The sequence below is a fragment of the Leptodactylus fuscus genome, chromosome 10 (assembly GCF_031893055.1).
Source record: "Leptodactylus fuscus isolate aLepFus1 chromosome 10, aLepFus1.hap2, whole genome shotgun sequence".
NCBI lineage: Eukaryota > Metazoa > Chordata > Amphibia > Anura > Leptodactylidae > Leptodactylus > Leptodactylus fuscus.
This window is the reverse complement of record NC_134274.1, coordinates 24,086,148-24,345,842: the sequence shown is the minus strand read 5'-3', so window position 1 is coordinate 24,345,842 and position 259,695 is coordinate 24,086,148. Positions and strand designations below refer to the sequence as shown.

Here is a 259,695-nt window from a genome sequence, read left to right as displayed (position 1 = left end):
CAGCTAGAATCATAGGGCATCATGCCTCTTCAGCCTACCTTCTAACATGGACCGCCTACCTGGCAGCCATTTTGAAAAATTGACCAATAGGAAGGTGAGAATTTGCATAATTACCCAGAATCCTTTGCTGGAACTCTCCCTAAGCTTAATGAACGTTGAAAATAATAAATCAAATGAAGCAAAATCCAAGAAAATGGCTAAAAAACTGGTCTATGCAGTTGATGGGCGGAGCCTCCTGATTCGGTCTTCTACCGGCAGTGTCGCCGGGTCATGATTTCAGGAGCTGAAAATTTGAGCAAAAAAGAAATGTTTGAGATACATTTGAATAACACGTAGTTTGTTTTCATGGTCTTTACTATAATATTCTGAGGAACAGCCGAGACGGTGTAGACCGGCAGGTGCCACTGCCCACACTCAGTCACCACACTTAGCAGCAGCCCAAGGCCACTACTAGTAGGCAGACATGGAGCGGTCCGTGCTGGCCCCAAGAGTGCACAACGCACTCTAAATGTAAAAAGAGGGACAGCAACCTCACAGGGACAACCTCAGAGCAACATTCATTGAACTTAAGGAGAGTGAACTTAACTCAAGCAGTGCATTATGGGAATTTATGTAAATCTAAAGGGCTTCTATTATAATTTTACTACTGAGGAGGAGCCTCACATAAGTCCTCCCAGGTCGTCTCACCACTTATAGTGCACCATGGAGCAAGGACCAATGACTTCATCAGCCTTCTTGTGCTTAAGTTCCTTAACTTTGCTCCTGTCCATGTTCAGACAAATCTCAAACATTTTCACAACTCTTGTAATAGATGGAATGGAGCTGCAATATCAGGCACAAGCCATGGACAGGAGTGGCACTGTTTTTTTTGAAGTATGTAACCATGTTTGTCTAAAGCTAAACAACCTTTTAAAGATCTATCAATGCTCAGACTAAGCTCTGATAAAGGTGTCCCTTTAAGTGATCTCAGTGATGTGTGCTACCATTACCATATGATGGCCAGCAAGGGGCAGCCTGTGCATCACTGAAGACCATGCTTCTGGAGGTTGCCTTCCGACTTATAAGAGCCTACCTGGCAGCCATTTTGAAAGATTGACCAATAGGAACTTAAGGAATTTGCATAATTTCCCAGAATCCTTTGCCGGAGCTCTCTCTCTAAGCTTATTGAATGGTGGAAAGAATAACACGTTTTCACGACGGTTGCAATAAGTGAAACCGAGCTGCTGTACTGAGTACCACCCATAGACCGGAGTGGTGCTGTGTGGTTGCAGCCATGTTTCTCTAAACCTGAACAACCACCTTAAAGATTACTTTAAAGATCTGTAGGTGCTCTGGCAAACGGTGATCTGTGCTACCGTTACCAGCCGAGAGCTAAGTGATGGCCAGCCAGCATTGATCCCGGCAGTCGGTGATCTCTGCTACCATTACCAGCTGAGTGAGGGCCAGCTAGAATCATAGGGCATCATGCCTCTTCAGCCTACCTTCTAACATGGACCGCCTACCTGGCAGCCATTTTGAAAAATTGACCAATAGGAAGGTGAGAATTTGCATAATTACCCAGAATCCTTTGCTGGAACTCTCCCTAAGCTTAATGAACGTTGAAAATAATAAATCAAATGAAGCAAAATCCAAGAAAATGGCTAAAAAACTGGTCTATGCAGTTGATGGGCGGAGCCTCCTGATTCGGTCTTCTACCGGCAGTGTCGCCGGGTCATGATTTCAGGAGCTGAAAATTTGAGCAAAAAAGAAATGTTTGAGATACATTTGAATAACACGTAGTTTGTTTTCATGGTCTTTGTTCTTTACTATAATATTCTGAGGAACAGCCGAGACGGTGTAGACCGGCAGGTGCCACTGCCCACACTCAGTCACCACACTTAGCAGCAGCCCAAGGCCACTACTAGCAGGCAGACATGGAGCGGTCCGTGCTGGCCCCAAGAGTGCACAACGCACTCTAAATGTAAAAAGAGGGACAGCAACCTCACAGGGACAACCTCAGAGCAACATTCATTGAACTTAAGGAGAGTGAACTTAACTCAAGCAGTGCATTATGGGAATTTATGTAAATCTAAAGGGCTTCTATTATAATTTTACTACTGAGGAGGAGCCTCACATAAGTCCTCCCAGGTCGTCTCACCACTTATAGTGCACCATGGAGCAAGGACCAATGACTCCTTAAGTTCCTTAACTTTGCTCCTGTCCATGTTCAGACAAATCTCAAACATTTTCACAACTCTTGTAATAGATGGAATGGAGCTGCAATATCAGGCACAAGCCATGGACAGGAGTGGCACTGTTTTTTTTGAAGTATGTAACCATGTTTGTCTAAAGCTAAACAACCTTTTAAAGATCTATCAATGCTCAGACTAAGCTCTGACAAAGGTGTCCCTTTAAGTGATCTCAGTGATGTGTGCTACCATTACCATATGATGGCCAGCAAGGGGCAGCCTGTGCATCACTGAAGACCATGCTTCTGGAGGTTGCCTTCCGACTTATAAGAGCCTACCTGGCAGCCATTTTGAAAAATTGACCAATAGGAACTTAAGGAATTTGCATAATTTCCCAGAATCCTTTGCCGGAGCTCTCTCTCTAAGCTTATTGAATGGTGGAAAGAATAACACGTTTTCACGACGGTTGCAATAAGTGAAACCGAGCTGCTGTACTAAGTACCACCCATAGACCGGAGTGGTGCTGTGTGGTTGCAGCCATGTTTCTCTAAACCTAAACAACCACCTTAAAGATTACTTTAAAGATCTGTAGGTGCTCTGGCAAACGATGATCTGTGCTACTGTTACCAGCCGAGAGCTAAGTGATGGCCAGCCAGCATTGATCCCGGCAGTCGGTGATCTCTGCTACCATTACCAGCTGAGTGAGGGCCAGCTGGAATCATAGGGCATCATGCCTCTTCAGCTTACCTTCTAACATGGACCGCCTACCTGGCAGCCATTTTGAAAAATTGACCAATAGGAAGGTGAGAATTTGCATAATTACCCAGAATCCTTTGCTGGAACTCTCCCTAAGCTTAATGGACGTTGAAAATAATAAATCAAATGAAGCAAAATCCAAGAAAATGGCTAAAAAACTGGTCTATGCAGTTGATGGGCGGAGCTTCCTGATTCGGTCTTCTACCGGCAGGGTCGCCGGGTCATGATTTCAGGAGCTGAAAATTTGAGCAAAAAAGAAATGTTTGAGATACATTTGAATAACACGTAGTTTGTTTTCATGGTCTTTACTATAATATTCTGAGGAACAGCCGAGACGGTGTAGACCGGCAGGTGCCACTGCCCACACTCAGTCACCACACTTAGCAGCAGCCCAAGGCCACTACTAGCAGGCAGACATGGAGCGGTCCGTGCTGGCCCCAAGAGTGCACAACGCACTCTAAATGTAAAAAGAGGGACAGCAACCTCACAGGGACAACCTCAGAGCAACATTCATTGAACTTAAGGAGAGTGAACTTAACTCAAGCAGTGCATTATGGGAATTTATGTAAATCTAAAGGGCTTCTATTATAATTTTACTACTGAGGAGGAGCCTCACATAAGTCCTCCCAGGTCGTCTCACCACTTATAGTGCACCATGGAGCAAGGACCAATGACTCCTTAAGTTCCTTAACTTTGCTCCTGTCCATGTTCAGACAAATCTCAAACATTTTCACAACTCTTGTAATAGATGGAATGGAGCTGCAATATCAGGCACAAGCCATGGACAGGAGTGGCACTGTTTTTTTTGAAGTATGTAACCATGTTTGTCTAAAGCTAAACAACCTTTTAAAGATCTATCAATGCTCAGACTAAGCTCTGACAAAGGTGTCCCTTTAAGTGATCTCAGTGATGTGTGCTACCATTACCATATGATGGCCAGCAAGGGGCAGCCTGTGCATCACTGAAGACCATGCTTCTGGAGGTTGCCTTCCGACTTATAAGAGCCTACCTGGCAGCCATTTTGAAAGATTGACCAATAGGAACTTAAGGAATTTGCATAATTTCCCAGAATCCTTTGCCGGAGCTCTCTCTCTAAGCTTATTAAATGGTGGAAAGAATAACACGTTTTCACGACGGTTGCAATAAGTGAAACTGAGCTGCTGTACTAAGTACCACCCATAGACCGGAGTGGTGCTGTGTGGTTGCAGCCATGTTTCTCTAAACCTAAACAACCACCTTAAAGATTATTTTAAAGATCTGTGCTACCGTTACCAGCCGAGAGCTAAGTGATGGCCGGCCAGCATTGATCCCGGCAGTCGGTGATCTCTGCTACCATTACCAGCTGAGTGAGGGCCAGCTGGAATCATAGGGCATCATGCCTCTTCAGCTTACCTTCTAACATGGACCGCCTACCTGGCAGCCATTTTGAAAAATTGACCAATAGGAAGGTGAGAATTTGCATAATTACCCAGAATCCTTTGCTGGAACTCTCCCTAAGCTTAATGGACGTTGAAAATAATAAATCAAATGAAGCAAAATCCAAGAAAATGGCTAAAAAACTGGTCTATGCAGTTGATGGGCGGAGCTTCCTGATTCGGTCTTCTACCGGCAGGGTCGCCGGGTCATGATTTCAGGAGCTGAAAATTTGAGCAAAAAAGAAATGTTTGAGATACATTTGAATAACACGTAGTTTGTTTTCATGGTCTTTACTATAATATTCTGAGGAACAGCCGAGACGGTGTAGACCGGCAGGTGCCACTGCCCACACTCAGTCACCACACTTAGCAGCAGCCCAAGGCCACTACTAGTAGGCAGACATGGAGCGGTCCGTGCTGGCCCCAAGAGTGCACAATGCACTCTAAATGTAAAAAGAGGGACAGCAACCTCACAGGGACAACCTCAGAGCAACATTCATTGAACTTAAGGAGAGTGAACTTAACTCAAGCAGTGCATTATGGGAATTTATGTAAATCTAAAGGGCTTCTATTATAATTTTACTACTGAGGAGGAGCCTCACATAAGTCCTCCCAGGTCGTCTCACCACTTATAGTGCACCATGGAGCAAGGACCAATGACTTCATCAGCCTTCTTGTGCTTAAGTTCCTTAACTTTGCTCCTGTCCATGTTCAGACAAATCTCAAACATTTTCACAACTCTTGTAATAGATGGAATGGAGCTGCAATATCAGGCACAAGCCATGGACAGGAGTGGCACTGTTTTTTTTGAAGTATGTAACCATGTTTGTCTAAAGCTAAACAACCTTTTAAAGATCTATCAATGCTCAGACTAAGCTCTGATAAAGGTGTCCCTTTAAGTGATCTCAGTGATGTGTGCTACCATTACCATATGATGGCCAGCAAGGGGCAGCCTGTGCATCACTGAAGACCATGCTTCTGGAGGTTGCCTTCCGACTTATAAGAGCCTACCTGGCAGCCATTTTGAAAGATTGACCAATAGGAACTTAAGGAATTTGCATAATTTCCCAGAATCCTTTGCCGGAGCTCTCTCTCTAAGCTTATTGAATGGTGGAAAGAATAACACGTTTTCACGACGGTTGCAATAAGTGAAACCGAGCTGCTGTACTGAGTACCACCCATAGACCGGAGTGGTGCTGTGTGGTTGCAGCCATGTTTCTCTAAACCTGAACAACCACCTTAAAGATTACTTTAAAGATCTGTAGGTGATCTGGCAAACGGTGATCTGTGCTACCGTTACCAGCCGAGAGCTAAGTGATGGCCAGCCAGCATTGATCCCGGCAGTCGGTGATCTCTGCTACCATTACCAGCTGAGTGAGGGCCAGCTAGAATCATAGGGCATCATGCCTCTTCAGCCTACCTTCTAACATGGACCGCCTACCTGGCAGCCATTTTGAAAAATTGACCAATAGGAAGGTGAGAATTTGCATAATTACCCAGAATCCTTTGCTGGAACTCTCCCTAAGCTTAATGAACGTTGAAAATAATAAATCAAATGAAGCAAAATCCAAGAAAATGGCTAAAAAACTGGTCTATGCAGTTGATGGGCGGAGCCTCCTGATTCGGTCTTCTACCGGCAGTGTCGCCGGGTCATGATTTCAGGAGCTGAAAATTTGAGCAAAAAAGAAATGTTTGAGATACATTTGAATAACACGTAGTTTGTTTTCATGGTCTTTGTTCTTTACTATAATATTCTGAGGAACAGCCGAGACGGTGTAGACCGGCAGGTGTCACTGCCCACACTCAGTCACCACACTTAGCAGCAGCCCAAGGCCACTACTAGCAGGCAGACATGGAGCGGTCCGTGCTGGCCCCAAGAGTGCACAACGCACTCTAAATGTAAAAAGAGGGACAGCAACCTCACAGGGACAACCTCAGAGCAACATTCATTAAACTTAAGGAGAGTGAACTTAACTCAAGCAGTGCATTATGGGAATTTATGTAAATCTAAAGGGCTTCTATTATAATTTTACTACTGAGGAGGAGCCTCACATAAGTCCTCCCAGGTCGTCTCACCACTTATAGTGCACCATGGAGCAAGGACCAATGACTCCTTAAGTTCCTTAACTTTGCTCCTGTCCATGTTCAGACAAATCTCAAACATTTTCACAACTCTTGTAATAGATGGAATGGAGCTGCAATATCAGGCACAAGCCATGGACAGGAGTGGCACTGTTTTTTTGAAGTATGTAACCATGTTTGTCTAAAGCTAAACAACCTTTTAAAGATCTATCAATGCTCAGACTAAGCTCTGACAAAGGTGTCCCTTTAAGTGATCTCAGTGATGTGTGCTACCATTACCATATGATGGCCAGCAAGGGGCAGCCTGTGCATCACTGAAGACCATGCTTCTGGAGGTTGCCTTCCGACTTATAAGAGCCTACCTGGCAGCCATTTTGAAAGATTGACCAATAGGAACTTAAGGAATTTGCATAATTTCCCAGAATCCTTTGCCGGAGCTCTCTCTCTAAGCTTATTGAATGGTGGAAAGAATAACACGTTTTCACGACGGTTGCAATAAGTGAAACTGAGCTGCTGTACTAAGTACCACCCATAGACCGGAGTGGTGCTGTGTGGTTGCAGCCATGTTTCTCTAAACCTAAACAACCACCTTAAAGATTACTTTAAAGATCTGTGCTACCGTTACCAGCTGAGAGCTAAGTGATGGCCAGCCATCATTGATCCCGGCAGTCGGTGATCTCTGCTACCATTACCAGCTGAGTGAGGGCCAGCTAGAATCATAGGGCATCATGCCTCTTCAGCCTACCTTCTAACATGGACCGCCTACCTGGCAGCCATTTTGAAAAATTGACCAATAGGAAGGTGAGAATTTGCATAATTACCCAGAATCCTTTGCTGGAACTCTCCCTAAGCTTAATGAACGTTGAAAATAATAAATCAAATGAAGCAAAACCAAGAAACTGGCTAAAAAATTGGTCTATGCAGTTGATGGGCGGAGCTTCCTGATTCGGTCTTCTACCGGCAGGGTCTCCGGGTCATGATTTCAGGAGCTGAAAAATTGAGCAAAAAAGAAATGTTTGAGATACATTTGAATAACACGTAGTTTGTTTTCATGGTCTTTGTTCTTTACTATAATATTCTGAGGAACAGCCGAGACGGTGTAGACCGGCAGGTGCCACTGCCCACACTCAGTCACCACACTTAGCAGCAGCCCAAGGCCACTACTAGCAGGCAGGCAGACATGGAGCGGTCCATGCTGGCCCCAAGAGTGCACAACGCACTCTAAATGTAAAAAGAGGGACAGCAACCTCACAGGGACAACCTCAGAGCAACATTCATTGAACTTAAGGAGAGTGAACTTAACTCAAGCAGTGCATTATGGGAATTTATGTAAATCTAAAGGGCTTCTATTATAATTTTACTACTGAGGAGGAGCCTCACATAAGTCCTCCCAGGTCGTCTCACCACTTATAGTGCACCATGGAACAAGGACCAATGACTCCATCAGCCTTCTTGTGCTTAAGTTCCTTAACTTTGCTCCTGTCCATGTTCAGACAAATCTCAAACATTTTCACAACTCTTGTAATAGATGGAATGGAGCTGCAATATCAGGCACAAGCCATGGACAGGAGTGGCACTGTTTTTTTGAAGTATGCAACCATGTTTGTCTAAAGCTAAACAACCCTTTAAAGATCTATCAATGCTCAGACTAAGCTCTGATAAAGGTGTCCCTTTAAGTGATCTCAGTGATGTGTGCTACCATTACCATATGATGGCCAGCAAGGGGCAGCCTGTGCATCACTGAAGACCATGCTTCTGGAGGTTGCCTTCCGACTTATAAGAGCCTACCTGGCAGCCATTTTGAAAAATTGACCAATAGGAACTTAAGGAATTTGCATAATTTCCCAGAATCCTTTGCCGGAGCTCTCTCTCTAAGCTTATTGAATGGTGGAAAGAATAACACGTTTTTACGACGGTTGCAGTAAGTGACACCGAGCTGCTGTACTAAGTACCACCCATAGACCGGAGTGGTGCTGTGTGGTTGCAGCCATGTTTCTCTAAACCTAAACAACCACCTTAAAGATCACTTTAAAGATCTGTAGGTGCTCTGGCAAACGGTGATCTGTGCTACTGTTACCAGCCGAGAGTTAAGTGATGGCCAGCCAGCATTGATCCCGGCAGTCGGTGATCTCTGCTACCATTACCAGCTGAGTGAGGGCCAGCTATAATCATAGGGCATCATGCCTCTTCAGCCTACCTTCTAACATGGACCGCCTACCTGGCAGCCATTTTGAAAAATTGACCAATAGGAAGGTGAGAATTTGCATAATTACCCAGAATCCTTTGCTGGAACTCTCCCTAAGCTTAATGAACGTTGAAAATAATAAATCAAATGAAGCAAAATCCAAGAAAATGGCTAAAAAACTGGTCTATGCAGTTGATGGGCGGAGCCTCCTGATTCGGTCTTCTATCGGCAGTGTCGCCGGGTCATGATTTCAGGAGCTGAAAAAGAAATGCTTGAGATACATTTGAATAACACGTAGTTTGTTTTCATGGTCTTTGTTCTTTACTATAATATTCTGAGGAACAGCCGAGACGGTGTAGACCGGCAGGTGCCACTGCCCACACTCAGTCACCACACTTAGCAGCAGCCCAAGGCCACTACTAGCAGGCAGACATGGAGCGGTCCATGCTGGCCCCAAGAGTGCACAATGCACTCTAAATGTCAAAAGAGGGACAGCAACCTCACAGGGACAACCTCAGAGCAACATTCATTGAACTTAAGGAGAGTGAACTTAACTCAAGCAGTGCATTATGGGAATTTATGTAAATCTAAAGGGCTTCTATTATAATTTTACTACTGAGGAGGAGCCTCACATAAGTCCTCCCAGGTCGTCTCACCACTTATAGTGCACCATGGAGCAAGGACCAATGACTCCATCAGCCTTCTTGTGCTTAAGTTCCTTAACTTTGCTTCTGTCCATGTTCAGATAAATTGCAAGGCTTTTCACAACTGTTGTAATAAATGTATCCTAGCTGCAATTCCAGGCACAACCCATGGACAGGAGTGGTGCTGTTTTTAGAAGTATACGGTCATGTTTCTCTAACTGTTAAACAACACCCTTAAACATATATAGATGCTCAGACTAATCTACCAAGAGGTGTCCTTTTTAGAGATGAGCGAACACTGTTTGGAACAGCCGTTCTGAACAGCACGCTCACAGCACGCTCCCATAGAAATGAATGGAAGCGGCCAGCACGCGGGGGGTTAAGCGTCTGGCTGCCGGCAAAGCGTATTTTTTTGATTGAAAATGCGTTTATTCACAATCAGTCGTCAAGCAAAAGTATTTACAAAGTACTGCGTCGCAGCGCATTTGATACACAGCTTACAATACTTGCACAAATAAATAAATAAATAAATAGAAATACTTTTCCCATACTTAATGGGGCAGGGCGAAGCAAAGACCCAGAAGAAGTCTCCTGAGTGCTCTGCCTCGTCCTACCTCATACCAGTACTTCCTAGCCCCACAGCATGCATGCATTCAACAACTAGCTATCTGACATGTGGAGGAGGGGGGGAGGGGAGTAAACACAGTGCCCGAAGCTTTATTGAAGAACACACAAACACGAGGGAGCAACACAATGTCTATTCTAACTAACACAATAGCACTGCCTGAGCACCCGAGCCAGCTTGGGGGAGGGAGGGGGGAGAGAGAGGGAAGACTGGCTCAGAGCTCTGACAATGCAACTATACCAAATGCAAAGACAAAAATGGCAGAGTCCCAAAATGGAGGAAACAATCGAAGAAAAAGGCTTCTCAGTCTTCTTCTTCGTCTTCGCCTCTCAGGCTGTCCAGGATGGTGTAGTCCCGCAGCAAGCTGTGGATGAGCCTGCAGCAGTCCTGAAAGGTGACTTGTTCCCTCCTGAGAACAAGCCGGTTTCTGGCGAACCAGATAGCGTCTTTGAAACAGTTGAGGATCCCCCAGGCCTTCTCGCAGTCTGTCTCTCGATGGGTCCCCGGGAAGCTGCCGGCAAAGCGTATGTGCCAGGTGCTTCCATTCATTTCTATGGGAGCGTGCTGTTCGTATCGGCTGATCCGAACAGTGTTCGCTCATCTCTTGTCCTTTTAACTGATCTCTGTGATGAGTGACCTGTGCTATTAGCACCAGTCGAGAACTGGATGATGGCCAGCAAGGGGCAGCCTGTGTATTACAGAAAGACTACATTTTTGGTGGTTGCCTTGTGACATGGTCAGCCTACCTGGCAGCCATTTTGAATAACTGATCAATAGGAACTTGAGAATTTGCATAAATTCCCAGAATCTTTTTGCTTTAGAAACAGCAGAGTCCACAATAACTAGCAGATGTCACTGCTGAGCCTCAACCACCACGCATAGCGGCGGCTCCAAACCTCAGCCAGCAGGCAGCCACGCTGGGCATCCACCAGCAGGCATCCTGGAACCGACAGCCTCTTCAAGGCTCAACCAGCAGCCAACCAGGCGCAACATAGCGCAGCCGCTCCGGGGCTCATCCTGCAGGCATCTATTTAACCAAAGGAGAGTTAAAGGCAATGCACCATGGGAAAGTATGTAAATGTGATGGGGGTGACAGTCTGTCTGTTACATTCATGTTCCAGAAGTGTGTGCTGATCTCAGTTCCATCCTAGAGATTGGGGGAGGAGTAGTGCGGAACATTAGCATACCTCCTAACTTTTGAAGAACCGAAAGAGGGATAAAATGTGCGGCTGCAAATTTAGCCCCGCCCACTTTTGTGTTGACTCCGCCCACTCGTTAATTTTTCATGTGCCCGTGCACAGTATAATCCTCCTACAGTCACCCGTAAATTATGTCCCCCCTCTATCTCTCCCCCAGTTTCATATACACCCTTCATCTGCCCCAGTTTCATGTCCCTCTTCCATCTCTGCCCCCCAGATTCATGTCCCTCCATCTCTGCCCCCCAGATTCATGTCCCTCCATCTCTGCCCCCAGATTCATGTCGTCTCCATCTCTGCCCCCAGATTCATGTCCTCTCCATCTCTGCCCCCAGATTCATGTCCCCCATCTCTGCCCCCAGTTTCATGTCCCCCATCTCTGCCCCCAGATTCAAGTCCCTCCATCTCTGCCCCCAGATTCATGTCCCCCATCTCTGCCCCCAGATTCATGTCTCCACATCTCTGCCCCCAGATTCATGTCCTCTCCATCTCTGCCCCCAGATTCATGTCCTCTCCATCTCTGCCCCCAGATTCATGTCCCCCATCTCTGCCCCCAGTTTCATGTCCCCCATCTCTGCCCCCAGATTCAAGTCCCTCCATCTCTGCCCCCAGATTCATGTCCCCCATCTCTGCCCCCAGATTCATGTCTCCACATCTCTGCCCCCAGATTCATGTCCTCTCCATCTCTGCCCCCAGATTCATGTCTCCCATCTCTGCCCCCAGATTCATGTCCCCCCATCTCTTCCCCCAGATTCATGTCCTCTCCATCTCTGCCCCCAGATTCATGTCCCCCCATCTCTGCCCCCAGATTCATGTCCTCTCCATCTCTGCCCCCAGATTCATGTCTCCCATCTCTGCCCCCAGATTCATGTCCCCCCAGCTCTGCCCCCAGATTCATGTCCCCCCAGCTCTGCCCCCAGATTCATGTCCTCTCCATCTCTGCCCCCAGATTCATGTCCCTCCATCTCTGCCCCCAGATTCATGTCTCCCATCTCTTCCCCCAGATTCATGTCCCCCCATCTCTGCCCCCAGATTCATGTCCTCTCCATCTCTGCCCCCAGATTCATGTCTCCCATCTCTGCCCCCAGATTCATGTCCCCTCCATCTCTGCCCTCAGATTCATGTCCTCTCCATCTCTTCCCCCAGATTCATGTCCCTTCCATCTCTGCCCCCAGTTTCATGTCCACTCCATCTCTGCCTCCAGATTCATGTCCCTCCATCTCTGCCCCCAGATTCATGTCCCCCATCTCTGCCCCCAGATTCATGTCCTCTCCATCTCTGCCCCCAGTGTCATGCCGTCCTCTCCTTCATCTGCCCCCAGATTCACGTTCCACCTCCACATTAAACTTACCTTCTCCTCCGCTCCCTCGCCGCTCTCTGCCCGCCTCTCTCCCTGACACATGCGGCTGAAGTTGCTCGTGTGCTCGCTTCGCCGCTGCGTCTCTCTCTCACTGACACATGCGGCTGAAGCGAGGAGCTGACCTGTGTCAGCTCCTCGCTTCGCTGCTGCCGCCGGCTCCTGGCTTGTACATCGCGTCTACAAGCCAGGAGCCGGCGGCAGCGGCGAAGCGAGGAGCTGACACAGGTCAGCTCCTCGCTTCAGCCGCATGTGTCAGCGAGAAAGAGAGACGCAGCGGCGAAGCGAGCACGCGAGCAGCTTCAGCCGCGTGTGTCAGGGAGAGAGGCGGGCAGCGGCGAAGCAAGGAGCTGACCTGTGTCAGCTCTTTGCTTCAGCCGCATATGTGTTCAACTCAGATCTGCGTTCTCTGGACGCAGATCTGAGTTGAAATCGGGACATACCTCCCTCCAACCGGGACCGCGGGACATGTCACCCAAATCGTGACTGTCCCGCGGAAATCGGGACGGTTGGGAGGTATGCATTAGGTGAAGGATACACGGCATCTTTAGCCCATCTCCTGTTGTGTGACAATAAAGTGACATATTGCTCTGCAACTTCTTTACTAATGTAAGTGAATCGAGTCACACTGTGACCCAAAGGGTGCTAGAACTACTAAAATATCCATCAGTATTCCTTCTTTTAGTGAGTTACAGTCGCAGCACCCCTGGGGTTACAATGTGGCTTCCCTTACAATAGTGAAGGAATCACAAGGCACCATGGCAATCATTGGTCGTATGAAAAGTGGGCTAAGTGGCCCTGTGGCCCTCGCCTTATACCCCAGCTATTTGCAGCCTCTTTACCAGGGGGATTACTGAGCCGTTGTCGCAGCCCACCATTCATTAGGGCCTTATTCACATGGCCATGTCCGTTTCTTGACTGTGAAAAATGAAGAACCAATAAGTTTTTGGTCAGGAGAAGTCCTATAGGGAGAGACAGTAAAGGGAGTTATTAGACCATGAACACTCTGCTAAGAAGTCTGGGAATAGGCAAATAAGATAGTAGAAATAACAGAAAAAAAGTTTTGCACGGATTTGGATAATACTGAGATTTTTTTTCATGATTTATTTTCTTTGTAATTTATAAATATTTTTTACAATAACCTGCTGCTAGCGCCCCCTTCTTTTGATTGAAAATGCCTTTATTAACACTCAATTGTCCATCAAACATACAATGTACAGAGACGCAGCGCAGACTGAATTACAGTATACAATACATAATGCATTCACCATACATAGCATACAGTGACATATACAGCACGGGCAAAACCCTACAACACACGCTACACTATCATACATGTAACTACCCTCACATTAATGTACATTCAACAAGGACATCAGACATGTAATTGGGAGGGGGGATCACAGGCCCGAAGCTTTACTGAAGGACAACACACAAGAGGAGAGAGCAGGGGAAGGAAAGGGGTTTCAGTCCTCATCTTCCTCTTCGCCATTCAGGCTTCCCATGATAGAATAGCTATCCTCCATCACTTAGGTGAATACAGTGTAGTAATATTTTGTGACTTACAGGAGATGTCTCTGACTCACATTTCCCTTCTCTTCCCTTTGGACCGCCATGACCACTTCTTCCAGCTGTGACCAGTATCTGTAAAGTTTGCAACATCTTTGGCTCCTCACTTTTCCAGGCACCTGACCCGCATTGTCCCCACCTATACAAAGCTCCCATCCAATGCTACCTCAATTATAAAATATATGATATAACCCCCCCATAATGAATAATACTCCCAAGTGCATCTTTATAATAATAATGTCCGTGTGTACCCTGTATAAATAGGGCTCCTTATTAATATTGCGCCAGGTTTTTTCTAATTAAAAAGTTTTCTAGGTCATTAATAAAAAAAAAAATCAGTGGGGCTCAAAAACCCAGGCCCCCAGGCCTGATCAGCTGTTTGAATGAACCCTGGTTCCTGTGTAAGTGCCATGACCCCTTCTCTGTTTACATAGTGTCATTTATCTCATAGTGGCCATGTAATGTAACTACAGCCTTATCCTATACACACCTATGTGACAAGATTGTGATTACATCACATGGTCACTATAAACAGACAGCATGTGATGTAAACAGGTGCCATGGCCCCTTCATGCAGCTGATCGGGGGGGGGGGGGGGGGCATTGATCTCTTATTGATGATCTATGCTAAGGATAGATCATCAATAAAAATGAGCTGGAATGTGCCTTTAATAAAACCCAATTGCCACCTTAAAGGGGTTGTCCAGGGTAACCACTTCTTTAATAAGAGGCTGATAAAGGTTCTCCAGTGTCTTTCAGCGCGTTCCAGTTCTACTGGTGTTTCCTTCCAGCAGAAGTCCCCATAGCACTGTGACGTCCCATGCCAGCAACCTCAGCGGTCATGTGCGGTGGGAACTTCCACCAGAAGAAAACAACAGAGCAGCAGAACCAGACTGCGGTGGGAGACATCAGAGCACAAGGTGGTATGGCCCATAGTTTCCCCTGCACACGGTATTATGCTCCAAAGTGGCCCCTGCACACGGTATTATGCTCCATAGTGGCCCCTCCACACAGTATTATGTGCCACAGTGGCCCCTGCACATGGTCTTATGCTCCATAGTGGCCTTTGCACATGGTATTATGCACCATAGTGGCCCCTCCACACAGTATTATGTGCCACAGTGGCCCCTGCACATGGTATTATGCTCCATAGTGGCCTTTGCACATGATATGATGCTCAATAGTGGCCCCTGCACACTCTATTACGCCCCATAGTGGCCCCTGCACACAGCAATATGCTGCATAGTGGACCACCTCTGAACTATTGTTATTCTCTGGGATCCTTTTAGACCCCAGAGTATAATGTTCGGAAGCTCAGGGAGGATACAAACATGAAAAACAATGTTACTTCCCTCTCCGGGGCTCCGGCACACTCCCTGCTGCTTTCAGATCTCTTCAGCGTCGGCTCAGACGTCACATAGGCCAGGCCAGCTTCATGATGCATCATGACGTCAACCTGGCCCACATGTCATCTGGGATGTCACCATAGAGGCCTGAAGTCTGCTGGGAGTAACACCGGATTGCAGGAGACATGATTAACATTGGGGTTTGGGTCTGTTTTGGGTTAGTTTAGGTTAAATAAATAGTACAAATGTCGCCCTCCAAAAAGGCAGAGATAATGCTGCCTGAGGCGGCTGCCTCACGTTAGAGGTGCACCCCTGGCTACACATTACAGGTAAGACCACATGAATAATGTGAATTATAATCCATGTGCATTGGTCACTACATTATATTCTCCAGTAATATGATTGAATGCTGCCCTTCTTATTGGGGGGAGGGGGGCTACACAAAACTTCCCTGAGAATTCTGCTGAATCCAGCAATAAGACCTCCCTCGATGGTCTTGAAATGATTTATGTTTTTTATACATTAATTTTCCCATCCTTTTTGTTACTATTACATTCATTAATTTTCCATTGTTTACAAATACCAAAGAAATCCCACATCGCTAGAAAAGCAATATGAATGTATAGAGCACATGGGGCATGTTAAATAAAAACACATGGAGACCAGTACTGGATCATACAGGAAATTTAAGGGGGGGGGGGGTGTTTATTAAAATATGCAAAGTTTCAGTAACAACAATAAAATGCCTGTTCTTGAATGGTTTTCTATGCAGATATCTTACACAAGTTCCATAAGTGGGTGAATGTTCCATAATATGGGTGAATGTTTACCATCAAACACCATCATAGGTCCAAATTTTGTTCTGATTAATTTGCCACCACTAGGGGGAGCTTAAAGGGGTTCTCCAGTTCCAGCAAATAACTGTTATTCTTTGTGTAATGAAAAGTTGTCCAATTTTCCATTATACTTTCTGCATCAATTCCTCACAGTTTTCTAGATCTCTGCTTGTTGTAATTCATTTTGTTTACTTCCAGTGGATAAAAATCAGTCTTGGTCATGTGATGTACAGTCCATGGTCATGTGATGAACAATCAGGTACGAGTAGAACATATAGACTGGAGGTTTAGTGTCTCAAATAGCCCTGTTTTAAAGCAATCTGTGCCCGAAAGCAAAAAATCCCCAAAACAAACCTTTTATTTTTATTGCTGGCACACATGGCTTTACAACACTGGGATTTAGGACCATATGGATCTGTGGGTGCTTTGGTGTCCCAAATCGCCCTGACAGGGTACCTTTAAGCAGCAAGTTTAGAAACTGCAAATTGTATTATATTTTTCTCTTTTACACATATGGATAGATCACATAGTGATTTTACATAACAGATCATGCACACAGTAATATCACAATACCAGGACAATGGACAAGGTGATGTCACCCTATAGGGATAATGCATGTAGTACCTTTCCTGTTGTATTTTGCTGCAATTTTCAATAATGATCTCAATGGAAAATTGTTATCCGAAAATACAATCCTATGATTCTTCACAATCATGTGATTCTTCTTAATAGGAAAGAATTCTGAAAATCTTTCTAAAATAATTCATTACTATGAGCCCTTAGAAGCATAAATGTAACGCCCTTTTATATTCCTTATAGTTGTGAATAGTCATGTTAGCATCATTTTACCAGCAGAGGTCACACTTTCATTAGAAACAATACGATTCTTACACCAGTGCGAGCAATAGATGGATTTGTTAATAGGAGTATACTGTAGGGTTTTTAATGGTAGCAGCGCGGGGAGTTTCTTTAAAGAGGACCTTTCATCAGATTGGGTACAGGCAGTTCTATATACTGCTGGAAAGCTGACAGTGCGCTGAATTCAGCGCACTGTCGGCTTTCCCGATCTGTGCCCCGGGTAAAGCGCTATCGGTCCCGGTACCGTAGCGCTTTACAGTCAGAAGGGTGTTTCTGACACTTAGCCAGGGACGCCCTTCTGCCAAGCAGCGCCTATCGCACTCTACTGTGGAGCGGGGAGGAATTCCCCCCCTTCCCTTCCTGATAAAACTCGTCTATGGACGAGCTGTGTGAGCAGAGGGAGGGGGCTTTCCTCTCCGCTCACACTGTACAGCGCGATAGGCGCTGCTGGGCAGAAGGGCGTCCCTGGCTAAGTGTCAGAAACGCCCTTCTGACTGTAAAGCGTTACGGTACCGGGACCGATAGCGCTTTACCCGGGGCACAGATCGGGAAAGCCGACAGTGCACTGAATTCAGTGCACTGTCAGCTTTCCAGCAGTATATAGAACTGCCTGTGCCCAATCTGATGAAAGTTCCTCTTTAAAGGTCCTTGATGGTGAGCTATATATTATGGGTTTAAAGAGGACCTTTCATGTCCTTGCATTTCAGTAGTATTATATATAAATAAATAAATAAATATATATATGTATGTGAAGGTGCTGGAGATATCAAGTTTTGTTAGTTTCGGCACCCAATATCACTCCACTGTCAGAAGGGCGAGCCTTACATCTCAGCATCATCACTGGACTGTGAGGATTGTCCCCCTGACAGTACAAGGCTATGGAAAAATACTGTCACAGGGGCGTTCCTGAAAGCCCAAAGATGATGCTGAGCAGTAAGGCCCACCCTTCTGACAGTGGATGGATATGTTACAGTACTGTCAGGGAAAGGAAACATTCCTCACAGCCCAGAAATGATGCTAGACTGTAGGGAGCGCCCTTCTGACAATGGGGAGAGTTCGGTGTCGATCTCCAGCCCCGGTGCACATAACGGGAAAGCTGACAGTACGATGAATTCAGCAATCAGTTGGCTTTCTAGCAGTATCTAAAACTTCATGTGCAGGAACACATGAAAGATTTTCTTTAAAGGAGCTGTCTAGAATCTGATCAATAGTAAACTAATAATCTGGAGGAGAAAAGAAAAGCGCTGAGCGGCACATAGTGTAATTCTCTAACAGTGACACGGGTATGTAAAATTTGTTCCAGGAAGGGAAAGTGAACAAACCAGAAAAAACGTCCTGGTGGGCTCTCACCTGTTAAAGTTGTGCGATACCACAACTATAAGTGCATTGAACCCACATGGGTAGTAGGTGTTGCAGCAGGATTCTAAAATGTCCAGGGTGCAGGTCCAGACGAGAAGGACTTTACGAAGTTACATAGATCACGTGATGAAATATATAGAAAAGACAGACATCTGCACACATACAGTATACTTGAGTCAGATCGTTTCACATCCCACCCACAAGATTGTCCATACTGGCAGATCTCTTGCAGGAAATATAGTTGGCGGCTCCTGCTGCTACTCCTGCTTTATCCCATTCTGTCCACTGGCCATTTGACAGGCTGCATTTTGCAAAATTACCTCTTGCTAATAGTAAATTAAGACCTCATTCTCTACTGATTCCAGCGCAGTTGGAATATTTTCTCTACCCACCATTCCTGAGCAATTTGTGCTGTTAATTTTGGTTACTGATATGCAAATTATATTCCGTAGGATCAAGTGGGCAGTGTCAAGTGAAATCAGCCAATGGGATTCTAAGTTCCAATCAGAGTTCTGGGGTACAGAAAGGGAATTGTACAGACCTATAACATATTAATCTGGTAACTCAGGGCAGAAATGGCAGACTATGAAAGAAAAAGCTTCTTGTGATTTATTCCCACAGCTGTAATCTCCCACTGGGATCCCTGATCACATGGAAACACCATTACCTGTGGCCATGCATTATTCCATCCAGAAGTCCTGCAAAGTGGTCAGTAGTCAACTGTATGTATCAAATGTGCCCCCACTATGCATTGTATTAGATCCCAGAGCCATTATCAGACACTGGTGAAGTAGTAAATTATTGAAGCAGGACAATTCTATCTTCTATCTCTCCTAATTCCAATTCTAAACCATTCTTTTTGTTATATAAGGGGCTGTCCACACAGGTGAAAGTGAAGAAGAATTTGAGGCAATTTTTCCACCTTAGATTCCAATCCGCTTTCCATCCCTGCGCACTGCGCTGCAGAAAGCCGAAGCAGAGGGGATGTCAATTATTGAGAGATGAGAGGCCTTACAGCAGGAACTCTGTGACATTGCAGTAAGTTATCCACCTGCCTCAAAATACCTGATTTCCAAAACGTACTTTTCATAAATGTTATAAAAATGAGACGGCTTACAGTTTTACTTGGAAAATTATTGGAATCACTGAAATGTAACCTGCCGCACTGTGGTGCTAGGTCAATACGGCAAAAGTTAATAAGAATTTCCATGAATTCTTTTACATAACTTTTAATTCTTTCAATAACAATTTCCATTATTCTTTTATAGGAAGTTATGATTTTTCAGCTCAATTCTATTACATAAAACTGTTTCCATGTCTTCATATTTCACTTACCTCATTGTTATAGCGACCTCTGCTATTCTTTATATTTCTTCTCAGAACGTCCATCTGGTATGTCAAGTGTCGGTGGTCACACATGCTCAGTAGCTTCAAGTCCCTGCTTACGGAACATGTGCACTAGAGGTGGCTTCTCATTACCAGCACTTGGTAGGCGAAAGAATGAAAATAACACCGGGGGGCGCCATAACAAGTATGTAACAGCAGAAAATTTGGCAATGCAGATTAGCAGATTTAGCCATTTTCCAGGCAGTCAGCAGGTAACAAACTGGCTGCACTAGAAATAATGAGAATTTAGGGGAAGCAGTATACACGCGGCCTGAAATAGTACATCGCTTGTTTCCCGTCACACGGAGCCGTACAACTGTCACATTGTTAGGAATCAATTATATCACAACATAGCATGGTAATCCTAAAAAACACAACCAAAGGGAAAATCTTATCTTTCCTTATTATCCCAATGTATCAAAAATGGTCGACGAAGCCACTTTGCAAAGAATCTTGGTCAGAAATTTCTCACCATTTTGTGTCCACAGTTTATTTCACCCTGTAACAGACTACAAAAAATCCTGTACATTATAATCCTGTAGTCATATTAGTCCATCTGTTCACTTCTTACTAACACACATTTGGTAGGATAGCAAGCTACAGGGGTAAAAGGACAAGAGTGTGATGGTAGGATCTGACCATACTGTTAGTTTGTAGTCTGTCACCATGAAGACACATAGATCTGCACTGTGGCTGTAGATGCTTAACAACATTATTTTACAGAGAGTAATATTCTTCATTTCAGATGAAAAATGGTCGTGGATTGTGAAGCTGGAAATAACAACTGAAACAGAGCAGAGAGGCTATGTGCAACTAAAAGGGGTTCTTGATGCCTGACTTTACTGGCCGTGCCTATACAATTAGAGTTGTGCACCTCTTTAGCACAGATATAGTCAGTGCACCTCATTTCTAGAAAGCTCCACAATCCCGTATGCAAGGATGACAAGTCCAAAATCCAAGGAAGAGGAAATCCAGCCCAGGAGGGATCCATAAAACTTACTTTTATTATGAAAACAGTAAAAAGTCCATACCAGCATGTATGTAGCCTATGCAGCTGGCCTACAGGTTTCAGGTTTGCATGATATCGCATGGTCATGAGGGACAGTGCATGTACAAAACATGAAGGCCAGATGTGACATGGACTTTTAATGCTGAAAGTGAATTATGGATCCCTCCTATGCTGGATATTACCTTGCTTGGATTTACTTTGACTATGAGGTCATATTAATGGTGTGCTGAAGGATTCATTGTGTATACTGTGTGCGTATATATATCATATATATATATATATATATATATATATATATATATATATATATACAGTCCTATGAAAAAGTTTGGGCACCCCTATTAATCTTAGGCTGTTATCTTTGCAAAAGGAGGATCTACTAAATATTAATGTCACTTTTCTGTTGAGGTGCCCATACTTTTGCACCGGTCAAATTTTGGTTTAATGCATATTGCACATTTTCTGTTAGTACAATAAACCTCATTTCAATCCTGAAATATTACTGTGTCCATCAGTTATTAGATATATCAAACTGAAATGGCTGTTGCAAATACCAAAATATTTAGAACTAAAAATGATTAAGATTCATAGGGGTGCCCAAACTTTTTCATAGGACTGTATATATATATATATATATATATATATATATATATATATATATATATTGCAGTATCGATTTGGAAATAGACTGTTATTACTGAGATTTTCTAGAAACCTACTGCAAAAAATGCCTGTTTTCTGCCCATTTTAGCGTTTTCACAGATTGCGGTGCTGAGCTTGGCAGCTTGTAATTGGTGTGTGTGGGAGTAGACAGAGAGGATTGAAAGCTTCTCTTCCACCCACCTGCTCTTTAGAGTCACTCAACAAAATTAACCGTCTATATTTTATGAATGCAGCAAAACAATGAGAAATCATTTAGGTAATGATCATCTCTCCTCGGCGTGGAAGCCTTGGGTCTGGCGTTCTGTGGTTGAGTCACGGCAATCACGTATTTCTATGATATTTGTAGGGTATGGAGATATTGACAGTGTGCATAACATACTGTATTTGTTGTAGTCAGAATCTAGTAGAGCGCTTAAAGAGCCCTTAAACACAGCAATAGGCACTAGAGATGAGCGAACAGTGTTCTATCGAACACATGTTCGATCGGATATCAGGGTGTTCGCCATGTTCGAATCGAATCGAACACCGCGTGGTAAAGTGCGCCAAAATTCGATTCCCCTCCCACCTTCCCTGGCGCCTTTTTTGCACCAATAACAGCGCAGGGGATGTGGGACAGGAACTACGACACCGGGGGCATTGAAAAAAATTGGAAAAAGTCATTGGCTGCCGAAATCAGGTGACCTCCATTTTAGACGAATAGTGGATTTCAAATCCGGGTCATATGAGAATGTGAACTTTGTGACTATGAGACAGGGATAGCTGTACAGGCAGGGATAGCTAGGGATAACCTTTATTTAGGGGGGAATGTTATTAAAAATAACTTTTTGGGGCTCTATCGGGTGTGTAATTGTGATTTTTGTGAGATAAACTTTTTCCCATAGGGATGCATTGGCCAGCGCTGATTGGCCGAATTCCGTACTCTGGCCAATCAGTGCTGGCCAATGCATTCTATTAGCTTGATGAAGCAGAGTGTGCACAAGGGTTCAAGCGCACCCTCGGCTCTGATGTAGCAGAGCCGAGGCTGCACAAGGGTTCAAGCGCACCCTCGGCTCTGATGTAGGAGAGCCGAGGGTGCACTTGAACCCTTGTGCACCCTCGGCTCTGCTACATCAGAGCCGAGGGTGCGCTTGAACCCTTGTGCACACTCTGCTTCATCAAGCTAATAGAATGCATTGGCCAGCGCTGATTGGCCAGAGTACAGAATTCGGCCAATCAGCGCTGGCTCTGCTGGAGGAGGCGGAGTCTAAGATCGCTCCACACCAGTCTCCATTCAGGTCCGACCTTAGACTCCGCCTCCTCCAGCAGAGCCAGCGCTGATTGGCCGAATTCCGTACTCTGGCCAATCAGCACTGGCTAATGCATTGTATTGGCGTGATGAAGCAGTGCTGAATGTGTGTGCTTAGCACACACATTCAGCTCTACTTCATCGGGCTAATAGAATGCATTGGCCAATCAGCGCTGGCCAATGCATTCTATTAGCGTGAACTGAGTTTGCACAGGGGTTCTAGTGCACCCTCGGCTCTGCTACATCAGATTGCTACATCTGATGTAGCAGTGCCGAGTGTGCATCAGATGTGTAGTTGAGCAAAACTGACTCAGCATGCTAAGTCTCTGCATTCGCATAGGAATGCATTGGCCAGCCTTCGGCCAATCAGCGCTGGCTCTGCCGGAGGAGGCGGAGTCTAAGGTCGGACCTGAATGGAGACTGGTGTGGAGCGATCTTAGACTCCGCCTCCTCCAGCAGAGCCAGCGCTGATTGGTCGAGTTCCGTACTCTGGCCAATCAGCACTGGCCAATGCATTTCTATGGGGAAAAGTTAGCTTGCGAAAATCGCAAACTGACAGGGATTTCCATGAAATAAAGTGACTTTTATGCCCCCAGACATGCTTCCCCTGCTGTCCCAGTGTCATTCCAGGGTGTTGGTATCATTTCCTGGGGTGTCATAGTGGACTTGGTGACCCTCCAGACACGAATTTGGGTTTCCCCCTTAACGAGTTTATGTTCCCCATAGACTATAATGGGGTTCGAAACCCATTCGAACACTCGAACAGTGAGCGGCTGTTCGAATCGAATTTCGAACCTCGAACATTTTAGTGTTCGCTCATCTCTAATAGGCACCAGAATTGTGTTATTAAATTTGTCACCCTTTACTTTACAGCCTATACTTAAAGGGTTGCCCCAAAATGGCAGCTCAACACTTATCTACAGGATAGATAAGTGTCTGATCACTGAGGGGTCCCACAGGCATGTTGCACCCATGTTTAAGGGATCATGTACATGGGCATGGTACCTGCATGGCATTGCACAGAAGCTCTGTCCATAATGGAGCCATATACCAGCTCTAACAGTCTATATTCTGGATTTTGCAGTGAATGTCGCGGCATCCCGCTCCTGATTAGGCGCGGATGAATGGGCCTAACGAGGAGGGATTCTCAAGCCGCAGACCCTGCGACTGAATCAGCGGGAAGATCGTGCAGGACGCTTCTTTTTTCAAGTCCTGCTGCAATCTCTGCCTCCCATAGAAAACAATGGGAGGCAGATTCTGGGAGTTATCCCCTTCGAATTTGGGGGCAAATTTGGGGGGCCCCCAAATCAGCGGAAAATTCCTCCGTGTGAACACAGCCTAAGGAAACTTGCCAACCACATTTTACAGTATATACAGGAAACTTTTGCCACGTATGGTGTATGGATCCATTGAAATTTAAAGATGTCAAAACGTGGATTCTTTAAATCATTTTTATTGACAATCACATTTTCATCTAAAACCATACAATGAATTATAATTCTTAAACAAAAACCACAAAAAATAGTAATAAATAGATGGAACAAAGTAAAAAGACATTCATATACATTTATTCAACAGGAACAGAAAGAAGGGTCCGGGGGAGAGTATCTGGGATTATGGCTATAATCTGTACGCTTTACTTACATCACAGAATAGAATGTCCAGTCCACACAGTAAAAGAGATCTGAACACCAGATAGCGACTAAAGATTGGTCCACGGCTAGAAACAATATCGCAACGTATTTACATGAAATGATCGGATGTGGAATCCTTAAATAAAGCATCCGCCGGTTTGTCTTCTACAACGGCCCATTTCTATAGATTCATTCCACCCTCTCCCATCCCTTACAGATTAATGACCTCTCCGGGGATCAGGTCACTGACCAGAACGTGCTGGATTTCATTACTTGATGCCTCTCCATAATAAAGTTCCATTACAAAGTCACACGTTGGCGTAATGTACGCTTCAATACATCACCCTGTGAAAATAAACCTCTGGCAGGAGCTGTAAAGCCTTGTTTTCATTGAGCACATATTTTTATTCCATTTTTTCCCATACGTGATTATTCAGCTCTGTATTAATGAAATGCTAAAGTACAAGTAGACCCAGATGTGAGAACGCCGCCTGGCCCATGGTTACACCGAGTCAACTCTGGAAGTGTTTGGTAACAATATAGGGTTAATGAGACAACGGAGTTTCTTAATCCAGTAATTAAAACATTCTCCAATACATTAGTCTAAAACGTCACAGTCTTTCGGGATGGTTTCCGTTTTGTTGTGTACAAGGTCTTGTTACCACTGGTCATATACATCATTAATCTTCCTTCCCTATGTTATTTGCAGAGCTGGGATCCGTTCCTGCCCCTCCGCAGCAGTCTAGGTAAGTGTTAACTTATCAAATTGTTTCCTCCAAACACAGATAACTAGGAAGGTAACTTACTAAAAGCAATAGATTTAATAATTCAGCATCACATTGGATAGGGATACCAAACAGACTACAGCAGGAGAGAAGGAAGATCTTACCTTACATGTAACTACTGAGCGTCAGGGCCAAGAAGGTCAAAGGGAACCTTTCATGGACTTGTGAGACGCTAAACCATCCAATGGGTTAGTGTTCCAAATAGCCCTAACCTGACGCTGTTAGTGGCCACAGCCTTACCTAGGAATGAATCTGGTAACTCCTCTCTGCTCCCGATGTCTGTGCAGCTCCTCACTGAACTCAGGGAAGTAAACCATAACTTCACCGCGCATGCGCCAAACCTCATGCGCATGCACAGTACAGCTGGGAGTATAGTACTCCAGCCTCAGCTAAGAACTACACAGGTAACAGGAGTAGTGGGATCCAGGTAAGTATAGACTTTTTTTCTAAATGTGGTCACAGACACCATTAAGATAGCGATATTTGGAACACTAAGCCACCAGTCCATAAGGATCTGTATGCAATTTCCTTTCCCAAAAGTCTGTGACAGGCTTTAATCATGTATATGGCAAGTTACTGCTGATGGGGCTTAGCCACTTCTGTATGAAATGAGAAATACACATTATAGAGGTTGATGACCCTTCCATCAGTATCAAATCAGTGGGGTCCGACACCCAACAAATCCACTGGTCAGATATGTGAAGGGGCTGTGGTGGTCTGAATCAGGCTGTACATTGTGTAGTGGCTGTGAAAGAGACATAGGCTAGGTTCACGCTATTGTTATTGAATGTTCGTTGCTCTTATCCATCACTGTATGAGAGAAATGGGCATTAAATGAGAGGTGCAGATGGAGACCCCTCTTTTGGGATCTCTGTCTGCATTCACCTCACTTTAAAAATAGACACACTTGGACTACTACGAATCTGATATTGAGGATGTATCCACGGGACAAGCTTTCACCTTTAAACACCCTTTACCTATTACATATACATATATATCACGTTCATACACAAGTGTATGTTCTACTTATCTTTCTGCAGGTTGCCATTAGAAACAGTCAACATAAGTTTAGACCAACTCTCCCCTGACAATAATCTTCGCCACCTACCATCATGTGTTTTCTATTGTAAATGTCTTACATCACATGACTGCGCAGTATGTGTATACAGTATATTGCAGACTACTACTAACAAACAGAGAAAAGCTTGTCCATATTGTATAGAATATTTCTACGTCTACACTAGTGTTTAAAGGTGAAGATACCATTATTAATACATATATTTTTTTCAGATACAGAGGTAGCAGAGTGAAATATGTCATCCATATAGGTGCCCAATTTGGTTGACAGAAGCTTTTTCAGTTTGTGGCAAGAAAGGGGGGAGGGAAGTGAAAACGCTCTTAAAGGGGCTACCCATGGCAGTCCCTGCATTGGATAAACTTTATTACTAAAATACACCCTGACACGGCACCGATTATTACTGCTGGAGAGGACACAACTCACTCCTCTGCCTCCACTGTTGCCGCTAAGACTCTTGGTCACATGACCGACTCCGCTCTACTCAGTGTACCTATGGCCGGAGCAGAGGAGAGTCTGTCATGTCAGTGAGAGTCATTGAGAGTGGCAGCAGGTGAAACAGAGGAATGAGAGTTCTGCAAAGGTAATAAATGGTGGACCAGGGTGTATTTTATCCTGAAATTTCCTGTTTCTGGCATTGACCATTAATTTATGCATTTTATGTATTAATTTCAGTATTTTTCCCCTCATTATATCTGCAGAACAGACAGAGGTCACGCATCATATGAATTGTCCTGTGAGTATATCCGGCATTATCTTGTCGCTTTCATGTAGCTTCTAACATGACAATGAAGTGTTCATGCATCACAGATGTCTCTTGCTCATAAATCCTGACTATGAAGCATTGACATGAATATTCACGTCGTGGACATTACAATGGTTGCATCTGCACACACGTAAGCACACGTACAATGAGATGAATTTGATAACAGTATTCGATCAGCCAAATCAATCGAAGTACGTCACAACTCAGAAGGTGTACAATACAGACTGACGTAATGCTGACTGAGTCACTAAACCAGAGAAGGCTCCCTAAGATATCCATGTGATCTCCTCTCTGTTGCAGGCACATTCTTATAAGTAAATCTTCTCTGGGGGTTAATATCAATAAGGCCTCATGCACATATGCAGTATATCAAGGCTCCAGACAACCTGTGCAGTATAAGGATTTGTATTATACACCAGTATTCATAGACTTCTATGTGAATCCAACATGCAGTATTAGGGTGCTACTCTGCCCTAGCATTCTATAGTGTCACATGAAGCACTTACATCTCCATAGTACAAGGCCGCGGGGTCTATGTGTCCTTACAGCGTCCATAACACAATGGACATGAGTTACCCCCCCAAGATCTTCTCCCATAGATCCCATAGATACCACAATGTGTGAGCCCATATAGTATTTATGCCAACTAGTTTTATTGATATATATCTGAAGAAGCCATCTAGTAAGGAATCTGAACAACAGATGGACAGTCAGAAAGTAAAAATTCTTACTTGGACAAAAAACTTTGTCTTTTAAAGAATCCTCACCATATACAACATGGCGGCCTACCACCTGTCCATGTGAATTATTATTAGACTTTACCTTTAGGCTAGATTCACACTACAGCATTAATTTCACTCATCAGTGAATGGAGGCTATTCCTATGTCACAGGCCTTCAACATGTAGGTCATGTCTTATTTTTGTCCATTTTCACGGATCCCTCCATACACTGAAATGTATGGGAGATCCAAGAAGACGGGCGCTCCTTGGGTACCAGATTGTTTTCATGACAGTTTTGCACTATGTTCATGTGCGTCCAGCCTTAGCCTATGAGACTATGTGCGACTAGAAGTTCTATAGGAGAAACTTCCCAAGCTCAGCTCTATCACCTCACTTTAGTTTGCGGTATGGAAGCCAAAATTCTGCCAACACCCCTGGGAAAGATTATGTACGATTACCAATATCGTCACTCATAGCAGTAACGTAGCTAAAGAAATGAACCGGGTTTGTCAAGGGACATAAATGTAACCTTAATTTGGATTCTTCATAATGGACCCGGAGGTTCTGGCCTTGCTCTGACCCCCAGGTCACATGATCAAAACCAGCCCCACACCCCTGGGTTGATTTGACCCCTCCTGATCTCACAAGTGCTATGGGGGCTGGCTGACTATTGTAAAGGCAGCCCACATAGCACAAGAAAGGAGTGGGGGGGGGGGGTGTACAACGTGGGGGTTTAGGGTTGGTTCCAAACATGCGACTTGAAGGTCAGAATCAGACCATAACCCCCAGAATCCACTGGCTGAATTAAGGTAAATGTAACTCTCAGACAAGCCTTTTAATTCCATCTGATGCTGTTTTTACAAGTGTTCTGGCTTTTAGTCAATAGTCGCTCCTCCATTCATATTTACTAATGCTGATGCCGTCAGTCAAGGTGAAAGCGGAGGAATCATTGAAAAAACAGAAAACTTCACTGGCTTCACAATACTTGATGGACTTTTGACATCATGAGAGAGAATACAAGTGTTTTTTCATCTATGTTACTGCTATCACTGGATACTGACTGTAGGTATGTTTTAGGCTTGGGAGCCTAAGGGCCCCTTCACACAGCGTAAGCGCTCGGCTCATTCTGAAATGAGCCAGAATAATTCGGAATGAGCCGAGCGCTTACGCCGTGTGAAGGGGCCCTAAAATCTGCTAAAAGACCCTTTAAAGCAGGGGTCCTCAAACTGCGGCCCAAGGGCCACATGCAGCCCGCCAAGCACTTCTGTCTGGCCCCGCCGACAACGCCGGCAGGCGTGCATTTATAATGAAGCTCCTGGGGAGCTCGGGCCAGGCCATGGAGCGCACTTCACTTTACCTATTGGAGGGCACCGCTCCCGATGTCTGTGCGACCTGCTCTGCCTCCGGCCCACTGTTTGAAAAGTTTGAGGACCCCTGCTTTAAAGAAGCAATCCAATATTTATTTGTTCCCTTCCTTTTAGAAAATGAGTGTGCATAGTGTAATTTTATTGAATACCTTATTGACAGCTTTATCAAGAATTTGATCCCTTCCCTATTCTTATAATGCATACGGTGTCTCCTGTATGGACAATAGGTCAAGCTATGAACAAGTCTTAGGACCTCAGTCCACCACCCCCAGGTTGGCATTAGGACTCGCATCTCCTATTCATAAAGGAAATATTGTGTGCACTGAAGGAGCAGAGAGGAGGCTAGTGCTCCAGATGGGAGCATATAACTACATCATTCAGCACTCAGTAAGATATTCAATAACATTACATTACACACAGGCTAAAGCTTTTGTTTTCTGAAGTGCTTCTTTAATATCACTTCATTTGAAGATGAACCTAGTCAGAGGTGTCATCAGATCCTGGCTTATTCCCAGGTACATAGTCTTCCAGGCGCCAATTGGGCAATTCTGCCGAAACCTCAAGTAGACCGGCTGCACTTCTAAAATGCATTCTTCATATTACAAGCATCTTCAGTAGTAAAGATTGAAAAGATTAAAATAATGGAGGTGATTGTCTATTGAAACCAATGACTACAGGAAGGAGGTTATCTTCTGGAGACAGTTTGATAAGGAACGTTAGGGGGGACGTGAGGTCGAGGAGAAGATACTTGAGCTTGAAACATTTGGATCTTTGTCTACTGAGTTATAACGTTCATATTTCGCATCTCTGAATGAATTTCTGAAAATAATCGTAAGCGATGTTTGGGGTTAAATAAAGCCTTTCCTTAAAAGCTTTCTGTGATGAAAACAGGCATACGATGCATTACAGTAACCGCTCTGCTCAAGGCTATTGGCAAAACGTCCTCCTTAGAGAACAAATAAACCCACAGATTTAAATAAAAAATACTTTTTGGAGAAAAAAAATGAAGACAACATCTTCTTGAATGGTCTTGTAAAACCATTACACATAGCAGAGTCATGGCTGTCTGGGGTTACCATTGAGGTCATTATTGCCCTATTATCCTCAATTATCCCTTTGTTCCGCATGTAATAAGCAGAATTTTCAAAGAAATGCCTAAAAAATATAGGATGGCTGAATTATATTGTATAAAATATTTTAGAGTTGGATATGGCTGCTTTTTCCTTTTATCAATATTTTACTAGTTTTATGGTGTAAATGTGCAGAAAAACATGGCGTCCGGCGTGAGAGCTGTATTTCTAAAGCACTTTTTAGGATGCTTTTAAATTGTGTCAAGGGAAGTGGGTGGAGCTTGATTGTTGAATACCGAGCGAAAATGGAGTTTTTCCATCTTGTCCTATTAGAACATTTTCAGAACACAATGCAAGGTAAAAACATGAGATTCCCGTATGAAGGGGTATTCCAGTCTTTCCAAATTATTCCCCATCTATAAGATCGGATGAACTCTCTGATCAGTGGGCGTTACAAGAACAGGGATCCTGTGTGGGCCTCAAGATAGAGTGCGCATGCGCGCTCATATTCCATTCTCTATGGGACTGCCAAAGCGAAGCCGAGGAGAGTGCCAGGCTACATCCCTTCACCATAGTGGAGCAAAAGCGTGAAAAGCAACCTGCCACACCATCTACAAGGCACATAGGACCCTCATTTAAGTGATCTGTGGATAGGGGGATAACTTGAAATTAGTGGAATACCCCTTTACGAAGCAGGACACATGTACTACTCTCACAGTGTATCATTTAGACAGTACTAAACATGCCCCAATGGGCCACATACATTTTTCTTGGTCCGTATAAAGAATATTCCATCAGAAAAACCTTACTCCACATCATTCAGGTTTCCAGAAAATGACTCATCACAGTTATCACTACCAAAACTACTCAAACCCTCAATTAACATAATTTACCCCCATTTAGTTGTATTCACCCCCCATTCTATCAACAAGTGACATCACTGGTACGATCTTAATATTTTAAGGGCAGTACAAGCCGCCAAGAACTGAGTGATTTGACTTCTTTGTGGTGTGCCTGGGATGTAATTATTTTCAGGATATTTAAAGGAACTTTTTGAAAACTTTGTGTAAAACTTTTAGGTCGATTTACTTTAAATTTAAATTCTTTCAAAGTGTCGACTCCACAAATGTTCTAGATACATAGGTATATACATGGCCCATAAATTATCGACTAATGCATTTTTTTTCACATCATGCCTATACTGAAATACAAAAATCAAAAACATTTTGACCAGCCTGACCTGGAAATGTGGTCAATGTAAATTTTTTTGGGGAAAGCACCTGTTTTTTTTCGGATTTCCATTTCCTGTGTAATCGATTTCCCCTTTTGTCTACGTCCTATTAGGAATCATCAGCACTTCAGGGATTTGGAAGATAAGTAAGTAACTTGTTGGCGTGGGGCTCAAGACATATCGGATGGTCATGATTACCCAAATATTCATCTACCCTTCACTGTTATGAAAGTGTCTAATACGAGTTACATGAGCAGCACGATACACATTGCAATGGACCAAAGCTATCACATATTTCATCTAAATATGTACCGGTTACTAATTTTTGTTGACATAAAAAACATTGGTAAATCCACTATGGCTCAAACCTTTCTAGGTGGTAATCTGCAACACAAAAAGTTTCCAATATCTATATAGACACCTACACACCATGAAAAGGTCACTGTCTCTTCTGACAAACTTCCGGTGTTCTTAGCAACTATTGCTTAAATTCTTGATGATGAGAATTGGCCTCCAGGATCTCCAATTTTTTTTTTTCCGATAAGATTGCCAGATCTCGATTTTGATTGTTAAAAAAAAAAAATCCAAAAACTCCAGTGATCCATATCAAACCTCCATACAAAGTCTTCAAAAGAATGATGGATGATCACAAGACTATGCTTCCCTGATATCTTGTTTTCCAGAATCGCTAACTTTATAGAGTTGAAACGTTACGGACACTGTCAGATTTAAGTGCCTCTTCAAGATTATCTTTAAAAAAATTGTAAAAGGTCGTAGAAGATGGAGTTGGTTTCTTCTTTGCCCTAACTACTGCGATATGTCTTAATGATGTCTTTGATGAGACGTCTGCAGATAGGACAACAGGCATTGTTCATCTTCTTGAGTTTCAGGCCACATGTGTAGCACAAACACATATGTCCACAGGAGTAGATGACCGTGTCCACCAGGTTCTCGTAACAGATGGTACACTCATCGCTCCAGGATCCTGAGACAGATGGTGAGATCGGTGACTCGGGCATGCTCACTGGGGAGTTTGGAGCTGTTCCTGTATGGGAATTTAGTAGAGAAACATTATGTAGGTTACCATATTAGCCACTAGTATATTTATATAAAGTAGGATTATATTTAGCACAGCAGAATAAGTGGAAATACAGTAAATTAGCATTTTTGAAAGTAGGACAAGAAGAAACTGCCTTATTGTGATGCCCGCTCTGCTCCTCCGATGCACACAGTGTTTCGTGTATAAGCATAGGTCAAACACACAGTGCAACTGTATTAGAGCCTTGAGTGGACGTCCATAGACCAGCACAATTATTCTGACACCTTATTTATACAGGAAACTGTTTACAATTTCATGTATACCAGAAAATCGTTCTAGATGTGAGGCATCTTTAGCACAAGGCCCATATCTGGGGTAACACGGTGGCCGGAGTCTTGGGTTTGAATCCCACCAAGAACATCATCTGCAAGGAGTTTGTATGTTCTCCCTGTGTTTGCGTGGATTTCCCCATTCTACAAAGACATACTGATAGGAAAAAAAAAAGTACATTGTGATCCCTATATAGGGCTCACAATCTACATAAAAAAAAAATATCTATGCCAATTTGTCATTTTATTTTTACTCCTGTGCCACTTTTGTGAAAACTGGGTGGAATAGGGATCAAGACTGAAGGCTTTCATGCATTTTATTGGTGTCTGAGAGGACTCTCTAGATTCAAGTGATCTTCTAGAAGTCCTGGGAAAGTCAGCAAGCTTGAGTATAAATAATTTTTTTAAACTATTATCTTATATTCTAATCTTTCCATATGGAGCAACGAGGGATATGAAACCGACATCTCGGTCTACCTGCAGCGCCACAACGGTGCATTTCCAGTCACATGTTCATTAATAAAAAAAACCACTTCCTATACCGGCTACAGTCCACCCTTTCATTTGTGTACTTACTTTCCGGACCTCCTGTATATCATCTAATGTACTTGTGCGATTATACTGAGGATATAGGATCTGACAACCAGCCTCTGATATAATTCCATATATTTTATGATCACTCTTTGCTCTCCTCAGATATAGATGTCGATGTCTGTCTCTATATGCATTTCTGTCAATATTACAGTGTGAATTTGGCACTCACCATTTATTGAGTTGCACAGGGGTCCTGGACCACTAGAGTTGAGCACAGAATCAGAACTGCCGCTGCACAGAGCTGTGGGGCTGTTTGGTGCAGACGTCGGAGAACTTGGAGTAGACGGCTCTCTGAGGTCAGTGGCCAGTGTGGACCCTGCAAAGAAATGCAGTAGAATTATTATTTAATACTTTTTAGCAGAGCTCTATGGCTATGGTTCTTTTTTATGGATATGTCCTCAATAGATTTATTGCAAGTAACCCTTTAACTTCTCATATTTGTAAAGCCTGTTGGGTATTGAGTACCTTCTATATCAGCCTCCACTTGTTCCAGGACAGGCACAATATTAAGCATAGTATAGTCCCTACTCTATAACATATACATGATGGCTTTGGACTAGTGGTGTTGGCGACCATTGTCACGTAACATATTATATCTTGCCTCTAAATATAGTACCATATCGGAGTGTCGAGAGTCTCATCTGGGCCCAATTGCTAGAATATGTCCTTGCACCTCTACATTGGCCTTAGCGCCTACAGCAAACCCTACCAATGGTCTCTCCAGTAGATGAGTGACAAGGAAGCAGCTCTGTGAGTAATCCCCAGAGGCAGCTGGTCCAGTGAAAACCCATTGAGAACAGTGGGATTATATCAAAGATGACTACACCGACCGTATCTCCATAATCAATTATTACAGAGGGTTATAGATGGAAATAACAACTAGCACTTCCTAATGGACCGTGACAAGTACGATCAGGCTCATCTCATGCTTCAGTATATACGTATGAGGTTTGTCACTGCTGCTGGAAATCATTTTGTCCTTGACTAGAAATATAAAAATTGTGGCGGCACAAAGCAGGCGCCTCCATTTTATATCGAAATGGGGTTATGGTTCATTTTGGTTGCAATGTCATAGTAAAAAATGCATGATGAAAGCCCAGCCTAGACCAAAAAAGTTAGTATTGTTTCTGAAATTAGGCACAGGTGTCCTAGAGACACAGGCTGTGACCTACAGGTACCATTCCTATTGCCCTGTTGCTCTGTCCTTGCAGTAATGTCTGCACCCGTCCTCATAAATATCAATGAAAACTGAGATACTGGATCTTTGTTGGCGTCCTGGTGAGCGCGGCAGTCACATGCTGTCTCGTGTACTGTACATGTCTCTCTTCTACAGCATTCCACGCTACATTATGTTTGTTCACTGCATGCCGCTGCCTGCGACTTCTACTTCCCAGCTCTCGCTTTTAGGTTTATGTAATGTTTTCAGCCTTCATTACCAGCCACTAATATCTATCAGACGTTGTAAATAATATATAGGAAGGCAACTGCATTATTAAAGAGATGCCACCGAGATCTCATATACTACTCAAGGCTGCGTGTTGTTAAGCGTCAGGGTTTTGTCTTTACTTACTGACTTATTATCTCATAACTACTAATGGCTTCATAGTCACAAAAAGGCAATGAATGTAACAATGGCTGGCTGTATAACATGTATAAGTATTGCCTGCGCTATAATCATGTAAACCCCTTTCAGTTCCAGTAGTCTTATAGCACTTGCTATTGGCGCTACACAGGGCGTTATAGGGACTCACTCCTCACCGAAAGGCCCCCAAAAGTACTACATCAGTATTAAAGTTAATGTCACCATAAGTTTATGTATTTGCATAATACATATGCAAATACATGAATAAGTATATGCATTGTTTTACTGACTTGAAAAATGCTATAACTGTGGCTGCATGCAGTCACCTCTAGGTGGGGCTAACTGCGTATGGATTTGTAGAACTGATCCTGCATTAAATGGACACGCTTACCCCTATTCACTTAGTAGGAGATATACAGGCATGTGACCAGGTGAACATTCACTTTCACCCGGCATATTAGTATTCGCTACCCTATGATGTAGTGCAATGAATACTGATTAGTAGTTTGCATATATTTAAAGTTTTATTTTATTTATTTTTCATTAGGTATGATCCAGGTTCTGAACCCAGGATACTCGATTTACTGAGCCCCTAGCTCCACTATTTGCAACAGGAGGTTTTACTCTTACCAAACTTCAGTAGTACTTTTTCCTTACATATATAATTTATTGGTATAGAGAGATAAATCTATGTATGGCAGTACATCGTATGCTTAAGAAATATATTTTTTTAAACATACAAAGGCATTTTGACAGGAAAGGTAGGGAGGGACTGAGGTCACATGGTAGTTCACAATAGTATCTGAAAAGAGACCTTCTGTTTGCACAGTAACCCATGATAGAAAAATGTGGTTAGACTGTGATTGTGTGACTTATTAAAGAAGGTGAAAGAAGAATAAGGAGTACAGTAGACAGCTATTGTAGGGTTTGCAGTTCAGTGATGTTTCTTAAGCTCATTGAGTGTCCCTTTTAAACTCAAGTGCAACAGAATGCAATAACAATATATTAAGACGTGCAGGTTAAGGTGTCTTTGTTAGGCTGTTTTGAAACATTTTTGGCTTAAACTTTAAAGGAAACCTATACAGAGGTTTGTCAGTGTGAAGTAGTGGTTTAGTGCCTCAGATCTGCCTATGGTGTATCTGTCCATCTTATTGGACTACCTTTTACCCCACTGCATGCACAGAGAAGCCAGGGTATACTGAACGTGTGTCCCTACCTTTAACAACTTTGTAGAGGACAGGCTTACTGTAAGCCAATTTAGGACACAATACTGGAGTATTCATTTATTTACCTGATCCTGGGGATGCTTTCGATGGATCCTCCTCAGGTTGCTACCCCGTCCTCCTTTCCTGTTATCACAGGTAATTTATTGTAGGAGGAGAAGCGGACGATGCCTCTTATCACATGGAGGTTGTGAAGCCTTGGGTCCATCACACTAACCTGGTCCCAGGGATGCTTAAGTAACACTTCTGCAGACTACCCCTTTAATAGTTCAAAACCTCCTGCCTAGTTCCCTTTAGTAATTTTGTTGAAAATATATTTGCCCCTCCAACTTTTCACATGTTTATTATTTATTATGTTTACTTATATAGCGCCATCATAATCCGCAGCGCTGTACAGATATTGTCAGTCACGGTCCCATATAGGGCTCACAATCTACATTCCCTATCAGTATGTCTTTGGTGTGTGGGAGGAAACCAGAGTACCCGGAAGAAATCCACGCAAACACGGGGAGAACATACAAACCCCTTGCAGATGTTGCCCTTGGCAGGATTTGAACCTAGGACTCCAGTGCTGCAAGGCTGCAGTGCTAACCACTGAGCCACCGTGATTGAAAAATGGCAAAAGGAAATAATGTTGGAAATTACTTATTTGTATAATGCCACAAATTGCTATACAAATCCCCCCTATGAGTTTTCCTTGAAATTTAATACATAGCTTTACCTTTTAGATTTTACAATTTTCAAAACAAGGCTCTTACCTAATATACGTATCTGCATGATGGCGCCATGTAGACCAAAGAACATCCACAAAGGCTGAGAACAGTCCACGCAGACCTGCATTCCAGTACTGACACCATTATGACTCAAGTGTAGTTCACCTTCTGTGTTTATCACAAACCCCAAGATGTCTCCACTCTGAAGAGGAACCTGCACTCGACACACGGCCCAGAACTCCTTCCTGTCGACCAATGACTCTGGGTTATATGGAAGGTCACTTGGTCTCAAAGTGCTGGGATCACAAGACGTCACTCCATAAGACAGACTACCGGACCTTGAGGAATTGGATTTGTTTATCTTCACAAAGATGGTTTCATTTATTCTAAGTGATCTATTAGTGAATACTAAAGTCCGTTCTTCTCGAGCGTGCTCCAGCCTGGCCACAGTTTGGTCATCTAAAGTCTTGATATGGGCCCCTCGGAGCTGATGAAAGCGGAGATCACTCTCCAACTGTGACGGAAGTAAGTGGGAATGCTGTGAGTTGAGAGAGTTCTGTGGAATAGGACACATTGCTGTCATGGACTGAAAGTTTTCTTCCTGTAAATTCAGGTCACACAAGCTGACGGACAAGCGAGTATCTTCTGTTTCTCTTCGTAGGGATGGACGGGGGATGGCGGTGAAAGATCTTGGCCGAACACAGTCAGGTGGGATGATCTCACTATCTGTAGATACAAAACAAAAATCAGAATTAGAAGATTATATATAAACATTTGTGAAATGCAAAGATGCATACATGTATATGGAGAATGCTAAAGGGAACACATTGGGCTCAAACCTCTGTGTCATACTAGCGCTTGCGCAACGGTGACCTTAGGATTCAAAGATCTAAGAATCCCACCAAGGGATGGCATGCAGTGAAGCTATAGTCAGTATGCCTCATGTCACTGGCCATGTGCCACGTTTGTGCAGTGGTACTGACCATTGCTTCACTGTGTGCAATGCGCATGCGCCAGAGTGGGCAGTGGGCTCATCTTATCAGACACTGTGGGGATCACCAGAAGGGGGAGGCAGTGAGATGTAATTTATAGTTTGCTTTCACTGTGTATGGAGAAGGTATTTTTGACTAGTAGAAGAGATGTAGTAAAACTGAGCAGAATCTATATATATCAGTGAATTTTTATATATTGTTGATGGATTTTATAGTGTTACACACATAGATTGTTCTTCGACACTTTGTAACTTTGCATTACGGACATTAGATAATGTTTTCTGAAATGAATCTAACAGGAACATTCACAGAGTTACTTTAGTAGCGCTGAAAACTGGCAAACTACTAAACTGAAATTGGAGACTAGAAGTTGGTCTCTTCTAACCAGACACTCTCCAGATAAGAGCCAGGTATGTTACATGCTCAGTTAAATGCTGTCTGCTTAATGTGGAGCTGAACATGAGCCCCGCAGCTCTGGATATAAGAATGTTCCTAGAACGTAATCTTAAATCTCACTATGTTCTGTTTTATTAGTGTCTGGCGGGTTTCTTGCTCTGTCCCCGGGATCTCCTTCGTGCTAAATTTTCAACTTGAGGACCTCACATTTTTACTGATGACTAAGCAGTAAAGTGACTGTAACATAAACACAAGGGAAAGTGGAGAGTGTCCAGATGCTGGACTCTAATATCCGTCATCTATAGGAGCACACAGTTAAAGGGGATGTCCACTTGCAGATAACCTACTGCCCATTTCAAGCATCCTATGTTTCCTGCTGTTATGAATTTACAACATCCTATTATGCTACAGTAGAACAATAAATTCTATCAGCTTTAACCACCTTTAAAGGGGTTGTCCAGGAATATCAAGTTTAATACAGGAGGTAGAAAATAAAAATGCACCGTTACCTGAATCCTTCTCTCCGTTCCTGCGCCGTTCTGGCTTACACCTCCACTACCCTGTATACAGAGTGGCTGTGATTCCATCAATGTAACTTTACCGCTTACTTCACTGTGTGCAATGCGCATGCGCATCCCAGTGTATACAAACAGAGTAGGTGAGGGGACGGCTCGCCCGAAGCAAGAATAGAGGGGAGGAGCCACAAAAGTATCAGTGCATTTTTATTTTCTAAGGCTGGGTTCACATTTGTCTTGTGGTCTCTGCTGGTAATGAGTTTCTGGGATCCGTCGAAAGATCATAAAAATGGATTAGAACGGGTTGTTGATTCCAATGGGTTTTTAAAGGCCTCCGCCAATGTGCACTTGGTGCGTATCCGCCGTATAGCCGCTCTTCTGGACAGAGACAAAAGTCAGACTTGCAGCACTTTTGCTCCATCCAAAAAATAAGCATACACGACAGACAGCGACAAATCTGTTTTTTTGTTTCTTAAGGGTCCATTCACCTGGAGTAACGTGCCGCGTGATGTGGCACATACACTCACCGGCCACTTTATTAGGTACACCATGCTAGTAACGGGTTGGACCCCCTTTTGCCTTCAGAACTGCCTCAATTCTTCGTGGCATAGATTCAACAAGGTGCTGGAAGCATTCCTCAGAGATTTTGGTCCATATTGACATGATGGCATCACACAGTTGCCGCAGATTTGTCGGCTGCACATCCATGATGCGAATCTCCCGTTCCACCACATCCAAAAGATGCTCTATTGGATTGAGATCTGGTGACTGTGGAGGCCATTGGAGTACAGTGAACTCATTGTCATGTTCAAGAAACCAGTCTGAGATGATTCCAGCTTTATGACATGGCATTGCATTATCCTGCTGAATGTAGCCATCAGATGTTGGGTACATTGTGGTCATAAAGGGATGGACATGGTCAGCAACAATACTCAGGTAGGCTTTGGCGTTGCAACGATGCTCAATTGGTACCAAGGGGCCCAAAGAGTGCCAAGAAAATATTCCCCACACCATGACACCACCAACACCAGCCTGAACCGTTGATACAAGGCAGGATGGATCCATGCTGTCATGTTGTTGACACCAAATTCTGACCCTACCATCTGAATGTTGCAGCAGAAATCGAGACTCATCAGACCAGGCAATGTTTTTCCAATCTTCAATTGTCCAATTTCGATGAGCTTGTGCAAATTGTAGCCTCAGTTTCCTGTTCTTAGCTGAAAGGAGTGGCACCCGGTTTGGTCTTCTGCTGCTGTAGCCCATCTGCCTCAAAGTTCGACGTACTGTGCGTTCAGAGATGCTCTTCTGGCTACCTTGGTTGTAACGGGTGGCTATTTGAGTCACTGTTGCCTTTCAATCAGCTCGAACCAGTCTGGCCATTCTCCTCTGACCTCTGGCATCAACAACGCATTTCCGCCCACAGAACTGCTGCTCACTGGATGTTTTTTCTTTTTCGGACCATTCTCTGTAAACCCTAGAGATGGTTGTGCGTGAAAATCCCAGTAGATCAGCAGTTTCTGAAATACTCAGACCAGCCCTTCTGGCACCAACAACCATGCCACGTTCAAAGGCACTCAAATCACCTTTCTTCCCCATACTGATGCTCGGTTTGAACTGCAGGAGATTGTCTTGACCATGTCTACATGCCTAAATGCACTGAGTTGCCGCCATGTGATTGGCTGATTAGAAATTAAGTGTTAACGAGCAGTTGGACAGGTGTACCTAATAAAGTGGCCGGTGAGTGTATATGGCGTGTGAGATGTTGCAAAATCACGGCCGCAAAATAACGCGGCGTATACGATCCCGGCTCCCATTGAAATCAATGGGAGCTTTTACGGCGTGCAAAGTCTCACATGCCGTATATGAGCTACATCACGCGGCACGTTACTCCGTGTGAATGGACCCTAACATTGAGGTCTATGGTAGGCGGACACACGGATTACCAATGGATAGTAATTTGTTTGTGTCTGTTTTGCAATCTGTTTTCATTTTTCTTTGCTCATGCTCAAAGTAAAGACAAAAAATGGATCTGCCAAAAACAGACACTTTTTGATGGATATCCATTGACTAATCCATCGAAAAAGAAGGATTATTGTATGTGCTGTGTAACACTTTGCGTCCATTTTTTGATGACTATTTTTTTTTTTTTAGACTGATTCCCAGCGGGCGGCTACCCGACACGTAACCCTCTCCATTACAGAGCTCTGTAGTGCTCCTCTTGTGATCTGTACTTGGCCATAGTAAAGGGTTGATTTCCTCAACTCAATCTCTGGACGTTAAGTATATGCTTCTTGTAAAGATATTAGTGTATAATCAATTAAAGATCCACGTGTCTTCTGCAAAGGTTGGCGAGCTCGAGCTCTATAAGAGATGCTGACTGGCATTGAAGAGTCTTGTTAATTTGTTTACTAGCTAGAATGAATGCAAACTCTACTCATGGCGTCTATAAAAAGATCTCAGTCAGGGGCCATTTAACTCCATTTAATCATGTACTGTCTTCAAAGCCGAATAAAGAGGCTATTTATTACATGGAGCGGATCCATGCAGCTATATTACTCTGAACTGCTTCTATTCTTACCCATGAAATGTCAGACTCCACACTACAGAAAGACCAGCACCAGAAATAAGTACAGCATTTCAGCGACTATTCTCTGGCTAGGAGAAAGCGACTTCAATGCTTGGACAATGGGACAAAGGTCATTTGGGCAACCCATCAATGCAGCCCGATCCCAAATATAAAAGATGCCTTCGTATATTATTCATGGACACTAAGCTAGCACTAAGGAGAGTGACCTCAGGCTAGACGTGTCCATATATGATTTATATGGCCGATTTCCTGCGAGCATTTTCATATTTAACTAAGGAAGTTATTTGTCTGATTAAGAGACTGTCCACTTTGCACAACCCCACCTAGTATGAAGTAGATACGTTATACTTCCATCATATAGGACAGTAGAAATATGGGGACAGATGACCCACTTTCTAATAACATTTTACCTTTGCTATTTTCTACTATACTTTGGGTATAAATTTCTGCCAAATAGTTTTCAAGATCTTTGCTTTGGCAGACAATGTAAGCTGGGCAGTGATTAGATGACAAACCAGTAAATGTTCATTTATCGTCTAAACACAACTTTTTGCTAGCCAAAAAAAAATTGGCAGCACATCCCCCGTGTAATAAGTGGATAATCCAACCCCTACGGGGACAAAACAACTGTATAAATGATTGTTTATCTCAATAGAGGTTTTCATCCGGCTGTGTAACAATGGTGAGCAATGTGAGCAATGCTCAGCATCGGCCCAAGTGTTATCCCCACATCTAACCACTTCATGGGTGAAGCCTCCATGCCCTATTCCCTCTCTTTCAGGTACCTATGGGAATCATTGTTTGTGGCCCCCACAGTCTACTAGGAGGACAATAGACCATGTGGTCACCAAAACAGGAGACAAATGTCATATGATAGATAAATTGATAGACAGAAGAGGGTGTTACATAGAAAAATGATTGCAGTCATTGTTTCAGTACATGGCATGTTAGATCTGTCATCTATAGCAGCTTAGACTTTAGTTACAGCAATGCTGATAATGGTTACAGGAGAACTAAGCCTCGAACTCTAACAGTTACATAGTAGATGAGGTTGGATGAAGATACCAGTCCATCAAGTCCAACTTATAACAAACATATCTTGGTAGTACTTCTCTTAATCTCAGTCTTTCCATTAATACTAGATTTTGGCTCATATCGCAATTAAAACTAAGACACAAAGTAGTTTTCTGTGTGTGTCAATGTTGTCCCTCCACCTCTCCACCATCATGTGTCTGGTTGTAAGACAACTGGCTGTAGCAGGAGCCTCCCTCTCCCTGTCTGCAGTAGGACACAAAGATTGTTATGGGGTAACTGAGTCTGTCAGGGTTTTGCTGGGCAATCTGTTATCTGGCTGTAAAAGCCTTCACATGTGTTTTCTGCAGTTTATGGCCTCATTATAGATGAAGCACATTACATATCATTCTTAGGCAAGGGGCAATATAGAGCAGTCTGCCCTCCTCCCCCATCCATTATTACTACTACTGGTCTCTTCACATGCAGTTTTACTAACATGAACAACTGTAAAATAGCAAACAGATATAAAATCCCAAAAGAATATGATATAGGAGATTCAAGGACACTGGACTGCAAATCCAGGTTATGATGCATCTAAAAAGATCCACGACACAGAGAGTGAAATCTCAGCACAACTGAAAAGCTGCTTGATGTCTATGACTAACATTCCATCAACCATAACGCAAGCAGCTAGTCAGAAGTACATAGATTCTCCTTATAGCAGATGGTGATGGATACAGCAGGTGGTCTTTTATACTAACAGTTACAGGAGGCAACGCCACCTGCTGGATCCATACTAGGCAGCAACTGATTTTACCCATTCCATTCTAGCATCTAACATTAAGAGAGACTTGTCCTTCCCACTTCACTTCTGGTGTATTGTCTTGAGCCTGCTCATTTCTATAGACAGAACTTCCCTAATAACAGGGAGTGAATGGCAAATTAGCAAGAAGGGAGACACCTTGTGGCAGACACCTTAAAGAAGCTTTTTTTTTTTGGTAGAAAATATTTATAAATTACATTTTAGTCCAAAATCACATGCACTATTACATGAGGCTAAGTTGAGTAAGCTTAAGTCTAAGTATCTAGTGACCACTTAAAGGAAATCTGTCACCAGAAATTAGGTTTTTCAATTTTTTCATGCTATGTATATTTAATCTTAAAATTCCTGCAGTTCTAACTTTGTCCACTAGGCCATATAATATGCTGACGCATCAGTCACCTCACTTATCAGCACACTGATGATCATAGCTATCCTGTATATGTAGATAAGACACAGAATCCGCCAGTCACATAAGATGAGGTCACAGCTTATTTACCCCCTCTGTGTGCAATCATCTTTGCTAAGGTCACAGAGAATGCCTAGAAAACTCTCCCATACAAGTGAATTGGATCTGCTCCTAGCCAATGTGTCTATGGCCCATAGTCTTTCTATAGGAAACAGGAATGTTTTAAGCTTAGTGGTAAAAGTTGGAATTGCAAGTTTTATATTAGGAGTTTCTTTTTAAATATAGATATTAATATGGAAAACTAAAAACATCCCCAAAAATTCTTAAAAAAAAATAAGTTTAGCATAAAAATGTGATTGAAAAAAAGTTCATTTCCTGGCGACACATTCTCTTTAAGGTCCAAACTCAAGTCACTAAAAATCCAGGTACAGTCCTTGTGATTCTACTGGACGGTATGCCTAAAGCATTGCCTACGCACTGAATTGTTTGCAGTTTTGTGTGTGCCTCATACTGTACGTGTCGAGCAGTTGGAGCCGGGTACAGTCACACTTTTTACTCCTTTCTATACAGTTTTCCTGCTGCTGATAAGCCCAATCATTAATAAATGTCAAGGAGACCTGCTTATAGGGAACAAACCCATTATAAAATAAAATGTGCCTCTTTGCAGATAATCCCAGCAATACAAATTATTTGCTGTTCATCGGAAACATCTGTTCTCGTCGCCAGTGTCCACGCTCACAGACAGAGAGAATGCCATGCTTTAAATGTGGAGACAAAGGCCCGGCAGCTGAGGGTCAGGCCTGGAAGATAAACATGTACCTTTTGTTGGCATTTAAGTGGTTTCTAAGAGACAGACTCCCACCACCTTTGTCACTGTGAAACACACACTTGGAAGGCTGTTTCCATGGCTATGCACGTACATGATGAGATTGAGATTTTCATCCCTCCCATCCAGAGCTCTAAATTTTCCACTGTCGTTCTCCTGAGCCACGTGCTTGGTCCTGAATATCCACGCCTGCAGCATCTGCCGCCCTGGGCTCACAGGTGCAAACTGGATTTTGCATACTGTTTACTTACTTATCCCTTTGGGATTTTTTTATGTGTATATTTATATACAAACACACACTGGGGAACACCCCTGACATTTATGTTGCCAAAAAAAGACTAGACGGCTACTACCAGACATGGATGGAGCCATTTATGGGCTTGTTCACATCTGCGCCCGGGACTCCGTTTTGCAGTTTTCCGTTTTCTGCACAAAACAGGGCATGAGACGGAAAGCTGCAGGACACTTTAATACCCATTCATTTGAGCGTTTTATGCTCTCCACAGCGAAACCGTTTTTTTTTAAACGGACACAGAGTCGGACATGCAGTACTCTGTGTCCAATTTGAAAAAAACAATTTTGTTGCGGAGAGCATAAAACGCTCACCGGCGCTCACGGCCGGTCTCAGCATGACAGGTTTCCGTCTTCTGCATGCAGTAGACGGAAACCTGAGAACGGAGAGCCGAACACTAGTGTGAACCCAGCGTTATCTGTATTGGTTTGTACTTTACTACTGGATTTGTTTGGAAGATTTACTAAGTATTTGTGAAATAAAAATCAATATCAAAATTCCCAAAGTACTATTGTAAATCTCTGTTCTAAAGTCATTTATAACTATAGGATTTCTGCATGTTCATGTGCCATTTTTTATAGTTATAATCTGATTTTTTTTTCTGCTATATTAACATTAAATAAACTATATGATCCGATAATATAGTGGGTCTGTGCAAGTTGTCCAACGATTGGCCAAAAATGGCTGATCATGCCAAGCACGGGGATTTTTAGGCCACATCCACCCAACAATATCTAGAAATTCTGATCTGTTTTCAGCAGACATAAGTCTGACGCCAACCAGCCCCGAATATGTCCGTGTGCTATTCCAGTGTGCTATCTGTGTTTTTGTAACCAGCCAAGCATTTTTCTTCAACCACTGCAGGGAAAATTCACTATTACAATGATGGTGGGAGATAAGCCATGCTCAGCTCATAGAGAAGGCATATAAAATGGAGTTGATATCTTGGCCCCAACAACTATCCGACAAGAATTTCAAACATGGCCAATTTCTTTAATAAAGTTTCTAATTCATTCCCTTACAGATTTTTGGAACACACTGAACTGCCCCATGCAATATTACTATAGTATTATACAAACCATGGCCGGGGCATCTATATTATTAGGAGCGTGGAGAAGGATGTTCTATATGAATATGGTGCACACTTGTGTACTGTATACAACTCCCTATATGCTATGTAATAATCTTCTTGCATTATATATCCAGTACAAATAATGTCTTAGATAATGGCAGTAATGATGTACAAAGAAGCAGTAAATATCACAATCTGTCAGATGCTCAGTCCATCGCTGTCCCATGCGGCTTCCTGTCTGCAGGCTTTTTGTTATTACTTATTAATGAACATTTGCAGTATTTTCATGGCCAATCTAATTTGTATGGCCAGCTTTGGGCAATAAATTTAGCAAGGGGGCGAAAATGTTATGAGATAAATGAAAAATAGCATTATTAACCTGCTTACAGACTGATGTAATGCATACCCATGTGACTGCTGAAGCCCAAGCACAGACCTCGGGTGGGTATACGACATCACAGAAGTGGGTGGTAGAGGACTGAAGACCCTTGGGAACATGCGCCAGGTACCTTAGAGAGCTCAGTTGAGGTGATGACAGGTGAATATTATTGTATTTTATTTTACTGCAGCTTCCTGGGTCTCTTCTTATTACACTCTGGGGTCTCAAGAGACCATGAAGGATAATAGTGGTTTGTGGGTGATGGACCCCAAAGATTTTTTGGAAAATCTTTGCAGCCAAGGAAATAGAGAGCACTGCGGAAGTGAGTGAATAGACAGACAAGTAATGCGTCTTTTATTGGAATCACCCTTGGCTCATTTTTTTTTTCCTATCTCAGAAACCCCCTTCACTGGTACTACGGTAGTTGTTACATTTCTGTTTGGGAAAACTGAAAATCTCCTTCATATTTACATTATATGCTGTGAAGTTGCCCAGATAATCCAGCCTGCGTGGATATGGTTTATTGCCAGCACATACAGTATAAGAATCTTCTATATAAACAGCTGTCCCCGAGCGAGTCTTATTATATTTGTGAGTATTGAGCAGAGTAATCACATCATTATTCACATATGGCGGGAATAAATAGCCCAGATACTGAGCGCTCGCTGCAGAATATAAACCTCCAGAAAATAAAAGTCTATGTCTCCAAGATATGGCGTAATAAAGAAGCAGGGATCCCAAGCTTGGAGTGGCGGGACTCCTGTATATCCGCTTAGATATCATTATACTAATAGGTTGGCCTTACAGGTAATGTAGCCCCCCATGACTTGCCCATTTGATGGATGCCAAGCTAAGCCAAAGTGTCTGCTAATTTTAATAGTGAAGAATAAAAGGCCAAAGTCAGTTCTGCTAACAGCAGCTTATTGTCTGGGGAATGTTGGGGACATTAAAGTGTCCTCATAAGAGTATGTTGCAGAGTTCCAAATTAGATAATTAATTAACAGGCCAAGATGAACTGCAGCCATTTCTCTTTAAGCCTGGAGAACTAATTGAAGACACGAGATGGTAGTGTATCAAAAGAGTTCTGCTTTATTATAAGAAAAAGGTAGTTTAAATACATTACAGACAAAGAGCTGGCTTGGCTATTCTAATCAGGTACAACATAATTGGTTATAGAGATATAAGACAAGCCTGGCACATGGCTATTGGCTGAGGCTCATTATAATTTTCCACACTGGGGTGGACTTTCCCATGAAACAAAGAAGGATTCAAATACTTATGTGTGAGCTAACATCCCAGACTATCTATATGTATATATCATGGCAAAAGAGATAAGATGACATGTTCCATAGACCCTGTGTCTATACACTCTAAGTGACCTTCATATACCATAAAATATGACAGAGTGCCCAGATACCATAAGATTAATACTTTTGTTGGTTATGTGTCCATGTAAGGGTGTGATGTAGTAAACTGTCAGTAACTAACTTTGGTCAGTAGGTGGCAGCAAATTAATAAATGCCCATAGGGAATTAATGCAATTAATTCTTCAGAATGTAAATATTGTTCGAGGTTGCAAACTCTGATTACAGATAATTACTGGGACATTTTGGACTCCTACAAGCCTGGCAGTGTGCTGGGATTGCAGTTTTGATACCTTGCACTGGAGATAGTCATCTGCATCATCCATTACCAGGAAACAGGAAGTAGAGTTCTGTGGAGAGAAGGGTCCTGGCTGGAGGTGATGTGCTGAGGGGACAGTGGAGACCTGACATGCTGGAAGGCAGCCTGTGCTCTGCTGGATGGAAGAACTGCCATGCTGGCTGTGGACTGAGTCTGGAGACACAGAGTCTGTGGTGCTACTTTTGGGACTGAGTCTGGAAAGCTCTGAAGCTCAGAAGGTAAAGGAGACCACATGAGAGGAAGGCCTCAAGGACTTGTAAGTACGGCTTGGCCGCGTCCACGTGTTCCACGTGGTGATATATAAGGGACTCTTACGCTGACACCTTATCATCTGGGAAATTGGCCTGTCTGTTAAGTGGAGAGCTGGAGCATAGGATATAACTGTACTTTTATGTGAAGACCCCATTTCACTGTGGATTACAAATAGTATTGCGCAATACTTAGGGTGCACCCCAACGAGGGACCGATCCAGGAGAACCGTGTTCTTAAAGGACTTGTATCTGGTACCTGTTAAGTAACTGTGGGAACTAGGAGTATAGTGTTAGTTTGCTGCAATATTCTGTTGCATATTAGTTTGTATTTCTTCTCTGTTTATACCGTGTTATATGTTTTCCCAGATCGCTATTCTGTGACTTATTCAGTAAACTTTGTCCTGGGGATTAAAACACTGTGTGCGTCTGTGTGGCATCGTGTACCTGCTGAACCTGTGGGCCCAGCCCTTGGTCCTCTTTCATCCATACATCATGTAAAGGAGGTAAGAGATATACAAAGTCAGCTGTATCTTCTCAAAATGAGGCCCTTGAGAGATAATGATTAGCAACCTCTGCATTAACGTTCATTATCACATTCCTTAAAGTCTAACAAAGGGCCTCCTTGACTTAAGCAGAAAAATCAGTTTATATGTGAAAGAGCACAAGATGGCTGCCAAAATACAAAGATGGAGGACTTAACTCCAGGAACAAAGGATTGGAAATCCAACCTCACCTAGTATTTGTCATCTTGGCACTGGCAAGTGCCTCCCATACACACGGTATTAAACTATCAGCTGGTCACCCCCATTGCCCGAATTTAACCCAATGTGTATGGCGCAGCTAATGGCTATGCACAGAAACACCTAGGGACCAACCATGAAAGTTGGTATGTATTATATATTATTCTCTATATGAGTATTACCCTCTATAGACAAACTGGTAAGGAGAACGTGAAACTAATGGTGTTTGACATTAGTTCCGCTTTCTTGCTGGATCATAAAGTATGTCCTTCTCAGAAAACCATGTTATGCTATGCTTTAATAGTTCTCTTTATTGGGTTGCGTTACAACGTATAGTTTCTTAAAATTGGACAATTGTGAATAGTTTTGAAACAATTCTGCATTATGTAATAGTCATAGGATGTAACCATATTACACAATGGCCGTCACATATGGATTTCATTATACATGTCAGGTATACACAGGTCAGATATCTTGTACAGTATCAGTTTTACATTACTCACCAGTCATATTTAGCTTATGCTACAGCATGGTCAATATACAGTGACAAGATGGTATCATTGTATCTACCGGTGTTCGAGGCTTATACTGCCAGGGACGGGTAACCTATTACATGCCATGAGGAAGGGACGATTTGAGGTCCCGAAATGCGTAGCTGTTCTATGCTGTGTCATCTGCTAACACCCTCGGATAGCCTGTAATGGCATTTACTATGAAGTAATAAAAGTTTAATTTTACTTTTCCTGCCTGGCGGATGCTGGATTCCTTCATTCGTGTACTTCTATGGTTAATGCTGGCAGAGTCCGCCTTCATCCGTGCAACCCCGGAGGAAACCCAGATTCAAGGGTGAGCTGGGTTTGCTTTCTAAGTGTGTTAACCTATTACATATCACAATATATAGGATTTACATAGTTGGTGATGGAGAACTGCTTTGTGCTCTACAGTAACTTGTTCAATGACACCACTCAGACATCAAACCTGTTTATTATACAATTGTGCAAAAGTTTCAGGCAGCTTTGGAACAGAAAGATTGGAGCAAGCCTACATCCACAAAAGATCTGTGCCTAGTTCTCCAAGATGGCGGGAACAATGTCCCTGCCAAGTTCCTTCAAAACTTTTTGTACAGAACAGTACGATGATGACGTTTCAAACCATTGGACCAAATCTAGGGCAACCTGTAGGTATATCCAGTTTGGTTGAGACACATGTGGGTCTTTGTATGAACCTGACAAATGACTGGACATGCAATAAAGTGTTAATCCAGTTATTTGTCCAGGAATGTTACTGTTCCTGGTACCCAATAAACCCACAGAACTCTCCGCACTCAGGACTTTCCCTCTGATCATAAGATAAAAAATACCATTTACTTTCAAAGAAATGTCCTGTTGTGAAGTAGAAATCTGATCTCCAAGATGTTATGAAATCTTTCTAGTATCGGTTGTCTAAACAAGTGAAACAACATGTCACTCTCAATACAAGGACTTTCAGAGAGGAAGGACCCGACTTATAATAATGTTCACATTAAACAGATTGTAAACGTAATCTGATTTCCAATAAATGGTTCTGCTGAGCACTTTATTCCAGTTTTACGAGGCAGAATCCTGTGTATTTGCCAGAGCGTCCTCACTATATTCTACACTCTAGAAAGCGTGCATTACTGGTATCCACCCCAAAATGCTGAACCAGGACTATCTTGGGCGGGGGGACATGGGAATTGTTACAATCAGGGATGAGAATCTCTAAGATTGCCTCTATTGCAGATAAAGAGTTACCCAAACTCAAGTCTACAATACAGACTACATGCAATAGCATAACAACATGCAAAACAATGCTGTAAAGTTATATCCCTAAATGCCACCATTAAGTCCAAATAACAGAGCTTCAGTATAGAACACCAAATTAAAATTCTCATTGAGCCCTAATAATACCATCATGCCATCATGCAGCACTTATATAAGATAGTATAATGCCAAGTCTTCATACCAAGCACCAGACCCTGCTGTGAATGATGCCCATATGCTTCCTACATAGACACTGCTGTTGGCACAGTATGTACGCAGTTAGTGGCCACTCTGTCCTATGTCACATTACATATATGGGACTATACTATGTAGTGTGACTATATATAATCACAATGTATGGTAATATATAAGAACATGCTATGTGGCACTAGATGCTACTGTATTAATGCCTTATTAAAGGGGTTATCCAGTTTCTAGTATTGATGCCCTATCCGTGACTGTTTGCAATAAACAAGGGTTTACGTACATGTGAAGCATAAATGACATCACAATGACATGAAGCATAAATGACAGCAGTGGAATATAAGGGATCAGACAGACAGTGGCAGAATGCATTTTCCTATAAGACTTGCTTGCTGTATATATCCAGTATACACCCATTGGTTCATACACTGTATACAAAAAAGCATTGCATTGAGATCACCAGTACTGTAGGTAACAACTCGTGACTGATAACATTTGATTCTATGGCTTAGAGACTTTACTGGATCAAGGAAGACAAAATACATTAAATAAATGTAAGATTAATAATGAAGTCGAACCCAACAATAAAAGGAGTAGAGATCAGGAAATCTCATCTTGCCTGTAAACAGTAATTCTGGCAGATATTTACTTTTTCAGATCTTTACACCATTGTTCTGTACATACAGTCACTCTTAAAGGGATTTTCCTATCTGGGAAAGTTATCTCATAGCCACAGGATAGGATGTAACTTGAAGATTGGTGGGTCCGACTACTCAGACTCCCACCGACTGAATGGCCAAGGCATGTAATATGCGGATGGGCTGGTGTACCACAGTGAGAGCTGCTCTCTGTGGATCAACACTATAAGCTAACAGGTGTGTTATAAGGGTCAGGGTCGATATGGTACAGAAGGCTGTCTATTATACTATCGATCACCAATCCTAACTTGTATTCCCCATCAAATTAGAATCTCTACAGCAACTTTTCTTAGAGCTCTGTGTTATGTTGTTCCTCTGTTACTCCTGCTGTACTCCTGTGTTGGTGTCCCTACACAATCTGACATTGGCTGTACTGGTTGGACATTGTTTATGGACAATGTCGCTGACTGCTAACACTCAGTTGTCAATACAGTATGTTATTTCACGGGAAATGCAAATGAATGAGACTGACTTGCAATATCACCACATTGTTTTTTAGCCAGGTAAGTTGACATGTATCGTACATTCTGAGGAAAAACATGAACGCATTTCATACTATCATTATTATATCTTGTGACTTGAGGAACCAATTGCGACTATTAGATGAACAGGTAGAATTCTGTCTACTTCAAATTTAGTTCGAAAAAGTCTTTGTTTTTCCTCGGAATGTACGATACATGTGAACTTACCTGGCTATAAAACAATGTGTTGTATTTTATTATATTTATTGCCCCACATTCAGACAGGTCATGTTGATGCGGTTTCCTCTTTACAGGAGGATACAACAGTACAATATTATAATACTCATATCTGATAAAGTGGCTTTGTTTCCACATGCGTCAGTTTGAACAGATGCTGGCTCAAGCTATAACATTGCTACTAATGTTTGGATTTAAAAAAATACAATAGGGTCTGGCTTTTGAACAACTTTATTTAAACAATGTTGATTAGTGAAAAGCGTTGAAATTAATTAGTGAAATTGGATACATCGGGGGTGGATACAACATATTGGTATGTTGTTATTCAAGTGATACGCTATGACTAAGCGGGATGTTTACCCCGAAACGCGTTAGCGTTTTCTTTTAACGCACTCACTTTATATGTTTTTTTTCCTGGCACTTTTTTCTATTGTGTGAACTCTGTTTTTTAATGGATTAAATTAAATTTGGACTTTTAGTACCTAAGGAGTGTTGCAAGTTGATTTGCTTCTATTGCATCGTACCTATGGTCAGCCCTCCTATAGTCCGGAGAGAAGGTTTGGCACCTTGAAGATTTTTGCTCGGTGATGTGGTAAGAAAACAGTCTACTTTTCTGTTTTTCACAGCAACAAACACTATAGTCCTGGACGACACCTTCAGAGATCAGTTTTAGTCTTATTATTCACCCCATTACATGCTAAATCAATGTACCTCTGTAGAATGTTGGCAAAACCAGACTCTCCTAAACATCTCCATCTGCTAAATGCACTGCTACCCCCTCCATCATGTTCTTATATACGCACATTAAAGGTGTAGGATTTATGGAACATTTTGGTAAATCTCATACTACCTGGGACTTAGGAAACCTTCTTATCACCTTCTAAGTGTAATGCAGGCTCCCGCTCTTCTGCAACTACCTCTTCCATATTATCTACTGTAGCCTTCTCCATCCATTCCATGTTATGGGCCATATGACCCTATGCACTCTGCATTGACGGTTGCAGATCTCCTACTTTAAAGAGGACCTTTCATGTCCTCAGGCACATGCGGATTTATGAACCGTTATAAAGCGGACAGTGTACTGAATTCAGCGCACTGTTGGCTCATGTGCCCCGGGGCTGGAGATATTGGTGCTGTTAGTTTAAGCAATGATCTCTACCCACTGTCAGAAGGATGTTCCTGACCGTCTTAGCTGGGCTTTTAGGAACGCCCCCCCCCCCCCCCCCGACTCATCCATAGACTAATACTGGGGTGTGTTCTTCACAGCTCAGCGTCGTCTCTGGGCGGTAAGGAACGCCCCCTCTGACATTACAGGGCTATGAACAAGTAGAATCAGGTGGGATTGTTCCTCACAGCCCAGCTAGACAGTCAGGAATACCCTTCTAACAGTGGGCAGAGATCGGTAAAGGCACAGATATCTCCATTCCGGGGGCAGAGAACAGGAAAGCCGGCAGTGTGCTGAATTCAGTGGACTGTCTTCTCTCTAGCGGTATATAAGGGTGCATTCACACGGTGTAACGTGCCGCGAGATTTGGCACGTGTACGCCGCGTGACCCTTTGCGTGCTGTACACGCTCCCATTCATTTCAATGGGAGCGGGGATCGTATGCGCCGCGCTAGTTTGCGGCGTACAAGTGCCAAATCTACGCTACACCGTGTGAATGCACCCTAAAATTGCATGTTCCTGCATGTTGTACATGAAAGGTCCTCTTTAAGAAGTATGTACTGGGACTGGTTTCCTCTGTTCCTAGACATTTTTCCATTTCCTTTCCCCATTTCGTTTGTACTATCCCCTCTTATTTTTACAGTTATAAAACTCTTTAATAAAACCCACAGACTAATAGGAATTCCTTGTCCCCAGTACTGTGAATAAACAAGGTGTACAGCCATGCTATAGAATATCGTATAATCTCCAGGTAGTTGTAATTCCTTATCTATATGCCATATTACTTTTAGATATATTGCGTTGTGTTAGGGAGGACGACTAGCTGGACAGATTAGATTCTTTCTGCTGATACTAGAACAATGTTCTGGAGGCTTTGCAGATGACGTGTATTCCTACATTTGTTCCTTTTGACATTACGGCTTGCAGACGTCCATCCTTTGAAAAGGAGAGCTTGTTCCAACACAAAATATATGCATCCTGACCTATCAGGCGAGAGCCTCACTGCCAGCTGCAGACTCTTATTTAAAAGCCAATTCATGTCTAATTTGGCAGTAAGACTCCAATTTGTGACTCGCTGCCATCACTCCTGACAACAAGAAGGTTAAGAAGCCAGCTCACGTCTGACTTGGCAGTAAAACAGCAGTTCAATCAAATAGAAGCCTGTATTTTCATGCACGGTTTGCTTAAAGATGAAGTCACAGCTCCGGAGGAATAAAAATACTCCTTCTCGCTGACAATCATGTTGCCGAGAGGATGATTTATGGAATGCAACCAATTCCTTAGCCCAGGAATGTACAGTACGTTAACACTCAACATATGGATGATGACGGTGTTGTCACGCCATCAGATATGAAGGACATAAGTCTTGGCTTTTAATTTTCTCTTCTAGGGGTTAACTGGGACTTATACTGTATATTGAAGCTCTATCCTTAGCATGGGTCAGCAGTATGTGATCACAGATCAGCTGGTTGAAGAGGCTGCGCCCTTTGGGTGTACAGTGCGGCGTCTTCACAGAATACTAAGTACAGCAAACAAATTGTAGGGGCTGTACCTGGCATTATAACTTAGCCCCATTCACTTCAGCTGCCATGACATCATCGGAACAGGAAAGTGGGCTGCAGCCTCTTCAGCTGATCAGAAGTGGGCCTGGTTGTTGGACCTCCACCAATGACCTATCAATAAGTAAAAGTGTTGCCATGCTATATTTATATATTGAGAAAAACAGCAATAACTTGGCAGCTTTTTGGAGCAAAGAGGGTGTTGCCGCTGAACTCTATGGAGCAATGACAATACCTGCATTCCAAAGGGCTAACATGCATATTGAGAAAAACAGCAATGGATGCACCATGGCTGGGTAGATAAAGGAAGTCTTTCACCAGAACCCAACATAAGACATATAGACAGCACAAAAAGGGGTCCCTGGCCAGGACCCGCCTCTATAAGCCAGGGCTCCAGAAGAGGGTATACATTATACACGTATGGATATGTACAAAGATTACACAAAGCTTCTAGCACTACTGTCTCTGCACCAGTAAGGACCCTCTGATGTCTAACCTCATGAAAGCTGCCACAGAGGTAGATGATATATTATTATGGATTTATAGGTATATTTCATATATATATATATATATATATATATATATATATATGTATATATATATATCCCCTACTTATAATACACTTTGCATCGCCACAAGGTTTTCCTAATCCGGTAGAAGTTTCCCCGATGTGTTTGGTTTACGGCCGATAACCAGCACCATAACAAAATCTTGGCAATTGCCACTGCCTGCAAAAATCCTAATTGGCTTTTGTGTGTTGCGGGCGGCGGTGCCCTCTGCAGATCAGGCTTTGGCTGCTTTGGGACTAAAGCAGGTGCTCTCAGTGAATAGTGCCCACACCAATGAGACGCCAGCAACAAAGAACTGTATCTATCCCAGTGACAAAAAAAATGCTATTCATTCAAGGCGAGAGAGACGGGCGAGATGGGAGGTATGACGTGTCACTTTAACCTCTTATGGACTGGACTGGTGCCAACCTCTTAGGTTTGAGCTGCCTTTTTCCAGTTATTGTTGTGTCCAAGCAAACTTATCACATTGAAAATGCAGTCCTATCTATTGAGAAAGCTATACATCAATGTGCTCTATAACATGCTGCCTGCTGACTGGGCAGCACATGCAATATGACAGGTTCCTTTAAATTGACATTCATATGCACTAGATTTGTCACTAGTTTTGTTAGTTATTCCCAGTGCTATACTCTTTAAGATGACTCCAAATCTTGAGTCACTGTTTGCAGTGATACGGTCTCTTTGTCCTAGGACCAGGGTACCTGGAACCTGTACTTTCACTTGTCTTAAGTCATCTTGACTTTACAAAGCTGCAAAAATTGTTCCTCTCTGATAAAATATATAACAAGGCAAGTTTGTTTGTCTCTTTAACAATGTAGGCTCTGTTCACAATTGCATCAGGTGGCAGTTCCATTACATTTCATTGAAAGAACATCTTTGTATGTTGTACTTTTCTTGCCAAATGACAGCAACCACAATGGAGTCCCAACAGATCCCAATACAGGTTAATTGCACTGTGAAGTGCTGTGTGGATCTGTAAGATTATGGATCTGGCAAAGCATTATATATGTAGATGTGACAGAAAAGGAATGCGACACAAGAACCTGACAAAGGTGACATAGCTAATGTGATCGGGTTGTCCCAACCTCAAATTCTCTGCCCCTACTCTATGGTGTGGCGAACAAGCAGCATGGTTTCCTACCATTGAGGTGGCGACATACATCAGATGAATATCGCCTGAACCTGCAGACCATGTAATGTTTATGCCGCTGTCCTATCTCACCCCACATAAGTTGCCGCTAGACATGTCTGGCAGTGGCTTACACACTACAGATGCTTCGGATGTTGATAAGTTTGATCAATACTTGTAAAGATAACTTGTAGACTGTCTTAAGACACTGTTAATCTCCCTGACTGTATCTTTGTCCTTTATCAGTGTCTATACCTTGTAAAAATGCTGCAAATAGCGGCACAGAAATGTTAGCTTGTGAGATGTGTAAGTGGTAAGTAATACACATGAGAGGACATTATATTTTGTTGCTACATTAAACAATAAATCCGGTTAAAGTGATCTTCTACATCAGACATCTTCTCACAGGTCTGCAGTAGACTTCCCCTCTAAGTTTAGTAAGGCTCAAATATACAATGTGACGGTTTATTAATAATGTATTTACGACTTTAATCTTTCATTGTTTATTAATATATTAAAGGTAGTCTGTGGAAATATACTGGGATTAGCCCCGATCCATCTGAATACAGAGCTTATTATCAGCGAATATATTTTAATCCGCTATATAATAGATGTAAGTTTACTTTTCAAGAGAGTTACTTGACAAAGATTATCCTTAGATCCTGGAAACAAAATAAGTTGGATGTGCAATGTTTGTTTTCTGAATCAGAACTTCTCCTTCAGTGACCCAGGTTACTCAAATAATATTAGAAATCCCCATTTCTTTTTCCTATACCCACAGTGAGTGGCAGCTTCTTACATTATGCCCAGAGGAATAAAGACCCCCATATACATAAGAGAAAAGTCAGTAGGATTCCAGACAGGACGACCATCTTCACATCTGCATTGAAGGTACCACTAGGAGACTTTGTCATAGATTCAGTCTTAATTCATGGACCAAAAAATCTGGCATGCAAGATTTTTTCACCTGACAAAATGGTGGACAATGGGGTCCATCAGGATCTGTTTGGATTTGTGCCCATTTGGATTTCTGTTTCTATAACTGAGCAGAAATCCCAATGCAGATGTGAACAGAGCCTTATGTATATGAGGACCTCTTGACCTCATGATGATTTTTATCACTCTAAATCCTATGTTCAGGGGCGTAGCTAGGGAATGTGGCACACCTGAGGTATATACTGTAGGTGCTGGTTTTCAGGGGGTTCCATAAGGCCATTTTTACAGATTTAGACACAGAGTAAGGGTAGTGAACTAAGCCTTAGCCCCGGGTAAAGGAAAGCCTGAGTTATAGCTGTGCTGTGTTCCTCTAGTCTCCTCTAACCACTTAAAACACCCCCATGCTTGAACGAACCAACAGTGCAAATCTATAGGAGATTAGGGAGGAAGCTATTGATGGTGTATTGGTACTTTAAGATAGTACAAGCTATTCTTATGTTCAAGAAATGTTGAAAATCTTCATATATACAGTAAGAAAACCAAGGTAGTAGTCTTAAAATGCAGATAGAATTTCATCTGTTGTAAGTACAATACAGTGCACCCTTGTTCTAAATACAGTACATTATCGGAAAACAATGTCACCTATACAACATACTGACATAAATTGTACTTACCCAATAACTCGACACCTCGGGTCAACCCATAAACGTCAATCAAAGCCCAGAGAGGTTCTGTGGTCCGTACTCCACTGAAGAATAGCATTGCACCCGAATCATTGACCCTGTAGAATACTCGGCCCTTTTTATCCACCCAGAAAGCTATGATGTTTCCTTCATTTGCAAATTCTTCTGGCAACGCCTTGGCCCAGAATCCAGTCTGAGACACAAGGTCAGGACAAGCATATTTGGGTAATGTGTCAGGGTTAATCCTTGAAGGATCTTTGGATGTAAAACCAAGTCTGAGAGCTCCACTCCAGCAACATTGCTTCTTTGTGATCTGCGAAAGACAAGACCACTAGTGAGTATGGTGTAGGTGTTTGTTTTCTTATAGGAGTTGTCCAGTTTAAGCAAGTAAATATTATTGTTTGTATAATGAAAGTTGTGCATTGCTCCAATATATTTTCTATATTGTTTCCTCACAGTTTTTAGATCTCTGCTCGCCGTCATTCTTTATTTACGTCCTGTCATGTGTGGGACACACGGTCTAAAGGTGCCCTATTATGTCTCTATACAACTAATGTGTTCCCTGTTGATTATAATACAATACAATAAATTTAACACTTGATACAAACAATCCCTCTACCAACTTGACTGCCTGGTCAATAGACACTGTTATACTAAATGGTAATAAATAAAGAGCAATGTAATATCAGGCAGGTTGCACAAAGCAGTCCCTATATATGTTCCATGGTCAGCCGTGGTATGACTAGCCAGGATAACCCTCAGCCTTAGTTGATGTCAGGATTTGGTCTTCTAACTATTTACTGAAAGAATCTTTCATTGCCATTGAGAGATGAGATCATTTGTCATGCCTGCTATGAAAAGCAGAAGCCACCTCTCAGCCTCGGCTGCCCACGGTCTCTAAAACTAAATTTAGCATGGTGATTTCCAAGCCACAGTCCTGTGACCATAATACAATGAAGTCAATATTCTACTACATTTATTGTATTATACAGGTGGGGATGTGGATAATGTCTGATTTCTGGGTGATCCCAGTGATAATGAGATATCCATATCCAGCAGTCCCATAGAAGTGAAAGGATTGGTGGCCATATTCACATGGTGCACTCAGGGGGGGAGAAGTCCTCCACTCTCCTAAATTCTGGGTGTCCCAGATGTCAAACACCCACCAATGAGACACTTATCCTCCCATTCGGGAGGGGACTTCCAACAGGGAAATAAAAACATTGAAATGTTAATATTCACCTTTTATTCATATAGTATGTGGGGGGCCCCCAGTTAAGTTTGCAATGGGGCCCCGTCTTTCCTAACTATGCCCATGACTATAGTTAGTTAATAAAACTAATAAAACATCCTTTGGTAATTTCTTTAAGAAACGCGTCAGAGAGTGGAATAATCCTGCCCCATACAATAGATGTGACCTCAGTCCATAGCTATACGCATTGCTCATATAAACAGATATTTTCACTCCTCCTGCATGTTCTTCTATATTATAAAGAAAGGCCAACCATACATATAAAGTCAATTGATCGTGTATTTTGATTGTCAAACACCATAAGGTATCATGCGTAACAATACCGAGTCACCATCTACTTTTGAGATCCAGTTTATTTATGTAGGATAGCCAGCCAAGACAAAGATCTTGCATGTAATGGGACTTGACAGACTATAGCCGCAATCATTACGCCTGGTCCAAATATGCTTGTTCGATACGTATCCTTTCCTTCAATTTAAATGAAGGCAGCCTGGCGTGAAGTTTCAGAACGACGAGCTGTCTATGAGTGCGGTTTCCCTCACAAAATATATTGTGTACACTATTTTTTCCCCCTCACTTGTAGATTTTATAAAACAGTAAAGGCCAGCTGTGTTTTCCTTCTTCATGCCAATTTAGCAAAGAAAATTAACATATCCCAAACCAGATTGACAAGCGAGAGCAGCCAGAAGATTTTTGCCGCAAATGGTAATTGACTTGGAGGCTCTGTAATGGCTTGACCCCATGTCATTGCTAGATGAAGTGGAAAGGCGCATGGCAGTCAGATTTGGGCAAAGTCATTCTTGGTAAGTTTCATCAAACTTAGAATGTTTTTTTACTTATTAACAATGTTGAGCCGAAAAGATAAAATTATATTTATAGAATGAAAAGTTATGCAGCTTTCTAATAAACTTTGTTTTAATTTCTCCTGATTTTTGGGTTGTTTTAGCGAATGAAAGCATTAGGTACATGGCTTTAGGCTAGGGCTATGGCCATGACTCCTGTTGTGCGTCCAAAAATCACCATGTCACCCTGTGACTTCTTCACTAATGTAAGTGAACTGAGTTACAATGCAAACCTAAGGTTGTTGAAACTACGACTTCTAGTCGCAAAGAGAGATGGTTGTCACAGTTGCAGCACCCTTGGCGGTTGTAGTAAGACTCCATTCATTTACATTCGTAAAGGAGTCACTGAATCCAGCACAGTTGGAATTTTTCAGTTTGCCCCGCCATTCATGAGCAATCAGTGTAGTTAGTTTTGGTGCCTGATATCCTAACTAGACTCTCTAATGTCAAGTGTGTGGTGTCAGGCAGGAGCAGGCAAAGCAGAATGATTCTGAGACCTGACAATGGCAATCTGAGTCACACCCCTTTGCCTTCTCTTGCCTGACATCACCCACTTCACATTAGAGAGTCTAGTTAGTATATCAGGCACCAAAACTACTTGCAATGATTGCTTGGAAAAAAGTCCAAATGTGCTGGAATCAATGGAGTGGTGTCTAATGAAGGATGAAAACAATTGAAGGTGGGGAACGGTCTACTTTATAGTGACTCTTCAGTCCAAAAGTAAAATTTTACTATAAATTGGAAATATATAGTCAACATACTAATTGACCTTTTATTGAACCATGCTGAAGAACGTTGCTCCCATGACTCTCATTCCACAAAATCTCTGGAGATTTCCCCTTGCATAAACCAGCGCCAACAACTTGTCTTCAGTGGGGTCTCAGGTGCAGCAGCAGCTTCTTTCCCATTACAGGACTTATCCAGGACTATGTTATTGTTTGCTGTGACCTCTTCACTATATACCAAGCACAACACAAAACATTATACAGTGGTGGTGCTTGGTATTGCAGCTTATCCCAACGCATCATATGTCACTGTCTAAGAAGAAGAAGTAGAGATCAATATCACAGTCCTGGATAACCCCTTTAAGTATATGAGTAAAGTTTGACCCTCTGAACAGAAATCAGACATCTAGAAAATGGTGGGGAGCTGCAACACACAGGGCATACACTAGGAATGGTACATAACACAACAATATATATTCAATGAGGATAATTTAAAGGGGCTTTCCAGATATTAAATTGCTTTTTCACTAGGGTAAGTTATCACTTTTCCCAAGACCCCGCTCCTCCTTATTCAAAGTCTATGCTGGCTGGGCAAGGCAGCCATATAACTAAACTACTGCTGCATTCAACAAATTCTCATAATACTCAACAGCCTTAGGACCCCATCTAGGGATCAGCATGCCGCTATATACGGTAGTTATACAAGGGAAGATACTTTCATAACATAGCATATGATGCAATGTGATTAAAAGTGGCAAAACCCCTCCGTACAAACTCTGATACACAGTGAGCTAATCTATAACCCAATAGCAGTCTATAGGTGCTCTATTATGGGCTCAGAATAGGAGTGTACATATGACTCTTTTTATGTATCCCAATCCTATTCTATTGTAAACCCTGAAACCTAAAATCATTACTGAATAGGCCAAAAAATGTGATCAGAAATAGTTTTCCCCATAATCCTGTCCCTGCTTCCATTTGGAGATAACACAGTTATTGGGAATGGTTTTTAGGGGGATCTAGGGCACAGGTGTACCTGAATTACACATATTATGTCATATAAGGTGGGATACAAGTCACTAGTTAGGGATCACTGCCTAAGTGCGTTCACACGGAGTAACGTGCCGCGTGATGTGACACGTATACAGTGTGTGTGACTATGCGTGCCGTAAAATCTCCCATTGATTTCAGTGGAAGCCTGGATTGTATACGCTGCGTTATTTTGCAGCCGTGATTTTGCGGCCGTAAAATCACGTCCTCAGTTATCCGCAGTCAGGTGAGAGGCCACAATGCACAGGCCATGTATATTTTTCAGTCTGGTAATTCACTATAACAAACATCCACCCTATTCACAAATTGTGGCTGATACAAATGGTCACTCATACTCCATCTGTGCTTGTAAAATCCTAAATGTCAGAATATAAACCAAGCAGCAGGAATTCCACTTTATTCCTTCATTTTCGTGCGGTCATCCTGATTAGACTCGCATGTTTTTTCTCCGCAGAGCAGGTTGTTGAGTCTGCACTTTTTACATTGTGAAATTTCTGTTCCAGCCTGATGGATGTGTCTTACATCTGGAGTAATGGAAGCTCAAGTAGTGCTGCAAATTTCCAAAAGTACATATTGTGCAGAATCCTACTGGCACATATAGAACATTTCCAAAACTACCCATTGTACACATTCCTAATGGCAGATATATGAAACCTGTATAATAAATGACAGCCCCAAATACAATGGGATGAGATTAGGTACACGACACTATCGCCATCAGACATTACTGTACAGATCATTGACATATGGAACGTACCTTAAGCCGCACTTGTTCATGTATGACTATAGGTCTGTTGCTGAAGGTGATGGCATTACAGAAACTAGCTTGCCTCTTTACTGCCTTGTGTGTGGTATCCATCATGATCTGGGATCCCTTGGCATGGGGATGGAAAAGGAGAGGACTGATCACTAACCCTCCACATTGTGGCATGGGCATGCAGTGCTTCTGCTTGTGATGACATCTATGCGAGGAGGCTGGAAACGTCCCACCTATGGAATCTGAAAAGACATATGGTATAAGAAAAACAATATGCTATATCTGAAACATATATCAAAGATAGTAATATTTACAGTCAGTGACGTACATAGAAGAAGGGGGCCTGAGACACGTGGCTGTATTATGGTGCAGGGCTCTGCCACCTGTCCTATGCTATGCTTCTGGATAGGGGAATCCTGCACATGTTCTGTACCTAAATAAGTCGCTCAGCCTGTAACATCTAGAACCACACCAACTGAAAGTGTTATGGCCTTCACAAGACATGTTACTATTTTCCTATTTTCCGTTTACTACCCTAGCCCACCAGGGATGTTACATTAGTATTACAAGGCATAAACATGCAAATATAGTATCAAATTGCAATAAGACCAAATGGTATGATCCATAGATATATCATTTACGTGTGTAGCTTGACAATATGTGACCATATAATTTACTCCCACGTCTGCACCCATGGATGTTCTTTTACTGGAAATGTAAAGTAAGTTTATGTAAATGCTTTACATTTCTTGGCAGGAATTCTACATTTATCTATTGAATTTTACAGTAGCAAATAATAATCATCAGGAAAGTGAAATTTGTTGTTTTACGTAGTCTCGGGATATGTTTCTGGTTACCAACAAAGGGCCATTGCATGAGGTCAGACCATCTCTACGCCACATTGAGGTGATTTGCAAGTTTCTACAAAACAGCTGCTTATTAAATGTATAATAGACAAGGTATAAGGCAAAGCCTTTGTCCTCCAGTAATGTTCCAGGCATAAAGTGGGCATAGAGTTAAAGCTCTAAATCACTGTAAATTGACTCTGCACCCGGCAATAACGCTCCCACTGTGAGTAGAATAAGTTGTCAGGCAGCACGTCGTGTTCACATCTTTCCTCCAGATGGAAGAGTTATTGAGCCATATGGGTCCAGGGAGGGTGAAACAGAAGATTTTGTAGGTTAAAGGAACTTCATATAGCATCAGCATGGTATCAAACCCCAGCTTGGTTATACAGTGATCTGAAACCTGCTAGGATAAATGTATATATTCATATAATCTGTATATACTGCATATGTTTTATGGCTTTTACAATGTGTGTAAAGTGAACCACAATTTAAAAAAAAAAAAAGCCTTGTAATAGTACATACATAGGGACAACCCCACCCAGCTTGCTCAGGTTCCTCCTGCCATTAACCAGTGTGCAGAACCGCTAACAAAGTGCAGGTCCTGCTCTGTCAGATCCAGCCTGTCCATGTTTTGCATGTGCGGTCATTCATTTACCTGTCTAGTGTGTATTGTGTTATCACATACGGCCGCAGCTGTTTTGCTTAGAGTTTCTAAAGCTGGACTTGGTGCAATCCCTATATAAGGGTTGCCTTAATGACACATCCCCTTTAACGTCTCATAAAGTGATGGCTATGCTACTAAAACTACATGACATCATGGTATACAGTGGAATATGACATTGATTGGTGATTAGGTCATAGAAATTTTGCACAGCCTACCCTGAAAACAGAAAAAATAAAGAAAAATCCTCTTCATTATTTGCTGAAGACGTCTTCTCTTAGGTGGTTACATAGACTTAGTGTTCAGGAACACAGCTAGAACATGAGAGCGATCACTGTAGACGTTATAGGTTTTTCAGTGAGGAGTTCCCCAATACTTTTTGTCCCTGTCCCTATAGAGCTTTATCTTTCTCTCCTACAATGTGTTGGACACACATCCAATCCTTCTGTCTCTTCATGTAATCCCAGACAGACTGGATGATATTGAGGGCCATATCATCACTTCCACGACTCTCTCCACAAATATTGATGGGATTTAGATTTTGTTTTGTAGCAGAACAGTGTTCATTCAGAAATATAGGTCTGCACAACTTTTTCTAACTTACCAAGAATATTACACTTTTAGCCAAGTCTGTTAATAACACATATAATTAATTAATATAACCCCTCTGACAAAGCGACAAAAATGGCTTATGTGTAGAGATGAGCGAACAGTGTTCTATCGAACACATGTTCGATCGGATATCAGGGTGTTCGCCATGTTCGAATCGAATCGAACACCACGTGGTAAAGTGCGCCAAAATTCGATTCCCCTCCCACCTTCCCTGGCGCCTTTTTTGCACCAATAACAGCGCAGGGGAGGTGGGACAGGAACTACGACACTGGGGGCATTGAAAAAAATTGGAAAAAGTCATTGGCTGCCGAAATCAGGTGACCTCCATTTTAGACGAATAGTGGATTTCAAATCCGGGTCATATGAGAATGTGAACTTTGTGACTATGAGACAGGGATAGCTGTACAGGCAGGGATAGCTAGGGATAACCTTTATTTAGGGGGGAATGTTATTAAAAATAACTTTTTGGGGCTCTATCGGGTGTGTAATTGTGATTTTTGTGAGATAAACTTTTTCCCATAGGGATGCATTGGCCAGCGCTGATTGGCCGAATTCCGTACTCTGGCCAATCAGTGCTGGCCAATGCATTCTATTAGCTTGATGAAGCAGAGTGTGCACAAGGGTTCAAGCGCACCCTCGGCTCTGATGTAGCAGAGCCGAGGCTGCACAAGGGTTCAAGCGCACCCTCGGCTCTGATGTAGGAGAACCGAGGGTGCACTTGAACCCTTGTGCACCCTCAGCTCTGCTACATCAGAGCCGAGGGTGCGCTTGAACCCTTGTGCACACTCTGCTTCATCAAGCTAATAGAATGCATTGGCCAGCGCTGATTGGCCAATGTATTCTATTAGCCTGATGAAGTAGAGCTGAATGTGTGTGCTAAGCACACACATTCAGCTCTACTTCATCGGGCTAATAGAATGCATTGGCCAGCGCTGATTGGCCAGAGTACGGAACTCGACCAATCAGCGCTGGCTCTGCTGGAGGAGGCGGAGTCTAAGATCGCTCCACACCAGTCTCCATTCAGGTCCGACCTTAGACTCCGCCTCCTCCGGCAGAGCCAGCGCTGATTGGCCGAAGGCTGGCCAATGCATTCCTATGCGAATGCAGAGACTTAGCAGTGCTGAGTCAGTTTTGCTCAACTACACATCTGATGCACACTCGGCACTGCTACATCAGATGTAGCAATCTGATGTAGCAGAGCCGAGGGTGCACTAGAACCCCTGTGCAAACTCAGTTCACGCTAATAGAATGCATTGGCCAGCGCTGATTGGCCAATGCATTCTATTAGCCCGATGAAGTAGAGCTGAATGTGTGTGCTAAGCACACACATTCAGCACTGCTTCATCACGCCAATACAATGCATTAGCCAGTGCTGATTGGCCAGAGTACGGAATTCGGCCAATCAGCGCTGGCTCTGCTGGAGGAGGCGGAGTCTAAGGTCGGACCTGAATGGAGACTGGTGTGGAGCGATCTTAGACTCCGCCTCCTCCAGCAGAGCCAGCGCTGATTGGTCGAGTTCCGTACTCTGGCCAATCAGCGCTGGCCAATGCATTCTATTAGCCCGATGAAGTAGAGCTGAATGTGTGTGCTTAGCACACACATTCAGCTCTACTTCATCAGGCTAATAGAATACATTGGCCAATCCTACATCAGAGCCGAGGGTGCGCTTGAACCCTTGTGCAGCCTCGGCTCTGCTACATCAGAGCCGAGGGTGCGCTTGAACCCTTGTGCACACTCTGCTTCATCAAGCTAATAGAATGCATTGGCCAGCACTGATTGGCCAGAGTACGGAATTCGGCCAATCAGCGCTGGCCAATGCATTCTATTAGCCCGATGAAGTAGAGCTGAATGTGTGTGCTAAGCACACACATTCAGCACTGCTTCATCACGCCAATACAATGCATTAGCCAGTGCTGATTGGCCAGAGTACGGAATTCGGCCAATCAGCGCTGGCTCTGCTGGAGGAGGCGGAGTCTAAGATCGCTCCACACCAGTCTCCATTCAGGTCCGACCTTAGACTCCGCCTCCTCCAGCAGAGCCAGCGCTGATTGGCCGAATTCCGTACTCTGGCCAATCAGCACTGGCTAATGCATTGTATTGGCTTGATGAAGCAGTGCTGAATGTGTGTGCTTAGCACACACATTCAGCTCTACTTCATCGGGCTAATAGAATGCATTGGCCAGCGCTGATTGGCCGAATTCCGTACTCTGGCCAATCAGCACTGGCTAATGCATTGTATTGGCTTGATGAAGCAGTGCTGAATGTGTGTGCTTAGCACACACATTCAGCTCTACTTCATCGGGCTAATAGAATGCATTGGCCAATCAGCGCTGGCCAATGCATTCTATTAGCGTGAACTGAGTTTGCACAGGGGTTCTAGTGCACCCTCGGCTCTGCTACATCAGATTGCTACATCTGATGTAGCAGTGCCGAGTGTGCATCAGATGTGTAGTTGAGCAAAACTGACTCAGCACTGCTAAGTCTGCATTCGCATAGGAATGCATTGGCCAGCCTTCGGCCAATCAGCGCTGGCTCTGCCGGAGGAGGCGGAGTCTAAGGTCGGACCTGAATGGAGACTGGTGTGGAGCGATCTTAGACTCCGCCTCCTCCAGCAGAGCCAGCGCTGATTGGCCGAATTCCGTACTCTGGCCAATCAGCACTGGCTAATGCATTGTATTGGCTTGATGAAGCAGTGCTGAATGTGTGTGCTTAGCACACACATTCAGCTCTACTTCATCGGGCTAATAGAATGCATTGGCCAATCAGCGCTGGCCAATGCATTCTATTAGCGTGAACTGAGTTTGCACAGGGGTTCTAGTGCACCCTCGGCTCTGCTACATCAGATTGCTACATCTGATGTAGCAGTGCCGAGTGTGCATCAGATGTGTAGTTGAGCAAAACTGACTCAGCACTGCTAAGTCTGCATTCGCATAGGAATGCATTGGCCAGCCTTCGGCCAATCAGCGCTGGCTCTGCCGGAGGAGGCGGAGTCTAAGGTCGGACCTGAATGGAGACTGGTGTGGAGCTATCTTAGACTCCGCCTCCTCCAGCAGAGCCAGCGCTGATTGGTCGAGTTCCGTACTCTGGCCAATCAGCACTGGCCAATGCATTTCTATGGGGAAAAGTTAGCTTGCGAAAATCGCAAACTGACAGGGATTTCCATGAAATAAAGTGACTTTTATGCCCCCAGACATGCTTCCCCTGCTGTCCCAGTGTCATTCCAGGGTGTTGGTATCATTTCCTGGGGTGTCATAGTGGACTTGGTGACCCTCCAGACACGAATTTGGGTTTCCCCCTTAACGAGTTTATGTTCCCCATAGACTATAATGGGGTTCGAAACCCATTCGAACACTCGAACAGTGAGCGGCTGTTCGAATCGAATTTCGAACCTCGAACATTTTAGTGTTCGCTCATCTCTACTTATGTGTATAATACCTGGTGCCCTCCTTGTTAATCTTCTTTGATTTCTCAGTCCCTTCTTTATTCCCATAAAACAGCCACCACCTTCTCAGACTATTCTGAGCACATTATGTTTCGGCTGTGAGCCACTAGATGGACCCGCTGAGAGCAGGGGGGAGAGTATCACACAACCAGAGCATAGTATGTACAACCCGCACCAGCAAGACTAAGGGCACGAGGTGACGATGTATAATGCATTTGTATCGAAATATTTATAGTCAACCAGAGGCTTTAATATAAGTTGCCTTGAGATAGAGAGAGATGAAAGCAATAGACTGGCTACCAGTAACAGAGCAGCCAGGCAGCAGAGAATTTAGGATATATCTTTATACAGTGAGAAGGACTGTGACACTAGGCAGGAACTATATCTATCCTATTCAGAATCCCGGGTCCTCCTCGTTTTCCATTTTATATGTCAGAGCAAAGGAAGCCTGACAATACAGATCTCTCCACGCCTGAAGCGCCATTAAATATGCAAGTCATTCAGAGTATAGAAAAAAATGGAAAATTAATCTCCTGTGTTGTACTTTCTGAAAGAATGACAGGAAGATGCCTTCTCTTCCTCCAAATATGTTCTGTCAAGGTTTCCCCATCCGTACGCTCCTTGCTATGTAAATATTTCCTACACACGTTTCTCATCTCCTCCTCAGCCTTCCATAGCCAGACATTCTGCCATTATAACAACAGACATGTGACAGGGCTCGGCCTGTGAGATTTAGCAATATTTAGTCCCGAAGGCAATGGAAAAACATATCAATTAAAATGGAACTAAACTTTTTTTTTCACATATCTATAGTGCAGGTGAAGATAAACCTTATAATAAGCCGGTAGTTTATCAAAGAAATGTGTCTATGTCTTCACTGATCGGCCGCCTTCTGCCACTGATCAAATCTGTACAACAGAAGTCTATGGAGAGGGGAAGGGGGAGGAGGAGAGATAGCCAGCGATTATGTTGGACTGAACTGATCACAATACGATACAGATAAGTTTACACATCAAGCATGCGCCTCTCTCAATTTGGAAATATATTTTACTGGTGGATCCAAGGCTGATACCTATACTTCTACACTAATATCAGGCCTGTTGTCATTCAATTGGGACCAACTCACAACTCTTGCAAGTGGCGGCACAAGGAAAGATTTTATTCCAGCGTAAGAAGAAGGGGTTATGGAAACCCTATTCAATTGTATGAGAGATGGATTCAGTGCGTATTTGAGCATGGAACCCGTACTGAGATCAATGGCAAATCCTCAATGTGTGAATTTATCCTTAAACTGGTCACCAACACCAAAACTGGACCGTAGGAGTTTTATACCCATAAACCATAAGGGGAACGTATATGTAATCTATAATGTGACTGGTCAGTAGGGCTCCGCACCCACCCACAATACGTCTCATGTACATAACATACAGTAACAGGCAGGGCTACTCAACAGTAACTAACACACATCACAATGTACAACATCCATCACTAGATCTGGGATATAAACACTGATGGAAACATGAAATGACTTATTTGTGTATTCTGTCTACAGATGAACTCCGCCGTTTCCTTACTTCTCTGCTTTCCTTCTGTTGACATCCGAGGCTTGTTTATCTTTCATGTAGTTTACATGTATAATGTCACTTCCCAAGAACAGATAAGGGAACAAATTCATTGTAATGATATCAGAAGGAAATATTTCCATTGATGTCACCAGTGGGTTTTGGCCAATGCTGGCTTTGTGATCAGTGTAATGTAACATCCTTGGGGCTGTATATGTATATAAGATGGATCTCAGGACTCAATATCACTTATTAAAATAAAGCAAAGTGCTGGCTGTTCTGCATCGAAAACTGCGCTCCGTCTGTGTTGTCTCATAATAGACTGAACTGAGAGAGGAGACGTGCCATAGGAAAATCAATGGACTGACAGTATAAGAAGGGCCAATGCGACATATTCCAGACAGGCTCGACAGTTAAGCAGCAGGTGTATCCACATCATCATGGCCAGCGTGTACATTACACATCAATATACCATGTAGCAACATGATATACAGTATGAGGCAAATGTTTTAGGCAGGTGTGGAAAAATGCTGTAAAGTAAAAAAGCTTTCAGAAATAGAAGTGTTTATTTTTGAACAAAAGAGAAATGTAAATCCCATCAATACTTGGTGTGACCATTTTCCTATGGAGGAGACATGGAGGTGATGATATGGCCCCCACAGAGCCCTGATCTCAACATCATCCAGTCTGTCTGGGATGATATGAAGAGAGAGAAGGATTGGAGCAAGCCTACATCCACAGAAGATCTGGGCTTAGTTCTCCAAGATGGCGTGAAGAACCTCCTTGTGTTTCTGCAAGTTTACCTAGAATTGATGGAAGGCAAAAGGTGCTCACACCAAATATTGATGAGATTTCGGCTTTCACTTTTGCTCATTTGCTTCCTTTTGTTAAAAAGACAAAAATAACATTGAGGGTATGTTCACACAGCGGAAAATGGATTCTGTGTGTGAACATACCGCGTGGCTAGCCGCGAGGGAATGTCGATGCAGTGCATTGGCATCCCGTCGTGGCATTCTGCTCCGGATTAGGCCTGAATGAATGGACCTAATCGGGAGCGAGTCTCGTGCTGTGGACGCCGCAGCTAAGTCAGCTGCAGAATCTGTGGGAAGAAGGGGCATGTCGCTTCTTTCTCCACTACTAGCTAGTGGAAAAAAGAAGCGAGCAGCTCCTATTGAAGTCAAAGGGAGCCGTTTTTAGCAGTGTATTTTGAGGCGGACTCCATGTCAAAATCCCCTGCCAAAAAATTCTGTGTGAATGAGCCCTGACAGAGTGTTAACAAGAATGAAAGCATTCTAACTTTGCAACATTTTTTTTTCCACATTTGCCTAATACTTTTGCACAGTACTGTAGATCACTAGCTCTTATGTTCAGGGCAGATTTGGCCATAACGTAACCCAAACAAAAACCTAACTCACCAATACCTACCTATCTACAAATATGGTTTGGGGGCCCCAAAATGACAAATCTATCCCTATACAGTCCTATGAAAAAGTTTGGGCACCCCTATTAATCTTAATCATTTTTAGTTCTAAATATTTTGGTGTTTGCAACAGCCATTTCAGTTTGATATATCTAATAACTGATTGACACAGTAATATTTCAGGATTGAAATGAGGTTTATTGTACTAACAGAAAATGCGCAATATGCATTAAACCAAAATTTGACTGGTGCAAAAGTATGGGCACCCTTATCATTTTATTGATTTGAATACTCCTAACTACTTTTTACTGACTTACTGAAGCACAAAATTGGTTTTGTAACCTCAGTGAGCTTTGAACTTCATAGCCAGATCTATCCAATCATGAGAAAAGGTATTTAAGGTGGCCAATTGCAAGTTGTTCTACTATTTGAATCTCCTCTGAAGAGTGGCATCATGGGCTACTCAAAACAACTCTCAAATGATCTGAAAACAAAGATTGTTCAATATAGTTGTTCAGGGGAAGGATACAAAAAGCTGTCTCAGAGATTTAACCTGTCAGTTTCCACTGTGAGAAACATAGTAAGGAAATGGAAGAGCACAGGGACAGTTCTTGTTAAGCCCAGAAGTGGCAGGCCAAGAAAAATATCAGAAAGGCAGAGAAGAAGAATGGTGAGAACAGTCAAGGACAATCCACAGACCACCTCCAAAGAGCTGCAGCATCATCTTGCTGCAGATGGTGTCACTGTGCATCGGTCAACTATACAGCGCACTTTGCACAAATAGAAGCTGTATGGGAGAGTGATGAGAAAGAAGCCGTTTCTGCACGTACGCCATAGAGTTGCCTGAGGTATGAAAAAGCACATTTGGACAAGGCAGCTTCATTTTGGAAACAAAAATTGAGTTGTTTGGTTATAAAAAAAGGCGTTATGCATGGCGTCCAAAAAGAAACAGCATTCCAAGAAAAACACTTGCTACCCACTGTAAAATTTGGTGGAGGTTCCATCATGCTTTGGGGCTGTGTGGCCAATGCCGGCATCGGGAATCTTGTTAAAGTTGAGGGTCGCATGGATTCCACTCAGTATCAGCAGATTCTTGAGAATAATGTTCAAGAATCAGTGACGAAGTTGAAGTTACGCCGGGGATGGATATTTCAGCAAGACAATGATCCAAAACACCGCTCCAAATCCTCAGGCATTCATGCAGAGGAACAATTACAATGTTCTGGAATGGCCATCCCAGTCCCCAGACCTGAATATCATTGAACATCTGTGGGATGATTTGAAGCGGGCTGTCCATGCTCGGCGACCATCTAACTTAACTGAACTTGAATTGTTTGTCCAAAATACCTTTATCCAGGATCCAGGAACTGATTAAAAGCTACAGGAAGCGACTAGAGGCTGTTATCTTTGCAAAAGGAGGATGTACTAAATATTAATGTCACTTTTCTGTTGAGGTGCCCATACTTTTGCACCGGTCAAATTTTGGTTTAATGCATATTGCGCATTTTCTGTTAGTACAATAAACCTCATTTCAATCCTGAAATATTACTGTGTCCATCAGTTATTAGATATATCAAACTGAAATGGCTGTTGCAAATACCAAAATATTTAGAACTAAAAATGATTAAGATTAATAGGGGTGCCCAAACTTTTTCATAGGACTGTATGTGCTAATATATGTTATTTGTAGAAATACTGTCCAATGTGATTAAAGTGAGGCTGAAAAGCCATCTTTTGCCTCATATACAGCGCCGCACCTCCCATGAGGCGACCTGAAGCGACCGCTTCAGGCGGCGCTATGCCAGGGCCCCAGGGAGGGCGGCATTTTTCCTCCTAAGCCAGTCCAGGATAAGCTGTCCTGGACTGGCTTAGCGTCACCGAGCGGTGGATTGGGGAGGCCGCTGGAGCAGCACTGCTCCAGCGGCCTCTCCTCACGCTCAGGCAGAGAGCAGGTCCTCTCCGTGCCTGCTCTCTGCCTGCTAACGCCGCAACGCCACACCCCCTTCGCTCCGCCCCGCCCCCCTTCGCTCCGCCCCCTCCTCCAAGTCAAAATAGTAATACCCAGTTGTGAAATTTGTAGGTGGAATAAGCCCCGGTTCAAATCTGTGTTCGGGCCAGTCTGTTCCCCTCTCTGCATGTAAAATGCGGAGAAAAAAGCGTTGCAAGCTGCACTTTTCTCTCTGCATTTTTCGTGCAGAAACCACATGGACGCCATTACGTATGGTATCCTAAGCTAACTGGTTTTTATGTGGATTAGGTTTCCATTCAGGGCGTTACTAAGCACACTCCCCAAATAGAAACTATTGCAGATGTGAACCAGGCCTAAAAAGTTTCAAGCTTCTTTTTGATGATTTTTTTTCAATATATCGATAGCTAATAATGATAATTAACATCCTGTGTTAAACGCTGATAACATAGCAACCCATTAAAGAAGATAAAGTAAACTGGAGTGCAGCCTACAGAGGAGTATCTTAGTTACAAGTTCTATGTTCCTAAACACCAGGCCTAACCTTTCACGTATACATTGATTATGTCGGTTTTATTACGGCACGAGTGGAATGCGTACATATTATTACCATCACTTCAGACAGTGACTTTCCGCCGTGTGGTCTTAACATATAACATCTGCTCATTTAATAGGTCTGTCCCTCATTCCTTTGTTACTGGAATATGGTGCCCAAAACAGATAGTAATCACAGTCTCTGGAGATCTCCTCTCCTGCACTTAGCTGCCCAAACCAATGTGCACATAGAATATGGAGGCAGATAGATAGATCAGTATCACATATGGAACTATCTAGTATATAGCTGAGCTGATCATAATCAAAATATAATTAAAATCACATTATGGAGAATTACACACAAAAAAATTGCAGAAATTGAGTAGAGAAATTTTAAAAAGCGTGCATGTATTCAAGTGAAAAAGATAAAGAGGACCTTTTACCATCTTCACCAAATCTCTGCATCCGTCAATAGGCGCTGCTGGATTTTTTCTCTAGTCCCCATGGTTCCCAAGCAATCATTTCTATTAGTTTCAGGACCCAATATCCAGTGTTCCACCACCAAAGATAAAAAGACATGAAGGGTTCCCTTTAAAGGGGTTTATTCTCCTTTTATTTTAAAAACTGTTTTGCTTGTCTTGTCATTTGTTTTCTTTAGATATCAGCACTGAGCCCCTTGAATATTAAATCACTGGATGTAATGCTGCTTTGTGTATGTCCTATGAACCCATTACCTTTTCTGATGTGTTTGCCATCTGACTGCTGGGAGCAGCAAACATGAGGGTTCCTATTGGTCATGAATGCAATAGGTGCATCATCACACGCTAATCACATACTAGCATGGTCTGTATGTGACACAGGCCATCAAAAAAAAGACAAAAATGAAGAAAAATCCTAGAAAACCCCAACAGTAATATAAAGTAAGGAAGCACTTAAACTTTCCAAGTACTACACATTGCTAGGTATGACGTCTGACGTTTGGTTCTCATTATGACTCCTCATTTCAAGGATAAGATTTCACCAACTACATAAAACCATCAATACAGAACAGCTATTAAACTGGACAGAAATACATGTTTGAAAGGACATACTTAAATGTATCGACTGAACAAGCTAGAAATCCAATATCTAAATTGGTATTAATGCACTTCTGATGTATGGCCACTGATGTAATGGACCACCTTAGAAGAGGCTCTTGTGTATGTCTCCCCAGTACAACCCTTGCTATGTTCTGGTATCCTACTCTTACAAACAATCTTCATGTTCCAAGCGGAAGAACAGTAAATATAATAGGGGGAATGCACGGTTGCCTTAACCACAGGTCCATAGTGTATCTGTATCTGCAGCAGGCCCTATCGTAGTGGGGATCCCTTCCTACAACCTGGATTCAACAGGACAGTCCCGCATTTTGAGTGCCATCACGCTGTTCTGGGTGGCAAATAGCTATTCTAACTCTATCTGCATCCTTAAGACACAAAGTGTTATACAGTACAATAGTGGAGAACTATCAGCTCCACGCGCCAGTATTCAGGATTCAACTGCTGCAGAGTGGGGTGACGAGCGCGGAGTCAAAGTCATCTCTACAGCTCCTGCTCCTGCATGGCGCTCTATGGGAACAAGGTTAGGCCAGTATAACTTTGGGTTTTTTATTTGTAAATAATATGTCATGATGGTGATGGATGGGAGGGATACATGAGGGGGAAGCCCGCTGAGGAAACTTTGATCTGGGCCCTCTAAGGTATTAATACTGCCCTGTGGGAATGTATTATTTGATAACAAATAGGTAAGTTTTTTTTATTATAAGCACACAGTATGAACAAGTTTTTCTTTATGTAGCTCACTTGTCAACTGATGTCTTCATCCAACCTCATCTACTATGTAACTTAACTTTACTGTATAGACTGGTACATGGTTAGCAGTGGAACCCCCTGTTGGAAAGTTACAAAGCTCTGTATTGTAGCTATCATAACGTGTGCACACCATCATGCACTGTCTATACAGATAGGAATGCTGTGTCTCTTTTACAATGGAACACAATCATTATTTCTATAATATTCCATATTATTATTAAATATAAGTATACACCATAGATTGCCATATTTAACCCTTCCCCACAAAAACCATACTACTTTTCCATGAGGTTATTTCGAACACAAATGAGTTTGAAAGGTTAACCAGATGCCAAGGCAGAACCAATTTGCACCAGATTTTACAGCATTTTATGTAAGTCTGTCCCTGTATTTGTATTATACTGTACTATATTCTAGGAACTTTATATGCCCTTAGCATATGTGTATACAGACTAATGTCTATAGTGTAAAACTAATATAGAAAAATACAGAAAACTCAATCACTCAGATAAAAGCGTACATTTACAGCACCAGGTACCCAGGGGGAATGCTATAGATTGAATATAATGTGCTAAAGCATATAAGCAAAAACACAGCCAGAGCATAATTCACTAGGACAAACCAGAGGGCTTTCAGAGTGAGTTAAACACACGGCATCCACAGACTTAGGAGTCATAATTTATGGCTCATGTAAGCGGCCTCTGAGAAACATTGCCATCCATCTGGCTCAAAAGGGTTCTCCATTTTTAAACCACCACCTTAACACAGTACATCCTATTTCAGGAAGCAACTAGGGGCTCCCCCATCAGTAACTTCATTGTGTTGTAGCCCTGCTCAAAACAGAATCTCCACAAAGCCGTATCAGGCCGATGAAAGCAAAGCTAGAAGGAAAAATAACACAATGCCCATTAAGGGTAAAAGTGCAGTTAAAGGGATTATCCTTGGAGTAATAAAGCTCAGCAGTGAATTCCCAACACTGATTCAGCCTTATTGCTAATGTACGTCCCAGTCCCCCGGAGCCCCATTTATTATTTTTGCAAAAGGCAGTAGGGAAGACTGGAAGTGTGGTTCCTTGGCCTCCCCTGCAGCCACTCCGAGTAACGTCCAGAAATGTCCAAAAGACTTGGGTCACAGCTCCTTTCAGTAGAATAGAGTCAGTCATGTGACTCAGAGTCTTTGTAGCTGCAGGGCAGATAAGAACCAGGGGTCCAACCTCCCCCACAGCCCTCCTCAAATGTAATGAACAGTGCTCTGGGGTACCTGGGTGCACTGGTAAGCTTTAGGGCTTGGAATAATCCCTTTCAAGGTGAGAAAAAAAAAAGAACTACTTTTTGTCAGAAACGGTGACGCTCTAGTCTAGGATTGGTAATATAAGCCCTTTTACAGTCCAAACACTGGGATCCCAATTCACTGATAAGATCTCTTCTCAGCAGAACAGCCTGGTAACCTGTAGCCAAACATGCATGATGCTGCTCTATACGATGCTATGGGAAGTGCAGATACCACTAGCTTTCTCATTTCACCATGTAAAAAAGCCCTACTAACACATACTGTACTTCTACATCTCTGGCAAGAAACCTTAAAGGGATATTTCAGTGACAATAAATTGACCTTATCGTGCAATGCCAACTAAATCTAAAAGTACATTGATACTACCTTAGCGTCTCTTCACCATGGCTCACACATATGTACTGCCCCTATAAGGTGTTTACTTCATGTTGCTTATTGTCTTCTTATTAACAACAGAGGAAACTGACCACTAAGATGACTCCTTTCATACAGTTAGGCTCCTCTGTCTGGGTCATAAATCTCTGAACCAGTTCTTAAAAACTTTAATTAAAACAAAAAACAAAACAAAAAACAAATAATTCAACATATGGAAAAAATTATCCCTAATATAAACATTTTACTGCAATAAAATACATTACAGTGACTCATCTGTTTTTCAGTACAACTGCATATACGGGATAATGTAGTGCATAATGTCAAGGCGGATTTTCCTGCATATCTGAGATGTTTTTCTCCAATCCAACTACTTCCTTCCATCTGTTTTTGGACTCATTCGAAGCACAACATTGCGACGTCTGGTTTTCCAAGGGATTAGAAAACAAAAAACGTGTCGTGTGTCTAGTGAACACATGTAAATAGCCTTTTGGCCTTTCCAAAACATCACAAGACGTGCACAATCAAGATCTGTGTCCATTGCCGGAGTTACGTGGCTGGCAGGTGAAGGAGTGGTGTAAACAAACACTGAAAGGAGCGCAGTATTTAGGCAACAAACATAGATTATAACAAGGGAAAAAGCTAAAGATAGTACAATGTAAACACCCAATAAAGTAATGGCCTGTGATCAAGGCTTAAATGTCAAAGTTACTACATTTGTGACGCGTTATGTTCAGTTGTGTGCAACTTATGGCCCAATGGTGACCAATAGCTGTCCGGTAAAATTACAATTTTGGTCAATAAAAAAAAAAATTAAAGCAAAACTTTCTCCATGATAGGTGTTCATACTACATTCACCTTCCTCTTCCTTTCACTACTGTAATGGTAATGATTTTTTTTCCCCACGTATTGAAAAATCCATACATCTGAATGAACCAATTTATGGATGTTGATCGAATCTCTCACAAAGTCATCCCAAGGAAATTGATTTTATGTCTGCATCCTGCTAACAGCAGCTCAATTGTAGCCTAGACTACAGCATGATGGACTACTAAGTGCATAGAGAATATATTTATAGTACACAGGGTTGGACTATATCATCCTATGATGGACCACTAATACAACTAGATGACCACACACATTAGACTGATGTTGGCTATATCATTCGATTTTGGTCGGACTGGTCGAACACCTAATATGTGTGGCCAGCTATTGGTATTAGGGGTCTATAATTGTGTCCATCAGAAGACATCATAGAGGGCCCCCAACTATTCTCTAGTGGTAGATAGGGATGAGACTGTGGTCTTTTAATGTGTGCAACCATCTTGATCAAAAGAGAAATTAGCTACCACCATAGGGCCAATGGTGCATTTGCACCGGGCCCTAAGGTAGTGGGGGCCCTTTTGGACAATGGGACAGTCCTACATTTGCTGTCCTCTGGACACTGATGAGTTGAAGCCAGTGATGAAGTAGGGAGATTGATACTGCGATACTATGGGGGCAATCTGAAGGGGACAAGACATGGTGAGGGCTACTTGGGGGGAGGGTGACACGGTGGGGCCATATACTTGTAGTGGCAACCTGGATGGGGACGTGAATCTGTGGGGGGGGGGGGGCAACTGGAGGGGGACATTATAAGAGTGAGGCATATTGTATGGGAACCATTATACTGTGTGAGAGCCACTAAGTGTTGTTATACTATGTGGGGGCCATTGAGGGAGCATTATAATTTGTGCAGATGGGTCTTTCTAAGTGGTGGTGATGGGGGGGGCCCACTTATGAGATTTTTGCACAGGGCCCACCAATGTGTTAAAACGGTCCTGGCTGCGGCCATTTTTCCCTTTATCTGACAATGAAACCTTTACACTTGGAAGGGACGGGGGTCAAGTGAAACAGATTTCAGCAGAACACATGACCGAAAAGCAGTCTAATGCTAACTAAACCCCTAAAGATCCAGCTGAAGAAATCTCCATTTGGAGCTGACCATGTGGACATTCACTTGAAAGTGGGTTGATCCCTAATAGGATAATGTACAAATAACCTAATAGACCATATATAATAATACCTGTATAATATACTAGTGAACATAGACATGTAGAATGGAGGGTAGTAGTTTGGAAACATATCCTATTGTGGGGAACAAAGATCCTTAGTTTGAGACTGTGACTGTGTTATTTGGAGAGACTTGAATGCAATTTTGGAGAAATGCAGAGACTTTGGTTAACAAAGAAAAAAATATAAAAGGAAAAAGTATACTAAACAAATTTAGACAAAGCTTTTTTTTCTTGTTCCTCTTAGTCAACATGCGATACTACTCCTATTGTGTCATATGGCCTTTTATAGATGCCAGGCAATGTTTTGAGTCCTTAGGGAGAAAACCACTATAATAAAAATGCCATTATTATTATCGCCATCATTCATTCTAATAAGCAACTCAGCAATAGCATAGCATTATACAGATCATACTGTGACCGCTCTGAGCAGTTCTAGGAAACCGGCTTTATACGACAAATGTAATCTGCTATTTATACAGGGATGTAATCGGAAACTGTTCCTACTAATATTTAGTAAGAATTTGGAGAGACACCATTGACTGATGTATACAAGGTCACCTTGTATACACTATAATAAATCACCGATTCCGACAGGGATCCAACTTTTTGGCAAAAAGTGTGTTGATGTCAAATCTTGTCCGATGTTCCCATTTACTTGGTTGCCCTTTTCTATAACACCTCTGGAATCATCCAGTTGGATAATGTCATCACTTAGGTGATTGCCTGGATCCTATAGTGATCTAAGTCTCATTTACATGAACTGTTGGGGGTGGAGGTTTTGACTCAACACGTGGTCAAAAACAGTGTTTATATATATTGAGTGTTCAAGTATGTTAATATGAGTAAAGAGTTTGTGAGATTCACAGGGAATCTCCACAATGAATATGTCCAAGCTAATTTGCTTAGTATATCAACATTACAAGGATCAATATGTTCAGGTAGATCCACTAGTTCACTTTCCTAGTGCTATAGCGATCAATACCTTCATCTTGCTAATACAGTACAGATTTAACCAACAAGAGTCTTTCTAACCAAAATAAATTTTCATGGCATCCTCGTAGTACCCCATTATGATTGATTTGCATGGACTTGGCCTGAAACCACAATGTAAAACTCTATATAGCTTGTGACACCTTCTGGCTTCCATAGTATACACAACACAGGGCCAGATCCATTTTGGCTCCGTGCCCTGCATAGTGACTGGGTACAGGTACAGTAGCTCAGCCACTATACAAGGACCAGAGGTTTTTGCTTTCAGCCCTGTATTGTGTTTAGTATGGGCACCAGAAGTGGCCTTTTATAATCCAATCTAGTGGCCCTTTATAATCCAATCTAGTGGCCCTGTATAATCCAATCTAGTGGACAACCCCTTTAAGAAACAAGAGCGCAGTTGAATGATACAATACAAGCTATGCTTATAATGCAGAGAATGTATCATTAATGTACAATTCATGGTGAAAATGGTCTTTAAGCATTATTCAATTCTGAAATATATTATATTAATATATACAGTGGCCTACAAAAGTTTCCTTCCAATGTAACAAGTGGTGCCAGACAAAGGCTGGGACCTAATTCAACATTAAGGGTAAAAAATGGACATGTCATAGTGGGCACTACCTCAACCAAAGTCTACTTGCTCACGGGTCCCTAAATAGGATATATAAAAATGTGGTTCAAATAAACTCCCCGGCTATAAGAGATAACCAGCTATAGGGAGTACATGAGTTCTGTAGGACCGGCCTAGAGTCCAATCCATTTGGCCACCCGCTTTGTAGACAACTTGAATGTAAATCCTGTAGAGCCATTACAGAGTGTAAAAGCCACCCGTAATACATAACATTTACCTTTTCCAACATTTTGTTTATTCAAAGAACAGATTTTAGTTTACCTTAAGAAACACCCTTAAGAAACACCCAAGACATGGAAGACAAATGGACACCACAATGTCATTTACACATACAGAGATCAGTTTACATCTCCAAACCTTACATATGCAGAGAGCCCATTGAGGTTCAAGGATATTTCAAAGACATTTTTTGATGTCTATATACTAAGTGTAACTGTAGACGATATAGAGAAGCTGCTCCATGTCAACTACATGAAGACTAAAATCTCTATATAACTCTATCTGACACTTTGATCTATAGTACGGGGGCACCATAAGGTACAATTCTTGGCCCATTTCTCTTCACACTGTACACTGCTGACTTTAGGCACAACTCATCCAGCTGTTACTTACAGAAGTACTCTGATGACTCTGCTATAGTAGGCCTTATCACTGATGTCGACGATAGGGAATATAGAGACTTAAACCGGGATTTTGTTGAATGTTGCCAGCGGAACCAGCTCAGGATTAATGCTGGGAAGACCAAGGAGATGGTGGTGGACTTTGGGAAACGGAGAAGTGCTCCAACCCCGGTGGAGATCAAAGGGACATTGAGATATTGAGATAGTCAGGACCTATAAGTACCTGGACGTGCTCCTCAATAATAAACTAGACTGGGCTGATCACCTGGAGGCGCTGCACAGAAAGGGCCACAGCAGACTCTACCTGCTCAGGAGGCTGAGGGCCTTCGGAGTCCAGGGGCCACTTCTTAGGGCCTTCTTCAACTCTGTGGTTGCTTCAGCCATCTTTTTCGGTGTGGCCTGCTGGGGGAGCAGTATATCAACCAGGGACAGAAATAGACTTGACAGGCTGATCAGGAGGGCCAGCTCTGTCCTGGGGAGCCCCCTGGACCCAGTACAGGTGGTGGGTGACAGAAGGATACTATCCGTCTCCATGCGGGAGAACAAATCCCACCCCATGTATGGGACCCTGATGGGACTTGGCAGCACTGTAAGTGACCAACTGCTTCACCCCAAGTGTGAGAAGGAGCTATCGCAAGTCCTTCCTTCCAACCGCGACCAGGCTGTATAATCTACATCAGTCCAAGCGAAGATCACTCCGCACAGAAAACTAATGATTATGACTATGAAGTCTTCCTTCTTTCTTCTTCTTTTCCTTAGCTGCTATGGACTCCTAGTATATCTTCTCTTCTCAGCATATGTGTGTCTACATCTGTAATATATTGCTGTGTATTATCCTGTATCTGTATTACTAGGCTGCTGTAACATGATGAAATTTCCCCACTGTGGGACTATTAAAGGATTATCTTATCTTATAGCAGTAAATATGCATATTCTCTTTAATAAAACCTATAAGAAGATATAGAAGGGTGGGGGATATATTGGCTGTTAGGAGTGTTGGGGAATGAGTGAATGGGGAAATTGGATTTTACAAGTGGTAAGATAGGGAGAGGCAGTAGTAAAGAGAGTTTAACATTTTTTTTTCTCCATTACAGGAAGAGAAGGAAAAAAAGGTAGTGCCCAATATCTCGTAAAAGGGTCAGTCAAGTTAGGCCTGATTCACATCTGTATTCCGTTCGGGGAGTCTGAACGCAGATGTGAACCAGGCCTAACTTTTTTCATGTCCAATATTTTATCTGACAAAACAAGGCGGCATGCTGTACTAGTTTGTCCATGATTTTAAGCAAAATCTGTGTGAACCTGACCTTATTAATTCTCATAGGTAACCCTTTATAAGGTGCAAGGTTCATGTATTATATCTAAAGTAGCTCACAAATTCATTACGGAAGCGGAGACAGAACTGTAAGACAACTTTAAAGAAGTCATGTATAGCAAGATGTAATGAGAGAGGAGAAAAGAGATTAGTATGGTATTTGTAGGTTGACAGAGTTATGTCGCTTATAAGGATGGTTAAGGACAGACAGGAGTCCATCAAGTCCCACCTATACTATGATGATTGAGAGAAGGGAAAAACACAAAAACGTGCCAAATAATTCCTTGGTTCAACGTCTCATCGCAAAAGACTAGTTACCATAACGTGATATTTTTAATGTCAAGAAAGTCCCCTCCTGAATGTGTGCAAGTTTCCCAAACTTAACCATGGCCCTGGATCCAATAATTCATGGGTTCCATAGAGAGCGTTCCAATGGCAATTCATGGCATGCCGACCATAACAAAATCACTTGTGGAATACTATAGAAATCCTGTAAATCTTGACCCGCTGTGAGTGGAGAAACACTGATGTATCAGACCTATATTAATCATGCCACAACTATATTTAGCCGTACGTCGCCATCTCATCATCTATCTTTAGTGCGATTCTCTAATCCGCTCATCTTGGCATGTAAAGCCATCTCCAGTGACTGATTGAATTCAATGATTAGTTAGCTTTGCGTGTCACAACGTACAATATATTCAGCCTGATATGGCTTCTGCTTTTTTTACCAGTCTCTAATTTATTTATTTTTTTACAAAACTTCCGCAGTTTCTGTTCTCACAAATACATAAAGAATACCACTATTACACAATATATCTTCTGCTTACTACTTGAGAGTTCCCTAAAGATCCCAGACAGGGGAGAGTGACACTGCAAATAAGAATCGAAACAACATTAAATATGCATTTCTATTTTTCATGCTATATATTCTTTATGGTTCTTAAGGACCATTCACCACCACTCTTTGCATCATTTAATAGCTTCCCCTTCACTGATTCAGGCACAGTTGGAATTGTTTCTGTAGCCCCCACCGTTACCGAGGAATCAATGCTGTTCACAATCCATTTTCTGCCATGTGAACATACCCTAAAGGGGTTTTATAGGATTTATACTGTATATTGATGACCTATCCTCAGAATATGTCATCAACAGGCGATTGGTGGGTGTCAGACACCCAGGTCATGGCACTCAAGAGCAAAGAAACCTCAATTTGGCTTGTGCTGATGTCATGTTCATTGGTCACATGGTACAGCATCAATTCGGTCCTATTCAAGGCTACAAAAGGGATCAGTAACCTTAAGCACTCCTGCTGCTGTAAAGCTACAACTCTCAGGATGCTCTATTAAAGGGGCTCTATCAGCAATCAGCGATACTGTGCACGCGCCGGATTTGAACCAATCCCGCCAGAAGCCAGGGAAGGCCAGGACTGGAGGGCATCGCCGAAAGAAGAGGAAGGCGTGCCAGAAGATGACGTCAGACTGTGCATGACCGCCCACTGTGCACAATAAGTCTAATTTGCATATATGTTTTTATGGTTTTATTTTAAAACGGGGGGGGGGGGGGGGTGTTAAAATAAGATTATCAGTGCCTGAATGGCCTTTTTAAAGGCTATTCACGCATACGTGTGGCTCATACGGCATAATTTTGCTGATAGTGCCCCTTTAATTTCTATGTGAGTACAAACAGAACAGAGCAAATAGGCTGGGACTTGCAGTTCTACAACATGTGGAGATGCTGAAGGCCGCCTACCCCTGAAGAGGCTGCACTGGTCACCTAAACACTGTGGCATTGCGAATAGAAGAGGATAAGACAGCATCATGCTGCAACCTGAGGAAGTCATGTCTGTCACCATATCACGACTACTTTAATTCTTCTTAGCAGTTCTGGATTGACTCACTATGTTAACCCTTTATAAGTACAGGTTGGTTTTTATATATACTCAGGGGCGTAACTACCGTGGTAGCAGCAGAGGCAGCTGCCGCAGGGCCCGGGATACTAGGGGGCCCAGTGACAGCTGCTACCACTGCGGATTTTTTTTTTTTTTTTTTAAATAAACCATTACCTGCTGGAGTAACTCCAGCACGTAACGGGCCCTATTTACTGCAGCGCAGGGGGCTGCCTGAAGATGGAGAAGAGCTGCCTCCTCCACAGTCCATCTTTTAACAGTAGTAAAGTCAGCAATTGCACCCAAGCAGGGGCCGCCTGCTGTCTGGGCCCCTGCTACCTCCCGGCACGTGTATAGTGACAGTGGGCAGGAGAAACTTCTATCTCCTGCCCGCTGTCCCCAGGACCTGTGCCGGCATCTATACTAGCAGATTGAAGGACCTGAGACATGACGTCATCAAGGGTCCTTTAATCTACTAACATAGACTCAGTGTCTTTTGTGGCCGGAGCTACCCGAATTGTACAGGTCAGTGTACAATGGGGGAAATGGGTTATAGGCTGTGAGAGAGAGGGGTACATGGGTGTGCAGGCTGTGTGTGAGATCTGCACCCCCATTCCTTCATTTCTCACATACAGCCTGCACACCTATGTATCCCTCCTACTGATATTCTGCCTTATGTGAGCATGAGGAGGGAATGGGTGGTGTAGGCTGTGTGTGAGCAAGAGTGTGGTGGAATGGGGAGTTCCCCCCTCCAGATCACCCTCTTGCTCGGACACAGCTTGCACCCCCATTTCCCCTCTTGCTTATACACACCCTGCACCCCACGTCACCCTCTTATTCACAAACAGCCTGCACGCCCATGTACCCCCTTGGAGGGAGCCCCATGTCAAAAGTTCACCACGGGACCCGCCATTCCTAGTCACGCCACTGTATATACTGTATATGCTTTATCGTACACAGTTGCATTAAAAGTAATCTTCCCACACTGTCGCTTGTCTCGTCTTTTTTGCTGCAGCAGAATATGCAATGAAACGCCAAGTACAAATATATTATCAATGATAACCGGTCACTATGGAAAACAGTGCAAAACAGCATCAGCCCCATAAGCCATTCAGGAGTACTCGGCACATTGGATATGCATAGAATAAAAAGATGACGAGTTCATCACAATACTGACTATAATGACTAAAATCTCCAACTACAACATCATCCTTACTATAAACTCCAGCTCTAGTGACTGATGCTTGTGTTTCGCCAATTACATAAGCTTTGCTAAAGCTTCTGCATTGCAGGTAGTTCCAGTTCAACCCGGATTTACCTTCAGATCCAGGAGACTAAATGTAAAGCAATAAAACACAGCAAAGACAAACAGTCTAATGACATTGGTGTGTTAGTCAGCTTAAGGGGTAGTATAGGTCTGAATAAAGCACTCACTGACACTTCCTAAGGATGAGACTATGCCGTGGTTATGTAGATATATGGCGTACAGCGCAGTCACATTCGGATGCTGGTCCCCTCTGCCACATAAGATGGACAAACTACATAGAAGTCATCAAATAGTCTCGAGGTTGGCCAGAAAGTATCGGTTTGGAGCGAACATTATCTATCCGAACTAAACATGCTATTATTATACTCTTATACTATACTATTTGAGGAATAGGGAGGTGCCAAAAAATATTAAACAACTTACTGTCTCTGTTCATGGTGAGCGGTCACATCAGGCATGTAGATGTCATGTCACCTAGGGGGCCAGAAGATGAGAAAGAAGACTGTACACTATGGTGGAGCTCCGAAAAGGAGAGGAAAGGTGAATATGAGCTGTTTATTATTTTAATGCCCCTCCCAGGGGCCTCTCATTATTATAATTAATCTTGGATGGTGAACCTCCAAATTCTTGGGTTTGGCCAAACCCCAAATTTTTGGAAAACTTGCTACAAGCTGGTTCACGTATCCCTATAAGACTCCAATATTATAAACTGCACAAGGGAGGTGGGGACCTAGTTACAGCTTTTGCATTGAGCCCAATTATTTTAGGTTTTATGCCTTTGTATCTCTGGTCAGACTCTTATCCACCAAAAGAAAAAAAACTACAAAGAATTCTATTCAGTGACTATAAGCACAAACCTTGTAAACTGCAGTGAAAATAGAGTAGTTTTGGGTGATAGAGGAGGCAGGAATTCCCTGCGTTATAGATCTGTATGATGAAAGGATTCCCCTCTCCCAACTGGGTTCAGTTCAGGAAAAACAGGTAAAGTACAGACCAGAATGACTTGTGTGCTTGGGGCCTTAGGCTGGCCATACACTATAGATGGCTGTCGGATGACTGCTTGTTTGGCTGATCACTATTTCACCCCATCCCCTTCCTTACATGTGATGCTCAGCTGAGACTGCATTTGTTCTACATACGGGGAGGGGAATAAGTTGCCCCCAAATTCCTCTGGTGGAGACATGTTTCTCAGAGAACAGCAGGATTGGGCATGTAAGAGCTAACTGCCAGATAATTCTCCCCCGACATGTCATTGGGGGTTTAGTCGGGAGACGCTCATACACAATGGTCAACTATTCTCATGAAAATCATGGTTTTGGTCAGCATCATGTAACCTATATCAATGAGAAGGTAACATAGCTGTGTAGATGTATCCAGCTCCTCGGACACTGATACATCCATCTTGATAAATGTAGGTTCCAAATGTGACTATATAAGAAATACAATCACTATATCCTGTGTATGGCTCTCACATTTTAGCTTCTGTATTATGGCATCCATCTCCGAGACTCTTGTGATCCACCTTCATAGATCCCCCCGTTCATTAGATCTTTTCTGCAGCCACATTTTAGCTTTGATGTTACGTCTGGTATATGAAATATTCACAGCACCAGCAGAGTATACTACAGCACAGCTGAAATGCCGACTTTTGCCAATATTGCTTTTTTCACTGGATGTGCTGTAAAATGCTCACGGGACAAACACAACAAAGGGATATGTCTGACACCACATGCTTGTCGAGTGTTCAACCCACTGTAATGGAGTCGGGATTGGTGTTTGTCTATAGCTATGGACACAGTTACATATATCAATTGTATGAAGATCCCTATGGACATATCAATCCATAGGTAGATGTAGACATGTGTATGCAAACAAACAGAGCCTTCTATACAACAATGCCGCCAGTAGCTGGCATAGATTTCAGGTATAATTTCCAGTAAATTTGTCGGGCTGAGGCATCACCATCTCGGCCTGCCATGCTCTGCCAACTTTCTAAAAAAAAGTGGCAAATGGGGGAAACAGAATGCTTCGGCGCAAAACAAAGCTGTACCACATCTATAACCAGAAAACTGGCGTAGATAGGTTAGAAAATCCACTCCATTATCGTCCTGAAAAAACAAGATTGGGCAGTTGAAAAGTAAGTGCCCGATCCTTATCTCCCTTCCCCGTTGGGAGACCCCAGTACACTTTAGTTGGTTGGTATGGCTGACACATATCTGGTGTGTATAGATGGCTTTAGGGCTTGTCCAGTAAGGTCAATCCTATAGGTCAAAGTGTCACCTGCCTTATAAATGACAGTCCACCCACCAAAATCCTGATGAGTGACTTGTGTTGCTGTAGGGGAAATGTAGTATTATACGCTTCACACTGAAATGAATGGATGACCTTGTAATACTTGGAAGGGACTTGAGACACTATGCACTAGTTCTTTGATCTGAATGGAAAGAACCCGATTCCATTACATACATAGGCCTAATAATGTGTGCTTGTCAGGGCATAGCAGATGTTGTAGTTTCACCACAACTCACGAGCCACAGGTTGGGAGAACTGAGATCCGCACAAAGTAGTCTGAACATTTTCCACCACTTCCTTTCCTTTCAATTGGTCCTAATCTGTCTCATTTTACAAGTAGATGTGAAACAACCTATATGAATAAATCTAAGACCTGCGTTAGAGAAGTGGTCTAATGTTTCTACGACCAGGATGGAATCATCCAGGTGAATATCAGTACAATATGTTGTAAGGATTACATTTGCTTTATAAAACCAGGTCCGAATGTTCCTCTAAGCCCAGGTGACATCGTCCTGTCCGGGTCTCTCGGCTCAGTCATTGTCTTTAATAAAGAAACAGCTGTCGCGGTGTGTTGTGATTTCTCAGTGAGCGGCAGCATTGGACGTGAGTGTACATTCCCTTGATATGTCTTGTCCACGAGTAGATACGCAATCTGCTAGCAGCAATGACTGACTGTCTGCTGGGAAAGTTGCAATGTGACACAATTTTTCTTAACAATTTTCTTTCCTATGGAGACTACTTACATGCTTGTAATAGTGTAATTCTTGTGTTCTACATCTTTTCCTAATTGCCTCCCTTGGTATTTTCCTAGACCACATTGGAGTTACCACATATTTATTATTACTTTGGGTTTTTCCATTATTACATTTTTTCATCGGTGTGTTGTATAAGCTTATTTGGAATACAAGTGTGTATTATGTGTAAGGAAAGATGATACAGAGGAGCAAGTAGAGAGAGATGTCCCTGCAGGTGGACTCAGGAAATTTCACAGAGTGGATGACTGATGGCATATAGAGGTCCTATCCATGTCCAATAATAGGGATCTAATCCTGTAACTGGTAGGTAGCCACTGGCTATAATGGGCCAACTGTGCAGTCTCTAAGTTGAGCCGCCAGGAGATAAAGTCCCATTGCCTTTTCTTAACAATCCTGCCACTCTGTTCTTGAGAGTGGTGGTGGTGGTGGTGGTGGTGGTGGTGGTGGTGGTGGTGGTGGTGGCACGGTATTTGGCCCCCTGACATTGATGACATATTCTAGTGATGTACCATTAATGTCTTTACCGAAACAACTTTTTAAGAGTTGGAATTGGCTCTACATATTGGATGAGTGATAGTCAACCCACTCATTTCAGTAGCATTAGCCAAGCATCTAAGGTGTATGATTATGTATAGCCTTCCCTTAGGTGGAAGGAAGGCTCAGGCTTGTTGACTTCTGGCATGTCCCATACTTCTCAGGGGCTATAAGTCACTGCCAGAGGTGTCTGACACTCTCCTCATTGGGAACACATGCACGAGCAGAGGAGAGAGGTCTCTTGGCTAAACGAGTGCTAAACCAACGGCTGTTGAAAGGGTTCGGTCAGCTTAAAGGGGAGTTCCCATATAGATCATATATGGCATATATATATATCTATGCCATAAATATCCCACAGATGTGAGTCCTCATTTTGCAGATATGGGAAGCAAATAGGTGGCCATACAGAAACAGCTCTCTGTTCCCTTGTATTATATCACTTTTACACCACTAAATATTTGATCATTTAGGAATAAGTACAATGACTTGTAGACTATTATAAAGACTTTAGGTGGATTGTCTATGCTGAACTATTTGATAACAATGAGGCAATATGCTGTTTGTATACAGTGCCCCCCCCCACACATCTGTGTACCCCATTCATTAAACCAGCCAGATAACAAAATGCATTAGAGAATACACTACTACTAGTCAGCAATTGTGCCAGTGTGTACACAAGAAGGATTTGTCGCACATTGGTCATATTTGTCTATAATGCAGCATTTGCAGCTGCACTGTGTAATATGGGGCAGGCGTTATTACACAAAGCTCTTACACAATACATTTCAGCATCAACTATTACAGTGCAAAAAAATGGACACTAGGCAAACTAAAAACTGTGCTGTTGTATTAACACAAACGTCTCAAAACATCGTCTAAACTATGAAACACTCTTGTGATAGGTAACAAAAGTTGATCCATATTGTTGTCCGATGTGACGAAACTCACTATAGATTTATTGTGTCTCAGGGAATGGAGCCACCTGGACAACACTGAAAATGATACCTGAAACGCATTGGAGAAAAGTTAGATACTGCACACCTAGGCTAGACTGGGCATGTTATATACCATTGCAAAGCTACCGATGCACTGAATTCAGCACATTTTACGTTCTCTCGGTATCGTTCCCTGTTCCAGAGATATAGATGCAGATTCAGCTACCAATATCCCTGTACTGTCAGGGGGAGGTCGGCCGTACAGCTCAGTGTCACTTCTGTAGCTTTGTACTATGAAGGATATCCCCATCTAGCAATGATGGTGGCCCTTCACAGTTTTGGCTATGGATATCTGGGGGAAGATTCCAGCAAAATGGAAAGGTTGCCGAGTATTCTGGTGACAGACTCCCTTTAAATGATTTGCTCTCTCTGTATACTTAATACTGAGGAGTGGAAGCAGCACATACAGTATTGTGTTATACCGAGTCCTACTGTATTATGCAAACAATACAAAGATCCCACTTACATAGTGTTAAGTGTCAATTTAACATTCCCTTCTGTTCTCTCTCATAAGTATTCATAATGAATGAGACGTCTCCGCTGTAAGAAAACAATGTCTACAATGTGCTGTATGTGCGGGAGAAGTTTTACGGAATAAAAACTGACATTCAATCAGATTAAAAGCAGCTTGTAGAAAGATGATCCCCGGCCTCGCGCTGACGCCAAATTGTTGCCTTCGCTGTAAGTAGATCTTATTACTTCATTAGAACTGTACTAGGTGTACATTGAATGACTGACCGGCGGAGACCTTGAGGTTTCCTTCAGCAACACTCCAATCTACCTCTCCTGTATAAGTACCAGGGCGTAGGCCACATACACTTCAATGTATCACCAGGTCTAAGATGATGGGACATTGGGAATGGTTTGTACATTGGGAATGGTTTCTCATCTCAGTACCATAATACTATGGTCTCCCATTACTGGAAACATCTTTGGTACAGCTCACCATTGAATATGTTCGAATAATATGTACACCAATTTTTTTTATTTATTGGAGGATAGTCCATTAAAATCTCGAAAAATCTTCCATGGTAACAGACTACAACCCTCCCTATAGAACCAAGGAACAAACTGAAAAAGTACGATTGTAGGGTCAGACTATAGTGGATTTATTTGTAGTCTTTAACCATGGAGACACAGAATATTTATATGATATTTGATTCATTTTCTTTAATTTGATGTTGAGATTGCAACACACTGGTGAGCGCCCTGCTGGTCTCTTCATTATGCGGATACATGGAATTTGGTAACCCTCGGACCCATCATCCAAGCAGCACTGTTACACTAGGATCACACTGACGTTTGAGCCCCATTCCACTTAAAATCAGCAAAGAGAAAAGACCTGCAAGGAGAACTCTTGACTCTTGCCATTTTCGGTGGAAACCCGGGGGATCCCATTATAGTTTATGGGGTCCACAGGTTTCCGTGTTTAACCACTTGATACAGACCAAGCAGACCTGAAGGATGGAAACATGAACGCTAGTGAGAAACTAGCATTATACCACCACATAAAGCTCCTTTTTAAAAAATAAAAATAAAAAAAAAAAGTTTGGAGGTGAAGTTTTTTTTCTTCTGCTCTTAAATCTATATCTACCTTTTTAAGGTCTTAGCAGGTGACCTATGGAGAACATTTGTAGCCTTCCAAATTATTACCTAACTTCTGGTTATTGAAGTAACAAACACAAGACAATTATTTCCATTGTGTTTGTGTAAATGTGCAGCCAGTTCTATCCGCTTGTCTACAAGACAAGTACCAGTGCGATCTGCCTCATCTGACTCAATGGAAACGGAAACTTTGAGCTTGTTTTATAACACACATGGTAAAAGTGTCCTACCTGTCACCCCTCCATATCTAACGCTGCGGATTTCTATAGTTAAAGAACCCACATTTATTTTAATAACAAATTAATGTACAAAGTGAGTTAGAATTTCTCACCTGGAAAAAAAATGCTGCACAATGTGTGAACTGTGATCTAAGATACAGATCTCCCAACTTTTGAAGAGCTGAAAGAGGGATAAATATGCGGCACGAGTGCGCGCCGCGGCAAACTTAGCTCCCCCCACTTTTATGTTGACTCCGCCCATTCTCATTCATTTTTCATGTGCCCCCACACAGTATAATCTTCCTACAGTCACCTGTAAATTATATTCCCCCCCTCCATCTGCCCCCAGTTTCATATAACCCCTTTATCTGCCCCCAGTTTCATGTCCCCCCCATCTCTTCCCCCAGATTCATGTCTCCCCCCATCTCTGCCCCCAGATTCATGTCTCCCCCCATCTCTGCCCCCAGATTCATGTCTCCCCCCATCTCTGCCCCCAGATTCATGTCTCCCCCTTTAACACAAACAAATACTTATACTCAACTTCCAACTCTCCCCCACAGCTCTCTCCCTCCACTCACATAGTTGTAGGCATGATATGACGTCATCACATCGCGCCTACACACGCCGAAGCCAGAGCGCAGCAGTAAGGCAGGAGCTGAGCTGTGACAGCTCCTGCTTTACTTGCTTATATGTTCAACTCATCGGCGTCCTCCGGACACCGATGAGTTGAAATCAGGACATACCTCCGTCGACCGGGACCGCGGGACAGGACACCAAATTCATGAATGTCCTACGGCAATCGGGACGGTTGGGAGGTATGAAGACAGACTTGGATTAGGATGGCTTTATAGCGCAAGATCAGTAAAGCCTGGATTTGCTGCTTTCCTATTTTTTTAAGTATAGTGCAAAAGTTTTAGGAAGATGTAGGGGAAAAAATGCTGCAAAATAAGAATGCTTTAAGAAATAGAAGGGTTAATAGATTATTTTTGACAATTAACAAAATGAATTGAATGAAGAAAAGAGAACTCTAAATCCCATCAATATTTGGTGTGACCTTTGTCTTTTGGAGGAAAAGTCCTGGAAATGATGATATGGCCCCCACAGAGCCCTGATCTCAACATCATCCAGTCTGTCTGGGATGACACGAAGAAATTGGAGTAAGCCTACATAGACAGAGGATCTGTGCTTAGCTCCCCAAGATGGCGGGAACAACCTCCCTGCCGAGTTCCTTCAAAAGCTGTCTGCAAGTACCGAGTAGAACTGATGGAAGGCAAAGGGTAAAGGTCACAGAGGATAAAACTACATGTGTATATATATATATATATATATATATATATATATACTGCCCTCCCATCTCACAATTCTCCCATTCTTAGATTAATATAGTGCACCAACTCTGAACTGTGCTCCTGCTGACTGTATACGGAATAGAGCGAGGTTGGTCATGTGACCAAGAGTAAGAGTTTCGGCATGGGAGGCAAAGAAATAAAAATCTGGTGCCCCAATACGCTGTGCAAAAGTAAAAAGGGAGGCAAGCGTATGGATTATAAGTAAGTGTATCCAGTGGAGTGAATGCATGGAGAAACTTACGAGTCCTCCTTTAAATGGCCTACTCCTCTAACAGACCACTATTCACTGCAGTTTTGGATGTATTCCCTCTACTTCTTACTACAGGACATGTGACCAGACACATATATCACACATGTGATGTAGTATATGACTGCTGTCATCATTGACCCCTAGGTCATTTATTGTGGGATTGGAGATCTGACCAAGGCAACAACTATAAAACTTGCGGGTGTAAGAAATATATAGAAAAGTGTGCACGCCTATAAGGTCCCCTTGTACAGGGGAAAAGGGGTGTCCTTGTGAAAGAACACTGACTTGACATCATGAAAAGCTATGAAGAGACCCCGTACCCTCTATTGTTCTGGTTAGCTACATACAGCAAACCACAATGAACTCAAGTCATGGCCATATTAACACATATATGGCAACAACTCAAGGATTGTATACTCTTCCAGCATTGTCCGGGAACAGCCCCATTTCTACCGCTCCGCTAGTTGTTTTTTCGCTCTACCACCTATGGAACAAATCTCCATTGAAACAGAAATTCATCGGAGCCTAAAGACAAAGGCAATTTTATTGCAGATAGTGGGAACTATTAGATTTCATCACCTACCGCACAAAAGACTCTTTATGGATGCCTGCAATGCAAAACGGGATGCAGCTTTACAACTGATTCCGACGCCATTACATAACACTACCTTATTATGAATTTGGCTCCTTCGTCTGGCCAATTAACCCCTTCAAGGCTACCCTCAGTGAACAGGGGTTAAAGCAATCTGGCGATATTGAACGCTGCTTTGCGGTCTTGCTACCAATCTAAATTAATGCCGTCTCTATATTCCAGCTAGCACAAAGCCCCCTGAGGAGATTTGCACATTTTAATCATTAATCGCTGCACGTCCTTACACAGGGTCCTCTCTCTCTCCCTTTCCTTCCCACATGAGATATGCATGTGATGGCCGAACTCTCGGCCTAAGGAAACCTCTCCCAGATCTGAGTGCTGTATGTCTACGCATGTATGACACTCGAGGATAGACATATAATAAAACACACACTACATAATGGGTCTGTGTCTTACAGAATGACAGTCTATGAGGTTAGCAGTGAGAACAATGCATCCTCTATGAGTTTCAGGCATATTTTCAGTGCCGATTTGTATGCAGGTTTTCCTGAAATTCCAGGCGAATTCCACGTGTTACAGGAACAATTTGTTGCAGATTTGCTACACCTTAAAGGGTAAAATCCACATTGAAAATCTGCTATAAGAATTGACATGCCGCAGATGTTAAAATTCACACCGCTGGTCAATGTAGGTGCAGAAAAGTTTTAGAACATATAGATGGGATTTGTAGAATCTGATCTGCTTGGTTGGTATTGTATTAGACTGTCATTTATCCTCAGGCCTTATTCACACATATGCGCTCTTTTATGGTCCATATATATATATATATATATATATATATATATATATATATATCCGTTTTTCATCTATTGCGGTTTGTGTTTCCGTTATTTATTCTAAAGGTCATGCATTTTTTTTTTATGTATGTAAATTCCATGCACAGATCTAATTTTCAGACCCGTGAAAAACAGGCTACACATGGGCGGCTTAATGAATACGTTGTGTCTAAAAAAAACGAACAAAAAGTAGTGCATGCTTCAACTGATGTTTTCCATATCGATCTTGAAATCCCTGCCCTCATGGAGTACAAGGTGCACACTTAGTCAGAAATAAAGTTATACCCCAGGTTTTGTGCATCTTAGGGTCCATTCACACGGAGTAACGTGCCGCGTGATGTGGCACGTATACGGCATGTGAGACTTTGCACGCCATAAACGCTCCCATTGATTTCAATGGGAGCCTGGATCGTATACGCCGCAAAATCACGGCCACAAAATAACGCGGCGTATACGATCCAGGCTCCCATTGAAATCAATGGGAGCGTTTACAGCGTGCAAAGTCTCACACACCGTATACGTGCCACATCACGCGGCACGTTGCTCCGTGTGAATGGACCCTTAAGAGATCTAAGCCAACACCTTGATATAAAGACTTCTGGTACTTGGTGTAAATTATGATAAATCTGAAGGGGCTGATGGCCTCACGCCCACCAAATTGGATTCAGGAAAGCAGTGCGAGGCGCAAAAATTCAAGATTTGCAATTTTTGGACAAAAAAAAAACAGTGGCCTTTTAATATAACTTGTATGCCAGTGTTCCCGATGCACAAACCATGATCATTCAATAAAATTGATCCCAATGGGTCCGTGTGCTGTCCATGGAGAACACTGACAACAGAAGGAAAGAAGTCGCTGACCTATATAGTGGCCAGGTACCGATACTGCGGCTTAGCTACCATTGAAGTCAATGGGAGTTACGCTGCACTAACAGTGTCTGGTCACTATGCACTATGTGTTGTGTACAGAACAAGCATCGAATACGAACTCATACAGCTGATCCTTGCAGGGGCTACCTGTCAACCCCTCTCTGATTAGATATTTATGGCCTATCTTAAGAATAGGCCATGAATTACAAATTCCTGGACAACCCCTTTAAATGCGACCCGAGTTTTTACCTTATTTCAACTATGCTACTATACTGTAGTTATTTCCCCACTCAACTTACAGATGTAAGTTGGGCCTCCATGCAAAAATCTGGAACAAGTGCCCCATCTACCATGTGACATTTATAATACTGGTAGCTCTTCATGTGGCAGCGGAGTGTTTGGGCTTCTCAGACACCCTGGGGATCAGACTACAGGGACCCCAAGTAATCAAGAGAACGGGGAAAATGGAAGGTGCTCCTGTATACAAGCCAGTGTGCTTGTCTGATTGTGTTGCATTCACTTCTATGGGGCCGTTGGATATGCAATCTCTGGGTAGTAGATATGTGTCTGTAATGGCACTACCCCATTGAGGAATTGCAAAATTGTTCCTAGTCCTCAGCAGTGCCATGTGACTGACACGATGTCTTATGTGGGGATAGGAAGTCAGTTTTTCTATTCCTTCCTGTAAGAGCGTCAGTGGAACTCTCATAGGAATTCATCAAGAAACGGACTACTTGTCCACAAACACAACACTGTGTCAGGAGGACAGTCATATTATTGATCACATGATACAGCTGAGGACCAGGACAGAGCAGATAATACAGCCACCCTTCAGAAGAGTACTTGCACTACAACAAAGCTACATATACAACTATGAGCTGATGTAGATTTCACTGTAGGCACATGGCCCCGCTAGAGTAAGACTTGCCATAAATGAGACACATTATCTGGCAGAGCAGGCTTATCAAGACTTGTGTATTATGTGACAGGTTTCATAGATCCTCTCCCCCCCTTTCCCCCCCCCCCCCCCACACACACAGACACAGAGAAGTGTCTACTGGGCAGCTCCCCTCAGGCTTCTCTCCACTGCTCAGCTTGATTGACAGATTCCTCCCTACTGACAGGTTTTATGGAAATGGGTTGTCCAAGATTTCAGTATTCCTGACCTATCCTTAGAATAGGCCATAAATACCTAATTGGAGGGGGCAGACAGTCTCCCCTTGACCAATCGGCTCCTCTGCCGCCCCGTTATAAACGACACAGGGCCAATAGTCCCAGTCCCTGTCTAGTGTCCAGGCACTGGTACTGCATCTTAGTTTCCATTGAAGGTGAGCTGCAGTACCGGTGCCCAGCCACTACACAGGGCGTGGAGTCAACTGTTCTTGGCGCTTTGTGGTACATAGTATGGCCATTGGAAGAGGTCTCATAGCTAGGAATAGACCATAAATGCTGAAATCCAGGACAACCCCTTTAACTTCTTCATACATTAGATAAACTTTGGATGAACCTGCAAATGTGTATGTTTATGGGGGAATCAAAACTGGGGAGATCACCTTGAATACAGACAATTTATTGGCCTGTTCCCCCTCTCTAGCTCCATCCTGCCTGATGGATCCTGCCCCTACCTAGATCTGACTTGAAAAAGGTTCACTGTGGCCCAGATGTCGCCAATTTGATTTGAACACTACCACGTGGCACCACCATCGAACCACCAACAAAGAGTGCAGCACCATTGTCTTTCTACTACTGTTCCCTCCCTCTAGTCTGATAATACACATATATGGGAAGAATAGCTTGTGTGTATAGTGTTTATAGCGGATTCTTGGCTACCTGGAATTGACAGCTGAGGCCACAGAATGATATCACACCCCACCAAAATAATGAAAGTCAGTATGAGTGCCATGATGCTATAAAAAATGAACTATAGAACAACAAAGGAGTCTTTCATTGGCGTAGTAAATTTACAGACAGCTATAAAATATACATTTATAGAAATAAAAAAAACTGTATAATTTAAAAATGAAAATGGACTCGGCTCAACTAGACACTCATGTGAGACAGACATGTAATTGACCCCGGCTGACACCCAGAAATGATATTAGTCCCCGGCTTCTTGAATTTTCCATTAAATCCCCACAATTCATTTCTATGGAGGATCTCAGAATAACACATACACACAGATAGCAATGGTAGATATCCCCATTGTGTTTACTTGCAGTCTTATATAGGCTGGGCAGGAAAACCTACTATAGTACTATAACATCCGATAGGTAGCACAAGCCACAGATACTGCAGCTCAGTGTACGATATCAAGTACAGCTCATCTACATCTATACCCTGATATAGCAGAACACACTGTAAAAAATAAAGTCTATATATATTTGACTATATCCACCTTGCTGAGTGTTTATTGTGCTTTGACCAGAACATGCAGATGAGTAATAAGATCCTCCAGTTATTAAGTTTTAACTCGTTACTTGCCAAAGATGGACTCTAGTTACTCATAGATTGTATCATTGACTTTACGATGCTAAAATCATAGAAGAACATACATGAAGTACTTCAGAACATCTACAAGTCAAGCCCACTGTAAGACGCCTGCATGTGTACCATGCCTGACCTCAGCGTACCTTGCTGTCCTTAGGAGTACAGGTAGCTGCTATGGGTATACAGCACAGTATACGTCACCCATCTACCCATTGATATTAATCTGTATAGGATATGGCACAATTGTGCTAAAATGATGAAATAAAATCCTACCAGTCAATGTGAAAGTTTTTAACAAAGACTATAAAAATGCAATAAATTATTCATTGGGATTATGAAGAGGATTCGCTTTGGGTATATTGGGATGCCACTTGGGCATACAGATGTTCTGTCATTGAAATGATAAAGGGAAAATCCACTTTTATCCCAAAACCTGCTCATTCAGCAACGTGCAGCAGCGGCAATACAAGATGCTGGTCTAGCTCTCACACATGTTTGCCTCCTGGGAATCATCAAATATTAAAGCAATGGTGAAATGCAGCAATACAGGCAGTGCAGGCGCCCGGGCACACAATACAATGTATCATTAATGGCAAGTGTATCATAATATTACACATCCTACAAAGCACAAGGCAACATTGTATCCAGCAGCAGCTCTGCAGTACACATGTACCCTCACCTACCCCAGACACACACATCCTACACTGACAAGCAGCGAGGATGCCACCAATGGCTATGGCTGCGTCCTTACCATACACTGAGCTCCTGGTGACCTGTCCTCCCATAGTAGATGGATGAGTGGCTGCTGTCACATCACACAGCAGGGCAGGGGCACTGCACACACACAGCAGCCTGGATCATGTTGCACATGTACATACACCCAGTGATTACTAATAATACTCATACAAGCAGCGATGCTCCAAGGAGCTGACACCCACTGCAAGCCCTCCCCTCCAGCCAGCAATGTCATGTATATTTACATAAGAGGGAGGGGACTGCTGCCTGCCTGAAATAGCAGATAGCCCAGGCTTAGTAGTGAGACTAGGGATCTCCCATCTATTCTATACCCTTGTCCTGCAGTCTATCCTCTGCTGTAGTGTACAATGATACAATCATGTATCTGCTGTACTATATATAACTGAAATAATGCAGGATTATTCTGCTATGGTATATATGTATATGGTGCGATGACTTGTGCACTAGATATATTTGTGATGCTGTATTGTACTGAAGTGCTATGTTGTCATACAATATATATGATGTGCTGTTACTATGTACTATATGTCTCTGAAATGCTGGCAAGCTGTACTGTACATTGTGTGCAGTGCTAAACTACCACAGCGTACTGTACTATATACAGGGTATCTATTATACTTCTATAGTGTACTGTACTCTATGTATCTGCTGGGCTGCTATCTGTATCTTATATACTGCTGCGGTATACTGCACTATATGTATCTAGGGTATCTATTACACTTCTATAGTGTACTGTACTATATAGGGCATCTATTATACTTCTATAGTGTACTGTACTATAAGTATCTGCTGTGCTGCTATCTGTATCTTATATACTGCTGCGATACTGTACTATATGCATCTAGGGTATCTATTATACTTCTATAGTGTACTGTACTATATGTACTGTACTATATATAGGGTGTGTATTATACTTCTACAATGTACTGTACTATATGTATCTGCTGTGCTGCTATCTGTATCTTATATACTGCTGCAGTATACTGCACTATATGTATCTAGGGTATCTATTATACTTCTACAATGTACTGTACTATATTTATCTTGTGTGCTGCTCTACATATCTAATATACTGCTTTAATGTACTGTTATATGTAACTGATGTGTGTGGTCTATTATACTTCTACAGTGTACTGTACTCCATGTAATGTACTTCTCTAATGAACTCTTACAGTACAGTGCACTATAGCAGTGCCTCAGTTACATATATGTATCTATTACACTTCCATAGTGTGTACTGTAAAACTGGTTTTTTTTTTCCCCACAGCAGTCAAAAACACAGCGATTCAGCAATGTGCAGTCTTAGCCTTGATCTCTGGTTCATACTGTATGTAACATTGCTTTTTCTATTACGTCCCCTATGTAATACTTATCAGCTTGAGTTCTGACTATTAAACTGTAGTAATACAGACACAAGAAAATATACAAAGGGAGTAACAGCAGAAAACCAACACAATTTTTGGTCTTTAAGTTTCATTCATTGACAACTGGCTGATCGGATTGATGGAATTGTTAGAGGATGGGTCTGTTTAGTGGGTGTCGATGATGGCTCTTGCTCCAATCTATGGGGACTTATTATATATTGCCTAAACACAAATGACTGGGGTCTAAAGGTCCCCATACATGTTATAGAAAAATCAGCAAAACCAAACAATTTTGTTTGGACAGACCACTTACCTAATGTGTATGGTGGTTACTGACTCTCCCCGATACATACTGAATGCCCGATCCCTTTGTATTCCCTACCACCAGAGGTTTGCAGCAGAATATTGCCCACTCCCCACATTCAGGACACATACTTGGTTGGCCGTAACGAGTGTCTATGTACATGAGGGAACTGGGAGGAATAGCTGCAGCCCAAACCAACATTCTGCGGACAACTACTGAAGGCTTATAAGCAACTTAATACCATATAGAACTCTATTTTAGTGCAGTATTATAAGAGTACTGAGGGGTTTGCTTATTCAGTGTTGGATTTTCCAACCTTACATACAAAATGGGTGGTTCATATCACTAGAACATAATAGTCCTGAGCTACTCATTCACCCGACATCCTGTTTAATCCGTCTCACTGCTTTATCACAGGTGAGACCTTACTTGAACAGCAAATACAGCAGTCAACTTTCTTTGACGTACAGCAGTATATTAACATAGCTTCTGATCTAGGATACACATGGGGAAATGTAGTAACCCCTCCACAGCCACAGGAGTAGCACAATGCTGGTTTTGTATTGTATTGTCCTCTTTTACTGTGTAACAATCTATGTCACAGGATCGGTGCAGGTATAAGCTGGGGCACCAGTGGATGACTACATGTGCGCAGTCTATGGGTCAGTAAAAACAGCATGGGTGACACACAGATTGGTATCTGTCATCCGTGGTTTTCACTGACCCTTACAGTGAAAATAAAGTGAGCCCCTGCTCCATATTTTGCAGCTCTTCAATCTGGCCCGGACACACAGGCGCAAAAATTACGGCTGTGTTTATGGGCCCATTGAAATGTATTGGTCCTCACTTTTATCTGCAATTGTGGATAAAAATCACGGGCATGTGCATGAGGCCTAAAACTTTAGATGTCTCAAACATATTGAAATGAATAGGTCAACCCTGTCATAGATGGACAAGCCAAGTCTGACTGAGATCGAGAATCCCTTCTATGTTTTCATATGCTTCACTGTGATGTAGGGGGCCTAGGGCTCATAGTGCTACAGAGAGCCCAGCGCACCTCCTCCTGGCCGACCCAAGGGCAGGACAGGCACCTCCATGCTTCTTGAGTGTACTAGTTTCATGGCCAAGAAGTACACTGTATTCCCAAAGGCACGTTGTCACCTACATTTACCAAGGTGGATGTTGTTAGCACAATACAAGGTAACACGAGTTGCTAAGTAGTAAGGAACAGCCGAGATCAACAACAGCAGTCTGCACGACAAGAACAGATGAACTAGCTTGATGTGGAAACAACGGTCCTATGGTGCACACAGTCAGTACCCAGTTTTTACAGAGATTTGTGTGTACTTACAGCAGCCAGTTCTCAGGCACACAACAGATTCACCCCACTTGTTTTCGTCTCAGAAATTGGACATAATGTAAGACTGGTGGCAACGAATTGAAGACTCAAAGCGTGCAGAAAACCTCCTTGTTATAGGAGTTTTCCAACCCAGCATGACAATAAAGCGTTAGGACCTGGTACACTAACTATTCCTCCCAACTCCCCTATACATATGGACTCTCAGCTGAGTAGTGCACGTGTATTTAATAGGGTCACACAATTGAAATCTAACTCACTGCTCCATATGTATCCGAAAGCCACTGTCAGGGTAGGATCGGGAAGACATTAGGTATTATGGGAACACTACTTCGTACATTTATAGATAAGGTGAATCACCCTGGGGAGTGGCAAAAGCCCCAGGACACTTGCTCTTCTTTTTGCTCTCTCTTTAAAATATCCTACCTCGTATTGATTGGCAAAAAAAAAAAAAAAAATCTTAAAGAAAGTTTTTTATTTAAATTTTTTATTGTCGGACGTAATATTTATTGTACAAGTCACGGGCTGCAGGCACCTGTACCAGGGCATTATACTAGGGAGCACGGCCATCTGACATATGTCATGTTTTATAGATTTCTGCTGAATCCGATTGTTGTTCTGTATCAGTTGGTAAAAGAGGAAGTCCATTTGAGGAACTCCATCATGAGCTCTGTGTACACACTGCAGATAGCTGCTGCCAGATGTTCTGGTTTACAGTCAGCTTTTTACAATGTTTCCACAATATTGTGTTAAAGGGAAGAGGACTTTGGTCCTTGTGATAAGGTAAAATATTCTACCCAATGCCGATTATATGGCCCACACTTTGTTTCTCCTCAAAATAAGGAAGATGTAATCTGACAGGTGGAAGAAGTTTACCTTATTACATGTGACAGAACCTGGCAACTGATCCAAACAAACAGGAACGTTTATTAAAGAAATGCTGCCATTCTGAGAATGAGAAGTTAAACATTTTTGCAATGTAGGAAATTAAAGGGGTTATCAGATTTCTAGGATTAATGGCCTGTCCTAAGGAACCCTTGCAGAACACCATTACCGAGGCAGCACGCAAGGTCTATGGGAAGTGTTGCAGTACCAACACTGACCACTACAATACATACGCTACTCCTGGACTGCATCGGTATTGCTGATCTGTGCAGGTCTCAGTTGTCAGACCCCTGCAGATCTAATGTTGATGGTTGTAAATCACAGAAACTGCATAGCCTCTTTAACACTGTGCAAAATTTTTAAAGATTTCCTCTAACCATCTTAGGCTGATCTTACATGACCGTAATGTAAGTCCACAAATGGTCCGTAATTGAGGGTTTTCAATTGTGGACACATTATATTCAATGCCGCCTCTTACACCACCGGATATTTTATCCGTGGTGTGGCCAGGCCGCAACCGTGGTCCACAATTTATAGAGCACGTCCGTAATGCTGTGAATTGCGCCACTGCACGGACTCGCCCATAGAACTCTATGGGCAAGTGTGGCGGGACACGGACATCTGCGGAGTGTATGTTGCCGATCAGCAACTAGTGTTGCTGATCAGCAACATGCGGACCGTAGAATCATTACGGTCGTGTAAGACCAGCCTTAGTGGTGACATTGGTTGTCTCGATCAGTTGCCAATGAATACCACCATGAATGCAGGAACTTTCTATAGTCTAAGCCTTGTCAAACCCCCCAGCCATGACTACCTTATTGTGGCCGGGTTATCTTCTCATACATGTAGTGTCCCTGCCTGATAACCTGTCTACAATAAAAGACTCATGGCTGGGTTTTTGATTTCGTTACTGTGAGCAGGTTATCAGACAGGGACACTATGCAGTGTGTATGAGAAGATAACCTGGCCACAATAAGAAAGTCATCAGTGATCAGTATCAGTCCATACACAGCTCTAAGCAAGATGGTCTCACCAGACATAAATTTGCACCATGTATGGGTGGATATCATGACCATATCTCTTCTGTAGATCTCTCTGTTTGATCTCTTTTCCGGAAGGAAACCCACGTACAAGTTCACAGGTGTGTAATGCTCCGGAGTGGGTCTCTATCTAGGCTACAATCTTAAGTACAGTTCAGTGTAAACATATTGTAAAAAGTGTTCCTTTGTTCCTAAAGTGTCTACACATCGTGGTGGTCCATGGATTGTACAGACAGGATAACATGTGCAGCTGGATATCACCTGCCGAATGCACCTGGTCAAAGATTATGGCTGGCCGCATGTAGCATCTGCTCACAATGTAAGCATGTGGCTGTTCAGTTAGTAGTGCTCTAACCAAATGCTCAATATTTAGCCCGGTCTTCAATAAGCTAAGTGTGCATGAGTTCTCTATGCAGGGAGGGGAAAAAAACAGGATTAGGCATTCTGAAATTTATCAACCCATCTGCCCTCAGGAGAGAGTGAAAAGGCCTCAAATACACATAAGATGGTTGGGTGGTCCACTCAAAATTTGCAGGTATGGGCAACATATGTATGATCGGCATAATGTATATGGAACCAACACCATGGAGTGGCATGTTTGTCCATCCTTAATCTGCTTACTTTGGGGAGTCAACCCCTTTCTATGTGATCTTTTAGTGCTTACATAGGGGCGCTGGGGTAACAATAAGGTTCACGGTTGTGAATGAACCCAGAACTCGGAATCCCCATAAGTCACTCTTGAAGTCTTTGATCTCCTTCATGATTTCCTTTGATGGCTAGTACCCTTGCCCTCTGGACTAAGAAGATTTGTGCTGTACAGCCTATATAGCCTTCCACTGTCAGAAAGAAAAAAATGTAACCCTTTAATTGCATAAAAAGAGCAGATGGTTAGCAGCATACAGTGAAGGAGGAATTCTATGGAGGTGGCTGTGGCAGACATGATTACTATATGGGGGGCAGGGGCAGGTGTGATAGGAATGATGGAAAGCTCTGTGTGCACAGACATTTTGTGAACAAGTCTTCAAGGTGGTCTGGGCCCAAAGTGAGAATGAAAGGGAAATGTAAAGGCTGCTAAGGGTCAGTGAACACTGAGTTTTTTGGCGCTGATTTTGACGCTGAATCCGCCTCAAAATCAGCCTCCTAGAGTTCTATTGGGAGGCTTTTTTTGGAGGCTGATTTTGAGGTGGACTCAGCCTTAAAATCAGTGGCACAAAACTCCGTGTGCACTGACCCTAAATGTACGGATGGGTCTCCGCCCTTGCATAGAGGCCTCCTTTTTTAAGAGGAATGAAGTGCCAAGTCTGTCCAGACATTACAAAGATGTCCATTTACTATAGAGGCTGCCAGCTCATTATTGACGATGGCTAACACAAAACGGGAGGCTACCAAATGCTTTATACCACCCCCCCCCCACCCCCCACTAAGCTACTAAGCTATTTGAAAACCCTTTTATCTTCGTATAAAATAGATTTTTTTTATTATACTTCAATGTTTAAACATAATTGAGTTCATCTCTGCAGCGCTTCCCCCTATGACAACATTGGGATAACATAAGGACAAGCTGGGGCAAGATGATCAATTCCCCGCCATGTTCTATCCAACTATGTCAATAGAGTACAACAAAAAAAGTCCATTGTTAAAGGGCACAAGACAGAACCAGGCTGTCCTCATTGGCAATGGATTAAAGGCACTGTCCAACCTTTTCAGCCATTTTATTGCTCCAATGTAACTTAATTTTATTTTAGATGCACTGGAAAAGTAATAAAATGTGACATAGTGGATGCAGTAATCTGTAAAAGACTGCAGACATTTTATTCATGTCCAATATTGGCCGCCAAAAGTCTCCTTTATGGGATAGTGATGCAACTATCTGTAATGTTTCGCAACCTTTGCAAGTGAAGTACCCCCTAGTGAGAAAATATCCCAGCCGTGTACCCCCAAAGTGGTGATCACTTATCAATTCAGTACCTCCATGTGTAGTATAATGGTCCCAACAGCACATGTAGTATAAGGGTCTACCCCTGAGCCCCCACATGTAATATAATGGTGCCATCAGTCCAACTGCATGTAGTATAATGGTCTACTCGGAGCCCCAACGTGTAGTATAATGGTCCTATTATGTAAAATAATGACCTCCACAGAGCCTTCAAAAATATAATGACCCCACAGAAGATAAGTGCTTAGTTCTCCAAGATGTTTGGAACAATCTTCCTTTCAAGTTCTGTCAAAAACTATCTGCAAGTCCCGAGAAGAACTGATGGAAGGCAATCAAATGGAAATTGACAAAAATACAGTATTTATACTGACACGTATTCTAAAGGTATTCCCACTTTGCAGCATTTTTCCACGCCTGCCCATAACTTTTGCACAGTACTGTATATCGGATGGCAGCCATGTCATGCTATTCCATAGACAGTAACAGGTTACCACAAATGCGGTCTCACATTATACCTTTGTTGCTCTATTACAAGAATTGCTCCCCATTGTAGAGAGACACTATCTGATAATAGAAGTATAGGATGGACTTTCTGTATAGGGATAGGTTCACCAAAGGTAATAATCTGACACGATGTATGAAAATGAAAAAAAGATGAAATTCAAGCTCGGTACAAATGGTGACTCATCTACCGAGGAATCGCGGATTTCAATAAAAATGAGACTTTCTGCAATATTGATTCAGATGAGAGATGAAATCAGAACATAATAATCCCGCTGGGTTAACTCTTTGCATTTCTTTGTATGTCTACAAGCCATAACCATGTATAGGTAATAAAATATTTATGCAAACAAATGAGATATTGTGGGGACAGTGGTTAGTAGGGAATATAGACTGTGCTTATGGCAGCAAACATTGTAAATCCATCACATTGCTTATTATACAATATTGGTCTTCCTTCTTACTGTATTGGATGTAATATTACCACACACATGTGCCTGAATAAAGGGCTGGGGAAAATAATGAGGACAGGGGTTGCCAAGACTGTAAAACTAATTAATATTTTAATTAAATTTAATCAAATAATTATTTTCCCACAAACCTAACCATATTCAATTTACAGTCAATTCAATGTTAATTATTTTTGAAAATATAAATAACTAAAAATTTTGCAGTTTTAAAGATTTTCTCTGGTTGGTTTCCAAGGGATAGGACAATGAATGCAGGAACTTTCTATCGTCTGGGACTTGTTAGAATCCCAGCCATGATTCCCTTATCTTCTTATACGTATAGTGTCCCTGCCTGATAACCTGTCCACAATAGGGAAATCATTATGGGTAGAGATGAGCGAGTACTGTTCGGATCAGCCGATCCGAACAGCACGCTCCATAGAAATGAATGGATGCACCTGGTACTTCCGCTTTGACGGCGGCCGGCCGCTTAACCCCCGCGTGCCGGCTACGTCCATTCATTTCTATGCGAGCGTGCTGTTCGTATCAGCTGATCCGAACAGTACTCGCTCATCTCTAATTATGAGGTTTCTATAAAACCAGTTCCAGACCATAGATGAGGGTTGAATCATTGAACCCCTTGTAATCTGCAAGTTTTATCTTTTCCTACCTATATCAGTAAGTCTCAGCATATTATTTAGCTTAATGGTCTGAGTCAGAACTGCAGGATTCTTTTTTTTTTATTTTATTTACATAATTACATAATAACATATAAAGGTGACAATAGGTCATTTTCTGGTGACACTTTCCCTTTAAACAAAAGGAAAACCCATCCCTAGTGTGGCTACAATAAGATCATTCTGTCCTGCTGTGTGTTATATGAGGAACATCACATAAATCTAGAAGTGTATACACAATGACTGGAGGCCAATACACGGGATCACCCAGGTGTACATATAAATATTGCCACATTTACTATATAACATATTTATAGTAAAACAGGCTGATAGTCATTTACAGAAAGCAAACATAGATGAGAGAGACAAAGCTATCGGGGAGAAGTACGCTCAGTACAGGTTTATGCCCAAATAACTAGATCCTATGTATGACTTCTGGTTGTGGGGATTAGTGGGAACATCACATCATGTGCAAGTCTATCACAGTAAAATATATATTTTTATATATTTAGGTTAAGCAGATACTTTGATCTTTGGTTGTCACTGTAAGGCTACATAGACTATAGACTTTTCCTCTGCCAGTTTCAGTTAAAAACAATGGACACCTGAAAGACCCCATTATAGTCAATGGGTTCTGCCTAGCTCCGTAGGTAATTGTTGTTTTAGCAGTCCTCCTCTCCATTGTTCGGGATCCCAGATGGACCTGAACAATGGAGAGGCAACACTAGTGTGAACTTAGCGCCAGTATGTACATGGTTGTAGACAGAGGCGTTACTTGAAGCTCCTGGGTCCCAACATACCGTGTTTCCCTGAAAATAAGACAGTGTCTTATATTAAATTTTGGTCCTATAGATATGCTATGTCATATTTTCAGGGGATGTCTTATTTAATTTTTGTGTGCTGCTGCCACCATTGTGCTATGCTGAGAAGTGCTTGCTGCGCAAAGACTGTATGATGAAAAACATTGCAGCCGGCTGAACACTGTGTGCGGTGCTCTGTGTACACAGGAAAGCCGGCTGCTGCCTCTGCTGTGATTCTGTACATTGTATCCACTGTTCCTGCTGCTGTGGGATGAGCTGGGAGAGTGGACCCCGCTGTATATGATGCGTAGTGTATGCACAGTGGGCATCTCCCAGCTCATCCTACAGCAGCAGGAACAGTGCATACAATGTATCGCAGCGGCGTCAGCAGCCGGCATACCTGTGCACACGGAACATCACACACAGTGTTCAGCCAGCTGCAATGTTTTTCTTCATACAATCTTTGCACAGAAAAATTATTATTGGGTGATGTCTTACTTTCGGGGGGGGGGGGGGGGGCTTATATTAGGCATTTCAACAAAACCTCTGCTATGTCTTACTTTTGGGAGATGACTTATTTTTGGGGAAACAGGGTAGAATCTGTAATGGGGCTCCATTCAGGTATTCCTGGCCACCCAATCAGTCAAAGCTCTGAATAAGTGTACAAATGACATTCTATCGATTCATTCAAAGAAAGGAGTTTTTCAGGCTTAACATTTTTCATTTAGGGTAGTTCATCACTATGAGATGGGTGCGGGTTCAACACCCTACAGCAGATATCAGAAGCCACAGTGCTGAAACAACACACAGTGGGCCAAATTTACTATTAGGGTAAGTTCACACTGAGTTTTTTGGTCAGGATTTTGAGGCCGTATCCGCCTCAAAATCCTGAGCAAAAAGATGGGTCCCATTGAAATCAATGGGAGCTGCTCAGGAGTTTTTTCCAGGAGCCATTCCTTCCTGCTCTCAGAAAAAAGAAGTGAGGTGCTCATTCTTCAGGCTGAGTCGTTTCACGATTCGGCCTAAAGACACTCCCTCCTCTGGACTAGGCCCATTCATTGGGCCTAATCCGGAGCAGAGTGCGCGGCTGGATGCCGGTCTAGAGCATCGGATTTCAGTCGCGGCTACTTGGCTTTTGGACTGGAACCTGAGGCGGCCTGTATGAACTTACCCTTATGGCTCCTGCTAAACACTGCCATAAATGTAGCACGTTTTTGGCGTACCTAGGTTGATATAAAATTTTGCTGGCCTGCTAGACAACTGGGTATGGCTCCTCATAAAAAGGGAACATGGATGTGTCAAAAATGCACCAAAATTGTGTCAAAAAAGTAACCAACCTAAAAAGTGGTATAAAATCAGACTAGACAGCCTAGAGATATGCCAAGATTTATCATCGAGTATTAGTCACTGTGATAAATCTGACGTGCTCTCAGACTGCCTGTCTTCATGGCTTTCCATATCAGCTAATCGGTGTTCTCAGACTGGACACCCCCACCTATCCTGCTAGCTCCGAACACTGTGATCACTGGATGTCGGACCCCCCACCGATTCTTAAGGATGCACCATCAATATTGGGACATGGAGAACCCCTTTAATACATCTGAAAATTTTCCATTCTTTACTTTATGGGTAGTACAAGATTTCCTACAAATAAAAATAAATATTTTCTTGTTCAAACATATTTCCTCAAACCCTTTAAAAATGAATTTCTATGCTGATAACAACAAAGCTGTTTTGGCAACAAAGCCGTAACTCAACACTGGAAAAAGTAGACGTTAAATGCGAACCATTAAGTGGCGATAAACCTGAGAACTATTCATCTCTGTGAAATCCCAGCAATTTCTCTGGAAAGATGCCGCGTTATCCCGCATTAATGAGGGCAGTCAGACACTTTCATTTCCATGGAAATCTACGACATTATCCCTCAGCAACAATAACGGATATTAAACTGAAAGCATTAACAATTATTAAAATGTCATTGCGGATGGCTGGAACGAAGGAGCCAACTAATTGCTCCAAACAGCAGCGATATAAAACAGCTTTCCCCGGTCAAGTTGCTGCGACTCTTACTGCCTAACGTTCGCGTTGCACAATACAAGCTCTAAACACGTTGTTGTGTCCTTGTTTTATCAATGCACAATGGACCAGGATTGCTTAACACAATTATTTGGCTGCTGTACAATGTATTAAAGATCTGGCTCCGTAATAGCTGCTCCTCGCAACGTAGGGGTTTACATAACATGATGGCTCACCATACTAGATGACAGCTGCTTTAAGCTGTGACCTCTCAGCAATCCTCCCCTGGTATGTGATTGAAGGGGGTCTGTACAGCAGAAATCCCAAATATTTTCCCCGCCTGCCACCTTTTAACAGTAATAGTACATTGAGCTTTAATACTGCACAATGCCACATTGGTTAGGAGCTCCCTGAACAGATATCTATTGTTCTGATTGTATATCCTGGAGGGAATTTACTAATGTGGTTACACCAGTTTTCTGGTTCAAAAGTGGTGTATTTTTCATGCAGCACTGTTTGCTCAAAAGCTTCACCGAACTGTGTCGCTTTGTCCACTTCCTAATCTGTTTCGACAAATGTAGACATGGCAGTATGGCGTCAATGTGGGCTTGAGTGGGGACATCAGATTTGCTATAAGGGTGCGTTCACACAATGTATAATTGCGCGCTCAAAATGCTCCCATTCATTTCAATGGGAGTTAGAAGCATATACGCCACGTTATTTTGCACCCGCAAAATCACGGCCGCAAAATAATGCGGTGTATACGATCCAGGCTCCCATTGAAATCAATGGGAGCTTTTACGGCGCGCAAAGTCTCACACGCCGTATACGTGCCAGATCACGCGGCACGTTACTCCATGTGAATGGACCCTAACTAAGCCACAAAACTGGGGTGAGTTATACCTGAAATCTATGTGGTTTTCAATTCTTACACATGGTACTTCCACCCCCCATGTTGCACCAGAATTATAATGAGGTCAAAGATTCTTAATAAGCAATAGCGGTAGCAATATTAATACCAGCACATGATGCGACAATCTCAATATAGCATTGGCTGAGAAATCATTTTCTGTGCCTAGGGGGACTAGAGACCAACAGGGGCCCTGGTAAGCTTAGGATTAGGAGCAGCGGGGTACCAGTGAGCTATTATATTTTATAATGTCCTTTTCCAAAAAAAAAAATCACACCAATTAGATGTACTTTCTAAAAAGACAAAAACATAATTGCATGAAAACCATGGTAAAGGTCATCGGACTACTGTAAAGATCATTGCCACTACTAGTCTTTTCTTTACTTAAGGAAAGCTTAAGTTTTGCACTAGCCCTGTATCTACATGCTTTGGCCAAGGTAGAATGGCTTTGCAGCCACCTGGCCAGCACCCAGTATGAGATGCCCTACCCCAGATATCAGTATATGTTTCATGGGTTCTAGTAGGAGACTGCACAAGTGTTGTGGTCTACTGGTTCTTGTCTTATACGTCTTATGGGTATATGGTGTGTATTATATAAAGTATAACTAAAAGTTACGTTTTATAACTTAGCGCATGCTGGCGGTCACAAGAAAATGGCCGCTTACACAGTAAGCTGGTGTAAGCGGCCATTTCCTTGTGGCCGTGGACATTCGCAGTCGGCTCTGCCCGAGGCCTGATGGCAGAGCCGACTGCGCATTTCTAGAAGATGACATACAGGACAGATTGAGATGCAGGACAGAAGAAGACACAGGTAGAGGGTGTTCCAGAAGAAGATGAAGGCGTTGCTGGAGATTTCTCTTGCAGCATTGGGTCACCCACAGTGGAGTTTGAGTTCTGGGAACCGCCCCCAGTGCTGCGATAGAACTCATTTGCATACAAAAGAAAATCGGGACTTCTACCGAACGGCGGTGCGGAGAAGACATCTAAAGGTAGGAGAAAAATAGCCTTTATTAAGGCTATTCCTACGTGTTAGTCAGAAAAAAAGGATATCCAATGATAGGATCCCTTTAATGGAAGTGCAAAAGTAACAGCTATAGGCTTTTTTTTCACATTTTTTTTTCTATGCATCTCAATGTCTTTGGTCTATGAAAAAGGGACAACACAGACGCCCTTTTCTCACAAACCTATACTTGCACTGCAGTGATAATTCCATAAAGGAACAAAAGTCTATGGGGGAAAAAAAACAAAAAACCCCCCAAAAAACAGACATAACAACAAATACATTGAAGTGAATGGATCCACACTCTATACACACGTGAAATGCAGACTTGTGACAAAACCTTTTGCAGGTTTGTTCTGCAGTTTTTGAAGGCAAAACCAGGACTGTGTGACCACACTCTTAGGCCAGGAGTCATTAAACAGCATCAGGCCTCTCCAGTAACAGACTAATACAGATCATGGTCCGATCACTGTCTGATAGACAGATTTACTAAAGTCAGGCCTATCCCCATCTCGTAGAGCAGGACCAATATTTTCTTTATTGTTAGGTAGGTAAAGTCTACAGGTTCCTAAAGAAGAGAGATGATATTTCAAGCTAGGAAATATTAGGGAGGGTTCACATGGTGTTACGTACCGCGTGATGTGGCACGTCTACGCCGCGGGACCCTTTGCGGGCCGTACACGCTCCTATTGATTTCAATGGGAGCTGGGATCGTATGCGCCGTGCTAGTTTGCGGCCGTGATGTTGCGGCCGCAATATCACGGCCGCAAACTAGCGCGGCGCATACGATCCCCGCTCCCATTGAAATCAATGGGAGCGTGTACGGCCCGCAAAGGGTCCCGCGGCGTAGACGTGCCACATCACGCGGCACGTTACACCATGTGAACCCTCCCTTAGGGTTAAGAGAAAACAGTGAAATAATAGTTATGTAGATTACAATATATGACAGGAGTTTGGAATGTGCCAGCTGCTCTACCCCATGGGAGTGGGCACATACTCGCATTCTATGCATTGGGCAGCGCTCAAACAAGTGGCAAGATTAAAGACATTGCAGGGACAGATTATTCTGTCATTCTCTATGAGCAGATTCAAAGCATCTGACCAAGCACTAGGACATTCTAGGCGTAGATGAAGATCTAGAAACTTTAGTGACATTCTTGATGAGAAGTTCTGATGAGATATGTCATGACAGTAGAAGTGTCATAGTGTCTAGTCTACTTATCAATTCTCTTGTTTATATGGTGTCATCATACAGATGTGTCCACCCTTAACTTAGTGCAAATTTGGTTAAATAGGTGCTGCTGTTTTAACAAACTTTGTATAAATGAGTAGTACAGGCAATTGTAAGAAACTATGTATTATATCTTATGAGAGAAATGCTTTTCTTTCTGCACATATCAGGCTAGGTTCACACCTGTATTCAGGTTTCCATTCGGGGGGGTCTGCTCAGGGGCCCCCCAGAACGGAAACCTAATCCACATATAACAGTGTTTACCTTCGGAAACCTGCAGACCCCATAGACTATAATGGGGTCTGTGTGGTTTCCGCCTGAAAAGGCGTGTAAACCCAGCGTCAGGCTGTTTCCCTGCTAAAACAACTTCCACTGTGAAAATCTCTGCTATATCTGTCCATAGGGAATGAAGGTTACATGACTCATGTCTAAAGAGATTTGTGGACAAGTGGATAAGATGGAGCAGGAAGCGGAAGAGAAAAGAAGCCCAGGCTTCATGTACACAACCAAATATGCAACCTGGGGCTCATCTGTTGCTGCATTCTCTTATTTTATAGAACTTGCTCTATAACTATCAAACAGGAATGGTGCATCAGAATGAAGCCTTAAACTGATGCTAGAGATGAAAAGGAAGGCTTCTATCACACTCTAAGCAAGTTACTCACATAAATATAAGCTCAGTACTTCTCTATGCATGTATTAAATGGTATCGGTGCTATTTAAGTGAGAGACAGTTATAGAGCAGATTCTCCTTGACTGACTGTGTGCAGTGTATGGCAGTCTGCACTTCCCGCTCAGAGAGGACTGCAACATCCAGATATAGCATGCAGAAGGGAAACTGCTAAACAGTGTAGAATATAAGTCATAAAATAATCAGATATAGTGTCACTTCCCAAGTAGCTTATTGTGATCAGTCAAATTAAATGACAGGTACCCTTTAAGGACTCAATACATTATCTGAACAAGTCTAAATTCTGCAGCAATTTACATATGTTGCCATCACTTAACACACATAACCCTTGGTTGGATTCAAACCCAGGGCCCAGCTCTACACTGCTAACAACTGAACGACCATAGTGATCATATGTAATGACAGTCAAGTTGTGGACTAACTGTGTCACCAGGCAGTTTGACTCTTGGTCACTCCTTAGAGCGTTGTCTATGTAGCCTCGTAACTATTCACCCTTTAACCCATGTGCAGGAATCTGGATTTCCCTACAGGAAGACTAACCAATCTTGGAGTGGTCCCAATGTAGGTGACAACTGGCCAAGCAGACAAAAAACACTGCTGCAAAAGCACAGGGGTCAGGTAGAGAGTGGCGAGGTGCAGGCCAAAGTCAAGTCAGGCAGCGTATGTGCAGGGTCAGTGGTCAAGCTGGAAGTGTGTGTGGGGGGGGGAGATATCAGAGGTACTGAAATCAGGAACAGGCCAAGGTCAGCGACCAGGAAATCGTAGTTGCAAAATAACTCAGCAGAAAAGGATGAGGGCAGATACACTAGCTGGGGTCAATTGCACAGTACAATAAATCAGGAACACCATACAGCAGGAAACTAGCAGGCTAGAACCTTTGCTCAGACAGGACATAGCAAGTGAAGCATATCTTTATACATATTGGTGGAGACTGATTGGGAAAAGACTTGGGTGTGCATGCTGGCCCTTTAAGGAAGGAATCGGGCATCTGCCCTTTAGGCAGGAACCATACAATGTGTAGCAAGGATAGCCTGGCGGTTGTCCTTGCTGGTAGAGATAGTACGCCAACAAGCGCAAGGCATGGCGGTACACTCTATGTAATTAAATTGGCCTAAAAGGAAATGTATTTCGTAGAGGGGGGGATGGGAGCGAAGTCAAGATAACAGTATTCTATAGAAGGAGGGATGATAATCTGATAATCTATATAATCCAAGGCAGGCCCCTGGAGGCTCTGCAGTATTACACAACCTGAGCAATACATGTCCATTACTAATGAAAAGCAGGATGGAATGTCCACATGTAAGATTGTTAAGAGTCAATTTACAATGTAATTTTACAATATTCATCAGGTTAGGCTATACCTCCACCAGATCACTATCTCATCCTTCCTTTTACAATTTATATTAGCGGACTGCACTACATGAGTGTCCTTTGCAAACAACACGGCTATAAAACATTCTGTAAGGAGACAAGCATCTATTCATGGAGTAATTGGACTTGCTTCCTCCTGGCCATGTGTGAAAAATTACAGAGTAATACTATAATGTAAGTGTAAACACACTGGATATACAATGGAGATTGGAACAATATGGATTTTATCCCACAAATGTGTGTGACTGGCATATGTACTAACACAGAGGTCCACTACCGTTACTAATCACACTCACCAGAAAACGGTAAACTAACTGGATACTAAACTAGGGTAAAATACCCTAGTTTAGTATCCAGTTAGTTTACCGTTTTCTGGTGAGTGTGACTGGCATATGTGTACGTTATGACTTCAGTGCCCTGCAAAGACAGAACTTACTAATCGTACACAAGCAAATGTAAAATGTGAAAAAAGAAGCTTATTGTATTATATTGTGTACCGGGAAGATAAAAGTGGCCATATATTGTATGGGAAAAGATAAGAAAGCATGATATTGTTTGCGGGGACAATACTGATATTGTGTGGGGGCAGTAAGAAGGTAGCATGTTGTGTCAGGGGAGCATAATGGTGTAATATATTGTATGACTGGACAATAAGGGGAAAGTAAATTGTGTGGAAGAAGTATATTGTATAGTCAATAGCTAGTAGCTCCAGTAGCTAATGTAAAAATCGCAATATCACCTTTATTTAAAGGGGTTTTCTGGGAGGTGACCAATCCTTAGGTCATATCTGTGTGGTGGGGGGTCTGACACTCAGGACACACAGATCAACTATTAGAAGAGACTGTAGTGTTTGGGTAAGTGCTCATGGTTCTTCCCTGAATAAAAAGCATGGCGCTGTACATTGCATAAACCACATGAAAAATGTACTTGACATCACTAGAGTGTCACTAGTAGCAGATGATTTATGGGGGTCCCAGGTATCAGGCCCCAACCGATCAGATATTGATGTCCTATGGATAAGTCATAAATAATCATCTGTGTGCAAACTCATACGATTTACATACGATTTAAGGCGGGTTCACATCTGCGCCCCGGTCTACGCTTTCAGGTTTCCGTTTTCTGCTGACAGGAGTCGGAAACTTGGCAGACCGTGTCCGCCCGTGAGCGTTTTGTGGTCTCTGCAGCGAGACCATTTTTTTTTAACCAAACACAAAGTCACCCTTTAACCCATGTGCAGGAATCTGGATTTCCGGTTAAATACATGTCCATGTATTTCCGGTTAAAAAAAAAATCTGGTTTCGCTGCGGAGACCACAAAACGCTCATGGGCGGACACTTTGCAAACCCCATTCAAATGCATGGGTTTGAAAAGTGTCTGCCGGTTTCTGTCTCCTGTCCAGTTTCTTGGGCAGAAGACGGAAACTTGAAAGCGGAGACCCGGCACAGGTGTGAACCCGCCCTAAAAGGATTATGCAATGATATGCAGAGCATATGATGTACCATTATTTAGACCCTACAAGCAACTGTATACTATAGGGAAACCTGGCAAAAAGTGTTAAAATGCCTTGACGCACCATGGGCAAAATCAAGTATGATAGAAGACTCTATGTAGCTATTTACCACACCGTTCCTTCAATGTTTGTCTGTTGACAACTGTTCCTCTTGACACCCCCAATCACATGAACCCTTGGTTCGGACATCTGTTCTCTATGGAAATAAGAAGGAGTAAGTTGCCATGCACCCCCAGTGGTGGCGGCAGGATTGGACATGTAAAATTCAATAAGTGTGATACTTCTTTCTCCCAAAACCATTTTGTTGGAGGAGTCTGAACATCATGGTACATACAGAGATAACAGGAGTCGTCTCACCAAAAGTGGCAGATTCAGGCAACTTTGCTCTTATACATACAGTATGCGCACCTTAATCTGGTTTTGTAGGATGTGGAAAATGAGGACTTATCCTTAACATAGGTCTTCTGACAACTGGGACCTCCACAATTGTCTGTTTATAGTGGCAGCACCACTTCTGCTTCACATTCATCAGTCACATAGCCTGTCTGCAGCTCAATCCTATTCCTAAGTGAATAATGGCTGAGCTGCAATACCCAGCACAGGCGCTATACAATATACTGCAGTGTACTTAGTAAGCACTGAAGAGGCCACAACGCTTGTCTGATCAGTGGGGGTGCCAAGCCCCACCGATCAGATATTGATGACCTACCCATCAACAAGTCCTGCAAAAGCCCTTTAGGTTCTCCATGTCCTTTGCGGCTATGTTGCCTTTCTCTAAATTATTTTCAGCCCCAGGCATCCTTCTTGTGAAATGGTGCCCAAAACAAAGCTATATTTGCAATCTGAGACCATAGTAATGCTTTCTACGGGTTAAGACCGATCAATGTCTTGAGTTGGAGCGCATTGAGATTATAGACCCCATATGCAATTTTCATATCCTGTTGTCCAACCTCCTGATCGGACTTTGCTTGCTCGGCGTGCTTTGATGTTTGCTGCGGAGAAGGAATGATATTTGATCAGTCCAGGCATGAAATGTTACTAATTATTTGAAAATGCAAATATATTCTTGGTAAAACGTGTACATGTGTTCGGTCTGAGTCCGCTGCTGCATACAATACTTGTCATTTTTGCCAAGAGCATTCCATTTGTTTATCTGGATTTCATTTGAATTCCTAATGGATATATCCTTAGCAGAACCCAACTTGGAATTCATAAAAATCTTCTAGGAGTGGAAGACTACAGCGATTTCTCAGCAGTGGCTCCTGTTCCATAAACCTTATAGGAAAGTTTTTCTAATTTATCTTTGTGGGTCTGTAACCGTACACATTGTGGATAAAAGGCCTGTGGAGATGTACGGCTCTGGGACACGTTGCGTTATAATGACGACTGAGGTAAGGGGTGGTTGTGCGAGCACAAACCCAGGTGGGGAGAGATAACAGAGCTTTCGGGAATATGGAAATTCTTCAGCGTTTTCTAAACTAGATTATAAGCGGTACACAGCCTGTGTTTACAAGCAATTTTGGAAGCACACAGAGTTCCAGGTAACAACATGATATGATGTTTACTTATGCCTTGCCAAAGGTAAAATTCATGACATTCTAATCGATTCTGTAGAAATAAAAATTCCCTCGGTTTGTGGAAAATTATTTGAAAAGAACCCCTATGCCCGTTGTAGTACTCTGAAAAAACAAAAGCTAGGTACCTAATACTGCCCAAGTTCTTGCACCAGGGCCTGCACAACACAATGAGAAGACGTTCTGTAGAATGGTCTCCACAAAAATGGTGCAATAGTGTAATCTTTTACTTGACCTAAAGGAAGGAAATCTAAGAGAATAGTTGGCCAAACCACTGATTTTGTGGACTGGGCACCTATTTCAGGTGCATGGGGATATCGAAATTCTACCCAGTCGAGAAATGTCAAGGTAAAGAACAATCAGGCATGATGAATTTCAATGGCCAGTCTTTCTGCTTTCAGGAGGGATAAGAAGTATCTGGCAGCAATTTAAGCCACAATCCCAATGGTGCTGGGTAAGGATTAAATTGATTTCCAGATATTCAGCCCTTTAACCCCTGTACATGGATCTGAATTTCGCTGAAATGACTCCCAGTCATGGCCCCATAATAGTCTCAGCCTGCCCATGGTAGAGCCATGTACTAGCAAAACATAGTCAGGGCTAAATAGGAATAATCAATAGTAGTCAACAAAATAACAATAGACAGAGGCCAGATTCAAGAACAAAGCTGAAGTCAATATCAGAAAAATGCAGCAAGAGCCACTTGTGAGTGAGTGAATGAATGAATGAATGAATGAATGAAAGAGGAGTCAAAGACAACCCGAGGTTAGGAACTGGACCTTCAAAATTGTGCAGCTATTGAAGACTGTGAGGGATCAGGGCCTCAGTCACATGCATTCATGGCAGCGCCCAGCCATAAGTGGTTGCACTGACATACTTCTCCAGTTGCGATGTTAAGAAGTGTTTCTTAAGGGATAGGTTATCAATCGAAGATCAGCAGGGGTCCAACACCCAGTGCCCGCCAAACCCTTCTCCCCCCTGCCCCAAGAGCCAAAGCCAGTTCTTTGAAGCAGCAGTGCTCCAGGAGAGCGGCTTCTGCTTCACAGGTCATGTGATGTCACGTCCATAGGGCTGACGGCCTGTTGGCCGCTCAGAGCCGTGATATCAAACACAGGATATATCATCAACTAAGGCTAGGTCATCGATTATCTCTTGAAAATCCTTTTAACTATTGTCCCTGGAGAAGCAAAGGAACAGAACTACAGGAGCAGAGCAAAAGAAGTGGTGCAATTCTCTTAGGCGACCTACAATTGGTGGCGCCTAAAAAAAGGCTGCCTGCTGTTGTTTGTTTCAGAAGTGGTGGACATGGCTAGAAATCCTTCCTGTACTCTGTTTATATAAATATGATTTCTCGGCTTCCGTAAGATAAATTGTATAAGGAAGCTTGAAAGAGGGATTAGGGTGTTGTGAATGGCGCATCTTTCTTTTGAAATGTTAAGTTTCCTTTGATCTCCTGTTTAGTGAAAGGCAAGTCTGTGAGCCAAGTGATGACAACACACTAATAAAATCCACAAATGCACATAAAACATTCTCTGGATTTCCCTGTTAGTACTCTGCCGCCAAGACCTGGGATACTGCTAAATATGTTACAGACAAGACAACCTAAGGCCTAGAGTTATTCAATATGCAGCATGCACCTACAGCAAGTATGGGGAGCCATTAGCCAATGTATGCAAAACACACCTAGATCTGAGGATCTCCTTACAAGAAACTTGCTGAAACAGCAACTAGAACTGAGCTGGTACGAATTACTGGTAGCATGCAAAACTGAATTTTGCAAACTCTTCTGATTTCGCTCATTACTCATTGGGGGTCATTTAAAAAAGATTATTTTGGCCAGAGGATCGAATTCATGGATCGCGTCCAAGTTTGGTACGTTCTGAAAGAGAACAAATGATGAGAAACATACTGACGCTTCATTCTTTCTTTGCTGATTGTGAATCTTTCAGGGTTGCCAGGATTGAAGAATCCAGGTTATATAAATTTTCAGCAGCTTGCTTTCATTGACCTTTTTTTTGTGACACCCTGGAATATTTCCAAAAGAAATGATGTATCGGGGTAATTTAGTATACATTAGACTAAGATGAAATTGCTTAATTTGCCCTTTTTGAAACCAGTTTATTGACAACTACATTGTTTAATAGCACCCAAAACCTCATGGTATGGAGATTGATAGAATCATATCCTGTAAATCCTGGGTCTTTCCAGTCTTCAAATTTTTATGGTACATGAATAACATATGCCATAAATGCCACCTATGGAGTGAGGACAGGGATGTGGATCTCAGATCTCAGAGATATAAGATATCTATGGGGGGGGGCTTTAATCACACCATTAATGAGCGCACCCTTATGGCACTGTTAGTCTACATAAATTAGACTAGGTTCACAAGGTAGAAAGTGGAGAAGAAATTGAGGTAGTCTTTCAGCTCCAGCTCTGTGTATCGGAAAGCTGAAGCACAATGGAGTTGATCATAAGAAGCCATAAGTCCATGGCTTCCACACCATTGGATCCAATTCTTGGGCAGCCAGATATGCAGAAGGAGTTAATTATTACCATTCATCTATTAACATTGCGTTTTACCCCTGTGTTACTATATCGATATTGAGGACGTTGTATTTTTATACTACTATGGTTTATATCAACAACACAGAGCTCCATTGTGTTAGTGTCGGCTGATTTCCCTGTACAGATTATCTCCTAGGAAAGATTTCTCTGGGGATATGTAATCTCCAGATATTCAATTTAACAGTGAATAGGCCATTAGGAAACTCATTCATGCAGATGGGTGAAGACCACCGCGTAGGGCATGCCGTGGCTCCAAGGCTTTGTGCTAGAATCATATACATGTATATCTATTGATTGATTGTGATATATTCATAACAGTAGTTCACATGGGCCAAGAAGGCTCATAATTTATTGAAGTCTGGGTTAATAGGTTCATTATATATTCAGTTTAGAGGACAGTGAGCAATAACAAGGCTATAGAAAAAAAAAATGGATATGGAAATAGATTTCCCAGGAGCTGTACCTGACCATTGACTTCAGTGTTAAAATCTGAAAAAACTAGCGCCTCAGAGTAACAATATGGTGGCCATATAGTAGAGGGATGCATGGTCCAGTAAAGTGGAGCTTTGTGGTCATGGGGTCCCAACCCAAAGTATGGTATTAAATGGAACGACACACTTGTAGAATGTGAGGAAACACAAATTTTATTCTGTAGAGCAGAGTAAAACGTTTTTCGGCATCACAGTGCCTTCATCAGACTCTACGAATTGTACAGAAAAGAGAGAACAAAAAAACACCAAAAATCGGTCAATAAAGTAACGCATATATACATGAACATAAAATAATAAATAAAAAAATGCCATTCATGAAGATTGCAGGTGTAGACCAGACTTTCAATCCATGTGTGAACGAGTTGACTTTAGAGGTGAGATTGAAACAACCAGTGGGGATACTTGTATAGAAATGGGTAGGAGAACCAGGTAGTATAATATCTTGGAAATATGATAAGGAAGGTGTAAAAATATATGTACTATACAGAGAATAGGGAAATCCACAATGAACGAGTGATAAAGTATACAGAAAAACAACCAGTCATGGATAAATATAAATACACACAATAAACAAATACCTTCAAATTGTATATCAGATTGAAAACAAATATTCCTGGATGTGTACAAAAGGTAACCCTGTGGAATATAAATATAAGACAGGATATGTCTATGGATAATGTACATCACATATAGTTAGCCATAAGAAGAGGTCCAAAAACATGCAGCGTGTAGACATAGACATGTACATGTAAGCATGTAACAATTAGGGGCCCAGGCTTAATATAAATGAAACATGTGGCATGTAGACATAAACATGTAAGCATGTAACAGTTATGCTCTAATGCTGTAAATACTACACAGTCACAGGAATGTCAGAGGCCAAGGGTTAGCTCGTTGCCTAGGAGATAACTTACCTCCGCTCAGGAAGCCCGCAGGGTCCGCTTGGGGATGAGATAACAGTAGAAAAATTGAACACTGGCACGCCAATAATAAAAAGCCGTCCGGCATGGAGAGAGGCGTCTGCCTCCATTGAGCTGTTGCCGGCTATAAAAACAGGAGCCGGCCAGTCCGTGCGCGCGATGCGCGCATGCGCATATCCGGCAGTAAGACGTGGACGTCTTACGTCATGACGCAAGCGTCCGATGTATTGCATGCAATGAGCGCATGCGTGAAGACGAGTGTCCGTGTACGCGGACAGCAGTGTCTAAACAGTATAGCAGACGTGGAAGAGTACGTAACCACATGAATGAATAGGTGATAAAGTTACTATAGCATATGAGACGGGAGGCTAATGGATAAAGGATACATAGTATAAACCAGAAAGCTGAATATAAATATAAGGTGTAAGGGTGCCATAGCGGTAAACTGTGAAGAATGACCCACAATTATATAGTAGAACTAAGAGGTGGCTATAAAATAAACAAAAATAGACAAAAAATGGTGGATAATAGATAACAATGAAGAACAGAATAATGGAGTGAAAATCAGAAGAAAAATTGAAAATATAAAGAATAGTAGAATAAGAATAAGAAATAGGGATGAAAAAAATGGAAACTAGAAAATAGAGGATAAGAAAATATAAAATTAGAAATAAAAAATAAAAATAAAAAGTAGAAAATCAGGATGAAAAATAAATAAAAAATAAAAAACACAAAATATGACAATAAATAAAAATAAAGAAAAAAACTAGAAAAAAACTAGAAAAAATCCAAAAACAAGGTATAGCCAAATATGGAATAAAATTAAAAATTAAAAATAAAAATAAAAAATAAAAAATAAACAAAAAATAAAATCAGAAAAATAAAAATAACAAATGATAAAAAAAAGTAAAAAATCAAAAAGTAAAATATCATTGGAAGGATACGAAAAAGACCATGTGCGGACCCTGGAGGCGGAGCAGCAGCGGGGTATCAACGAGCCTGAAAAACAGTATGGCATGTAAGTTAGGTATACCAATAGAGAATCAAACGAATGCATTAATGTCGTATTCCCGGTTTAACCCTTTAGGCTCGAGAGTCTGGAGAGTCTGGAGCCTATGGATCCAGTAGGCCTCTCGCCTCTTCAGGGTCAGAATCCGGTTACCTCCCCTTCTCGGGGTTTCCACATGTTCCAGCACTTGAAAGCGAAGCTGCGAAATAGTATGGTTTTTAGCCTCGAAGTGTGCATTCGTTTGATTCTCTATTGGTATACCTAACTTACATGCCATACTGTTTTTCAGGCTCGTTGATACCCCGCCGCTGCTCCGCCTCCAGGGTCCGCACATGGTCTTTTTCGTATCCTTCCAATGATATTTTACTTTTTGATTTTTTACTTTTTTTAGCATTTGTTATTTTTATTTTTCTGATTTTATTTTTTGTTTATTTTTTATTTTTATTTTTATTTTTAATTTTATTCCATATTTGGCTATACCTTGTTTTTGGATTTTTTCTAGTTTTTTTCTTTATTTTTATTTATTGTCATATTTTGTGTTTTTTATTTTTTTATTTATTTTTCATCCTGATTTTCTACTTTTTATTTTTATTTTTTATTTCTAATTTTATATTTTCTTATCCTCTATTTTCTAGTTTCCATTTTTTTCATCCCTATTTCTTATTCTTATTCTACTATTCTTTATATTTTCAATTTTTCTTCTGATTTTCACTCCATTATTCTGTTCTTCATTGTTATCTATTATCCACCATTTTTTGTCTATTTTTGTTTATTTTATAGCCACCTCTTAGTTCTACTATATAATTGTGGGTCATTCTTCACAGTTTACCGCTATGGCACCCTTACACCTTATATTTATATTCAGCTTTCTGGTTTATACTATGTATCCTTTATCCATTAGCCTCCCGTCTCATATGCTATAGTAACTTTATCACCTATTCATTCATGTGGTTACGTACTCTTCCACGTCTGCTATACTGTTTAGACACTGCTGTCCGCGTACACGGACACTCGTCTTCACGCATGCGCTCATTGCATGCAATACATCGGACGCTTGCGTCATGACGTAAGACGTCCACGTCTTACTGCCGGATATGCGCATGCGCGCATCGCGCGCACGGACTGGCCGGCTCCTGTTTTTATAGCCGGCAACAGCTCAATGGAGGCAGACGCCTCTCTCCATGCCGGACGGCTTTTTATTATTGGCGTGCCAGTGTTCAATTTTTCTACTGTTATCTCATCCCCAAGCGGACCCTGCGGGCTTCCTGAGCGGAGGTAAGTTATCCCCTAGGCAACGAGCTAACCCTTGGCCTCTGACATTCCTGTGACTGTGTAGTATTTACAGCATTAGAGCATAACTGTTACATGCTTACATGTTTATGTCTACATGCCACATGTTTCATTTATATTAAGCCTGGGCCCCTAATTGTTACATGCTTACATGTACATGTCTATGTCTACACGCTGCATGTTTTTGGACCTCTTCTTATGGCTAACTATATGTGATGTACATTATCCATAGACATATCCTGTCTTATATTTATATTCCACAGGGTTACCTTTTGTACACATCCAGGAATATTTGTTTTCAATCTGATATACAATTTGAAGGTATTTGTTTATTGTGTGTATTTATATTTATCCATGACTGGTTGTTTTTCTGTATACTTTATCACTCGTTCATTGTGGATTTCCCTATTCTCTGTATAGTACATATATTTTTACACCTTCCTTATCATATTTCCAAGATATTATACTACCTGGTTCTCCTACCCATTTCTATACAAGTATCCCCACTGGTTGTTTCAATCTCACCTCTAAAGTCAACTCGTTCACACATGGATTGAAAGTCTGGTCTACACTTGCAATCTTCATGAATGGCATTTTTTTATTTATTATTTTATGTTCATGTATATATGCGTTACTTTATTGACCGATTTTTGGTGTTTTTTTGTTCTCTCTTTTCTGTACAATTCGTAGAGTCTGATGAAGGCACTGTGATGCCGAAAAACTTTTTACTCTGCTCTACAGAATAAAATTTGTGTTTCCTCACATTCTACAAGTGTGTCGTTCCATTTAATACCAATATGGTGGCCATAGTTAGGCTTGAATCATCTGCTGCACAACCCGGGGACCAAACAACAGGATAGTTGTTGGTAATAATAGTAGGAGAACAGTCCGGGATAAATGTGCTGCTATAAGTTTGAAATCCTTTATTGGGTAAAGTGGCAACACGTTTTGACACCTACAGTACACCGGTGTCTTCGTCAGGCCAAACTGGTGGCGAGATGGATATCAGACAAATGATATCCATCACACCTACAGGTTGGCCTGACCAAGACACCAGTGTAGGTGTCAAAACACGTATCTATTGGTAGTAAACAAGGACTGACAGCAAGCAGAAATCTACAAAATTGTGAAGAATTGATACAGAAAGTATGTTGGAAAATTGTAGACGCCATCTACCTACTTCCAGTGTGTATAATAGACAGTTTTGTTGTCTTGCACACCATAACTACTAGAGATGAGCGAACAGTGTTCTATCGAACACATGTTCGATCGGATATCAGGGTGTTCGCCATGTTCGAATCGAATCGAACACCGCGTGGTAAAGTGCGCCAAAATTCGATTCCCCTCCCACCTTCCCTGGCGCCTTTTTTGCACCAATAACAGCGCAGGGGAGGTGGGACAGGAACTACGACACCGGGGGCATTGAAAAAAATTGGAAAAAGTCATTGGCTGCCGAAATCAGGTGACCTCCATTTTAGACGAATAGTGGATTTCAAATCCGGGTCATATGAGAATGTGAACTTTGTGACTATGAGACAGGGATAGCTGTACAGGCAGGGATAGCTAGGGATAACCTTTATTTAGGGGGGAATGTTATTAAAAATAACTTTTTGGGGCTCTATCGGGTGTGTAATTGTGATTTTTGTGAGATAAACTTTTTCCCATAGGGATGCATTGGCCAGCGCTGATTGGCCGAATTCCGTACTCTGGCCAATCAGTGCTGGCCAATGCATTCTATTAGCTTGATGAAGCAGAGTGTGCACAAGGGTTCAAGCGCACCCTCGGCTCTGATGTAGCAGAGCCGAGGCTGCACAAGGGTTCAAGCGCACCCTCGGCTCTGATGTAGGAGAGCCGAGGGTGCACTTGAACCCTTGTGCACCCTCGGCTCTGCTACATCAGAGCCGAGGGTGCGCTTGAACCCTTGTGCACACTCTGCTTCATCAAGCTAATAGAATGCATTGGCCAGCGCTGATTGGCCAATGCATTCTATTAGCCCGATGAAGTAGAGCTGAATGTGTTTGCTAAGCACACACATTCAGCTCTACTTCATCGGGCTAATAGAATGCATTGGCCAGCTCTGATTGACCAGAGTACGGAATTCGGCCAATCAGCGCTGGCTCTGCTGGAGGAGGCGGAGTCTAAGATCGCTCCACACCAGTCTCCATTCAGGTCCGACCTTAGACTCCGCCTCCTCCAGCAGAGCCAGCGCTGATTGGCCGAATTCCGTACTCTGGCCAATCAGCACTGGCTAATGCATTGTATTGGCGTGATGAAGCAGTGCTGAATGTGTGTGCTTAGCACACACATTCAGCTCTACTTCATCGGGCTAATAGAATGCATTGGCCAGCGCTGATTGGCCAGAGTACGGAATTCGGCCAATCAGCGCTGGCTCTGCTGGAGGAGGCGGAGTCTAAGATCGCTCCACACCAGTCTCCATTCAGGTCCGACCTTAGACTCCGCCTCCTCCAGCAGAGCCAGCGCTGATTGGCCGAATTCCGTACTCTGGCCAATCAGCACTGGCTAATGCATTGTATTGGCGTGATGAAGCAGTGCTGAATGTGTGTGCTTAGCACACACATTCAGCTCTACTTCATCGGGCTAATAGAATGCATTGGCCAATCAGCGCTGGCCAATGCATTCTATTAGCGTGAACTGAGTTTGCACAGGGGTTCTAGTGCACCCTCGGCTCTGCTACATCAGATTGCTACATCTGATGTAGCAGTGCCGAGTGTGCATCAGATGTGTAGTTGAGCAAAACTGACTCAGCACTGCTAAGTCTCTGCATTCGCATAGGAATGCATTGGCCAGCCTTCGGCCAATCAGCGCTGGCTCTGCCGGAGGAGGCGGAGTCTAAGGTCGGACCTGAATGGAGACTGGTGTGGAGCGATCTTAGACTCCGCCTCCTCCAGCAGAGCCAGCGCTGATTGGTCGAGTTCCGTACTCTGGCCAATCAGCACTGGCCAATGCATTTCTATGGGGAAAAGTTAGCTTGCGAAAATCGCAAACTGACAGGGATTTCCATGAAATAAAGTGACTTTTATGCCCCCAGACATGCTTCCCCTGCTGTCCCAGTGTCATTCCAGGGTGTTGGTATCATTTCCTGGGGTGTCATAGTGGACTTGGTGACCCTCCAGACACGAATTTGGGTTTCCCCCTTAACGAGTTTATGTTCCCCATAGACTATAATGGGGTTCGAAACCCATTCGAACACTCGAACAGTGAGCGGCTGTTCGAATCGAATTTCGAACCTCGAACATTTTAGTGTTCGCTCATCTCTAATAACTACCAGTGACCACAGATAGACAGAGTGGTCACCGATACAGGAATCCTGTAAATGGTGGAGAGCATGATCCGAATGGAAAATTTACAGCAGCGCGTCACATGTTACAGTATTTCATTGAGGACAGGTTGTTGAACTACATGGATTTGGTTACAAGAATGTATACAAGCCCTTGAACCCGACATATAACTCACAAAAGCAACTTAACTAATGAGTTGACTTAAAACCATATCCATGTTAAGAAAAAAAAGGAAAGAAATTGGCTTTGCTCCTTCTAAACATATGCAGGACATTATGAATGCTGTAAAGCAGCCGCATAAATACAAAGCAGAGTTTGTAGAGAAATACATTGGATTAACATTAGGCAGACTAGTGCCAAAAAACAATCATTTGCGTAATTTATAGTAAATAACATGGAAAGTCGCCTTAATTTCCATGGCTGTCAAATAAAGTCATTTTTTTCTGTAAGAAATTCAAACTATTCACTAAATGTTTATGCATTAACTTGCTGAACTTTCACTGAACTCCTCGTACAACCGGTGACTCCCCAGCTGTCAGACTACAATACCCAGCATGCTCTGCGGCAGCGCTCTCTAGTATGTGGCACACCAGCTGATGTACAACTACAATTCTCAGCAAGCCCAGACAGTCACAGGTTGCACTATAGGTTCGGCTTCTCGTTGCACTATATATATATTTATTTATATATATATATATTTTGAAATGTATTAAGTGGTTAATTTGCAGTTTTTGTTTTTTGTTCATATGTTTTGTTTTTTTAATACGTTTTAAAACTTTTGAAAAATTTTGTTTCAACTTTATTAAGTGGTTTGAACAGTTAAATTACAGTCTATGGGAAAACTTCCATTACTTTTAAGCTATGCTCAAGTCAGGGCTCAATAGTAACACACTCGAGCCAGGCTTGGGAGCCTTTACAAGGTTCTGGCTGACACATCAACTGAAGGGTAAGTTCATACAGTTGATGTGTCAGTGACAGAGTTTTTTGTGGGCAAATTTTTGAGGTGGAATCCTCATGAAAAAACTCCACCCAACTCTCCCATTCAATCAAAGGGAGCTGGGAAGATTTTTCCTCTAAGGGTAAGTTCATACGGAGATTTTTGGTCCAGAACCTGAGGTGGAGGCCGCTTCAGGTTCCGGTCCAAAAGCCGGGTAGCCGCGACTGAAAGCCGGTGCACTACACCAGCATCCAGCCGCGCACTCCGCTCCGGATTAAGCCCAATGAATGGGCCTAGTCCAGAGGAGGGAGTGTCTTCAGGCCAAATCGTGAGGCAACTCGGCCTGAAGAATTAGCCGTCTTTTTGGTCAGGATTTTGAGGCAGATACGGCCTCAAAATCCTAACTAAAAAACTCAGTATGAACTTACCCTGTTTTTTTTAGCTAAAGGAAAATATAAGCACCTTGGCCTATCTTCGGGCGGATTCCGCCTTCAAAAGCCCATTGAGATGAACAGTAGGCAAAAAAAGCACTAGCATTTTTTGGGGAAAAACCCCCCCAAAACGCTGCAATAAAACCACTAGCATTTTATTTTTTCCTCCCATTCATTTCAATAGGATTTGTAAGGGGGAATCTATCTGATGGTAGGTCATGGCACTAAGTTTTTCTTCTAACTGAAAAATCAACTAAAATAGAAAAACTTCTCCCACTGAAACAAATGGGAGAGTTAAGAAGCATTTTGTGAGGAAGATTTTGAGGCAGATTCTGCCTCAATATCAGCCTGTAAAAAACTCCATGTGAACATAGCTGAATGGTTCTTGCAATCTCACTGCATTGAGGCATTCGGCCTCTATAAGACACTTCACCCTTCACATAGGTATCGTGGGACGGTCACGTCTCTTCTTATGTCATCCTCCTTCTCAGGACTGTTCTACTTGGTAAAATGGCAGCCTCCATTTTGGGCAATTTGTCTGAAACAAATCCTAAACTTACAGATACGCTGGAATCCAAAACATTTTTTGAGTCTCAGACATAAATGAATTTATGCCGTACTGATTGACTCCTCTTTAGTAGCCACCTCTCCATTTATAGCATATTCACATACAACAATCTTTAGATTAACAGATAGATATGAAGAAGAATATACCTTTATCTTGTTAAATGATGAAACTTGATAAGTGACTAGTATATAATGTAAAATGTGACTTATATAACAGTACCTACAGTAAGCAGTGATCTTCTTATCATCGTCTCTAGTAAAGACTAGGAACAAAATCCCATTGTCTCCCTCCAAGGAATGTAAGATAGACTTCTGAGATCTTAAATCTCTTAAACTTCTCAGATTTCTTGTACTTTTCCACTTTACCTTGACTCAGGTTGTACATGGTCCTAGCAGCTGTCTGATGGAAAGAATGCCGTTCCAAAACAAGGAGGATGGGGTCAGCTGAGGACCACCTGGATGATGTCTGGAATCACAATATATATCTGTCAAGCTTTAAAGCCAATCCTTATAGGGCTGGTGACTTACCATATTGTGCCGACTTAAAGCACAGGTGTTGTCAGGTTCCAATACAAAAATGTGGACAAGGCCAAGAATGTTAGGCTAGGTTCACATCTGCATCGGAGCCTTCCCTCGGATTAAAAGTCCTTCACAGAGGACTTTTCTCTCCACCGGTTTCAGTATAAGAAGAAAGCAAGAGATGAGGGCACATGCAGGCTCTCCATTTTATGCAATAGGAGTGGCCACAAAATAATGGCCGCAGGCATGTGCAGTCAGCTCTGCCCTAGGCCCGAAGGCAGAGCCAACTGCGCATGCGTAAAAGTTTGAACCCAGCTCCGGAAGAAGACGCAGGGAGAGGCCATTCCAGGTGAAGATAGAGGAGGCGCTGGAGAGTTCTCTCGCAGCATTGGGTACCGCCTCCAGTGCTGCAAGGGAACTCATTTGCATACCGAAGAAAACCGAGATTTCTACCGAACGGCGGTGCGGAGAAGACATCTAAAGGTAAGAGAAGAATAGCCTTTCTTAAGGCTATTCCTATGTGTTAGTCAGTAAAATGGTATCAAATGATAGGCTTCTAGTAATGCTGTATTTTATTTTGCTCTTTTTGTGTCTGAAGTCAAGGTTTATTTATTCTCCTGTTTTTTTTTCTATATAAACCTGTTTGCTGCATATTTTGTGCCTCTATCTTTGACTGGTTGGGTCTGCACCATTGCTGCTACTAAGCTACCTCCCCCACAGGTTGTGTGAGTGTAAGGGTGCATTCACACGGAGTAAAATGGAGTGTAATTTGGAGTGTAATTTTTACACGTGAAAAAAAAGTACACGTGTATTTTGGAGCGGTTTTTTTACATGTGGCGTTTACGGAACGTTTTTGGAGCGTTTACGCGTGTAGAAAAACACGCTCCGTAAACGCTCCAAAAAACGCTCCGTATACGCCACGTGTAAAAAAAAACGCTCCAAAATACGCGCGTAAATTTTTTACACGTGTAAAAATTACACTCCAAATTACACTCCATTTTACTCCGTGTGAATGCACCCTAAAAGGGTGCTTCACTCCCTTGTAGTCTGGTGTGATAGGTGAGTTGTAAAGGAGTGTGGAAGCCAAGGTCTCTTATGATTGTATCTGGGTCAAATGCGTGTGTGTGTGGTGAGTAAGGAAAGAAGATAACCCTCAGAATTGGTGAGTGGATATAACTGTGGGTCAGGCTCCGATCCCTGGTACTGACCACCAGACAACACATGGACAGATGTGGTACTGGTGTTGGCACAACCTCCTTATAGAGATTTATATGCTCTTCTGATGTCACTACTGCAGAAATGGTCACCTCATCTGACTAAAAGTAAAAAATACATAGTTAGCAAATTTTGGCTGTAGCTCTACCTTCCGCTTTAGTAAATTATGGGCTATTTTACATTGTGAATGTAAACCCCCTTCAAAGGATGCAGTAAACCCATTGTGTGCCACTTCTAAACTTACAAATTCACATTACTCTAGAAAAAAACAGATTATAGTGGAAATAAATTCTATAATCTGAAAGCGAGATTTGCTCCACAATAAAGTCTCTTAGTCACTGACTTGTTTTCCAGCACACAAAGTGTAGCCAACGCCAAACCAATTTACAGTTCTATTTAACCATGTCACATTGCAATATTTCATGTGCCTTTTGCAGAAAAGACAAAGCTCCTGTTGACATTTCAATTACACTGCTTGCAATAGCTGCTCCCCAACAACTGGTGCAGGTCATTGCATGCCTGGTCCATGTGGCCAAGGCGTGTGCTGCTTATGTAAACATGGATACTGTACACAGAAAGAGCCTTTCAGATGTCTATGCTCACGATCACATCCCATGTGTGACAGATGGTTGCGCCAGCCCCACCATGTGTGGCTTAAATAGAAAATGCAGAATACAAATACCTAATCCTCTTCTGTGAGAGGTTACAGTTCTTTATAGGAAGATTAACTCTTTATTATATGAATCTGATGTAAGAGAATTCTGGAGTGCTAACAGCAGATTGCATAATGTGTACCTGAAAGCGATCCAATACCATTTTCAAAATATTTTTATAGGTATGTATCTAAAATATGACCAAACATAAGCAGACACCCGACCATCACACCTCTACCTGTGCAGAGCTTGTGGGGCATCTCAGTCCAAAGCCATGAGTGTTTGGATTGGGTTGGATCACCTTTTCAGGCAATAAGGATTTCCCCAAGATTTGTGATGTTAGACTTATGTGTTGCTGCTTGACCAAGGAAACCCACAAACCTCTCGCCGCCCAAGTCTTTTGCTTCTGTCACATCTAAAGGCAGTTCAGAGGTCTATTGAGAGCAATACAACAAAGAATAGGCAATATTTTATGTACCATGTTTCAGCACTGCCTCTCCCTACCCGGGGGTCTATTGTCCCTTACTGAAAACATCATTACAGCACAGGCCAGTAGTCCCACAGAAGGTAGGGACACCAGTTCAGTAGGAGATATACGGCCAATATACAATCCATACTTCACAGATTGAATACGCCCATTAGACACTGGCCAAAAGTTTATAAAAGGAATTTGACATAAAAATCGATTTTTGCTATAAAATTGACTGATGGCACTGCCGTGCGTATTGCCTGACCTCTTGCTCTATTCAGATGGGAAAACAGAAGTCCCGCTCTTGAGATCGGTGGAACTACCTGTGTTTGGATTTCCACCGATCAGACAGTTATCCCCTGTTCATTGATAGTGGGGTACCTTGAAATGACTGGAGTACTACACCCTTTAAAGATATTCTGTTAACAGAACCCATCATGTCATCCCAACTCTGTAGATAGCTAGAATAGGGTCACCTGAATGAAACTGTGTTTTCACCCTGTGAATTGCTGCCTCCATTGCCAAGATACGGCTGTTTTTGCCAATATGCAAATGAGCTCCTTGGATCAACTAAGGCGTTTCCATTGCTTCAAAGAGGTAAATAGCAACACTCTCATTGCTCGAAAGAGCTCAGTTATATATTGACATAAAGGGCACAGATTCACAAGGGGTAAACCCTAACCTGTCCATCTGTGGGGCTGGGATCACATTATGGATTCTGGTGACAGACTCACTGTAATGCTGGCGCTCTCCACATGCTCGTGTACCATTTCACTTTGCAGAGACAGATGCCAGCTTACCTCTGCTCCACACTGTGCGGTTCCTGTCTCTCTATTTTGCTGTGCACTTCTGCTTGTGTTGCAGCTTGGCCAGCCAATAGGGTATGCACACCACCACTTTTCTGTAACTCGTAGGATTAACAAGTACACCCGTGAGCCCAGTCCAGGCAATGAAAAGTAATAGCTGTTGATTTAAAATAGCGGAGCACTCTGAAGAGTGCCTGAGCAACATAGGTACTTGTTTAGCCAGTTCCTGCAAGAGTTTTGTCACTGTGTACCTGCTTAATTGTCCTTAAATTGACCTTGGCTTGTTTCCCTGTTCTGCTGCTGGTTCTGTTCCTTACCTTTAACTTTTATACAACCGCGCATTTCTGCTGCCTTCCCCTGACCTTTCAACCAGACTCGACCACTCTCTTGGCTCTTCGTACTGGCATCTCTCTGGCCTTTGGATCACTCCAAGAGGTAGCGACTTAGTGTAGTGAAGACCAGATTCACAGGAGTGAAAATCAGGGAGGCAACTTGGAGAACACCTTTGGAAGTGGCCCAAAGTCAAACCTAATAGGTGGCACACTGTGTGTCCGTTACACTCCCTTTAAATTGGCAATGAGTAAAGTCGATAGATTGAGGTTTTTACAAGCATTATAAATTTATCCTAGAAAAAGTAGAAAGCAGCAAATGATGATTATTTCTAGTATGGAGAAACCATGTTGGCAACCCCTGAGCAAGGCCAGCTTTAAAATGACCATACACGCATATGAATGAAGTAGGCTGAAGGTTGCAGGGCCGCCGATAGGCCAGTACTACTGCTACTGGCGTCAGGGGCCCGGCCAAATTTTAAAATGGGGGGGGCCCGGGCCCCCTGGCGCCGGCAGCAGTCATTATATGTCCTGTTTCAACTCAGATCTGCGTCCAGAGGACGCAGATCTGAGTTGAGCACATAACGCGGCTGAAGCGAGGAGCTGACACAGGTCAGCTCCTCGCTTCGCCACTGCCGCCTGTCTCGCTGACACATATGCGGCTGAAGCGAGGAGCTGACCTGTGTCAGCTCCTCACTTCACCGCTGCCGCCTCTCTTGGTGACACATATGAGGCTGAGCCGGAACCCGGCTCAGCCGCATATGTGTCAGCTAGAGAGGCGGCAGCGGCGAAGTGAGGAGCTGACACTGGTCAGCTCCTCGCTTCAGCCGCATACATGTCAGCGTCAGGGAGAGAGGCGGCGAGGCGAGGAGCTGACACATGTCAGCTCCTCGCTTCAGCCGCATATGTGTCAGCGAGAGAGACGCGCAGAGAGCGGCGAGGGAGCGGAGGAGAAGGTAAGTTTAATGGGGAGGTGGAACGTGAATCTGGGGGCAGATGAAAGAGAGGACGGAATGACACTGGGGCAGATGAAGGAGGGGACGGCATGACACTGTGGGGACATGAATCTGGGGGCAGAGATGGAGAGGACATGAATCTGGGGGCAGAGATGTGGGGACATGAATCTGGGGGCAGAGATGGAGAGGACATGAATCTGGGGGCAGAGATGGAGGGGGGACATGAATCTGTGGGCAGAGATGTAGGGGGGACATGAATCTGGGGGGACATGAATCTGGGGGCAGAGATGGAGGGAACATGAAACTGGGGGCAGAGATGTGGGGACATGAATCTAGGGGCAGAGATGGAAGAGGGACATGAAACTGGGGGCAGATGAAGGGTGTATATGAAACTGGGGGAGAGATAGAGGGGGGACATATAATTTACGGGTGACTGTAGGAGGATTATACTGTGTGCGGGCACATGAAAAATTAACGAGTGGGCGGAGTCAACACAAAAGTGGGCGGGGCTAAATTTGCTGTGGCGCGCCACACATTTTGTCCCTCTTTTAGTTCTTCAAAAGTTGGGAGGTATGGAGATGGGGGGACATGAATCTGGGGGCAGAGATGGGGGGACATGAATCTGGGGGCAGAGATGGAGGGGACATGAATCTGGGGGCAGATGAAGCTAGGGGAGAGACGGAGGGGGACATATAATTTACGGGTGACTGTAGGAGGATTATACAGTGTGCGGGCAAATGGAAAATTAATGAGTGGGCGGAGTCAACATAACAGTGGGTGGGGCTAAATTTCCCGCGGCGCGCAAAGCAAAAATGGGAGGGGGGGGGGCCCAGACACTTAGGCTGTATGGGGCCCCAAAATTCCTGATGGCGGCCCTGGAAGGTTGAGCAATCATGTTGCAGACAAAGCCCTAGAGATTTTAGTCAATACTGAAACTGGGTAAATATTATTATCGCTATATTGTGGTTTTGTCAATATGCAAATGAGCTCTTTTGATCAATAAGGGTGTGACCATTGCTCCAAAGAGATAAGCATCAACAGTGTGTCAGAAATGGAGGCATCAATTCACCTTTTGATTCAGGTGACCCAAACCTATCTATCTGCCGGGTTCTGGTGACAGACTCCCTTTAAATTGTTGTATTCCACTTTATCAGTTTCTTTTTGCCTTATCTGTGTGCCTCATGCTGCCACTATATTCGTATTTGTAGCTGTAGCCCTTATGTTGTAATGGGCTGTCTCTCTGTTGAGACTATGGGAGCTATTGTTTGGTTGGTGTGGGCTGTGGAGGTACGAGCCAAGAGATGGATGGCCAGCGGTTAGTGAGAAGAAGCTGGGTTCTGGTGACAGACTCCCCTTAAAGTAATGAGTGGCATATAAAGGTTACACCTCTTACAAACTTATATAAGAATAGAGATAACTTAGTATTAACAATTGAATTTAGAAAATAACCGTGAAGCAGGTCTCATAGAAACTTCGGTCTTGTCTGGTGTACTCTTGGAAGATAACCTTGTCACCAGAGACTGTGGCCATTCATTAGGTTGGATTAAGTGAGTTATGGCCGCCTTTATTAATAATTGAAGCTCCTAGTTCACCTTGACAGGATTTATTGGTCATTTAACCTTCCTTAACCGTGTTTGCACAGGACAAAGGTGGTTTTCAGCCAGCACTACACCTTACACTAATGTTTTCATTCAGCCTCATCTTTTATGCATTTGCCAGCTGTCCTTGTACTAATGATCATGCATGAGCAGAAGAGGTCTCCGGGTTTTATATTGCTAAAGGTCGGACATCAAAAGAAGAGATCCTGGCTTGAAAGTTCTACCGTGTTTGCCATCATTAATAAGGAAATGACATGTGAGAAGACCTGCTGGATCCTACCCTTACACGACATGCATTTATGTTGGTTTGTATCCTCAAACGTGAAGGACGTCAGATAGGTTGTTCCTGCACACAAGGCTCTGTATACATCCCATGTTTTGTTAATTTAGCATGTATCCTGGGAAAACCCTTGACATATGAGATAAATGTCCCCACTGTGTTCCATTGTAAGATGGAGGCCAGGAGAATAGTAGACCTTAGACGAAAATAACAAGTATACATTAAGGGCTAGTTCACACGGCATTTTTTGCAGGCGGATTTTGACGTGGAATCCGCTTCCAAGTCCGCCTGCAAAAAGGCTCCCATTCATTTCAATGGGAGCTACTCGCCTCTTTTTCCTGCTAGCGGGAAAAAGAAGCGACATGCCCTATCTTCCCGCGGATTCTGCAACTGAGACAGCCGTGGTGTCTGTGGCGTGAGACTCACTCTTGATTAGGCCCATTCATTCAGGCCTACACAGGAGCAGGGTAGCGGTGCACTGCATCAGTATCCCGTGGTGGCTAGCTGCGCGGAGAGTTCACTCAGTGGAAAAGGTTTCCGCCGTGTGAACATACCCTAAATATGGATTCTGTTGTCTGGAGTCCTCCTAACCTATAGCTCAACAGAAGGCCTAACCAAGATGTGAACATAACCTAATATTCCTCTCCTAGTCTATTAGTCCTTTTTTACAAAGTTGGAAGAAATTATTGCAAATTTTTCACAGGAGCCAAGGAGCTAGACCACCCAAATGCCTCTATTACACCATGATGTAAGACTTGGAGTAGAGTAGCAACCATCAAAATGTGACAAAGCAAGTGGATCCACTGTGCCATTAAACCAGGATGGCTTAAGGCTACTCCTGAGAGCATCAAAGTGATCCATTTACATTCATCTTTCAATCCATGTATGGTATCCATATGATTTGGACGTGATAGCAGAGAACCACCAGGTCGCTAACTCTAGCAGTAGTCCCAGTTTAGTGGTATCTGACTTATACCGGTCAAAAGACCCTGTCGCATGACATCAGCAGACGTGGGAGTCAAAGGGGTACAACAGAGCATGGTGAAAAGTATCAGGTCAAGATCAGGGCTGGCAGAGTTCGTGCATACACCGGAAATAGACAGGTTAGACACAAAAACAACAACAGCTGTTTAGAGGGGCCAAGTGTTCTGATAGAAGGCATGGCACTGTACATTGTATAGTAGTTGTGCTTTGTTACTGCCGCTCAGTCCCATTCAAGTGAATCGGCAAGAACTGCAGTAACACTCATGGCCACTATACAGTATGATGTGATGGATAATCAGTGGATTATAATTTTGTAGATCTATGTAGGTTTTATTTTGTGATGCACTTTCTTAGCTCTTACTATACACCTTTAGTACTTTTCCGTTGCTGCGATGCTGGAGAGGCACTAGACTAGCATATGGCAGCCTACAATCACATACAATCCCTAAAGCCCTAGGCTGGCACAGTCTCCAGTATTAACAGTTTGTGACTGTCAAATACTTTTCTCTCACTTCAGGAGCTCTTTGAAATCTCGGAGCAGCTGTTCCTTGTGTTGGGGTGTCATGGGGTGTGGTTAATTAACAACACATGGTCCAGGGCGCTCATTAATGAAATAGAAGATATGCACGGCTCTAGCAAATCATCCAGGGAAAAAAAAAAAGGATTGCTCTCGGATGGAAAACAATGAACATTATTCCTAAAAAGGAAGTTTATTGCTCGGTTTCTTGAGCCGCTTAGTTTGGACTGTTTTATGTTAGTAGGACAAAGACTAAACAGACCTTCATATTTTCAGTATTAACTACTAAAAATGAAAAATTGATTGTTTACTCTCATAGGAGGGAATGGTCTCTGAAATACAGCAGCTTCTAGAGGAAGGAGAAAACGAATTCTATCGTTTTTCAATCTATGGCATGGTAGATGTCCCCTTCTAGCTAGTTTTGTGTGGGTGGGGTGGGGGTGAGATTACAAAAAAAAAAAAAAAAAAGTTATTCTCTTAAAGGGGTTGTCCATAATTATTCTAATTGTGCCCTATCAGCAGATGTGCTCGAACTATACTATAGCTGTGTGGCTGGGAAAGCTACTGCAAACCAGTCAATATTCTTCGGCAATATCCTTAGAATAGGTCATCAGTAGTTAAGTCATTGCCCACCCCTGTAACAGTGGCATGACACCAGAACGGAGTTGCTCCTGTGTCACTACGGGCTTAGCCCTGACAGAAGCTTTCTCGCTTATATTATACTTGCCAACTTTTTGAGGGAGACTTCAAGGGGGTGTAAGAATTTATTGCATGGCACACCCTCTTTTAAAAGCCCCACCCCTTTTAGCGCAACATGCCCCCTTTTATGAATTGGGCATAAAATGTGCTGGCCACACCTCTTTTTTATAACATGACCAGCATATAAAGTGCCCAAGTTAGGTATAATAATATTGGAGACATTCAGCAGGGGCAGAGAGATTGACCTACTCTTACAGGATGTGGGAAGGTCACCCCTTTTTTGAAGCATTGGCTAGGACTTTTCTGGGTTGACAAGTAGGGTCTACAGTACACTACACTTGCAGAGCTGCACCAGTCACCAAGTAAGGCCCCGAGCATATGACAGAGTGTACAATTCAAGAGGACCTCCGATGCTTCTACCCTGCTCCATAATATTAGGATGAAACACCCCCACTGAAATCAATAAGGAAGGGAAGTCACTTGGATGTCATCTGAGCATCATCTACTATAAAACTGGACTCCCCCTTGGCCTGCACACTCAGCTGATTTCCCTGTAGCTGCTACAGCTCTACCTCTCGTAGCCACACAACTACATGCAACAGTCTAATCACAGCCCCTGGGCCACAGCGTCACATGTACAACTCCAGTCGAAGTCTTTGTCAGAAAGAGGTACCTCTCATCTTAACCTCAGTAACAGCCATAGACCTTTACCAACACAGTACAACACTTTCTCTTTATATCAAGGAGGGAAAACTCACCGTTATTTAACTTCTCTCCCAATAACCCAGCAGGAATATCACTAGCCCACTTTGTCCATACAGACCACTAATACTTCTCAGGGCAGCTGATCTCTTACTAACCTCTGGTTACCCTAACTCTGGGCTAACACTTCCACACCCAAAATGTCATGTCACTGAATTGTGTTCATTCAAGCCTTACGGTCCAGCACCTCTCAGGCTCCTCAGGTCTCTTAGTCTCAGGATGCAACCCATTGGCTTGTCTCATGGTGACTTTGCTTGGCCACTCAGCTCCTCAGATTCTCTTGTACTCTGGCTACCACCCACTAATGCAACTCTTGACGGCTGCAGTGGTGATTCTGTGCTAAGCGGACTCCTAGCAGGACCTTTAGGTTCTACATGTGCTCACCAGTGCACCAGATTCTGTCTACTCATCAAGTCTCATGCTTGCCAACTGCTCAAGGGAGGGGGCTCTGCATAAACCCAACACCAGTACGCCGCACCTCATCCTCCTGCATGTTGGTAACTGGGAATCCAAGTTTCCCAGATCCCAGTAATGCTGACAGAGACAGGCAGTGTTCTCCTATAACCTTTAACAACATATAGGTCATAGAACCACAGACAAATACAGGCAACTTGGGGCAGACAAACAGGGCAACAGACAAATTTAATATAAGGAAGAATGTAAGGGTTATCACAAAGACAAGCTACTGCACTTTTCACCCACAAAAAAAGAATACTAATCCTAAATGGATCTTCACAGCCAACAAACTGCCCCATAGCACTTACTATAGCTGGAGTTTGTGCTCATGAGCCTATCATCAGACAAGACAATATATCATTTTTCAAGACGAAAGATGTAACAAAAAGATAGAATTCAGCATTTAACATTTTCCCATAATATGTACTGAACTGAACTCTAAAATTCCTGGTCCTGTTCTAAAGGATTATTGCGGGAAGCACATGATGTATTCAGTCTCCATGCTCTGATCTGTGATATACCTTGCACATCTTTCATGTATGAAGACATATATTAGTGTCAGCATTCCCTGATGCTTAGAGATAGAACAAAGTAGTAGCACATGATTTCTAGTAAGACAGAAAACTCATCGGGGGAATTTACAACACCCCGCACATAAGAATCCTGGTGTAAAAAAAAAGCCACAAATTGAAGATTTAGAACTTTCTGCAAAAATGTGCATTTTTAAAGCCAATCACTCAACTTCTGAAACAAGGAAGAGTGTGCACGGTTAAACTAGGTTAACGTTCGGCTCTTCGTTGCTCGGGTCCATATGGAGATCCAAAAGACAGAGAGCCTGTCCACTAAAAAAGGACTTGCCTGCAGACCCAATAAACTGTAATGGGGTCCTCAGAGTGTCCATTGGGTTTCTGCCAGTGAAAGAAAAGTCCTCCATGCCGATTTTAGACAGAATCTGTAGCGAGGAGACTCCAACGCAGATGTGAACCTTGATTTAGTCTGTCTGTCTTAAAAAGGCACAACATTGTCACAATCAGACTTCAGTGAATGGTAGGTGTATATGGTAGAGTAAGACTTCAGGACAGAAGTGTCAGACCTACAGATGAGCCTAATTTATCAAACATCAAATGATTGCAGAACACTTGGTGCAAACACATCAACAGAGACTCCAGCAAGACTGACTTTAAAAATCCCCCTTATGATATAATCTGTCTTCAATTATACAAAAATACATGTGTGGTTGATAACTCACAAAAATTTTTCCTGGTGTGTGTGTGTATATATATATATATATATATATATATATATATATATATATACTAGAGGGAGGACCCGGCTTTGCACGGGTATATTACATTTTATGTTTGTGTAGTGGCCCCATAAGAATTGTCCAATTTTGCACTGGTGTATTTTGTATGCTGTTTGTGTGTATGTCCATAAGCGTCATGTGATTATGTGTATCTCATTTTGGATGTCAGTGAAAAACCTGTGATCAGTTGTTATGGATACCTGGAGTAAAGCTGTATCTAATCCTTCCCCGTGTAGTACTGTGTTCAGACTCAAGTATCTAATCCTTGTTGGTGTGGTGCTGTTTGCAGATGCACATATCTAATCCCCCGGCGTGTGATACTGTGTGCAGATGTGTGTATCTAATCCTCCCCCATGTGGTACTGTGTGCTGAGACGCACATCAAATTCTCTGACTTGTGGTACTGTGTGCAGAGGCATGTATCTAATCCTCCAAAGTGTGGTACTGTGTACAGACACACGTATCTAATCCTCCCCTGTGTGGTATTGTGTGAAGAGGCGCGTATCTAATCCTACGGCGTGGGGAACTGTGTGTAGACGCGCGTATCTAATCCTACGGCATGTGGTACTGTGTGCAGACGCGCGTATCTAATCCTCTGGCGTGTGGTACTGTGTGCAGATGTGTGTATCTAATCCTCTGGCATGTGGTACTGTGTGCAGATGTGCGGATCTAATCCTCTCCTGTGTGGTACTGTGTGCAGATGCACGTATCTAATCCTCTGGCATGTGGTACTATGTGCAGATGAGCGTATCTAATCCTCCCCCGTGTGGTACTGTGTGCTGAGACGCACATCAAATTCTCTGACTTGTGGTACTGTGTGCAGAGGCATGTATCTAATCCTCCAAAGTGTGGTACTGTGTGCAGACACACGTATCGAATCCTCCCCTGTGTGGTATTGTGTGAAGAGGGGCGTATCTAATCCTACGGCGTGGGGACCTGTGTGTAGACACACATATCTAATCCTGCGGCATGTGGTACTGTGTGCAGATGTGCATATCTTAAGCTCTGGTGTGTGGAACTGTGTGTAGACATGTGTATCTAATCCTATGGCGTGTACAACTGTCTGCAGACGCGCGTATCTAATCCTCTGGAGTGTGGAACTGTGTGTAGACGCGCGTATCTAATCCGACGACATATGGTACTGTGTGCAGACGTGCATATCTTATGCTCTGGTGTGTGGAACTGTGTGCAGATGCGTGTATCCAATCCTCTGGTGTGTGGAACTGTGTGCAGATGCGTGTATCCAATCCTCTGGAGTGTGGAACTGTGTGCAGACGCACGTATCAAATCCTTCAGTGTGTGGAACTGTGTGCAGAAGTGCATATTTAATCCTCTGGTTTGTGGGACTGTGTGCAGACCCGTGTATCTAATCTTCTGGAGTGTGACACTGTGTGCTGATTAGAGATGAGCGAACAGTGTTCTATCGAACACATGTTCGATCGGATATCAGGGTGTTCGCCATGTTCGAATCGAATCGAACACCACGTGGTAAAGTGCGCCAAAATTCGATTCCCCTCCCACCTTCCCTGGCGCCTTTTTTGCACCAATAACAGCGCAGGGGAGGTGGGACAGGAACTACGACACTGGGGGCATTGAAAAAAATTGGAAAAAGTCATTGGCTGCCGAAATCAGGTGACCTCCATTTTAGACGAATAGTGGATTTCAAATCCGGGTCATATGAGAATGTGAACTTTGTGACTATGAGACAGGGATAGCTGTACAGGCAGGGATAGCTAGGGATAACCTTTATTTAGGGGGGAATGTTATTAAAAATAACTTTTTGGGGCTCTATCGGGTGTGTAATTGTGATTTTTGTGAGATAAACTTTTTCCCATAGGGATGCATTGGCCAGCGCTGATTGGCCGAATTCCGTACTCTGGCCAATCAGTGCTGGCCAATGCATTCTATTAGCTTGATGAAGCAGAGTGTGCACAAGGGTTCAAGCGCACCCTCGGCTCTGATGTAGGAGAGCCGAGGGTGCACTTGAACCCTTGTGCACCCTCAGCTCTGCTACATCAGAGCCGAGGGTGCGCTTGAACCCTTGTGCACACTCTGCTTCATCAAGCTAATAGAATGCATTGGCCAGCGCTGATTGGCCAATGTATTCTATTAGCCTGATGAAGTAGAGCTGAATGTGTGTGCTAAGCACACACATTCAGCTCTACTTCATCGGGCTAATAGAATGCATTGGCCAGCGCTGATTGGCCAGAGTACGGAACTCGACCAATCAGCGCTGGCTCTGCTGGAGGAGGCGGAGTCTAAGATCGCTCCACACCAGTCTCCATTCAGGTCCGACCTTAGACTCCGCCTCCTCCGGCAGAGCCAGCGCTGATTGGCCGAAGGCTGGCCAATGCATTCCTATGCGAATGCAGAGACTTAGCAGTGCTGAGTCAGTTTTGCTCAACTACACATCTGATGCACACTCGGCACTGCTACATCAGATGTAGCAATCTGATGTAGCAGAGCCGAGGGTGCACTAGAACCCCTGTGCAAACTCAGTTCACGCTAATAGAATGCATTGGCCAGCGCTGATTGGCCAATGCATTCTATTAGCCCGATGAAGTAGAGCTGAATGTGTGTGCTAAGCACACACATTCAGCACTGCTTCATCACGCCAATACAATGCATTAGCCAGTGCTGATTGGCCAGAGTACGGAATTCGGCCAATCAGCGCTGGCTCTGCTGGAGGAGGCGGAGTCTAAGATCGCTCCACACCAGTCTCCATTCAGGTCCGACCTTAGACTCCGCCTCCTCCAGCAGAGCCAGCGCTGATTGGCCGAATTCCGTACTCTGGCCAATCAGCACTGGCTAATGCATTGTATTGGCTTGATGAAGCAGTGCTGAATGTGTGTGCTTAGCACACACATTCAGCTCTACTTCATCGGGCTAATAGAATGCATTGGCCAGCGCTGATTGGCCGAATTCCGTACTCTGGCCAATCAGCACTGGCTAATGCATTGTATTGGCTTGATGAAGCAGTGCTGAATGTGTGTGCTTAGCACACACATTCAGCTCTACTTCATCGGGCTAATAGAATGCATTGGCCAATCAGCGCTGGCCAATGCATTCTATTAGCGTGAACTGAGTTTGCACAGGGGTTCTAGTGCACCCTCGGCTCTGCTACATCAGATTGCTACATCTGATGTAGCAGTGCCGAGTGTGCATCAGATGTGTAGTTGAGCAAAACTGACTCAGCACTGCTAAGTCTGCATTCGCATAGGAATGCATTGGCCAGCCTTCGGCCAATCAGCGCTGGCTCTGCCGGAGGAGGCGGAGTCTAAGGTCGGACCTGAATGGAGACTGGTGTGGAGCGATCTTAGACTCCGCCTCCTCCAGCAGAGCCAGCGCTGATTGGCCGAATTCCGTACTCTGGCCAATCAGCACTGGCTAATGCATTGTATTGGCTTGATGAAGCAGTGCTGAATGTGTGTGCTTAGCACACACATTCAGCTCTACTTCATCGGGCTAATAGAATGCATTGGCCAGCGCTGATTGGCCGAATTCCGTACTCTGGCCAATCAGCACTGGCTAATGCATTGTATTGGCTTGATGAAGCAGTGCTGAATGTGTGTGCTTAGCACACACATTCAGCTCTACTTCATCGGGCTAATAGAATGCATTGGCCAATCAGCGCTGGCCAATGCATTCTATTAGCGTGAACTGAGTTTGCACAGGGGTTCTAGTGCACCCTCGGCTCTGCTACATCAGATTGCTACATCTGATGTAGCAGTGCCGAGTGTGCATCAGATGTGTAGTTGAGCAAAACTGACTCAGCACTGCTAAGTCTGCATTCGCATAGGAATGCATTGGCCAGCCTTCGGCCAATCAGCGCTGGCTCTGCCGGAGGAGGCGGAGTCTAAGGTCGGACCTGAATGGAGACTGGTGTGGAGCGATCTTAGACTCCGCCTCCTCCAGCAGAGCCAGCGCTGATTGGCCGAATTCCGTACTCTGGCCAATCAGCACTGGCTAATGCATTGTATTGGCTTGATGAAGCAGTGCTGAATGTGTGTGCTTAGCACACACATTCAGCTCTACTTCATCGGGCTAATAGAATGCATTGGCCAGCGCTGATTGGCCGAATTCCGTACTCTGGCCAATCAGCACTGGCTAATGCATTGTATTGGCTTGATGAAGCAGTGCTGAATGTGTGTGCTTAGCACACACATTCAGCTCTACTTCATCGGGCTAATAGAATGCATTGGCCAATCAGCGCTGGCCAATGCATTCTATTAGCGTGAACTGAGTTTGCACAGGGGTTCTAGTGCACCCTCGGCTCTGCTACATCAGATTGCTACATCTGATGTAGCAGTGCCGAGTGTGCATCAGATGTGTAGTTGAGCAAAACTGACTCAGCACTGCTAAGTCTGCATTCGCATAGGAATGCATTGGCCAGCCTTCGGCCAATCAGCGCTGGCTCTGCCGGAGGAGGCGGAGTCTAAGGTCGGACCTGAATGGAGACTGGTGTGGAGCTATCTTAGACTCCGCCTCCTCCAGCAGAGCCAGCGCTGATTGGTCGAGTTCCGTACTCTGGCCAATCAGCACTGGCCAATGCATTTCTATGGGGAAAAGTTAGCTTGCGAAAATCGCAAACTGACAGGGATTTCCATGAAATAAAGTGACTTTTATGCCCCCAGACATGCTTCCCCTGCTGTCCCAGTGTCATTCCAGGGTGTTGGTATCATTTCCTGGGGTGTCATAGTGGACTTGGTGACCCTCCAGACACGAATTTGGGTTTCCCCCTTAACGAGTTTATGTTCCCCATAGACTATAATGGGGTTCGAAACCCATTCGAACACTCGAACAGTGAGCGGCTGTTCGAATCGAATTTCGAACCTCGAACATTTTAGTGTTCGCTCATCTCTAGTGCTGATCTGTGTATCTAATCCTCTGATGCGTGTATCTCAGTTTGAATATCAGTTTTGGATCGTACATGTGGAGTGACCGTGTGTATTGCAGTTGGAATATGAGTGAAAGACTTGCAGGTTTGTATTGACTAAGGGGGGGGGCACTGTGTTTGGAATGCTGTATCCCAGCAACGGTACGTCCGAGTGAGTTGGAGTCTCGTCTTAAACCTTCCCGGATACCTGAAGTGTCTCTGTACCAAATTTGGTGAAGATCGGTCCAGCCGTTTGGTTCGCATTAGAGCACAGACAGACAGACAGACAGACAGACAGACAGACAGACAGACAGACAGAAATTCATTTTTATAATATAGGGATATATATATATATATATATATATATATATATATATATATATATATATATATATATATTTTTTTATTTTTTTTTTTTTGGAAAATAAAAACTTGTATTAAATAATTGGTCAATTTTTAAAATAAAATGTACTAATATATTTATTATAATCTAAACAATAAAAAAAATAGTTGTAAATACATGTACAGAAAATATGACTGTATTTTATGATTTACTTTATATCGGTGTTTTTCACTTTGGGAATTTTAAGAATCTGAATAATCTGAACTCATTTACTGACCACATCCTACCACTAGGTGGCACAAAAACTAGCATAAATGGATGAATGAATGCAGGGATTGTAATTGTTATGAGTCACAAGAATAACCCTTTATTATCCAGTAAGAATTTACACAACTAATTTGATAAATGAAAGTGAGATTACCCGGTCACGTAGATTTATATAGCTATGGCAAACTATGAAACCTATAAACTAGACCAAAACTATACATTTACTTTTTATGATCAATGTAATGTCTCATAAATCTATAAATATTCAGTTTATATAAATCACTATAATTTATCAGATTAGGTGATGGGGAAAACAAAGTGAATTTACACTTTTTATATTGCTTAGAAAACTGCAACCAGACCCCTGTTTTTTATGCAATTTATAGGACAGGTATCTTTTAATGTTGCCCACCCTCAGCTCTATTACCTACATGCAATTGTGTCCTTTGTACAGAAATAGTTGTTACAGCTAATGTGTGTCACCTAATCTGGATTGTGCACACAGAGATAACTCACAGGAGGGATAACAAACATGCCGATGTCACAATACAATGAACAGTCATATTTGCAAAGGGATCATAAGTGATGTCACCATATCAAAAGTGACATAACATCAGAGGAAGAATAGTCACAGTGATGTCACATTGCAGTAACTATGCTCATAGTTTACTACTATACAGAGATGATAGTCAATGTGATGTCACAAAACAGTAAAGTGATGTCACAGTGCATAATAAGATCAGTGTATGGGGTAACGACTGTGTACTGTGATGTCATAGAATAGGGAGTATGTCACAGAACATACAATATAATAATAGTGATGTCACACAACAAACATTCTAAACATAGTATTATAATACAAGGATAATGTACAGTGTGATGTCACAGTAGGAGAATAATGTACCGCTTACTGCAATGTAACAGCATGGGAATAATGCAATATAATCGGCTAATAGATAGCTACATGGCCATCATGGAATCAAGGCTGGCAGATAAGTGATGTGATGCCACAGTAGCATGGGAATAACATACACAGTGATGTCACTGCAAGAGAATAATGTACAGTACACTATAATGTAACAGCATGGGAATAAAGTACACCATGAGGTCACAGCATGGGAATAATGCGCACAGTGATGTCACAATATGGAAAAACAATCCCACACATTTATTGTATAAGCAATGCTACCTCCGATGCCGCTCCTGCTACCTCTTGTGTCACCCCTTCTACCTCATAGATTGTAAGCTCTTGCGAGCAGGGCCCCCAGTCCCATTGTGAAAAGTGACTATTTCTTTGTAATGTATCTTTTTTGTCTATACTTGAACCCTACAAATTGTACAGTGCTGTGGAATATGTTGGCGCTATATAAATAAAATAAACACAACACATCCCTTTTTTTCCCACTTTTTTCCAATGTCTTAAATTCACCCAAGATAAATATAATCAGATCAGATATCTTTTCAAGGCAGTATTTGACACCCTGAACCAATGAACCAGGGCCCAGAATTGTAAAAAGTGTTCACATCTCCAGCACAGCAGAGGTAACCACTACAGCTATGTAATCTGTAACATGTGGGTGATGGCTTCCCCGCTCTGTACATATTACGTAAGCTCCTTACATATTCACATTTCTGTTTATTTTTCCTCTCGGAGAGCCGTCTCGCTACTAGAGATGGAGGCGAATGATCCTTCTAGTTTATGTATCACAGTATGTAACTAATAGTGAAAGGGGCAGAAATGAATATTAATTATTTATTGTTCTGCTTCCTTTGTGTCGGATTCTGGAATTCCTTTATCACTCTACAGATTACTGTCAGGAGAGCAGTAACATAGGACGCCAGTATAAACACTCACAGTTTATGATTTCCAAATGATGATGGATAAATGACTGCAGACTGGAAGAAGCTTCTGCTGGTACTAAAACTTATACTAGAAGAAAAGAACATCATGTGGCGGAATGTGCAAAATGAAGGTGTAAAATAAATGTGAAAGTTACAGGGATTGTACAGGCTCGGTTACGTTTTTGATAGATAATCAGTATCAGATTGTCCATGTTCCCCACCAATCTGACTCAGAAGACCTATCCAGTGGACCGGGTCCAGACAATGGGTCTTCTACTTTAATAAACTGGTACTCTAGAGGCTACAATTCAGGCACTGATCTAGGAACTTGAATGGCCATCTATGTAATAGAATATAAATAATGTATGTATGTATGTATGTATGTATGTATGTATGTAATGTATGTAACTGTAGAAACCAGTAGCGATGCTCAATTTGGGCGGCTCAGCCTGGGTTCACATCTGCATCAGAGTCTTCATTTGTCACAGTGTCCGTATAAAATTTTCTTGTGGCCGCGGGGCATAAGCAGTCGGCTCTGCCTGAGGCCTGATGGCAGAGCCGACTGCGCATGCCTACAAGATTGAAACCCAGGACAGAAGAAAATGCAGGGAGAAGCCGAATAAGATTGAGGCGGTGCTGGAGAGTTCTCTCGCAGCATTGAGGCCACCCCCAGTGCTGTTTGAGTGCTGGGGCCCACCCCCAGTGCTGCGAGAGAACTCATTTGCATATCGAAGAAAACCCAGATTTCTAACGAACGGCGGCACGGAGAAGACATCTAAAGGTAGGAGAAGAATAGCCTTTCTTAAAGCTTTTCCTACGTGTTAGTCAGAAAAAAAGTGTATCCAATGATAGGATCTAGAGATGAGCGAGTACTGTTCGGATCAGCCGATCCGAACAGCACGCACGCATTGAAATGAATGGACGTAGCCGGCACGCGGGGGGTTAAGCGGCCGGCCGGCGTCAAAGCGGAAGTACCAGGTGCTTCCATTCATTTCAATGCGTGCGTGCTGTTCGGATCGGCTGATCCGAACAGTACTCGCTCATCTCTAATAGGATCCCTTTAAGTTTGGTTAAGAACTCAGATTTCTCCCGAAACTAATTCAATACCAATTCTGACCTGCTAGTAAAACTATTGACAAGCTGCAATTCACAACACAGTCACTGGATAGCCTCATATACAGAATAGGTATCTTATTACAAAACATTGTAAAAGCTGGTCATCTCTTGACTCAAAGAGTATATATGTGGACATGTCCGCCCAAGAGGAAAGAGATCTGTATCTGCACAACGTCTGGCCATGACAGTGTGCAAAGAAAATTCACAAACAACTGGAGCCCAAGTACCTTTTCTCAGATGGAAGCAATGAAGACATTTTATGTCCCTCTCTATTCATATGTTTTACGTTTCATGAGAAAACTATTTAATCAGTGGATGAAACTTGTCTTAGGATTGGATTGTTTGGAGGACAAAAATATCTGGAAATGGAATAAAGAGTAATTCAATAATACATTGTTATTCGCTGAATTTCTTGTACTGCCAGCAGAGGTATCTGAAAACACAACGGAGGAAGAGAATCCAGAATTCCATCAGCTACCCTTAGAGCTCAACAATAAGCCGCAGATTTCTATTAATGACAATCATATATCAACATACAGCCTGAATGACAGATATTCTGGAGACAGAAATGCTGTCCCTAGCTATAATTCAATATTATCAGCTAATAGATGGCTACATGGCTGTCATGGAATCAAGGCTGGCAGATAAGTCAACATCCAAGATAACAATTGCCAATTGGTTGGGCAGTCACCATGGGGGTAGAGTCATGCTTCAGACTTTATGCATTCTCTGCTTTTTAGAATACAAATAAGAACACAATGTAATAAGATACTATGAGAAGATGATAGGCACAGTGCTGGAGTCCTGCTATATCAGCCCCAGATTCCTGACTTATGTGTAGTCCAGTGCGGGTCTGGAATAGGCCTCAGCCCCAGGTGTGGGTCATAGGCATGTCACTGGGCCATAAAATCCTGCACTTCAGGGCAGATCCTGGGAGGAGAGGAGGTGTCTGAGTCTGCCCTGACACTGAAAGCCTTGTGTATGGTACAGTGGTTTTTTGGGTGGATTCGTGTGGCTGGTACAGTTAGTATTTTCTGTTTGGTTAGTGCTCAGACAAACAGAATTTTGTTTGATGTTATTTTGCCTGAAGTTAGGGCTGTATTTTATTTTGCTCATTTTATGCCTGTTGTAAAGGTTTATTTAATTAGCTGTTTTTCTTAAATAAACTGCTTTGCTGCAAGATTTATGTCGCTGTTTCTGACTGGTTGGGTCCGCACCACTGCTTCTACTGAGCTACCTTCCCCAAAATACACACAGACTACTTTTATTGGATCTTAGGGCCCATTCACACTTATATTATACATGACATCCACACATTAAGTGAAAACTGATAAGAATCCCATTAGATGAAATCGCTTCATAACTCTTTAGTGTAAGAATAGATAATGAAAATAGGACACAGGGAAAACCAACCTGTATATGTTTGTATTGTGGGAAGTCTTTATGGTCAATATGTTAATCTATTAGCCAAAAGGACTACAAAAGAGTATGTCTTACTCTGGAGGACCCAGCATGTCCATGAGCTCAGCACGTACATATAGCCCATGGACGTTCATAGAGGACCCAGCACGTACATATAGCCCATGGACGTTCATAGAGGACCCAGCACGTACATATAGCCCATGGACATCCATAGAGGACCCAGCACGTACATATAGCCCATGGACATCCATAGAGGACCCAGCACGTACATATAGCCCATGGACGTTCATAGAGGACCCAGCACGTACATATAGCCCATGGATGTTCATAGAGGACCCAGCACGTACATATAGCCCATGGACATCCATAGAGGACCCAGCACGTACATATAGCCCATGGACGTTCATAGAGGACCCAGCACGTACATATAGCCCATGGACATCCATAGAGGACCCAGCACGTACATATAGCCCATGGACATCCATAGAGGACCCAGCACGTACATATAGCCCATTGATTTTAATACTCACTACAGAGAAATTGTGTCAGGTTCCACACAGAGGCTTCAGGTTATTGCCTAAGCTTGGACTTTCCAGTATAATCATACAACAGCTCTCTTAACCAGACATGGTCTTAGAAGCCTGTAAAACGAATGTTATTCCTCACTGATCAAGAGCGTTATTTTATCACTCACAACATGGAAGAAGCCTGGACATAATGAATTTCTATAGAATAAATTGAGTTATAATACAACATATTTCTATAGAGGATCAGTTCTCATCTGAAAGTACTGTATAATGTTATTACCCATCCTGTGCCATTTACCTCCCTGCTACTGCAAAGTAAGAAGTGGACTATTGAGGGCTCCATTAGCCTTAGTGAAAGTCAGACGTATGTGCTTTTTATTCTTGGCTGCTTTCATGTCCACGCCATAGTCCTGTATACTTCACTGTAACCAGTTACCTCCCCCTCCATCCTTTGACTATACTGTAGTCTCTTACAGAGCACCGCTTACGCAATTCTGCATGATTCAATACTGACCATATTGTACCTATATCTAGAGCCTATCCAAGCCAAATGACACCAACTAAATTCTCAGGAAAAGTTGATGACGGTGATAAGTGTGTTGTTCTCTTTGGCAGTCCACTGGAGAGTGTATAAGCATTATATAGGTTAATAGGGCTATTGTGCCATCAACTATTTTCAACAGACATCGGGTCATTATCACTATGGAAAATGAAAGCTATGTTGTGATTGGTTGATGCAGAGATTTTAATTATAGTGATCGGGATATCACTCATCCTAGTAAGTGTTTAGGCTCCCTCAGACCAGACTCTGTAACTGAACTGAGAACAAATCCTATCCTGGCCTTCCCTGACCAGACAGGAACAACACCTGCCCCCCCTTGTAGATCAGCTATTTTTACCACGTCGGATGCTTATACTCTGCAGTGCAATGGCACTCAGCATCTATATAGTGTATGGAGCTATATGCTTGTGGCTCCATGTACTGTATAGTACGAGCATCGGATGCCACCCTGAACAGCTGATCTGTGCAGCAGTCATCTTTTGGCCCCATATCAATCATAAATTTATGGACTATCCTTAAAAAAAAATTCCAAAAAAGCCCTTTGTCCATTATACAAATTTGCTAATAAATGCACTTTACCTAGTTTTAATATATACTGGCCTCTTTAATCATTATACCAGATTTCTCCAATTCAGAGTCCCATCTTCATTTTTGTAATATTACCATCAGCTTCCTAGACTACTCCATACACACTGTGCTTTGGTAGTCAGAGACACTACCTCTGATTTTAGCGGGCCCATGCAAAAACAGGAGTAGTGTCTCAGACTACTCTATGCACAGTGTGCACACAGTAGTCTGAAATACTCCTCCTACCTCAGTGTGCAGTTTATAGTCCAGTGGTTTCCCAACTTTCTGAAGGTACAACACATTTTTGGGCAACACTTTTGTTTGCCCAACCCCCACCACTACTGTACTTGGGGTCATCTAACCTGATCCAGTCACCTGTGTAACAGAGGTGCAAGTCCCCCTTCCCAACTCTCTGCTCTGGCATTTTATAAATATCAAGAAGTGACTGGAAATCTGATGAATATACCATAAAGGTTTAAAAATTTTAACTAGACATTACCCATTTGGAGTGAAGTTTTTAACATGAACCGGAGGGTCACTTTAAAGTAATTTTATTTTATATTCAGTATGATGAAAGGTACCACTTGAATCCTTCACGCTACCATCAAATGATAACATTATATCCACATGTATCCAGTAAAATACCTTGGATAATTCTCTCCTGCTGCTATGTTGAAGGACAAATTTAAATACAATGTTGCTGACATACAAAGTACCGGAAATAATATACAGATAAGATAAGGATGAAAACATTCCCAAGTAATTATTTTTTGCTGAAACTTCGATGAAGCATGCTGGCTATTATCCAAATGTCATAGTAGGTTACATGACTCAGGTGATCTCCAGCCCCTTGATAACATTCATTGCATTTTAAAGAGTTCCCCTCTAAGACTACCATGTGGAATATCAATCATTCTGGTCTCATACGAAAGCTGGATATTACTGGAGCTCATAACCCATGGATGTTGTAAACTTATCTAGAAACAGCTTTTACAAAAGTTCTAACCACTTAGGGTTTTTCTTGTTACATATAGAGGGTGTAGCAAAATATGCCAATCATAGGAGATCAATATTAGCCTGTCAGCAAACTGCAACCTCCCTTATGCAGATCAATAATAAGAAGTTGTCTGCAGGACAAGAGATGCAATTTATCATCTTCAAAGAACCCTGTGTCAGCAAGCAAAGGTGAGGACTCATTACCATGTATTCATTGCATCACTTCTGCCTTTGTACCATAGACTTACCGTATATAGTATTGGCCCAAAACTTCATTATGATTTGTATCAATATTATAACCAAAAATAAAGTTTTGTGAAATGTGAGGGGTCCTATCAAAGGATGAGTCTCATCTCATGGAGGTGAAATTACTTTATATAAACCTCCTAAAGAAATAATACATGTTAGGGTCAGTTCACAGTACTGTCATTCAAGTCCGTTGTTCTGATCAGTCAAAGGATCCGAACACCAGACTGAAAAGCCAACAGAATGACTGATTCAGACAAATACTAATACTAATACTGTGTGCAGGGGCCCCTATGGGACATAATACTGTGTGCAGGGGCCACTATGGGGATAATACTGTTTGCAGGGGCCACTATGGGGGATAATACTGTGCGGAGGGGCCACTATGGGGGATAATACTGTGTGCAGGGGCCACTATGGGGGATAATACTGTGTGCAGGGGCCACTATGGGGGATAATACTGTTTGCAGGGGCCACTATGGGGGATAATACTGTGTGCAGGGGCCACTATGGGGGATAATACTGTGTGCAGGGGCCACTATGGGGAATAATACTGTGTTCAGGGGCCACTATGGGGGATAATACTGTGTGCAGGGGCCACTATGGGGGATAATACTATGTGCAGGGGCCACTATGGGGGATAATACTGTGTGCAGGGGTCACTATGGGAGATAATACTGTGTACAGGGGCCACTATGGGGGATAATACTGTGTGCAGGGGCCACTATGGGGGGATAATACTGTGTGCAGGGGCCACTATGGGGCATAATACTGTTTGCAGGGGCCACTATGGGGGATAATACTGTGTGCAGGGCCCACTATGGGGATAATATAACGTGCAGGGATGCGTAGGAGGGGGTCGGTCGACATCTTCAACGTTGCTGTCGGTCGGTCGGGGGGGGGGGGGGGGGCATGTCAAAAGTTTGCCACGGGGCGCCGCCATTCCTAGTTACGCCACTGCATATGATCATGGAACAAATTGTAACAAAGTATGGATTTCCCAAAGCGGATAGCCCTTTACCTCCCCGTTTAATATAATGCATACCTCCCAACCGTCCCGATTTCCGCGGGACAGTCCCGATTTGGGTGACATGTCCCGCGGTCCCGGTTGGAGGGAGGTATGTCCCGATTTCAACTCAGATCTGCGTCCAGAGGACGCAGATCTGAGTTGAACACACATGCGGCTGAAGGAAGGAGCTGACACAGGTCAGCTCCTCGCTTCGCCGCTGCCCGCCTCTCTCCCTGACACACGCGGCTGAAGCTGCTCGCGTGCTCGCTTCGCCGCTGCGTCTCTCTCTCTCGCTGACACATGCGGCTGAAGCGAGGAGCTGACCTGTGTCAGCTCCTCGCTTCGCTGCTGCCGCCGGCTCCTGGCTTGTAGACGCGATGTACACGCCAGGAGCCGGCGGCAGCAGCGAAGCGAGGAGCTGACACAGGTCAGCTCCTCGCTTCAGCCGCATGTGTCAGCGAGAGAGAGAGACGCAGCGGCGAAGCGAATACGCGAGCAGCTTCAGCCGCGTGTGTCAGGGAGAGAGGTGGGCAGCGGCGAAGCGAGGAGCTGACCTGTGTCAGCTCCTTCCTTCAGCCGCATCTGTCAGCGAGAGAGGGAGCGGAGGAGAAGGTAAGTTTAATGTGGAGGTGGAACGTGAATCTGGGGGCAGATGAAGGAGAGGACGGCATGAAATTGGGGCAGAGATGGGGGACATGAATCTGGGGGCAGAGATGGAGAGGACATGAATCTGAGGGCAGAGATGGGGGACATGAATCTGGGGGCAGAGATGGGGGACATGAATCTGGGGGCAGAGATGGAGAGGACATGAATTTGGGGGCAGAGATGGAGGGACATGAATCTGGGGGAAGAGATGAAGGGACATGAATCTGGGGGCAGAGATGTGGGACATGAATCTGGGGGCAGAGATGTGGGACATGAATCTGGGGGCAGAGATGTGGGGACATGAATCTGGGGGCAGAGATGGAGAGGACGTGAATCTGGGGGCAGAGATGGGGGACATGAATCTGGGGGCAGAGATGTGGGACATGAATCTGGGGGCAGAGGTGTGGGGACATGAATCTGGGGGCAGAGATGGAGGGACAGGAATCTGGGGGCAGAGATGTGGGACATGAATCTGGGGGCAGAGATGGAGGGACATGAATCTGGGGGCAGAGATGGAGGGACAGGAATCTGGGGGCAGAGATGTGGGACATGAATCTGGGGGCAGAGGTGTGGGGACATGAATCTGGGGGCAGAGATGGAGGGACAGGAATCTGGGGGCAGAGATGTGGGACATGAATCTGGGGGCAGAGATGTGGGGACATGAATCTGGGGGCAGAGATGGAGGGACATGAATCTGGGGGCAGAGATGGGGGACATGAATCTGGGGGCAGAGATGGAGGGACAGGAATCTGGGGGCAGAGATGTGGGACATGAATCTGGGGGCAGAGATGGGGGGACATGAATCTGAGGGCATAGATGGGGGGACATGAATCTGGGGGCAGAGATGGAGAGGACATGAATCTGGGGGCAGAGATGGAGGGGACATGAATCTGGGGGCAGAGATGGAGGGACATGAATCTGGGGGCAGAGATGTGGGACATGAATCTGGGGGCAGAGATGGAGGGGACATGAATCTGGGGGCAGAGATGGAGGGACATGAATCTGGGGGCAGAGATGGAGGGGACATGAATCTGGGGGCAGAGATGGAGGGGACATGAATCTGGGGGCAGAGATGGAGGGGACATGAATCTGGGGGCAGAGATGTGGGACATGAATCTGGGGGCAGAGATGGAGGGGACATGAATCTGGGGGCAGAGATGGAGGGACATGAATCTGGGGGCAGAGATGGAAGAGGGACATGAAACTGGGGGCAGATGAAGGGTGTATATGAAACTGGGGGAGAGATAGAGGGGGGACATATAATTTACGGGTGACTGTAGGAGGATTATACTGTGTGCGGGCACATGAAAAATTAACAAATGGGCGGAGTCAACACAAAAGTGGGTGGGGCTAAATTTGCCACGGCGCGCTACACGCGCCGCACATTTTGTCCCTCTTTTGGTTCTTCAAAAGTTGGGAGGTATGTATAATGTATAAATGCAAGCACATTCTGCTTCTCCTCTGACTGCTGCATTTGTCCAAACACATTTCCAAGCAAACCAAGGCACCTTTGATGGTATCATTTGGCTTTTTAAACTTCAGAAGACGACCAGGGCAAAAGATGAAATGCAAAAAAATTCACTTTAAAGTGCCAATTCTCCTTTTCTCCAATGATATTCCTAATCAGTTACTGGCGGTATGAAAGGAAGCTGTAATTGGCACTTATTATTGTGATCTCCCTCCACCTGTAATATGGGCTTTTTTATCCCAAACCTCTGGGATGCGTTGCCAGGGAAACTGTATGCATTCTGCAGACTGTCGTCAGGGCAACCGGGACAAATTAGATGCATTGCTATTGGGCTTTGGTACTAAATTTGCATTTCTTAGGAAATAAGATTATTACTGATCCTAAAAATAAAGTCGTTGAATTCGTACATCAGAGAATAATTCTTGGCAGTTTACTTTTACAGCCGACACTTATCTATGTTATTAGACGGAGCGTAATGCATATGGCTGCTCATTTAGTTAATTTAATTTGCGTATAATTTTTTTTTTTTACATTGCTCAGATGTTCACTTGTTGTTGTGTGAATGGCTGGGAGTAAAAAAAAAAATAAATAAATAAATGACAGTCTCCGATGGGAAATAAAATCAGGGAATGTCACTCAGAATCAACAATGTGATAAGAACATAAAGAGGAGAATTAACAAAGGACGCAGGTAGCGCGAGACGCCGGAGAGGATCGTCACAGGTGTCAGTCATCCAAAACAAACACAACACGGGTGGACGATCTGGTGAATAATAATTTATCTAAACAAATTGCCGCTGTAGCGGTGACTCATCAGAGATGTATGAGATCATTGCTGCGTACATGAAGGACTCGTACCGGGGGTTGTTGCTGGAATTACCCTGTATTAACACTTTCAATGATCATAAAATAACAAAGACAAGCTCTCTGAACTAATGTACTGACACAATGGGGAAAATTTATCAATGCGTCACAGATACGTTTTTAGCAACATTAACCTATGCGTAATCAAAATACGACATCCGTTTTACGAGCCCTATTCTATCGCCACATGTCTCTGATTCCATACAGAGACGTACAGCGTTTTTTCTAGAACATGATATGATGATGTTGTAATATGGTGATGCAGGGGGCACTGTATATCAGCACATGGCTATGGGTCAAGTCCTACAGAATTACGAGGATACTGTGCACAACCATACTGTCTTCTATACGTACCTCAACTATATGTGCGAAGCCTAAAGCAGTTAATGATAGAAAGGAAAGAGTAAAACTGTCCATACATGTAAAAAATATCTGTTGATAAGAGATGGGAAATAATTTTTGACAGAAAAGTCAATGGCTATTCCTTCTGACTACTGATATATATGCATGTTCACTAGAGATGAGCGAACAGTAAAATGTTCGAGATTCGATATTCGTTTCGAGTAGCCCCTCAATATTCGACTACTCGAATCGAATATCGAACCCTATTATAGTCTATGGGGGGAAAATGCTCGTTTCAGGGGTAGGCAACGTTCGATCAAATTATACTTACCAAGTCCACGAGTGAGGGTCGCGCTGGCATCTTCCAGTTCTGAATTCACTCTGCCAGGCACCGATGCCTGGCAGAGTGAATTCAGAGCCGGAAGACGCCGCGGGGAAGCCGCACGGAGAAGACTTCTAAAGGTAGGAGAAGAGCCAGCGTTGATTGGCTGACTGTATAGCATTCGGCCAATCAATGCTGGTTCTGCATCGAACTTTTACATTCGAATAGCGAGGGGTACTCGATCGAGTACGAGTATTTCGAATACCGTAGTATTCGATCGAATACCAACTCAATCGAATATTACTTGCTCATCTCTAATGCTCACCTATCCAGGCATGTTTGTATTTTCAATGGAAAGAGGGGAATAAGCACTTATAGCAATGTCTTATCTTCTATGGGAACAAAGGATCAATATTCTGCTCGGAGACCCCAATATACTCAATATATTTTTTCGGGCCAGTGCAGGTCTGCATGACGACCTGAAAGATGCAGACCCTGTCCACTTAAAAGTGGTTACCAGCGGAAATCCACAGACCCCATAGACTATAATAGGCTCCATTGGGTTTCTGCCCGTATTAAGTATAAAACCAGGAGTTTTCTTTCCACATATTTCAGTTGGAAACCGAGTGGACCCCATTATAGTCTATGGGGTCTGTGGATAACCACTTTTTAAGTTAATTGGATTTCTGTTTTTTTTGAGTCCCCAAGCGGACCCAAAGAAGTGCAGATGTAAACCTAGAATAAATTAGAATGGCCAGATTTAGGCTAGTGCTATGTAGAGAGCTGCAAGAAGTGGGAAAAAAACAAAAAAAAAACAACTTTGTTTTCTTCGTAGTAGATAAAATACATAGCTTTTTTCATAATTTGACTAAACTATTTGGATTATAGCATAAAAGGAAGATAATTTTATACTATTTTATGTAGTACTGCACATAACAAACCAAATGAATGTGCGTGTATCTTGAGAATGACCTCTAGAAAGGGCAGATATCGCAGGACATTTTGCTCAGCACAAAATTATTCAGAGACTGTCAGACAAAATTACTTTCTCAAGCTTTTGATGCTTTATAAAGAGAGCCTTATCCAAATTTAGAAGGGTAGATTTAGGAGGGGGATGTGTGGGCACTACTGTGCCACTGTAGGGGAACCAGCTTCTCATTCCTAAACCGGTTCTCCTAATGGTTCTTATTTGTTTCAGCAGCAAAATATCTGAAACTTCATTATTTGTTTTCTTTAATATGGTGAAACTATGCTGTATGGATATAGGTTTGCTAAAGGAGTAATTTATCTCATTAGGGAGATGTACAGGGACATATAAGCCATGCATGCCATGCTAAGCATTCTGAGTAAGCAGTGCGCTAGCATGATGTGTCCTGGCGTCACCGCTGTGGCCCGATCACGTGGGCTGCGCTGGTGTCCTGATGCTGACATGTCCCAAGTAACCACTGAGGCCCATTCACAGGCCCCAGGATGCGTGATATCAGTCGCAAGCCTGAAAAGAACATTGGAGAGACGCCACGAGGATACCCAAGAGAGGTGAGGCAAGGTGAGAATAATAATAGCCTCAACTTATTTATAGTCTAGGATCTGAGGAGAGCCCAGAGTACAATAATTGCTCCGAAGCGAACCAGGGGGTCGAACCACATGAATATTCATCTAGACAGATTTTGTGGGGTTCACCTGAAGCAGTTCAAGGTTCTTAGGAGCATTTTATACTGTATGGGGCCACTGTTAAGCATTATACTGAGGGAGCACTGTGGGAAGCATATTATACTGTATGGGGCCACTATGCTGAGCATATTATACTGTGTGAGGCCACTGTGGAGCATATTATATTGTGTGGGGACACTGTAGAGCATCACACTGTGGGAGCTCAGGGGAGCATTGTGATTGCAGTACTGTTTGCTATGCCTGTGTCACAGCTCCCTCACTATAATCTTGCGCATTTGTGGACTGCTCTATGGCCATGTTATTCTCCATACAGTACTGCACATGAACCTGCCATGGAGCTATTAGGGTAGGCACAGTACTATAGGGGATGATGATACAAAATGCTCAGTAATGTACAGCACTGGTTACTGGGTAGTAGGCACATATTTCAGATTTGAAAGGGTCATGGTATAGAGTATTTCCAGGAAGCTGTTTGATGGGCTCCTAGTACAAGATCCTCCTCTAGTTGGCCCTTCAGTCCAACACTGTTGGTATGAAATAAGAAAATAAGTCCTCACTGGTAAAAAAAAAAAAAAAAAAGCGACAGCACCATCTTTTGGAAAGTAGCTCCCTATATATTATTCCATGTTTTTCAAAGAAACCTATGAGAATAATCTGTGAATAATAGCAAAACCAGAATGACTGCTCTAAAAGGAAGAGGAAGGAAGATCCACATACAGCTGTTTCAAGGTTATTGAATTGATCACAGCTATGTGTGGCTGTCTCCCTCTATCTTTTGGAGGAGTTCTTCTGGTTTGGCTATTATTCTCAGATTATGCCCTTAGATTACTTTGAAAATGCATGCATTAATCTATAGGAAGCTGCTTTCCAAAAGGTGGCGCTGGAGCTAATTTTTTCTTTTCCATCAATGAGGTCTTATCTGTCTGTCTAGGGATTTTATGGATGCACAGGGTCTACAGACTTCAATGTATGCCTTGCTTTATACACTGTTTTTAGTATGTAAATGTAGAAATCTACAAACACACCTTTTATCTAATCAGTAGAGTGCAAAATTTAATCAACTTGTGGCCAGGAAATTCTAAAAAACACTTTCCTAAAAAAAAATTCTAAAAAAGACTTTTTTTTTGTTATCAGGCTGTGCCGTGCTGTGCTGTGTTTTAATGGAATCAGAGGTGTCTCTGTTTAATACATTGATCTGCTGGATCCGATAGAGATTAAGACATTAACGGTCCCTTCTCAGTCTAGTAAATGAGGCAAATTGAGGATGTATTGATGTTTTCACCCTCCAAAGACCTGAAAAGACTTTGTTTTATTTGGAAAGTCTACTAACTAAACCCTATTCAGGAGAACTTGTTGGAACATAAATGGACAAACATTTTGGAATAAAGCATATGACTACATATATTAATACTGTTTTGTGTCAATTTGAAATTGGTAGATTCCAAAGGAAACCAGTTATGTTAATTAGAAACAACAATAGAAAATGAAATGGAAGATATGGACTTCTTAAATGGGACCAAGGGACGGCACAAAATAGTAAAAGCCCCATTGGCATTGGTTCTATTACAATAAAGCTTCTCTAGAGTTAAAGAAATATAGCCTGAAATCAGTGTTTTCCACTCTTTCAGCTTTCCTTCTGGGAGTTGTAGTTTTACAACATTGACGTAGACTTTGTAAATCTGAAGTGGTTTTTTCCTTCAATCTGTATGTATAGTAACATAGGAGAAACTTCATTATGCCATGCAATGCAATTATACATACAATAAGCAACCCACAGAAAATCAGCAATACAAGTCACAACAACAAAGACACAAAGATCACTTTAGCCTTAAAGTCTTGATGCATTAATTTAAGTTTCTGAAAATGCTGCTGTGAAAAGGGCATGAAGGGTAGTAGATGCCTTAAGCAAAAGGTCATTCAGCTTCCTTGTCACCTAATGTCTATTCTGTAAACGTCAAGTACACAAGCCACAGAATATCTTGCATACCAAATAAAAAAAAACAAACATACATATTAAAAGTCTGGTGAGATGGACTATGCAATCCTTCAGCAAATTATTCAGAAAAGGCTAGGAAGCTTGCAAAATGAAATAGAAACTGGAGATTTACAAGAACAAAAATATTGTCCAAGACCACTGATTTAGGCCCAGATTTGTGAGTTTTGTCACTTGCAAGGTATAAAAAGGTGTTTTATTTTGTGCAAAATATGGTTGTATCACTGTACCATTTGTACAACTGTACAGGAAATGCAGCTTTCCTAAACACAGCACCAGTTCTGTAGAAGTCAGTATACCATTTCTAACAATGGGACCCTATGAGTGATGGATTTAGCTGTAGTGTACACTAGCTGTATGCTACTAGCCTCCACATGACATGGGCATACACAGGATTTCCCCCATCTCACTGGGAGAACTCCCTACATACAGTATAATGCCCTCTTAGTACCTCCACACAGTATGATTTTCTCCTTAATTCCTCAACTTAGAATAATATTTCCTAAGGGCCCCCGCTTTAACCATAGCGCTAACAGTGCACTTGCATTGGGCCCTATGGTAGCTATGGGCCCCCTTTGGACAGCAGGAGAGTCCAGCATTTTCTGTCCCACTGTCCAGGACAATGGGTGTGGGCTGCCCAAACTCATCGGCTACTGATGGAGTAGGGAGCCGTCCTTTCCCTGCTTCATCATCCAGCCGCTGTCTTTGCTCGGATTCTCCTGGGACCAGGAGGTGTTTTGTAGTGACGTAACTTACATTGCGCCTGTTACTCCTAGAAGACTCCCGTATCAGAGCGAGGGGGAATGTGGGAATGGGGAAAGGTGAGTAGCAAGGTTTGTTTTTTTCTTTCATTCATTATATACAGCGGGGACATAAAACTGTGGGGGCATCCTATGTTGTGGGAGGACATGATACTGTGGAAGCAATATGGGGGAGTGGGGAAATAACTTGGGGGGGGGGGGGGGGAAACCTGAGAGGCGAGGGGGACATGATACCGTGGGGGCAACCTGAGGGGGACATGACACTGTGGGGAACAGTCTGTGGGGGCAACCTGGGAAGTGGGGACATGATACTGTGGGGGCAACCTGGGAAGTGTGGGGACATGATACTGTGGGGGTATCCTAAGGGGGGCATGACAGTACCTAGTGCACTTAGCACTCCTCACACCTTCCCTGCAGTGACATTGCTCTGACATAACGTGCACAGGAACATAGAAGATTGGGGTTTGGTGGCTTTAGTTTGTGTAAGGTCTGGGCTAGGGGCATTATACTGTGTGGGGGCTTCATATTAAATTTAAAGTAAACCTACATAAGTATGCACCATTAAGGATTTGTCTTGGTGTGATGCCATATTAACGTATATGGATGTAAATGAGTGGGGATACCTGTATAAAGTGGTGCACAGTGGGAGGGTCTCTCCCTCAGAAGGACTAGCTTGTATATGCACTGTAAGCCATCCCGCTACCAATAGCCTACCAAAGAGTGACATAGGTTACAACCCTCCCACCCCTACTCAGTTCAGTGGAGAGACTTCGACAAGACCACATTAGGAATGTACTAATTTAAGAAATCCCTACTTTTAACCCAAAGATGAGCAGACACTTTAAGATTTTTTTTCCCCCCTCAATAAATACTGTAAATATTTCATTCTAACCACAAAAGGAACAAGACATCTGAGGTCAGCTTCAAGGAGTTGCTAATAGACCAACACTTGTTCCATGTCCCTTGGGAAGCTGAAAAGTATTAATCACAACAAGCAGACGTACAATTACAGCTCCGGCTAACCTGCGGGCCGACCTCTGCTACTGGATGTAATGATGTAATAATAGTAATTCTAGGACTTTTTATTATATTTATGGAAATTGTATAAAGAGGACTTCTGTTAAAGGGAACCTGTCACATAAAAATGCAGCGTAATCTACAAGCAGCATGTTATAGAGCAGGAAGAGCTGAACAGACTGATATATAAGCTTATGGGGAAAGATTCATTGTAACTTGTCGTTTATCCATTGAAATCTCTGTTCTTTCTCTTTTAAGAAGTCCAGGGGGCGGAGCTATCAGTGACAGACAGCTATCGCTCTATTCACAGGAGGGAGGCTGTCAATCACTGATAGCTCCGCCTCCTCAATGTCTCAACATAGAAAGAGCAGAGATTACAATGTATAAATGACGGGTTATACACAATCTTTCCACACACACCGATGTAGCAATCTGCTCAGCTCCTCCTGTTTTATAATATGCCACTTGCAGATTAGACGCGTGACAAATTTGATTGAATTTAACAATAAAGTGTCACTTATTTCACATTTAATAATGCTAATGTCTATTTTCTTCATTACGATATTATTTGTGGATTGTCGGACATTTAGCAATGTCAAGTTTGGAAAACTTCTTTAAAGTTCTTATGGTTAACTGCTATTAAACAAAGCATTGACTTTATAGGGATTAGTTAGGATTAGAACAACCTGATTCCCCTCTCCCCCCAAGAAAAACGGCGTTACACCTGTGCAAAGGTATTGCAGTTCGAAACCTCTCTCGGCCCCCATTATGTAGACAGCATGTAGTCTATCCACTGAAGAGGACGCATTGCTTGCAGGAGCCCTACAGCTAAAGTTGCATTCTCAGCGACTTGATATTGATAGTGTAACAATAGGATAGGCTAACAATAATGCTAACCTAGAAATCCCCAAATAAATAATCCATCCTAGACTACGGCTTTAAAAAGGACCTTTTACCACCTCCATCAACTCCTTTCATTTTCAATAGACGCTGCTCCCCTGATTTTGGCACAGTTGGAATTCTTTTCTGTAGCCCCCACCCTTCCAGAGCAATCAGTGCTATTAGTTTAAGCACCCAATATACAAAATAGGCTCTTTACTCTCAGCTGAGCCAATTCAGGCTGACAGTAGAGAGCAGGTTGGATGCAAAAACTAACAGCACTGATTGGTCAAGAAGGGTGGGGGCGAGCGAAAATCAGCAGAGAGCCACTTACTAAAGGATGTAGAGGTGGAGGTGGTGATACATAAGAGCCATCTGGGAAACCCTGCCAATAGCTGTTGTTACCCACAATAGTGACCCCTATAGGACAAGTGCAGTATTACATGCAGCCATTCAAATCGGCTTTCAGTTTTCTAAATGTTTAGTAAAGTAGGAGTTTCCCGTGAAATGGTAAAATAAATGATATCGGAGGGGAACTTTTCTTGTTTATACACATACAAGCTACTCCCATTGTAATTTTCTATTTCTATTACATGGTGTCTGGGCTGCTTAAAAAACAGAACAGAAATTCCCCAATCTACCGGGATACAACGCAACACACATTAAAGCACCGGCGAGAAGGATCATCTGCTTATTCAATCTACTGCATTTTAATTCAATTTAATGCATTATTAGCTCTGAAATACAATTGTGTCCCCGGTGTTCAGAATTAGCTGAAACAATAGAAAATACAGCAGTCCATGCAACCACTGAGAACATAAAATATATGTTTCAAGGAACAGAATTTGACAGGAAGATAAAATATTTACACCTGGTATAACCATCTGTCTACCCAGGAAAAATACTTGGGACAGAATGATCATCGTGTCACTGGATTAATAGGTGACTGTGTTCATCTCCACAAGAGACGGCGATCTTGGATTGTCACCCTTTGTCTATTAGTGCAGTTGCTAACCAACAGACAACACTAATTTTCAGACAACGTGCTACCCAATTAGTTACGATATACAGGACTGTTACTATTTAATGTAATATATCTATAGGCACCATGTGTGACTCAATGCAGAAGAAGGGGTCAGCGGGAGCATTATAAGGATTCCTGTGTGATGTACGGTAGAGAGGTTACACATACAGATCAGATAACAGGCAATTCACTTTATTCTCTGTTTCTGATAGAGTCTCTACTCATCTGCAGGGCCACAAGTGGGATAATGTTTCTTTTTACATGCTTGTCCATATGCAGGGGATTTATACACAGATTACATCTGTCACCTGCAACCTACATACATGTCAGTCATCGAAATGGGATTATGTCTCTAAGGAACTACATATATATTAGATCTGTATACAGGTACACAGCTGGAAGCAATCCCTATCCCCCAATGAGTCGCTGTCACTGAGATCAGAAATCATAGGACAAAATCTTAAAGAGTATGCAAATCCTTTTTTTGTTGCTCTTTTGCATAGAATAATAATAAAGACGCTTCCTAAAGAGTCTGTACTTTTTAGTGTTGCTAGGTACCGTATATAGATAAGAGGCTACGAGTTCACAGAATGAGGCAATAAATCAATTAACCAGCCTGCAGCAGCCTCTTACTCCTTCCATCCCTTCTCCATAGAGCTCTGCTTGTTAGGCTCAATATGGAGGTGGAATCTTTCTTAAAATATTTTACTGTTTGTGTATTCAGACCCTATGCAGAATTATGTGTCTGCATGGTCACAGGCTACAAATAAATCTTTGGTATAATCTGATCCTACAGTCACAATGTATTTGCATTGTATGTATATAGAGGTATACAGCGGGAAGTTCCTCATGGAAGCATTCAAGGTACAGAGGCAGCAAGTGCCAAATTTAAAGATGGCACATTGCTAAAAGAAAACTTACCAACAACTTTTTGGCATTAATTCGGGTCAATAGGTCTCTATGGATATATATTTTGCATGCACCAGGAGGTCTGTCTGCACATACAGCAAATCTACACTATACACACTATGAACATAGGCTCACAACCTTATCACTGTACCATAGTTGAGCAACAATTGGGGAATGAAAGGGAAGAGAATAAAGACATAACTGAACAAGTTGTATTTGCATAGGTGCGGTGTACCAAAAAATGGGCAATTTTTCTTTCTTTGAATTTTGGATGCAATATAAATGGTTGCAAAAGCTCAGACACTCCTTAACAGGATTCACGCATATGAATATAATCGGATCGGAAGAGAGCAGAATGTCGGAGCCCTGCTCGGACGGTGCACTCAGCTGTGTGAGTTAGGTTGGGCCTTACATGTATGTACTTTTGATGGTATAGTTATTATCAATCTTGCATAAAAAACAGAGCCTGAACTGGGGGGTGAATGGCACAATTCCGAGCACAGAAAGCACACAATAACTAACTACACAACTGTTGTTTTATCTGAACATGAGGATCCTGCAAATATAAAGTGATGTCAGCTGCTAGAATAAGTAAAACCCAGATTAAAATGACATAATGCTGAATTAATCAGATTTCCCCAAGCTTTGAAGTGATCTTGGGATAAATAGTGTTGGAATCTAGGATGTAAAGAGGGCATGACTCTACAACAGCTGTTCCTACTAAAGGTCAGGGCATCAGCATACCAGTGTATAGGTGATCTGGAATGCAAGGTTGGTAAACTGGCTAATGTATTATGAGGATACCCGCTTTAGCTGCATAATGAGTCAGGTGCAGACGATGACATATGGGGAGTCAAGACAAATTAGACGGGATTAGTGTAATGTGATCAGACTGCTCTTATGGGGTCAGTGTGCAAGTCTGAAGCGAGAACCTAAGTTCAGAATGAGACAACCAATAGTAACTTGGACATGTCTATCATTAACTGTGCTAAATTGGTTTTTGGCATGTTGTATGAGTTTTGTTTAGGAGGTGCTATCATGATATTAAAGATGGATTAAACTTACAAAGACGTATGTACCATTATGAGTAGGTGCTGATCATGACAACTGGCAAAGGGTTTTCTGGAACTAGCCTTCAGTATCAAACCACTGAGGATCTGACACCTGGCACCCACAATAATTGGTTGTTTTAAGAGGCAGCAGCATTAGTGGTGTCACTTCTTCACTACTTACCAAACACATTGCAATGCATTGTATAGTGTATGTTTGGTATTGCAGCTCAATCTCATTTACTTGAATAGGACAGAGCTATAAACAGGACATGTGACCAATGGACGTCACTGTCTGATCTTTGCCGTCTCTACACACAACTGATTGACAGCAGTGCTAGGTGTCGGGCCAACATTGATCTGATATTGACAACCTATCCTACAGATTGTATCAATATCATAGTTCAGGAAAACCTCATTAAACGGCAGTCATTTAAAGACTGAGGCCACACGTTGCGGAAACACGTTTTGTTTTTTTCTTGCAGATTCTGCGGTCGAGCCAAAGCCAGGAGTGGATTGATCAGAAGGTAGAAGTTTAAGTATTACCTGTAGCCAAAAGAAATGGGGAAAAAAAGGAACAGAATCTGCGAGATAATAAAAGTTGTGTTTCTGCAAAGTGGGGCCTCGGCCTAAAGGGCTTTTCCAAGGCTTTAAAAGTGCTGACCTATCCTAAACATAGATCATTAATATTGACTTTGGTGGATGTCCAACTATCAACAAACCTAGCTATCGGATAAGGACCATAGCATACGTGTCGTGGCCTTTTCAGTACCAAACACAGTACTATAGATACTGAAGTGGCTATGCCTGGTAATACATGTATTTGTATGTATGTATGTGAAGAGAGAGGAAGGGGATACCATGGCAGGGCTCACCATTACAAAAACTGTGGATTCCGGTAGAACTTTGTCACACATTTGGAGCCAACAACAAGTTGAGTGTTGGGCAACCACCTGAGCTATAACTCACAAAGTTTTTCTGTCTTTTCTTATGCATAGACTCCTTGATATTAAATAATTCAATTTAATGGTGATCCATGTACACTTTATATATCCATTATACTTTCTGAATTATGTTTGCAACCTTCTGTTAGGAAGACGTGCATATAAGAGTGGGCTTCCTACTAAATCCATTGAGGTGTGTGGACTCTGTTGAGGTTAGCTGGATTGAGTGAGTGGAGTAAATTAACCCCTGACAGCCGCACCCACGTTACATACTAGGACGGTCTGTAGGTGGCAAGCTCTTTTATCAAGAAAAATGTTTTCCAACTGCCAAAGTCTGAACTAATTTATATGGCTTGTACAGCAGTAGCTGGTGGGCGCTAGATATCCCAATCCAACACTGCATCCATAATAGTATGTTACTGGTGGTACGCCACAAATATGTAGCACGGCAAACATTACATGACATAACATATACAATGCAATCACAGAGTAACAGTAACTACATGCTGCTTCCACTGCAACAAGGTCAACAGCAATCTATAGCAACAATATGAATCCATATTAAGTTGGCGTCCTTTTGGTAGCAGACAGGTTTTCAACCCTCTCTTACGTCTTGTGTCAACATTGGATAAAAGTTGGAAGAATAGAACGGGTGTTTTTGCAACGGTCTAGAAATTCTAGTGGTGAGTGCCAAGCACACATGTCGCTGGCTGACCATTTCTTTTTCTTGTTTTTTAAATGGGGTTATGCGGAACCGTTGAGGTCACAGAACCTCAATAGATGTCACTACCTTAAAATTGTGTTCCTAGATGCTTCTCTCAGTGATGAGAGCTGATCAACGGGAATCATAGCATTACTATCATCAGTCCACAATGAAGGCACAAAGTGACTATAAATTATAGATACATGGAATCCTAGACATAAATAGCAAAAAGACTTTTGTTTCTTTTTATGGGACCGTCTGCGTATCACTATCTAATCCTCCTCGGCCCTCACTGACTGAATGATTTAGGAATGCAAGGCTAAGCTTACCACCTTGTCTAGGTCTTCTAAGAAGCAACTAATGAAAAACAACATATGATTCAACTAAATCTACAGTGCCCTAAATCCTCAATGCACCAGTCAGACACGGCTAAAGATCGCTTAGGGTTTTCCACTAGCCATAGTACACGGAGCATGACTGACTGGGATCTCTTGATGACTTGTATACCTTCTGGTAAAAAACAATTTGTCAGGCATTAATCTATTCTGTCCACGATAACAACAACGCTTCCGTCTGCTCTTGAAATAAGTACATATCGTTCCAGGGTAAGGACATGTGCAGGTTTTTTTATGCAGTTTTTGAAGCTGAAGCCAGGAGTAGATTGAAGAAAAAAAAAGGAAAATACCATCTGTATTTTTGTATACTTATATATCTTACGTTTTATTATCCAATCCTGGTTTTGGAGGGATCGCAACACCAATAGACCCCTAGTTTTGGATGCATTTGAGCATTAAATTGACTCCTGGTTAAAGAAGAACATCAGTCATTGGTTCTGGTTACAGAAAAATTTCATTAATTTGCCCCTGGATTTAGAAGGATCTCACCAATGTTTAGTCCATGGCTTAGGAAAGATCTCATTTATTGGCCACTTTTTCAGAAGGATTTCAATATTTAGTACATAATCCCTGGTTTCTGAAGAATTCCATCATTTATTGGTTCCAGAAGGATCTCCTTATTGTTTAGCCCCTGCTCTAAGAAAAATCTCATCATTTAGGACATGGCCCATGGTTTCCAAATAATTCACTCATTTATTGGTTCCTTATTTCAATAAGATTCCATCCCGGGTCACAATGTAATGTGATTATACAGTATTTTATTAATCTGAGATTTGCTCTTTGAACTAATTTTTAATTTTGGACTCTGAAATAGATTTTCCATAAATAACAGAGCTGGTGCAGTGAAGCGCTTTATACTGATCGGATGGCGGATTATTGTAGGATTTGAAGGTTTAATTTTTACTAGAAGTGAAGGTAAAGAGCATCTACCACCCCCAAGTATAACCAACTTACCGCCATGTTCCACAGCACATTACAGTGATAAGCACCATACTTTTCTTATAATTGTCACTTAAGATTTTAAGAAAAACAACTTTAAAGTTTTATGCAAATTAAGCAGTTGGAGCACTGGCCCTTTACTCCCTGGAGCATTGCCCCTACCACCTCCTGCCTAGGCCACCACATGAGAGTTGATCCTCCCACTGCTTTGACATCAGCTACTCTATTTCAGAAGCGCTCCCAATGCTGAAGTCCCACCTCCAGTGCACCACATGCCTCATTTGCATAATATTTCAAAGTTGTTTTTATATAAAATCACAGAAATTACATTTAGAACTCAGATTTCTTGTTTATCACTGTAATTTGCTCTGTAAAGTGATGGTAGCAGCTGAATGTGCTTAAGGTCAACCGAAAATGTTATTACAACTGCTAGAAGTTTGTATGTTACCCCATGTTTGTGTTGGTTTCCTCTGGGTATTCTAGTTTCCTTCCACATTGCAAAGACTGATAGCGAGAACTTTTCTTGTCCTCGGGCACATGCGGTTTTATATACCGCTAGAAAGCTGACAGTCCACTGAATTCAGCGCACTGTCGGCTTTCCCATTATGTGCCCCGGGGCAAGAGATATCAGTGCCGTTACCGACATCTCTTCACTGTCAGAAGAGTATTCCTGACAGTCTAGCTGGGCTGTGAGGAACGCCCATCCTGACAGCACTCGTCCATAGCTCTGTACTGTCAGAGGGGGCGTTCCTTATCACCCAACCATGACGCTAAGCTGAGAAGAATGCCCCCCAGTACTAGTGTACAGACTAGTACAGTCATGAGGCGTCCCTCACAGGTTAGCGTCATGACTAGGCGGTAAGGAACGCCCACTCTGACAGTACAGAGCTATGGACGAGTACTGTCAGGATGGGCGTTCCTCACAACCCAGCTAGATTGTCAGGAATGCCTTTCTGTCAGTGAAGAGCTATCAGTAACGGCACCAATATCTCTTGCCCTGGGGCACATAACAGGAAAGCCAACAGTGCACTGAATTCAGCACACTGTCCGCTTTCTAGTGGTATAAAAAACCCTGCGTGTGCCCAAGAACATGAAAGGTTCTCTTTAAGTCCAATTTGGGACAGTGACTTACAATGTCTGTAAAACTTTGCAAAATATGACGGCGCTATACAAGTAAGCAAAATAAGTAAATAAATAAATTATGCATTCTGTAATGGAAAAAATGTACTGTTTATCAATACTTAGATGAGTGTTTTTCCCAGCATTCTCCACTGGCCACGATCTAGCCTTGATGATTACAAAGCCTGAAACATTCTGTACGGAGAAGGTAGAACAAGGTAAGATTTGTTTATGGTCTTTCAGAAATAACAGGTATTCAGATTGTTAAACATTGACCATGGAAATGTGCAGCCTGGGGGAAGGTTACGCAGATACTCAAGCATGTGTATTCATTGCAAAAGAAGGAAAAACAAACAGAACACTTAAGGGGGTTATGCCACAAAGAATATGATAGAATAGGATAGAAGTTAAATGGTTGATTGTGGGGGTCTGACCACTGAGACCCCATCGATAATGAAAAGAGAAGTATGGACATGCCCCTTTCTGGATGGATGCATACTGTACTTCAGATATCTCCTGCAAGTGGCACACCTGTATACAGTCAGACTATATACACAACAGGGGGTAAAACTCCTTCATTCTCAGGATCAATGGGGGTGTCAGCAGTCAGACCTCCACTGATCAACTATTTATCCTCTGTCCTATGGCATGTCATCATCCCTTTAATCATGTTTAGAGTACATCTGGTTATACATAGTTGGACAAACTTGTCTATAGGGGATGCCCTGACTCTATCCCAATGACTTATGTAAAGGAGAAGATTGGACATGTCGAATTCCAGTATGCCCAAAATCCTTCATTCTCAAAGTAGGTCAGAGGTGTCTATTGAAAACACATGCATGTTCAGTGCACATATTTGGAGGAGGCTCCCTTATGAGGAAGCCGTTTCATAGGCATTTTAGTAGCAGCCCCCATTAGGTGTCTGGAATCAAGCTACTGGCAACCCCAGTATTCAGCTGTTGGTAGGAAATGGTGCCCATTGCCTGGTGCCCATCTCCAGCCATTCTCTGTTGTGGCTAATAAAGGATAGACATCTATAAGCCTGAAAGAAGAATTGGCAAATGGGTTGTCATGATCAAAAGAGGTCTCTCAGTGTTGTACTGTACATGTAATCCGGACAACAACATAATTAAAGGGATGGCCACCCACCAGGTCATGACCAACATTTCTCTATAAGTTAGTTCAAAAATAATCCATTATAATTGAATAAAATACAGAACATACAAATATTGTATTCACAAACTCTCCAGAAACCCTAATGGGGAGATCTCCTAGATTCCTCGAAGAGCCAACAAATTGCTTGGGGAAACAACAACTTAATTGACCCCCCTGTCAAAGTACCAAGAAGTCATACTATAATCAGGACTTACGTAGGCGAATGGTGAGAAGTGTCAGGTCTGAGGCCTGGAAAGGGCTAGTTTAGAGTCTGGGTGGGATGGCCTGGGTCAGTGTTTTGTTCTTTTTTCAGTATCTGACCTTGTCTGTATGGCTTTTTTTACCATTTCTGATCTAGGCAGTCATTTCACTAAATTTATTTATGGGGTCTGGTTTGAGGTCTCTATGAGGGTGTCTACGAGAATCTTTTTTTAGGGGTCTGAATTCTATTGTGAATCCAAGTATGGCGTTTGCTGTGTGTTCTGTATTCCTTTTATGGTGTGTTGAAGGCCGCCATATTGTAGGTACTATTTGTTATTCAAATGCTATATATTGGGATGTCTCCTATTTAATGGGTTTGGCTTAAAGTACAACATGTCTGAGTAAATGGCAGCACATACTAATCCTCCTTGCGGCTTCTCCCTCACGACTCCGATTAGATTATACATTATCCAAAGGGTAAATAGTCTAGGGTTACATCCACATAAGAATGATTCCATTATTATGGGTTTCCCAACTCTACACTGACCAGATAGTTGGAACATACAAAGAATGACAAATATACATGTCTACAGAACAGTATTGGTTATTTAGTTGGGAACATATACAAGCAAACCATGGATCCTCTACACACATCCCTGTAACATGTATGACACTGTACATTATTATTGCTATAAATGGAGCTCAAGGATAAGCCTATTGTATAAATGGATGCATAAGCTTCCCCAGTTTACCGCGGTTCTCTTAGGAAGTCCCTGCAGAGCACATAGTTTGTGGTGGAGGTCAGAAGACGTGTGTTTACATTCCTTTGTGACATCATCTTGCCCGCTATCCCGTCTCATAATGCTCTTCATGTGTGCCGCCGTGTATCCTAATCCACATAGTCCATGGTAATTAAACCACACATAATATATTGCTTGCAGGGAGCATTTTCCTGCTCGTCTTTTGGAAATACGTTCTGACATTCACTAAATCCCTTCTTGCTTTGTAATGGCTCCAGCCTAATATAAAACAATCTCTGCTTTCCATTACCATAGAGGTTCAGACTGACTTTAGTATAAAACTGCAGCAACGCTCCATTATTGTCACATCTTTACATTGAACAGATTAGGGGCGCTGCAGGCTGTGCTGTCAACCATGAACGCTTCACCCAGGATATAGTTGTGAGCTCTCATCACACTCTAATCACAGGGTATCCCAATTTGGGATTCTAGTCATTCTTAACCAACTAAAACAAGTCACTTCTAGAATTTGACTTAGACTCATTAGAGCTGGCAAGCAGCGCCCGGTAAACATGAGCTGTGAGTCATGACTGGTAATGATTTTATCCGTAACCGACGTGCTGCCACTTCTTCTTTTCCCTCAATTGTGCCAGCTTTGTGTCTCTAGCCTTATCCCTGCCTTGTCTTCATGATTCTGAAGGCTTCTTTCTACTGCTCTTTCCTAAACTTGTTCCTGATTTCGACCTTTTGCCACCTCCACCAACTCCAGTTCTTTGCATCCTTTAGTAGGATCTGCTTCACCAATTCCAGCACAGTTGGCTTTTTTTCTCTATCCCCTACCATTCCTTAGAAATCAATGCACCTATGATACCTGAATATGCCTCATAAAGTAATAACATTATCACCTTGTGAGTTAGGAAAATATCTTTAAAGAAAATCTTTCACTACCCCCAAGCTTTTTTTCATACCCTCAACTGAATTTGGATTTTTTTCTCGAGCCCCCTCCGTTCCTGAGCATTCAGTGCAGGGAGTGGGTGCCTGGTATGCCAACTACTACTACTATCACTGTAGAATGGGTAGTGTCAGGTGTAACTCAAAGCTCTTAGGGTATGTTCACATGACAGAAACCCTATTCTGCTGCGTGAACATTCTGTGTGGCTAGCCACGACAGGATGCGATGCAGTGCACCAGAATCCCGTTGCGACATCCCGCTCCAGATTAGGCCTGAGTGAATGGGCCTAATCAGGAGTGAGTCTTGCGCTGCGTATGCCGCGGCTGTCTCAGTCATGGGATCTGCAGGAAGAAAGGGCATGACGCTTATTTTTCCTGCTAGCGGAAAAAAAGCGAGCGGCTTTTTTTGCAGGCAGATTTTGAGGCAGATTCCGCATCAAAATCCGCCTGCAATAAACTCCGTGTGAACTAGCCCTTACGCTGCCTATCTCTGTTTGGAGCTTTGAGTCTTGCCATCTTGCTACTACCTGATGTCGCCCACTGAGAGTTTAGTTAGCATATCAGGCATCAAAATTTACTACATTGATTATTCAGGAATAGAATGGGCTGGAGAAAAAATTCCAACTGCAGACTGTGATAGTGGAGGCGATGAAAGGAAAAAAAAACCTCATCGACAAGATATACCACCATTTTATCATGTATCTTCATGTAGCCACTTCAGAGGTCAGTCCCCAGAATAAAGGGGATGCAGTGCTGGTCTCCACTACACTATTGTCCCTGGGACATCAAACTGTACAGGAAAATGGAGTGCTGACCTACCCAAATGGGTTTGGCTGCAGTTCCCTACTCCGATCTACACGGTTACTGATAATAATAATAATAATAATAATTAATAATAATATATAATAATACTGATACTTTATGACATCTTCTAGTGGTGTTCTGTTTTTGTCCAGTCACTGCTGTAGCCAGCCTCTGCCTTCAGTGGTGATCTGGGTATAAAATAGTGCGTGACCGACTGGACAACTGATCTCTGCTAAATACAATAATTGGCTGCAGTGATGACAAACAGAAAGTAAGACGTTTGATGGGGCTGTTTGCAATAGAACTGAAGAACTGTAGACCTGGAGGGGGGAGGGGGGTGTTTAACCATTTTCAGGCCAGATGAAATTTTCTTTTACAGGTCAGACACCCGCTTAAATCCACAGCTTTTTCCCACTAAGCCTCACCGCCTTGTCAAGAGAAGTACAAAAATATGCCTAAAATACAATAAATGTGGCACAAACCTAGTAAGTATCTAGTTGATTTTTGCAGGATTAAGTCAGAATGCTGGCACATTTAGATTACTAACCTTCAACAAATAATCTCAGAACACAAGAAATACAGTCCTATGAAAAAGTTTGGGCACCCCTATTAATCTTAATCATTTTTAGTTCTAAATATTTTGGTGTTTATAACAGCCATTTCAGTTTGATATATCTAATAACTGATGGACACAGTAATATTTCAGGATTGAAATGAGGTTTATTGTACTAACAGAAAATGTGCAATATGCATTAAACCAAAATTTGACCGGTGCAAAAGTATGGGCACCTCAACAGAAAAGTGACATTAATATTTAGTAGATCCTCCTTTTGCAAAGATAACAGCCTCTAGTCGCTTCCTGTAGCTTTTAATCAGTTCCTGGATCCTGGATAAAGGTATTTTGGACAAACAATTCAAGTTCAGTTAAGTTAGATGGTCGCCGAGCATGGACAGCCCGCTTCAAATCATCCCACAGATGTTCAATGATATTCAGGTCTGGGGACTGGGATGGCCATTCCAGAACATTGTAATTGTTCCTCTGCATGAATGCCTGAGGATTTGGAGCGGTGTTTTGGATCATTGTCTTGCTGAAATATCCATCCCCGGCGTAACTTCAACTTCGTCACTGATTCTTGAACATTATTCTCAAGAATCTGCTGATACTGAGTGGAATCCATGCGACTCTCAACTTTAACAAGATTCCCGATGCCGGCATTGGCCACAAAGCCCCAAAGCATGATGGAACCTCCACCAAATTTTACAGTGGGTAGCATGTGTTTTTCTTGGAATGCTGTTTCTTTTTGGACGCCATGCATAACGCCTTTTTTTTATAACCAAACAACTCAATTTTTGTTTCCAAAATGAAGCTGCCTTGTCCAAATGTGCTTTTTCATACCTCAGGCAACTCTATTTGTGGCGTACGTGCAGAAACGGCTTCTTTCTCATCACTCTCCCATACAGCTTCTATTTGTGCAAAGTGCGCTGTATAGTTGACCGATGCACAGTGACACCATCTGCAGCAAGATGATGCTGCAGCTCTTTGGAGGTGGTCTGTGGATTGTCCTTGACTGTTCTCACCATTCTTCTTCTCTGCCTTTCTGATATTTTTCTTGGCCTGCCACTTCTGGGCTTAACAAGAACTGTCCCTGTGGTCTTCCATTTCCTTACTATGTTCCTCACAGTGGAAACTGACAGGTTAAATCTCTGAGACAACTTTTTGTATCCTTCCCCTGAACAACTATGTTGAACAATCTTTGTTTTCAGATCATTTGAGAGTTGTTTTGAGTAGCCCATGATGCCACTCTTCAGAGGAGATTCAAATAGGAGATCAACTTGCAATTGGCCACCTTAAATACCTTTTCTTATGATTGGATACATCTGGCTATGAAGTTCAAAGCTCACTGAGGTTACAAAACCAATTTTGTGCTTCAGTAAGTCAGTAAAAAGTAGTTAGGGGAATTCAAATCAATAAAATGATAAGGGTGCCCATACTTTTGCACCGGTCAAATTTTGGTTTAATGCATATTGCACATTTTCTGTTAGTACAATAAACCTCATTTCAATCCTGAAATATTACTGTGTCCATCAGTTATTAGATATATCAAACTGAAATGGCTGTTGCAAACACCAAAATATTTAGAACAAAAAATGATTAAGATTAATAGGGGTGCCCAAACTTTTTCATAGGACTGTATTTAATTTACCATTATCACAACTCCACCAATACTACTTACTGTTGTGACCGTTCAGCAACCCGGAGACCTGCACCATTTTTCAGATATTAAAAGCAACAACGTTACAAGGAACCCGCAGATCCTAGGAAAGTGTTCTAATGTTTTTGGTTTGTAAATGATTTCATATTTGCTCGTCTTATCTAAAGATCGCAGTTACTTGGTCACTTTTCTTCCTTTTGCACAGTAAATGTGTCAAATCACTGGCAAGGTGAAAAAGGACACAAGACATGAACAGGACTTTCCCTTCTACACTGGCATTGCAGGTACAGGTACAAGATTATCATAAAAATGTAAACACAAAAAGTTGCAAGGGCACTAAGAGAACTACTGCTAATACCGCGAGGCTCGGCCTCGCAGGACTTTTCTTTCTGACGATTTTGTGGGTCGGAGACTTGAACACTAGTGTGAACCTGGTGTAATAAGTACATGAGTGTGGTATGTCTTCTATTAAACACCAGTATAGTATGTTTTCTATTATGCAAAAGTCTAATATGCTTTCTATTTTGTACATTAGTCTAATATGTTTTTGTCTATATACTATTATGCAAGATATGGCAGGTGGTCCCAGGAAAGAAAACTGGGAAAATACCCCCAGAGGAAAGTTATTTCTACTGTCATTTTTGGTTGGCCTTCTTGTGTATCCAGGACCATATTCTGTACTCAGTCACTTAATATAACCTCAGAGATGATATTCTAAATGACACATTATAGTTATTGAGCCAAGCAGAATAAACAACCACCTATGGTACAATGACAACACTAAGAAAGAGACTGTTCTGGACATTGCCTAAATATAGAACAAGACATGAGTGGGATGTGGTGACCTGTCCATCTGCTTTGTCTGGTATTGCAGCTGATCCCTATTCAAATCATTGAGACTGAGCAGCTATTCTAGACACTGCCCATAGTCAAAGGAATCAAGCTGAGATGCAATGCCATCCTGTTTGTGCCAGGTGACTCCTACAGTCATGGATACTCTCCAACCATTCCCACATTGACAGGTCTTCCCTTTAGATTGTCTTAAAAAGGGTTACCCAAAATCATATATTAATAGCTTATCCTAATACAGGATCGCTGAGGCTAATATCTGCGCAGGACCTGAGCTAGAGCAGCACATTGTATGGAGCTGTCTTCATCCGGCCTCCGTACACCGTACTCCTAACAGCTGAATGATGGTGTCAACCCTCCATTGATCTAATATTGATGACCTATCCTCATGAAGAGGGAAGTCATGTACAGGTTCTTTTTAACTAATATGCGCACTTTCTCCAAGATTCCAGTGCAGCCATATACTCTGCCCTATGATATATACTCCCACACCAACAATTGTCGTGAATCCTCTTACACAAGTACTCAAATTAATCAAAAGTCCAAAGGAAGGGATTCAATACGTCAGCCATACAATAAATGCAGGTTCTTAGTCCTACTTCTACAAGACTTCTAACCGCCTTCCCTGTCATTACCATGTTCATGCTAGCTTTTTCTAATGTGTTACGGTGACATAAGAACAGAAAACTTTAAGAGTCAAACCGTAATGGAGATGATGTCAGTGAATGCTCTATAGGATGCGCGTCACTACCAACCTTTACATCCCACATACTCCTAGCGTTAAGAGGTAAGAAGAGGAAGGCTAAGACTCCTTTTCCATGAATAAGCCATTAATAACCCTGCAGAATACAGTAACAGAACATTTTTGTGACATTTAATACGTTATTAACCCTTCCTATACAAGATGGAGGTTAAGATACAGAAATAAGACGTATGGCTTCTGGAACAAACCTTAAATCCCCTCACCGGACAGCAAAGTCCCTTCATAATGGTCACAAACACACATTTGTAGGATACTACATAACATCTGCTCTGTAACAGGAGTGACAACATATGCAAACTGTATGGACATTTATCATCTATCTCCATACAATAGTGAATAATACTGCATATAGATGCAGCCAGTGAGTAAGCAATGATCGGGATTGAATTATCATTGTAGCGTCCGTTCCTGATCATTGCCCCACTTGTGAAATATAAAAAGGAGAGACATCAAGCGCCGATATAGTGTATTATTACAAACAATGCGGTGGAATGATATTCACTGATGAATGGCCTCTTACATATAGTATATATAGTGGGTCCAAAGAATGGTGGCAGCAGCTTTCCCCTTACGTTAACCAAGGTTGCGTCAACGTCAAGGCAAGGAGTCCCTCAGGGTCTGGACCAATCAGGTTAGGAGGAATGGGGTGGAGCACGTACAACTCAATAATTCACAAAAATTCTTCAACAACTTTATTGAGTACCAAGCACAACGCATTTCAGGCTGAGCCCTTTCTCGAGTGCAATTGAAACTCAGCACTAACAGCACCTGCCCCACGGTCTGGACAAGGAGAGAGAACGAGGTCTGTTCTTGGTGCTCAATAAAGTTGTTGAAGAATTTTTGTGAATAATTGGGTTGTGCACGCTTCCCCCCACTCCTCCTAACCCGATTGGTCCAGACTCCGAGGGACTCCTTTCATTGCCCCACTTGGTCAGCCTAAAATGACTAAATGGCCAGTTTGGACTAATAAATATTTTAATATTTTTAAAGTTCTTTTACGTGAGGAAAAAACACAGTGGTAGCTATTTAGCATGATGTATTATTACTACTATCAATTTTATTATCTCTACTACCATAAGGGCTCTGCTTTGCGCATGATTTCTTGGGTTAATGTATCAGAGCTGTCTGGCTATCCTTTTCCTAAACACAGATTCCAGTATCTGATATCTGGGTGTGACAAAGTTGTAGTTTGAGGTCAGATCGTAACACCGTCAGGTCCAAGTGTCCAAAAATATTCAGAAATGTGACACTTAAAAAGGATTGTCTTGGATCTTAAGGATGGATCATCAGTATCACATTGGTTGGGGTTCTTAACACCTGGACCCCATCCCGATCAGCTCTTTTGTCCAGAAGCAGTTCTGCTCCTGTTCAAGTGAATGGGAGCGGAGTTGCAATTTCAGGTGCCACCACTACAGTCTGCTGAGATCTGTACACTATACAACTTCTGATCTGTACAGTGTTGCAGTAACGCCTAGAACTGCAGCCCTGCTCCCAAATACTTAAATAGGAGCAGAGCCGCTTCTGGCCATATACCTACTATATGGCTTCCGGTGGTAGCGTCAGCTGTCAGATCCCCAACCGGTCTGATACTGTGGATAGATAATCAGGATCAATTACTTTCAGATCCTGGACAACCTCTTTAATAACTCAGATATGAGATAGAAAAAATAAATAAAAACAAGACTGGGGCTAGGCGTACATCCAAGTCAGAGTCACCATTGGAGACTCCGCCAAAGAAAATGCCAAAATTGGCAGAGACAAATGTCTGCATGGAGGACTTTTCTCCCCACTGGTGTCAGTATAAAAACAGCAGGAATGCAATGGACTCCCAGCTGACCCTATTATAATCTATGGGGTCCGCAGGTAACTGCTGTCCCCTGGAGGGCCAAACAACATAGAGCCCAGTGCAAGTGTGAACCTAACCTAAGATGCAGTACTCGGGCTTTCACACTTACAAAACGTTAGGTTCACACTAGAGCTCGCTCTCCGTTGTTCAGGCCCATTGGGGCACCTGAATAATGGAGAGGCAGACCAATAAAACTGTGGTTACACATGGAGCCCGCTGGACCTCATAGGTTATAATGAAATTGAAAGCAGTGCAGGAGTTTTTTCTCATCCGATTTCCAGCAGACTCTGCGATGGAGCCTCCGACACAGATATGAACCCAGCCGTAGATGTAGGTCATCCATACTGTTGTCCATCTATAGTGTAAAGGTTATTCCCATAATAGTTGCAAAGAGTTGGTGGGGTTGGTGAAAGGTCTTTTTAATATTGGGGCAGGTAAATAAGCGGCAAAAAACAAAAAGTGCATTATTCTCTACTTTAGACTTAGACATATTATTTTTATGCAGCAGGACTGTTTTTGTCCCTTGATATTGTTATTGAGGTGAGATCTCTGTCGTCTTCTTGCAGTATCTGGAGTTAGTGTGAGATTTCCTCATTCCAGACACAAGGACCATTCTGTAATCTGATGGAGAGCTGACGTCACAGCCAGATAATAAGGAAGGAACTTAACTAAGCTGCAAATGGCATTTGGAAGTAATTGCTGTTTCTAAGCCTACCATCTGCCTCACTATCTGTCTGTCAAAGATAGATAGAAGTAGGGGCAATGGTTATAATACCAGAAAATGAGATGTTCTTAGAAAGAAAACATATAGCTATGAGATAGATCAAAAATTAATGTATAACTCAATAGGTGGCTACAGTCAAAAGCTGCAATGAAATTGGATTCTCACAATACTGGAGGTATAGTAGGGATCCTAACATATTATATAAAAATAACCTATACGGCATGAGAGAATGAACAATGCAAACAAAATGTGGCCACGACAGAACTGATTTTGGGCAAACCAGATTTAGGGCTGACTCCACAGTTGGAATATGGATGGAGAAATCAGGATGAATTGATATTGTTGTTACTGTCCCATTTATCAAAATGGGGCTTGTAGAACACAACGTATATGCTGAAGAAATGGCCCCACTTGGATGATTTTTATGGCATGTTCAGGCATCTGGTTTGTAATGTGGAATTTGCACATATTATGCATCAAAATCAACTAGAGTAACGTGTATTCCACAAGGCTGTGACGTCAGAGTCAGACTCCAGATTAAAAAAAGAAATTATAAAAATAAATGTGAAATCCACATCTCGGGGGGGAATTAATATGTAAAATGTTAGGGTGGATATCATGCATAAACAGCAACAGGTAGTCTTACCCGCATCATCCGCAATACATAGGGCTGTTCTGCATGGAGATCTGTAGCAATGGCATAAATCAGAGGGTCAGACCCAGATTTCTGCTGTGGATTTCCTTTTCAGTCTGAACATGCTCAAACTGAATTTCTGCAATAAATTTGCTGTGTGCATATTGATAGGGTTCGTTCACATTTTTCTGGACATACATGATCCTACTCTTTCTCAGGTCCTGTGTTATCTGTGGCTGAGCTTATTATTTTTTATTACTATACCTTTCCAGGTTTCTTGGTCTTACTGATGGTATCCATTTGCTGTCTGAAGATATTCAGGGTCCCACAGACTAAGATGTCCCTTTGTTGGCTGCAAAATGGACCAAAGTAGGGAACGTCTCACATGTTACTGGTGTGTAGAAAGACAATGGACGTCCCAATGTGCCTATCAACATCAATGGGTGCGCAGGCAATCTGTGATATAAAATGGATGTGTGAATGAGCCCTACTATAGTGCCAGGTCAATTCTTCAGATACATGGTCAGGCTTGGACATACAGATGTAATATGGGTGCAGAAATCCACCCATTGTACGTTCCTGTTATATTAGACTAATTGGTCAGTTCTCTATTTAGCATGGCAGGACTGCGGCTATCATTAGGCTCAGTGTTATGCTGCATGCTACCGTATGGTTGTAGAAGGGTGACTATGGTATGTTAGTAACACGAAGTAATATTCTCTGCTAGCTTTACTGTAACATGGGAATGGATGTTCATAAAAGAGGATTAGACTGAGCTGGGAAGAAGATGATAAAATGAACTGGTGATATCATCCTGCAGTTTCTATGACTCATGCTCCAGGTTTCAAGAGAATGGCTAAACAGTGACTACTAATAAGCGACTGCTTGGCTACATGTGTCAGGGGCACGGTGCTGATGAAAGGACGGGAAAAAGAGGGTAAGCGTGGGATGTTGACTGGAACTCCATTGACGCTGTTCAGGGTTGAGCTTTTTCTCAATTTCATGCAAACCCCATCCTGCTAGAACAGTGTCAGAGAATAGGGATGCCAAGGATTGCAGCTCTGACTCACAGGAAGAACAATACCAAAACTGACTAGAAGGGAAAGAGGCAGAAAGCATCAATGAATAATACAGAATTTGTGTATTCCCATTCTCCAGGGTAATCTGGAAATTCAGTAGTTAAAATTATGCAAACCAGCACCGTATAAAGAAAAGCAAAAAGCGAATTTCCACCTTTTATCATCATTATTTATTTTTTTTAAAATATATATATATATGCTCTATGTATTTATAATATTCTGAGCACGTTCTGATAAAAATCTCCAAACTCCCTGCGTATACATACAATGAAAGGGGTATTCCAAGACCCCCACAAACAGCTAGAGACAGGGATTTGGTATGAAATAGGAAGTTACAGTTTACTGTTCTTTGCACCACGGTTTCAGTGACAATATTCCAGTGTTCACTTGCCAGTGCTGCAGCGATCACAGGTCTGGAGTAGGTGTGGATATCACTGTTGTATAGAGAATGAAGTACATGGTGATGTCCCCAACTACTGACTGGTTGCAGTGGTCACACAAAGTCACAGGGACACTATTGCTGCAGCCCTAAAAACTATGCCTTGGTGGGAGCTTCAGAGCCCTGGTGCTGAACAGTAGAGCAAAGAACAGGGGAGTATACCTTTTATATAATTTATTGCCTGAACATAAAATTCTGGGGTTAAATAACAAAAATCTGGTTGTCTGCAGACATCACTGGGTGGAGCTTAGGCCCTATCTCTATTAAGAAATATTTATAAAAGGATATAATGCCCCAAGTACAAAACCACATTTGTGTTTCATGTGCCATTTCCAATCACAGATCCATAACAGATAGCATACAGATCCATTCATTTCAATGGTCAGATGTAAGTCAATGTAGGTTGTAGGACCGAGCCATGGAAAACGGAACAAATAGTATTCCTGTCCATTTCTGTGTCTATTCTACTAGACTTCATGGACCACCATTGACCCTACGATCATGTGCATGAGGTACAGAATTAAGTCTATTAAAAAGGGGCCTGCCACAAACTTTCGAGACACAGGTCCTCATCTCCGATGCTCTGTGTACCTGCACAGTTCCTAACTGAACCGGTAAAGTGCGCCTCAGCTTCACTGTGTAAGTGCCCGAGGTCTGATGCATGTGCAATGAGTCCGGGATGTACCTCTCTGGCTGGGTGATTTAGTGTCCCAAAAGTCTATGACAATTTCCATTTAAGATAGTAGGTAAATGTGTATTAGTAGACAGAAAATGTAGAAAACTACAGGAATTCCTTCAACTATACCTTTCATGTGAATGAGGCCGGCATTACGAGCGTTCCCATTGAAGTGAATGGGAAGTGTTCGGGAGCCGTCCGCTGCGCTCGCGTGTACGGCTGTGAATGAGTATTTTTACAAGCCCGGCGTAACTCTGTGTGCAAACTTTTGCATTTTTTTGCATCATTGCAATTTTACAGAGTTTTACTCTACGGACTTTATGCTCATTTTACACTTATATGGAGAAAGCCAGCATTTCAATGGGATTAGCCAAATGCTGCGTTTTGGCCACATGGGACTTCAGCTTTAGTCACTCTTAAAGTAACCCAGTCGGCATACCCATGCTGCCTTGACCACAGGCAAGATGAGATACTGACACTCTCCCCCACTACAAACAACTGTGTCTGCCTGTGGATAGGGTAACATGTCCTTGCTGACAGGTTCCCTTTAAAGCACCAATATATTAGAGTATTGCATAAGCAGCGATGATCAGAATCATTCCCTTTACAATCAGACGTGATCTAATAATACAGCAGAGAATATTAAATCATCCCCTGTGACTTTCTATTCAGGCCACTTTACATCATTCTGTGGCTGTTGTATTATACGGCCAGATATATACAGATGAGACATTCCCTCATAAGTCTTAGAGATCGGCAGCATAGACAGAGCAGGGCAATGCATGGATGTACTAGAAGTGAAACAGGGTGGCTATAATAATAGCGGACACCCCCTTCTCTATAACAGACCCAAATAAATTGGACATATAGGTTGTTGCCCTGAGCTAAAACTATTAATACATTCCCAACAGGAATATTGAACTAGTTGTATTTTGTTCCAAAAACAGCACCAATCTTTCCATGTCTGTGCCTGATATCATTGGTCGCCCCCATTTACATTGTTTAATACCATAACGCCAATTTAGGTCGTTTCCACGTATAAATGTCATGTCAGGAAAGGCACAATGCTATATTTTTAGGATTTTAGATCAATGTAATATGGGAGAAAAAAAAGCAACTATTTGATAATAGCCATTTTTCCATCTATGGACTGTCTCCCTATCACATTATGTATCAGATCTTATATTCATTGTAAAAGCTGTACAGGTAAATTGAAGCTATTGTGCCTTATAGTTAGTCTCAAAAGAAGTTACCAGTGAGCATCCTGGGAGATCTTAATACGATTGGTGTCTCTGTATGCTTTACAGGAGCCGAGAGCAAAGAAAAAATCATTTTTCCCTTACACAATCAGGACAGAAATGACGGCTTTGTGCTGTATCAGGAACAGTAAAAATCCACCTTGGAGCCACAGGGAATGGCATCCAGACAATACATCTAATACCATAAGTGGTCCCATTACAGGTGGTAGAGAGAACTATCAATATTACAATGTTACATCTCATATCTAGCTCTGCCGATGAAAACAATGAAGGCAGGACTGCTGCTGACTATCTGCATTATGGTCTTAAAGGAGTTTTCTGGGACTTACAGTCCTATGAAAAAGTTTGGGCACCCCTATTAATCTTAATCATTTTTAGTTCTAAATATTTTGGTATTTGCAACAGCCATTTCAGTTTGATATATCTAATAACTGATGGACACAGTAATATTTCAGGATTGAAATGAGGTTTATTGTACTAACAGAAAATGTGCAATATGCATTAAACCAAAATTTGACCGGTGCAAAAGTATGGGCACCTCAACAGAAAAGTGACATTAATATTTAGTAGATCCTCCTTTTGCAAAGATAACAGCCTCTAGTCGCTTCCTGTAGCTTTTAATCAGTTCCTGGATCCTGGATGAAGGTATTTTGGACCATTCCTCTTTACAAAACAGTTCAAGTTCAGTTAAGTTTGATGGTGGCAGAGCATGGACAGCCCGCTTCAAATCATCCCACAGATGTTCAATGATATTCAGGTCTGGGGACTGGGATGGCCATTCCAGAACATTGTAATTGTTCCTCTGCATGAATGCCTGAGTCGATTTGGAGCGGTGTTTTGGATTATTGTCTTGCTAACATATCCATCTCCGGCGTAACTTCAACTTCGTCACTGATTCTTGAACATTATTCTCAAGAATCTGCTGATACTGAGTGGAATCCATGTGACCCTCAACTTTAACAAGATTCCCGGTGCCGGCATTGGTCACACAGCCCCAAAGCATGATGGAACCTCCACCAAATATTACAGTGGGTAGCAAGTGTTTTTCGTGTAATGCTGTTTTTTTTGGACGCCATGCATAATGCCTTTTTGTATGACCAAACAACTCAATCTTTGTTTCATCAGTCCACAGGACCTTCTTCCAAAATGAAGCTGCCTTGTCCAAATGTGCATTTGCATACCTCAGGTGACTCTGTTTGTGGCGTACGTGCAGAAACAGCTTCTTTCTCATCACTCTCTAATACAGCTTCTGATTGTGCAAAGTGCGCTCTATTGTTGACTGATGCACAGTGACACCATCTGCAGCAAGATGATGCTGCAGCTCTTTGGAGGTGGTCTGTGGATTGTCCTTGACTGTTCTTACCATTCTTCTTCTCTGCCTTTCTGATATTTTTCTTGGCCTGCCACTTCTGGGCTTAACAAGAACTGTCCCTGTGGTCTTCCATTTCCTTACTATGTTCCTCACAGTGGAAACTGACAGGTTAAATCTCTGAGACAACTTTTTGTATCCTTCCCCTGAACAACTATGTTGAACAATCTTTGTTTTCAGATCATTTGAGAGTTGTTTTAAGTAGCCCATGATGCCACTCTTCAGAGGAGATTCAAATAGGAGAACAACTTGCAATTGGCCACCTTAAATACCTTTTCTCATGATTGGATAGATCTGGCTATGAAGTTCAAAGCTCAGTGAGGTTACAAAAACAATTTTGTGCTTCAGTAAGTCAGTAAAAAGTAGTTAGGGGAATTCAAATCAATAAAATGATAAGGGTGCCCATACTTTTGCACCGGTCAAATTTTGGTTTAATGCATGTTGCACATTTTCTGTTAGTACAATAAACCTCATTTCACTCCTGAAATATTACTGTGTCCATCAGTTATTAGATATATCAAACTGAAATGGCTGCTGCAAACACCAAAATATTTAGAACTAAAAATGATTAAGATTAATAGGGGTGCCCAAACTTTTTCATAGGACTGTATATATTGATAAACTATCCTTAGGACAAGTCATCAATATGGGATCAGTGGGAGTCCAATACTCGGAGCCCCCACCGCTTTGCTAGCTGAAAAGGTTATAGCATTGAGTGCCCTGGCCTCTTCATTGAATACCAAGCACAGCACCATACCTATCGTATGTAAGGTATTGTAGACCTATCCTAAGGATAGATCATCAACAAAAAAAAAACAAAAAACAAACATTTTACGCTAAGGCCTCAAGTAGTGATACGCAGCCAAAAGGTATTGTGGGGAAAAAAAAAAAAAAAAAAAAAAAGCTTTTCACAGAAAGTCAGCAGTTTTCCCCTACGGACTTTCTATCCCTTTATGAAAAACGTGTTTCCGTAGGTATAACTGACATGCTACGATTTATAATATCGCTAGCATTTCCGCTGTGGAAATTTTCTCTGCAATGTGTGGATGGGAATAGCCAGAATCCCATCCACTTTGCAGGTACTGTAAAACGCTGCGTTCTTTACTGTGACATTTATTCTACATGGGGCCCCGGTTTCAAGACTAGAGCTACACATTGCAGAAAAGAAGCTGGTTTTGAATCCATGAACTTACAGTGCTGAATTCCATTCCTTCTCACCAGGTCACATGTCCATACACCAAGTGTAGCCAAATATTCGCCTTAGCAGTCTCATGTTGTACCCCTGAAACCACATTATAGGTATACGGACAAACCTGGGTCGAAAAAACTTGGCAGGGAAGACATGTGCACGGTAAAGGGAGGAAGAGGGGAAGAGTCATTTGACACGTATATTTAATTTTTTTTTTTTTTTTTTGGGGGGGGGGGTTTGTTACATTAACACAGTCCCTGCATATGGTCATTTTTTCATACCGTACATTCCCTTTAGAAAGGCTTTAATACATAGTAGAAAATTTTGCGGAGACGAAAGGCAGTAAAGGTAGTCCCCATACTCACACTATTTTATACGTATGAAGGACTCCCAATTCTCTCCCAGCAAATGAAGGAAGGATTGGGCCTGAAAAATTGTTTGGCCAGAAGATAATCCCCTGCCAGAATAGCTTTCAGGTGAATGGGTGTTCAGCAGACACTGAAGGAGTATGGGCACCTTATGACTGCAGGATCCGACTACACAGTGAGATTGTTGTCTGTTACAATGGAGATATGTGGGACAGCAAAGGAGCTGTAGAAACAAATCAATAGGAAATTAATTGCAAAGTTGCTTCGGTTTTAATTGTATGACCACTGGGACAATGAAAAATGTTGGTTGTGAATGTGAACATAGCTAGAAATCCAGAAAACATGTAATTTCATGAATACTGGTGAGTAAATAAGGTTAAGTGTTCCCTGCTGACATGACTATTGTGCAAATCCCTCCATGTCTGTGATGGAATGGAGAGGTGTTTTATATGGATCATCACTGTTCACAACAGCGCTCTATTTCTTTACATGGAAGCTTTCCCCTTGACATTCATTCTGCCTCTAAACCTAAAGAAACCTGTCAGATCTTATCAGCCTTGTTTATTTTCCATGTAAATGTAAAACCTCAGGCATTAGCAAGCACCAGAAACTAAGGGGTGGAACATGAAATACAGCGAGACCGTAATGATCTAAGTGACTCCAAACTTGCAACACAAACACCTAGGGAACTGCGTCTGCTGCAGAACGTCTTGTGAACAGAAGTTGCCAATCAGATTTCTCTCTCCAGAAATACCCATACATTTGGTATAATATAGTTTGCTTTGTACAGGGAAAGTTGGCTTATTCCTTACAACTGTGCACACCAGGGGAAATTTATTAAGTCTACTGACTTGTACACCAGCCTTAATCCATGCCCTAGTAGGTGGCGTGTGAGGCACAAAAAGGGCAATTTTGCATCTTTAGCACAAAAAAAGGATGTGTGCCAAAGATGAACCACAATTATTCTCATCTATGCCAGTTTTCAGGTGTGGAAGGAATAGTAAGTTTCTCCCACTGTGTTACTGGTAGGTAGAATCTATCTTATATACAGAAAAATACTTGCTTAAAGGTTTAACACCCTGCAAAAACAAAATGCTTATGTACTGTACAACTGCAGTGATCCCCAATGTAATACTCCCTCCATACCCTATATACAGGGGTCTCCATGTACCATTATATAACATAATACTGACATATAGTAAATCATACGGTATATGAACACTTAGGTTCAGCACAGAACCAAGTTGTAAAGAGCAGCGCTGTCCTGACATAGTCTGGGAAATACGTATAGTGCCCATATATACAACCTCTACACACTCCAATGACCAAGGACAGTCTTACTTTGTAGGGACACACACCATGGACAAGGGCATTGGTAACACCTAGTTATCAATTTATTTATATATTTCCAAGTGGTGTAATAGACGTTAAACTAAACCTAAAACAGAATTACATGATATTGAAAGGTTTCCCATGGGATAACTACGACAAACATATTAACCCTGCATAAATAGCAATTCTAGATTATAATGTCATTTTCCTCTGCATAGGAAAATGCTATGGAGAGAATAATTCACATAATAAACATCTATTAGTGAATTACATGTTGCAATGCTCTCTAAGGCTTAGTCCTGCACAGAGGTGTTTCCTCTCCATCGGTTTCAATATGAAAATGGTGGATTCCATTATATTCAATGGGGACCATCGTTGTCCGCAAGTCTCCTAAACCAATAGTTCTGCTGTAAATCGTGCCTTTAATAGGAACAGAAACATACCCTTGTGTCTACAAACCAAAGAAGCAATGCAAAGATAGTCATGTTTTTATGGACAATGCAAATCGGCCTCAAGTGCAACAAAGGCGGGGCCTGATTTGCAATATTTTCACATACGTAGGCAGAGGCTAAAAGGGTGGCATTTAGGGCCAATTTCAGACAAGAGTCAATGCACTTGCGATTGTTTGTAGATAAATCAGTCTCCGCCCCCAGTGCACTTGCAGTACTGATTTGCATATCCTTAAATCTATTGTCATCTCTGCATTGTTTCATCATTCTGTGGCCATATGACATGTTTCCACTTCTACATGACACCAGTATTGGACTGATATGCTTTTGAGACCTGATAGATTCCCCTTAAATAGTAGACAATTTTTCTCAAATTGACAAAATGAGTGTATTTCTTCTTTCTACATTCTACTCTCCTCTCAGGATTTCTGTTTCAGATACATAAACAGGATGGATCAATGCTTCAGCTATGGGATGAAATACTGCAAACGGAGAATTAGCATTCCTTCGACTGGTGAAACCCATAAATATTCTCCAAATCACAGCTCTGACATAGGATCTGTCTTTCTGCTGGTAAGGAGACTTCTGCTCCACTGAAGCCTGACTTACTGTAAACCGTCTTTCAGGATTTCTTATAGTGTGGGTATATAATCCTATGTACGATGAAGTCATTCTCCAGATTGTCATGCATTTATAAACAATGATTCCTGAATATTTCACATAGTAAATCATTGTTATAAAGTGTATTTGGAAGACAGCAATTCAGCAGTAGAGAGGAAAATCTGTACGGTATTAGACTTCATGCTAAATGGGCTTGTTTTATACAGATCTGAGATAACAGACACACCGTACTGCAGCATACAGTGTCCATAATACAGATTTACTGCTGTACATGGGCTGTGCAGGCAGCAATATTGTGTACATGGACCATTGGTCCTATATAGCTCTTTAGCTACACTATAACTATAAGAAGGCTGGAAGGCATTCAGGACTTGGGGCTAAAATATGTTCATTTTTTAAAGGGGTTTCTGGACTCATATCGTTAGGATAGGTCATCAATTAAAGATGGTAGTGGTCTGACAACCAGACCCCCACCACTCATCTGTATGAAGAGCACTGTGGCCCCTTCAATCAAAACCAAACACAGTGCCATGCATTTTATAGTGGCTGGGCTTGATAGCAATGCTCAGCCCCATTCACATGAATGGGACTGAGCAGAAATAAGTCAATGTGCCCCATGAATGTGACATTACATGGCCTGTGTAGTGGAAGCACCGGTGACAGAACATCGCTGCTGCTTTAAAGAGATGATCTGCAGGGAGCCCGGGTTATGGACCCCAAAGATAGTAAATTGATGACCTATCTTAAAGTATAGATCATCAATTGATAACGTTAGGTTCACATTAGCGTTCAGGTTTCCATTCTTCTGCATAAACAGCAGTTAACCAGGGGCAACACAGAGGCTCAGTGGTTAGCACTGCAGCCTTGCAGCACCGGAGTCCTGGGTTTGAATCCTGCCAAGGACAACATCTGCAAGGAGTTTGTATGTTCTTCCTGTGTTTGCGTAGATTTCCTCCCATACTCCAAAGACATACTGATAGGGAAAAATGTACAAATGTACCCGCGGACCCCATAGACTATAATGGGGTCACTGATGATTATATACTGAACTCAGCAGAGTGATAAGTCCTATTTTAAGCAGAATGGGGGATGGAGTCTACGAACACTAGTGTGACCCTAGCTAAGCAGTACCTGGGGGCTAACCTTATTCGTACAGTGGGAGGATTTTTCTTGCTTGGAGAAGGACTAGGTGAGCGGATCCACACACGTTTTGCTAAAACACTATAAAAGGAATTATTCCCATAAGACAGATTTGTAGCAGAAATTTCTGCAGCAATTTCATTCATCTAAATAGGTTTTGCACAACTCCATACAACCCCAATCAGATGTATGGGAAGGGTTTAATTTAACGAAAAAATCTGCCACTTGTGAACGAACAAAGCACCTTCTAACTTGAAGACTGTAATAGCTATAGACTGATATTTTAATACTCATGTCTATGAGTATTATGTATGCAAAAACTTTCAGATCCCAGTGGTGAAAACTGGGATTGGGATTCTCTATACTGCAGCAGATGTGGCTGGGAGTACCACCTTTAACCCCTTACATGTGCAGCTCTCCCCATTTAGTGCTTTACTGTTTTCAGGACGTCCATAGAAGGGAATACAGAGGTTGCAAAACGTGGGTCCACAGCTACCCTTCTTCCCAGGAGTAAGACCTACAACTATATCATTATTTTCGTCATGTCCTATGCATGTGCCATACGTGGTTGCAATGAGAATATATAACAGATATTGATCACCATTAGGAAGATTAGGGTTTTTTTAATAGGTTTTTTTAATTGGGTTTTAAATGTGACTCTGACATGGTGAGGATGATAGAAAAATGGAAAACCCAAATAATCCAGTATAGAAACAAATGGGATGGGGTTGAAAGGGGGAAAGTAAGGCCATTTAATTGGACATATGTCTCCTATAAGGTTTCTCAGCAATTTCAAAGCAAGTATGTAACCATGAGAAGCTACTGTCATATTACAATCGGAGGGCATTCACACTGTGCTCTGGTGTGTGTTTGGCATATTTCTATACCATCCTAAGATAACATGGGAATAACATAAGGACAATCTAGATAAACCATGTGGTCTTTTTCTGCGTCAACCTTCTATTGCATATTGCATTTAGCTAAGAGAGCTCCCGACATATCACTTAAAAATATCCGAAGCCCCTCCCTCACCTGTCTGAAGCCAGAAGAGTTTACTTTTGGCCACTGTCGGGCTAGTATATATACTTTTTTAAATCTTTTGCTTTATAGGCTAGCATAGTTGACTATGCTATTTTATGGAAGCATCCCACTAAAGTATACTGCACAGTATAAGTTTTATTTATTTAACATAGGAGCCTATTGGTATATACAGTACTGTGTTGCCTATACAGTACGATCCCTGACCATAGCCTCCTTGTCAAGGGGAAGAAGTTCTATGGCACAGTGACTCCATGGAGCAAACTGGAAGTTTTGTATGCCAGCATAGTAAACATGATAACATATAATATAATATAATATAAGTGACCCATCCCTTCACATGCTCTATATTTAAACAAAGAAATTCACCCTGATAGAAGACTGAGGCTGCCGCTCTAATGGTAACACCTGTACACTTCTATTTATGTGAATTCCAGTAGTTGGCGTTTATGAAGCTTCTCCAGCAATGTAAGGGTGTGCAGAAGCATGCATGTAGAGAAGCAGATGTAGCAGAGCAGAGTTTGTCATTTGATGACATAATGTTATGTGTAGCAATACACAGGACTGATTCAGTTATCACAATGCAATCTTAAAGAACTCAGCACTGCTATGTCTGTATTATTGTCATCTGTCTTCCGACCTACCTTTAAGGTGGTGCTGCTGATGGACCCTGTGGAGTCTGGTCTGGCTTCCTCTGGGGAATGTAGGGATGCTGCTGGACAAACTGTTACCCATGGCATCCAAATGCAGCTCAGGAGCTCAGTGGAGGAGGAATGTGCCCAGGGAAACGCAGATCTGCTGCTGACAATCTGTTCCTAGCTCCTTGTATCATCTAATATCTCCTTTTCTGCCACAGAGGGACTTGAGACCTCACTCCCCCCCTCCTCTGTTATTGCTAGCTGCTGGTTCTCCTCTGTGATTTGCTTTAGATCCCTCGTCTTTATTTTTACTTACATGCCCCTCTTGAAAAATGCTGAGGGGACTTCTCCACCATGCTGACTACCCTGTGCTCTCTGCCTGGTACAGTTGGCATCTCTGCCAGCTACCTGGCATTGTCTAAGCTCCCTATGAATAAATAACAAGGCATCATCTGGCCAATCCATAGTCTGTACCCGCCCATCACTGTGGGCTTCAAACTTTAAGCTCCCCAAATCCTTATTGTGCTTTATCATACTAGTTACTGAACCATCTCTTCCAATCCGTGAAGCAGAGGACACCCTGGAAGGCTCTTGTATCACTCAGGAGGCAGCATACTATGTCAATACTTCTGGACGTGGAGCCTCAAGACTGTTCTGTGGATAGATAATGTCTCTCCTACGTTTTATGCGTCCTAGGGTCTATTGCGTGCCTTCCCACCTCCGCACGTTCACCCCTAGGTTAAGTTTAACTATATTGTTTACTACTTATGTTGTTTTGTTTTTTTAATGCTCCTATAACCTTGTTTTTATATGTCTCTTAAGGGGTCTTCCTCGCCCCTTTCCCCTGCACTTGGCTGGACCATGACATAGTGCTCACTGACCTTAACTTACATATGCCTGCTAAACCCCCCTATGCCTGTCTCAATGAGTCCCTCCTACAGATCCCAGATTTCACCAGCGAGTCCCTCAAACCCCAATAACATTTTCAATCACTTCCATTACTTTTACCAGAAACTATATACCCCCGACATATCTCAACCTCCTTCCTACCCTCAATTCCACTTTCCTCCATAACAGGTACCCAGGAAACTTTCTTAAAACAAAGTCATTACTAAGGACGGAGGAACTAGATTGTGCAATTGATGCCTTCAAAAACAGTAAAGCCCCAGGGCTCAATAGCTTTTTGTCCCTCTACTATAAGAAGTTGTTCGCTCCCTCTATAGGACCTTTAGCTGTAGCCATACGCTCCAACCATGGAGGACACATTGGAGGGTGTGAATATAAAGTTAGCCTCTTTGTGGATAACATGCTTCTTATAATTACTAGAGATGAGCGAACACTAAAATGTTCGAGGTTCGAAATTCGATTCGAACAGCCGCTCAATGTTCGTGTGTTCGAACGGGTTTCGAACCCCATTATAGTCTATGGGGAACAGATACTCGTTAAGGGGGAAACCCAAATCCGTGTCTGGAGGGTCACCAAGTCCACTATGACACCCCAGGAAATGATGCCAACACCTCTGGAATGACACTGGGACAGCAGGGGAAGCATGCCTGGGGGCATCTAACACACCAAAGACCCTCTATTACCCCAACATCACAGCCTAACAACTACACACTTTCCACATTCAAAAAAACCTCTATCAAAGTGGGAAAATACCTGGAAACCTTCTTTACTCCCCAAATGGATGGACACAAACCCCAATTTAAGCTCAACAAACAGTAACAACCACCCCTTTAAATCACGTTCCCCATGACAACCACAAATGGAATAGGCAATGGGAATTCCAAAAGCCCTCACCCTTAACTGTCATTTTGAGTGTGTGTGTGTGTGTGTGTGTGTGTGTGTGTGTGTGTGTGTGTGTGTGTGTGATGTGGTAAGACCTTCCAAAATTCACTTTTCTAGCCCTTAACATGAGCCCTTCCAAACAAAGTTACATGACCTTAAGCTGAGCTACCAGCAGAGATTGAGGCCCTTGGCATGAGTAGAGCCTTGCACCAGCAGTGTTTTTGGCACTTAGGGTGAGTTGAGCCTTGTACCAGCGTGTGTCTCTTAACATCAGGCGGGCCCTAAGTTCTGCGCTTTGCACAAAAGTTCCACATTAACTAGGCTGAATGGTACAAAGATTAGTAGGCCCGAGAACCAGGAACAGGTCTTGCAATGGCTGTCGGATAACGCTTAAAGCACATTGTCCACCAGCCAGTCAGCCTCTACCTCCTCTTACCCAACAGTCTTGTCCTCCTTCCACCCAAAATTCCCAATCTTCTCAGAACAATAACCCCAACTGTCCCTGCTCCCCAGAGCTGTTCTCCCTTCCTTTGACTGTACCGCAACCTGCCCCTCCATTTCGCGATTCCACGGACCTAACAGACGAGTATCTGTGTCCAGATGCTCAAACACTAGAGTCTCCTCCATTCCATCTCCGGTCGATTTGGTGGCGGATGACCAGCAACCCACCCTCATCGACGACGATGAGACGCAGTTGCTGTCAGGGCAGCCAGTTGACATGCGCATTGTGCAGGAGGAGGAGGCGAGACAGGAGTTGGAAGAGGAGGTGGTGGACGACGAGGACACCGACCCCACCTGGACAAGGCAGATGTCAAGCTGGGAAAGTAGTGTGGATGTTGAGGCAGGTGCAGCACCAAAAAGGGTAGCTAGAGGCAGAGACATGTCCAGAGGCAGAGGTCAGCTGCTTTGCCGAAGCCAGGCCAGACCCGGAATGTCCGAAGATGTTCCCTTTTGTACCCAGCCCAGAAAAACTCCCCCATCGAGGGCACGTTTCTTGAAGGTGTAGAGTTTTTTCAAGGAATGCGCCGAGGACAGATATAGTGTCGTCTACACAATTTGCCTCTCGAAATCGAGTAGGGGCCCTGAGAAGAGCAACCTGTCCACCACTTCAATGCACCGTCATTTGGAATCCAAGCAATGGAATCAGTGGCAGGCAGCAACGGCAGGACAAACGTCGCCCGCCGTTCATGCCACTGCCTCTGCTCACAGTGCTGGCGATGCACTCCAGAGGACGAGCCAGGACATCACTTCATCTGCCTCCGCCACTTTGTTGACTTCTCCCTCATCCTCCCCTGTTTCTGTCTTATCTCCTTCTCCTGCACCATCAAAGGCACCATCAGGCGCTTCTTTACAACAACCCACCATCTCTCAGACATTGGAGCGTCGGCAGAAATACACCGCTAACCACCCACCCACGCAAGCCTAGAACGCCAACATCGCTAAACTGCTGGCCCAGGAGAGGTTGGCGTTCCGGCTTGTTGAAACTCCCGCCTTCCCGGACCTGATGGCAACTGTGGCACCTCACTATGCCGTCCCTAGCCGTCTCAACTTCTCCCGGTGTGGCGTCCCCGCCTTGCACCAGCACGTGTCACTCAACATCAGGTGGGCCCTTAGTTCCGCGCTTTGCTGCAAGGTCCACTTGACCACCGACACTTGGACAAGCGCCTGTGGTCAGGGATGCTGCAGTGCTTATCTTTAATGACAGGCAGGGTGAATGTGGTGGAGTCTGTTCCTCGGGTGCAAACTGGGGTGGCCTATCTCCTCTCCCAGGCCAAAATTCATGGCAGGAGTAGACTGAAACCCTACGACGCTGCAACCTCCACCACAGCTACTAGCGGCAAACGCTAAAACACTGGTGTGGGGAGACGTCAGCAGGCGGTGCTGAAGCTCATCAGCTTGGGGGACAGACAGCACAGTGCCTCCGAGGTCAGGGATGCCATCCTGGCTGAGATGGCATTTTTTTTTCCCTGCTACACCTGGGGCCTGGCATTTTTACGCCTGTGATAATGGCTGGAACCTGGTAGCGGCTCTGGAGCTTGCCAGCCTCCAACACGTTCCATGTTTGGCCCACGTCTAACCTAGTGGTGCAAAGTTTTTTAAAAACATACCCAAATGTACCGAAGCTACTGTTGAAAATGCGGCGCTTGTGCGCCCACTTTTGCAAGTGCACAGGAGTCGCTGCTAGCCTAAAAACACTCTAGCAAGGCCTACATCTGTCCAAACACAGGCTGTTGTCCGTCATTCACACACGCTGAAACCCTACAATACCATATCTTGAGCAGGGTGTGTGAGCTGCACAGACCTTTGATGGAGTTCCATCTACAAAACCCAAGGGTTCCTCAAAGTCAGCAACCAAAGTTTCTGCACCATGAGTTTCCAGGGGTGGCAGAGTTATGGCTAGGGGAAGAGGCATGGATAGGGATGATGTCTAGGGGCAAAAGCAGTGTGGATGTGGAGGCAAGCTAAGCAGGAAAAACTGGGGGTACAAGCTAAGGCATGGACTGGGGTGATGTCTAGGGGCAAAAGCAGTGTGGATGTGGAGGCAAGCTAAGCAGGAAAAACTGGGGATACAAGCTAAGGCATGGACTGGGGTGATGTCTAGGGGCAAAAGCAGTGTGGATGTGGAGGCAAGCTAAGCAGGAAAAACTGGGGGTACAAGCTAAGGCATGGACTGGGGTGATGTCTAGGGGCAAAAGCAGTGTGGATGTGGAGGCAAGCTAAGCAGGAAAAACTGGGGGTACAAGCTAAGGCATGGACTGGGGTGATGTCTAGGGGCAAAAGCAGTGTGGATGTGGAGGCAAGCTAAGCAGGAAAAACTGGGGGTACAAGCTAAGGCATGGACTGGGGTGATGTCTAGGGGCAAAAGCAGTGTGGATGTGGAGGCAAGCTAAGCAGGAAAAACTGGGGGTACAAGCTAAGGCATGGACTGGGGTGATGTCTAGGGGCAAAAGCAGTGTGGATGTGGAGGCAAGCAAAGCAGGGAAAATGGTGGCTAGAGGCAAAGGGATGTCCATAGGCAGCAAGGGCAAAGATGCAAAACTCTCCCGTTTCAAGAATTTTCCTGACTTGTTTCCCCACAAAACATTCCTGGGAGGAGGGCTGAAACACCACCCTCCTCCTCCTCCGCTGTTAGATTTACCCCAGCTACGAGCTGAAAACGCTGCAACACTGGTGTGGGGAGACGTCAGCAGGCTGGGCTGAAGCTCATCAGCTTGGGAGACGGACAGCACACTGCCTCTGAGGTCAGGGATGCCATCCTGGATGAGATGGCAATTTGTTTATCCCCGCTGCCCCTGGGGCCAGGTTTTTTAGCTTGTTGGAGGGCTCTGGAGCTTGCCAGCCTCCAACACGTTCCATGCCTGGCCCACATGTTCAATGTAGTGGTGCAATGATTTTTAAAAACATACCCCAAATTAGCTGAGCTAAGGGTGAAAGTGCGGCACTTGGACACCCACTTTCCCAAGTCTACAGTACCTGGAGCTAGCCGCAATACACTCCAGCAAGGCCTACATCTGCCTGAAGCACCTACTGTTGTGCGAGGTCACCACACGCTCTAACCCTAGATACCGTATGTTCAGCAGGGTGTGTGAGCAGCAGAGACCTTTGATGGAGTACCAGCTACAAAACCCAAGGGTTCCTCAGAGTCAGCTCCCTCACTTTCTGCACCATGAGTTTCCATGGGTGGCAGACTTATGGCTAGAGGCACAGGCATGGATAGGGGTGATGTGTAGGGGCAAAAGCAGTGTGGATGTGGAGGCAAGCTAAGCAGCAAAAACTGGGGGTACAAGCAGCCGGTGACATCATCACTGACAAGCACAGCTGTCTGTCAGCTGACAGGCTGACTTTCACCAAAATGAACAGACAATGGATAGACTCATCATATACATGTCAGTTACATGACAAATTTAGTGCAATTTGCAAGTCCAAGATGGTTTGGAGATCTGCGGAGAGGAATCTCACCACCTCTTGCGGGTGCCATCATTTGGAAGGCAAGCCCTGGGCTGGGGTGAGAGCAAGCGCAGGATAATCGTCGTTTGGCCTGGCGGCCACTGCCTCTTCCACTGTTGACAGGGCTGGCGCTGCAGTCCAGACCAGGAGCCAGGACACCTCCACATCTGCCTCTGACACTTTGGGGAGTTCACCCTTATCCTCACCTTTTCCTGCCATTTCTCCTTTTGCCCGCGCCATCATGCGCCTCTTCCCAGCAACTCCCCATCTCCCAAGCCTTTCATTTCATGCTAAAGTACAGCGCAACCCACCCACATGCCCAAGGCTTCAACGGCCTCATCTCAAGAAATCTGGCCCAGGAGATGTTGGAATCCCGGCTGGGGGACACTCTGCCCTTTTTGGGCAGAGTGTCTACTGCGCCACCGCACTGTGCCGTCCACACCAGCACTTTCCCCCAAACATGAGGCGGTCCCTAAATTCAGCGCTTAGCCCTAAAGTTCCATGTGACCAGTTACGAATGGACAAGTGCATGCGGACAGGGACGCTACCTTTCAATTTGGGCACAGTGGTTGAATGTAGTTGAGGCGTGGACCGGGTCGCAAAATGTGGTGGCCTGACTTGTCTCCCCACACAACATTCCTGGGAGGAGGGCTGAAACACCACCCTCCTCCGCTGTTAAATTGACCCCAGCTACGAGCTGGAAACGCTGCAACACTGGTGTGGGGAGACGTCAGCGGGCCGTGCTGAAGCTCATCAGCTTGGGGGCCAGACAGCACACTGCCTACAAAGTGAGTCATGCCATCCTCGATGAGACGGCAATGTGGTTTTTGCCACTGCACCTGGGCCCAGGCATGTTGTCATGTGTGATAATGGCCGTAACCTGGGATTGGCTCTGTAGCTTGGCAGCCTGCAACATATTCCATGCCTGGGCCACGTTTTTAACTCATTGCTGCTAATCTTTTGAAAAAGGTACCCCAATGTTCCTGAGCTACTGGTGAAAGTGTGGCGCTTGTGCGGATAGTTTTTAAAGTGTATAGTTGCCGCTGCTAGCCTCTATGCACTCCTACAACGCCTGTACCTGCTGGAACAACGGCTGTTGTGCGACGTCTCCACACTGCTGGCACTAAACATATCATGTGTTGAGCAGAGTGTGTGAGCAGCACAGACCTTTGATGTAGTTCCAACTCCAAAACCCTCGGGTTCGTCAAAGTCAACTCCCTCAGTTGCTCAACCATGAGTGGCCATGGGTGGCAGACTTATGTGAAATCCCATCCCATCCATTGCACTGGACACGAAACATTAGCATGCGCTCAGCACAACTTCGGATATGGCAGATGCGTTAAGCAGGGTGCAGGGTACAACACAGACCAGGCCCGAGCACCAGGAACAGGTGTTAGAAATACTGCAGCATCTGCCATTTCCTTCCAATTTTGGGGTTTTGGACCCGCCACCGACTTGTCTGGACCTAAGTGGGGATCATGAGACACAGTTGCCATCAAGGCAAGCTGTGGTCATGTGCGGTTTGCAGTAAGGGGGCAGTGCGCAATTGGAAGAGGAGTTGGTGGATGACGAGGCCACCGACCCCACATGGACAGGGGTGATGTCTAGGGGCTAAAGCAGTGTAGATGTAGAGGGAAGCTAAATCAACAAAAAACCTGGGTAGAAGCAAAGGCATAAACTGGGGTGATGTTTAGGGGTGAAAGCAGAGTAGATGTGGAGGGAAGCTAAGCAGCAAAAACAGTGGGTAGAAGCAAAGGCATGCAAAACTCTACCCTGTTGGAAGACTTATTCCTAGGTCTGGAACACGTTAATGGCCCCCCTGGACAAATTACTGCCACTCAGGGGCCTAGTGTCACCAGGAGGGACAAGTATAGGCGCATGTTGTGGGAATACCTGGCCGACACCAGCTCTGTCCTCTCCGATCCCTCTGTGCTCTACAGCCTAAACTTATTTTCTCATCTTTTTTTCTGAACTGCACATCTCTTGCCTGCTTCCTTTGGGATCTTAGAAATGGTGGTCCACTTCCACAGATGGTAACTTCAATAGACAGTGTAACGGGAGTAGCTGAGGGATCGCTGTCTTAACCACTTTTTGGCACAAAATTAACTTCCAAAGCCAAATATGGTGCAAGTATATGATGCAAGGACACCTACACACCTATCTCTGACACATTGGGGAGTTCACCCTCATGCGCCCTTTTGGCCTGCACCATCATGCGCCTCTTCCCAGCCACTCCACATTTCCCAAGCTTTTCATTGCAGGCAGAAGTACAATACAACCCACCCCCATGCCCAAGCCTGTAACAGCCTCATCGATAAACTGCTGGCCCTGGAGATGTTGGTGTTTGTTTATGCTTCTGGAGACCCAGGCCTTCCGTCAGCAGATGGCAGCTGGGGCACCTCCCTATGCTGGGCCTAGCCGTTACTACTTCTCTTGGTGTGCTGTCTCTGCCTTGCGCCTGCATGTGTCCCATAACATCAGTCGGGCCCAGAGCTCTGCGCTTTGCTGCAAGGTCCACTTGACCACCGACACATGGACAAGCGCCTGTGGTCAGGGATGCTGCAGTGCTTATCTTTAATGACAGGCAGGGTGAATGTGGTGGAGTCTGTTCCCCGGGTGCAAACTGGGGTGGCCTATCTCCTCTCCCAGGCCATGGCAGGAGTAGACTGAAACCCTACGAAGCTGCAACCTCCACCCCAGCTACTAGCGGAAAACACTGTAACACTGGCATGGGGAGATGTCAGTAGGCCGTGCTGAAACTGATCAGCTTGGGGGACAGACAGCACAGTGCCTCCGAGGTCAGGGATGCCATCCTGGCTGAGATGGCATTTTTTTTTCCCTGCTACACCTGGGGCCTGGCATTTTTGCGCCTGTGATAATGGCTGGAACCTGGTAGCAGATCTGGAGCTTGCCAGACTCAAACACGGTCCACGCATGGCCCACGTTTTCCAACTTGTTGGTGCCATGTTTCTTTGAAACCTACACCATTGTGCCTGATATACAGGTCAAAGTGGGGCCATTTTCGTAAGTGAGAACTAGCCTCTGCTAGGAAGAAAACATTCAGAGCACACTCCTCTCATCTTCGCACCGTTGGCTGGCGGAGGAAGACGAGGGGGTTGGAGTGGCATCTGATGTCCCTATCCCACACGAGGCTAGAGGGTGCACTTCAGTGCATCCCATTGCTTCACCACAAATGGTGTGAAGGGGAGTGGAAAATGGAGGAAATGGAGAGTGACCCTTACAGTTGGGGCCAGCAAAGGCATGCCAAGTAACACACTGGCACACATGGCTGACTTCATCTTGGGTTGCTTTTCAACACATATTTCACATCATGAAGAACAAATAATACTGGATTTTTTCAAGCCTCGAACCCCGGTCTAGGTCTAATGTCTGTTCCTTTCTTATATTAGGGGAGAGGGAAAAAAAATTACTTCAGTGATACGTTTAGCGTACATAGACTGACTATTAATGTGTATCCCACTTAGTGTTGTTAGGGTTACACACCGTCACAACCTGGCTAAAGCTTCTATAGCTGTTAATAAAGTCAACATAACTTTACGGTATCCAAAAAGACAGCTGGTACCGACAGAGAGCAAGACAAATGTCACCCAAAGCTGTGAGCTCTGAACACCCACAGTGACTTTGGCGTCATCATCATTATAAGGGAGTGGGTGGTAATAAATAACTTGGCAGTGCCTAAAACCCAAAAAGCTTATACAACTATATTTACATTAAGATACACAAATGAAACTTTTCAGTAGCATGTCATGAGACAAGCTGATAAGCTCTTCCTTTGTGCAGTGCTATTTGAAAGTTAAACGCTGCCTTTATTTTAATTCTGGAGAAGGTGCAGACATTAGATTTAGAACATGTTGTCTTCATTGTCCAAATCCTCTATATAGGTAACGCGTTTTTCGGGCCGAGCTGTCTGGGAACGAGCTGGTGCAGCACTGACAACCTGGGTGAATATGGCAAGAGCCTGAGATGTAGGGTGAATGAATCCCCAAATTATTTGTGGAATTCCCAGTGAGACAATGGCACTGTATACCAGTATTAAAAATTGTGGGTGCACATAACCCCCATATATTCTTTGAATTCCCAGTCAGACAATGGCACTGTATACCAGTATTAAAAATTGTGGGTGCACATAACCCCCATATATTCTTTGAATTCCCAGTCAGACAATGGCACTGTATACCAGTATTAAAAATTGTGGGTGCACATAACCCCCATATATTCTTTGAATTCCCAGTGAGACAAAGGAACTGTATAGCAGTATTAAAAATTGTGGGTGCACGTAACCCCCATATATTCTTTGAATTCCCAGTCAGACAATGGCACTATATACCAGTATTAAAAATTGTGGGTGCACATAACCCCCATATATTCTTTGAATTCCCAGTCAGACAATGGCACTGTATACCAGTATTAAAAATTGTGGGTGCACGTAACCCCCATATATTCTTTGAATTCCCAGTCAGACAATGGCACTGTATACCAGTAGTAAAAATTGTGGGTGCACATAACCCCCATATATTCTTTGAATTCCCAGTCAGACAATGGCACTGTATACCAGTATTAAAAATTGTGGGTGCACATAACCCCCATATATTCTTTGAATTCCCAGTCAGACAATGGCACTGTATACCAGTATTAAAAATTGTGGGTGCACGTAACCCCCATATATTCTTTGAATTCCCAGTCAGACAATGGCACTGTATACCAGTAGTAAAAATTGTGGGTGCACATAACCCCCATATATTCTTTGAATTCCCAGTCAGACAATGGCACTGTATACCAGTATTAAAAATTGTGGGTGCACATAACCCCCATATATTCTTTGAATTCCCAGTCAGACAATGGCACTGTATACCAGTATTAAAAATTGTGGGTGCACGTAACCCCCATATATTCTTTGAATTCCCAGTCAGACAATGGCACTGTATACCAGTAGTAAAAATTGTGGGTGCACATAACCCCCATATATTCTTTGAATTCCCAGTCAGACAATGGCACTGTATACCAGTATTAAAAATTGTGGGTGCACATAACCCCCATATATTCTTTGAATTCCCAGTCAGACAATGGCACTGTATAGCAGTATTAAAAATTGTGGGTGCACGTAACCCCCATATATTCTTTGAATTCCCAGTCAGACAATGGCACTATATACCAGTATTAAAAATTGTGGGTGCACATAACCCCCATATATTCTTTGAATTCCCAGTCAGACAATGGCACTGTATACCAGTATTAAAAATTGTGGGTGCACGTAACCCCCATATATTCTTTGAATTCCCAGTCAGACAATGGCACTGTATACCAGTAGTAAAAATTGTGGGTGCACATAACCCCCATATATTCTTTGAATTCCCAGTCAGACAATGGCACTGTATACCAGTATTAAAAATTGTGGGTGCACATAACCCCCATATATTCTTTGAATTCCCAGTCAGACAATGGCACTGTATACCAGTATTAAAAATTGTGGGTGCACATAACCCCCATATATTCTTTGAATTCCCAGTGAGACAAAGGAACTGTATAGCAGTATTAAAAATTGTGGGTGCACGTAACCCCCATATATTCTTTGAATTCCCAGTCAGACAATGGCACTGTATACCAGTATTAAAAATTGTGGGTGCACGTAACCCCCATATATTCTTTGAATTCCCAGTCAGACAATGGCACTATATACCAGTATTAAAAATTGTGGGTGCACATAACCCCCATATATTCTTTGAATTCCCAGTCAGACAATGGCACTGTATAGCAGTATTAAAAATTGTGGGTGCACATAACCCCCATATATTCTTTGAATTCCCAGTGAGACAATGGCACTGTATAGCAGTAGCAAAAATTGTGGGTGCACATAACCCCCATATATTCTTTGAATTCCCAGTGAGACAATGGCACTGTATACCAGTAGCAAAAATTGTGGGTGTATATAGCCCCAATTCTATTGCTAGGGGACTTGCAGGGTATTTCTGAGGTGAAGGTGGGGGGGCACACCGTTGGAACGGGGATTTGGGGTGTATATATGGGGTATACGGGAATACACTGTCAGTGTGTTCCATTCAGGATCCTGGGAAAGCTGGGTTGCGGCGATTGAGCCCGTCAGTGCCACGTTACACTGACAAGCTTCTCCCTGGAATTGAAGTTATATGTAAGCCCAATATATTCTTTGAATTCCCAGTGAGACAATGGCACTATATGGCAGTAGCAAAAATAGTGGGTGTATATAGCCCCAATTCTATTGCTAGGGGACTTGCAGGGTATTTCTGGGGTGAAGGTGGGGGGGCACACCGTTGGAACGGGTATCGGGGGTATATATCGGGTATACGGGAATACACTGACAGTGTATTCCATTCAGGATCCTGGGAAAGCTGGGTTGCGGCGATTGAGCCCGTCAGTGCCACGTTACACTGACAAGCTTCTCCCTGGAATTTAGCTCTTATAAGAGCTGTTGGTTGTCTTCTCCTTCCTATCCTAGCCTGTCCCTGCCTACCCAGAATCTAAGCCCTAGCTAGCTGGACGGAAACCTCCGTCCTCGGTGAATTGCAAGCTCAGAATGACGCGAAGCTGGGCGGCGCTGTTCTTTTAAATTAGAGGTCACATGTTTTCGGCAGCCAATGGGTTTTGCCTACTTTTTTCAACGTCACCGGTGTCGTAGTTCCTGTCCCACCTACCCTGCGCTGTTATTGGAGCAAAAAAGGCGCCAGGGAAGGTGGGAGGGGAATCGAGTAATGGCGCACTTTACCACGCGGTGTTCGATTCGATTCGAACATGCCGAACAGCCTAATATCCGATCGAACATGAGTTCGATAGAACACTGTTCGCTCATCTCTAATAATTACCAAACCGTTAACCACCCTCCCATACTTACTCAGCACTCTCTGACGTTTTGCACTCCTATCGGGTCCCAAAGTTAACACGTCCAAATCCAAAATTATGCACTGCAAGGTCTCTCAAGATACTCAGAAAACGATAGCCTCCAATTTTGGATTTCAGCTACGGTATAAGTATATTTCCTACCGAGGGATTAATTTATGTAATACTCTTGATGGTTATTTTAGATGGAACTGTGGAATGCCTTCCTGATTCGTAAGCTTATACAGGAACTCCTATCCTGGCACTACCCTTCTCTTTCCTGAGTAGGCAGAAGTAATACAATTAAAAATGGTCACCCTGCCTAGAATGCGTTATTATTTCTGTAGTCTACCCACCCCAGTCACAGCCTCCTCCCTGAAAGGACTACACAGAGAAATTTTGCTGCCTGAAGATCCCAAATATGCTCCACCTATGTGTGACACTGGAAGCTAACCTAATGGCGCCAGCCTCCATCCAGAACATACTACGGTCCCCACCAGGCGTTCAGTTTCACGCTCCCTCCTGATGCTAGGAACACCGATTATATTTTGGACATGGACGAAATTTCATTATAAAATGCAGAATCCTTCCATTTATTTCTAAACCCCTATTCCTGCTAGGTTTATCTAGGATTTTACTTGGAGGAGGAACGCTAGGTTCAAGACGCTTTATGACTTTCTCCTTAACAAGCGTGTCATCACCAAAGCATACTTCATTCACCACCCTGGAAGAGGGGATATTGTCACTCCTTAGGGAGAGACCACCATATACAGTCCTATGAAAAAGTTTGGGCACCCCTATTAATCTTAATCATTTTTAGTTCTAAATATTTTGGTATTTGCAACAGCCATTTCAGTTTGATATATCTAATAACTGATGGACACAGTAATATTTCAGGATTGAAATGAGGTTTATTTTACTAACAGAAAATGTGCAATATGCATTAAACCAAAATTTGACCGGTGCAAAAGTATGGGCACCTCAACAGAAAAGTGACATTAATATTTAGTAGATCCTCCTTTTGCAAAGATAACAGCCTCTAGTCGCTTCCTGTAGCTTTTAATCAGTTCCTGGATCCTGGATAAAGGTATTTTGGACAAACAATTCAAGTTCAGTTAAGTTAGATGGTCGCCGAGCATGGACAGCCCGCTTCAAATCATCCCACAGATGTTCAATGATATTCAGGTCTGGGGACTGGGATGGCCATTCCAGAACATTGTAATTGTTCCTCTGCATGAATGCCTGAGGATTTGGAGCGGTGTTTTGGATCATTGTCTTGCTGAAATATCCATCCCCGGCGTAACTTCAACTTCGTCACTGATTCTTGAACATTATTCTCAAGAATCTGCTGATACTGAGTGGAATCCATGCGACTCTCAACTTTAACAAGATTCCCGGTGCCGGCATTGGCCACACAGCCCCAAAGCATGATGGAACCTCCACCAAATTTTACAGTGGGTAGCAAGTGTTTTTCTTGGAATGCTGTTTCTTTTTGGACGCCATGCATAACGCCTTTTTTTATAACCAAACAACTCAATTTTTGTTTCCAAAATGAAGCTGCCTTGTCCAAATGTGCTTTTTCATACCTCAGGCAACTCTATTTGTGGCGTACGTGCAGAAACGGCTTCTTTCTCATCACTCTCCCATACAGCTTCTATTTGTGCAAAGTGCGCTGTATAGTTGACCGATGCACAGTGACACCATCTGCAGCAAGATGATGCTGCAGCTCTTTGGAGGTGGTCTGTGGATGGTCCTTGACTGTTCTCACCATTCTTCTTCTCTGCCTTTCTGATATTTTTCTTGGCCTGCCACTTCTGGGCTTAACAAGAACTGTCCCTGTGGTCTTCCATTTCCTTACTATGTTCCTCACAGTGGAAACTGACAGGTTAAATCTCTGAGACAACTTTTTGTATCCTTCCCCTGAACAATCTTTGTTTTCAGATCATTTGAGAGTTGTTTTGAGTAGCCCATGATGCCACTCTTCAGAGGAGATTCAAATAGGAGATCAACTTGCAATTGGCCACCTTAAATACCTTTTCTTATGATTGGATACATTTGGCTATGAAGTTCAAAGCTCACTGAGGTTACAAAACCAATTTTGTGCTTCAGTAAGTCAGTAAAAAGTAGTTAGGGGAATTCAAATCAATAAAATGATAAGGGTGCCCATACTTTTGCACCGGTCAAATTTTGGTTTAATGCATATTGCACATTTTCTGTTAGTACAATAAACCTCATTTCAATCCTGAAATATTACTGTGTCCATCAGTTATTAGATATATCAAACTGAAATGGCTGTTGCAAACACCAAAATATTTAGAACAAAAAATGATTAAGATTAATAGGGGTGCCCAAACTTTTTCATAGGACTGTAGGTGTGTGGAGACTTGTTAAGCCTTTAGCACTCCACTTTGCAAGGAACTATGGGAAGAATATGCAAATCTGCCTTCCATGATGTAATTAGGAAGACAGTTGCTGCCTCAGTGTTGCAAACCAATAGAGGGCGCTCACTGGACAGGGTTAAGGGGATATTGTCACTCCTTAGGGAGAGACCACCATATAGGTGTGTGGAGACTTGATATGCCTTTAGCACTCCACTTTGCAAGTGTCTAAGCCTGTCTAAGCCTCTCACCTCTACCAGGTTATAGTCCTCTCTACATCGGGCTGAAGAGATCCAAGTAGATCGAAACAGCTGTCCTCGATTGAGAGACTATAGCTGGTAATAATCCCAGCGTCATTGCAAAACAAAGGCCTCTTGGAAGGTCGGGCATGATGCTAAAGGGAGCAGCCATTATTGGGTTATTTCACTGGAATCCTGTCATAAGACAGGCTTGCACATTCCAGTGAGCGCCCTCTATTGGTTTGCAACACTGAGGCAGCAACTGTCTTCCTAATTACATCATGGAAGGCAGATTTGCATATTCTTCCCATAACACCCTGGAAGAGACATCATATTTTATATTTCCTACATCTCCTCATGCCTAACACGAAAGACTGTGCTTATTCAGGCCTACTGACAGAGTCACAATTTTTTTTTTATTTTATTTTTTTACAATGAGCTGAATTCTCCACCATCTACGTTCACATTAAATTTAATGACAGCTTGGGAGAGAGATCTGGAGAGGATGTTGACCTCAGCCCAATGGCAAGGCTGTAGTACATCCATTAGTAAAGGGATCTGAGCGGGTCACATGAATAGACCCCTCTTTGAAAATACTACATAGGACATATCTGGTCCCATCTATATTACACCTTATTTATTATCTTATCCAGAGAGCTCACCCTTATGCTTTCGTGGTTATCAGGTTACTGGTGACACCCTACACACTTGGCGGACCTGCCCATTGGTACACCATTTCTGGTCTTCTTTATGCATCCTTCAAATTGCTTCAGTACATTTTGATGTCAGCTAAAATTCACATCGCTTTCAAGTGGTGACTCCAAACTTCGTTTTCTCAATAATTTATAGACATGTCAATAATGTTATGCTGTTTGAAAAGATTAACTCTGTTGTGACGGATTCCAGGTCTCATTTTGATAAAATTTGGTCCCCCTGGATCAACAGATCTAACATTCTGAGTTTGACATAGTGTCTCAAACTGTTACATCTTACTACTCAGCTTGCGACCACATTGATACCTTAATAAAAGGTTGAGACTCATACCAAAGGAAGCAGCGCTTTTTCTTTTATTTCTTTTTCTTCTATTTCCTATCAAAGTGTCATTTATAAATATTTTTCATGTATTGTTTAGAACCTTCTATGTTTCTGTTTTATGTATTACATTTACTGCTGACTTACCGCTTCCTTGGGGCTTCTACTCTCATGCCCGTTCTTTTATGCAGTCATTCAGTAAATACTTTTTTACCCTATAGGATGAATACAAGAAACCGGTTACTCTTCTCAGCAAAAACAGTATAGCACACCAGACTTCAAGCATTATCAGATCCTGCTGTAACTTATAGGACTCAACAGTGTTCACGTAATGTCTTGGGTGTCACTGCTGGTGTAATACACAATATTATCTTCTTTCCCCTAACTAATTGAACGTTAAATTACATTGGCCTTTACATATCGATGTCAGTAATTCAAAGAAAGTGAAGTAATATTCATTTCCAATAACATGTAAAGTTGGTATCTAACACTGTGTATAGAGCAGTCTGCTCCTGGTTCCATACTGTACACTGTGCAGATATGGCAGCCACCATCGATATGATATAAGACTTATCTTAAAGGGGTTTTCCAGCCCCAAATCGAATTTTCATACTGATGATCTATTCACAGGACATCGTACACAGCAAAGGCAGGGACGGTAACAAACAGCTAGCACCCCACTCCTACAACTTCACGATTTAGCAGCTATTTATATGTCTTTGCAGGACTAAGCATGGACCACTTGGACATATATAGTCAATGACTGGTCTGTACGTGGTTAAAGCAGTTTTCCAGGCAAAAACAAGGTATTCATGCACAGGCAATAGTTTCTTCAACCTGCTGTTTCAGTAGCTGGCATATGCTAATCTTCTACAGTTTCATCTCCTGGAGCCCCAGTGTTGACATCAAGGACCCCACTCCATAGTTGTATCCAGTCGCTGGCCTCAGTGCTCACATACAATAGTCAGGTTCATCATCACAGCAGAGATTCTGGTGCTGCAGCAATGACGTAACCAACTAACACATGTGAGCGCTGAGGCCAGTTACTGACAGCAGCAGTCACATTTGGGAGGTGGGGGGGTCCTTGAGGTTATCACTAGAAACATAGGCCAGAGGAGATGATTGGAGGCCTGCTGCTGGACCTGCATGGGGGAAGAATATGTGAATAGAACTAATCTTTAGTCTTAAACTATTTCTCTTTCATGCCAGGAAAATATCTATATGGAAAGCTTATATACAATAGTACAGTGAACGTATAGCATGAAGGACACAATTCATCATATTAATCATATTAATATTATAAAAGTGAAAGTTTATATGTTTGTTACTCAATCACGTAAAAACAGCTGAACGGATTTTGGATGAAATTTGGCACATAGATGGTTTGTAACTTGGATTAACACAAAGGATACTTTTTATCCTAGTAAATGACATGGCTTCACAACTGTTATGAATTTATGTTCATATGCTATGTTAAACTGATCGTGCCTGCAGGAAAATCAGCAAAGCTATTGCAGTTTGCTGATAAAGCCAGATCTGTTATCTCTCCATGTAAATACACAGATAACATTGAGTCCATGCTGTACATGTAGGTGTTTTGTTTTATACCTTAGGAATTGACATAAGACTTCCTTGGTTGACAAAAGCTACTTGCTCCAAAGAGCTCTTACTTGCCTATTCCTTACCCAGAATTTTTAGAAGGACATGCATAGTCTAACAAGTCTCTGTACACGATAGGTCTCTTTAATCAGACATGTTACCCTTTTGGGTCATATTCTCAAACATTTATTCTGCATTACCATCCATTTACCATTCTGCTATTTGCTATAACAATATATTCTCCAGCTGCTTTTTTTTTTTCTTTTTCTAAATGCAAATGACCAGAGAAAGGTCTCAACCCATTACAGAATCAGCGCACGTCAAGTAAGACATTGTATCTGTAATACAAATATGAATAGGGGTTATCCAGGGAATAATAAAGCTTACCAACACATTCCCTGTGCTCTGCAAAGGAAATCTTAGGGGTTCCAGGGGGACATGCTTATATATTAGTAATAAGGATTGTCTAGTACACGGAATGCACTAGTAAGCTTTATTATTCACTGGATAACCCCTTTATCATCAGATTATGCTGCAACAAGTCAGGTATAGTCCAACCACTATGACAATTGACCAGCAAGGAAGGTGCAATGCTTCCTCCATTCTATTTTTCAAAAATAATGTCTATGTTCTATAACATTTTACTCGGGGCTCACTGCCCCATACACGGGACAATGAAAATACATAGTCATGTATATGGGGCCATAGAAATGAATGGTCAGTGTGCTATCAATGAAAACTACGGCTTGCACACAGACAACACAGTTTTCTGCATGAGACCTATATTATCTTATTTTAATCTATTTTTCCCAGGAGATCACATGCTTTTAAGGCAAGAACTGGAGCAGATGCCTAACTGCTGTTGCTTCTCTGCATTAAGGCAAAAGATTGTCAGGCCTGACCCTTTTGATAAGCACCCCATCCAGCAACCACTAGTCAACCACTAGTCCGAGATGGAAACCAAAAAAAATGAAGTCAGCTATATTTATTTATCATTATTTCTAGATTTAGTGTTCCTTTAAGGTGCCTATCCACAGTAGATGAACGTTAGCCAAACCTGACAATCAAGGTGGGATTGGCCACCTATTCAACATGTATGGGGGTTTCCTGACAATACCTCAATGGCACCATTAAGCAGCATTTACCTCATATTTATTGCAGCCCCTGAACTTAAAGTATACCTCCAATTATAAAACAACTTTTCCTAAATAATAGTACGAGTGAGTATAAGAAACTTTGTAACATAGCTTATTGAACTATATCTTTCCTTCTCCACTTATTAGGTTGCTGTCCTCTACCTTATCTCCACTCGCGCTCTTTTCTCTACAGCATTTGTACCCATCTTTAATCTCACACACAGATGTCTATGGAGGGGTGGAGTAGGAGGCTGCTGACAGCTTATTACGCAATTTATTGCCTCATGCTGTGCAGTGGTAGAGTCTTATCTTGCAAAATTTAGCAGTGTCAACATAGCTCTCTCACTCACACTAAGCTTAGCAGCTGCGTTTATTTGTGTGTCTTTTCAGGATGGCTCCTCCTCCCCCTCCATTGACTTCTATGTAAGAAGCAGTTCAATCTGATAAATGGCAAAGAAAACATATTTCTTTAATAAAGATAAACTATAAAGTTTCTTAAATTCACATCTACTTTTCATCGACAAGTGGTTTTATAATTGAAGGTTCATCTTGAAATTCACTGCATTCGACTCAGGTGCACTAGGTCCTTGGACACTCTCCTAATGCTCTAATGATCAGACTACCCCTGTCCAACTTTAAAAACCAACAATGGCTCAAAAATACAGATGTCAAATGTGAAGCATAGAAGGAAACCAGCCTGGAGAATGAAAACCAAAACACAATTAGTTAAAATATATAAACCAAGCAAATCTCATAGGCTGAACAAACATACAGTATTGCCCACAAGGGTCTCCATCCTAATCTTCATTAGTGTTGACCCTGAGCTGACCTGTTTACATTCACATAACTCACAAGTGAAACAGTTAATAAGAGTCAATGAGAAGTGGCTAGAATGGAATCTCTCCATGGAACAGAGAAAGCCCCAGAGTTTAGATGTTTATATTGTATATACGATCTAGTACATATACGGCCTCACCATGATTGCTCTAGAATGTACTCATGGCTCCGATACAGTGTTTATACTCATAACATGAAGGCTATATTATGTGAAAATGAACATTTATTATATTAGACAAATGCTCAGTGGACTTTCCCTGAATTCGATCCGGATTCAAATCTGATGTTCATATAGACTGTACATTGAACTAACTGCATATACAGGAGGTAGGTCATGTGCAATGTATTACAGAACCACAATGGTCCTCATGACATGACGCTGCCATTACCGGAGTGCTGCAGGAGACCTGGACGTCATTCCAAGGTCTTACGGATGGGCTGTGAATTGGTGCCTGTGGTTTGTTATTGCTGACATCCGCTAGATGTGGAGCGTGGTAAAATCTGAAGAGAACTGTGGAAATTGCTTGTGTTATTGGTAATTGCTGGGATGTACCTATTAATTTTCTCTACCATTTACTAAAGGAAACAGAATGGTTACAGTGTAATGCACTTATCCATTGCAGGTACGTAATGACTTGCTCAGGGGACATTTGGGGAAGACAAAACCAGAAGAATAAAAATTGAATTATGATAACATATAACAGTACTAGGTTTATATTTCCAGATGCTAAAGGCACAAAACGTACTATGCGAGATCCTCATTGGCTGGTGTAACATAGGAGACAGGGCTGACATTTGGATACAGCATAGAGCTAAACATGTAGAAATATTCAATGGAGACTATTGCACCAATTCATGGAGTGAGATGCCTTTTAGGCCTATGCTCTGTGTGCCTAATGGAAAATACTGCCCTACATGTCAGAATTGATCACTGTATGTTACTATTATCTGTGATACATAGACTCGGCCATTTCTAATTAATCATATATAAACATTTTGAGGATCAATTTAATATCACAGATTTCAATTTTGTACACCCCGTGAAAATATAAGGGTCTTTTATGCACATCTTATCAAAACAATAAAGGCCTTGGCAATTTAATGAAGAATTACAGTATATGGGAAACTTTCACTGGATATTAGCAGTAAGGCTGGCCATATGTATTCAACTTATGTCAACCAAAACTTGCAGATTTGGTTGACCATCTCATTTGCACGGTGGTATCCCAACCTTATCCTGATGTTGGGATTGGACATATTGGATTTCAAGATCCCTAATCCTTTGTCTCAAGGATGATAAGGTGGAGTCAGAAAGCGTCTTTTTCACTGACAAGTCAGTCAGCATATTCCTAGGAAAAATTTGCAAACAGTTGCTATAGCATAGATTCCACCTGTAGACCCCGCACCTCGAAGCTGCATTTGTTACAGATTTCACTGCACTTTTTGACCCAAAGCCAAGCATGGCTTGAAAAGGAATGGGAAGTATAAAGGAAGCCCTGATACTTCTTCCTTCAACTAAATCCATTCCTGGTTTTTGTTCAAAGAAATAAAAACGCAGCAAAACCTGCAACAACAAAAAAAGCAAAACATCTTTTCTACATAATGTGGCCTTTACCATCTTTTAACAAATACCTGATGCTAAATTCTCACCTGCGTCGAGCTTACCGTTCTTGTCCTTTGGAGTAAAAGTCTATCCGTCCAGGACGGACGCACTGACGTCAAACAACTGATGCAGCTTTTGTCTTGATAGGTCACCAATGGATGAGACCATGAATGCAGGAACTTTCTATGGTCTGAGACTTGTCAGAAACCCAATGATGATGTCCTTATTGTGGCCGGGTTATCATTCAGGGACTGTACACATATGAGAAGATAACCCGGCCACAATAAGGATGGCTGAGATCCTGACAAGTCCCAGATGATAGAGAGTTTATGCATTCATGGGCGTATCCAATGGCAGCCCGTCAAGGCAAAATATGTCACCCAAAAAGCAATGTTCCATTAAACATTTTTGGAAATAGAAAAAATTAAAAATTTTGCAGAGTTGAGGAGATTTTTTCTAAGCATCTTAGGTGGCGTTCACACTGCGGCTGCTGTCCGCCCCGGGTTGTCTGCTGTAAACCCTGGGGAAACCGGACAGCAGACGGTGTGTGAGCGCTCAGCTTTAAAACCCATTCATTTGAATGGGCTTTCAAAGGTGACCACCTGTGCGTGTTTTCAGCCCCTCCGCCTGGTGTATAGGTTTTTTTCCACGGACACAAAGTCCTCCTCAAATGAATGTGTTTTAAAGCCAACTACTCGCAAGCCGTCTGCTTACAGAGGACACCCCGGGGCGGACAGCAGCGGCAGTGTGAACGCCACCTAAGATGTTTAGAGAAAATCTCCTCAACTCTGCAAAATTTTAAATTTTTTCTATTTCCAAAAATGTTTAATGGAACAATGCTTTTTTTGGGTAAATATTTGTAGACTTTCCTTAACAGTACACTCATATACTATATCATTTGTGTAGGGTATGTTATATAATAAGGTGTTTGGTATATTACAGCATATACAGCTACATCAGGGCATCCTGATCACATAGTAAGCTCCTGTAAAACTATACACAGTCACGTTTGGTCGTCAAACAAGTAAATGTGTAACTTATTCAGAGAATCGGTGACATTCTGCAAGTACATTCATCACAATCACAAAGAATTTTTTGCCACAATTGCCTCCTGCAGTCACACAGCATTACACTTTTCCCACGGTATGTTTGCTTTTCTTAATGTTGCCTTTCATTAATTTATAACAAAATACTAACACCTGAAATAAAACATTACAAGCTACATAAACAAAACATAATAAACCCTTTCAGTTCATATTATAAATGCAATGTAGGATGACTGCCGCCCCCTGCTGGCCACGAAAGAATTAGACAACCTCTACAGGGTTGTTCCAGTATGTTTTATACAGTAAGCCTAAGGGGACCCTACAGTATGAGAATATATTACATTATGGAACTACATAAATAGCATTTTCTAATATTAATAATATCACAATAATAATCAGAATCATGAGGATTAATATCAATAATAATGATAATATATAAATTATAGAGATGAGCGAACGGCGTTGGTCTTCGAATTGGTATTCGAGCGTATATCAGGCTGATCGAGATATTCGATTCCATTCGAATACTACGTGGCAAATGCAGTAAAAATTTGTATCCCCTCCCACCTTCGCTGGCGCTTTTTTTGCACCAATAACTGTGCAGGGGAGGTGGGACAGGAACTACGACAACGTAGGCATCGAAAAAAAAAATCGGAAAAAGTAATTGGCTGGCTAAATCAGGTGACCTCCAATTTATACGAATGGTGGATTTCAGATTCGGTTCATATGAGACTGTGAACTATGTGACTGTGAGACAGGGATAGATCTACAGGTAGGGTTAGCTAGGAATTACCTTTATTTAGGGGGGAATGTTACTCACCCAGCTCTTTGGGGCTCTATCTTGTCGGGATCCCTGTCAGCTTCCGATATGCGGGAGCTGACTTTTTCTCATAGGAATGCATTGACCAGCGTTGATTGGCCGAATGTCATACAGAGTACAGCATTCGGCCAATCAATGCTCGTTCTGACGGAGGAGGCGGAGTCTAAGATTGGTCCACAGCAGTCTCCATTGTGGTCCGATCTCAGGTATAGCAGAGTTGACACAGCTCTGCTACACCTGAGATGCAGCAGAGCTGGCCGTGCACTGAGCTTTGCTACACCTGAGATGCAGCAGAGTTGGCCGTGTGCTGAACTCTGCTACACCTGAGATGCATTGAGCTCAGCGCATCTCAGGTGTAGCAGAGTTCAGCACACAGCCAGCTCTGCTGCATCTCAGGTGTAGCAGAGCTCAGCGCACGGCCAGCTCTGCAGCATCTAAGGTGTAGCAGAGCTGTGTCAACTCTGCTATACCTGAGATCTAGCGTTGATTGGCCGAATCCTGTACACTGTATGGCATTCGGCCAATCAACGCTGGTCAATGCATTCCTATCTGAAAAAGTCAGCTCCCGCATTATTAGTGGCGTAATACAGGTACTTGGGCATGTTAGATGCCCCCAGACATGCTTCCCCTGCTGACCCAGTTGCATTCCAGAGATGTTGTCCTCATCTCTTGGGGTGTCATAGTGGACTTGGTGACTCTCCTGAGTCTAATAGTGGTTTCCCCTGAAACAAAGCTTTTTTTCCCCATAGACTATAATGGGGATTGATATTCGTTCGAATAGTCGAATATTGAGGGGTTGTTCGAAACGAATATTGAATATTTCACGGTTCGCTCATCTCTAATAATTTATAGAGCATTTCTATAACACTGATACACATCTGTTACTAAGTAGTTTGACTCGTGATCCTATTTAATAAATGAATAGTTAATGTAACAAAGTCTTAACGTACAAACACAAAGGATATTTTGCAAACATTAAGTAAATCCTCTACTGGACCATTTGTTATTATCATTTACAAACTATTCCTGTAGTATTAAAAAGGTTTTCCTGGAGTGTAATATTGATTATCAATCTGTAGACAAGGTCTTTAATATCAATTTGTCAGGGGTGTAGCACCCGGCACCTCTGCTGATCAGTTGTTTGTTCTTGAGTCTCATGGCCTGTTCTCAGCTCAGTCCCAGCTGCAGCCTCTGGAGAGGGCACTGAGTGTCCGACCCCATCAATATGATATTGATCACGTATCCAAAAAGACAGGCCATTATATCAGTGTAGGAAAATCCCTTTAATTATTTGACTACCGCAACCCTTTTTAAAAATTATTTATTTATTTTTATATAGTTCTTTCCAACCCTTACTGTGATAAAGCAGATTCTCTATGGACTTTGTGCACACTAAGCAGCAACTTTTGATTTCCCTAACCAGGTAAAAAATAAGTATCGATCCTTTCTGCAAAGTTTCTCAACCAAAGGTAGAAGAGGTTTCAGAGGTGCACAGAGTCACAAATGTTTGTTAAACTAAAACTCTACCTTTAATTCAGACAACCTCAGCACAAGCAAGTGTGGAAGAAGTAAAAACTTTACTGTAAGGCCCCGTTCACACGGGGCGCGGAATGGAGGATTTTGGTCCTGATTCTGACGCAGTATAGGACCAAAATGAGCCTGTCATGACTTATCACTCCGGAGTAGGCACAAATGAAGTCCGGAGGGTGCTGCCACGAGGCGCACGCCGGGGCTGAATCAGCCGTGGAATCCGCCTGAAGAAAGGGCAGCTCGCTTCTTTTTTTCCATGAATAGACCGCTATTGTGAGGGGGCGGATTATGATGTGGATTCAGTGCCAAAATCCGCCCCCTCTTGCCCGGTGTGAACAAGCCCTAAGAATTTGCTTTAAAATACAGAATTTTCTTCTTTAGATATTGTGTTCACTGGAGGCAAGCTAAGAAGTATTCTAGAAAGAAAATGAAGCTTGTAATGCCGTCTGCCCAGTCAGTTTTAAAACGCATTCATTCAAATGGATCTTTAAAGCAAACCACCAGTGTCCGTATGCAGCCTCTACGCAGGGAAACCATTTTGGTTTTTTTTTGGACAGACACAAAGTCCTGCATGTTAAACTTTGTGTCTGTGCCAAAAAAAACCAGCTTCCTTGTGGAGAGGCTGTATACGGACACCGGCGGTTTGCTTTAAAGACCCATTCAAATGAATGGTTTTGATACTGACACTATCCAGTCTCTGCCGAGATTAGGACAGAAACCTCTGGACGGACAGCAGATGCTAGTGTGAACGCCCCCTTAGCATGGACCCCAGGAATGGAGTAAAATCGTCTAGGGGAACAAGGACTGCTGTTTTGGAACATACAAAAAAGAGCCTCCGGTGTTGACTTACAACATATACATTCACACATACATAATGTTTATTGTTAAATGTAGGTCAAACTATTAGACTTGTCCTTTATAAGAATGTGTTTTCCTTTGTGGTTAAATACTAAAATGTACTACAACACCCCATGGGTTATGCTATTAGGTAGTGCTGACATATTGCTGTTTTCTGGCGCCATGCTTTCCACAGCTTATTGCAGGCAACACATCAGTGAATGAAAACTGGATATTAACTCCAATAAACACACAAGTGAAGTGAATTAATATGGACAGCGTCAAATGTATTCTTGGGTTCAAAAAGAATCTAAGAAGCCATGGCCTAATATTATAACATTATTATATAGTCATTATATACCATATAGAATATAGCATGGCAACTCCAACAACCCAACTGTTGGGTTTTAGTTACAAACTACAGGTTGGGGACTTAGCCGCCTATCGGTCCTGAATAATTGAAAGGACACGGGTGGGAATTTTGGAACACTGCATATATAGTATTGAAAGCTTACCAGTGCGACAAAGAGCGATTCCAATAATAACAGCTGATACATTTCTATAGCACATGTTTATAGGCCAGGTACATTGATACATTCACACCACCTCTATTGTAAGATACATTGATACATGCACACCACCTCCATTGTAATGTCAACTGATGAAGAAACTGATGCCAGAATGGAAACACCCACTGTCCATGTGGTTTCCTAGTCACTGACCTAGACCTGTCGTGGCCAGACAGAAAAATACTACAAGTGACATTTTGTGACCCAGATCCTGGGCAAGTCCAGTGCCTTTCAGTGCAACACCTGATGCAAAGACAGATCCCATAAAAATCTATGAGGTCCATTCTGGCAACAGTTTCCCTCAAGCTGTTGTTAATGGGCTCTTACAAATAAAATTATTTTTATTTGCTACTCATCAATATCTTCTTCAGACTTATCAAACCGTCATGTAGAAATTGGGCAGAGAAGATGGTTGTTTTACCTAGGAATTAGGATCAGGGCTGAGCTAAACAGTCAAATTTTGGCTTTCCCTGCAAAGAGAATCTTAACGCCGCGTTAACGCGACCGCAAACATGCACCGTCAAAAACGTGGCGCAAACGTCCCGTAAACGCGGCACATTGTGTGCCGTGTTTACTCCGTGTGATTGGGCCCTTTGGATTGCAAAAGGAACATAACAGGCTTATAGATGATGATAATAGACATTGGGGGAATTTATAAACCCATCAATTTTCTGCTGTAAATGAGCATACATCTGTGACATCTTTGTAGTATGACAATTTTCCGAGCCACATTAATGATTCTGTGTCGCCCCTGCCACATGTTATATCACAGCTCAAGAAATTTACTATTTACTCACCAGAATTATATGTCAGATTTAGACTAGAATTATACGACAGAACTGATGAAGTGTGACATACAAAACACCATTCTCAAGAAATTCCCCTCAGTTTGTTGAGCGTAGCTTGATATTTTTAATTTTACTTTAGTATGTTTTTAACCTAAACGATGCTTTCTACCAGCCTGTTCCTGATACCTGGCCACCCAATTACCAAAGCAGCTCCTATCATCCTCCCGCACAGAACTCATTGGAAGATCACTCTGTGTCCTGCCTTAATTAATAAGTTCCTCAGTAATTGGGCCCAGGAGTACGATCCCCAGGAGAACAGCCCACTACCAGCGCCTTGATCTCCTCTCCTGACACCAGTCCATGCAGCTGCTGTCATGTGGCCTGCAACATGAGGTTATACTGAAAATTCTCCAGAGGTTATCACTGTACTGTTACCAATCATAAATCAAGTTTGCCTTCCCACGGGAAAAAGCTTTTTTTCCAGTTGTAAATTATCTCGTACTACAAAGATTAATCCATGACGTCGGTGTCAGAAATCCTGCTCATTACAGGCCAAGGAGCTGCTGCACATCCCTGTCTTTACCAATGCAAAAGAAAGTTACAGGCAAGTCATCTGATTCTTCCTTTTGAGCAAGAAGTCTTATTTTACACCTTTAACAGAGAGAGATGAATATTTCCTTGGTATTATGTCCTATAGCTATAAGCAAAGATGTAAAATACTCCCATGATATAGAGAGAAAAATCACAGCCAAAATCAGAAAATAATATTTTCAAGTAGTCGTGGATTTGTTGTCCACAAGTACTGGTCAGCAATCCGCAAAAAAAAATAAATAGATCAATATTTAATCCGCAATCGGAGGACTTGTATAGATTCACAACATTAGGGAGCCTTCACACGATGTCTGTTTCCTGTGGAAGCCCCTGGCAGGAGTGGAGAACCAAAGAGAGACTAGGGAGTAACTCTTGATTTGATTTCATCTTTTATTTTACTCCTTTTTTCCTTATCTCATTCCATGAAAATTGGATCTACAAGCAGCAGTGGAAAGCAGACAGAAGTGATCCAGATCTGGACACTAAAATATGGTTGATGTAGTAAAATTTAGGTTGATCAACTTTATTTTATAATGTATGTTTTCTAACTTTTTTTTCTGATATTGGTGGGATGAGAGTGCCTGATTCTGGCTAAGGCTGTTGCGGCATTACATGTGGATTTCATTCAGGTGACATCATTAATCCTATTAATATTATAAAGGTGAAAGTTTGTGTGTTTGGATGTTTGTTCCTCAATCACGCAAAACCCGCTCTGATTGTGCAATAGGCTACTTTTCGTCACAATAGCGCACATACGTTTTTCCCAGGACCCCCACAAAACCCAAACTCACACCACCATCTCTGCAATCTCACACACTTTAGACCATAGCAAGCCACAAAATTCATATTACCCTCTACAGCAGAGGTCAGCAACCCCTGGCACACGTGCCAAGAGTGGCACTCCTGCCATATTTCACTGGCACACCAGCAGCACAGGACCTGCAAGAGTTAAATGAAGTCCGAGGTCCCTTCAGTGCTCTGCTAGAGCTGAGGCATAAGGACACTCCCCTTTGAGAGGGGTGCAGCAAACCCAGGGGGTGGAGCTTAATCGCTCAGGTCTGTGCCTGCTATAGTGGTCTGCATCCTGCAAAAATTCCCTGAGGAGGAGAGGAAGCTGCTAGCAAAGTGACACTGAAAAACACACAGGTACATAGGATAACTGTTCTCATGTCAGGCATTTGGGGTTATTAGTTTAGTGTTAGTAACTCCATGTGCCTCACATTAATAGGAATAAACCCCATCATGTCCCTCATATTAACCCCTGTGTGCCTCATATAAAGGTTACTAATATGTGAGACATATGGAGGTAATAATAAAAGACCTCAATAATATATCAGTAACTCTTACACAAGGGTTAATGTGAGGGACATGATGGGGTTAATTGCTATTAATAAGAGGCGCATGGAGTTACTAAACTGTCATGCACAGGGCCAGACTTTATGTTGCTTGCTCAAGAGTATCCTGTGCCCAAAACTTACATGTACTGGCGGAAAATAACACATCATACAATGTCGTATAGCCAAGTATATTAACTTGAAATACCTCTGTCCCAAAGACACTATGTACAGTTTCTCAGAACACCGTATAGCAGCTGAAATACAAATTACATTGTCAGGTTACGGAGTGTCCGCGGTCTCCTTGCTGCGCGGCGTCTCCCTGGGAGATGTGTTAGGAGTTCTATTGGGTGTGCTTAGGTCATTAAGGGTTAATCTTTTCCTTGCTCTCAGTCTCCATGCCGTTAGCCATCAGGTGTGTTCTCTGCTGCTATTTAAACCCCACCCAGGCATGGATCCTTGCCAGCCATTGACTTTGGGTTTCCTGGTCCCCCTGCTCAGTCTGATTCCCTGTCTGTTTGTATTCGGTCTGCTTTCTTGGTTTATTTACCCGGCTTGTATTTTTGATTTGGTACCTTTATTAGATCTCCTGGCTCGACCTCTTGCTCGTCTGACCTCGCCTTCTCTTCTGTGTCTTGCTGGGACTTGTGGTCCTCCCTGGTTCCATGCTGTTTAGTCTTTTGTTTTGCATTGCATTGACACTGTGCTTTCTGTTTAGGTGTGACCCCATGACTCCAGTCCCTAGGACTTTTAGGGCCTCCTCTCCCCTTATCCTAGCCGCCGGATAGAAGGTTAGGAGCCGTGGTAGGCGCACTTCAATTAGGAAGTGCATTGGTCTGCCTCATCTCAGATATTACAGCATAGTTATAGCTGCAGGGCCTACGACCCCTTTTGTCATTAGCTGCACAGTGTTGCTTTCCAGCTATGTCATCTCGTACCGCCTGACCCTGACTCCAATCCTTACATACATTCAACACAAAAGTCTCATGTGCTCTCAGAATTACAGCAAAAACAAGATACAAAGTTACATTTCATATCCCATCCCTTATACACAGTACGAAAACCTTACCCGCGCCTGCTTACCCACTTCTACAATCACCGCAGGCGAAGTCGCGGGTACCAGCTAGTGGGTTATAAATCAGGTAAACAATAGTGACATCACAACCATGTTTCTGTCAGTTAAGCTCCTGTAATATCATGATTGTGGAACAGACAGTAAGTTGTAGTGACATCACAAGTATGTTTGGTAGTGATGCTGCTGTGACATTGCAACTGTCTCTCTAAACTGTGACATCAGAGGTGGATTCAGTCAACAAAGCCGCAGCCGCATCACAATTTTCGGGCAATTAAACTACTGTGACGTCACAAGTAAATTTTAGTAGAAGGGTTTTAACGTAGTACGGTAGTCCTATTAATATTATAAATGTGAAAGTTTGTGAGTTTGTGAGTTTGTGTGTTTGGATGTTTGGATGTTCGGATGTTTGTTCCTCAATCACGGAAAAACCGCTCCACCGATTTGGCTGAAATTTTCCACAAACATAGTTAATACACTCCAGCCTAGCCCCTAACCCCACACAATCACATATACTTTACCACTTTGCCCCTCACCTTAACGATACTCCAGGAGGCTCTCTTTAACGCTCCGGAGCAGCCATGTTTGCCGACCCCCACCGCTCTGAAAATCCGCGACACGTCCACCCATGTCAATACCTCTAGGCGGTCTAATTAATGCAAAAAAAAAAAAAGTTTAAAAAAAGTAAAAAAAATATTTAAAAAAAAAAAAAAAAGGATTAAAAATTCAAATCACCCCCCTTTCCCTAGAACACATATAAAAGTAGTTAAAAACTGTGAAACACATACATGTTAGGTATCCCTACGTCCGAAATCGCCCGCTCTACAAAGCTATATAAATATTTTTCCTGTTCGGTAAACGCTGTAGCGGAAAAAATGGTCAAAAGTGCCAAACCGCCATTTTTTCACTGTTTTGATTTGGATAAAAATTTGAATAAAAAGTGATCAAAGCAATAACATTTCCCAAAAATGGTAGAACTACAAAGTACACCCGGTCCCGCAAAAAAGACGCCCTATACATCCCCGTACACGCACGTATAAAAAAGTTACAGCTGTCGGAATATGGCGACTTTTCAAAAAAAAAAAATTTTTTAAACAGTTTTGGATTTTTTTTAAGGGGTCAAAATGAAAATTAAACCATATAAATTTGGTATCCCCGGAATCGTAACGAAACACAGAATACAGGGGACATGTCATTTTGGTTGCACAGTGAACGCCGTAAAACCAAAGCCCGTAAGAAAGTCGCAGAAATGCATTTTTTCTTCAAATCCACCCCATTCTGAATTTTTTCCCTGCTTCCCAGTACATTATATAGAATAAATAATGGTGTCATCATGAAGAAAAATTTGTCCTGCAAAAATTAAGACCTCATATGGCTCTGGGAGCGGAGAAATAAAAAAGTTATGGGGTTTAGAAGGACGGGAGTCAAAAACGAAAATCAAAAAATGCCATCGGCAGAAAAGGGTTAACTTCAAATACTTCTGTCCCAAAGTCACTATGTAAAGTTTCTCACAACACCGTATAGCAGCTCCAATACAAATTAACTTCAACACAAAAGTCTCAAGTATTCTCTGAATTACAGCAACAACAAGATACAAACTTACATTTCATATCCCATACCTTATACACAGTCCGAAAACCTTACCCGCGCCTGTATATACCCACTTCTACAATCACCGCAGACGAAGTCACGGGTACCAGCTAGTAGTTAATATAACACACAGTAGACCTTAGGCTGTGAAATACAGTGACAACCACTAGAGGGAACTGTCTGTATGTGTTTATAAAAGTATATGTGATGCTCAGGTGTTCCCTTGGTTTCTTTCCCTCTTAGCATGATGTGTGCAGTATTATAGTCTCATTCATACATCTAGAATGAAAAACAGAGAGTATTTGCATTTCTTAATATATTCACCAAATCTGAAATCCACCATTCGTATAAAGTGGAGGTCACCTGATTTAGCCAGCCAATTACTTTTTGCGATTTTTTTTTCGATGCCTACGTTTTCCTACTTCCTATCCCACCTCCCTTGCATAGTTATTGGTGCAAAAAAAAGCACCAAGGAAGGTGGGAGGGGATACGAATTTTTAGTGCGTTTTCCGCGTGGTATTCGATTGGAATTGAATATCTCGAACAGCCTGATATTCAATTGAATACCAATTCGATCGAACGCTATTCACTCATCTCTAATAAACAGTACTGCATAGAAGGTATAGTCAAGGGAGGAAATAATCCTGCAAAGTAAGAATGTTTTCAGAAATAGGTGTGAAAGTTTATTTTTTGTCAATTACCAAAATGAAGAAAAAAAGAGAAATGTAAATCCCATCAATATTTGGTGTGACCTTTGCTCTTTAGAGGAGTTGTCCTGGAAGTGATGATATGGCCCCCGCAGAGCCCTGATCTCAACATCATCCAGTCTGTCTGGGATTACATGAAGAGATAGAAGAATTGGAAGCCTACATCCAAACAAGATCTGTGCTTAGTTCTCTAAGATGGCGGGAACAATCTCCCTGCTGAGTTCCTTCAAAAACTGTCTGCAAGTACCGAGAAGAACTGATGGAAGGTAAAGGGCAAAGGTCACAGCAAATATGGAAGGGATTCAGATTTATCTTTTTGTCATTTTGTTTTAATTGTCACATAAAGTACTGTATACATAATAAAAGAATATTTAATATATTGAATGAATGAAAATATATATACACACACACAGTATTTACACACACATATACATATACACATTTCAGGTCCCCCTTTACATTGTGAAATCTTGAATTAGCTGTTCAGTTTGGACATCCCTTTGCCAATACTGGTGTAAGAGATCTCGCATTGAAACATCTTGATCAGTTGTTATTGAGGATATAAGGCCACTATATAAGAGACAGACAGGGCCTCCATCGAGATCACTGGGTATCGGAATTACTTTGCTAAAATGAGAACTACTATTATGTAAAAGTACATTTCGGCTTAGGTTATAAAACCAGTTATTCCAGTCACAGTAAAAGGTGTGCCCTTATATACTATGTCTCTTTTCCTACTTAAAAACATTGTAGAGCGTAATTTGCAAAATTTGATTTCCAAACACCACAGATTCACATTTATAGGGTGACGAATTTCCAAAGAAAATCTCCTTCAAGTTTTGCCTGTTTTCTACAGCTAAGGTATGTTTCACCTATTCTTTTCAATTCACATAGCACACAATTTGTATATAGTAGATGTGATCAGGAGTGTATTGTACTTGGGTGATCTGTCCCTCGTATTCTGGTAGAGTATTTATTACTGGCAGTGGTATATTTACAGGAAAATGTTCTTTGTCTCACAAAGCCAAAACCGTGCCAAAAAGTGTTGTTTTTGCATCTAACAGGAAGATATATTTAAGATTTCTTTTTAACTGCGTAGGAAAGCCTAGGATAGCCTAGCATATGTAGGAGTCTGAAGAGACATCAGAGTATAATAGCTTTTTCGTTTTGGGCCGAACAAACCGGTTGGGCGAATGCTGCTCCCTCAGGGACTCTGGCTGTTATGCCAGGGAAATATGCCTCGCATGCCACTCTTGGCACATGTGCCGGGGGTTGCCCGGTATATAGTGTCACAGAATGGGACTTTCAGTAGTCTCTTACATATATATGGCATTTCCACAGAATGCACAATTAATGCCTGATAAAAGCAGGTCCCATCCCCACTAACCATCACATATGGGAGTAATGGGGGTCCTATCAGCAGCTTCTTTCACTCTGACATCAATGGTAAAGTGGCCACTGCTTACTATGTTTTTGTAGACTGCTATAGACCTCAGTGGAGAGGGCAGGGCAGCATACAGGTATAGCCCCCACTATCTTTCAGGGATGCAAAACAATTCCATTGTTACAATGATGTTCTTTTATGTTTGTGTTGTAGAAACCATCATGGAAAAAGTGATTAAATATTTAAAGTCAGGAGCCGATGCCAAATTGAATGCAGTTTGTGGGGCCATTGTCCTGACAAGTATGATAGTTTACAAGGCCTATAATTTCAGGTGCCCGTGCATACCAGGCTTCAACAAACCTTATGCTCTGATGGTGTTGCTGGCACCGCCATTCATCTTCTTCTTTGTTGGGGTTCTTGTCAGCCAGTATTGTGGTTCGTTGACAATAGAATATTCTAGACCTGAAGGAAGCAGAGCGAAAAACAAGAAAGTGTTAAGGTAAGTCTGAAGATAGGAACAATTTACTTCTAAATGAGAAATGACATACAGCACTTGACTACTTTTGAAAAAAGACATAGGTCTATTACCATTCGTGGAGGTTAACCCTTTAGGTGCTGTAATCACCATCAACTGCAGCAACTAAAGAGTTGAATACCAGCCATCTGATTCTTATCACAATATGATAGGGTGGCTAACAACAGGATCCCAAGCCGGTCTTTGCCTTTGGTAGCCTTTAGCACTAGACTTTGCCACCCAGGATGGAAAGGCTTAGTATTAGTTACCCCTCCAACCCCTATCTATGACCCTTGGGCCAAATCCTCACCTCCTTGCCTGCTAACATTGTAGTTCCTTTGGAGAGTAGTCCTAAAGGAAGTATCACCACCCAGTAGAAATGTGGAATGGACCAATGCTCCCCTGTTCTCCAAGGGCTTCATAGCAGCCACATGCTTTTACTGGAGACTATGTCTATACTCATAAGCTTTTGTTGCAATATTCTTGGCATACCTCATAACCTGCTAAACGTTATTCTGTAGCACTAATACAACACAACAAAATGAAACATGGATAGAGCTGACTATTCCATGAAGTAAATGACTGGCTTTACGTGCACCAACTGTCCTGAAGTCATACAAGACTTCTATAAAGCAGAACACATACGTGCTTTCATATAAAATAAAACCCACATACTGTAGATCACAACTTGTAGAGCAACCATTGAGAGTCCTACTAGTGACTATTCAGTCTTTATTAAAGATCAAGGATGCCAATGTGAATGAAATGGCTTGGGCTGAGTACAATGAGTCATGATATTTATTTATCAGAGCATCAAACATACATCCATTATATAGTGGTCCATGTGCCAATGACTTTGTGTCGTGGTTTTCATGCCTTTCTCTTTGTGACAATCCAGTACCATCGTACAGCTGTGTACACAAAGTGCTTCAAAGTTACTGCATCTTTATAGTTATCAATAGTGTTATACCACTGCTGTAATGACTGTATCCTTATAAGAGAGATCATAAGGCACCTGGGTACTTGTCCTTGAGTCACCTATAGGTGTGCCTAAGGGGTAGGTGGTCTCCCTTTATGAAGAGTGCTACGATCCTATACACAGTAGATTTAGTCAGCTCTAGAGCCTCTTTATATGCCCGTACACTGTAAGATCATCCATTATCTTATAATGGAGTCTGTCAGGGACCATCAGGGTGTTCATTAGTTTGTATCACTCCTTCCACACTTCAAATATCACAAAAAAAATAGATTTCTGAATCAATGTACCCTTCCCAGATATCTAAGTAACTTGTAATAATATATTTTCCAAGAAAAGCAACCAGACCTCTCCTGAACTTCTTGTGGCACGACTTCCACAGTCTTACATGGATCAGCTGTTTGGAGGTTCATTGAATCCCTGTACTATATAGTGTACAGAGCTGGAAACGGATGGCTCCGTGCCCTGTTCTAGTGGTTGGGCACGGTCACTGTAGCTCAGCTCCTATTAAGGTCAATGGGAGTTTAGCTGCACAAACACGATCTGGCCACTATATAGGGCACAGAGCCACCTTCTTCAGTCTCTGTAGACTGTATATAGTTATTTTTGTATTCGGTATAGCTTAGCTTATTTTACGATTTGTATTCCAAAACATTTGTATAAACGAAATAAAAATTACAGTTTAAATTTTAAAAAAGGCGGTATCCCATTATATTCACTTATTCCTATCTATAGTATAAGGGATAAGTATCTGCTAGGGTCCCCAAACAGAAAATTGGGGCCTGGTATAGAGCTGCAGTCCTAGAGAAGTGAATAGAGTGGTGGGCACCCATGTTCACTCATGGAAACCTACAGATCCCACTTCTTGTGAACGTTGGATGTTCCAGTGATACTGTGCCTAGTGAATAAATGTACTGTATATAGCTGGATGACCCTGCTGCAAATACTATTCAGCTATGATACACAGAACTTTGCACAAAAGTCCATGAGTGGTGGTTTTATTTCCTTTAGCAGCAGCTGTCTGACACTGGTTGTTAATGATGAGCTTACTGCCCATTAAGTCTTATAGTGGAAGTTTTACACTGTATTTTACTGTTATGTCAGTCCAGGTAGCTGCAACGGGGCTAAGGGATAGCAGTAGGGAATCTCGCCCTGCACTACTCCCACTAGCTATCCCGGTCCCTGCCTCACGGGTGTGGGTCGGCTGTACTCAGGCTAAGCCTGACCCCGACAGCTCCTCTCTCACTGATTCCGTAGGCCTAGAGGGAAGTAGGAGAAGGAATGCCCTATAAGACCTCTAGGGACTGGAGACTAAAGGGGGTCACCCCTAACGAACAAGTGAAGCTGCTACTGACAGGGACTGACAAGGGTGTGCGCTGACTAACAACACAAGCAGCACACAGGAAAAATGTGGGAAAGGATTCCCCCAAACCAATATGGGAAGGAACCATACACTAGGAAACAAACACAGGGAAACTGAGTAGAAATCAAAGGATAAGGCAATTCACTCACACGGTCAATTATACACAGAGGGAGGATTGGTGAACACAGAAGGGAAAACACACAAACCAACTCGTTCACCCAAACCTCCCAAAAACCAACCACGGAACTTCCTCTATCCCAGAACACCACCTACTCCTCCTGCTAAGGCCTAGCTCTGTAAAAGCGACACTCAGCACAGAACCATGGGAGGCATGGGTTTAAATACAGAGTAGAGACCACTCCTCCCAGGTGCAAATGGGAGGACAGACTAATCAACCAGGAGATAAAGCTGCCTACCAGCAGTGCGCGCATGCAAGTCAGAAGGTGTGCACCAATACTCACGACAGGACAACCCCGCAGCGCCAGGATGCCACCCCAGACACTGCGCAGCCAAAAACTCCCCAGGTAAGAAAAATAGAAATTAAAGAACCTAAATACCCCTAACAGGATCCTCCCCTCAAGGAGAAGACTCCGGATTCTCTAGGAGCATCCTTCTTCGGGAACTCCTTGTGGAATTTCTCCACGAGTCTGGGAGCTGACACATCCGACTCCAGGACCCAAGAATTATCCTCAGGACCGTATCCCTTCCATGCCACCAGATACCATAGCTTCCCCTGAACATATTTGCTATCCAGAACTCGGGATATCTCATACTCCCCGGACTCAGAAACTGGTGGAACCTTAACTGGAGACGTTCCCTTCTTGGCCTTCTTTAACAAGGAGACATGGAAGACCCGGTTTATCTTCCACCTTTTAGGTAGTTGCAGCTGCGCCGCCACTTCATTTACCATCTTGATGATCTTAAAAGGACCCACAAATCTGGGACCCAGCTTCTTGCTAGGAACCTTCAACCTGATATTCTTGGTGGACAACCAAACCATCTCACCAGGGAAGAACTGCAACTCTCCTCTCTTCCGATCCGCCTGGACCTTAGCCTGGTGCGACGCCCGCACCAGATTCTCTCGGATACGGGACCATACCCCTTGCAGCTTTTTAGAAAATAGCTCCTCCTCCGGAACTGGGGAAGAAATGGAAGAAAATACTCCGAAAACAGGATGTCTACCACCGGAGCAAAAAAAAGGTGTGGTACCTGTGGCATTGTAATCATGGTTGTTTAGGGGAAATTCTGCCAGGGGGAGAAAGGCAGCCCAATTATTCTGGTTCTCTCGAACAAAACACCTCAAAAACTGTTCCACATCCTGATTCTTCCTCTCTGTTTGTCCGTTAGACTCTGGGTGAAACCCGGAGGAAAACGACAGTGTAACTCCCAACCTGCTGCAAAAAGCCCGCCAGAATTTAGCCACAAATTGCGGTCCCCTGTCCGAAACGATCTCCTCAGGAAGACCATGCAACCTTACAATCTCTTTAATAAACGCCTCAGATAGTGTCTTGGCACATGGCAGCCTGGAAAACGGGATCAAATGGCACATTTTCGTGAAGCGGTCAACGACTACCCAAATGACCGTGAAACCCTTAGACACCGGAAGGCCCGTGATGAAATCCATAGACATATGAGTCCAAGGTGCCTTAGGAGGTTCCAATGGATGTAGAAGACCGTGGGGACGGGTATGCGACGCCTTGGCTCTTGCACAGACCGAACAATTTTGAACAAACTGCAAGACCTCCTTACTCCACCCTGGCCACCAAAAATTCCTAGACACCAATCTCATGGTCTCTGAAACCCCCGGGTGACCAGCAAGAACCGACTCATGACACTCCCTCAGGAGACTTTGTCGGAGAGTAGTTGGGACAAAAAGCTTGTTTCTAGGTATCTTGGAAGGTGCAGCGTGTTGCGCTTCGATCAAGGCCTTCTCCAATTTCGCGCCCAATACTGCTACCACCACTCCATCCCCAAGAATAGTGGCAGGCGCCTCTCGTTCCTCCTTAGTCGACATATACCGGGATAAAGCATCAGCCTTAACATTCTTTGAACCCGGCACATAGGTCACGTTAAAATGGAACCGCGCAAAAAATAGAGCCCATCTGGCCTGCCGTGCATTTAATCTCTTCGCCGACCCAAGATAAATCAAATTCTTGTGGTCAGTAAATACCTGGACTGGCCTTCTGGCCCCCTCCAGGAAATGACGCCAATGTTCGAACGCTAGTTTTATTGCTAGTAGTTCCCTATCTCCGATGTCATAATTCCGTTCAGAGGCAGAGAATTTCTTAGAAAAGAAGGCACAGGGATGCGTACCCTCCTCGAACTCCTGAGAAAGTACTGCTCCCACCCCCACCGAGGAGGCATCCACCTCCACTCGGAAGGCCAACCTCTCATCCGGCTGTCTCAAAATGGGAGCGGACGAGAATCGCTTCTTCAGTTCTTCAAACGCAGCTAGCACCTCTGGCGACCACTTAGCACAGTCAGCCCCCTTCTTAGTCAAGTCCGAGATAGGTTTCACAACCTCAGAAAATCCCTTGATAAACTGGCGATAATAGTTGGAGAACCCCAAGAACCGTTGGACCGCCTTTAGGTTCTCGGGTCGCGGCCACTCCAAGACTGCCCTGACCTTCTCAGGGTCCATCTCGAACCCCTTGTCCGATAGGATATAGCCAAGGAAACATAATTTATTGACCGCGAACACACATTTCTCCAGCTTAGCACTTAATTGGTTAACCCTCAGGAGATCTAAAACCTCTCTCACTCTCTCCCAATGAGTCTCCAAATCCGGGGTGTAAATGAGTATATCATCCAGATAGACCACAACCCCCTCCCTATGACGGCACTTAGCACATCATTAATAAAATTCTGAAAAAACGCAGGCGCATTGGTTAGACCGAAAGGCATCACAAGATTCTCAAAGTGTCCTAGGGGTGTGTTAAACGCTGTTTTCCACTCATCCCCCTTCTTGATTCTCAGCAAGTTATACGCCCCACGTAAATCTATTTTACTAAACCAGCGGGCTCCCGTAATCTGGCTGAATAGATCCGAGATCAACGGAATGGGATAGGGATTCCGCACCGTGATTTTGTTAATCTCCCTAAAATCCAAACAAGGGCGCAACCCTCCATCTTTCTTCTTTACAAAGAAAAACCCCACTGCTACTGGGGACTTAGATGGGCGAATATGCCCCACCTCTAGACTCCCCTCAATATACTCTTTGAGCGCCTCCCTCTCCGGAATAGTGAGATTGTATAACCTTGTCTTGGGTAACACTGCATTAGGTATAAATTTAATCGAGCAATCATAGGTGCGATGTGGTGGTAATGTCTTGGCTGCCCTTTCCTCAAAGACCTCCCTGAACTCACATATTTCTTGAGGCAAATTGTCTATAGACAAAGACATAACGGATATGGGCAGACATCGACCATTACACCCCTGCCCCCAAGAAACTACTGACTCGGTCTCCCAGTTGATAATAGGGTTATGCTGCTTCAGCCAGGGCCACCCCAACACTACTTGTGCTGGAAATTTAGACAACAAGAACAAGTCAATCTCTTCCCTGTGGCCACCCACAATAAACTCCAAACCCTCCACCTGTTTGGAGATGACAGCTTGCTGTAGAGGGGTCTTATCAATAGCCCACACCGGTATCTGAGACTCCAAGACCAAAGGACTCACCCTTAATTGCTCACAAAACTCTGAGTCAATAAGGTTGACTGCCGAACCACAATCAACCAAAATCCGGCACTTCTGCCCATTTACCCATCCTTCAAGGGTCAACCCGGCAGTCTGAGTACAGGAAATATGCACACCTCCCTCCTTAGTAGGTTTTCTCCCTTTACCCTCAATAGACCTGGGGTTATTACTCTCCTTGGCGAACCATTCTCTGGAGGGGCATACCCTTGCTACATGTCCCATCCCTCCACACACAAAACAGCGTACTGTGCGGGACCCTTCACTCTTGGGTCTTGCACTTCGCACAGTGGCCCCAATCTGCATGGGTTGGTCCCCCGGGTCCTCTCTAAAAACAGAGAATTGAGGAGGGCTAAGCCCCCCAGGACTCTTGTCTCCACGCTCCCGGAGGCGCCGTCCAACTCTAATTGCCAGCTGCATGGCCTCATCTAGATCTCCCGGAACAGGGTGAGAAACTAGATGGTCTTTAACCTGGTCCGAGAGCCCTGTCTCAAACTGACTAAGTAGAGCGGGGTCATTCCAGTGTACTTCTGCTGCCCACCTACGAAACTCGGTGCAATATTTCTCTATAGCGTGATCCCCTTGCACCACACGTCGTAGGTTATACTCAGCCGTGCGTACCCTGTCTGGGCCGTCATACAGTAACCCCATTGTGGAGAAAAACGCCTCTACAGTTAGTAAGCAAGCTGAGTCGGCTGGTAACGAATGTGCCCAGATGAGGGGATCATCTCTCAATAAGGTAATAATAATCCCAACTCTCTGTACCTCAGAACCGGAGGAAAACGGCCGTAGCCGGAAATACAAAAGACAGTCCTTTTGAAATCGGAAAAAATCTGACCTCTTACCTCGGAAGGGTTCAGGTAAGCTGACTTTTGGCTCCAGAGGCCGACCCACAGGGGCGCTACTCACCTGCCTCTGTATGCCCTCCACCTGAGAGGCTGTGTGTTGAGCCAACTGCTGTACTTGAGATACGCCAGAAGCTTGGATGGCATCCATTCGTAGCTTGATCCCCTCCATCTCAGTGGAAATCTGCTGCACCGCCTGGTACAACTGTTTCAGGTCCGTCATAATGCAAACGAACCTCTTTTTTTTTTTTTTTTTTTTTACCGGCTGAGTGTACTGTTATGTCAGTCCAGGTAGCTGCAACGGGGCTAAGGGATAGCAGTAGGGAATCTCGCCCTGCACTACTCCCACTAGCTATCCCGGTCCCTGCCTCACGGGTGTGGGTCGGCTGTACTCAGGCTAAGCCTGACCCCGACAGCTCCTCTCTCACTGATTCCGTAGGCCTAGAGGGAAGTGGGAGAAGGAATGCCCTATAAGACCTCTAGGGACTGGAGACTAAAGGGGGTCACCCCTAACGAACAAGTGAAGCTGCTACTGACAGGGACTGACAAGGGTGTGCGCTGACTAACAACACAAGCAGCACACAGGAAAAATGTGGGAAAGGATTCCCCCAAACCAATATGGGAAGGAACCATACACTAGGAAACAAACACAGGGAAACTGAGTAGAAATCAAAGGATAAGGCAATTCACTCACACAGTCAATTATACACAGAGGGAGGATTGGTGAACACAGAAGGGAAAACACACAAACCAACTCGTTCACCCAAACCTCCCAAAAATCAACCACGGAACTTCCTCTATCCCAGAACACCACCTACTCCTCCTGCTAAGGCCTAGCTCTGTAAAAGCGACACTCAGCACAGAACCATGGGAGGCATGGGTTTAAATACAGAGTAGAGACCACTCCTCCCAGGTGCAAATGGGAGGACAGACTAATCAACCAGGAGATAAAGCTGCCTACCAGCAGTGCGCGCGTGCAAGTCAGAAGGTGTGCACCAATACTCACGACAGGACAACCCCGCAGCGCCAGGATGCCACCCCAGACACTGCGCAGCCAAAAACTCCCCAGGTAAGAAAAATAGAAATTAAAGAACCTAAATACTCCTAACATTTTACTACTTAAAGAGGACTTGTCATCAGCTCTGAAAAGCCCCAGGACATCTAATAGGCACTGTCACTTTCACCCTGAGCAAATCCATTTGTTAGATTTTTCACGCCTCATAAGTCTTCTTTAATATATAATGTCCCTATAGATTAATACATTAACATTAGAGATGAGCGAGTAGTATTTGGCAAATCAACCCTGGTTCTGCAGCAGGCTCGTCATTGCTAGTCAGGAGAGCTGGCAGCTTGCTGTTACGAGGGAGCTGATTTTTTCTCATAGGAATGAATTGACCAGCGTTGATTGGCCAGTGTACAGCATTCGGCCAATCAACGCTGGTTCTGCCGGAGGCTCGTCTGTGAGGAGGCGGAGTTGAAGATCTGACCACAGCAGTCTCCATTGTGGTCTGATTTTAGACTCCGCCTCCTCACAGACGAGCCTCCGGCAGAACCAACATTGATTGGCCGAATGCTGTACACTAGCCAATCAACGCTGGTCAATGTATTTCTATGACAAAAAAGTCAGCTCCCTTGTAACTGCAAGCTGCCAGCTCTCCTGACTAGCAAGGATGAGCCTGCTGCAGAACCAGCGTTGATTTGCCACAGGCTCTTCTTTGCTAGTCGGGAGAGCTGGCAGCTTGCGGTTACGTGGAAGCTTACTTTTTATCAGCGCAACTGCAAGCACTGTGCAGTTGAAGCGCATGGACCCCATAGACTATAATGGGGCCCGTACACTTTAACTGCACAGCGCTCCTCCTAAACATTCTCCTCCTGCTACTCGTGGACTTGGTGACTCTCCTTTAGTCGAATAGTGGTTTCCCCTGAAACAAGCATTTTTTCCTATAGACTATAATGGGCTCTACTCTAAATGAATATCGAATATTTCACTGTTCGCTCATCTCTAATTAACATCTAACAAGTTTGTGAATGCACATTATCAGATGGAAGTATTATTTCTCTTGTACCAGATTGTAAACCTCTAGTATGGAGTTGACTGGTGTTCTCCCGTTTCAGGCAGAAGTTGATCGCGATGATAAGCAGAGCCCTAGCAGCGCCCCTCTTGTGGATCCTTGTCTGCTTTCTAGATGGTAAACTTCTTGTCTGTGCATTCAGCGAGACGCTGGATCCTGAACAGTTTGGAGGATTTGCCGATTTTCCTGAATACGATACAGCAGTCCTACTGGCTAAAGTACCCTGCAAGAACTTTGATCCGCTCAGTAAATCCTCTACCAGGAAAGCAATATCCAGGTTTCTCAAATTTTTATCACAGGTAAAAGTTGAAGATGCATAGTATAAATATTATGATCTGCACGTCCTGAGCCTTCGTAAAGGGAGTCTACCAGGACCTAACCAATAAGAGTGCCATGTAGGGATCTTTTTGCCTACAGAAAATTGTGATAGAAGCAGAGCCTGAAAAATGTTAATTAAATGGGTTGTCTGGGGTAAAATACAAATTAACCCCTAAACTAGACCCCCTCCCCCTGCCTAACTTCTAATTTACTTGTATTAAAAAAAAATGTAAAATTACACATATCCCTGGGGCAGTCATGTGACTGCCCCAGGGTCACTTTCTGATAATCCAGGGGCGTACCATTTCACCACTTCCGAAACAGATCACCATCAGTACCTTTCCTCCCCCAAAATCCATCAATACTTACCAGTCTTCCTGTTCGGAACGGCTCCTTCCCTTCTTTCTTTCTTCCTGCACTTGCAAGAGGCTGGAGACTAGAATTCTAGCAGACACTTCTGACATTAACCTATCATCTAGAATCTAGTGACACTCCAGGCTTCCCTTTGGTTGCAGCCGCTTCCCTCTACAGATTTTGGGGTCCTGGCAGTTAGACCCTCGAACTTAACCAATCCTTTTGTTAATCTAGGTTCTAGATTAACAAAAGGATTGGTTAAGTTTGAGGGTCTAACTGCCAGGACCCCAAAATCTGTAGAATGAAGGGGCTGCAACCAAAGGGAAGCCTGGAGTGTCACTTTAGTTCTGTGGCTCTCAGATTTCCCAATGCAGCAGAACTGAGCCGCTACACGGCCTCATTGTCCTGAGAGAAACCATGTTGTAGTTTCCTATACAACATTCATCTGATGGCCAAATCTGACCTCTTTTACCTTATTCTGAGGACTGTCCCAGACGTCTCACTGTTTCTTACGACATGCTAGATAGATTCAGCCTCAAAATCAGTGCCAAATTCCATCCTGAATCTGCTTTCCATTATTTCCTTTGTCTATAGGCGTCTATTCACTCGCAGAGAACTAAAATACAAATAATCTTACAACACCGCACAATAGTAATATTAGAATTTTAATGTATTTGCGTAAGGCTGGACATAACTTTTAATATAACTCTCTTGAAGTTAACTATTTCATTTCCCATTTTCATTCCATTTTTATTCTATTGTGAGTAGACGCAGCAGAGGTGACTTTGTCCTTTGTCTTTATAGGGTATTGGCTACATATCAGTTCTTACACTTATCCTGCTCGCGGCTCTCGCACGCTGCATGCTTCCACTTTTCAACACTCATGAAACTCTGCAAGTCCGCTACTGGACCAAGTACTCAGACATGGAGGAGAAATTTTTTGAGGAGATGTGTATTGAGCACAACCATAAAATTGCTGATAAATCTATGAAGAATTACTTTGAAGGGTCAAGGAAGGAGAGAGAAGAGGAAGTTTATTATGAAAGAAAAAAAATCACTGATGCTCCAATAGAGACACTTGTGTATGTGGACCAATGGTACAAAAGCCGACCCCCAATACTTGGCGAAGAGCCCCCAGACCACCAAAGCTAAATATATCTGAAGCTGCATGTCTACCAAGAAGCCACGACATGTGAAGTATTTTAGTATCTTTAGTCCAAAAAACATAATGGCCCCACAGTTCCTGGCCAATCAATGCAGTTCGGTTTTGTTCCTAATATGCGAGTTATTATCTTTACTGTCAAGTGGGTGGTGACTGGCACCTGAAGACAAGGGGGCGGGATTCAAAACTCCAGAGTCAGATCACATCAGAACTCAGAATGGCGCACCTTTGTCTGCTCATGTCTGACACCTTTCACTTGTTTCAGGAAACAAAACTAGGTGCACTGATTGCTCAGGAATGGTGTGGGCTGTAGAAAAAATTCCACCTGCATTGGAATCAATGGAACAGCACCTACTAAATGCAAATGAAGTTGGTAGAAAAGGTGAAAGGCCCTCTTTAAGCATAATCTTCCATTCAGACAGGTCTATGACATGAAATTCTGGAATAATTCAGATTTTTAGACTTATTATTTTCTTAGTCAAGGAGGCGGGCAATATATTTCTCTATTGCTTGTGCCATTTGTCCTAATTGTCTATTACGTTGTGTGTATAATGTAAAAACTTATAATTTAATAAAAACTGGTGAAGAAAGTGTTGCCATATATCGTTTTAGTCTTTCTTATGGATTTTGTATGCTCACCTTTGTCCTGTAATAGAGATGATCATTCCCTTTCAAGATTTCCCTTTCCCTTTATCCATCACTAATGTATTCAGATAAAAACAAACATTTGCCTAGCTCATTTACCTACACGAGCCTGACACACAACCTGCGCAGACTACATCATAGACTACGAGAACATTCACTCAAGCTTCATCCAGTAGACTGGGCTACACCAAGAGGAAACATCTTGAAATCTAGGCAATAAATCCCCTATAAAATACATTTAGCAGGGACAGAGCTGCAAGATTAAAAGAGTTCTTATACTTTGGAACAAGAGAATAAATCAGAGCATCATGGATCGCTTTAAGATGATATTTCAGTACTTCCAGTCAAACTCTGAGTCGGTGATGAATGGGATTTGCGGACTTTTAGCTCTGGCCAGTGTTAAAATCTACAATTCCCTAGATTTTAATTGCCCCTGTCTTCCCAGATACAATATGGTATATGGCATGGGGATTATGTTTGTGCCTCCCGTCGCCCTTTTCCTCTGTGGTCTGATAGTGAACAGACAGTCGGTTATAATGATAGAAGAGTGGATGAGACCCGCCGGCAGAAGAAAGAACGACCTGGCGATTGTGAAGTAAGTGATCATGACAACTTGTGTATAGAACGGATTCGAATGTTTTAGTGTTCTGCAAAAAAAAAAAAAAAAAGTAGTAAACCAGCACTTAAAATAATAAGAAACTGGAGTTTCTTGAAAACACCAGAGGAGGTGATCCTAATGGTTCCCCTCCTTATATACATAACATGTGCATGTCCAATTTTAACCTGTAAAGGGCCAAGAACCCTAAATGTAGGACATATTATTAGTAATGTTTTATAGGTTACTTGCAAACCATCGCTTATGAATGAGACGTACTTTGGTGTTTTTAAGTCAGACGTAAATCCTGAAGGAAACGGTGGTACAGTAGACGACCTTCCTTTATATTTCCCATTCCTTCTGAATCCACATTTGTCTTTGAAACAGTAACAGCGTCAAAAACTGCATGTGTGATTTCACCTGAGATCACAATTGTGGTCAACTAACCCATACAAATCCATCCAATCTTCCTATAAGTATAAAGTATCATTTACACAAAACTGGATATCTATAATAATGACTATTAGAGATGAGCGAACACTGATCATATCAGCCGATCCGAACAGCACGCTCCCATAGAAATGAATGGAAGCACCTGTGACGCTGACTTTGCCGGCGGCCGGCCGGCGTCACAGGTGCTTCCATTCATTTCTATGGGTGCGTGCTGTTCGGATCGGCTGATCCGAACAGTGTTCGCTCATCTCTAATGACTATACATAAAGGTGTAGGGAAGATGCAGTCAAATATTCTGAATATTTCATTCGATGGGACTAGTTGTACAGCCAATTACATGTATGCTAAGCAAAAAAATTGCTATCATCTTCAGGTACTGAAGTGTAGGAAGGTTGTATCATGTACTCCATGAGAGATCATCCCACTCCTGACAACATGGCAGATTTTGCCACAAGTAGCCCCAAATGTTTCAGGCTTTCCCTAATGAGTTTATGGCAATATACAATTCTATAGGACTAGATAAAGATTAAACTGTTCTATAGAGCGCCTGGCAAGCGAATATGGAAATGTAATAATCTCTGTTATACTTTCAGATATATGTGCACTTCAGTCTTCACACGAGCCATGGTCGCACCAGTTGTCTGGATTCTGACCACACTCTTAGACGGAAACTGCTTTGTCTGTGCATTTAGTGGCTCGGTGGACCCCGATAAATTCCCAGGCTTTGCAAACAACACTTCACCAGAACTGCAAGTCCTGCTCTTCAAGGTTCCCTGTAAGGATGACGTCATGATAAGGAATAATACTTCTAGAAAAGCGGTTTCCAGATACCTGAAATGCTGGTCACAGGTTAGTTATTCTGCATCCAGGCAGCACAGTCAAAGGGGGATTGAAAGATTAGAAAAACGTAGCGACTCTTCTCCAAATACTGCGTCACGCCTGTCCATAGGATGTATGTAGTACTGAAGCTTAACCATTTACTGGGATGGTATGGCACTTTCTCAGCTGCATATAGAGATGAATTGGAGGCAGATTCTGGCTAGTTTATAATGGGAGGTGTGGGAGCAAAAACTTCTTTTTTCAGGACAGTGGAAAAAAAACAAAGTGTCCTGTTTGAGTAAAGCCGCAGCGCATGATCACCTCATATTTCTATTCACTTTACACAGTGTGAACCAATCCTAAAAGCAGACAGAAATTTTGTAATCCTATACAAAGCCTTTAGATCAGAACTTTAAAAAAAAATACATATAAAAATTCCCTTTAGAATAGACCATTAGTGTCCTATTCATTATTTAGCCAGGTATAGTGACACCAGTATGACCATGGATGTGTCTGGTATTACAGCTCAATCCTGCTTTTGGGGTTCAATGGTGTAGCATCGGGAAACCAATTTCTTTTAGCTCTTCTATCCCATAGCGTATTTCATTGTATCTTCTCTCTAGGCTTTAGGATGGAGTATCCTCTTGTGCCTTATTATCTTGGCATTCCTTGCCCGAACCCTCAAGCCCTGCTTTGATCAAACCTCTTTTCTACAAACCCGCTACTGGAGTAACTACATTGACATTGAGCAGAAGATCTTCGATGAGACTTGTTGTGAACACGCACGAGACTTTGCCCACAAATGCATTCTCCACTTCTTCCAAAGCATGCACAATGAGATGAAGATCGCACAAATGATAAAGAAGGAGGAGGAGGAGGAGGAAGAGGAAGACCACCTTCATGGAATCACCGACAAGGAGCAAGTGAACAAACTCTTGAAGTCTTGGTACCAAAGTAAACCCCCGCTGTCTATAAATCTCCCGACTCATCGACAACATGCAAAAGGAAAAAGTAATGGCTGCTGCATGGAAGACAACAATGGCAAACAAACAGATGTATGAAGTGAATACTAATGTAAAAACTTACAAACTCTGTACTTCAACATTTCGCTTTGGGTGGTCCAGGGCCTGATTACTGGTACTGATGACCAGGCCGTAGGAAGCCGTATACTAGTATACGACCGTAAGCAACTCTGCTCTTATTCAAGTGAAGCCACCACTATAGTGTACAGAATAGAAGCTGTACATAGTGTACTGAGCTCCATATACTATAGTGGAGGTGCCGGGAACAGCAGCCCCACTCTCATTCATGTAAATAGGAAAAGGGTTGTTTCCAGTACTACTGTATGTCTTATATACAGCTTCAGCTGATCAGCGCATGGCCTGGGTGTCAGATTCCAACCTGATACTGATGACCAATCCTGTGAGTACGTCATCAGTATCAGTTTACCTTCAGGTCCTGGGCAACCCCTTTAAGCCAATTTACTTATTTAGGGTAGAACACCATTTTAGAGATTAGAGCTATGTAAAAAGTTGAGTATCATGTACTGACCCAAGCACAGACCAGAACTGCATTCACAGTTCTGCTAGTCAGTCTTTAGTCAACCATATCCTTCACAGAATTACACTTAGGGTCCATTCACACGGAGGAAAATGGCGCTTTATTTGGTGTTGAATTTTCAGTGCTGAAAAAAAAGCCTCCCAAATTCTGCTAGTGGAAAAAAAAGCTAGGGGCACCCATTGAAGTCAATGGGAGGCTTTTTTTCAGCGCTGAAAATTCAGCACCAAATAAGGCGCCATTTTCCCTCTGTGTGAATGGACCCTTACACTGCTGTAGGAGATTTTTGTATATTACTTGATCTAATATATCCTAAATCTCGAGTTTGACACTGAGCCAGTAAAGGATGCTGGGATATTTGAAGCTCTGAAGACTCTTAATGCATCCATAGATTATAATTTAAACATTAATTTACAAAGTTACTCTGTTATAAAAAAAACTATTCAAGGGTGAACATACAATTAAAGTGACCCTGACAGACGATTTCTGTTGTTCTATCTGAAATCAGGATGTGATAGAGAGCGGAGTCCTGTAATACATAGATTTATATGATAAAGGGAGAGAGGTGGAGATCGGTTTTCATTGATTTATAGGATTTGGAACAGGATTTTAGAATGAAAGGACAAATAAATCCTGACAGGACTCCTAGGAGAGACATTGAGAGTCCTGATCACCCCGCCCATGCAGGATGATTATCATGTTCCCTGTCTCACTGCATGCACAGAGAAGGCTGCCAATCATCCTCTGTGAGAAGGATAAGCAGAACTCCCACAGTCTCTCCTAGGAGTCCTGTCTGGATTTACTCTGATTTTTACTTACATATCCTGCTCCAAATCATTTTAACCTATCTACCAGAGAGCTCAGCTTCTCTAGCCCTACCATACCATGAGCTCAGATAGGGCAGAAGAAATCACCTAAGGCTTCGTTCATATCTGCATCGGTAATCCATTCGGGGGAGTCCACATGGGGACCCCCTGAACAGACTACCGAATGCATTGGCAAGCAGGGTGCAGTGAAAGCACACAGACCCCATAGACTATAATGGGATCCGTGTGCTTTCCGCAGGGAACACAAGTTCACAATCTACTTTTCTGTCCAAATGAATTGTGCGGAGACCGTGCGAAAAGCACACGGACCCCATTATAATCTATGGAGTCCGTGTACTTTCACTGCACACCGCTTGCCAATGCATTTGGTAGTCCGTTCGGGGGGTCCCCATGCGCACTCCCACGGACAGATTATCGATGCAGATATGAACGAGTCCTAACAGATTCTCTGTAAATGGTGTACTTCCCAATGCTTGCATCTCAGAAGATGGATGGTCTTTTTTGTAGACTTATCATCATACAACTTCCAAACCTTCATTGTCAATTTTGTGAAACTATGTTTTCTTCCTTTCTTAGACAGTATTTATTGACCACTCATTACTTTTCAGCTATGGCTTTTGTTTGTATATTCTAATAAACTCATACTTATTGACACTGCAGCTCACAATGATTTCGCATGGACTCTTGATTCACTTTTGATGTAGAAGTCATAAAATAAGTATTGCTATAGAAGGAATCTAACCAAAGTGACAATAATAAAAATGGAAACTTGCATGACTTAAAGGAATTCAATCATTAAAAAGAAATTTTTTGTCCCTAACATGTAAGAATATTTTGTAGATTGCACATAGGAATAGCCTTAAGAAAGGCTATTCTTCTCCTACCTTTAGATGTCTTCTCCGCGCCGCCGTTCGGTATAAATCCCGGTTTTCTTCTGTATGCAAATGAGTTCTCTCGCAGCACTGGGGGTGGTCCCAATGCTGCGAGAGAAATCTCCAGCACCTCCTCTACCTTCGCCTGGAACGGCCTCTCCCTGCGCATGCCCTTGGCAATTTTCCTGTGGCCGCTTACACAGTAAACTGGTGTAAGCAGCCATTTTCTTGTGGCTGCTAACACAGTAAACTGGGGTAAGCAGCCACAAGAAAATGGCCATGGGCATGCGCAGTCGGCTCTGCCCAGGGCCCAACAGCAGAGCTGACTGCTTATGCCTAGAAGTTTGAAGCCAGCGCCGGAAGAAGACGCAGGGAGAGGCCGTTCCAGGCGAAGATAGAGGCGGCACTGGAGAGTTCTCTCGCAGCATTGGGGACGCCACAGTCCTGTTTGAGCGCTGGGGACCACCCCCCAGTACTGCGAGAGAACTCATTTGCATACAGAAGAAAACCGACCGGCGGCGGCGGGGAGAAGACATCTAAAGGTAGGAGAATAGCCTTTGTTAAGGCTATTCCTACGTGTTAGGGACAAAAAATAGCTTTTTAATGATTGAATCCCTTTAAAGAGGACCTTTTACCACCTCCAACTAGTTCAGATTTTTACATCAATTAATATCTGCTGCTTTACGGATTCTGGCAAATCTGGATTTTTTTCCTCTAGTCCCCATCACTCCTGAGCAATTAATGCTGTTAGTTTTGGCGCCTGATATACCATTCAGTCTCTGTACTGCCAGGAGGGCGGAGTCAGACAAAAGCAGACAGGGGGTGTGATTCTGAGCTCTGGCATTGGCTGCTTCTGACTGGAAATCTGAATCACAGAAAAAGGAACCTATTGAAGTCAATTGGAGGCTTTTTTTTCAGCGCTGAATCTGACGCAGATTCCACAACAAATTCAGCGCCATTTTCCTCCGTGTGAATGCACCTTTAGGGGCTTCTGGGGGTGAGGGGATGTAAACACACACACAAAAGTCATACTCGCCTATTTCTGGCACTCTGTATGGTCCCAATCCCCTGCCCCTCCCATGCCAGGATTTACCAGATTGGAAGTGAAGAGGCAAGGAAGTGTTTATATATGAGAGGGACATCACCGATCCCTCACCAGTGACTGGCCTCAGTGGTCACGTAAGTAGCGCTTTGCTTCATGCAAAGAAAAGACCAGCAGAAGGGCAAAGGGCATAGGATAATGTGACTATTTGTGTTTTACGCCCAGCCTGGCCTCCCCTGAGTTTGCTATAGTTGCTGTTCCACCCCTTTAAGGACATTTACACAACATCTTTAGTTACAAAGTTTAATATCTACAAATTCCAAGTTATTACAAAGAGTAGATCCTGAGTTCTTCTAAGAAGTGTTTGCACAATGCTATATGCACACATGTATCAGGAAACTAGAATTTACATAGACTAGACAGAGGAAAACAGAGATTAAATACTGCATTGGCTTTGTCCAACAAGATTGCAGTAAATACTTTAAGTACAGGATCCTTCTCACTCTATCTGGGGGTCTAAGAGCCTGGTCTGTAAGCGATGCTGAGCATACTAGGAGTGAGGACTTCACTGCCCCCATGTAGTAGGCAAAGACTTTTTGCCCATTCCCTACAGTCAACTATATTGGCTAGCCAAACATAAGAGATAAAAGCATTGGAAACAGTCAAAACTAAAACTTCATATGTCATACTAAGACCCATTTCATTACTGTATTATGTACAACCATTAACATTGCTGCCATATAAAATAGCTTTACACCATGGAAGATTATGCCAATCTACTGACTCTAGTCTAGATGATAGACTGAAAGAAAAATTACATTTATCCTGTATAATTCCTGTGCTGTAATGTCAGTATGTAAAACTGTGACATCACTGTGTGTATTATCCCTGTACTGTGACATCACTGTGTGTATCATCTCTGTACTGTGACATCAACAGATATGTTTTTCAACTCAGGGGAAAACCATTTACACCATAGTTTTTCATACAGGTTTGCACATCAGTGTTTACACATGAAGAATAAGATTTAGTAACAAACACATTAGTCCCTCTACTTTATCGACATCTTCATAAAATCTAATCAGAATAAATAAAAACTTCATGGTCACTGCAGCCCTCTGGATCTGTTAAAGACTATTGTGAAGCGCACGGATATTTTTGTATGCCAAAAATGCTTCTGTATGCAAAAGGTCAGATATTTGAGCGACTATGGTTCCAACCTAGACATTATGCAAAAATTTGTTTTTCCTTGTGGCCATCACTTCTGTGTCGATCTCCCTTGAGTAAGAACATTTGCATGATCTGTTTGCATCCTCTGTACAGCATGACAAGTTGTCCAGCACCGAGATGGCTGCAGGATGTGAGCGCTGCTATCAGTTCAGAGGTCCAAATGGAAAATCAAAGCATCATTGTTAAAGGGGTGATCAATTACCGAGCCACAGTAACCGTACACTGATCACCATTAGTTGTCGTGCCACACCTGTACTCAGAAACCCAATCACAAAGCCAGTACAGGTGCATAGTAGTTCGCACTAATCTGAATACAGTGGCCCCATGCAGATGAAAAGGAAAAACAGACGTGTTACAGATGTTTTTGTAACATCCATTACAAGTTTGTTTAAGAACAATAGGAGATAATGGGAAAATACACATGGCTGGGTTTTTTTATGGACCGTTTTATTGGACTTAGTCCTGGTTCACATCTGCGTTCAGTATTCCATTCGGGGACTCCGCTTAGGGACCCCCCTGAATGGATTACCGAACACATTAAAAAGCGGTGAGCAATGAAAACACACGGACCCCATAGACTATAATGGGGTCCGTGTACTTTCCGCATGGTGTCCGCACAAATCTTGCGGAGAGAAAAGTAGTTCATGATTCGTGCGGACACCGCGCAGAAAAGACACAGACCCCATTATAGTCTATGGGTCCATGTGCTTTCATTGTTCATCGCTTTTTAGTGCGTTCGGTATTCCATTCCCAAGCGGACTCCCTGAACGGAATATAGAACGAAGATGTGAACCAGGCCTTAAAAACTAGAGCATGTTATATTTTTGTCTGTTTTCATGGATGGACAGACCAATATAAGAGAATGGGTCCGTTTTTACCATCTGTCACACCAATAACAGTACAACTCGTTCATAATCCTATTAATATTATAAATGTGAAAGTTTGTGGGTTTGTGGGTTTGGATGTTTGCATGTTCGGATGTTTGTTCCTCAATCACGGAAAAACCGCTCCACCGATTTGGCTGAAATTTTCCACAAACATAGTCACTACACTCGATTAAACAATAGGCTACTTTTCGTCACAATAGCGCACATACGTTTGTGCCAGGACCCCCACAAAACCCAAACTCACACCACCATCTCTGCAATCTCACACACTTTGGACCATAGCAAGCCACAAAATTCATATTGCCCTCTACAGCCTCGCCCCTAACCCCACACAATCACATATACATATACTTTACCACTTTGCCCCTCACCTTACCGATACTCCAGGAGGCGCTCTATAACGCTCCGGAGCAGCCATGTTTGCCGACCCCCACCGCTCTGACAATCCGCGACACCGCCCACCCATGTCAATACCCCTAGGCGGTCTAATAAATGCAAAAAAAAAGTTTAAAAAAAGTAAAAAAAAATATTAAAAAAAAATAAAAAGGATTAAAAATTCAAATCACCCCCCTTTCCCTAGAACACATATAAAAGTAGTTAAAAAACTGTGAACCACATACATGTTAGGTATCCCCACGTCCGAAATCGCCGGCTCTACAAAGCTATACAAATATTTTTCCTGTTCGGTAAACGCCGTAGCGGGAAAAATGGTCACAAGTGCCAAACCGCCATTTTTTCACTGTTTTGATTCTGATAAAAATTTGAATAAAAAGTGATCAAAGCAATAACATTTCCCGAAAATGGTAGAACTACAAAGTACACCCGGCCCCGCAAAAAAAGACACCCTATACATCCTCATACACGCACGTATAAAAAAGTTACGGCTGTCAGAATATGGCGACTTTTCAAAAAAAAAATTTTAACACAGTTTTGGATTTTTTTGAAGGGGTCAAAATGTAAATAAAACCATATAAATTTGGTATCCCCCGAACCGTAACGAAGCACAGAATACAGGGGACATGTCATTTTGGTTGCACAGTGAACACCGTAAAACCAAAGCCCGTAAGAAAGTCGCAGAAATGCATTTTTTCTTGAAATCCACCGCATTCTGAATTTTTTCCCTGCTTCCCAGTACATTATATAGAATAAATAATGGTGGCATCAAGAAGAAAAATTTGTCCCAGGTAAAATTAAGACCTCATATGGCTCTGGGAGCGGAGAAATAAAAAAGTTATGGGGTTTAGAAGGAGGGGAGTCAAAAACGAAAATCAAAAAATGCCATTGGCGGGAAGGGGTTAACGTCAAATACTTCTGTCCCAAAGTCACTATGTAAAGTTTCTCACAACACCGTATATATAGCAGCTCAAATACAAAGTAACTTCAAGACAAAAGTCTCACGTATTCTCTGAATTACAGCAAAAACAAGATACAAAGTTACATTTCATATCCCAGACCTTATACACAGTACGAAAACCTTACCCGCGCCTGTATATACCCACTTCTACAATCCCCGCAGACGAAGTCGCGGGTACCAGCTAGTGAGCGCATAAAAACCAGATCCCATTTATTTCTGTGGGTGCCATCATACATGCTCTACCCATTGAAATCAATGGGAGGCTTTTTTCCCTATTGCTTTCAATGTGATACACAAAAGAGTAAAAAGCCTCCCTTGATTTCAATGGGTAGAGCACATATGCCGGCACCCATAGCAATCAATGGGATCTGGTTTTTATCCGCTCATTCTGAACGAGTTTTACGTTCAGAATGAGCGGAGCGTAACTATGAGTCCCTCTCCCTACATACTGTTCAGGCCAGGAAGTCCAGCACACGCATGGACCGAGTTTTACAGGAGAAATTCAGTCATGTGAATCTAGGCTAAGGGCCCGTATGATACCAATTAAAGTGAAATACCCTTGTTAAATAATAATAATATTAATAATAAAAATAATAACAATGCCCCAACAAGGAGTTATTGGAATGGAATGAAACTCTCTGTGAGTGTGATGTGAAAGGTCCTCTTGGGATAAAATCACAGCAAATTCTACACCAGAAGATACATGTGGCCTCATCCTAAAGGAGTTATGTTAATGAAACAAAACCGTTCCTAGAAGTAAAACCATCCAAAATGATCTCTTCTAATGCGTTATAGATCACATCAATAGAGTCTATAACAAGTGAGCCGCCTTGTTTTCTGCAACCTCTTAAGCACTTTGGCTCTGCTCAGAGGATTCCATTAGTGGTAAACTCTGACACATGTTCTAAGCAAATTACTTTGATGTCAATGGACCTTTTGCTATTGTATCCAACATTTCCAGTAACTGAAATCTCTGAGCAAAGCTAAAGAGTGTGTGACCTCAGGGACTGTGATCTTCCCAAATGTCAGAAGCCCAGTTTTGGTCCATTGATAAAGGGTTTTTCCATCTTAGACATATCCACAGTAAGCATTCTGGACGATTTTCAGGACGCCTATAGAAGTGAATGGAGAGAAATGTACAAACACAGTCAAGGATTTAACAAATTCCAGTATGATTTCCTTAACGTTTTCAAGAGCCCTGCTAGATGTCAATTACTGGCAAAGGGGCACTCCAGTGATTTCAAGTTACCCCCTCAAGTATAAGATAGGGGTAACTTATTGATGGATAGGGATCTGACCGCAGAAATCACAAAAATGATCATCAATGATCAGAAGTTCCATCACTTTTACTTTAATCTGAATGGGGGGCTGGTTGTGCTTGCATGGCTACTCCATTCATGTCTATGGGACTGCCAGAGATAGCCTATTACTGTACTCGCACATGAAATTCTCATAGAGAAGGAATGGACGAACAACGCACTACCAATCTTCTACTCACTAGGGGGGTTGCAACAACCTAGTAACCTCCTACACCTTTAATATCTCTCATGGTCACGAGACACAAAGAGGCTCAAGTTCAGGCCACGAGTCCGATGGATGTGATGTCACATGACCTCCAAATAGCTGATCCATGGTGAACCCAGGTATCGGACCCCACTGATCTTCAAATGATGTCCTATCTTAATCTTATCAAATCTAATCTTACAGGCAAATACTTTAGTAATACAATTTATACAATTCTATTTCCAATAGAAATTTTTACAATGAAGGTAAGTTGTTTGTTTGTTTTTTTATTTCTGCATAAAGGAGAGCTACCAGAGGAAAAAATATTCTTTTGTCAATGTAAAACATGAGTGAACTATTAAATATCTCTCTACATAAAGCTAAAAATGGAGGCTGCACTACTGAAAGATTCTGATGCTATCTTATCCCTTACTAAGTTATTGTCTTACGTGGCTATAAAACACTGTATACAGTACATCGATATCTACATCCGTTCTGTGTATCATTTTTTAAGGGTTCATACTCTCTATATGTTTTGGTTGTAGCGGTGATTTGTTTGCATTTAGGATGTATATTGGTGCTGGAAAATAAAAATGTAATATATTTTTTTACAACAACCAAAAAACACATTTAAAATATAGAAATTACTATAGGTCGGCATCATATTTTTTGTTTGTTTGTGACACTCTAACACTATCATTATTTTGACAACATAATAATAGTTTTGGATTTCTGGAGTATGTCAAAACTTTTAGGATCCATTGCTGCTGATATATGAAACCTCACATCACAGTGTATCAGGGGACAAAGACCCAATAATGCCCATGTTTGCTGTTGATGGGCACAACCCACACACACACAAAAAAAAATCTTCAAACAGAGTGTGCACACCAGAAGCTTTTATGTGGGGAGAGGATTGTCTTAGTTATCAGATCTAGTATATTATGTTGTGATATACACTTTACAGATGATTGGATATGAATGTTATCATGTAGGATACGCCTATTCACTGACAAATTACATATACTTAGCTTCTCACCATTCACGTACGAGATGTAGTGTAAATTGTTGACATATATAAGTAGACAGATACTTATCAGGTCAGTAATAAGACTTTCAGGAAGTAAGGAAGAAGGTAGTAATAGTAGGATATTAAACCACCACTACAGCCAAATAACAAACATTATATTATTATTATTATTATTATTATTATTATTATTATTATTATTATTAAAGGCGGGTTCTGTGACTTGAATACTGAATGCCTATCCCTAGAATAGTTTATTGATATGCAATATATGAGGTCTGACTCTCCTACTGGTTACCGGATTTAAGAGGCCCCGCTGCTCCCCAATTACAAACTCGATCTTGGGGCCATTGGCTACCACAGGTGGGCAAAGTTTCACGCATGTGTGCCATTGGACCATGTGGTCTTAGAGCTTATTTACATGTCCTCTTTGAGCCGATGTGTCATGTCAGTGTTATTCACAGACTACTTGCAAACCCTTTGAATTACAAAAGCCTTGTAAAGCACATGACCTGAAAATGAGCAGGACACTGGATATAACAGATATAACAAGTCTATGCGGCTTCATGGTGGTCAACAATGTGCACATTAAACTAACCACTATATCGCTACTTAGTTAAACAGGACCTTTCACCACCCCCACCAATTCCTAGCATCTGTTAATAGGCTTCCCTTCACTGATTCCAGAACAGTTGGAATTTTTCTCTAGCCCCACCGTGCCTGAGCAATCAGTGTAGTTAGTTTTTGAGCATGATAAGCTATTTAGACTCTGTACTACGGTAACAGGGGTTATGTCAGGCAGAAGCAGGCGACGGGCATTTTTCAGGGATCCAAACAGTGGTGGACAGAGGCAGGAGTAGACTAGGGGGGTAATTCTGAACTCTGACAGAGACCCCCACCTGACAGTAGAAAGTCTGAATAGCAGCTCATGCACAAAAACTAATAGCACTTATTGCTTGGTACATTATTGTGATATACAATTTATTTTTTTTGCCTTCACAGGAATAGCAAAATGATAATGACAGCAGTACCAGATCAGCCACATGACAGAGACTAATGGAACCCAATGGACCCTATTGGCTATAATTAATTCTAAGGGATTACCATCAGTGCGTCAAGGATAGTACTACATGCCGCATTACTTTTTTAGCGTACACAATGGAATCTGTGCCTATGGTTCCAAATGTCAGGTACAGATATATACTGTGAGAAGGTGACAAGCAGAGTGCTGGGATCACGGTATATCTCCCCCAGGTTTCTGACCTGTGTGTGGTCCAGTGTAGGTCTTGTGTAGGCCTCAGCCCAGGTGTGGTCCTGGGCTCGTTACTGGGCCATAAAAGGCTGCAGAGCCTGCACTTCAGGGAAGTTCCTGGGAGTGAGAGGAGGCGCCTGGGTCTGTCCTTAAACACAGAGTCTGGTGAGACTGTACTGTACAACTTTGTTTGTGTGGTTGGTAGTAAGCCACACGTATAGTTAGTTATTATTGTTTAGTTAGTGCTCGGACGAGCAGGGTTTTGTTTGACTTTTTTGTCTTAATTTAAGGCTGTACTTATTTTTCTTATTCTGTGCCTGACGTGAAGATTTATTTATTTTGCCATTTTTCCAAATAAACCTGTTTGCAACAGACATCGACTTCCTGTCTCAGACAGGTTGAGTACACACCATTGCTTCTATCGAGCTACCTTCCCCACAATATATAGCTTTAGATAAATGGATACAAAGGTGTAAAATGATTTTTATGTAAAAGTCCCCGTACATTGGTTGCATTGGTCTTCTTACAAATATCGAAACATAAAATTTCTAGTAGAAAAAAAAAAAAGTGTTCACATATACTGCCCCATCAGGTCAGTCTAAAAATGTAATTTTATTACATAACCTGGTATACAGGATAATGCTTGCATGGCATCCTGGCAACAAGAGAAAATCGGAATTGTATAATTCCCATGCAAACAGCAAAGAGGTTTATGAAAATGACTGAAGACTCCAGAACGTTCTCTGCAATTTGTTTAAAACATGTATTAAAATTTGCTGTGTCACTAGCGCTGTCGCACCTGCCCCCGGGGGAGAAGATATGAGCTACAAACAACACAGGCAAAAATGTGTTCTTATGAATACAATATGGTTATAAAAACACTCCGCATAACTTGCTGATGGACAAATTTTTTGTTGCTTTGCACTTAGTCTTAAAGGAGTTGACCAGTTTCAGAAACTAAATGTGTGATGAAACTAAAAGTGTGATGTTGTGTAATGAAAAGTTATACAGTTTTCCAATATACTTTCTGTATCAATTTTGCAGTTTTCTAGATCTCTGCTTGCTGTCATTCTTGGTTTACTTCTCGTATCTAAACATCAGTCCATGCTCATGTGATATACAGTCCTTGGTCACGTGATGGATACACAGGTGCATGGCTCGTTACCAGGCAGATGTCTAATTTCTGTTCTGTGACTGTAACGAGCTGTGCATCTGTGTGTATATCACGTGACCAAGGATTGTATAGGTCACATGACTAAGCTAAGGTCCCACATAGCAAATGCAGCTAAAAAGTACAGCAGACAAAACAAAAATGTAGGGAAAGCACGTTGCTTTTTTTACTGCAGTGATTTTTGTTGAGTTTAAGCTGAGTTTGTCCTATCCCTATTAAATCTATAGGATAACTGCTACCGATTCCAAATCTAAAACTAACAATAAAAAACAAACTACTCCGCAGCTCTTTTTTCCTACATTACATGGATAAGATTAACCAGAATTTCATATACTTTGCTGGTACTGTAAAACGCAGGATTTGTTCTGCTGTGTTTCCTGAGTGGCCAAAAGCCTTAACCTTAGGCCCATTTCACATCTGCGCTGGGGTTTTCGTTTGTGGAATCCACTTAGGGACGTCCCTGAATGGAAATCTAATCCACATAAAAAAGCGGTTACCTAAGGAAACCCGCGGACCCCATAGAGTATAATGGGGTCTGTGTGGTTTCCGCACGAAAAAAGCGGAGTGAAGTGCTGCTTGCAGGAACGGAATGGCCCAAACGCAGATGTGAACTGGGCTTAAAAGGTTGAAAACCTTATATTACAAAGTAAGGTGACTAATACTTATACTAATACATACTGAAATTTCCCCACTGTGGGACTATTAAAGGATTATCTTGTCTTATTTGACTATTAAAAGGTTATTCCAATCTCATAAAGTGACCCCCACCAATCATAAAGTGATGGAATATAGACATTCAGCATATATGATTGTAGACCACGTAAGATCAAGAGAGATGCAACTCTGATGTCTAGACTAAAGACCACATCGGCATGGAGTTTGTATATTATGCCTGTAACTGTGTGGGTTTCTTCATTTAAGATTGTGAGCACCAGTGGGACAGTAAGTGACGGCATTGGGTGAAATTTATCGTGCCTTGTATAATAGTTTTCTGTCCTACAAGGAATAAAGATGTCCAATTTTTTTTTTTTTTTTTTTTTGCATAAGTGAGGGTCTTACACCAAAAATAGCAATGGGACATGGTTAAGTCAGGTCATCACACTTATGATCATTTATGTCACCAGCTGCAGCTTTCAGCACAGGAGCATAGATCCACCAGGAACGTGCTTGATTTATGACGCTGGTCTTGATAAATTCCCCCATCATTGTCTGTAAAGTGCTGTGGAATAGGTTTGTGCTAGAGAAATACAGTATCATAAATAAATAAATAATCCCTGAATAAGCAAATTAAAGGCAATGTATCTTGTCTACAAGTATTTCTTCGATATGGCGCAAACCTAATTTTCAACCATTGTTGATAGCTACCAGATATTAGTCATGAGGAGAAACGGCGGCACAATAACCAGCACAGGAACCATTGACTCACACAGTAATAGACGAAAAATCTCTGTAGAAACTAGTCTCAGATTATATGCAGAGACATTGAGAGCATTCAGAGGAATGTTATGTGGCCTTTCTTACACATATACTGAATATAATACGTTACACGTCATCCCTAGATACCCTAAAGGGCCTCTTCCCTACCTATGGTTAGGCGTTATTCAGACAAATGTCAAAAACGACTGTCATGCGGCCATTTTTAGAACTATTAGGGCTACTGACATGTCTTTTTCCTTTGACAGACTGTTTTAATGGTCAATCAAAAAATAAGAGGTGTCCTATATTTGTCCATTTTCACAGATCTCTGAGGAGACGCAAGTCTGAGTCTGTGAAAACAGCGGCCAAACGAATGCAAAATGGCTGTGAAAAATGGGATCATTGCATCCTTTTGTCACAGACACTTTTTTTTACAGTATGTGTGTTGCCTCCATTCTCTCAAATCTAAAATAAAGTACATTTATTCCTTCCACTATCTCTGCATTGGATGACACAGGGGATCTCACATTACCTTTCCACCCTGTCCATTGTCTCATTGCTCCGCATAACTTTAGCATATCTTGTATCCATTTCACCCTGTCAATAGATCCGCAGCAAACCAGCATCAGATCCTGCCCTCAGACTACACCCAACCTTCCTATTTTCCCCTTCTAATTTGGATAAAACTTCATAGTTTAGCAGGAATAGCAGAACATTATTAACATTACCCTGTAAAATACGAGTGCCATCCTTAAACTAGTCCAAGATGCCATCCATGAGAGTAACCTCTGCCTGTACTCCATCCATAGTAGTGCAGTTATAACCTCCATACCTGCTTGCTTTAGTTTATGTTTGTATGCTGGAAACATAAGCACCACACAGTGATCCCATTTCCCAATACCTGGCCTTCTGACACAACAGAAAGCATCCTTTATAGTGTAGTAGCAAAGATCTAATATCTTTACTCCTCTTGCTGGACAGAAGCCTCATCAAAATCACCCAAGAGAACATGCAGCACCTCGGGATATACATGTACTAGGTGGGTTATGCAATTGTATAATGTTCCAAGAGCACTTTCCTTAGATGCCTGTAGGTGTATACAAAACGGCCATAACAACCAATATTAATTCTATTCTAGTGGTAAATAAACCAGACTAGATATTATATGCCTGCTCTTTGTTCTTCTTACACATACCCCTGTGCTCGCTTTTCTCTGTCGAGGCTTACTTTTCCTCTTCCACATGACTGCTTCTAAAAAGATCTAAATCTCTGATCTGTCTGGTATTTGCTCATGCAGTTATGACACATTTTTAATGTGAGTTTTGGATAGCCCAAGACCGCCCACCTGACAGTAGAGAGCCAGGACCAAAGCTAACTGCACTGATTACTCGGGAATGGCGGGGGCTACAGAAAAAGTTACAACTGTACCAGAATCTGGGAGTAGTAAAAGGAAGCAAAGAACTGGAAGCTGATAAAAGTAGTGATAGGTGTCCTTTAATTCTCTGGTCCATAAAATCCACAGAGCTGCTGTGCACACAGTCACTTTGGACTGTTCTTAGGCTAGGCCATACGTATCTAATTGGTGGGGAACCAACAGGCAGTCCATGCAGCTGTGTAGGGCCACTTCCAATGCCTGTAATATACACTACAAGGTGCCAGTCCTGCAATTCTGCTCCTATTGACTTAACTGAAAGCTGAACTGCAGTATCGGTATCCAGACAGTACACAGGACATGGAGCCAAATGGTTCTAATTAAATGCTATGTATAATATGGGCAGCGGAGGTGATGCTTGCGGGCGCATGGACACAATCAGATATTTGTGGTCCATCTTAAGGATTGGCCATTAATAAAAGCTCCTGATCAACCCCTTTCATGCTTTCCTATGGAAGTCTTGACTGCACAAGATGTGAGTGGTAGAAAGGTGCAATTTTTTTGGACTATGTTGTAGGACTTATTGCAAGCTTGCCTGTTCAATGTGTGACATAACCACATACCAAAACTGTTAATGTTCTAAAGGAGGCATCCCACAATGGACACAAAGGTGCCATTACTGAAGGTCCCATTGCTGGACCTATTGAGACCCCTGTTCTTCCTTAAAACATTAATGCAATGAGGAGGGTTTTGTATAAAGAATCGGTCAAGCACGCTGGTACCGATCCATTTAAAGTCTCTGGAGCTCATGATAACAGCCAGACCCCATTGATTATTATTGACTCCTCCCCTATCCACCTCAGTAGTTAGAAGGGTTTGGATGAAGTGGAGGCCAAGCATGTTGGATGCCTCTACAATTAAGTCTATGGGGCTGATAAAAACAGCAGAGGACAGTGCT

The 259,695-nt window shown here is 42.8% G+C and overlaps 3 protein-coding genes across 4 annotated transcripts; 2 read left to right on the top strand and 1 right to left on the bottom strand.

Moving 5' to 3' along the window:
- Positions 1–31,968: 31,968 nt before the first annotated feature.
- Positions 31,969–196,134, bottom strand: NEURL1 (neuralized E3 ubiquitin protein ligase 1). 2 transcript variants are annotated; one of them, XM_075257525.1, is made up of 6 exons: positions 195,727–196,134; positions 62,891–63,132; positions 58,256–58,577; positions 36,913–37,593; positions 33,519–33,665; positions 31,969–32,432 (listed from the first exon to the last, which is right to left on the bottom strand). In XM_075257525.1, exons 1-6 carry the CDS (start codon positions 195,815–195,817, stop codon positions 32,191–32,193), a joined length of 1,725 nt encoding a protein of 574 aa, XP_075113626.1. In that variant the 5' UTR covers positions 195,818–196,134; the 3' UTR covers positions 31,969–32,190. The 2 variants fall into 2 exon arrangements, with proteins under 2 accessions (XP_075113626.1, XP_075113627.1); XM_075257526.1 differs by lacking the exon at positions 195,727–196,134 and adding an exon at positions 99,747–99,961.
- A 33,505-nt stretch (positions 196,135–229,639) lies between these two features.
- LOC142183471 (calcium homeostasis modulator protein 3-like) lies at positions 229,640–240,705 on the top strand. Its single transcript, XM_075258573.1, has 3 exons — positions 229,640–229,917; positions 238,925–239,180; positions 240,358–240,705. Exons 1-3 carry the CDS (start codon positions 229,640–229,642, stop codon positions 240,703–240,705), a joined length of 882 nt encoding a protein of 293 aa, XP_075114674.1.
- A 963-nt stretch (positions 240,706–241,668) lies between these two features.
- On the top strand, positions 241,669–244,288 carry LOC142182840 (calcium homeostasis modulator protein 3-like). Its single transcript, XM_075257604.1, has 3 exons — positions 241,669–241,955; positions 243,002–243,257; positions 243,851–244,288. The coding sequence occupies exons 1-3, from the start codon at positions 241,669–241,671 to the stop codon at positions 244,286–244,288; spliced, it is 981 nt and encodes a 326-aa protein (XP_075113705.1).
- The last annotated feature ends 15,407 nt before the right edge of the window (positions 244,289–259,695 follow it).

Bases quoted from the DNA above. Each gene is read 5' to 3' on its own strand.
- NEURL1 (XM_075257525.1), bottom strand. From the start codon at position 195,817: ATGGGTAACAGTTTGTCCAGCAGCATCCCTACATTCCCCAGAGGAAGC. The intron at 58,578-62,890 runs GTACGTTCCATA...TGTCTTTCGCAG, and splicing joins ATGAACAAGTGCGGCTTAAG to ATCACAAAGAAGCAATGTTG. The intron at 37,594-58,255 runs GTAAGTACAATT...TTGTATCTACAG, and splicing joins CCGAGGTGTCGAGTTATTGG to ATAGTGAGATCATCCCACCT.
- LOC142183471 (XM_075258573.1), top strand. From the start codon at position 229,640: ATGGAAAAAGTGATTAAATATTTAAAGTCAGGAGCCGATGCCAAATTG. The intron at 229,918-238,924 runs GTAAGTCTGAAG...CTCCCGTTTCAG, and splicing joins AAAAACAAGAAAGTGTTAAG to GCAGAAGTTGATCGCGATGA. The intron at 239,181-240,357 runs GTAAAAGTTGAA...TTGTCTTTATAG, and splicing joins TTCTCAAATTTTTATCACAG to GGTATTGGCTACATATCAGT.
- LOC142182840 (XM_075257604.1), top strand. From the start codon at position 241,669: ATGGATCGCTTTAAGATGATATTTCAGTACTTCCAGTCAAACTCTGAG. The intron at 241,956-243,001 runs GTAAGTGATCAT...TTATACTTTCAG, and splicing joins AACGACCTGGCGATTGTGAA to ATATATGTGCACTTCAGTCT. The intron at 243,258-243,850 runs GTTAGTTATTCT...TCTTCTCTCTAG, and splicing joins ACCTGAAATGCTGGTCACAG to GCTTTAGGATGGAGTATCCT.